Source organism: Gymnogyps californianus, chromosome 3 (assembly GCF_018139145.2).
Source record: "Gymnogyps californianus isolate 813 chromosome 3, ASM1813914v2, whole genome shotgun sequence".
Taxonomy (NCBI): Eukaryota; Metazoa; Chordata; class Aves; order Accipitriformes; family Cathartidae; genus Gymnogyps; species Gymnogyps californianus.
Genome location: NC_059473.1, coordinates 51,014,530 through 51,253,996, shown reverse-complemented (window position 1 = coordinate 51,253,996; position 239,467 = coordinate 51,014,530). Strand labels below are relative to the sequence as shown.

The window sequence follows — 239,467 nt, the reverse complement described above, 5'->3', positions numbered from 1 at the left end:
GAAAAAAAAACTTAAGAGGGAGATTTTTATTCTTCTTGCCTCTTTGAGGAACTGCAGCATCAAGTCATGCCACCAGCCGCGAGCGCTCACCAGTCCCCGGTTTAGGCATGGCTGCTGTAGGTGTGCCTTTTTCCTGGGCTCTGAAGACCTTTTTTGTCTATGTGGTTTTGGGTCCTTTCTGGGTTTTCTTTTATGCATTGCCAGGGCTTCCCTCAAGTCCCTAGAGTTCAGGCAGTGTCTGTCCTGTGACTAACACACATCTGTGATGGATGAGCACATCCAATACGCTGCCTCACATCTAGGGTATCTGTAAATCTTTCACCTCCCGGTCAGAAAGGAAGGTGAAGCCTGGCTATAGGCCCATGTCTTGGGAAACTCAAGACTTTGTCTTCAAACCTTGCAGCACAGAGTCTAGCAGGATACCACAGGGGGGGCTAAGGACACATCTCCTCTTCCAAAAATGCCTTTCTACACAGCCACCCTGGCGCTATCAGCTCAGCCTTCGCTTACAGTTTCTCCCTCTGTTTCCCCTCAGCAGACCCCTGTCCTGCATTGTCCCTGGCACCAATGACCCATACTTTTTCATTTACTGGCACCTATGGGTTTGGTTACTGTGGCATTGCAGGTTTCCCGTGAGTACAAAGTGTGCTGGAGGACTGCCGCTCGGAGGGAACTGAGTTATTCAGCTCAGAAACAAATCAGGCCCTTCATAAAAGGAATAATCCCAGGCCACCTTTCACTCCTTAGCTATTTGTATTCTGTCCTTAAGAGAAAGCCCAGTACCGCTCTTTGCCTGAGATCAAAAAACTTCTCAATAGCTGGCTTCGGTTCCCCTGCCGCTGGGCTCCAGCCACAGAGCTGCTCGCAGAAGGGACAGTGCAGGAAAGGGCTCTTGTCCCTGGGACTTCCCCATCCCATCACCCCTCTGCATCCCGGCAGCGCTGCTGAGGATGAGAGGAAGTTGCAGGCTCCTCACCAGCTTTGTAACTCTATTCCCTGACTCACTCTTTTTGCATCTCCTCCCCTTTAGCTCAACTAGGACAAGACTACTGACTGACAAAGAGACGCCATAGAAAATGGGTTCTTCGTGCAGCTGCAGACTTGCCCGGACCTGATCCCCTCAGCCCTGTGCTCTTTCTTGAAGATTTCTTTCACAAGACGTTGCTTCAACAAGGGGTGACCTTATTGCAAACCATAAGGGCAATAGAGGTCATGCCCATTCACGTCAGGAAAAATAGGTTTTACAGCACAGTGCTTCTACTTGCACGTTCAGGATGGGAACATTAGCCTCTATCATACTATTTCTATGACTGGGCCATTGCTTTGAAAGTGAACATTCTCCCATAATCTTATTAATCCTAGGAGCTGGACTGATAAAAAGAAGCATGATAAAAACCACAGGCTGGTAACTTAGGAACACTGAGAATAAAACTATTTTAAGATGTCATTTTACTAAGTGAAACTGTAGTCCTGCCAACCTTGACAGTGTCCCTTTAAGCATGATCAGCAGCATATTTATAGGCAATTACAGCACAGCTCAGAGCACTTTATAAAGCACAAGATCAAGGACCCAGGTGCTTAAGCATATGAGTAATACTATGTCATTCAATACACTGCTTAGCTATTTTACTATGCTCAAAAAATGGAATTGTGGTTAAAAAATAGTAACTGCCTTTCTTTTCACCAGATCACTTTGTGGTCACTGACACTAGGGGCAAGCCAATCAACAGTTTCTAATTGTAATCAATTCAAAGGCACTCTGGGCCAGGTGTTGCAAGGGGTATAAATTAATCACAGCACCATTAAAGGTAACTTGGCTCTACAGAACTGAGCTGGTTTGTGCCTTGCTCTGAGGTCTGCTCATGCTTTCTAGCACTCTAGCCATTGCAAGGTGAGTAGCATCAGTAAGGGACCCTGTGGATGGTTAAATAAGTCATAAGGGCGGTTTTCTGAGACTAAATGTTTGAGATGTCTCCAGTTTATCTTGATAAATGTTAGCTTGGCTGGTGGTTGTTTAGGTTGAAGAATAAAAAGCATATGCTAACATTAGGAGAAAAAAAAAATCTACCTGTGGCCTTCTTTGTCTTGCATAATCATCCAAACAGGAATAAAATGAGATTTTTTTTTTTTAATGATTCCTCCTCAAAGCTGTGTAAAGGAACTTTGTAACAGGTGTCAGAATTTTGGGAACTCTGGCATTTTGTGAATGCTGATGGGCACTATAAAGCAGTTGCTGTGCAAGCTGTTGAGCCACTGAATGGTACGACTTGTCTGTGTGAAGCTGGGCAGGGGCAGGGGTGGCTGTGGCTCCTGCCCAGCCCGGGCTGGGGCTGTCTGTGGGCTCCTGCGGAGGGGCAGAGCCTGGCAGAGGACCGGGCAAGCTGCTGCCAGCACTGGCGGTGGGGAGCCGGAGCCAGGCTTCTTGCTGGTAGCTTTCCAGTGTTTCAAAGAGATGGAGCTGACAAAAGGAGTTTGGAAAAAGGCCTCCCAGGAGTTAAATACAAAAGGGCTATGGGAAGCTGTAAGTGGGAGGGAAGGTATGGGACCCTGGCTGGGGGGGTGTTTGCGGGGGGCGTGCAGGGAGGTGTAGCTGCAGCCAAGCAGGGCAAAAATAAAAAGCTAAAGCAAACGCTATGTGCTTTCCTAATCCTGTCTGGAGACCCTCTGACTTCCAGAAAAGCATTCTCCAGTCTGAGGGGCTCTGCAGGCAGTGGGGCAGTTCACATTTTTCCACTCATCTGTAACATCCTGTGTTTTCTGCTTTAAATAAAAGCAGCGATGTTTGCAGGATCTCTGTACAAAGCCTGTCTGCTTGCAACCACTTGGAGCTGCTTTGTGCCTCCTGGAGACCGGGAGAGGAAGGTTCATGCCCTGGCAGGACAAGAAGTTCCCTGCACCGGCCCCATAATCCTTCCGGCACATGAGGGGAGGGAAGGGGAGTGTGCGTAGTGGGGCATATCTTAGCTGTGCTTGTTCTTGCCTAGCAAATGCAGCCTAGGTATGTCTGTGGGGCTCCTTGCTGAGAGCTCTCCCCTCCTTAGGACAGCGTGTCCAGAGGGAGGAATGGGTCTCCCAGTACCTCTAGGGTGGTGGGTGCCCTCCGGCATGACTTCTGGTGAGGTGGGTGGAAGTCTGCCTGAGCTGAGGGGGACAATCTGCAGCCTCAGGGAGGAAAGCATATGTTTCTTGCAAAGCTGGGAGTCAGCTGTGTGCTGAGTGTCCCTTTTGTGATGCCAGTTTGGGTGTTTATTCCACAAATCAACAAATAATTTTTTTTACCAACAGTCAGGGGTGAGTTGGGCAGCTAACAAACTGCACAGCCCTTGCAAACCACTGGTTTGTGAACCCCTGCACTCTGTACGTTGGGGGCCATGGGTGTAGCAGGACTGTGCGACATCACTCAGGGTCAGCGCACCCAGCGCTGGTGATCCCGCTGCTCCCCTCGCTGCACCTCCCTGTTAGCAGCAGAAGTGCCTGATCTCGGCCACCCCGCTGGGGCGCTGGCCAGGCGTGCACCCCGAGTCCCCTTCCTCCAGCGGGAAGGGGAGGGCTGCTCAGACTTTTTGCCAACGGAGTCCCTCACATAGAGCAAAAGCCTCAAGCTATGGAAGAACGGGCACCTTGATGGGGGAGGGAGTTCGGGGCGCAGCTGTGCTGGCGTGGCTGTGGCCGGAGGCGTTTTTGGGACTGCATCCTCTCTGCTGCCGCTGGCCCTGTGGGTGCCCACATGCACAGGAGCCCTCTGCAACTCTGCGTCTGCTGACCCTGGCTGCTGAGGTCGTGGGGTAAGAACGGATAAAATAGGAATGAATCCTGGTGCTTTACAAACGCTGAAAGAAGTTAAATCTCAGCCTCCTTACTCTGCCTTGGTGAGGGTGGGTTAAATGCATTGAGGTTAACAGGAAGAAAGGGGGCATCTAAACAGAGTATCATAGTGTTGGGTCTTGTATGCTTGTCTCAAGAAATGAGTACGACATACCCTTACTTTGTTAAATTATCTCAGCAATCCAAACTTCCTGTGTTCATCTGCATCAGCATAAAGTTTTTTAAAAAAATAAAAATCAGATGTTAAGGCTGTTGGAGGGCAGAAGGGGAGCGGCTGCACACCAACCTGCTGCTGCAGCCTGCTCCACTCTGTGGCACAGTGGGAACATGTTGGTCTTGGGTCTCATCTCTGCACCTCTTCTACCTCTGTGGCCATATGATACACAACTTGGTAGAGCTTAATTGGTACCACTGTACTTAATGTGACTGCAGATAAATGCATGGGTGCTTTTGGTAGCATACTTGTGCAGTTGTAGGTGTTGCGGCCACTAGCATCCATAACCATTGTAGCTCTGTGCCTTGCATGGAGTCATGCTGGCCTTGCATGAAATCACTTTACTCTGATATGGGTAAAGCGATCAAAGAAAACATGTGGATGAACTCCTTGGAAAACATCTGGAAGCTCACAGAGGTCTCCATCACAAGCATATCCTGTCCACAACATGTATGACAGTGTTGGATGCTGAGTCCCACTGGGTGTCGGCCAGATAAAATTAATGTCTGACATAAAGCAGCTACCTCATGTTGCATACTATTGCATTAACTGGGGGGGGGGGGCTGACTTTAAATGAGTGGTCCATCCAACTCTGTATCAGATTTCAATTTCTGTTGTCTGGGTGTAATTCCTAAGCCCTTCCCTAAGGAGTAATTACCAAACAGCAGCTCGGCTTACCTAACTCCAGCCCTAGAAGCAGGGAATGATATCCCTGCATCTCACCATCTCCATCTCATGCATTAGTCCCATTACTTCATTTTTGTGTGTTCTGACTTCCTGCTTCTCCTGGGTCCCTGTGGTGCTGCACTGAGCTGGAAGAGACGCTGAGAGAGCCGGGCGGGTAGAGGGGCAGCTGATGAGAAGAGACCAGGAGGGACCAGCTATTCCGGCAAAGGCTTTTCCTTTGCACTTTGTGTTTTGGAAAATGTCAGGTTTTTGGGGAACTTGTCTCTCTCACCCCAGAGCTGCTCCCTGGGCAGTAGCTGAGGCAAAACATTTCTGGAATAAGTCCTCCTCCTTTCTCCTCCTGCATAATGCTGCGGTGTATCGGGAGAAAAATATCAGCTCTGCTGCAGGTGATGTGGGAAGCTCTTGGCTTGTGAGCACTGAGAAGCTGCATTTGTCCAGCTTTTTGGGCCCCTCTGCAGCTATGCATCCCAAACCCCTGCCTCTCTGGGCCACCATTTGTCCCCCCCAGCTACCACCTGGGTGTTTTCTGTGGCTGGGAGTTTTCTGGGTTTTCTGTGGCAGAGCCTTTCTAGGCTCCGCTCATGTGAACGGCTGGATGTGTGCCCTAGTACTGTAATATGGGGCAGCCTGGGACTTCCTCCCCTCGCTTCCTATGTGACTTTCAAGGTATGCTTGGAGCTGCTGATGCTGCTGGAGGGGAGGGAGTGCATTTTCTGCAGTCATCTTCTCCAGGTGCTACCATCTCTGCCCCAACCTGCCCATAGCAACATCATGTCTTGGTGGGCTGGATGTTGTCACCATCATAGCTAGGATATCATCAGGCGTCGTGGAGCTGAGCCTGGCTCCTCCTGGCCAGCAGTGCAACCTGCTGAGCCTCTTTCCCCTTTTCCTCATAGGGGCCAATGCAGCCGCTGTTGGTGGTGTTGCCCCAGGGCTGGAGCAAGCCTGCTCCTGGGCACGAGCTGGGCAAGAGACCCTGAGGCCGGTGGTCTGCAATTCCCCACCTCTTTGGAAAGCAACTAAATTCTTAGTGAAAAAAAAAGAATAGTACCTAGCAGAAATAGTGCTTTAAATCCACTACTGTACATCCAAGGATAAAACCCAGATCTCTTTCAAAACGCTCTCGGTGCAGGGAGGGGGAATACTTGGAAGCCCTTGTTCAGCCCCACATTTCAGTGTGTGTTTTATTCCTCAGCTATTCACTGGAAGAACTCCATGCCTGAAACTTTTTTATTAACACTGAATCATTTATGTCTGTTACAAAGGAAGAAATTGCTACTGCACTGCCTCAAGAATCAAAGTAAAGGGAACATCTGCTCTAAACTTCTTGCATCCAATTATTGCTTGCTATGCATTATTACTTACTGGAGTAATGTGACTAAATTAAAACTTTTTTTTCTGGTGTCTGCTTTTATGCATTGCTTTGGTATAAAATGTGTGGCTTGCCTAAAATCAACCTACAGCTAAAACTATGTCTGCATAGAGCTGAGCCCACGTGTACTTTGATGCAATTAAGGGCACAATTGGAGCATTCTGAAAGATTGCCTTTAAAAGGCCTTTTGTTCACTCCCCCGTAGGGGCTGGGTGTACAAGCACGTAAAAATGCAACATTAAGGAAAAAAACCTCCGTGAAGAATTCTGTAGACGCAGACCGATGTTTTCTGTAGCTCAGCAGCTGTCTATATTCAAAATCAGGGGAATGACTCGCGTTGCGAGGGTGATGATAGTTTTGATAGGAATCCCCCGCATCACAAGAATGTTTCTAACAGAGGAGGAAAAACCCACCAGAAACATTCCAGGGCTGCGAACCTGCTGAAACCAGCATCCGAGCTGCTCTGCAAAGACAACAGCGGCGAATCCGGCTACCTTCTGCTGGAGGCAGAGAGTTAGCAGTTATTTTTCTTTTCCTTCCTTTCTGAAGTGCATGCAGTCTTACCAATGAGCTTAATTGATTGAAAAAATATCTGGAAAATAAAGCTCTTGAACTTGCATGCCTAGAAACCTACCACCATCACGTGCATAGCAAAGGCCGCATATCTCACAAAATACCACAGCATTTCACAAAGGAGGTTTAAGAGCTCCAACTGAATAAAGCTTTCTCTGTGAAATATCTTTATGGATCTACAATGCAGTTAAACCCTCCTTGGGAAAAAAATGTGTACATCTCTTACAGTACAGCGGCGGCAGTGTAACTACCACTGAGGCCTCATTAATAAGGTTTTTCCCTTATCAGTAGAAGGAAAAAATAAATCCTCATCACAGAAAAGAAATTTAAACTACTAAATTCTGACCATTTGCTTTTAAATCCTGCACATATATATATAGAAAAACCTGTGTAACAGTGCTCTGGCCTTCTTTAAGGGATGGTTCCTGCTACTTAAAGCCAGTAATGACACTAACAAGGCCTAAATAAACTCAATAAGACCCTTTTCTATCAATAATTTTGTTACTGACATAGTGCAGGATTGGTTTTTGTGGTCTGTGTTATAGCAGCTTTTAATTATAAGACAATTTGGGTACCACATGCAGTAGGAAAATTGGGCAGTTGCAAACCCTGCAGTGTTCCTTCATACATACTATAATGGTTGTTTTTTCTCCTTAAAGAAAGAAAAATAGTATTCCTCTGTTTTCAGTGGGTTTTTTTAAAGCTTTTATTCCTCGAGCATTTTTTAGCTCCCCAAGAAGATGGTTGCATTGCCTCTGCTCAACAGCTTCCCTTCATACCCACAAATATTTCCAGCTTTTTATTACCAGCGTGTAGTGTTGCACTGTCTTTTCATGTCTCCCATATTGTTATAATTATGTTTGGGAAATGGAGATGGATGGTGTGTTGAGTGTGTTTTTAGTTTCCCCACAGCCCTCTCTCATGGCTGTTTTCTATAATTTGATCAATAGAAGGCAGTTGTACAAACAGTAGTTTTTAATTTCCAGTTTTTGGTTTCAAGTTTCTCATGAAAATTTAAATGTTTTTCTTAAATTATACAGCGCAGTTTCATTTGCTTTGCCTGCGACATCTCACGACGTTTGTCTTCCTCTCCCTCCTGTGAAACCATGGGGCCAACCCTCCCGGGCTGCCTGGTCCATGTGGACACGTGCACCCGCCATCCCGAAGGCTTGGGGAAGTGACTGCTCCTTCATAAATGTTCCCAAATAAACCTCAGAGGCCAGATGTTGCCACTGAGGTGCAGAAAGGTCTGGAAACTTGGCTGGGGGTTGGGTGAAACGAGCTGTGCCCCGGCCCCAACTTGGGGCTGGGCTTCTGAACCAAGGGTGGGAGATGCCCTCAAAGCCATGGTCTCCAAGGAGGTCAGTGAAAGGACCCTTTCCCAGCACCAACAGGGGTGTTTAGCAGCCCCCTCACCCAGATGTGCATGGCCCTGGTGGTGGTCGGGCGCCCGCTGAGCCCAGTCCTGCAGTGCCCACCGACCGGCTGCTGGCAAAAGCAGACGCTCGACGTGCCCAGCATGCACCGAGCTGCCAAAGTCTCTGCACATCTGCTTCCTTCCTGACATGGCAGATGGTGGCTGCAGCTGGGAAATGCAGCCGGCAATTGGCATCGGCCAGGCTCGGTGGTTGGGAGGAGGAGGAGGCACCAGGGCAAGGGTTTGAACACAGTGATATTTTTTCAAGGGAGATGCCTATGCTGCTTGTCTCTGCTAGCTTTGCTCCAGGCAAGAACAGGAACAACGTATATGCTGCAAATATAAGGAGACTGGGAAGAGCTGTGACCGCTCACTTCTAAAGCTCGGCAAAAGCCTACTTTCTCTTTTGCTCCTCGGTGGACCGCCACAGAGCCCTCTTCCCGGGGGTCGGCGGCTCCCCGGCGACAGCCAGCTGAAACCCAAAGTGCTTCCGCATGGTCGGGAAGTGTTGCTATTTCTGATTTTTAGCTGAGCGAACTGAAGTTGCACAGAAAACGTGTGTTAGAGCAGAGGGTGAAACCCAGTCACTTGCCCTAACAACTGCTGATGCTGTTCTGGTGCCAGACCTCCTCTTTGCTTCTTGGTCTCAATGAGAGTAAAATGGGGAAGCAATGCTGTGTGACTGCTCTGGTTTCAGTTCAGCACGTACAGAACTGGCTGCAGCCGCACAGAGCAGCGATTGCAGCTAAATATTGCCCGTCTTAGCCTTCATGTTGGTCTTAATGAAGTCAAAGGGGACTCTTTGTATGAAAAAAGAAAGCAGGAACTGGCCCCTGACCTTACCTCAAACTTACATTGTTGCTGTGTAGTAGGTTGCACGGGTTTTTTCCTGGATAATTTTTCTTCTACCCCAAGCAGCACTTTACAAGGACTGTATTTGCATTTAACCATATCTTCATCTTATAGCTGTGGGGCCATTTCAGTTGGCTTCTCTGTGTCACTTTGGTTTGTGCACTTTTAATCTGTTTCATTAGCTCTTAACCTGCATTTTTCTATCTAAATGACTTACTACAGAAAATGTCAGGAGGCTGGAGAGCTCAGTCTCTTACGTCATGTTCTGATTTGATGTAAAAGTAGCATGCAGCTTGCTTTAAAGGCTGGCCAAGGTTAAAATCAGTGATATGATCTATTTGTTTAGGAATTCATACAAAACTGCCGCTATCAGACAATAATAAGAATCGTGAAATTTGCTATGAAAGGCATTTCTTTTTTTACTGTGAACTTTACGCCTCTTCACTTATTTCAGTAAATGCCCAATAAAAGTGCAATAAATCCAATGCCATAAAAGCATGTATAGAGGGTTTGCACTACAGGCTTTGCAGCTGCCTGACTTTCCTGCCACACGTGGTACCCAGCCTCCCCGTGGTGCCAAGGGCTGCCTCTTGGGACCTCCCCACCACGTGCCTGGAAAAACCCATCTTGCCTGCAGCACGGGATGCCCAGGCGCACCCTGCGGCAGGCTGCCCACCCCGATGCTGTGCTTGAGGGAGGGAGGAAAATAACCGCAAAAAAACGGGGTGGCTGATGCCCAAAGGCGTCTGGGAATGGAGTGGGGCAGAGACTGCACCCCTGGGGAGAGGGGGGATGACGGGGGTGAGGGCTGTGCTGCCCTGGCCGCAGCAAAGGGCTGCGAGGTGGGGTGTGTGGCACACTGGGGTCAGCCCGCTTCACATCACAGGTAAATGTGGAATTTGTGAGCGAAACTAAATTGGGGGGGAACCCAACTTTGTGTCAGCAGCTGCTTGTACTGAAATAGGTAATAGCCTTTAAACTTGAATTTAACAGGGAAACATTAAACTGTATGTTTATGCCTTACTCATTTTCTCCTATAAAACCCAATTCAAATAGCAGAAATGGGAAGAAAAAAACCCAGATAAATTAAGGCTGAACCAAGCTGAAAATAACTTGCCCGTTAGACTGACTGTAACCTTGCATCTGTGATACCAGGAACGTTGCGGGACACCTCAGCGAGGTGGGGGGATGTGATCGTCCGTGCACAGGGAGGGAGATGGCAGGCACCCCCTCAGCAGCCGCTGTTTCTGCTAGAGCCAGTCCGTGTCTGCACCTTCTCATCTGGCACAACTGCTTCTGCCAGAACTTCCCAGGGGCAAAGATACAATGTCCCCTCCAGCCCCAGCTGGAAGAGTAGTCTCTCTTGAACAAGATTAACAGGTCAAACCCCAAATCTTAAATCCCATACAGGAACCCAAATGTGACCGCTCACAGGCTTTGCCTGCTGAGCTGAGAGCTAGTGTGTTGCAGGGTGGGATGTGCTGGCGAGGTATGCCGTATGGATGTGGACATCCTGCTGCAGAGCAAATGAGAGTTCAGCCTACAGCGCAAGCCCTGCCGTAACATTTGCCCTTGTGGCCAGAGGCTGGGTCCCAGGCTGTTTTCTGTGTGTTTTGTCCCTGGCTTCTCTTCCTCTTCCAGCAAAACGAAACCTACCCCTTGAGGGCAACAGGCTGTTCTTCTCTTGCCCATCCTGTCTTGCTTTCTCCACTGCCTCATTTATAGCTGTGTACAGAAGAGCAGAACCAGCCTTCCTAGTTGGTCACAGTAATTTTTTAGCTCAGTCCTGTGTTTATATGGTTTTTGATCGTGTTCTCCTTGAGCTGAATGATGATCTACTGCTGCCGCCTGAGTCAATAATTACAGCAGCCTTTTGGACACCAGACTAGAGAAACAGCAGTAAGTGCTGCTGAGGAGGCGGCTGGTACGCAGACCCTGTACGTTAGGCTTTGTCTCCCCATCTGATGGCCTGTTTCGGCTCCAGGTGGAAAGTCCTCCCATGGACAACTCCATAGTGCCGAAAGAGAAATGTACAGCTGCTGTTTCAAAGGCTGGATCTGAGCTGACCTGCAGCTGGGCAAAAATGTCCTGCCAAATTATGCCTCAGTGAATGGTCTTCTTGCCAGGTCATGGAGAGGCAGCAGGAATAAACTGCTCTCCCAGCAAGTGCTGCTCGGATCTGGCCACCTGGTCCCAGCCTGTCTCCTCCTCTTCTCTCTGTGGTGTTTAGCTGAGCACACCAATGCATGCTCAGAAATGCTTCTGAGCAGGAACAGAGCCCACTGCAAGCAGGAAAAATGGAGCTGACCTCCTCTGAAATGAAGGTTTGTGGGGAAGAGCTGAAGAGGCAACATGAGCATAGGAGGAAGCGCTCGACATCAAAAGGCTGAAGGATTGAGGGGTTTTGCTCTGTTAAGAGGAAGGTGAAAAAAGCTAATGAGAAAAGGAGCAAATATTCTGGGAAGAGAGGGAAGAGACCAGTAGTATACGGGAGGAGAAAGGCAGCAGGGGGGGAAGGTCAAGGCAAGGAAGATTGATGGTGGGGAAGAAGGAGGAAGATGCAAATTAAATATAGAGCGAAGAAAAATACGTATCCCTGTGGTAGGTGGACACAGGTGACTGAGGAGGAGGCAAAACAGTTATTGTGCTTTCTCTGCTCTAACAGGAGGATGTGGCTGCTAGATCTCCTGCTCAGACAATATCCTCGGAGCCACCCACCCACTCCTCCAGGGGGTACGGATCCTGAGCTTGTACTGTGGGACACCACGGCCCTGAAAAGACATTAAGTGCATAAAATTGTGATACAAGACAAATAGATACTTATCCCTGTGTAGGAAAGAGAATACTGCTTAAATATTTAATCATGTTTTGGTTTACAATAGTTTAATGGTGTAAAAGCATCTAATACATGCTCACAGAAAATCAGCATTTTAAAGCTATAAATTATTCTGGTTGATTTTTTTCCCCCCTCTAGATAAAAGTAACCATTTGACAACAGGCTCCCTCAAACAATTCAGCCCATGATAGTCTCATTACAAGCTAACATATTCTCTCACATGTCTGAACCAAACCACTGAGAAAGTAATAAGGGATCATTCATAGATGCAGACTGGTAGCTAATAGCATCCTCACTTACCTTCTAAACATGGAGCACAGTTAAAATAAATTCAGGATGTATGCATGCGGAAAACTCAATTGCAGTCGCATCAGAGATGAACCAAGAATGGAAGCATTCAGAATTGCTAGCGTAAAATCCAAATAATGACCTATAATAGATGTCAGCCTGAGAGGACAACACACCCCCTGTAATCATCTTAAAGGGACTTTGTCAATGTGTTCAGGGCCCACACCCCAGTAAACAGATGTAATTCTGTCCAAGTAGATGTACTATACAACTGAGCGCTGAAGCTAGGTAGGAAAGCCTCTCCCAGTGAGGCCTCAGGAGCTGTGTGTTGTTTCCTTTTCTGGACACATCTGGGCTTCAGTTCCTGTTGTGTTACTGGAGAAGTAAGCCAATCCATCTACTGGGTAGGAAGAGTATGGTGGAAAGCCAGATGAAGGTGGACATGCCACTCTGTGTTCCTCTACTGAGGCTGTCAAGGCTTCCAAGGCCTGCTTCAACAGGGAAATATTTTAAAGGTCCATTTTCAAAAAGTATTTTAAAAAACCAAACTGGTGAAGAAAGGCCTGTTTACACCCTGCGGATTCCTTAGGCTGTGGTGGATGCTTCAAGTCACTGACGTTTTGGAAACTAGCCTTTCAAATCTGTCACGCTTGACCTGTGATGGCTTCTCCGCACGGGGCAGCAGCACGGACATGGTGCGGGTGCGTTACATGGGTACAGCCCCAGGTGACCAGGCAAAATAGGAGAGCTGTCACAAGTTCTGCAGTGCATGGGAATGGCGATTTTATGGGTAATACTATATGGTGATTTATTAAAAGCTATGATCCTCCAGCAGTTTTCACTATATCATCATAAACCAACACTCCTGTATAGTACATTAAGCTGGGTAATTCTGTTGGTTCTTCACTAGGGCTGGCAAAAGTGTATTTAAGGTTGCTTCATGTGGGCTGGTGAGCTGAAAATGTCATTACTCTAAACTGACCATCAAGAGGGGGGAAAGAGCCACCTGGTCAGCACAGCATGGACGTTTTGCAGGGGAAGGGAACCGGTACGGAAGGGAAAATCCAGCTGTCGGCTACATCAGTCAGTGCCGGCGGCTTACACACCTGGAGTGACTCCACTTCAGCACCAGTGAAAATAATGGCAGAATTTGTATCTCTGGGTTTAACGATTAGGGCAGGTAATTAGAGCTCATTGGTTCCTGCCCCTGCTCTGCTATTGACTTGCTGTGGGACATGTGGGTTGTAGCTTGACCTCTTTATGCCCTAATTTTCCCTTAAATAGCATGGAAATACTAGCTGTTTTGTTGAGGTGTTGTGATGCTCAGTTAATTGAGGGAACATGCCAAATGCATTAAATCCAGTGAAAATGGTATTCAGAGCGCAGCGTTATTAGGATGTATACAAGTCTGCATTTTGGGAAACGTTTAAATTCCACCTCTTAAATATCCTTTGCAAATGGAACTTGCAAAAAAGCAGGGCAAGCACTGCTAACACAGCTTTGCCACACACTGTCAAGTGCTTATAAACTCTATTTATAGCTACAGTTAAAGATTCAGATATGCAAGTACTCCATTAAAAGACCACATTAATGAGCCCTTAGAGAAAATATCTCACAAAGCCTTTTGAGCTCGTAACTGCTCAGTTGTGCAGGGCTTCTTGCTTGTTAACATTCATAAAATATAAATACTGTATACTAAACACCAGCACTTTGTGGGCTGCAATGACTTATCTCACCATCAACAACGTGACTTGTGCGAGTGGAGAGGCAGGAGCAGCGCCGGTGGGGCAGCAGAGCTCCGCTGCAGGCTGTCAGTCCGCACCAGTTGCTCGCACGCCGCCTTATCTGGGGGCCTTTCTTTCCAGTGTGAAGCCAAGTGTCAGACTGACTCGCAGGTCAGTATCTGTGAGTATAATTTCTGAGCGAACAATCAAACGTATTAGCTGAGAGTGGCAAAGCTGGGCCTTCTTGCAGCCGCAGCTCCAGAGCGTGGCAGGTATTCAGAGCAAAATCTAATAGATAAAAATCACAGGAGATTTTTTTTTTCCTTTGACATAAAATAGCTGATGAGAAGTGTCATCTGAGAGAGAGAAAAGTTGCTGTATTTGATTTGTCATTATTTCCCCGTTGTCTTTTCCTGTCTGCGATTATGCAGTTCCCATTTTCTCATTCTCTCCTCTCATGGAATTCCATATTTTAGGTTGTGACAGATGCTTTTGCTTAAACGTTTTTGATATATGTTTTATCTGCAATTGCTTTATCAAGCCTGCATTGTGTAAACAAACATCTCTTGAGCCCATTTAAGAATAATTCTCTGTGACCTTTAATACTGCATTTCCATCCATCCACGAGTCGCAAAGCACTTGAGCACTGGAGAAGACCATTTCTGGTTTTATATCTGGCTCTCTGCAAGCTGAAGAAAGTGAGGTAGGGAAAGATGAAGTGACTTGTTGGACACTATTTACTGGCGCTTGTTACCAACCAATCTATGTCCTTTTCTTTGTGCTTTTGGTCCTGTTGCCTTTCAAACAGAAGGTGCCCTCCTGGAAGGAACATTTCTGCTCCCGAAATGAAAAATAAGGACAGCAGGCTTTAAAAAGCTTCAGGGCAGTTCTTAGTGTTCAAATGTGTCATTGATTTCAATAGTGCATTAGCAGGCTTGTTAAGCAGGATCTAGAGTGCTTAGCTTTATTTTATGGTGATGAGTACCTGATTGTTCAAAATATTAACATCTTATTGTAACAGCAAACTGGCTAGTGCCATAAACTGCCCAGCACTGTGACTGCTGCATGATTACCAAGTGCCTGATAAAACAGGGTCATTCACCATCAATTGGCGATGTAGGCGAAGGCAGGGCTGTGACACCACGACAGACTGCCTTCCTGCTGCTCTCCTCATTAATTTCCCTTTATCTGCCTCGGTCTGTCTGTCTGTCAGCAGACCGTTGCTGTTTGTCCTGCGTCCTGTGCATGAACTCCTGCTGAATCCCTCACCCTGAGCACCGCTGCGTTTCTGCCCATCTGTAGGTGAAACTCGGATGTCACCTGTGCCAATAACCTGGGACACAGCAAGAAAAATCCCACAGCCTGAGGGGTGGCTTGCTATGCTGGGAGACCTGGGTGGGCTTCCCCTGGCCCGGCTTGGGGAGGTGGCCCCGTGTGCAGTGAGCTGGTGGTCCTGGCCTCAGGGTGGTCACCAGGGATGGAGTCAGTGCATCGGCCGGCCAGATGGACATCTCTTCATTAGGATGAGGTGAATCTCTTTCTTGACTCCACTGGCTGTGCAGTCTGATCTCCACTAACTAAAAGGGGAGCACTATCCCTGGTTTTCAGGTTCCTGTTCAAATGCCTGACAAAATCTTATGGCGTGGAACAGATTTAACAGCAAAGATTGAGAGAAATTCAGTCCAGAGTGCCTGTATCGCATGTACCCCCACGTATTGTCAGACAAACCCCTCGCGGAGCTGTGGATGGGAAAGCCACCAGGAACAGGCTGTACCCTGACTTCAGGGTTTTGGTCAGCCACGGGTGGCCTGCAGCCCTGAACCTGAGCACCCGCAGGCACGGCCCGGGTGAGCTTCCCCTTTGGGGTGTTTTGGCAGAGCATGCATCCTCAGGGAGCAGGCAGGAGAGCAAAGGCTGGGGAAATGGTGGAGAAGTGGGGGGGGGGGCGGGCACTGGTTTTGTAACCCACCGTCTCAGCACCAGCAGGGCTTTTGGGTCTGTCTGGGCAGAAATGGCTCTGTGGGCTTTCAGCAGGGCAAGTATTAGGGTCTGCAAGTCTTATGGTCTTCCAGGAGCAGCTGGCAATGGAGCAGGGGGCTGGGGGCTTGGGGGCTTACAACAACGGCCGCCTCTTACATCCGCTGGGGACTGAGTGTTCAGGAGGTTCATCTCGTTTTTTGCATCTGTGTAGGAAGCAAATTCCCACCATTGAGGAATAAAATACTTTAAATCACTACAAAGCAAACAGGTCATATCCATGTCCTCCATGCTTTAGGTGGTGTGGGAAAACAAAGCAAGCTGAAAAAACCCCTGCTACCGGAGTCCAGAGGTTGCCTTATGGGAAGTGATGCCGGCTGCAGGCTGGCCCAGCCTTCAGCTGTGTTAATTAAGTACATGCACATTAAGCTTCTGTGTGAGAGCAAAGGGGAAGATGAGAGGGAATTATGTGGGCATGAGGAACGAACAAAATGGTGCTGGTGGAGGCAGGACTTGCATGTGGGACAAGGGAGCTGGAAAGCATTAGAAAATGGGAAGCTCCTCAGAGGAAAGCAGCCAGGCTTCTGAAAAAAGGAATAACTTAAAGAGTCAGAAAACTGTTTTTATTTTCAGCTGAATTAGAGTTAGGCACTTTAAGTGCATTCAAAAATGTGGATCTTAACTTCTGTACCTTGGTTTCCCTCTCCATAAAATGTAAATAATAACACTTTCTTTACTCACAGGGTAGTGTGAAAACAAGCTCGTTCATATCTGGGAAGGACTTATATGCTATATGGGAACTATAGCAAAGACTATGAATATACAGTTAAAGCTTTGGGCTTGCATTGTGGCACTTGGCATCTGCCCAGATACGCTATACATCATGCAGAAGGGCTAACAGAAGAGGATACAAAAACACAGGCCAAATTTAAGGAGTTTTGAAATCAGGAACATGTGACTCCCCAAAATTAGAAGTGCAGAAGCTTTGAACTCACAGAAAACACTGAGAGAGGCATATGTATTCTTAAACAAACAGCAAAAGACAGTGAAGAGGTAGGATATGGTGGGGAAATACTCAAAGGTGTAGTCCATGGAGTTCAAGAAATCTGTATACCATTGAGAAATAAATCTACTTGGAGTAGAAATGACCACTATGGATGACCGGGGAAACAGAGAGCAATAAAGAGAGAAGAATATGAGACCTATAAATCAGTAGGGTCAGCACTGCAGGAATGGGTACAAGAGCCTATTGTGAAAGAAGAATGCAAGAAAACGATCCAAAAAGCTGAGAAGGGAAAAGAAGATGAGAAAAGATGTGAACACAATAACAGTTTTTATAAATTTGGTATATAGGAAGGCAAAGGTCACTCAGGGAGACAGCCATCACCTTCCTGAGCAACAGGGAGGCTACCTTGACAAAAAGGGGGGATATTGCCAGGAAAGTGAATTACTACTTGTACCTCAGTATTCAGCAGGGAGAGATGGAAAGTCTGTCACAGTTTCTGTACATTTTCCAAGGACAGAAAATAAACAGTCATTAACTCTAAAGGCTACCAGGGAATTAAGCAATGGACTAAAACCACCAAAATAAAGAACTATTAAAAAAGTGGGTTGTTTACACCCCAGATTTATTTAAAAAAATAGATGCCAAAGGAATGAAATCAGCCAGGAAACTTAAGCTGGCTATGTGAGAGGTACCTGGGAAATTAAGAGAAGACATTGCTGCATCCCAGACTTTTAAAGGAGAATAATGGGGGAAGAAGTGTCTATGAGCTCCAGGGAGCACTCAAGACAGCTGATTATCATTACCAGAAAAGCAGATATAACTGGAAACCAATTCTGTTACTTCATTAAAAAAAAGAAAAAAAAAAGGGGGTTAAGAGGAATAAAAAATGAATTTTAGCATCCTCAGATTTCAAGAGTACAGGGATTCAATGCTCCATGAGACATCACTGTGTAAGATGGGAGGTATGGGACTGAGTCTCTAGATGCCGGGCTTAATTACTGAATTCAGGTGGTGATAAAAAATATGTAGAGATTGTTTAAGGTAGAGTTGGATAATGGAGTGAGATGCTTATCTATTGAACTCTGTCAGCACTGTACAGCTGTCACTTGGAAGAAAGAGCACAAGGAAGCGAGGACATCAAAGAAAGAGGCATAACTGAGAGCAAAGAGGAGGAAGGCTTTTGGAAGCAGAGGATGTTTGTATTGGTACATGGAATTTAACCTGAAAAACTGTGAGGCTGGGAAAAAGAAAGTCAAGGTAAAGGTGCCTTAAGGAGATAGCTGGGACAAGTCAGCATAGGAAAAATATCTGAGGATGGCAGCCAAGTTTCTGTTTGTGTTCCTTTTTAAGGTTCAGGGAATGAAAGAACTAGGTGTGAACATTGCAACATCTAATTTTTATACACTTTGATGGAGTTCATAACCTTAACACGTGCATTTACAGTGTGTGAGGAGAAATAGCTACCTAGCAATGGGACCCAAAGCTTGTTTCACAGTAAGCGGGCAATTACCCCACAAGAAGTGCTGCAGATACCTAGTGACTTAAGGTGGTTCAGCGCCTGTTTCCACAGGGTGTTTGCTGCCGTGGAACCGGAGCCCGGCTAGAGCTGGGTCAGAGGCGCTTCTTTCAGCTGACTTCTCGCAACCTCCCGTTATGACGGTAATCAGAGCATGCGGCTGGAATGTGGGGAAATTGAGTTCAAAGCTTGCTCTCTCTTCCTGGAGGTGTTTCATCCCGTAGCTCTCCTGTGTAACACCTTCTTGGATTAGGTTTTTCAGATTCCTCCTGAGGAAAGCTATTCTAATTTTTATGTATTGCAATTGGTCCACAGAGAGAACAAGAGCCGAGGGAGCTGACAGCCCAGTAAGACCGGCCCACGTGGCCCAGGTGCCCTCCTGCTGCTGTTCATATTTCATCATGACATGAAAAGTGGGAAAGATCGAACATGTTAATATTGAAGTTTTGGGTTCCAGCATTCGTCTGCAGAAGGAGGGAGGCTGAAGGGAGGTAAGTAAGGGAAAATGGGCAACCTTAACTGTATGTAGAGCTCTAGCGTAATTTTTGAAAGGAAGAATATTTGGATACATGGAGGTAAAGAGAAATTGGAAGAAAATGCTACATTTGAGCTTACTGCAGTAGATTAGCTTACTGCAGCCAGACTGACATATCTTTGATTAAATTGAATTAGGTCCTAGATAAAGGAAATGCTTAGTTCTCCTGCTTAGAAAATGTAGATGATTGGTGAAGCTGGAGGACCTGAGGATTAAAAAGGGAACTGTGAGACAGAAAAAGATTTGGCTAACGGGGAAATGACAGTGGGTAAGTTTGAGAGGGTGGGTAATGGAGAGCAGTTAACAGAGGATTTTCTCAAGAAGCATCTTCAGGACCCCATGACCTTGGTACAAAAAGGAGGTAACGATGACATTTTCTGCAGCCACAGCATGAGCGGAGGGGGAAGGCCGACGCCCCGGGGCCCTGAGCTGATGGCTGAATGCTTTCGTGTCTATGGAGGCAGCCTGGTGATCTCAGGCACTGAAGTTAGATGCTTACAGTGGGCTGCTGTGAATAGCTTGCTTTCCCCTGGAAGAAACTCTTACCTTAATGAATGAATTTTACTGTATCAATGTCCCTATGTATTTCAAATTGGTATTGTTAAGCTGTTACTGTAAATGACTTGTAGACCAAGGTGCAAGGGAAACCATGCGATGCCAGCTGCATCCTCATGCATGTTTTCATGAATCTAGCCCCCCAAAAGATGACAAAATCTTTATTAACTCCCAACTGTCACAAAGCCAATACGGGATCCTAACTTCTAACCTAACTGCTGTTGGCATTTACCTATCTTCAAAGCAATTATTTTTGCATTTTTGTATGTAGATAGTGAGAAATGAAGGGATGCTAGAGCTGCATTGTTATGGCCACAAAGCCTCCTTGAGTGTTAAACTCTTCCGTGCAGTCTAGACATTTACAGTCAAGACCTTATACTTCCATCAGCAGATGTGGACTTCTCTTCTAGGAGACCTTTACCCCTAGTGAACTCAGGCAGTAGCATGTCAGGTGTAAACACAAGGCCTGTCCTACATTTAAATATTACACAAACCTGATTTTGAAATAGGGTTCACTCTTGATGGACTTACATGGACAAAAAGAGCCCGCGTTCCTCAGTACTGAGGCAATTTTTATCTCTGAGGGCCTAGGCTTTGTTAATATAGTCATGCATCCTCAACTTATTGATCAAAATGCATTACAAAACACCACTCCATACCATCTTCCTTTTTTTCCCTTTTTTTCCCTCTCCTCTCATTAATTTCAATCATGTAATAAGAAAAACCCAGTTATGTTAATTGGTATGACTCCCCCTCAAGGGCATTATGAAGCATGAAATAATTCCATTCATTACTGACAATGCAGGGACACGAGTTTTCCCTTGAGGATCTGTCTCGTCTTGTGATTTCGTGACCATACAGAAAGGCGATAGGATTAGGGACATATTGTTTTAAAATTAATAGTTTGATGAGGAGGGGCTGGAAGATGATGGGGAAAGAAGCAGCTTAAAATTCCAGAGATCACGTTCAACTTCGAGGCTCTTGGAGGCTGATGCATCTAACTGGTATTTATCAGGCAAACCCAGCTGCTGAGACATCATTAGCCCGGCTCCTGTTTTCTTTTTAAAAGGCAGCTGAGCTGGTGTTTGAAACATGCCACAGACCAGCAGAAAACTAAATCAATGTAAAGCTGGTCAGATTCATTTCTCCTTTTTTATTTTTGGGAGTCAGAATTTCGTTTCCCTAAAATGCAGTAAGTGTTCAGACACGAGCTCCCAGGCTGTCCTGAGCTCAGTTCGATAACGGAGCCGCTGCCACTGGCTTCCTGAGTTTTGTCCTCTGCTCTAACAGGTAGCCCATAGCCTGCAAGCAAACACCGCAGTCCTAGCACACAAACGTAGATGATTCTAGCTGAGGAGGGAGGAAAAACCAATCCTTTTTTTTTTTTCTTTTCTTTTGCTGAGCTAGCAAAAAAGCATCTATTGCTACTTTTGCTGCATTTGCAACATTTTCATTAGCAAAGGGGTTTTTTTTGGAAACCAGGCTGCCTTTGTGCGGAGGAAGTGAACCTCCTGACAGCTATGTCATTTCCCTTGTTTCCAAACAGCTTCTTGTCTGAGCATACAACCTCCACTTGTCTCGCTTAACATCTGGCTATAAAAGAGCAGGGAAGTTTCTGCCAGCTGTTCCTCTGCTCTTTTCCTTGCTGTTCTCAGACGATGTTATCAAATCTTTACTGCAGCTTTAATTTTGCTGGATTAACATGCATACTTTTGGGTATTGTTCCTTCTGTGCCCTGGATGGATTTACTGGTTTGACGACATCCTTCCTCACCACTGAAGAATAGGTCCAAGCCAGCAGTGACCCTTGTTGCATGGGTGTGTTCATTAGCTAAGTGCAAAATACCGGACAGCGTCAGACACGTAGATTGTTCCGTCTCTTGAGCAGCCTCTGTGCTGAGGATTACTCATGAAAAATAATCAGTAAAATACGTTGCAGATGAAGGCTATGACATGAGAGATAACCTTGCCATTAAAAGTCCCATAATGCAAGCACATCTCCCTCACAGAAATGGAAGCGAGGATAACATGTCTTTTAACTGAATCGATAGAGATCAATGCAAAGACAATAACTCAAGAAATGGATGCATTAACCAAAGAGTAAGAACCAATATACTCCCAGGTTGAACCATGGCTCTGGAATTAGATGTACTGATGGGATACAGACCCATGTTACTGAAAGCAATTGAAATCATAAGCAAAAAACTGAAACATAAAAATAATTACAGGTTTTCATTTTAATCATGTCGTATGGTAGAAACTGAGATTTGGAGGAGGGAGGCACAGGAATAAATTAGCTTTATGATCAGGAGTGAAGGACCTGTTTGCTCCTCGGGGTTGTCTACAAGTCAGCCATCTGTAACAGAGGATGTGACTAACTGACTTGGCGGAAGAGGAGCAACATCAGCCAGGGACCACGTAGTCACCTTCTCCAGGCTACCCTGTGTTGAGGAGAGAGCAAGCTTTCCTGTTGCATCTGAGTAAAGGCTGGGAATACGTATTTCATGCTTCTACCCACATGTTTTCAGAAAGAAAAAAAAATGACAAAAATGCGCAACAGTTCTAAGTTTGACAAGCATTTTGGAAAGGTTTGTGCAGTTGGAAGAATGACATCATACCAAGCTAATATGCACGTGAGAGAGCCAAAATCCCCACTGGAAGAACTATGGAAAAAAAAAAAAAGGGCAGGGGAAATACACAGTAAATGTAGCATCTGACAAGTGCAGCTGCTGCCTCTGTAGGTATCCCGTGCACGAGAGAACTGCTGAAAATACTGTTTGATAGGAGTCTACCCCAAGATTTGGAGAGAGCCGCTGACTGTATGCAGCTCCCACAGTTATCGCTGGGAGATGTAACTGCTTAGCGTTGCTGGAAAAAAAACCAGCAGGCTATAGGCGTGCGTCGAAATATACTGACTGCATGATCTTTTCCAGGTCTTGCCTTGGCAAAGAATAGACTCAAATCCAAAGTTACTGGGAGTGCATTCCTCAGCCCTGCTATCACGCCCTCGACTGCTCTTTCAATTTCAATGCCTTGCTCATTGCATTGCACTTTCCCGTTGTTCTTGGAAAGCTGGTGGTGAATAAGGCAGCCATGCTGCTGCATGGCCACCCTCCTGCCCTGCCGGCTAGCGGAGCCGCCGAGAGCAGGACGGCTGTTTCTCAGACGTGTCTGACCAGGGACTGTAAGGCGCAGCAGGCTGGGAGCAGCGTGCTGTGGAAAGGAGGATCCCAGGCATTTACTTGTCTCCAAAGTTGGCTTCTGCTGAGACTGAAAGCAAAGGCTGCGGAGCACAGTTGATCTGCCGGTCTTCTAGCGGTGATTGCTGTTTCCTGGGGACTGACAGGGATCCCAGCTAGGCCTCTGGTACAGATAATCCCTAAGGCGGTACAGCTACTTACAGGGATGGTTTCCAGCATACAGTCTTAGCAGCCCACTGTTGGGGATACCTGCAAGCTTATGTTTGATCATTGGGAGACCCCACAAGATAACAGAAGAGGTAAAAGCCAAAAAACAGAAATCAGTTTCTGGAGATGCAACTACACCTTTGAAGTACTCGCTCTACTGCCATACAGCAAGTAGGAAAATCTTAGTAAGAGACTCTTGAACCTTTTAAGCATCATCTCTTGGCAATAATGACCTCTCATGCATATTTATGTACAGCACTTAGCTTTATAATGGCCACTTGAAAGACATTTAATTCTTTTTTGCCTAGGAATCAAACTATGTGGAGTGTGACAAGAATGTTCCAAGGTCCAAATATTAAAATACAGAAACGGTCCTGGTATGTCCTGCATGCCAGCCAAAACTACCTCCTGGGAGTATACGGTTTAAGAATTTATGTACTTCTTGATTAAATGAGTATGTGTTTGCAAGCATATATACATACCCATAAGAGTTAGTAAAATCAGGTAGTTGCTACAGGGCTTCCATCAGGCTTTCCTGTAAGAATTTCAGACAGGTCCTAGGGCTTGGTTTGGTTTGTAAAACCTTTTTGTTGCACAGAACTTAATGTTATTCATTATGCACTGAAAGCAAAATCATATGACTACCATTTCCTAAGTAACATAATTATCTTATTGATTCTTATGGGGCAAAACACTACTTTTATTGTTAATTAATACTGCCAAATCTGGTTATGCAATTCTGGATATAGGAAGTTCAGTTTAATGCGTGTTTAGGGGGAAAAAGTCTAAAAATAAATGCCTTAAATAACTTTTTTTTAGTTTCAGAATGTGAGTATAGATATTCCTTTGTGTAATCCCTGTTCTTAACTACTACAGAAAATACAACCTATTATCACTTGTCATCAGGGACAAAGAAATATAGATAACGAAACATAAAAATGCCCTGTGAAAAACATATTTAATAAGCTTTAAGTAGCTGAACAGAAAGGCACAAGGCAAAGAAACACAATCCTGCTGTTTCGGAACCAAAGTAATTTTATGGAAAATGAAAAGAATACTTGCAATAATTTCAAGGGCTTACACTTAATCCTTATTTTAACTGGAAATTTATCAGGAAATTCTTACGCAGAGGGCACATAAATAGTATCTCGTCTGTCCCACAGAACACACAGTATGAAAGATTCATTAGACACTAGGACATATAACGACTTCTCGATTCTTTCAGTTCTTAGCCAGTGCTCTAATGAAATTCAAACCTGCTACATCTGCCATACTACACTGTTAATTAGTTTTCTATTTATTTAGCAGATCTAGAAGTGGAAAGCAATCTATTGCCAGTGAATTGTTTGACTTCTATGCTAAGTAGGCTGCATTCCAATCCTCTGATGTTGAAACTAGCATGAATCCAACTTTCATCTCATTGCCATGTCAAATTAGCACCCAGCAGATTCTAGATACAAAGACTTTTTTTTTCCCCTTTCGTTTGTAAAAGACCAACAGTTCTTGGAAGTCAAGGAACAGAAGCTAGGCAATTTTTCTGCAATATATCTTTTCCCTCCCCTTGCTTGCTACAATGGATTAAATATAGCAGGTATAGAGGCTGTGGTCTGTTTATATCGAAGGAGGAACATGATTTTAAGCAGACCATGTTCATTATGTAAAACAAAAAATATTGATGCATATTCTGCAAGAGTTTGAATAAAATACTACCCAGCCTAAGAAAAACTCAGAATGCCTTGCAAAGTTATGAGATGACTTTTGCACATGCTTTGCCATTTTCTATTTCTGTCTGTATTCTGCAATATATTGCAGCGTCTAAACACGACATTCTGTATGTGACTTATTCCTATCTTGCAGTGTCAACAGAGACACTGGATTGTGAAAGTATAAAACAAAGCCAGATGAAATTAGAAAAGAAATTGGCTAGAAATGAAGCCATTAATCCTAGCATACTGCACTGCAGGAGCTACAGTGTGTTAGAGGGGGGTGTGAGAATACAAACCTACACCCAGACTTTGGAGTTTGCTTTGAACTTTGGGGTTTTTCTAAAATCTAGATACAAACTTTGAATGTGGTTTTTGGATCAGGCTAGTCCTAAACAAGCCACTATTATACAACGAGTAAGCAAAATGCTGTACCGAACTTTAGCAAAGCAATGACAAAGCTGATCTCCTACAGTACTGTTATTTGCAGAGCATCCTTGATAAAATCCTTATCGTAGGTAAGATGTTGGTTTTGAGTAATTTACGATGTAAGTCAGAGAAATACAATATACAGCACAGGGCAGCAATGCACAATAGCTGGGTCCAAGAGCACACTGGTGGTAGTGTTCACAAAAGAATAGCTCCTTTCAAGAGAGAGGAAATAAATCTCTTTTACCAGACTGAACGATATTTTTGGAAAAATGTTTTTGGATTTCAGGTCTGAAACAGAAACAGTGAACTTTGGGTTAAGTACTGGTTGAAAACCAGTCTATGTGAGTTTAACTTTATTGTGTTAATTGATTAGATGGCTTGAGATTCATAGAAGAAAAGCTTTTTAAAAATAAAGATGTGATACTTGGAAAGAAAGTTCAAAGCCAAGACTACACACAGACAACAAGGGTAGAAAGGAGAAGAGATCTGAAGGAGGCAATATGTGAGAGAAAGTGGAATAGGAAGGGAAAATGTGCTGAGTTTTGAACTGGAGGAACTTGATCTCAACTCAGGATAGAAAATCCAGGAAGAGTCAAGACAAGTCAACCCAACTTCTTTTCTGATTTCAATTCATTGCTGTCTGTCTTTCTGCTGTTTGGGGTTGTGGGATTTTTTTTTTCTTTTTTTCAGTGATAGACATTTCCTTGACTTTGCTATTATTTCTTTAGTATGTTCCTCTCTTCCAGCTTTAGTAAGAGCAACCTAAAAAACTGGTAATTCTGAGTCTGGGGAAAAAAACCAGCACAGCATAGTGACATGTTTAACGGACTCAGCGGTGACATGAATTCCCTAGTGCTCCCTGGAAGCCTCCATTCTTACAGCTCAGTGTTTCATCATGGTAGAGAAAAGGAAACAAACTGAATGAGTCAGAGTAATTTTCCTAAATTTTTTTTTAAGTTGTCTTCCTGGGTTCCTGGCATATTCAAAAGGACTGAACAGTGCTACTTAACAAAGCATGCCATTAAGTAAATGTTGCATTTGTAATGGTTGGGTTTGAATTTTTGATAGTCAGGAATGGGAAAGAGTATAAAATAGGCTTTATTCATCTTTTCCAGTGTTCATAGAGCTGAATGGACTGAAACAAACAGCTGAGGTTGGAGGCAGAAATCTGAAGGATAGCATTCTGATAATGAAGCTCTGCGATGTATAAGCATGTCTTCTGATGATTAGGAATAAATCCATGAGTTTCAGGAGCCTTAAATATACCTGGTCTGCAGTTTTTCCAAATGGATAGATTATCTGCATACACATATGAAACAGTTGCCAGAAAGACTTCTGCTTATTATGAACTGTTCATAATCTTCCTGTAAGTTGCCAGAGCTGAATCCCAGCCACAGCTCCCCTTGTTTCTGCCCAGCTGGGAAAATTTGGCTTTATCATGTCTGTCCCTGAGTGCTCGGGGTGCATGATACAGTACATCCTCTCTTACTGATTGCTTCTGCCGCAGTTCAGAGGGGGCAGGGAGCTCATCCTGCACACAAAGCTGCTGTAGTCCTCCTCTTTTTGATCAAGTTACGCGCTTGTGTCTTATTTTCTGCAGTAGCATAAACAAAGGAGTTTGTCTAAACTCCCATATGCAACCAACAGATGCTTGTGACCATAGATGTTGCATAATCAATGAATGATAACTTATAAAATCTTTAAACCTGCAGAAAGAATTCAGAATTTCAGCAAATGTCTGTCTTGTCTGGCTGCTCATTTCGATTGGCTATAGAAAAAAAGCCAGTTGTGCATAAACTCCATCTGTTCTTACAGAGTAATATGTATGTGATTGGGAGGGATATTTGAGCAGTGTTATTGGAAAAACAGAGAACCTGAATATGGGATCAGGATGCCATTTGATGCACAGAGGAGGCTGCAATAATCAGCAATTCAACTTTTTGCAAAAATATTGGCAGAAGAAATTGATCCTTTAAGTGTAATGCACGTCTTGAAAAAAATTTTGTAAGCTATTTAAATTATGCCTCCATTTTACAATGCTATGTAATCTGATTATACAAACTACACCTCTAATTCTTGCCTATGCAGATGTTGCATTGAAACACTTCTGTTGGTATTCAGTAGAGCAAGATACAGACTTTACTAAATAGTGGAACGAAAGGCAGAGAGTTAAGATGCCATTTCATAACGTGACTGACATAACTCAGATTAATTGTTCTTCTGATCTGTGATACATAGACACAGTACTTCTGTAACAAAATTTAGTTGAGAAACACCCAAAGTATAAGCCAAGACAGTAAAGTGTAATTTTAATTGTAGGAAAGATAAAGGGTTTGCGGAAGAATAACACGAGGCATATGTCTCTCTTAAGCTGTACTCCTTACTTCCTCATTACTTAAGTCCTTTTTAGTAGGGGTAGCTGGAAAAAGACATGAACTTAAATTCTCGGTGTGCTAGGACACAGCAGCCAGCAGGCTGTATTATTGTAACAGGCAGTAACAGTCACCCCAGAAATCTTCACATTTCTTTGGGTCTGCTGCAATTTTACAGAACTGCGGAACAACTCCGCTGAAATCATGTTTGTGCCAGGAGATCCGAATGGATCGGAGGAACAGCAAAGAGAAGACAGGGGAGGAGAGGAAGCACTGAGCTCTACTTTCCACAAAATAAGGCCTCTGGAAATAAGATGGTGCCAAAATCTCTGCATTTGTTGTTATGTGCTTAAAAGGTTCTTTATAGTTCAGGCAAGAAAGATCCTTGCCCTGGCAAGCTTACACACTAATTGAAACCTTTGTGTGTCCGCACAACACAGCAAAATGGAGAGCTGTAGTGACAGTGGAAATACTATGACATTGATCAGGTCAAAATATACATTTCAAGAGTATCAGCCATGAGAAAAGGGTGGATATTGCTGCGGGACAAGGGGACATGTGGCATAGGGAAGCTGACCGGAGTAGCATACCTCAGGGAGAGTGGCACCACAGGAGAAGCCTGGATAATTAGGCAGGAAAGAAATTATGCAGGAAGCTTGGAAAGTCAGGAGTTGTGAGAGAAATGAAAAGAGACGTAGCAGAACAACAAACTGAGTAGATGTGATTGTTTGAATTAAATGTTTGAAATTGGAGTAGCAGGTGAAAGGAATAAGGAAGATGTAGCCACGTGAGAGGCTTTATAGGGATCGTCTGGAGTTCAGAGGCAGAAGGAAGGTTAGAAGTTGAACTGTGGAGAAGTAGTAAAATAAAGTCAGGGAAAGCTAAGGATGAGGTATATCTGTTGTGGAGGTAAGCACAGCAGTGGAAGATTAGGGTAAGGGGAAAAAGGGAACTTGATGTGAGATGTGTATTGTGGGGACAGAAGAAGGAACAGAAGTGTTAGAAAAAGAAGGAAAGATGTCTCTTGTAGGTGGGAGAGCAGGGAACACTAGATCTAGTAGATTATCTATGCAATATAATAAGCAAAGCAGTAGCAGAGGATAGAGGGCTACCATTGCTTTTAATGGTATATTCTAATCTGTATGCAGTACACAGTCTCATAGAGTTTATTTATGGACTTGCTAGTAATGGAAGCACAGGTAAAAACATTCAGCTGGAAAGTTTTATACTTTATACTCAGCGCAACAGAGGCAAAACAGGGAGAAAGTTTCAGTGATGGGTACCAGCGTGTGGTCCAACACCAAAAAAAGTGACTTTTACAGAAAGAGTGGGTTAACTTTTCAGGGAGGAATCATTCCCTGGCCCTCCGGACATAGTCAGCTTTGCACTGTTTTCAATGAATGAATGCATTCTTAAAATGTCTGCAACTACAAACTTTCTTTTCCACAGCACGTGCCGTCATGCCTCTGGCACTCTGTTTATTGCCTGCTTACTGTGGCTGCTCTATCCCATTCATGATGAGTGTCCTTTGCCACCACCCTCTGAATTCCTCTTGGGTTCATTTTGTTGTTTGCTCCAGTTCTTTACACTTCTCTACTTCCATGTTGCGTTTTTGGTGCTGCCGAGGCTGGGATGCACTTAAAGCTGTATGCTAAATCCTTTCCTTCTGTCTATAGCTCCTGACCCCTATACGCACTGGTGAATGTTTGCCTCCTTGTTTTGGAGAATACTTTCTTCTGCAGGTGATCTGGCACCCACGGTGTTAGTTTGCTGCTTGCTTTCTGTCTGCTGTTTCACTCTCCTTTTCCTTAGATGCATCACAGCTTCCTGATGAATAGCTGTGTTTTTCTGGCAGCAAGAAAAAAAAGGCCTACTTCCCATCTGCTGAGACGGAGGCTTTCTCTGAGAAGTGGTAAAGTCATCTCAGTGGTTTTTAAGTTTTGGAAGACCTGACCAGGTTGGGAGTGGTGGCGAGGGGGGAACGGGAAGAAACCTCTCTATGTTCTGATCCTGGGGAATGTCCTCTCTGCATGTTATTTTTTCATTTACCTTTGAGAAATCAAACTGTCCAGCAACAGTTCCTTTTTTCCCCAATATTTTTGAAGGATAGAGACAAGGAGTGAGAAGCACCTAAGTTACAGCCCTTTTCTTCCCGCACTCCCCTTCATCAAAGGCCTCATTATGCATTGGCCACTTCTGTGTTCTAGTGGATTGAAGGGAATTATGCACGTAGTCCAGCACCACATCCAAATTATTTAAAAGAGGTTACCTACTAAGACATCATGCAGTATCCATCCTGAGCGTACAGTGACAGCAACAGCCTGGGCAGTTCCACTGATTTTATTGTAGCAAAAACATTGCTAAAATGCAGGTTTTTCTTTGATGTGGTATCATCAGTAATATAGCAATATAAAAAAAATTCAATTAACTTCTTTCATAATGCATTTGAGTGTTGCAGTTCATATCTGCATGTATGTGCACTTTTAAAAAAGTGTTTTGTGCTTTTGATTTTATGTCTCTCTAAAAAGCTAGTCATGCCATGAAGAAATACAAAATGCTGAGTTTGAGACAGTTTATCTGCAGTCAATGGTACTGTGAAGTTGTTTTCTGGTGTTTTAAGTTCTAAGATTTCTATTGCTGTTTATTCTGGGGTCTTTTATTTCAGCATGTTTAAATATCTGATGTAACAGAAACAATAATACAGATGAAATATCCGTCATTTTTATTGTACAGGTCAGCCACCATTTATATGAGACACAGTTTTAAAAGCTTTCAAATACTGTCTTTGGAATTAAAAAGACTATTATTTTTTTCTTTTTTTTTTTTTTTTTTTTTTTTTAAGAAAAGCCCTGTTCAAAGGGATATTGTAATTTTAATCATGGTTCTGGAAAATTAGGGATGAAATCCTGGCATCAGTGGATCAAAATATCCATTGATGTCAGGTGGGCTTGAATCTTCCCTCTAGTTTAAAAAACAGTGTTACCTGGTTTTATGAACTGACCACAGTATAAATCCACTATTGACTTTATGCTCAAATATTCTTACTTCTGAACTACAAGAACCTGAACAAAAGTGATTGCTTCACATCCCATGACAGCAGAATAACTGAGGCCATTCACTTTCACACAGGAAAAACCAGAGCCCACCAATACTCAGGAAACCATTTTGAGAAAATCAAATAATATGGGTACAGATGCAGGTAAGTGTTTTCACAGGTTGCACTCACATAGGACTGCTCATTCTCCTCTTCCTTGCTGGCAAGAACATCATCTCAGAGTAAAGAGATCTCCTTGTTCTGCAGCCCTGGGCTTGTTCACAGAGCAGTTATGGCATGATGTGAGGTTTGAGGATCAGGTCACTACTTTATTTCACACCCATTACTGGCTCCAGACACAAACCCTCCCCTCAACCCTCTCCTGTGCTTGGAGACGCATTGGGTCCTCATTTCTTCTTGCAGGTCATTCTTTGTGACAGTTTTTCTTTCTGTCATCACCTCTGAAATGCAACCAGCAAGCCACTGTTCAACACAAATCAAACGCTGTGTGTCTGAATTGGAACAGAAACCTTTATGACAAGAGATACTGGAGCTTCATTCTTGGCAGTTTTAAGCAAACGGCAAAAGGTTTTCTGTGGTGTAAATGGCTAAAAAGGGAGTGCAAGTACTTCTGTGAATGAACACAGAAGACTTTGCTTGAAATTGCTAAGAGTGCATGCCATATATTGCTTGCTTCAAGGTTTCGTAAGGTGCTAACCCAGCTGAGAACTCGCATGGTTAAGCTGAACACCGTGCTGTTACCAGATAGCTGCACAACACAAGAGATCCCATTTCTGACCTCTCAGTTTCTGCTTTGTGCAAAGGTAGAACAAACAGATGGAAAACCTTCAGATGGGGAGGCCTGTCTTCAAATTTATTTTCTAATTCACTGCTAAGACCTAAAGCATCCAACACATTTTGCTGCTTATGTAGCCTTCTGTGAACTAAGATACCAACGCCCAGAAGCTGTTTCTCAAGTTTCAAAACCAATTATTCTAAAAACAAAGCCTTTATTGTGTTTGGCTGAAGCTAAATAAACTTGAAATTCATATTTTTTTTTAAAAAAGAACGGTCTGCTAATTGGTATTGAGGTTTAAATATTCAAGCTTGTTTATTTCTCCCACTTCCTTAAATGTTGTTTCAGAAACATCCCCCTGTTATTACAGTCTATTAAATCAGACTTATCAAAAAGGAAACATTTATTGATATCTTGAGACGTGTGTGTCTAATTAAGGTTGTGTTGCTGTGCATATTTTATATTCAAGTAAACGTTTCCTGCAATTTGACTTTAATCAGGTCTGAAGGACCTTAATAAGTGTTTGGCTCCATCACTTATTTTTTCTTCCTTTCCCTGGACTAAGGGAGGATGTACTGTATCAGTTTGCAAATTCACATCATTTACCATCACTTGAGGAAGTTCTGCCACAGACTGTAGTATTTATTCAATACATTTGTCCATGGAAATGTTGGCAGCTGGTACTAAATGCACATTCTTGATGGAGCTTCCAAGTACTGGTAAACCCAGAAGTCTGGGGCATTTGTAGATTGCCGTTGTGAAGTGTGATTAGACACCTGCTTTGCTTATTTCTTGGCTATGTCACCCAATTTTACTTGGAGCTATAATTACTAGAAGAAAAGAAAAAAAGATGTATAGGTTTCTGAATTCCTGGTTTAAAGTTTCCCACTTACAAGCTTGCTTTTCTTTGTTTTTATTGTTGTGCAAGGTCCCTCTGTGCAGTTACTGTTGTCCTTTGCTGTTTTCTTTACTACCTTTCTTGTTCCATGCACAGCTACCCCTGTTAGAAGGAAATTCAGTCTCAAGTATGTAGCCATTAAAACACCTGTCCTGTGCTTGAATTCTACTTTTCTTGTGCTGTCCCTCATCTCTGTGGTTAATTTCATCCCTCATAAATAGTTTTTTACATGCTATAATTTAAATGATATGGTATGTAACCTGATCTTAAAAGATAATTTAAAAAAATTAACAGCAAGAGACTAGCTACTACTGTTTTCTCTGTTGAAACACTGTCAGTTTTGAGTGAAATGTCCTATATGCCTGTGTGGAAATGTGTCCAGGTTTTTAGAAGAGTCATTCATGATGCAAGAATAAGTATATCTGATTAACTATAACATTTCTGTCAAATAGCTGTGTAATAGATTGTTATCTTAATTCTGCTGGCAGAGAGATGTAGTAATGCAGAACTCTTTTGCATGGTATATTTAAATATATATACATGCACACACTATTTAGTGTGTGTGTGTGTACATATATACACGCACACACTAGTATGTGTGTGTGTGTACATATATACATGCACACTACTATATATTAGTATATTTACAGATTCACACTTAAAGAAAAAAAAAAAATTGTGTGGGGAGCCAAAGATTTCCTTTTCTTTTATCAGGCTTTTCTAAATTTTGGCAACCTTTTTGTTGCTACTCTGATTAGCATACTAGGTAATAACTTTAAATTAAAGCTATGATCTTACTGTAATAGATGGTTTACACATAACAGAATTTTTTCTGTTTCTGATTTTTACCAGTGATACCATACTCCAAATAGATGTAGCAGATAAGAAGAGGAAGAAAGGAAAAGTAGTTACTCCCCACTAATGGGGCACTTAACGATAGAACAATCCCATGTTCTGCTCAAACTCACACGGGGATTACGCCTGCACTGAGAAATTAAGCAGTGCCAGGGAGCGCATCCCAGTGTCGGTGCTGTTCAAGTGTCAGAAGAGCCCCGGGACGGCTTTCCCCCAAGGCCAACTAGCACTTTCCCAAAGACTTCCCGGGCACCATCCGATAGGTGACCACGCTGTGTTGCATGAAATCTTAACAGTATGAACACAGCCAGCCCAGGGTGCCTGGCGTTACAGTCACAGTTGGGTCCTGGTCCTGTTTGTTTAACTTTTTGGAAGAGATGCAGACAGAAAACCTGCCTGAAATGTTGACATTCAATCCAGATTCCTTTTGCCTCATTCCAGCGCCTTTCTAGATCGTTACCCTCATTTATATGACATTATTCTTAAAAATCACCCTGGTAAAATGGCTAAGGCAGTGTTTAAAGAACAAAACAAATCCTTTTATTTTCCTCAGACAAACATCACAAAATGTTAATCGATTTGTTTCCAGCTTTGATGATTTTTTTTTTTTTGGTGAAAACCAAGATGACAAATGAAAGAAATCAAAAGATAACTGATTCAGAAGTAAATTTTTAGAATGCTCCAAAATTAGATCATGTAATTAGTATTCAACTTATGAGCATTGATATTTGGTGGAATTACACTTACGTGAACAAATTCAGTTCACACAGTTTAGGAACACTGAATGGTCTTCAGGAAGGAACAATGCTTGGGGTTTCTGTAAGCTTCCTTCATTGATTTAATTCCTGATGTTCAACAGTTCTTAAAACAAAAATTCTCACACTTTGCCAAAGAAAATCCTTGATAAACAAATTAGCAATGGTTATTGCTTAAAAAATGGCACAAATGGAATGTTGCCAAATTATTATGTTCTGATATAGGGAATATGTACACTTGAAGTAACAGTACAGGCTCCATATTAGTTTATTCTGTATTCTTTTTCAAGTAAGTCTGCAAGCTTTGCCTGTATCTTCTTTTGCCTTTCAAATAATCACTTTGTATTTATGAACTGTGCAGATTCTGCTGGCAAAAGCAACAGGTATGAAAACAGCTATCAAACAGAAGCCTGTTCTTCTGCCCTTCCCCCTTTGCATAGAGAAATTCAAACAGGAGAAAGCAGGGTAAGAAAAATACTGTGCTTGGAGAGGAAAACTCTCCCAAATCCACTTTCCTTCTTCCTAAGTCAGCACTGTTGATATTGGAAGCTGCTTGCCTGGAAGAACAACCGCTAACCTCTTGATGATTTGTGAAGAAATCTGGAGCTGATTTGCGTAAGAGGGAGGAATGATGTTCTGTTTTACTCCACCAGCATCTCGCAGCCTTCCTGTTACAACACTTAACCCTTAGAGGAGTTCTGTACCTAAGGTAATAAATCTTCATGTCTAGAGGTGGGCTCAGGTTCCTTCATCAATTAATTCATGAAGGTTAGGTTAGGTGTCTGAAGGATATTTCTGGAAACTAGATTTGCAGGGAGTCCTAACAGAACTATGCTCATGGATCTGAACTATGAATCTGAACATTGCTTACATATGAGAAGATAAGAAAAAAGCCTGCATCAGCCATAATAACTTGAGAAAATTTGTAGACCTGCTATGTCAATATTCTCAGAGATGATGAACAAACTCGCCCATTTTTTAATTTTTTTTTTTTTTTAATGTTAGGGGAGAATGTCTTTGAGAAATTTGTCTTAGGACATCTTATGCTAGACCCCCAAGCACTTTGGTAATTGTGGCTTCAGCACTTTGTAGGAGCAGTACTGTCTGCTAGGAGCTCTAGGTCTGTCTATCAGCAGAAACTGAGGCATCTGTGAGTACAGAAGGAGACAGACAATTTTCATGTTATACACCTAAACCAATTGTTTAGGCACCAAAGAGGAATACTGTAAGCATGTACATCAAACTCACAAAAAAAATGAGTTGCCTTTCAGATTCCCTTTCAGTTCAGTGCCATCCATGGAGATACACCTTCCATCTGTGAGATGACTCTCTTACACTGGTATGGAAATAGCTAGACTTCTCAGCTTAGGCAGAGTGGCAGACTCCCTTTAGAATGCTGTGATTCAGCTGTAGGACATTTCTTTTGGGAAGGAAAAAAAAAGGTAAATTTATGCAGCAGTCCATTTGGAAAAATCCCAGCCTAAAGATTAAGTGGACTCAAGAAAGTACTTTCTTGAAAACACATGGCTGCACCCCACTGCCTTCAGATAAAACACGACAACGCTTCAGAATCAGCCTCACAAAAAAGGAATATTGCTAATTTTTAGTGTTCACTACAAAAGGTGAGTGTTGAGAGAACTTACCTGCAATTGCCAGTGGTGTGTGGTTTTTGGTTTTTTTATTTTATTTTTTTTTAATCCTTACATATCTTGTGATTTCTGAATTTGAGCAAAATTCAGACAATGGAAAATAGTAAAAAATGTGAAGTGAGTTCTTCACCTAGCAAACAACTAAAGGGGAGTTTCTACTTTGGACATCTTAACCTGTTTGGTAATCCTGACAGCACTGTGATTTGGGTCCTTACAATCAGTTCCATGACCTATTATTTCCTCCCCCCCCCCCCCCCCCCCCCCCGGAATTAGGATTTTGCACTGGGACCTGAAGTCTGAATCCATTGTAGGACTCTCTGATTGAGGAGACTGAAGAGTGTGCTCCTACCCTTGGTTATTTTTGAAGCAAAACTTCACGAGGCAGAAGATCACTAGGTAGGTGTGGTCTTGCCTTTAAGAATCCACTGAAAGCACTCCTGTTTTATTTGTGCAATTGCATTTGTGCATTTTCATCTTCTGGAAGCAGAGCGTATTCTAATAGGTTAGAAATCTGTGGATGCAAATGGGTTTCACAGGAAGAAAATAAGCGCGCGGCTTAGGTAACTAGTTTATGTCCTACATTCTATTTAAAGAACATGAGTTAGCTAATACACAGGCCAGAAGTCCCGTTGGTCTAGGCAGGACTTTCTGGCTCCTCACATCGGTCCCTTTCTACATCAACTTCTAAGACTGGAGAAGGAGGCGCGTCCTTAATGTCACTGTGCTGGACTGAGATGCAGCTGATGGGCACATGGGTATGATGTCTAGCTCAGGCTTGTTATCTTTGTAAATGCTTGTATTTTCCTGTGCCATTTCCTTTTGGGCAAAGTACAGATGATTGCTTTCCTCATCATTAATATGGCATTCCTGTGGGCTACAACCTCTTTGGCTTTTGGGTTGGGTTTTTTGGGGGGGAGCGGGGGGGTGTGGTGTGGTACTTCTCTGGTATTACATAAGGAAGGCCTTACAGGACTCTGACACAGCTGCTCCCTGACTTAGGCCTACAGTTCATTCACCTTTCTTACCCCAAAAAACTACTTCCAGTGACCTTGCCTTCTGTGCCACTTTTCCCCTCCTCTCTTTGGGCGTGTTAATAGCTTAAAGGGAGACACCCCCCCACCCCCCAAGCCAAGGACTCTCTCAACTTTGGTTTTCCCTTACTGTCCTCCATATAAAAGCCTTCCGCTATGCCTGCCTCTACCACCACATCGCTCCTCAGTGTTTTTCCCCAGCTTTTCTGTTCCTTGCTTCCAATTCTTCCTTCTTCAAAGCTGATTCAAGTATCCCATCTCCCTGCTGCTCTTTTCTTCCAACATTTACCAGCTTGATGCATTTCCTTCATTCACCTATTAATCCACTGTGTCCTGTACACGTTATCTACAGAAGGAAGTCCTCCTTCCCCTCCCTGCAAATCCACCCACAGAAAAAAGAGGCAAGTCACTATACAGATGTGCAAATACGTTTCACTAAGATCCCACATAAGTGCTTCAATTTGCCCAGGCTGGACCACTCCAGGTAAGTTTGAAATCTCCCCAGTTATGAGACAGAACTAAGATTTTTTTGATCACTTTTAAGTTTAAGGGGTTTAAGTACTTCAACAATATCTAAAATTGTATCTCTGGTCACAACTGGAAATGTAGACTTACAGAAAGAAAAAAAAAGGCAAGAGGGAGAAGATGCAGGTTAAAGGATGAAAGACTAAGCAAAAGTGATGCAATTTCAGTTGTCAAACGCTCATTTTTTATTAGGTTGTATACAACTTCAGTGTCTTGGGACATGCTAAGCAAAATTTGTTTCACTTAACCCTTGGGCATCACAGGCAGTCACGGAAAATAGCAAAGTCAGTATTTGAAGATCATAAACAATAGAATAAATGAAATGTAGATGACTTTATTGGATTTAATTACATATGAAATTGAATACCTTGAAAACAAAGTACAGTAACAACATGAACATATTTATTAGGGCAATGTTTTATGAAATTCAGATAGGCATATTATAAATATGAAGAACGGAGCCTAGATAGTGAAATAGTACTGCACTTGAAGAGCTAAGAGTTAACATTCTGCAATTGCTTCAGTAAGTTTTTAAATGAGAGCACAAAAGCACATTTTAAGATCTCATGTTCTGGTTCATGAATGTGACAGAATTTACTGTCCCACTTGTATGAGTTAGGGCCCCGTCTGCCACAGCTACGTGTGCCTCAGAATAAAAAGGGGTTAGAAGGAAGGTAGAGATGATTAAAGGTTGAAGAGATGATTCTTATTGACAACGTAGTATTAAAAGAATTAATATATCCATATTTCAGTTCTAGTATTTTAATGTAACATAGTCTTCCATCTATAAAAAGCATGTTCCTTAAGTTAGTTTTGAACTACCCATTTTGAAAATAAATTCATATTCTAGTATATCTAGCTATAATCTCAGTATGTTCTATGTATGATTTAAAAAAATGTCAGTTTAGTTTCCAGAAAACCCCTCAGTCTCATAAGATCTAACCCTCCTAAATAAATGTACTGAAGTTAGCAAAATCATAGCAAACCCAGTTTCGTTTAAATATTTGACTTGTAACTCAAATTAAATTATACTTAACTGCACCTTGTATCATACAAAAAAATACCCATCATGTTTTTTACTACTGATGTTAAAGGCAACTTGTACAGGACTGAGGCTTTGCCTTTTCTTCATTACTGAAAACACAAATCCAGTTAAGACTTTTTAGACAAGCTTTCATTTTAACATGTTTTATTTCAAATTTATTCAGAGCTGAAACAAGAGTTACATTCGCAGCTGAGGAAAGCAAAGATGAAACTTTGTTCTTTCTTTTGTGCTCAGCCATACAATTTATTTTTCTCCTGGCAACAGATTTTAAATCTCCTTGCCTTTTTTTTCTTCATGGGAACTGTTTTAGTAAGTGCCGACATTAGCGCCGACAACGCTTTGTGTGGTTTTTTTTCCTTTTGCCTGGTTTCTGTGTCTGTGTGTGCAGGCATGCATTCATTAACGTAATTCCTCAACATTCAACAAGAGTGCATCATAAACCAGAGGAAAAAAGCCTCATAAATATTTAGATCCTCCATCTACCTTCCAAAACTACAGTGAAAAAGAGTATTTAGTGAGGACTTGGTTTGAGTTCATCTGCATATGAACTGAAAGGGGGTACAAAAGGATGAAAAGGTGGTGGAAACGAGCATACAAACCCCATAGTCTCCAGGGGGCCATTCATCTTGTTCTTGTCAATACCATCTCAGTCCCACTGCTTGGCTGTTTTCTGCGCATGACCCAACAGCCCAGCTTTGCAAAGAGAATGTTGCAAAGGATGTGCGTGCTTTCTTCCGAGTTTTGTTCTATCGACTAATTTTTCAAGAGGAGAAGCAAAATACTTCACGTTTTGGAAGCTGGAGACATTTCTCTAAATGCTTCTCTACTCGTTTGTGGTCCACACAGCGACACACAAACTTCAAGCATTTACATAAAAGGACAAGTAGGTTATATGAAAAGCAATTTTAGGTAATTTGACAATTAATGAGGTAATGAGATCACAATGTAGCTTAAAGCGTATTATCATCTGCTGTACAGCTACAAAACCATACAATTTAGACCAAGTGCTGTATATATTTATATATAAAACTCCACTATTTCTAACAAACAACACTGTCAAAAAGTCCAAAATTACAGATAAAAAATAGAACACCAATAAAATTTGATATTTAATGTATTTTCAGAACTGAACAGAGTCACAATCATTTAGGTTGGAAGGGACCTCTTGAGATCATCATCATGGAATTCTGCAATTTTTTTTTGTATTTTTATTTTTAAAAATGAGGGAATGTGTAATACGTTCAATAATTATTTAATTTTTATTTCATGATCTGAGATCAAATTAATTTTGAAGGACTGCATCACACTACCTACATACAATCACTTGTGATCTACGACTGCTGTGCTTAGGTATCTTTTTCAGCCAAAAGGGCATAAAGGCCACTAAACAGTAAAGTCTGTAATTAGACACAACAATTTCACATGTAACAGAATTCTTGATCATAAGCAGCCAAAAGGGCAGTTTTTTGGTTGTTGTGACGACAAAGTTAGCATGAAATAATGTAACTCAATTTATCAAGCTCCACATCAATCGTAATTCTCCTGTAATTCAATTAATATATCAATACTATATGCAAAATGGTCATTTTAGTCACATAATATAATATTCACTTATCTTACTACATTGCTAATCTATTTTCTACTTGTGATAACAGAAAAATCCAAGTATAATTTTTTCAAATTAATCTCTATTTCAGTCTCCTCCTTAAATGAACTCAGCTGGTTGGTGGGGTTTTTTTTGTTGGTTGATTTTTTTGTTACCAGAGTTCCCCAAAACCCTGTTACTGGAGCAAAATAGCGAACCTCTCAATGTAACATCAAGTACAAGCCTGAGCATGCAAGCTGCTCTGACTCCCCCACTAATCACCTGTTGTCAATCTAACACAAAGGACTTCACCTACACTGACAAACTTCTAATGAAGTACCAAGATACATCTGTAGCCAGAGGGATAATTGATTTCACTACTAACCTGTAAGACAGGTGCATACAAACTTCAAAATAGGACAAAAGATCAATTATGCCTCTAGTAATGAAAATCAGATGGATAGCTATAAATGGACTACCTGGAAGGAAAACAAAGGTAGGGATGTATACTTTAATTGACTTCCTAAGGGGAAGACCTTCTTCTGGCATGAAAATTGGCCATCTGATTGGCTATGTCATGACTTTTTGAAAGTAAGTAGAAAAATTCTAGAGATGGGGAAATGCTTTAAGTCAGGCAGTACCTCCTCTCCACCTCTAACAGAGAAGTGGTTTGCCAGCTTCCCAAATAACAGGGACTTTCCAGACCTTTCTAGGGTGGGAAGAAGGAAGGCTGCCTAATTTGGATTACTTAATACCTGTTTTCATGCTGACCTTCTTTAATCAAAACAGAATTACAAAAATTCAAGGTAACTTTTTTTCCTGCCTTGCTTCAAGTAGTGTTTTCTTTATAGTTCCTGCCACAACCTGTTGTTTTTTGAGCATATTGTCAGACGAGACTAAATACTTGTTAATACATAACAAAACAGTATTGTTACGCAAACTGGATAGCGGAGTATACTCTCTGGGAAACTTATTTTTGCATTTCTCTGTTCCTTAAGCTTATAGGGTAACAGTTCTTCAGTCCTATCTGGATTTGGGGTGTGTGGGGAGGTGTGTGCTAAAACCAGAGACAACTGTCACACCTGTTCTGTAAAAACAAAAACCTGTAATCAATATAAGCGTAATAACCTTTCTTTCTTAGTTTGACAAGTTATGTAAATGCCTGAAAGGTGAAGAAAATTGCCCATGAAACTTTCAAATATATATATTTAAACAAATACAATACCGTAAGATGTTAACATTTCAGTGATCATCTTTATTTATGAATGATACAATAAATTCCATAATATAAAGCTACCTATTAGAGAAAGTGGCCTTAAAAACTTCTGCAAGTTTTCTTACAAGTTGTAACATGTACATGGAAACTTCTTATGTTCTAAATGAACAGGAATATCTAGACTGATGTGAACTGGATCTGTACAAAAGTCATTTGAATCTACAGGAAATGCGTTATGTTTCCCTTCCCTATATTTCAGTCATAATCGGAGACCAAACACAAAACATTTCAAACTAAGAATAATAATAAAATTTATGAGAATTTGAGAGATGGCCAGCAGTGTAATTTCCAGACACTTCAAATTTAGCTGCAGTGATTTTTTTTATCAGACCACTATATCTAAATCTGGGTGATTACTCCATTTTGCATACATTTTGCCTCTACACCCTAGCGAACGTTTCAGCCTACTCCCTTGCCCCTCTACTCTGTGGTCTATCCAACACAATAACTTGATGAATGTAAAATACTAACACACTTCTGATAGCCAAAGCTAGGGAATGACCGCATTACCTTCAAGAGAGTAATTTAGTTCTTGTCAAAATCCTGAAGCCAAGCTGTTGTTCAGACTATTCTGAGAGCAAAAGTGGTTAACAGAAAAATGTTTCTGCATGCTTACAGTGAAATTCAGCTGACTGTTCAACAGTTCGCAGTGGCTGCTCCAGTCATCCAAAAGGTGTAAGAGACATCTGTACAGAGCTGGCAGATGTGATACAAGAACTTTGAGAGAAAAGTGACCTTTTGGAGATTCAAGTGGAATACCATAAGGCAAGTGAATCCCACCCTTCATTGTGCTTATAAACTTGTAACAATGAATTACTGCAATCAAGCGATGAACTCATTTTAAATAATAATCAGATACAGTGTTAGCTAAATAAGATCATATGATCTTGTATGAAGTGACTGTAGCTCAAAATGAGTCAGATCTCCTAGATTAGCTAACAACCCAGAAACGTTCACCTTTTGGCTTTGAGCCCATGAGTCATGTTTTTACCGATTGTTACGAGTTGTCCTTTGAGCTCCAGTGACAGTCAAATAGGGACTTATGATGCACCAGCCTACAAATACCAACAAAGATGACATGAAATTTGGGATGCTTCCTGTTTCTATGAGAAAATCCTGAATTTATCCAAGTGCTTAAGCAATAACTGTCTGCAGTTTTATAATGGCTTTCATCCAAGCAACTTGAAGTACTTTACTACCAAGTGTTTCATAGCTTCTGAAGAGTAGAAAACTGTGAAATGGGCTCTAGGGCTTATCATAACTACAACGTATGTGGCTACTATATTCCAGGAAAGACCTCCCACACTCAACAGAAAGACTTGTGGGTAGGAGGAGCAAGTGGGAGACAGTAAGTCATCCACAAACAAAACAAAGTTTAGGCTTCCTGAAGTGAAAAAGGAACAAAAAAAAATATTAAGAGATTGAACACTGCTGTTTCCTTTTAGAGAAAAGGCACAAATACCCATGAACAGATAAAGCAGAGAGCAAGCTTCTGAGCACACTATAGCACGGAAGCACAATGGTCTTTGTGTGGGTAATCAACAACCACTGTAGCACTGCTCTCTGTCCTTTGCTTTGGATGAACACTGTTGAGCAATTGTGTCTCATCTCTAGAAGCTTTTAAGATTCATATTGCTTGGTCCCTGTCTTTTCTCACAGCTTTGTAACTGCAGATACTTCTCTTCACCATTACATACATAAAAAAGGATTTGTATTTAATAAAGACTTGGAATACATAAAGTATTTTGAGTGGGGAAAGAAAGATTTCTAGTCAAAAAGAAGATTCTGGATTTTTCAGACTGATTAATTACATTTCATTAGAAGGCCCAGCCAATACAAATGTTTCTTGCTCATTACCAGAAGGTTTTAAAAAATGCAAAGTTTTCTTATAATTTGTTTAGATGTTTTCTATCCAGTTAAATATAAGCTCCTTGGGTAAGAACTGCTGCTCTTTGAGTACTGAACATTAAGAAGCATAAGCAACACACCACTAGCAATCCCTCAGTGTAAGTCAATATATGTATACATTCATATTTCAGATATGTTAAAAGTTAAATTAATGCATCAATTATGTTTTAAGCTCTACTTGGTTTTAGTAGTAATTGAGAAGAATGGTTAATTTAAATCTATTCACAAAGTTAAGGCTGAAAACATTTTGTTTATATTCAACAGTAACCAATATACTACGGTATTTTACCAAAAGATGGTGCACCTGAAATACAGAACTTACCAGTTTCTTTAGCTCTTTGCCACTGCGGTTGCCAAAATAAATCTGCAAATTTCTCTGACATGAACTTTGTCTCTTTTTTTTTTTAATCCTATAGTGAAGGTGAAAACACTTCTCACTATGGTGAAAAGTAAAAATACTTCTGATTACATATCTTAAAGAAATATGTCTTTCAATATCATATTTTTAGTTATACATAGCAAATAAAAAAGCTGCTGAGGGCACTACTGTAGTTGAGATGACTGCATCAACTAAAACGAAGAATGTTATCCTGGATAGCTTTAATGTTCGATATCTAGTGCAAATTGGATAGAAGGAAAAAAAACAGGTATGTCTGAAATAATGGCTAAGACCTCTTAATATTCTTAATTTCCAGATATCCTAATATTGTAGTCTTTTAAACTAGAATGTGTGTTAGCTGGACTCCAATGACAGATACTGTATTTAGCAGTGGTCAATTCAGCTGCCTCCACAGAGTGAGGCAGCACTTACAGTAATACACACTCACTGCTACTCCCACTTCTGCAACGCGTGGCACAGGCTGGCTCACATAGTGTTTCTGTACATGAGTTCTCCAAAAGGGACAGGCCAGAAGCCATCTGAAATTCTCCTCTATGCAAGCCCAGAGCTGTATAGCTAAAGTAGTAATTTTGTGACTGTACAGATGGAAAGTGTAGTATCTAGCACACTAACTGAAGCTATAGGACTGTGCATGGGATTAGAAACACTGGAAACGTGCATGGTGTATTTCAAGAGATTATTTGGCTTCTTTTAGTGAGCTAGGAAGAATATTGATTACTCATGATCCAACAGGAAAATGCACATAAACAATGCAAGTGTTTATAAATTACAAGATATAGGGAATTTTATGAGCTTAGAGGTGAAACATAGCTTCAAAATACAGGATTCAAATATGTTCTGTGAATAATTAGGTTTTTTCCCCTCAGCTTTTAAGTGCTGTTATGAACGAGACAATAAAGTGGGTAAATTTTATGTTTACAATGTAGTACCTCGATTTAGTTTTCTCTAATTGCTGGTAATTTTTTCTTTTCTATGCTTTCTCAGATTGCTTTTCTTTCTCTCCTTCTCACTGTTTTCTGCCTTTCTCAGCAACATTGTAATAAAACTGGCATACATGAGACTTCATTTTCATCTGCTACTGAAGAGTGTGAAATGAAACCAATCTAAACTTTGTTTTTAATGCACAGAGATTTTTCAGGAGCCTAGCAGAACTACCACCTTCTCTAGACAGACACACCTTTTCTTGTTGCTAGAATGCTATCTTTTCTGGAGAAAAGTCTACCTAGTAGACTACATAAAGAAACAGCATGTACAGACATTACATACCCATGGAAATTATCTACTTAAAAATACAATCTACTAGGCGATTAATGTATGGCAATCTTGAACACTGATGTAATACATTCTACTATATATTGATTTACACCTTTTCCGTGCATAACCATGACTATTTGGCAGTTAGATAAGGTGAAGCCCAACACAGAGATACCCATGCCTTCCCTAACTACTGAGAGTTAAACGAAATGCTTAATATTTTATGAAGCAGAATTTAGGCCCCTCCAGTCTATCTGTGTAACAGTATTCTATCACAGTAACTTAAGGGATATGGAATACATACCTTACCAAGAAAACTGCCAGGTACAAGATTTAGGTCAAAGGTGGAAAGTGTTTGACTTAGCATTTTCTTTTCTCCCCAGCTTAATGACTGTATAATAAATACACAACCACAGGAACAGTGAGAATGCAGCTCTTCCTACTCTTGTGTAAGTGGATGAATCACAAAGATATCTCTTCTTCTGGCTCCTTTGTTCCAACCTGGGGAATGGCCAGTTCTAACAGGAGTGATGGTGTGGCTTACTATACCCTTCTTCACAGTTGTTGTACAGCTTGAAGTACCTTAAGTATAAAAGATATAAATCTGAATCCTTCCAGACTAAGGTGTGCTTAAAACCTTATCTTTTACTTCTTCAGCAATCACTTAGCATCAATAGTGGACAAATTTAGGGATTATATCTTCCAAGATTACACATAGCACTCAAATGCCCCTTTTTAGACTATGAACACTATGCCATCTGCTTATTACTTTGAATGATGCACTACTATGGCTTCTGTTTGAAAAGTTACCTGTTGGTTTGGCTTAACATCAAAGGAAATATGTTTTTGTTGTCAGACACATCACAGAATTTCAATATAATTGGTTCTTGCGATTTTTAGTCTGGCTCTAGACCTTATTCTGTTCATATGTTAATCACCTTGCAGATATGAATGAATTTCAGATGTCCATCTGGTAGCATCCACGTCTGACTGCTGCATTACAGTTACAGCAGCTACAATCTTGTACGCCATGAACGATTCAATACTGAATCACAAACATAGTATTTTTTTCCTCCAGTGACTGTAACAGGTAAGTGAAGAACTGCTTCTTTCCCTAAAGAAGAGTAGTATTGCACATTGGTACCTTCCTGTTATAGACAGCATTGCAGAAGGCTGATGACATCCAACTGTATATGCCTATGATTTGGTCAATGGAAATGCTACAAGTAACAGCCAACCCTTTAACCAAAAGAGTATGTTTCCCAGTAGTCATCAGCCTTCAGCTCTCCTATTTCCCAAGGTGCTATCAGCTATCAACATTATAGCAGTAATTGAATTTGCTTTTTATGATCATTGCAGGCCTTTACTGTAATATACAGAGGCTGCTGCTGGCATTATCGTAATTTTTCTTACTTCAAGATTAGATTAATGCAATAAAACTTCACCTTAAAAGAGAAGCTGTTGGAGAACACTACAGGTTACACGATACAAGAAGGGCTACCTAGATGAAAACACAAGAGTTAAAGATAGGGACTTCTGCTTGTGTCCAGACAGAAGTTAAGGCATTGGGTAGTTACCTAAAGAACCTTACATGACCACAGGACCTGGTTACCTTGAAACAAACCAACTAATCTCCTTCTCCCCGCACTGTGCTATCCCGCCCCCCCGCCCCGACATCAATACCACACAACCTCTCCCCCTTACCTACAGGACCTGTTTACCCAACCCTGTGTCGTCGTTGTCATCCCCCCCCCCCATTTCTTCCCCCATGGGAAAGCTGCAAAGTTCAATACAGTGCAAGAGTATTTCTAGTGCCTCTGTAGATGAGGCTGTAGACACGCCAGTCTTGATGGGAGCTACACCTTCTCACAGCTCTTTAACCAGAACTAATTCAACTTTCATCTCCCAGGCACTCTTAAAACACCCTTTCCTGGGACACGGAAGTGTGGGAAGGTGAAGGCAGAGAGAAGAACATAGGGTATGTTGAGAGGGGTTTTTCGGTAGCTTTTTTGTTTTTACTGTATACTTGATGAAGAAAGATATCATACTGATTTGCTTATTTAAAACTAATGGTGAGTTACCTACATTTTGTAAAAGCATTCAGCTTTTCCAAGGGCATTCTTCCAATGATTTAAATTCAGTTTTGAAGTATTTATGGAAAAATCAAAGATGACAATTTTTCTTAAGTCATTTATGCCTAATTACATAGGCAGCTTCAGCACATAGCTTTGCCTCAATTTCTGTAATGTTCAGACTGAGAAAATAATTCAGATTAACACAGAGCAAACTACAGCTTGAATTTTGCATTGCACGAGTGACTCCTCAATAACTGCTGGTGTGCACTATCTTATTCTCCAGAAAGTAAGTGCAAAATAGCTTAAGATAAGCTATGTTGTTCCTATTAGTAGGTAAGACAACTGGTAGCTACTGCACAACTTGTGCTAGTATTTGTTACCTTATATTGTCTGCTCATATTCAAGCACTGAAAGCACTTTATGTGCAGGAAGCGATAATGAAGTGGTATGGGAACAGCTGCACCAAATCTGCTGAAAAGAAGTCTCCATATGCTATTTTTACTGTGAGAATCAGCAGTCCAGAACAATTATTCTAACGTTATCTAAGTTCATCTAATTTTAAGATGAAAGCTTGCCGTCTGACAGATGCCCTTAATCAAATTGAAGGATTCGATAGCAAGTTTTCTCAGGGTTAAAAAGAGCCTTCCCTCACTGGTTAAAAATTAGCAAATAAACGGCTACAAAAACACATCATCTTTCAGACTGATCTACGATAAATAAAAGGATGGCAATTTTGTTAAGCACACAAGATTGTGCTTTAGCTTGTCACAATTTTAAAACAAGGTTGGACAAGAGCAACCACAATCTTGTTACTAAATAGAAACTGTATTATCATCCACAGCCATACTGCAGTGTGTTTTGGGCATGCTATTGGTGGACTAAGAATCTATATTAAAAAAATGGTTTGTAACACTGCTACTCTTTCTTTGATAACGAAGACAATATCTTCTTGTTGAATATACATTTTTAAAATGATGGAAGCAATAAATCTCACTTATCTTACATAAGCCATTAATTTTTACTTAATGTAAACAAAACCCTGAAATGAAATAAAAATTCTCATGTCTAAATAATGAGTTCTACATGTTTAAAGAGGAAAACCACAATAAACACTGGAAGGAACGCAATAATCTAAGGCATTTTTACTATTATGAGAACTACACTTTCTCTACATTTTAGTCAATGCACACCTTTCAGGAAAAGTAGAATAACACTGCTTGACAATACCCAATACAATTGTACACCTGTCAAGACGACAACGTGTCTCTGCTTTGTTTTAGTTTTGGAAGCATTGTTCATTGCGATTAACCTAATACTAAAGTTTCTTCAAATACTGTGCAGTACGTATGAAAATACATTTGAATTGTTATAGAACATCAAGTAATAGCTAGACTTTATACCTAGTCCTATTAAAAATGACTGTTTTCAGCGAACTGAATGAAGCATGAAGCGATTTTTATCTAGCTTTCTAACATAAGCTCTACCAAGCTACTGAAAATTGCATCAAAGCTTTCTGGCGACCTCCTAAATAATAAAAATCAAATAAGAACACCAAGTAGCTGCGTGGGGAAGGAGGAATACGTACAAGCAACCGCGTCGCGCTGCTTTGCCTCTGCGGCTACAGTGGATGGAGCACGTTAATTTTGGTTCTGGCTGCCGGATACTGCTGCTCCCATCACGTCTCCCATCCAAACCCGTCAAACAAGCCATGGCTGATGCCAAAACACGGCGCTGCCCTGTAAGCAAAAAGGGCGTCTAACTGCCTGCCGGTGAGGCTTGGGCGGAAAGGCAGCACCGGGACCCGGAGGACGGCCCAGGCTGCCGCGGGGCGCCGAGGCGGGCGGGCCGGCCGCCCGGCTGGGGCACGGCGCTGCGCAGCACCAGCCGCAGGCGGGGGCCGCCGTCGTTGCTCCGGGGCCGGGCGTGCGGGGGAAGGGGCGTGCGTATGGCTGGACCGCCACCGCCTGCATTTCTTCTCCACCCCCGGCCCGCTTCGCGCCCCTCCGAGGCCGAAGGCGGCCGTTAAACGGCTCCCGCAGCGCGCGCGTTCGCGACGCCCGGCCGACAGACGGGGCGAGGGCGGAAGGGAGAGCAGCTCCCGCCGCCCCCGCTTACTCCTCGCCCGCCCGCGGGGCCGGTTACGGCTCGCTGCCAGGGCGCTCCCCCGGCCCCGGTACCTCAGCCTCGCGCTGCGCTCTCCTCCTACCCCCGCGGGCCCTTCACCCATTAGAAATTGCTCCTCGCGCCGCTCCGCCACGCGCACCGCCCACCGCCCGCGGGCGCATGCGCGGCGCAATCAACTGCCACTGCCGCCGCCGCGACCGCGCCCTCCCCCCCCCCCCAACTTGGCCGCCCCCCTCTGCCGCGTGAGACCATGACCGCGCGAAGCGGCGGCGCCGTTGTAAACAGCGGGCGCACGCGCGCCTCGGTGGGGCTCTCCCCGCCCCCGAGGGGGCACGTGACCCAGCCCCGCCCCGCCCCGCCCCGCGCGGAATAGGTGAAGTAACACGACTTTGTTTAGAAGAGTTCTGTGCGCGCGCGTGTTTCCGCGGGGCGGGGGGAGGCGCGCGGGCGCGCAGCGTCGCGTGCGGCTCCCGCGCGCCTGCGCCGCCTGCCCACGCGCAGACGCTCGGAGGGGGCGTGGTCGGGGGGGCGAAAACCCCCGTCGGCCTGGCGGCACCTCCCCGCCCCGCCCCGCCCCTCCTCTCCCCTCCCCCGCCGCCGCCCCGGGCCCCCGGAGCGGAAAGCGAGCGACAGCTGGCTCCGCCAAGCGGCGCTGCCGCCGCCGCCGGCGGCCGCCGCCGAGTAACGGCCGCCCCGCCCCTGGGCCCGCCCCCCGGCATGTCCCCACCCCGCGCGGGCCCTGCCCCCTCCCCTCCTGCCGCCGCTGCTGCTGCTGCTGCTGCCAGCGCAGCCTGAACTGAAGCGAACTCCGGAGCGAACTGAGGAGAAGTGAGGAGGCGGCGGCGGGGCTGAGACTCACCAGCCACAGGCGGCGGCGGCGGGAGGGCGGGAGGGCGGGCGGGCGGGAGGCGGAGAGGAGAACACGCCAGGCGCAGCGCGGCGGCAACAACAGCGGCGGCGGCAACAGCGGAGAGACACCGGCGGCGGCTCCTCGGAAGCGGCAGCCGCGCCAGCAGCGCCCGCCCGCCCCGCTCGTCCCCTCCCTCCCCCGCCGCGGAGACAGGGGGCAGCGCCGAGAGGAGAAGCCGGGCTCAGCGTGTGTGTGCGCGGGAGGAGGAGGAGGAGGAGGGGGGACACACCGAGGACTGCGCCGGCCGAGGGCGCACGGAGCAGGGAAGCGGCGGCGGCACCGAGAGGCGGCGGCGGCGGGTCCTTGTGCCCGGGGAGGAGGGCGCAGCCCGCACGGGGGTTTTTACCGAGTTTCCTCTTTTTTTCGGTCCCTCGGACTCGGCGGCGGGTCTGCGTTTGTCTCCGGATTTGAATCCTCCTCCTTCTCCTCCTTCCTCGGGGAAGCTCCCCTCCCCGCCCCCTCCCCTCCCCCACCGCCTCCCTGCCCGCCCGGATCCAGCCGGGCGCCCCGTGCCGCGGTCGCGTTGATCGGCGGAGCTGCTGCGGGCGCTCGCCGTCTCTGCGCGGGCTTGGAATATGGTTGGGGAAATGGAAACCAAGGAGAAGCCGAAGCCGAGCCCCGATTACCTGATGCAGCTGATGAACGACAAGAAGCTGATGAGCAGCCTCCCCAACTTCTGCGGGATCTTCAACCACCTCGAGAGGCTGCTGGATGAAGGTAAAAGCGCTCGCCCGGCCGCCCCCTCCCCCGCTCCGCCGCCCTGCCCTGCCTCCCCCCCCCCCCCTCCCCGGGCCTCCGCGCCGCTCCCGGGATCCCGCTCGGCCCCCCGCCCCAGCCCCGGCCGGGCGGCGGGGGGAGAGCCCGGGGCCTGTTTCGCTCTCCCCGCTGTTCTCCGCACGCTCTCGGCCCCCGGCTGGAGAGCCTAAAACAAAGGGGAAGTGTGGGCTCTCCCCGCCCTGGCTGCTGCCGTGCGGTGCCGGGGGACTCGGTGAGCGAGTGGGAGGGGGAAGAGGCAGCCCTGGCCGCACAGGTCCCCGCTCTCCCGCGGGGGTTTTTTCCCCTGATTTTTTTTTCTTTTTCCCTTCCCCGCACCGTCTCCTAAAACCGGGGGAAGGGCAACTACCGCACGGAGGGGAGGGAGCGAGGAGAGGAGCTCAGGAATGTGCTCTGGGGGAAGGCAGGGAGGAGGGGAAGGGCTGGCTGGCTGGCGGCGCGGCGCTCCCCTCCCGCGGCGGCGGGGAGAAGGGTCCTGTGCGGCGCCCTTCGGGCAGCGCTCCTCGGCCCGGCCGGAGGGCCCCGAGCGGGGGGGCCGGCAGGGCTGGGAGGGTGTTTGGTTTCGAGATTTGGCTGTTCTGGAAGCTGCTTGAACTTGAATGACTAAGGCGGAGGGGGCTGAGCTCTTTCTTCAGCTCCAGCTCTACCCCACCCCAAACTGGCCACAAACTAATTATAATTTTCCTATATTGCAAGGGAAGCGAACAAATTCTCCTTTCAGCTGTCCTTACCTTTTACAGAAACTAACTTGAAAGGCTCCTACGTGTGACTTTAGTGAAGGGAGAAAAAAAAAGAAATTACGAAATTGCTTCGTCCACTCCTGCCAAACGTCCACTGCTGCCCCCAGCCCCACACCCCGCTCCTGCCTCGGAGGGGCGAGGGGCCGCTCCTGTGGGTTGACACCCCCCTCCTTTTTTTCCTGAATAGCTCCCTTTAAGGTTGCGTTTTATACAAATAAAGATTCACATTTTAGAAAGGGGGGGGAAAAAAAAGTATATGCAGGGAACTTCATGCGTCCCATACGTCTTCCCACTACAGTAGCAGACCCACTGTGTTAAAAATAAGGCAATACACTTGTTCTTAGTGTTTTAAATTCGCTTTATGCTTGGGTTTACAGGTTGGCTTTTCTTGTTAAAGGCATTTCCTTTCTCGCCACCTTAAACCTAGGCTTTCTGGAGAGTTAGAGACCTGTTTGTTTAATCGTATTTGGTAGCTTTGTAGAGTATGATAAAACCATAAATTATTTATACAGTTTCAACTTGTTGGGATTCTTAGCATGAAATACTGAATTTTGAGATTTTGAGTTAGGATTCTTGTTCGCGGACATATTCCTCCTCGCTAAAAGTTTGGGAAGTTGTTGACCTCGGAAGATGAAAGAGCTGGTTATATTTGGTAGAACAACTCCCCGCCCTCTCCCAAGACTGTAAAAATGAGATAGTGACTGTAGTACAACAAAAAATAGCATATCGAGAAAATGCTACCTTCTGAAATAAATGATAGAGGAGTGAAAAAAAACGCAGTGAAGAATACTGAAAGATGGACTGTGGGAAGCGATATAATGGGAGATTCTATTTTTATTTTCAAGACTCTTGGTGAAGTTTGAATTTATATTGGAGCAAATATGGATGTGAAAAGTAAAACTATTTAAAACTTATGTGCTTGGTCACCACAGCAAACAACCTCTTCAGAATAGTTATATTTACAGTAAACATCAAGAAGAAACTTGACTGAGAAGACTCCTTTTTAGCACAAATGAGCCTTCCAGAGGCTTGATGTTGAATTTTTAAATTCCTGAATCTCTTCAACTTAATGTATTTGGCCAGAGGAGGCCCGAAACCTTTTTTTTTTTTTGTCAGAGAACAAAAGAAAGAAAAACATTTCTTCATATGAAAAGGACACTGAAAAAGGAATGTCTGAAATTCTTATATCTTTTGATGTTTTTTTAAATATTGAAAGCCCTGGAAATCTGTTTTGTGAAGTATTAGAGTTCCAAAATGAGGGCCGTGGAGACTCTTGCCGAAAAAGTTTACGGATTGTAATGGAGCTATTCTTCACACTCTTCTTTAAAAAAAAAAAAAAAATAAAATACAATCTGTGTTTCTAAATAGTCTCAGGAAGAAGTCTGCTATCCCTTTAAGCTTTTCTGCTTTTCCTGTTTACGTTGGCAATTGGGTGGAAGTATTGTGGAGGCAGAAAACTTTTTGGAATGTTGAAAAAAATGTTTCATGCAAATCTAGTAAATTGCTTCAAGACTTCAAAATTTGAACACTAAGGGGCGCCAGTTATTTTTTTGCTGAGGCGTGAGACTGGCCTCTGAACACCATTACTGACTTGAGTAGTGAAATTAACAAATCTATTAGAAGATACCAAACAATGACAAAATACTTGTGGATTTGTGCAGGTATCTGTATTTGCGTGGACTTACATGTATTGTATGCTTACACGCAGTGTTACATAGGTGGAATAGTCAATAGCGATGAACAGTTGAGAAGTTGGAACAACTGTTCTGTAAAACACCTATCCTGGTTACCGAAGGGGCACTGTGTTAAATATTTTGAACTATATGCTACACTGACATCCTCCAGAAGGGCTTAGCAATAGCAAACTATAGGTTTGCTAGAAAGGTCTGAAAGATTTAGAATGCTTACTTAAAAGTATAATATTTAATAGTTTCATCAGTTGTTTCATGGCACCTTTGAGAATACCAAATATTAGGGGCAGGTGTGTGTATATATAGATTTTATATATATGTAATCTAAAAATAAGGTTACAGTGTTCATGTTCACTCTTTGCCCCCGCCCCCCTCACAATTTGGTTTGCTGCTTCTAGTTTATTGTTTTGTGCTTTACGTAGGTGGTTTTTTTTTTTTAGTTACTATACAACCATTTTCCTGAAGGTTTTGTTTATGCTTGAGAAGAATAATATTATGATCAGCCTTTGTCTTTTATTTTGTGCTGATCAAATTGAAGAAATAAAGTCACAACCCTAAGAATTCAGACAAATAAAACATGGGATTGCTTTCTCTACTGGAATGCTAGGGTTTTACTTATTTATTTTTACATGCCAGTATTTAAAAACAAAACTCAAATGGGCTTGTGTTGTGATTACTTCTTGTAATTGTATGCAACAAGAGATAGAAATGGACCTGTTGGTTTAGATGAACAGTACATCTAATCTGGTTAGGTTTCAGAATGTACATCTACTTTTTTTGGCCCATTTCTGTGCTGTGTGTATTATCCAAAACACATTTTCCTTTCTGAACTCTATCGTAGTGTTTGATCTTTGAAAATTTTAGTGCTTAACTTAGTAGATGGTCTCTGCCTTACAGCATTTGGTTTTGAAGATCAGCTTAAATGTGAGAGGTATATGGAGGAAACTTTTTTTAAAAGAACTACTTTATAATAAAATATGAAAGTCACAGTTTTGTTTAGGTTACAGATATTTTTGCATATGTGTGCTTTCAACTTCTTATGTGTAAATAAGGCTTTTGTAGATTAACAAGGATGTTTAAAGTGCACATCATAATAACTAGGAAGCTGGATTGTTTTTATCAGACTAGTGCAAACCTGTGGGAAGAGAGGGCTCTTCCTGAATGTGGAATAGGCTGTATTTCCTGTAATTGTTTGCACCATCAAATGTGACCTGATTTTTTTTTTTTGCGCTTCAGCTTCTTAGATACTAACTTTTATGATTCTAACCTAGATTGTTTTTTTTCTGACAACTGGTGTATTTTAATGGTCCTCTTTGTGGAAAATGAGTAAAGTTGTACCTTTTTTCTTGCACTATTTTTTTTTAAATAAATTGGACATTTCAAACTCTGCAATTGCACTCTGACCTATTGAAATTAATGAGATACTTTGGTTTTATTCTTTCAGTAGATTGTGAACAAATATGCCTAAACTATTAACTGAGATCTGAGTAGTGTAATTTTTATATTTGCATTTTGTTTTCTTGAACCTGTAAGTGGTCAGAATGTTGTACCTGATCGGAATGTACACAGATCAAACCTATGGTCTGAACTTTTTTTAAAAAGGTATTGATGCAGATTTTATCAGGAATTCATTTTTCCTCTGTAAACTATACCTCAAAAACTTCTGCCTTCCTGTCAAACTTGTGTTGAAGGTGACTTAGAAGCGTGTCTAGCTTTACATGTAAATTAACCCATGCATCTAGCTTTTGGAGATAAATCTAATTTCATGTCAAATAGGTTGCCTCTTTCTGACTAGCAGTTATAACAAAGCTAGCTGTAAAAACATCTAGGTAGGGATTAAGGAGGATAAATTTTTCTTGGATGTTGCTCTCTCTGTTTGCTGTGCTCACTGAGAAATGTGCGTGTGAGCTTGCAGAGCCCAGTGCCCAAAACTGCAGTTTTCGTGTCAGTCTCATTGTCTTAACGAAAATGTCTGCATGAGTTAGGACTGAAGAACTGTGTTCTGGTGTTGTAAATAAGTTGTCCCTGAGAAGTTATCTAGTTACTTTTGTACATGACCTTATTGTTTGTGATTATGTAAATGTAGCCTGTGCTTAGCTAGGGTTTTGCTGACTTGTCAGATTTGATGAAGGGGCATTGGGCACATTAGCATGTCTGTTTTTCAGTTGTATCAGATCTTGCAATAAAAACCCGTTATTTCATTACAAACCATGCCTCTTAATGCAAAGTTAAGAGATCAGTATTCTTTAGGATAAAGGCCTTACGATAGGTGTTTGCCCAGAGAGTCTCAGAATTTTAAACTTTTGAGTTGTAATGTTAAAATTGTACAAAACAGCATGTGACGAGCACTGAGTATTGTTTGTGTGCTGTTTATCAGTAGTGCTCTTTTGAATCTGGTTCTTTAATCATCTCTAAATCTTAAGATAATGGTCTGAGGTGTTTTTCTGATTTATGATTGTCTCATAATAACGAAGTTGTAAAGCTTCTAGAACTTGTGTGTTCCAAAACTTCGTAAGACTTGTTCTCAGGTGTGGCGTTTTTCTTTTTGTAATTCCTTGGCAGCCTCTTATAACATCAAAACAAAAGCTCCATTGCATTTAAGAAAAAGTTTATTATTTTTTTTTTTTTTTTAGCTTGAGGAAAAATATTCAAAACTTCCCCCCCCCCCAACAGTTCAGTTCTTTTAAAAGAAGTTATTTTTGGAGCTATATTTGCAACATTTATAGGATTGCAGTCACCTGGTGTGTAACTTAAAAAGATGGGTGCTGTTTTGACTGATAAAAGTGTTGTTAGTAAAGCAGTTATTTTAAGCTCATGTTTTGAAAGCAGTTTGTTCACTGTTGCTTACCAGTAATTGATTATTAAAATGTCTGTCATCAGGGGGTTTTTTAAGTAAAAATAACAATAGTAGACTTAGTTCTGTACAAGAGCTGCTGGCTTATTTGTGTTTAAATTGAGAGAGACTTGTTTGAATTTTTTATCATTTTTGTTTAGTGTTACTTGTTCCTTAAGGCTGGAATTGAGTTGCATTTTCCTCATCTGAAATTGTATGTAATAGTTTCCAAAGTAACTAGTGTCATATAAAAATCTCATGCTATGGTTAGAAACAACTGCCCAAGTGCCGATTAGATTAGGGAGTGGCACACTAGGTTTTCATAACATACAAAGGAAAAACTGAAGGTATGTTGGTTAATATTATAGTAAAGTGGAAAAAAAAAAACAACCAACAACAACTGAGAAACACTTAATAGATTTTAAGAGAGCGCTTAGAATGTCTTAATTATGAAAATGAAGTTTACATGCATCAAAAGAGAAAAGGTCAAGTCAGAAAAAAGTTGCTGGTGTTCGATGAGCGCTGTGCGTGTGAAGAGAAGGCTGAACATGAAATGAATAGTTACTTTTGTAGTTCAGTAACTTTTTTGACCAGGTTATCTGTTTCAGTCCTTTCTAAATTAAAACTTTCTTCCTCTGAGTACACTAAACAATGCCAGATCAGGAATGGGATACTTACAATGATTTCAATTGTGTAGACTTTGGTAGAAAAGCAAGTACATTTGAATTGTCTTTAATTACTGTCTGTAACCTTAAAATGCTCTCCTTTTTGGAGAATGCATACTGATGCAGATATCCTATTAATTAGATGTATTATTAGATGCTGATCTGGTATATATTCTGTGGCTGATAGGATAGACCTGTGTTAACGTTAATTACCAGACCATCCTGACAGCTCAGGCTTATTGAAATACAGCAGGAGTCTGCCATGGAGACCAGTGGTTTATATTTGACTGCTTATATGGAATGTCGGGGGGTGGGAGAGGGGGGAGACGGGGGAAATGCCTTGCCGGGAAAGCTGTGAAGTAGTGAAATGCCCTCACTCACTGACCCTTGTCTTTATTGAAACATAACTCACAATTTCTCATTCGGGCTGTGTGAATTTTTCTGTATTGATTTTAATCAAAATGCATGCTATGAAAATCTTCTGTTGATTTTGACGTATTATTGAAATTTAAGAACCCAGTGCCAAGAAAACTAGTAGGAACGGTACAACTGCCAGTGTTTTTAATCTCATTATGTTTAATGTAATTGGTTAGGTCAGTAGAAGTACCATATAAGATACGCCTGTGGCTTTGCAGCAGGAGGATCTAGGTCTGTGAAGGACATTGGAGCTGGTGTTTGAATCCTGAAACAGATGATAGGTGTAAGTTTGTAATCTGAATTAGATCCCTTTGCTCTGGTGAGACAAGAAGTTGGGCTGCTGAAAGTTAAGCAACATTACATTTCTACTTTTGACTTGGAAAAAATATGCCGTGTTACCTTGTGCGGCGCAGTTGAAGTAATTTCTGGGTTTGGGTTTCTTTTGGTTGTTTTTATTGGAAATGTTTAATAGAAGTGGAGCTAGCTTTTTAATAGCAGAGCTTAGATTTTTGAGACAATTTATGCTTGAATGAGCAAAGCAACCACGACAACTTTAAAGAGAAATAATATCCAGCTTCATTAGTAGAGCTGCCCTTCCACAGTGGTGGTGGTGGTGTTTCCATTAGAAAGGGGTCTGTTGCAGGCTAGTTAGGTGTCTGAGAACAACAACAAGACGGTGCAAGTTAAAGTGCTTCTATTTGGGCAGTTGTGTTACTAAACCTCTGTTGTCTGGGTCCGGTACTAGAAATTGCAGCTTTTTTGATAATCTGCAGTTATTCTAGCAGGTGCTAGTGCTTGGAATGAGTGTGGTAATGCTAACAGGTTTTCTTATTTTATTCTCATGGTTTAAAATACTGAGTAAAAATTGAAAAGATATTTTCAATTACTTTTCATTTGAGAATTGATTTTTATACTTGGTGTCAAAATAGTAAATTTTGCTTCTCAGTTCATTGCGAAAAATCATTCTCTTGACGGGAAATGGCAATAGGTAGCAATTAATGGGTTTTCTTTCAGTGTTTTTGGTGATGTATAATTGATTTATTAGCACACTGGAACTCAATTTTTTGAATCTGTTTTTAAAATATTTTTGACCGTTTTGCAGATGCACCTGAATACTTGTACTTCACTCCATACTGTAGTGGATTATAGAAGATTTTCTGTATTTCCAGCACAGGGGGTTACCAGAGCAATGTTTCGATACTTTGTAACTTCATTGCAATGCTCTGGGAAGTGCCTGGGCAGGAAGGTCCTCAGAATACCTGTTTTTAAAGGGGATAAACCATGAAGCAATTTGTGTGATGACTGACATCTGAGCGTATTAATAGTGGGGCAGTTAACACTTATAATGGTGTAAACCTTATACATGTTTACACTTCTTTAAGACTTGATTTGAAAAGGAAAAAAATTCCAGCATTACAAACAATTAAAATCTTGTTACTTCGCTGGGAAGTTACGTTGATGTAGTTCTGAGGGGTGATGCATCAGAACGGCTGCTGATGTCAGAGCAGAGGCAGCGGAAGATAATACAGTATTTTATACCCTTATCTGGTGGATCAGTTTCTGGCTTAAAAGGTCAGCTGATATTCTGGACTGGTCAGGGCTTTTTTGAGTGTTTGTGTGGTTTCTTTTCACACAGAACAGAGCTGTGATCGAACTCGCCATATGTGATCTCAGAGTAGTTGTGTTGGCACAATGGCTGAGGTGGCCCGATACTGAAGATGTAGAGCAGAACCTTGGGGAGAGAAGTACATTTGCTTAAATATTTACTTTAAAGTCTGAAACTCCTAATTGATGTCAACTGATTGTGCATCTGGTCCATTCAAAATTTTAAGGACGTGACTATTTTCAGACTAGCTGACACTAGATGGAAGCCAGACTTTGCTGAATTCTTTAAATCCTTCAGCTGTTGAAATAATGAACCTTACTGTTTTGTCTACTTCAGGTTAAAGAACTGTTTTAGAAATCTCTGTAACCATTACTTGGTTGAAATGTTCTATCCTAACTGCAGTATATTTTCTTCATTAGTGTCTAGGAGATGGAATGCGCCTGAAATCTTAAAAAGTAAGCAACAGATCCATCTAGCACGAGTATTAATAAAAACTTAATGTTCTGGTTCATATATTTAAATGGCAACTCAACTAAAACATTCAGCTGATGTTGCATAATACTTCCATTTATTTATTAGACTTTGAAGCAGTAGCAAATCGGTTAACATTCTTCTGAATGCAGCTTAATCTAATAACCTGCAAATAATTATATCAAAAGTTAATGCATAATTTTCAAGTTTTAGATGCAGAGCAAGCCAAATCCACTTCTGTTTGCTGTGGCATATCTTGGGTTGCTTTGCAGGAATGAGGAGGAGGAGAACACAAGGAAAAATTCTCTGACCTGGTGCTGTTTACTTTTGAGCAGTGTTGCTCATCTATGCGTACTGCTTTTAGTTAGTTTCAGTTCGTCTCATTTTGAAGGAGCATGAGCTGCACCCCTACACCAGAAATTAACACAGACGTTTTTTCAAAAAGTTGTCAAACTGTCATGTGTCCGTGTGTCCCATACCCCATGTCCCGCCCCCCCCCAACTTCCAAATTAACTTTGCCGAAATACTGCATGTATAATCTATCGACAAGTGTGTTCTCTGACAGTTGATTCGTGTGTTAAAGTTGAAAGTTAAAATGCTGTAATAGGCCCAGCTGTCTTGTTTAAAGTATGATGTTTTTGCTGTGAAGATTGTCTGCACAGTGAGAAAATGGTGCGTGTTAGATGATGGTAGAAACAAGTTGTTGGTTGTTCTTTAATTGCTTAAGTATTGTATCATCTATAAAGATAAGTATAGTCGGAGAGGCTTATATGCAGTCAGTTTACGAGGGGATTACTACTTCTTTAAATCACTTGAGGTTTTTATGGAAATCTGATACTGCCTCTGTATCAACCTGAAGCAAGACTCCTTATATGGATTCTTTTGTTCCCACTTTTCACATAGTTCTGTCAACTTTGTGCTCAACTAGTAAATAGACTTGAACAAAACCTGGGCACAGATGATATGGTAGGGATCAGAAATGAATTCTAACCAAGATTCTATCAGGAAGACTGATTATATGTATATTAAAACATCTTGAGAGGAAGAATGATACTTTAGTATCTCTCTCTCAGATATAAAATTAGTGACTGCAATTGCTTTTAGAAGGGAAGTGTATTTAGCTGTTGTAATAACATGTTTACAGAGATTTGAGTCTCATATTTTGAAATTTCTTGCAGTGTTTTTGTGTTCATTCTCCGTGGATAAATTTTGTGACAAGACTAACATAATCCTTTGGGAAAATATCTGGAGAAAACATTATCTAAAGATCAAATCCACCTTGGAAGACACTGAAAAAAGTACAACTGGCTTTCTTGAGAAAAGCTTATTAAGCGTACGGACTTTAAAGAACTTTTTTTAGAGACCTGCAGCATTTAAGAAATATACTGATATTTTGAGGAGCAGGAGGGGAAAAACTTCCCTATATCAACCTAATATAGGGTTAACTGAGGTTAAATTGTATATGGATCAAAGTACTTCCAATTTCTAATAATCCAGGGAAGCAAGGAATTGTGCGGAAGCTCTGTCTATAGGTAATGGGGTACATAAACCTAGTGCCTATTGATTTAGTAACTGTATTTTATTCATAACTATTCATGAGGAATCTTGTTGGTTCCAAATGGGAGGTTTAATGCACACTGAGGGCACTTGGTAGTGCCGAGTTTTAATACTGTTAAGTGTCTTCAGAAAGGTATTCTTGCGTCAGCCTCGGATTAACATAGGATGAATAACAGAGCAATTCATCAACTAGGCAGCTCTGAAGAGTGTCAGCAAGAAAGCTGACGGTGATGAATTGGAGATAAATGGATGCTGCGGTAGATAGCCACTACAGCTAACGCTGGAGTGTTGAGGGATGGCGGTAGGTATTTAGGTGTATGCTGGGTAATTAAGTGAGGAGGGACTGCACTCCTTTGCTTGGCTGAGTAGAAAAGAAACATGTCCCTTCTACAATTCAAGAAGGTTACTAAATTCAACAGCTTAAAGTGACAGATGGACAACTGGTTTGTACTTTATTGAAAAAGGTTTGCATCAATCTTTAGGACGGATAAATGTGAGTTATGTTTTGAAGACAGACTCCTGAACTTCCCTTGATGTTTGCAATCTCAGCAACCTTATTTGGCAATAAAAATTTGGATAAGTTAACTTTGAGGCAGATTTAGTTTATTCTGAACTTGATTTTGCTTCAAGTTTTGCACTAACCTTTCTTAGATCTCACAGCTTTCAGTTACTTCCAGTTACTTCAGTTACTGGTTACTTTCAGTTTTGCATTTCTTTCTCCCCCCCCCCCCCCGATCAAGAAAATAGTTGTGAATTTGAGGGGGTTAAACCAGAAATAAAATTGCCTTTGTTTTTTTGCTTCTGTCAACGTAATAGCATAACTAAGTGGTTTTTGTCATGTGCACAGATCTTTCTAATCCTATTTAATATGGTTTGTGCTAGAATTGTTTTTGACCGCTTGTTGTTATATCAAATTGGTGAACACTTGATACATGGAGAACAGTTTAAAGTAATAACGTTCAAGTTCTTACTTTGTGGGGGCTGTTCGTATGGATTTTTTCTGACTGTTTAGTTACTGTAGGTAACTAAACCTACATGTGCAGGCTAAAGAGTATATGTACAGGCTTTCTCAGCCCTGAGCAGAATTCAATACTGAAATCAGTATTGAAGACAAGCATTTCAGTATGTCATATAGTAGTCATAACTAGTATAGTATAATAGTATGTTATAGTAGAAATTGCTACACAGATCAAACTACATTTTTAGTACATTTTTTTTCTTCTGGGTTAAGCAACTTGGCTGCTGAAAGTTTTGAGCGGTTGTTAATAACTAAAATGTGTTCCTGAATAATCAGAAGGATATTGTGTTCTCTCTTTCTTCAAATTTTTATTGTGTGCTCTTAGTGTTAAATTTCAGACACAAAGGCAAGATACTAATAAAGCACTAACATTTAAGGAGGTTTTTTCCTAGTCTAGTTATGGATTAGTAGTTTCTCATAGTATGTAATATAGATAGTTGAAACACAGCTTATGCTGTAAACGTTTTTTTCCTTTTTTTTTTTTTTTTTTTTTGCTTGGAAGGTGAAGCAATGAATATTGCTAGTAATGAAACCTGGATAATTTCCAGGCTGTTAAGCTAATTAATGAAAGTTAATGCCACAAATATGGATGCAAATACTATGCACTTATCAATATTGGTATCATGAAAAAATTAACACAAAGGACATAGTACATTTTAAGGACATATTACTGTGTAAGTAACTACAAAAATGTATTATATGTTGATCTTGAAACTGATAAATTAATCAAATCATTGTATGAAAGGAGCAGAAAAATCGGAACACGTTTTCTTGAAGTACTTGCATTTTGAACTGAAATGTCTTTCTGCTCAGAAAATGTTTCCAATTTACAAAACTAATATAACAATTTAAGTTAACCTTCAAGCATTATGAGATTATACACTACACTTGATTTAGGAAAGGAGAATAATGCTGAGATATAAAGGTGTCAGTAACTGTTGTAGCATGAGATCTGAAGTAGCTTGTCATCTGGTTCGAATCATGTGTTTGGCAGAACACTTTCTTAGGATAAGAGAGATGGAGATACTTTATATTGAAGTTAATGTTTGAACAATCTAATCAAGATTTCCTCTGCATGTACTGTCTTTTTCCAACTTAATCTATACTATTTTTCCTTGTGCTTGTCACACTGAGCTACTCTAGCCGCTCCTTGTCCTAACCTTTTCTGACATAGCAAGGAATTACAAAGCAGGCATATTTCATTTTGCAGCACCATCAGTGAAACTGTGCAGTCACTTGCACAAAAAAGTAACATCAAAGATATTTTTTCCCTAAACCTAACTCTTAAGGGTTTATATTTGCTATTGTGTGTAAACAAAATAGTGTTTGATGTGAGACCTCTGAGACCACATTCTATCTGAAGTAGACAGCATCTTTTTTGTTTGCAAAGTTAGTGGAGCTAAGTGAAAAGCAATATGAGTTACCAGAATGGTGTGTTTCAATCTATGATTTGCAGACCCACTGTATATGAAGAGTTGCTGAAGATAACAAAGAAAAAGGAAGTCTGTTGTTGGGAGATTTAAATAGCCTACACTGAGCCTTCATCTCTTTTGGGAACTTTTTGTTAGTCAGTAAGTGCAAAAGGTTGAAGACCACTGATTTAAAGGCATTTTCATTATAGCAACTGTGCTTGTCCATGGGCCAAAGTAAAATTTTGAAACAAGAAACTTTGAGGAGATCACAAAACCAAATTGTGTTCACCATTATGTAAATTGAAACTTGTTTCACCTATCTGTGTTTATTCTTTTCTTAGGACTTCCTGCTATTATGTATTTGTTGAACTAGTGAGTATGATGACGTTTTCTCCAGATGAGATGTAGAGAATCTAATTATATTTATCAATAGAGTCCAGTTTGCAGCACTGGAACTCCAAAATATTAAGATGTTAATTGCCAAGAGTAAGTGTAAGAGATGTAACCTACTAAATTCTGTTTGGTATGGTATTATTATAGAATAATTTCAGTAGTAAACTGTCTTTAAGGGCATCTGTAGCTTTCAATTTTAATTCTGTTAAAGTAGCCACACTGTTGTCATTCATGAACAAGGATATTAAAGCAAGTTCCAGATGCTCAAGTACCTTTAGCTGTAAATATTTCAGGAAATTTTTTTTTTCCAAACTTTTTCCCCCCAATGGACAGCTCTGTGAGCTGATAGGACCTGCTGTTTGGTGTTAGTGATAAATGAACTTGGAGAAAAAAAAAAATGTCACTTATAATATTGTTTAATACATAGTAGTCCAAGTGCAGATCCTGCCTATGTAGCAAATCCATTCTTTAAATCAATCCTGAATATAAAATCTTAATTTATAAGGTCCTTTCTGGTGGATTTAACAGATAGATGGAACTAATGTAATTCAAATCTATATTGTATTAGAAGGTTATAAAATTATGTTAAAAAAATGACATGGGATTTATAGTTAGCATTCAGTTTAAATATTGGATGTTTAATTTGTATGGTGGGTTGCACTTTTTCCACTTGTTTGTTCCTAAAAGAGGCTGTTCTTAAACTCACTGGAATTTGTCAGCTAAAGAGAAAATTGATGGTTCTGTAGCTACTCCATAAACACTTCTGTTATCTTTGACATTTTAGTTCTGTAGGTAGCAGAGATCTTGGCTACCAGACTAGTAAAATAAATATTTGTTTTGTTTTAATAGTCTCTGTCTGTTTCTACCGTGCGTGTGTATAGACACAGATGTGCTCTTTCTCCCCCCCTCTCTCCCTCCCGCTTTCTTTCTCTTGTAGTAGTGGTACTAGTTAATACCTCTCTCTCCTAGTAGAAGGAAGAGGTTACCCAGTTATGAATGTTGTCTCTGTGGACAAGATCTAATATGATCAGAAATCATGTTTTTTTTCTGGTGTAATTAAAAGTTATACATAAGATTGCTATAGTTGTAAAGCCAAAGGGGAGGGGGGGAGAGTCTACTGTTTTAGACTTCACATATCTGACAGTTTTTAATGTACTTTGATTAACTGAAATGTTCTCATTATGAATGAAGAATATTTTCAGGTAGCTTAGAAATATCAGAATTATAAATTTTTACTTTTAAGTATTTTCATTAAAAATAAAACTTTCTAGTTTTAATAATAAATGTAATGTAAATATTTTGAATTTTTACAGCAAAAACGAAATTCATATTTGTTTTAAAAAATTTATTCTTAAAATACAATATTGAAACTTATTTATGGAGCATGGTAGATAGCACACAAACTTGCATATGGAACTTTTTTTATGCTGATTGTTACTTGTCTTCTGATATCTATTGGTGTCATGCAGAGCATTTTTCTTTGTAATAAATCACATTTTGGTTAATTCTACAGGTTTTGACAAAACATTAAACCTTTTCTCATCGTGGTTTCAGTTAGAAAAGCTCCAATCTCAGCTTTTGCTGTAATGGCAAGAGGTAAACACTGATGCTGCATTATCTTATCTAGCCGATAATTTCATCTAATAGTCCCGGAACTTGATGTGCCAATTGTTAAACGCACTGGGCTGTGAAATAATCAGAACTTTAGCTTGCAAATACCAAGCTATTGTTTTCAATAAAGTTGAGTTGAAATCAGCTTTCTATGCTGCATTGCAGTGGAAACCAATTAATTACAGTGTGACAAGATGCCATTTTTTATTGCCAAAAGAAAGTTTCTAGTATTATTCTGCAATATGAACAAATGCTTGGCAGTTTTGGTTGAAATTTAAGTTAATTTTATAGACAAATAGGCTAAAGAGCCTTTGGTTGTTTAACTTTGATTTTTAGAGTTCATGTTTGTGAAATGGCTTAGATGATTTCTTGAATTTACACTGCTGCTAATGCCATGCAATATGTCCTTTTTATTAGTCATTGAAGTCTAGATGGCACTTCCATTTTATTTCATGTGACCCATCTGATATGGTGCAAAACATCTCAGTTGTGTAAGATTTAATAATTTCTGATATGTGCCTATGATTTACTTAATTTTTTAACTTCTACCAGTTAAATATCAGAGATTTATGGTTTAACAGGTTTTTCGTATGTTTTAAAAAGGTATGTAAGAATTGACCAGAACAACATTACTACTATTTCCAGTGTTACTGTCTTCACTTATGTGGCCACATAAAGTGAAATGAGTTAAGATATCACAGGAGGGTTTCACTGTTGAGATACATCAGCTTTGTATGAGATACTGTTTGCTTATCTGATAACAAAGTATTTTTGAAAAACAATGTGAGAGATATGCACCTTTTGAAATGCAGCGTTAGTTAATACAACTGAGTAATACTTAAATAAGCTAATGTGAAATTAAGTCATACTGTGCATATAGATTGATTACCTCTAATACAATTTGATTACCTTTCAATGTGACTAATACAGTTATTTCACATGCTAAAATGACATTCTTGTGCTTTTTTTAGTAGAACACTACGGACTTAATATTTTTAATTGCTGATTGCATATTATCTTTCATTGTTTTACTGTAATTTAAAGTCTTTTATTTAATGAAGCACAAACCAGTACGAATTTAACTCCCATGCTTTGTAAAGATTCGGCATGTGGCTTTTAGTTAGCTCTTATTCCTGTTGGTAGCTATCACTTTGCTGCTCTGTGTTTCCAGTAGTATATTTTTGCTTTTAAGTACAAATTTTATATTACATACTACTTAGCTCAGGTAGCATTTACAAAAAGAAGCAAAATGAAGATAGGGAATTTCTTTTGATTTTTAGTGGAGGAGGATGTTAAAACATATAGTGTAGTTTGCTTGAATTGTGTTCGCTCCTATGACTTCCATATCATGAGATAGTGAATATTTGGTATTTTTTTTTCTGAGTACTTTTCAGGCTTGTCCAAAAACTTTTAAGGAAAAGTAGGTCATTTTGAGGTGGGAAAAAACAGTGGAAATTTGAAAACAAAGTTTGTGGTAAAGAAAGAGACACTTAATATGAAGAGAAAAATGTACATACAAAAATTCCTGTAGAGTGCTTACTAAAAAATACAAATGTTTCAAGACAATTTCATGTATTTTAGTAAGGAGTGCAAAGTGTATGTGAAGATGTAGTCAATATGAGGACTGATTTTATTCTTAGAAATGTTTTGATTAATGCAAGTAGACAAGTTTAATGTCAATATATTTGTTTTTAAACCACTGACTTCTAGAAACACTTAGTATAGGAGGTAATGGTGGCTTTTACTGAAAAAGTTGAACTAAAGGTACCACCTGTGAAGAACTTCCTCTGAGGTATACCCGCTGTTAGGGCTTTTTCATGTGAGTGATAGGTCCTTGCATTACATTGGAGACGCTAATGTCTGAATGGATGTGATGGCTGCCTCGGAATGATGCTGCTGTTAGCAGTGAAAAATGTCTTCCTTACAATTCTTGTGCAGCAGGCCATGGAGTGCAGCACATTTTTATAATAAAGGTGATGAATTTAATCGCAAACTGGCAGCCAAATGGAAATTGCAGACCTTGATACTGGGAGAAAATTGCCTATAAAGCAACTCCTGAGAGAGCAGGCTTTAAATTTATCCACCCATTTCGACACTGAGGAGAACATAGGAATTGCAGGGTATTTTGCTTGGCCTGTTTAGTTCAGATGGATGACACTTCAGTCTTCCTTTATTTAAGAACTAGATACAGTGTTGTGTTGGTTTTTTTAAAAATGAAAGAAGTGACCTTGCTGCTTAAGCTTTACATAGTAAGGCTTTTGGAAAAAATCTGTTCCTTTATTAGCCTGAAATTTGCTCCTGTTATAAAATAGGACCTAATAAGCATAATTAATTGAAACTTATCAACTGCTTCACAGATCTCTCCTTATGTCAGATTTAACCCTAATGTGATTTAAAAATAGCATATCTATGTATTTAAAGGCTGTTTGCAGCATTACAGTGATGTGAGAAGCAATGCCATAAATGATTTAACTGGTCTTGAAGTCCCACTGGAAGTAGAATACTTTCTCTAATAGTATGTAACATAATTTCTGATAGAGGCACAGCATTTTTCAAAATCGTTGGTACTGATACCTTTCAGCAAATCATCCTCTTAATCTCTTATTTTTAGTAGTGCCAAATGCTGATGTTCTTCCTATATGATAACTAGGAACTGAATTTACAAATATAATTCCCATATATGTTAAGCAGTATATTAAAAAAAGAACACAAAACATTCTTTAGGGAGCTTACTAAAAGATGATATGCTTATCGTCTGTTCATAGAACTAATTGCAAATAAATTCATTTAGAAATATATACTTTCATTGGACACTTAACTGAACGTCCTCACTGCAGCACTTTTGGACTGCTCTTTTGGGTGCTTTGAGAGGTGATCATCGTTCAGGCAGAATTAAGACTGCATAGTGTTGGATTTTGTCACTGTCTTTAAGGTGAAGAGAATAGGAACACTTAATGGCAAAACATTGTGTGGTATTTGGAACAATCTGGTAAGGATATTCTTTCAAATATTTCATTGGTCCAGTTTCTCATCTTAAATGAAATCAGAAGTATGGTCTGTACTAGAATGATTCTCTTGGTTACATGATCCCTAAGGTAAAATTCCCAAAGGTAAAATATGGCCTGGTTTCTGGGCCAACATGAAGAATCTGTTTAGCAAGTATATGAAACAGGAGCTGCTCATTTCTTGCTCTTGATTTAACTTTGTTCTGTCCTTTAGAAAATCAAACCTGTTACCAATCTTGATAGATTTTTTTTTTAAATTTTATTTATGTATTTTTTATTTTAGTAAAGTAAAGCTTCCTAAGAGGTAGTACCCTTTATTACCAGAAGACGTAAGGATTATTAAGTAGTTGTGTGGTAAAAACAGTTGAGCCTCATTCTGGCAGTTGTTGGAAATCTACCACACACCATTTCTGTAGTTAATGAGTAGCTCATCCATATTCCTTTGCTTAAAGTATAGATTTGTACCAAAATAAAATGAATGGTTGACAAGTTCTTGAATGTGTTTCACCATTTCGGATTATTTCTGTTTTTCTATGGAAAATATACAATATTTTCTGTAGAAGATACAGAATAGAATTTCTGTAGAATATATTTTCTATATAGATTTCTATATTATTTTCTGGTCACAGGAAAACCATGGTCTAACTTGCTTGAGAAATGTGCAGTAGCATTTATAATCTTGTTTTATGTTACGTTAATTTTCTGAGACTGCTGTAGATTCAAATGAACACATTAACTGGACTTCCACACTTTGTTGTAAGAGGGACAAACTTTTCCTTAGAATTCTTATTTTACCGCAGGTAGACAAGTTCGGATGTATATAGATATCCAGAGTTAGCTGGTATAACTTTCACTCCTGTTCCTATGCTTTTTATTGCTTTCTGGCTGTAAGCATTCAGAGACACCCATTCAGGTAGTAAAGACCAAGTACAGGTCTTGGGTAGAGTTGAAACGGGAATGTGTATGGTGAGTTAACAGAAAAAGAGATTATGTCCAACTTGTTTACTGCAAAATAACTGTAGGACCTGGTTTTGTTTTTTTTTTAATTACTGGAAAACCTTGGAGAGAAGTTATGGGAGATGGTTTTGAACTAGCTTAGTAGCTTGATGATGCAAAAAGGAGATTCTTGTTTGGAAAGGTGTCCCTGTTACTTCCTTTCTGCTCATTCTGGCATTCAGTGGATTCTTCAGTGATCTGTTTCAGCTCAGTAACCTGAAAGAAAGCTAATCAAGCAAAAAAGAGAAAAATGTATGAATAGTCTTTTGGTCGACTAGTGAGTTGAATTGGCTTACTAAGGCAGAGCTGGTGTGAGAGATGTTAAGGAACTATGCAGCTGGGAGTGAGAAGACAGCGATGACTTCATTTTTCAGCAGCAGTGTGCTGTTAGGATTACTAACTCTTCTTATCCTGCAAAGGAAGGGGAAGTGGTATAGCAATCCTGACTTTTTGGAGTAATGCTCTTCTGATGGTCCAGATTTCTGATTTCTTCTGGACTTTTGTGTATAATTTGGGATGTGCAGTCTCCTTCCTTTAGAGTAGTGACCTTTCTTGTAGTGTCCTAGTTTTTTCTCTATTTTTTTACAGCTTTCTCAAGATCTGTAATTCTTTTCTGGGATGAGTGGTGTGCTGCCTTTTTAACTGTGCCATTTCTTGCTTCTGTAAAGGAGAGCAGGAATAATTTCATACAGCTCACTGTGGTAGTTCTTTGGATCTTCCATTTGGTTAGGATTAGCCTTATTTTCACTGTTCTTTGTTCCTGTTGATTAAATGTCTGTGTAGACTTAAGCTTCTGTGTTGCCATTCATCTTTCCTAAGTTTCAGATTAAAACCAAACATAAAACCTAAAAAATAAAAGAATGTAATAGCCTCTTAAAAATGAGTTGCAACTCATGTTACAACTAGTGGTAAGATGTAACAAAACTGCCAGTAGTAACATTTTACTCTCAATACAACATATGATTAATGCTCTATTTTCTTCAAACACTCTGGTGTAGATCGATTTTTCAAGTTAATTTTTTCCTACTGGCTTTTATTTGTATTGCATATATCAACACAGAGCAAATGCCCATCAAGGAAAGAGGGGAGGGTATTCTAACTTCTTGTGACTATTTCTGTGTGTGGGGGGTGCACTTATGACAGTGATTACACTGGCATTTATCCCCTGTAGTTGCATAAAGTCATGTTCGCAGTTTGACAGTATTGTCTGTATTATATCAAAATGGGTTTCCTTTTGCTGCCTTTGTTTCATCCACTGTGGTCTTCACCTTGCATTTCAACAAGGGAAATTGGCTTGGTTTACTTTCTTTATGCCATTCATCCTATCTCATCTTCTTTATCTTTTGTCTAAACTGTTTTTTCTTTTAGGTCTCTCCTTGTAACCAGATATATTGCACTGACTACTTTCACCTCATTTTTCTACTTCCCCATACTGATACCTACATTATAAGCTTTCAGAAAGAGCTTTTTCTTGAGATAAAGCGAGAGATTCTCTGTACAGTGCCCAGTACAAAAGATCTTGATGCTGTTATAATATAAACAACAATGAAGATACTCTGTGTTTTGAATTTCTTGTTTATTTAAACTTTGTTTGTGTTCTGTGCTCTTCACTTACTCTGTAATGGTAACCATTGTTTTATTTTCAGCATGCTCTGTTTGTTATTTTCCATTATGTTTCTTTAGGGGTCCTAAAATTAGTTATTTTTTAAATGTCTTTGTTATGCTACTCAGAATGGTGAGGACTTTTTTCTGAATTGTTACTGTTGAACCTTAGTATAATGTATAAGAGAGCACATAATTCTTTTCATGCAATTTACTTTGTATGTAGCATTGGATTTAATCTGCTACATTTTATATTCCAGTCCTCCTGAAGAGTCTCAATCTATTCTAACATTTCATAGCTTTCATAAGTATTGTTCACTGCAGCCTTACCGTTCATAGTTTAGCTTCTGTTTTGCTTTGTTGACTGAATTTGTAAAGCTCTATTTTTAATTTGTTTCTAGTAAATGCATATCTTGGCATTTGTCATTAAGGAAGACTTTTAAATAGGGCATCTAGTCATTCCCAAGATTAGGAGTTGATCTGTGCATCTGATAGTGGGCCAAAATCTGTTAAATTGAGAATTAATGTCTTTTGAGAAATCTTTACAAAAAACTTGGAAGTCCGATTTTATTTTTGTAGTTGTTCTTAGTATTTCATTGAGATGTTCTTAAAAACAAAAATACCCCCCACTCCACCACGTGCACCCCCCCCCCCCCCCCTTAAACTTTTTATCTTTCATGCTCTTAACCAGATGTGAAAGTTGTGTTAGGAGCAGATTATTTCAGAAAAAGGAGATTGTTTATTTAGTACTGTTTGCTTAAGTATGGGAAAGAACTAAAACATTGAGGTGGGGTGTGAATCTGTAAAATCAGACTTGCCTTTTGGTTACTTTTCTTGCAAGAATGGAAAATGAAGGGAAGGAGATGGGAAACTGAGTTTACTTCCCAGTTTTACTGATTGCTGCCACTTCTCTAAGTGGGCAGAACTCAGTTTACTGAAATCCAGAAACAAAGTAAATTTTAGTAAGTTTCTCCAGTGCAAGCTATGTGATTCACAATCTTGAACTAATTTGGCAAAGTCTTAGTTAATATGAGTAGGTTGCTTAAATACACTGGTCTCTTTTAATCTCGTTGCAGAATGTGCTTCTATAGTGATACCAACTGAAAACTTTAATTTAGGATCTCCTCCCAGTATTGGAAGTTCTGAAGAGGTGTCCAGACACCTAAGTAATTTGCTTTTCATCCTTCGTCATGCAATCAGCAATATCTCCATGCTTCACTTTAATTTCATTACTGACCTAAAAGGGAAATGTTGCAGGTGACAGATTATTCCCCAAAATACTATGTTGTGGTTTTTGTTTTTTATTTAATTTGCTCCTTGAGGAGTTGGGGAATCATGGCAACTACTTACCTAAATGGAGTGCAAAGCCCCCAGTATTTATGTCCCCATTTGAAGTGCACAGCTACGATTTACAGTTCACTGTTAATTTTTTGAATTTTTTTTTTTTTGTTTTGTAAATTTTGAGAGGAAGCATGACAGTTAATACCAATACTGCTGCTGCCTTTGAAAGCTGAAAAAATATACCAACCAAGATCTTTTCATTCAGTACTCATCACATTAATGAGGGAAACTAATAGAATTTACTCAGGTAAGCTTTTCCTGGCAAGCTGAAATGTATCCAGCATGCATCCAGGCTGTTTTGAATAGTAATTATAACTAGTGTTACTGGTTGTATTTCTAGTTCCTTGCTACACTGTATGGAGCTTTATAAAGTTTACCCAGAGTGCTTGTTGGTACTTTCAAGAACACTTTATGGTCTGATAGTCTGGTTCCATTTTCTATAAGAAAATCATGTTGAAATGAGTTTTGAAAATGTCAGTGATGGATAGAGGACCCAAAGAAGCTCTTCTGCACTCTTCTGTTCTGCGGGATTTTTCTGTTTGTTTGGTGGTTGAGGGTTTTTTTTTTCCCACAGCACAATGTAATTGAAAGCAGTCAAGCTCTTATCAGATGCTGTGCAGGTCTGGTGGCAGGAGGGGATTGACTATTTGCCTATGCTTTTTTCTTTATCTTCAAAGATTATTTCAAAAGAGAATTGTTTCCCCCTGCAGCCAGTATGTGGGAACAGGTGGGTGAAAGAGAAGAGTTAAAGGGAAAGAGACAGAGACTAACAGAAAATGTAAGCCTGAAAGGCTATTTCAGGTTTTGGCTGCTTGTGTACTCAAAGTTTATTAAAAAAAAAAAAAAAAAAAAAGTCTTGAATGTTAAATGGAGGAAGAAAATGAAACTTTCCTACTCCCATTTGACAGAGTAGGTGTTAAAATTTTATTTCCCTTCTGGTAATGTAGCCTCAGCTATATGCCATTAGTTGTTGTACATGGCTGTGATTTAATGAGCAATGCTTCATCTGCTCGGGCAGAATATAGTTCTGGGCACTTAATGTTGGAAGCCGTAGTGTAAGCTGGTGCATAGTTGAGGCCTCATCTTGGTTCCATTTTGATACTCTGTGTTTAAATTTGAAATACATCTTAGCGTAGTGGTGGCGGTGTTTTTTGGGGGGGAGAGTGGGGAGGGTTGTTTGTGTATGGTTTGGTTTTGGGGGGGGGGGCGGTTCTCCTTATGATGTGTAAGATAAACCATGAAACAAAATTGAGATAGTGAGTTTCTGGGCAGGCTAGCAAATGTGATGTTATCTTTCACTGTAGTACCTGGTACTGAACACTATCCCACTGAAAAGAAATACACTGTTAATATGATACCAGCAATCCCAGTATTTTTAGTGCATAAATTGAAATCCTATTTCAGTCATCCAGAATATGGATGTTTCTGAAGAAGTATGTGAATTATGTAATTTAGAGCTGCAGATACGACCTCTGGAATGTGCCATGCTGTCATATATCTTTTAAGTAGCTCTGATACAACTTATGATTAAGGTTGCATTATGTATTCCACTAAATGACCTCGTGTTGTATGCAACTTTAAAACTTTTCATGCCAAGTGTATGGTTTAGGCTGAACTACACTGAAAGCTTCAATTAAAAGAGTGAAAACGTTTTCAAGAATGAATGTGGGGGGAAAGTCTTAGCATTTTAAAACAAAAAGTACACTTCTTAAAAAATTCGTTCTGAGAGGTTGCTAAAGCAAGTGCTTTTATCATTTTGTCTAGCAGTCTGCCTAGATTCAAATGAGACAGATGGCATGTTTGCATTTGAGCACTTAAATGTCTAAAAAGACTATCCTGCTAAGTATGTGCTGCACCTCCATCCAATTTCTCTTATTGAGCTATCTTACTGTGGATAGGCATGCTTTACTCCAACCTGAGAAGGCCATGTAGTTGCAGCTGTCAGTTTCTGTGGATCTGGGGAATGGACTTGAGAGAACGGACTCACTTTCCTGTGCTGTGAGCAATTGCTTTGCTTTCTTCTGAAATTTCAGCACTTAAGAAGGAAATGTTTTTGATTTTTAAAAACAGTCAGGAAGATGCTGTGTTTGGACAAAAAAAGTCTGGTGATGTAGCCATCCTTCATGGTTTGTGGACTGTTTGGAGGTATAAGGGAATGTTGGGTGGGAACTAGAACTGATTGAAGAACTGAAGGAATGAAGAATCATATCTTCCATAGGTAAAAAATGGGACTTGAGTATGAAGAAAAGACAGTTTGGGAGTAGGAGAGGGTCTGGGATGAGGAAAATGGGCAAAAGCATATGTCTGCTAGAGGAAACTGCTTTCCAGAGCCTGGAGTAAACCCAGAGTTTTGGAGTCTTGCCATGCTTTTGCTGTAAGGAAATACCTGTGAAACCCAGAGGCAAATTGTCTCATTCCTCCTCTGCTGCTGGACAGTATGTTCTTCTGCTGTCAGTTAATACCTTATTTCATGTGGCAGAGGTCTTTGAATGTAAAAATGCTAGCTTAGCTGACTGGTTGAATTTAGCAAGTTGCCAGATATGAGCACAATTGTTTTGTGGCAGTAAAACTGATCCATAAGATGCACACAGATGAGGACTTTCAGGCATGCTTTTTTTCTCATAGGAAGAGTGATGTTTCTAATACTGGGGGATCTCAGGCAGCAGTTCTCTGAACTTTTTTTTGCAAAGGAGTAAGGACCAGACCTGTCTCTGTGAAAGGTGCAGTATCCTACCATCTTGCTACTGGATTTGAGTGACTGTCACAGATGACTTGTAGAATAATGATGAGCTTATTAAGGAAACAAGGGATGAGTAAGGAAGAAGAAAAAATGATCATACTTTTGCTTCATGGATAATAGTCACAATTATCTGAAAACTTGTCAGTTATCTTAAATACATTGCTTGACACATCTGTGGTTTTGTTATGCTGTGTGTGCATATTGTGCTGGATTTTGCTGTCTCAAACTTCTTGCAAAACCAAAGAAAAATCCACCGAACAAACAAAAAAAATCATCTATGTAGAGGAGATTTATTTCATAAAGGGTCTGAATGCTTATTAAACAGACTGTTGTGCCCTCAAGTCCATTGTAAAGTCATGTTTCCTTTTTTTGGTAAAATACACCAAAGCATGCTATAAGTATGTTCAGTTTTCAACTTCGAAGTTAAACATATGCACTGAGTGTTGTAACAAATAGTCAAGCTTGGGATATGGATTCTAGAGTCAATTGTTTCGAGTATTTTAGGGGAGAAAAAATCCCATTTGCAAGCACTCTCTTTGATTTCTTTATGGTGTTTCATGAGATTGTTCATAAATGTCTACTTCTCAGAAAAGTGCGATTCCTTCAGATTTTTTAGAAAATACCTCTTGGTGTTGAACAAGAGAATATTAACTTAAAGAAGTAATAAGGTATAGACCAAGGCAACATATATTTATTTATATAAAGAAGCACTGTGCTTATTCTTGAAGGTGATGTCTTATTGATGCATTATCTCAAGGCAAGGCCTAAATATCTGGTAATGGTAATAATTATTGTTACTGATTAGTAATAATAATTGTGGATTAGAAATCTGAAGAATTATTTCAATTAATAATGGCATTTTTGCTATGTATTTCGGAATCAAGGGTATATGAGAATATTGTCATAGTTCCCAGGATAGTTACATTGTGCAACTCCAAAAAAGTAAGTAGTAATTTATCAAGAAATACTAACCTCTTCACATTCCTGAAGAGAGCGCAATTGATGTCTTTAAAACAAAACCACAGCCTATCCTTTATTAGGTTTTAATTGATTGCTGTTGTGACAGCCTACATAACCATGCCACTTGGAGTCTTGTGGCAAAATGCCTAAGTTACCTTTGATGTACCTGTAAAGTGATGTACCTTTACAAAGATATCTTCAAGGTAGTTTTGACTTGTACTGACCAAAATTACTCTGAGTGCAGTTTTGAATATGGCTACCTCACCTGTCAAGGCAGATCTTGCCTAATGGGGGCCTGATGTTACATGCAAATCACGTATTGTGCATAAAACAGAAAAGAAGGATGATTGGAAGGCCCAGCCTACTCTATTTTATTCTGATTACTTATAGAAGTAAGAGTAGTATCGCTAACCAAATATTTACTACTGTTTACAGAGTAGGCAGGCCATCTACAGTCTTGTTATTCTTAGTGAAAGCTCCGTTATGGTTGAAGGGAGTGAGCGTGGTTCTGTGTTTATCGCAATAAGAATCCACCTAATAGAGCAGATTACACTGTAGTTTTTGGAAAGTGAGTATCTGTTTATCATGTAAAGGAGCAAAAAGATTGTAAATCTACCTGTACCTCTGATAGTCAACGGGATTTTGTTATAGTATAAAAATACTCTCAATGGAGTTTTTTTGTAGTTGAAGAGCTTTACTTTTTCTTGAAGAAATGAAACTTTGAAAGATGGGCTAAGTATGTTTTAGTATACGCAACTGCAAATTAGATTGAACATTCTGTTGACTATGTGGAATAACAATAAATAAAATAGGGCAAATAACAGCTAGTACCTTTCATTGCAGTAAAAGAAACCTAAGTAGCAATGTTCTTGTTTCTCACTTTATCAGAGGTTGATGCTTTAGTGGTAGCTGATTCTCTTCATTAAAATTTTGCTGGCTGTGCATGTTTAGAAAAAGTTAGTTGCCTTGCTGATTTCCTGCCTGCTGGTAATGTGTCGAGTCAGATGGCTGAACTAATGCGCGGTACAAAAGGATGGATAACAGTAAGATTAGTATACTAATATGTCTCTTCAGTTTAACTTATGTTCAAGTCTGGAAAAATACTCAGGTTTAGTAAAAATGACAATTACAAACAGCCTGTTTTTTTATTTTTTAACCTTGAAGTTGGGCCTCAGTCATGTAAGATTTAGTTTGATTGTTGCCAGATTACAGTTCCCTGGAGAACCATGTTTACATAGGTATATTTATCTTTTAGAAGATTATTCAGGTGTATGTGTTTGCAGTGAATTCAAGCACACTTTTTTTTCCTCTAGGTTGATGAAAAACAAGCAGCTTTTCAAAGCTGACTGGTTATCTTAATCACTTCAATGTGAAATTGAAGTTGTTTAACAGTTGTAATAGAGGAACTCAGTGACAGTTTTTAAGTAGTGGTATTTTCTGTATGTACTACCTAGCATAAATACAAGCATTTTTTTGTCCTTTCAACGCCTTGGTTACAGTATTTAATGGTGTTAATAAAATTTTTTACTTGCTGTATTTCTCTCATATAAATTTCTGTCACTGATTGTGCTTGTATAACAAATTACAATTTGCAGTAAGGTAGAACTGTACTTATTAGCATATGTAGTGTTCTTAATGGATTCTTTTTAAGACTGGTGCTTGAAATAAAGAACTTAATCGTACTGTACGTATGATAAGTCTGGGTCATACGGCAGTTTGATAAACCATCTGCATACAGAATTATTTTCTTCTTGGTGTGTGACCTGTCTAATTTGTTGTAATTTGAAGACTCTCTTGGTAAGGAATTCCTATCCCAAGCTATGTATCATACATGTTATCTGAAAACAGATCATGTTCTGATTTAACAATTTTTTCCCCCACCGAAATCATAATTTGCTATGGTGGGTTCTTCCAAAATCATGTGTCTCAAATTCAGAATTTTCTTTTTAACTGTTACACTTACTTGTGGCCACTTAAAATCTGTTTAATTTTACAGCACATGTTGCCCTTTTAACTCTTATTCTGGTGGCAGTTGTCAGTATACTGATAATGAGCAAACTTCTCTCGGTTTTGGGTTTTTTTTTTCCCCCAAGCCAGCCTCTTTATTTTTTCCTGTCAGTGGCTGTCCTTTTTTACGTAATCCAAATATCCTTTTATATCTTCAGTATTTTTTCTGAATGAGGATGACCAAAATTCTATACAGCATTTTAACAGAGTTGTTCATGCAATTCTTCCATTCTTTATTGAAAATACCATACAAAGCTACATCAATTAAGATATTTGCTCTTCCACTGCTGTCACTGCTTGGGTCCCTCCTGGTCAGTGTGTGATTGATAACGGGTTTTGTATCCTGCCAGTGTCAAACAGAACATTCTTCATTGGAGGGGGCGGGGAACCTCCTAGTTTTGCAGCATTAACAATTCAGAGTGAGATTCCACTTTAATTCATTTTTAGAGATTATTCAGTTCACCCTTTATGAGGTTTTCCATCACCTTTGGTCAACCTCCTTTTATTTAGTTCTACTTTTAGCACAGCTATTGTCACTTTGTTTTAGCTTATACCTTGAAGAGCTTTTCTAGGAATCACCATTCTTTTAGTTAAATTCCGTACAGAGTGTTGCATGGGAAACTCAATTTAGCACTGCTCTGTTTTCTTAAGCACTGTCATAGTTATTATGTTAGCCTAGCACTGTCTAACTTTGGTAAACTTGTAGTATGCTTTACAGATTTTCACGCTGGTATTTTAAGTTCTTCAACATTTCTGAAATTTGGTGTAGTAGCACAAATGGACTAATGTGTGTGGCTGGAATATTTATTCTTGAACTAAATTTTGGAGCTTTTTCCTGCATGAGTGCATGTTTGGTTATTGTACTTCCAACTCAGAGTTCCCAGTTTTTCTCTTTCCAACATTCATCTTTGACCTCTTCTTTTCAGATGATTTTGCTAACAAGTTCCAAGTTCCATCAGTCACCTGTTTTGAAATCTAAGCTTAAATAAAATTTGTTGTTCTTCTGTTTGTTCAAGGTTTATAATTTGATTTGATGGCCATCTCCTTTGAAGTCTTCTCTGCTACTAAAGCCACATCTAAACCAACTTTGTATGTTGGTTCATCAGCAATGTAATGGATAAATCTATCAGTTTATCACATGCAGGAATATTTGACTACTGCTAAATTAAGAATTGATATCTGTGATAATTAAGCTTTGTAACTTAATAAAGATAAGCTAAAAGATATGTTGGACATGTATAATCTTTTAACACAGATGGGTAATACTTAATTCAGGGCTGGAGTTTGGTCAGCTGTGTTAACAAATTTCTTAAGCTATGGTGTTGCTTATGTATTTGGTTAAGTAGAGACTGTGGTAAAGTAGAGATTGTGTTTATGTACTGCCTAACTCTGGGAAGTCTTCCAATACTTAAAAGTTAGTTTGAATTTGCATAGTGCATCTTGATAATGTATTTAATGTCAGAGCAGTGCAATAGTTAATGTATTTAAGGTGGTAGATGACTAACTTGTCAATGTCAGTGTTGATACTTGTCAACCAAAAATTGTTACTTTCTTGCAGTCTTGTGAATAAAATGCTGACAGAGCCAGGGTAGGGCACTGTGTAAAACAATACCGTGTGATAGGAAGCAGCGTGTTTAAAAGTGGGATTGTATTACTGTCGTACATGATCAGTTTAAAAAAAAAAGTAAATTGGGAATGAGAGGAACTAGTCAGTCCTATTCAAATGGATTAGATTCCAGTTGAAGTGATGAAAGCCATCAGGTCAGCCTCTTACAAAATTACTTTGTATATGTAGAGACATTGCTTTTACAAATACTGGAATAGCTTTGTTTTGATGTGCTAGCAGGTTAGAATTATAGATGTTCACTTTATAATGAAGTCATTTGCTTATGATTAGATATGTTTGCTTTCTCAGTTTTTGATGTGTCGTATCTTGCAGTATTAGGCAAATTCCTTGGTTGATTACCAATGATCACAGGTTTTTTAGATGTCTCAGGTACAAAAAACTTAGTGCCAAATTCCAGGTTTCTGTGACTATAAAGCATCTTCATCAGCATCTCAATAGCAGTACAGTATTTTTTTTAAACAAAGAATGTATTATGTTAATTCTTCATGACTAATCAGCTAATGCTGACTAATTTTTTTCCTTTAACTCACTGACTATGTATGTATGGTCCAGATATCTAGCTTTTTTAATGTATCAGGTAATCACTGTGTGCATATACTGTGGAGGATTCAGTTTTATGACAAGGAAAAGACTGATGCAAAGCTATGTGAAAAATTGACAGAGGACATAAGTGCATCTTCACTTTCCAACAATTCCTGAAATACTTTGTATTAGCTGCGAAGTTTTGTGTTCCCTCAAATTGCCTTTGTATGTGGAAGGTGTGGGAAATTTACTTTGGCCTTAAAACGATTAGTAAAATAGGGAGAGGACTCCCATGACATTACTGTGTTAGCGAATAGTTAATTATTTTTGGATGATCATGGAGGTAAAAAACAATGCCCTCACTCCTTTCATACAAAAGACAAAGAGTGCATTAACCAATGGAATGTTTTCTTATAATTGCTAACTCTGTGGAGGATGGTTGTGGGTGGTTTCCAAAAGATTAAGAAAATAACCTACATGTGCTTTACATTATTCTTTGTAAATGGTGAGTGTTAAGATGCACCCTTGGAAAGCAGGAAAGACTCTAATGGTGCTGCTATCTAGTTCTTTCTAGTAGGTTTTTTTTTAGTAGTTTTCACAGTTTGATTTCCTCTCAGTTCCAAGAATAAACAAAACTGAAATTTAGATAACTCCATCAGAATTTTAATTCTCCACTAAACTTCAAAACTGATTATTTTGGAGGGTCTCAACTAGGAGTTAGTTTCAATTAGTTTGTCTTGTTTTAAAGGTTGTAAAATTGCATCTTGCCTTTTAGGCACTCCTTGCACATACTGGCAGGATAGCGTAGGGTGTGGGATTTCTTTGCTGATACTGAGGGGATTCTAATGTGAGTTAGGCTGTTGTTTTCTGAAGTGCTCAGTATACTTTTTGAGAGAATGTCCTTCTGGCTTTAACTGGAGAGCTTCCCATTACATGACTCATAAATACAATTTATTGGATATGCTGAAGATACCTGTAGAAATTGGACAGCAATTGACTGTTGTGAATGGATGGATTTGAATGTAGGGAGCGTGGAATAGTGTCTGGGTAGAGAAGGTCCATTGCAGACCAGTCTGCATTGTTCACAAAGAGCAATTTCAAAACCAGACAGTAAACTGAGGTGAAAGATTTCTGTTTAAAAAATACACACCTGGGGAACTAAAACCATGGAAGTTCTGTCTGAGCTGATACTAAGCTGATGTTTTTAAATAGCAACAAGTAACGTTCTTGTTCTTTAAATCTCATAGAATGGATGGCTCCTTTCTTTCATCTTTCTGATCATGATTAGTAGTTTGTACAGAATTGTATTACTGCTGATTCTCCCACATGAAAGATATCCAGGTCATTTATTATTATGGTTAGCTGCCAAAAATTTGATTCACACTACTGGGTATGGAAAAACCAACCAACCAAAAACCTGAAGTAGATTTAGCAGCTTGACCTACGCATAACTGTGCTACTTGTGACTAAGTATTTGGGGGCATCTTGCTACTAAAGGGAGCTAGACTAGAAGATTTTTGAAAGTGTAATAATTAAGCCTGACATGAATGTGAGCCACCAAATCTGCTTCAGCAGTTGTGCTGTGCTGATGGACTTTACTAGTGGAAAATGAAGAGCTTGACACTGTTAATCTAACCCATTGTCCTGGTTTCGGCTGGGACAGAGTTAACTCTCTTCTTAGTAGCTGGTACAGTGCTGGGTTTTGGATTTAGTGTGAGAATACTGCTGATAACACTCTGATGTTTTAGTTGTTGCTAAGTAGCGCTTGTCTTAAGCCAAGGATTTTTCAGTTTTCCATGCTCTGCCAGCAAGCAGGTGTGCAAGAAGCTGGGAGGGAGCATAGCTGGGGCAGCTGACCCCAACTAGCCAAAGGGGTATTCCATACCATAGAACGTCATGCCCAGTATATAAACAGGGGGGAGTTGGCTGGGAGGGGCGGGTCGTGGCTCTGGCATCGGTCAGTGGGTGGTGAGCAATTGCATTGTGCATCACTGGTTTCTTTTCTTATTTCTTTTTTTGTTGTTGTTGTATTCTTTTTCATTACAATAATTCTTACTCTGTTAGTAGCGTATTTTTACTTTAGTTATTAAACTGTTCTTATCTCAACCCATGAGTTTTACTTTTTTTTTTCCTTTCCCTTTCCTCCTCCCCACCCCACTGGGAGGGGGAGGGGGAAGCGGCTGTGTGGTGCTTAGCTGCTGGCTGGGGTTAAACCACGACACCCATGTTGTAAGGAAATTTTGTAACAAGCAGAACAGTATACGTTCATTTACTTTAACTGAGTTACTGTGTAAGCTTGATCTAATGCTGAGATTTAAGAGATGAATATTCTGGATTAATTTTCCTGGTTTTTAATGTTGGCTTTTGAAACACTTAATTTTCCTTGACTCTTAAAAGTTTGGTTTAGTTGTACTGTTTTCTGTCTATCGGCTAATTACCTCAAGAAGCTTTTGGTTTCACAAAGATACTCATTTGGATGTGGATGGATAGTGTATGTTAGTTGCTAGATGATGTTAGTTGAAGATATCAAGTAGACTGCTGAAAGGCTTGTTCAACTATCCTCTTAGGAACTTCTAAACTGATTTTTATGTTAAAGGTTTTTAGGTTTTTTGGAGTGTAGTACTGGGATATGAGGAGACATAGGACTTCATCTCAAATGTACAGCTTTATGAGTTTACCAAGAAAATGAGGAGACTGTATTTAATCTTCTTCATATTATTTTCTTAAGTGAATGCAGATTACCACTGTCAGATGTAATGCAGGGTTGATGGACTTTTGATCAGACCTGTTCTGGCTGTTCTGACATACATTGTATTAAATAATGTAAATGCAAGTTTTAGTAAGTGGAAGCAAATGCATGACTGTTTTAAATTTGCCATTTAATTATGTCAGAGTTCAATGTCATACTCTAAACCAAAACTGCTGATGTATGAAAAAATGTCAAAGTGGACTGTCTGTTTTATTAGCTTTGATGCTTGATCATGTTTGTCTAAATTTTTATTTTTTTACTCTGTATTGGTTTCTGAAGGACAGATGATAGGAATCTTGTTTGCCTGATGCTCAGGCATTTCACTGATTAATAGCAGGGGGTGGGTAGAGTAAGTGCTTGCCAGCATTTTAGTCTATACACTGATGATGCATGCGGGGTACAGGTCCATGTGGCGCAATATTAAAAATGACTTGGTTTTTTGCTAGTGTTGCTATTTCTGCTCTATCAGCAATAGTAGCAAACAGCACTGGTGTTAACAGTGAAGACTGTTAAAATTGTGAAGAATAAAAACAACTATTTCTTTGCCAAGTGAGCATACTAAAGCTGCTAGATTAGAAAACACATGAGTTGCAGTGTTCCACCAATAATAAAGCACTTAAAAGCTTTTTGTTGACATTTATACAATGAGAACAGATGAGTGTGCTCTGTATGGTTTTGAAGTCAGTTTGATGCAAACCTTACAACTGCCCACAACAGAAGGAGTTTTGCAGGCTCTTCTTGCAAAAAGAAATGACTGTATTTTGATACTGAGAGTGCTGACAAATTGCTGAAAGTGCTCTCCACTTATCATTGGACTGACAGTTTAATCATCGAAAGTGTACTGCTAGATTGGGCTCAGAGGAACAAAGGAGAAGAAACTAGAGTTTTTTCCAAGGCATTAAAAGATGAATTGAAATTTGAAATGCAAACACTTTTTTTTTTTGGAGGTGACACTGCTGCATGACTTGTATGCCATATTCTCAGTGGTGGTGTCCAGAACTTACAGATTCTTTTTCATTTCTTCTGAGAGAGAGTGCTGATCAATTTACTGCATAAATGGGGTGATGTCACATTGTTTTGGTTCTTGTTTTACCTCTTAAATTCCTAAATTGATGATCCAGCAGCAGTTGTGTGCAGTAAAAATATTTTACAAAATTATTAACTTTTTGCATGCATTTCATTGCATTTCACATTAAAAAGCAAACAAACTTCTTAGTAGTAAAGAATGAGAGGGACTTGAATCAGTTGTTTTCCCTGCCTGCCTTCTCAGCTCAATGCATGCTGATCTCATGAATTTGAGTGGACTTACTGAAGTCGTCTCTGTTAGATAGTTATCAGAATTTTTCACTTTTCACAAAAAAATATTGTGGAAATATTGAAGGCATTATTTATGCTTGCTTTGAGGGCCATAGTCTGTAAGAAACAAATTTATTGTAAGAATGAACTTTTCCTGTCAAAATACCTAAAAATATGCTGTATGTAAAAAAATTTGGTGTCATTGATATTTTGGGCATAACTTGATTTCTGTGAGAAAGTAGAAAACTGAAACTGAATGTTCTATGCATCACTGAGATCCAAGTACCGTGTAGATTTTTAGCTACATGAACATAACTGTTTTTCTTAGCATACATCTTGAATTTTTAACTTTAAAAAATTTGCTCATAACTTTTTTTTTTATATGGAAATAGCTTGTGATTGAGAATCTTTAAGAGTGTGGTGCTTTGCTTCCTTAAGGAAGCATGCTGACTGGTGTTATAAGATGGTTAGTGTTTTGATTCATTCTGAATCTCTTGCTGGTTGTGGCTGTTGGTTTGTTCCACCCCCATTTGCTATGTATTGTAAAAATCAAGAATGATAGACAAGTGGCTCTTCTGCGACAGATAAACACTTCTTATTTTCTTCAGTTTAAAGAATTAAATTCTGTGTACATTGGTGGCTTAATGTTGCGTTAGACTTACAAAAGCAACATAGGCTGAAAGTGGCATCAGTTTAGCTCTGTTTAGATGGCTGTAGCTAAATTGGAGCAAATTGTTAACGTCAGAAGATTTGTTTCAGTTCTTCAAATTCTTAGTTCTAGTTTAAACTGCAATGAGGAATGCATTGGTTTAAAAACAGTGTCCAAGTCTGCTGCTCTTTCAGAAGATAAAGCTTTGTAATTTAGAAGCAGCCTTCATGATGAGAAATTCTAAAGCTGTGGGCACTGGGGATGAGGATGGTTTGCAATTCTGAAAGTGATGGGAGAGGAAGAATTTGAACTTTTTCAGTGATTTCCTACTTTGAATATGCTTGCTGAGTGGTTTATGTAAACCCATTTTACGTTGCAGTCCAACAGTCTTAAACACACGTGCAGAGCCTTACTTTCTCTAAGGGAATGATAATTGACAGCTGAAAAGCAGTAACTTCTTGGTGGTTTTTAATGTGATGACAAGCATTCATCTGAACACAGTCCTTCATGTGCTCAAGACAAGAATATTGTTAAGTGTCATGAAGAAATCAAAAAAGTACATCTCTCTAGGCAAATGTGGTCAGTATAAACAGTGTGTCCTGCTTCAGATCATATCTTAGGTGTTAGAGAGATTGAAAAAATACTATCTGTAGATGAAGGAAACAAAAGATTACATTACTTGCATAGTTTTCAGGGACAGAAGAAGAAAAATGTTCTCCTGGACCAGAATGCATGTCATTGCCACCATAGGTGACTATGTCATGCCATGTTAAGGTGGAACAAGATAATTATACTGAAACCAGTTTGTCTTTTTTTGAGTCTATTCCTCCACTGCCCTGCTGTGAGCAAGACAAATTTGTCACTTACTGCTAAACTTACTACTTACAACGTACAGACCAGAGTATTGTTAAAAGTGAATAATGTGGATTTTGAACTACTTCATGTGAGCTTCTGCTTCTACCTGCAATAGAGATGGATACTTAGATCTTTTCAAAGGGAGGCCTATTACTGCATTTGCAGAGCTCACCAGTTTTGGAGGTATGGTGAAGCTGCTGTATGCTTTTTTTAGCCATAGCTACTATTATAATTAAGTATCTCTCCTTACTAACTCTATTTTAAATCCCTAGAGTGTTATACAACATAATTACCACTGCGGTGTTAAGATAGAGGTAAAGTAGAACTGTACTTAGATGTTTGCTTTGAAAGTAAAGCTTTCCTTGTTTTTAAATCAGCTGGCTTCCTGTGAGATATCATGGTGGAAGAACTTGTAAAGAATTGTAAATGTGGAGGAGCTAAAGCCTTGCAAATGAACTTGGGAAGCGTGATTTCGTGAGAGACATGCCAAAGAAGCTCTTGGCAAGGGAGGACGAGATATCTGCTTGGTAGTATGTAAGAAATGATGTGAAATCTAAATAAAAGGCTGTTTACTTGAGTTCCTCTTATTTTTAATGATATGTGGATTCAATGGTAAAAAATAAAAAGGTGTGCTTTGAGGGTGTGACCTTCCTACTTTTGTACTGCTCCTGCCCTCAGATTTTTAAGTATTTTTAAGTATTTCGGAACAGAATAAACCAGATACTTGCTAGAGGTGAAAGGAGAGTAGAGCTTTTAGCTTTTCTAACGTGCTGCTGGTGAGGCTTTCTGGAGTCTTACTGCACTTCTGAAACTCTTGAGGGATGTGCTGGAAATGCAGCAGCAGATAGTTCTATAGATATGTGTAACGGCTTAAAGTGAGTGGCAAAGTTGCAAGATACTCAAGACTAGCTTGAGAGTTCAAAGAAGCTGGAATTCAAGAAGCTTGAATTTGGTTTAATGGAGATGATAAAAGGAAAGATTATGTGATCAAAATTAAATGCTTTTGTATGGACTCTTGTTTAATCACACTTTTTGTGTCTCAACAAGAGGCAGGTATCTGAGAACTGCTGTTAGGTGTAAAAGAAAAAAATAATCTTGAAGATGTATAAAAAGATTCAGCAGTGTCTGGAAAAAAAACAGGATGCATATTAAGCAGGTAAATAACTTCAAGAGTTGTGTATTTGGGAGAATACTTGTGGTCGGCTGGGCTAACAAGTTGGGAAGGAAGATAGGTTGTGTTCTATCCATAGTTAGAAGTGAGAGAGAATGGGTGAACTGGAGATTTGATCTAATTATTTTATAATTTAAGCAGTAGTTCTTCAGTTCTGCCAAATACAAGATAAGTTAAAAGAGAGGCTCCTAGATAGTGTATTATACAGAAAGGGAGTTTGGAGACCTGATCAGCAGTTAAAGAAAAACTGGGAATACATGCTTTTTATTTCACCTGTTGCTTCTGAATGCTTCTTCTGAGGCCTTAGGGAAAGTATCTAAGGCAAGAGAGAAGATAAAATGCCAAGAAGCAGAAGAAATGGTAGCACTTGAGGAGCTGATGATAATGCTGAGTTGATGTAGCTGACTGTCCCTGTCCTGATGTTTGTTAGTGTTACCAGTGGCTTGAATGTAAAGAGAGAAGATAAAAACCTACATATGCAAATAAAACTAAAATTCAGGTGTCTGGTCCTATAGTGGAGTAGAAAATCTTGAGTTGGTAGGTGTTGTCATTCTATATAACATTTGAGGCGTGATAGATGGCTTAGGTTTCACTTAAACCAGAATTCAGTGGTAGTCCTCAAGTCAGCTTATCATACTGTCTGTGCGTGTTCTGAATGTTTAGCTCTACAGTGTCATGAATGTGACGTACGAGTATTTGCAAGGGGAAGATTAAAATAAGTGTTCTTTCTCTCCTGTGAAAACTAGGATATCTAATGCTAGTGATTATATTCTACACGAAAGATACAATTTAAAATGAAATTTTCAGTGCAACTACTCTGTAGCTGCCAAATATAAATAAAAATGACTGTGTTGCTACTTATGCTTCAGTACTTCGGCAGACTGCCTTGCTTGTTTCAGTGTAGTGTAAGTTAATGGAAAATCTGAAGAGAATGAAAAGGAAACAAAGACTGCCAAAAGATAATAGTATTTGTTCAAAGAGTTGTGCTAAAGAATTTCTTTATATACTGAAGCCAGTATAAATACTGCTTGTAGTTCTGAGGATTTTGTACCTGTTGCCCAAATTGTCAGTGTAGAAGCAGCTGTGGATTTTTTCCTTGAGCTATGATTATATGATGACAAAATTTGTGTTCTCCATTCGAAACAGGTGTTAACCACCAAATCATTATATAGTATACATGATTGAGCATGTCAGTTTCCAGTGGAGAAACAACTTGAATATGCAGAGTAAGTTTGTTAGAATTAATTCAGACTAACTCGGTTGAAAATTAGGTCTGCTGCGTTTCAGAGATTCATCATTTCTGATGCTCTCCCTCTCCCCCCTAGCTTTTCAAGTGGTGAAATCTCAGCTATAAATCATTTGCCAGAGAAGAAATTGATTATGAAACAGAGATTATATTAGTCTCTTGTCTGCTGCTAGAGTTTCAAGTGACTTCTTGTTTCTGTGGCTTCCTGTGGTCAGATGAAAACATAAAATTTCTGTTTTCAGTTTCATTTTAATTCTGAAGATTTTGAAAGCAGTTGTAACAATTCTAAGTAAAAGACTGGAATTATTGATATCTGTTTTTGCGTTACAGCCCATGCTATCATAAGTCTTAATGCTTTGGGAACAATGCCTGTTTAAATGTTAGTTTTCAGTTTGGAACTTGGTTAATACAGTCATTTTAAGTAATTCTTTAGTGGTACTGGAATAAACTCATTGAGAAAATTTTATACTAGTTGGGATTCCGTAAGTTATGAAATGTGGGGGTTTTTTATTCTTATAGCAGGAATTTAAATACCAGTTTAACAGTTCTAGAAATGAAATATAACCTCTTGTTAAATATTTTTTTTTTGGTTAAATAAGAGAAAGCTTTGTGTCCATTCTCAGACAGATAGTTTAGTGAAACTAACCTGCATTTGAATCAAATTGTCCATTTTTAACTACCTTGTTTATAACTACTCAACTACATCTTGCAAGTAAATACCTCAAGGTGTGGGTAATACAGGTGTAATTGGTAGAAACAGTACTTCTAAGTCCACTTGTGACATTCCCTGGTGCTGTCAAGGAGTTTTTTATTACTTTGCAATGAAGAAGTAGGACTTTTGGGTGCATATAGCTGTTGCCCAGGTCTCTGATACCATACTTGTCTTCATTTTTTCATTACCTCACTGGGGGTAGTCAGTAGAACAATATTTACTGCTATGTTGTCACACCGTGTGCTCAGTAACTGCACTCTTGAGTTGTCAGATTTCTCATTGCTGAAAGATGCACCTTTTCATTTCCAAATGCTATAGTTAATCTCATAACTAGCAAATAGTACTGTATAGATGCATTTTTGTATTTTTTTGTTAGATATAGATTTCTAATTTTTTTGCTTTCTAGATGCTTTGTTATAAAAAATACATGAAGGAACTGTGTTTATACACCTTCTAAATGATATGAACAATCTTGTAAGTGTTCTAAGGAGCTGCGCATAATTTTTATTTCAATAGCTTAATTCCATAAACAGGATGAGTAGGCAGCAAATTTACAGACATAAAGAAAACATTTAAGATGGGTGCTGCAATTTAAAAAAAAAAAAAAAAACCAAAACCCACAAAAACCTAAATAAAACCAAAGTAGATTTTTCTTTCAAGTTACCATGATGCTCATGAAGAGAGGAAGAAAATGGCATTAAGATTTGGGAAAGGTTAGAAAGAGAAGACTGTCATGCTAGATTATAATCTGTTACTGTATTTAATACCTAATATACGTTTTTCCCCCACAGAAATTAGCAGAGTACGGAAAGACATGTATAACGACACATTAAATGGTAGTACGGAGAAGAGAAGTGCAGAATTACCAGATGCTGTGGGACCTATTGTACAGTTACAAGAGAAACTATATGTGCCTGTAAAAGAATATCCAGATGTAAGTATATCTTTTTAGTCCCTAAATTATTTTTTGATCCTTGTGGTCGTCTTTAAATGTAAATTTCATGTGATGCTACCCTTGGATCACACTGAATTGCTTTTGACAAGATACTTCTTAGGGAAGCAGTGTATGTTCCACTTGGTGGCTTGATTTGTAGTGAGTATGAGTGGAAGAAGGTTGTGTTAAATACCAAACTAGTATGGATTATAAAGCCGTAGATCTAAGATCTGAATTGTCTTGTTCATTCAGTACTGTCAGTCCTGAGACACTGTGTAGTGAGTTTTATGAGGGACATAGTTCTTTGGACAGTGTTTTTTCCTCTTAGGATGTCTTTAGAAGTCAGTTGGAGAATCCTTAGAGACCCTTTAGAGACCTTTTGGAGACTGTACTTAATCTCAATTACTGTTTGTCTCATACCTGTGTAACCAGTTCTGTTGCATATAGAAGTGTCTTTAACTTGGAGTTGCGTTTTTTTTTTCTTCCCCTTAAGCAAAGCTCCTTGCTTGCATGCCAATGTTGCGTTCTCCATTGGGTATTCTGTTCTATTGTACACCTACCTTTTTGAGGGAGAATGGTTTCATTTAACTAGAAGAACTATTTAGAACTCCTGTGGTCTGAACGGTTTCTTAAAACAACTCAGGAAAAATAGTCCTGTCAAAATCTACCCCAACCGTTTTCATTGATCACTGACAAAATAAGAAATTGTGTTACTCCTCCCTAATAGAATTTAGAGGTCCCGTTGCAGTGGAGGAGTGCAGGATCCAAGTGAGGCATTTGCACACTGAAGTGATATAAAGTGGAAGAAAGTACAGAACAGCAAAAAATGGAAGTAACACTTGTGTATTTCTGTGGCTTTTCTTTGTATCATTAATTAGATTAAGCTCTCCAAATTGAGCTTTATTATTTTAATGCTGCTTAGAACATACAGGCCTCTAAATAAAACCTCATTGGGCCATAGTCCATGAAGAAAATTAAGTGCAAGTCGTTATTCAGAACAGAATATTTAGACAAATGTCTCTTCTCCCTTTTCAGTTTTCACAAAGTTGTTTTGTTGCTTCTGGGTTAAAATAGCTGTACTGGGAAAAGCGTTCAAAGAATTTGCATTAGCAGTAAGGACATCTCTCTCCCCTTCCCATCCGTTTTTCTTCCAAATTAAATATATCCATATGTGTATCTATGTACATATATGTACATGCATACATATCCCCACATCAAAAAACAGTGATTCTTTTCAAACTCCTTGGAAAAACAGATTTTTGAGAGGAACTGTGCTATGCAATTGTTCTGTAAAGTGATGTAAGTAGCTCTGTACTTAGATAGCTGTATATATCTTAGAGTTATATTGCTTATTGGCTTTTTAAAGCATAGTTTAGTTGTTGAAATCTTGGTTTTATAACTTGACAATGCATCCTTTGAGAACAGTTGCCTTAGTTATTGGTTGTAGTTTTTACAGAACTTGATGCTTGCTGTACCAGGATCATGAGATAGGAGGAAGAAAAAAGAGTTGGATTTCCTGTAATTATTACTAAGCTTTTCTTCTAGAAATCAAGGATGTAGTAGCTTAGCTCTTCGCTGCTAGTTAATATAGTGTAAATAAGCAGGAAAGAGTTTGTCTCTAGTTACTGTCAAAGCACTTGTGTAACTTCAGGTGTACAATTTCTCTAGCTACTGCTAGCTCTTTGTGTGCCTTCAGAAGAATGCCCTTGAAGTGGTCACTGATTTATTTTAATAAACTCTTACAAATTCAGAAGTTGGAGAGACTTGTGATTTGTATACATGTGACCTGGAACAAAAAGGTAGTTGGTTGTTGTGAGATGATGTGAAGTGTTTGCTAGAAAATGTACAGCTTCTACCACTATGGTGGTACTTGGCAGTTCAAGCTTCATTGGGGAGCCAAGCCCAGCGTTCTCTGTGTGCTCCTGCCTGTCTACGTGTTGTCTGTATTTGTTCCTGGCTACTCAGAATGGGATCTGCATAGCCTCAGTAATTGGTTAAGCAACTAGAATATACCACTACATACAAAAAAAGCTGTGGTTTTGTACGTAGGCCCTTTCTAAGATCTTTTTGCAAGTTAGAAATTAAGTAACTTGCTTTGCATTCAGCCTAGTACAGCATTCAGAAGGTCTGCGGTATAGTGATTCCAACTTGTCTTAAAAAAAACCTGTAAAATTCACTTGTTAAGATTAATTTCACCTGTAAAGATAATTTCATTGTAATTACACAGTGTTACATGAAACTTCTTACTCATATCTAGCAATTGATTTAATTGTTATCAGATACAGGGAAGACATGCTGTGCAGGCTATCAGAGTGAGTTTGTCAGATAAATCCAGTTAATTCTTTATTGCCATCATTCTCTTCCAACCAACAATCTTGTATACCTTACAAAGACATAAGGATGGATAAACTTAAAGATTATTCAGAGAAGAATGACCAGAAACTGTTTTCTGATGTAGATTTAGTAATATTTTTAATAACAGAAATAAAAAAAATCAAACTTTTATGATGTTCTAATAAACTTCTATTCTGATGAGTATTTTTGACTTACAATTTTAAGCATATAGATTAGTTGACTGTAGTGAATACTGAATAGTACTATAGTGCCATTTTGTGCACAGAATCCTAAAGTAATTGTGAGGCATAAAAATAATGGTCTGCCATAAGTTTAAACAAACTTATGTTTTATATATACATATATAAACATACATATATACATAAAAGATGAACAGTAAATTTTCATAGCCTACATCACTTCGATATTACTATTTGATTGTCCTTTGAGTACCTACACAGAGGAAAGAATACATAAAACTGAATTACAAAGCTAAAATAAATATATAAAATCCCCTATAGTCTCTCAATAATTTAGTTTTTTATGAGTGCATACTGAGTATTTTTATTATAATTTTTGTTCTAAGGCCATAGTTGATGCAAGGTTCCAACTTTCCAAAAAATCGATTGTCTGAAACAGCCTGTAGTTTTTAAATGCTGACTGTGTAGAATCTGCATTTCTACTTCTGTACTAGTAAGTGGAAGATATGCAAAAATACTGCTAAAGAATAACTAATTTTATTTTGTATGTTGTATTAATAAGGAACATTTTTCCATGATGTAATCACAGTCTCATAAATTGCGTAACTGTTGAGGTGATCTGCTTTCTGGCTCATAGTTTTTCCATTGCAAGCTACAATAATGCCATTGTGTATATTTGTATATATTATTTTCTTCTAGCACCCTTGGACGGTGTTAGATCTTTATAGAAATTTTAGTCTTAAAACTGAGATTTGAGCTACTTAGCTTTTCTGAACCATGTGTGTGCTTCTGAAACTTGAGAGAGAAATTGTGCAGAAGGCACCCAGAAGATTAAATTCCATTAGTTGTCCATAATTTGCCCTTCAGTTACAAATGTGTTCTCTCTGCGGTTAAATCTTTGTACGTTCATTTAAGTCTTTGGTGTTACAGTTTCAAGGCATTTCCAATTCATGAAGAAATATCTTCCATCAGAGTTTTAAAAAGTAAGAAGAAAAGATGTCAGGAAAATTATTGAGCTCTTAGGAAGCAGAAGAATGGAGGATATGCTATTGTTTGTGGGTGAATAGTTAATAGTCTTTAGCATTTCTTATGCCTCAGATAAATGATTAATTTTCTTGAATTTCCCTAAAGAGCTGAGACTAAACTTTCTGATATCAATTTAAACAGTTTTTGGAATTAGTACCTACAAATGTTGGACTGAATAAATGTTTTTCTATTATAATCATGGCTTTATTAATAATAAGTACCCTGTTAGCTCTGATTAATGTGAAATTCTCTGTTGGAACTCTTCTGTGCCTCTTCAGTAAAAATGTAAGAACTCAGTAATTATCGCATCTAAAGTAGCATGTCCTTTGAGTATACTGAAGCTCAAAGGCCAGCAGTGATAAACAGCTTGTGCGTACTTTCTGACCATTTTAGTTAAAACTGTTTAATTAGTACAACAGAATGATGAACACGGGGATTCATTTTACTATGGGGAACTTACTGACAAAACGTTTAAATCCTTTTTCAATTTGGTAATATCAGAGTTTAATAGCATCCCTAATATGGATTAGGAAAACGATAACATCTTCTTTATTTATTATTCTGATTCTTTTACTTAAGCTCTTCATTCCCTAGTGGTAAACAGGGAAGGAGGCTAAAAGAGCTGGCCTTGTTTACCCTTGCAATAGGAAGGAAAGAGAGAATATAACTGGTCTCTGTAAATAAACTTGGGCTACAGAGTACCAGCGGGGCTGAAGGAAGATTTGGCAAAAGGTCAACTACTGATACAAGTACAAATGTATACGAAAGAACTAAAATAGTTTGATTACTAATTTCCAGTCTGAATGAGATATTTGGAAAAACATTCCAGTAGAAGTAGTGGGAGCAAAAAAGTTAATTTTGAGTTTGAAATTTATATATTTATGAGAGGCCTTACGCACTCTGGTTACAAATGATAAGGGAATGGATTCATTGAGAAAGGTCCTCTTTTTTTAGATGCTAATAAAATGGAGACATGCCTTAATATTTGTATGAAGCTTTTTTACCCTTTCTAATGTTTTGTTGGATATCCTTCCGTTACTATCTGATTCACCTTTTGAAATATAAGTTTCTTTTGAGCCCTGGTTCACACTCAGTAGTTTACTTTTTTTTAGTAGCACCTTGCTGAAAGATGACATACATTGTCATAATTTTATTCAGAAGTAAGCCTGTCAAATCTCCAGAGCGTGTTTGTCCTCGGAGGCAAAAGGATGGAAGACAGTCTAGAATACATTGGGGATAAAAACCCTGTCCTTTAGTCTCTGATGGTAATCTTGCAGGCTCAGCATCAATTCAGCAGTACCAATGAACTTTGTCCATATCTCATCCTTGTGAGATTTTTTTTTCCCCATTTAACTCTTAAAGCATTGAGTGCAATTAAATTAGACAGGTGATTACCTAGTCATTTATCTGTTAATATTCTTATTCCCATTTCATTCTTACTTTCAAATTTTGCTTTTTAACTATTTGCGGATATTCTGTTTTGTGTGTGTGTGTAAATAAATAAATAAAAAAAGGCAGTGTGGAAGACAAGTAAAGACTAAGTAAATATCACTTGCTTTGGCTAGGGACAATGTTTCCCTTAATATTTTTCAAAGTAAATTTGGAAATCTGGGAGAAGAAATGAGTTGCATCTGGTACTAATACACAAGTTGAACATATTTGTTAGGATATCAGTTTGTTATGGTGACGCTTGTATTAGTAACTTCTTCAAATTAGCATCATAGGATTAAACTTTTAGTGATGTCTTGCATGTATATGACACTTCTAGTAGAAAGTAGTGGACACTATACAGGTCCAACTCATAAGGGTAGGAATCCTCTAATCTGACGTTAACAGCTAGTGCTGGACACTTGGGCGCCTTCTGTACACCATGGATGAAGAGGAGTGCGTGGGGGGGGAAGCCAAGTGCTGAAGGAGTATGGTAGGCTAGAAAATTAGTCTAAACAGTTAGTTTGTAGATGCCTGTTGTTTTTCTGTGAATGAAATATCTAAAATTTTAGTTAGAATAAATTAATCTTACTAAAAACGGTTAACTTTGGGAATTACAAAATTTGAGGTTGCAAAGGATGTGTCCAACTGAACTTTCTGAAGAGCAAGTTAGGACCTAGTAGTCAACATCTATCATGCTTGTTTTTGCTCGCACAGTGCCTTTCATTATGGCTTGTCTCTCAATTGTAATTGTCTGTGCAGAGTTAGGCTTTCAGTGGGCAATCTATTTGATCAGAGCTGTCTTCTTAATACCCTCTTTTGTTTTAGAATTCCGCACTTTATGTGTGAAAACTTTAGTTCATGAACTAAAAAAATATTTGGGTGCATGGTTGCAGTTGGTCATGTACTACAACTCTGTGTCAGTTCATCTGTACTTCCTTTTGCTGAACTGTTCCCTCAGAACTTCTACTTTGTGTAGTAGCTCTTGCAAGACTAAGTACTGAAGAGTTGTGCGCAAATACAAATAACTAAAGGTCAATTGTGAGACAGAGAGATTTGTGGAATATTGATTTTGTTTTTCATTGGTTTTTTGTTCAATCTGTTCTTTCAAATGTTTATTGTAGTAAAGAAGGGTTTTATACAGAGAGGAGGAAGTGCTTCAGCATGACATTTTTGCTTGCTGTTGTGAATAGGTCAGGTACACTTGGGTACACCTGCTGAACTTGCTGGTAGTTTTTTGTGAATTAACATCCTGTCTACTTTAACTAGGACTGGGGACTGCAGTAAACATGGAAATACATCAGTAAAGGCTAAAACCGTACTTAATAGAGCAAGGTAGAGCTGTGTTTAAAACACATATGTGGATTTACAAATTACTGTTTAGGCATCAGAATCCCTAGTAGATGCACTCAGTTATTCAAAGTCAAGAACAGATCTTCCATCTTCTTTAGAGAGCTGAAGTTGTCTCCTGAAGGATGGGGTTTGTAGCTGAGAAGTACAGTGTTTTAAGGAGGTAGGAAATAACAGAGAGAAAACACCTTTCTTGAGAATGAAGAGGTTTTAAAACTTTTTTTCCTCTGGTTATTTGACAAAGGAGACCTATAACACCAAGCTGTTGTACTTTCCCCAGAAACTTAGCACGGTATTATAATTGCCAGGTTATCTTCCTTTTCTCCTCCCTCCCCCCCCCATATCTGATGGTCAGTAAGCTTTTGACAGGCATATTAGGTATTTCTTCCTTTTTAGTAGCTCTATAGTTTGGGTATTACTGTTTGTATGCTCAGATTTTTATGGAGTTGCCCTTGCAAAAGTAATTCAATACTTTCTTGTCAGAGGACAGCATGAGTTCTGTAACTTCATATAGGTAGATCAGAGAAATGCAAGTCTTCGCTAATTATGCTTGCTCTGTGTTTTGCTGGGATAAGACGGCACCGAGCCCCATCCTGAATTGCTATTAAAAGTAGTTTTGAGTACCAGTCAAAATAATCAGCCTGATATTTTCCTTGTATCTTTGCTAAATCATACACTCAGGTAAAAATCAGCTTACATGTCCTCAATACTAAAAGGTCAGTTGTTTATTACTAGAATAAGTCTGCCCACAAGCCTTGGGGCTGCATATTAATTAAAAAAAAAAGTTGCCTTTTAAGCAAGAACATGGACTAGTTTTTTTAAAGAGGTGTGCTGTTGTTAGGTTCTGCTGTTTCTGAAGTTCTTAACCCGTTAATACATTTTAAAATGTATTTCATGATATACATTTAAAATGTATATCACTTGTCAAGGAAAACTCTTCAGTGTAATGTTGCATTTATAGCATTCATTTCTGATTTGAATTTGATCCATAATTCAAAAGAACAGGATTGTTGTTCTCTGCATTTGCACCTCATTGATGTTGGTCACTTGGTCTTTTTCCATGGTTCTTGTTGAGAGGAAGATGGTATGCAAATACCAGCTTGTGGAGTAAACTTTCTGTTTAGATCCTTCCATTCTTCTTCCGTGTTTTGTTTCATAGCTTAGGAACTGTTGTTTACCTGCCTTAGTTTTGAACATTGGATTTACAATAAAACACAAATGCTACCTCAATAGATATTTCTGCGTAGGAGATTCTGAGATTGTGTAGTTAATAGGTATTCATCCATTGTTGTATGGATCTACTCAATTTATTCAATTAGTCTCTGCTATTTTTTAAAGCTAGTAAGAACGGTAGTTGGAAGCAGTTGTTTCATTTTAGTTACTTTGGCATAATATTAATTCACAATTCTAAGCTTTTATATGTTCCTTCTCTCTCTTAAGAGCAGTGCAAAATAGTTGAATTCTGTGAAGGCACTGATTCCTTTTGAAATTTGCTACACTTCTTTGAAACTGTGTGCATTGTTTTTCTTTCATACACACTCAGTATTTCAAGAAAAATAATGCTGGTTGATGAGCAGCCAGTTCCTTTTTACACCTTACTTGCACTCATTTTAGTTGTCTCTTATTATATAGCACAGTACCCCCTGTCTTCCAGGAAGGCTCGTGCACCTGTCGTAATGGTGTACATTCATCCACCCAACACTTAAAATTATGTTGCTTAGGTTGATTAATGCTTTTTCAGAAGCTTCTGTTTCTTTAGAGTACTGACATAAGCTTGATCAATATCTTTCAGCTATGTGGTTTATAAACAATCAGAACATACTGACCTAAAAATTCGAGTTCATTCTAGTTACAAACATTATGATCTGTAGTGTCAAAGGACACTGAGGGCTTTGCCCTGTTGTCAGTGATACAGGGACTGCTTGCTCTGGGAAGATCGTCAACTGAATTATGATTTAAAGTTGTCTTAAATATGCAGCAGTTTCTCAGATAATTTTTTCCCCTGCCAGGTACAGGTGGTCTAAAAATGTGAATGCTGTGTTAAATAGATATCTCTGTATTGCTGTTCCAAATTGATTATCGTGATTAGTGGAAATGACCAATTGTTATCTTGTTAATGTATCTTAAGTACTGATGATAATGAATATATTATTCAAATCAACATATTAAACTTCTGGTCATACTGTTTAACCTAATTGTTTGAATTCTATAGTTTGAACTCATTTAACTGTATTTGATTACTGTTGTTTAAAGTGAATGTCACTTGCATTAAAAGTAAAGCAAAGTTGCTGTCACTCAACACAAATACTAAAATAGTATTTCTTGGGCTTTGATCTCTTTAGATTTGTTTCAATTTAGTCTGGCCAAAATAATATTTTGCATATTTTTTCTTCCACAAGTACAAATGTTGTCCTTGAGACCTGGAAAGTTGTAAACAAGGGCTTGTGAGTCTTTGTGAAGGATTTCGGCTTCTTCAGGAAGTCAGCGGATGGGCAAGCTGAATGAGAGAGAGACCTGGAACTCTGGCTTTGTAGCATAAATAGTGTTGGAAGATAACTTAGGATAGAGAGAGATATGTTACTACAGAGAGGTAGATTGGCATGTGAACCTGAAGTGCATCTCAAAGCTTTATGATAGCTCTTTCTTATGTCTTTTTTTTCCTGTTGTAAGTATGAGGTAGTTCCTCTTTTGTTGCAATGACTGTGGTGGTCATCACAGAACTGTTGAATGTGGTAATGTCTGTCTGTCTCCTTACTTTAAAAGTTTAAAGTAAATCTGTTTAAATCATGAGTTTTTGTAGTTCTGATTGTTGTAATACTTGGAGCCTTTTCAATATGTTTAAAGATGTAAATAGGTATTTCAGAAGTTGATTTGTCTCAAACTAGGTAAGAATTCTGATTCCCCTCCCCTCTCCCCCCCTTGAATTCATATAAATCAGAGTTTGTTTCTACTATAGGGTTTTAATTCTATGAATCAGATTGCAGTTGTGTTACCAATACTCGAATGTGTGTAAAAGTAAAGGAGCAAAGCAAAAATTATCTAATATTGGTTGTGATTATAAATTACAATTTAGTCAGCTAAATTAGGTAATTAAAATCGGCCACATGAATGGAAAGCATGTTTATGTTTAGGAAGGTTAAATACCTTAATTTGTCACTTCAGAAATTTCATAAAACTCATTTTTCCCCCAAATATCTTGATTGAATATGGAAATTTTCATCAAAGCTGTCATTGGTAATGCCTACTTTTATCCACAAAACAATACTATGCATCTTTATTGTGGGTTTAGGTACTCTGTTGCTTGGTGTGGTGCTTTACCCTTTTTTTTTTTTTTTTTTTTTTTTTTTTAAACTTTGCTTGTCAAAGAGAGTGCTATTGTGGAGGAAAAAATAGTAATTACTATTTATATAATATAGCTTTAAGGTCTTCTGATTTGGGAGTGTGCAATTTCTATGTTTCCTCCCACCTTTCAAGGTGACTAATAAATTTATTTTTGGAACTTAGAATTATCTATTGCCTGAAGGGATGCAGAACTTTGTCTACAGTTCCAATAACTAATAAGATGAAATGAAGTGGTTACTGAGCACCTCTCCTTTGTATAAACATGAGTATAACCTCAAAGCCTGTTTCTGCTCAGTCAGCTTTTACTTTTTGGGGGAGGAAAAGTGACTGCATTTTTCTGATAATTTTAAAAAAGGGAATGGTGTCCCATAAGTATAAGAATTTCCATTTCTGCAAAGTATTTGTAACAACAGTATCACCATCTGCAATGGTGCTCCAATTTAAATGTATCTTTCTCACTTCTAATTACTGAGAATTGGAAGTAGTCTACAGCAAAATTGCCAACTTTAAGTGCCTTGGGTAATGTCACATGTAGTCACATCTAATTAAAAGGTATTATTATGGAAATTAGTTGTTGGACTGTATATCCTGAGGATCCTTTGTTATTGGAATATGAGTTTAATGATGTAAACTGTGAGGCTTAGAGGGCACTGCTGGAACCTACAATTAGGTTTTGGAGACCGATTTACACACAGCACAACTTGTTAATTCTCTAGATAAATGTGTCACGATTCCCAAGTAGAGCATGGAATTGAACAATTTTTACTCATCTCCTGGTGTTACTGAAACTGATGTCTTGTCACTGTTCTGACAACCTCATCTTAGTGGATAGGATGAAGCAGATTATTCACGATCTCACTTAAGCATGCCTACTATTAGATTGTTCACAGGATCTGATTTCTTGAAAGAGTTTCTGTTAACAATCTTTCAATTACTGTTTAAAGGTTTTTATGACCACTTAAAGGAGGGAACTACCAAACTGTACTGCAGGCCTTTAAATCATTGCAAATGGGCCTCTAATGATAACAGAGATTCCTATTTTAAAACCATGAAATTGTTAATTTGTCTATCTTTACAGCTTTCTCACTTATGTTGATAATTCTAAGCAATTTAAAATCCAATTATTTCCAAAATATGACAGTAATTAGATTAGTGTTTTTACATGAACAGAACATGTAGCATAAAATTCATTTTGAGGGATATTATTTTATAGTTACTTGAAATGGAATTGAAACTACCCTATTAAGATTTTCTTTAAACTTGTGGCATGTGGAAAAGGGTTAATGTTTAAAACAATCTTAAATGGAAAGCAAATGTGACTTTAATGCACAGTTTATATTAGTATGTATGAAAAGCATTGAGAAAGCGGAAGTGAAGCAAATAGTGCAAATTAATATAGTACAAACGGGAGGATTTCTGTCCTATTAGGTGAAGATAGACTCATGCTAATTAAACATGCTAAAAGAACAAATTGCTGTTTCACTAAAGATCTAAAGTTAATACTTATACACAACTACACAATTTATAAACAGTGAAAATGAGATCAGAAATTGGGGGGGGGGGGGGGGGGCGCCACCAAAACCCAAAATGTTTTTCGTCTTGAGTAGGTTTGACAAGGCATGGCTTTTGTCTCTGATAACTGATAAGGTCTCTGCTTCGTTGCTGTGTGTTCTTGTACGTCCTGGCTGCTGATCCAGTCTGCAGTGTTGTCAGCTCAGTAAGAAATGTCAGCAGACTGGCGCAAAAGGGACATTAAATGGTTGACACTGAGGGATGGCAATAAATGAGATGGGAGCTAAATATATAGGTTTGTGACATTCTAGCAGCTGGCTTAAGTCCTGCTGTTTGTTGCTTGGGTATACTAGCCTTAAAAAGGAAAAGAATGCATTGTAGCACAAGGAAGAAAAAAACAGCTGGTGGCTTATCAGTCAGCCCTAATGACAGAGAAGGTTAAAGAGTTTGGAAGGACAAACTTTGAAAGAGTGCTTTTATTAGTAACATAAAATTCTTAATTTTCTAAAAATAGTTTTACAAAACTAGTCTAAAACTTTGCAGTTTTCCATGGCTCATTCAGTGCAAAAAGAAGTGAATACTTCATTTGCTGTCCTAAGAAAGTTATTTTGAAAATTAACGTACTTTTGATTTAAGCAGTTTGTTAGGTGATTTTACAGTAATGTTCTTTTGATGTTTTCTCGCTCCTTAATGGGACTCTTTGGAAATACTTTGATACCTGATTCAGTATCTTGCAGTTTAATACTTAATTTAGAAAAAAAATTTTTAGTTTTGTAATAGATGAAAGCGTGAATGCTCTCGAATGGTATAAACTTTATATATCTTAATCCTACCCTTTATTGGAGATGTAGAGAATTATCATGTGATTTAAATGTGATTTTATATTTGGTGCATTTTCAAAATGAAAGTTAATGTTTGGAAAAAACCTTTTTAATTGCTTAAAAGCCTCATTTGATATGTAACTTGTAAGTACATCTAGTTCTTTTACATGCAGTAAATGCTGTTAGAATGTAGGCTTGAAATTAGTCCAGCACCTTAGTTGGAAGATTAATCCTGCTTGATACTGTTTGCTGCTTCTTGTTAATTGAGATTTCTACTGTTTCTTCTCAAGAACTTGTTCAGTTCTTGAACCCAAACTTGATTGTTTCTCCTGGCTTAATAGCTGTCAGTTGACCCAAAGAGAAGTGAAGAGCAAAACCTCATTTATGGCGCCTCAACAGGTAAACTAGTAATGAACAAGCCTTTCTGTCCTCTCTTTTATATCGGTAGTAAGTGTCTGTGTTGGTGGGGCACCCTAGAGGCAGTCCTCTGAGTTTTACAGGTGAGAAGGAATGGGCCTAGCCTTTCCCTGAAAGAAGCTGTGGGCTACAGAGTGTGAAACTGTACTCCAGCCTAAAAGCCTTTAGTGGAGAGGACTTTGCCATTTTTTTGTTCTTAAATGTGGACAGACTTCTTGTGCAGCAGCATAATCTGACACGGTGGGAAGAGATCAGGAAATTCCAGATCTCCTCCTCTTAGGAGGAGCTGGTATGTCCCCTTAAAGTTTGTTGGAGTGGTTGTAGAAGGGAGGTGTAGCCCAGGAGCTTAGTGGCAGCTTTTAGAAGACTGCAACAATGATAGATGAGTCTCATTTGTCTTAATGTTAAGAGCTGTGTTTTTCCCATGATAGGAGCAGCTCCTCCTTGTTATGATAGTACTCTCAGTGGCTTTCTATCAATTTGAGATGGTCTTGCATTAAATTATTGTCTTTGTATGTGTTTATCTTTTCTACGGGGAGTACTAATAGGTATGTGAAAGTTCAGGTGGACTGTACGTAGCATGATGATGCACCAGATAGGGTTTTCAGGCCTAGAGTAAAAGAGATTAGAGGGATTTGATCTTCTTTGCTTAGGGAATTTGATGTATTGTGTTTAGTCAGATTTACTTTTTTTTATATGCCTCTGTATAGAGAGATTTATGGCTGTAGAGCTATATAGTAATTTGAAAATCTTCTCTTGCGTTTAGTACATGATACCATTTATGAAGTGCTGGTTACCTTTTGAATTAGCACAACAGCCCTTTGTGGATCTCCATTTTGAATTCTGTAAGTTTTTTAGGTCAATGCAAATATTACCTATGTGATACATTATACAAAAATATCAGAATAAATATCAGCAAAATTGTAGCTAATTTAATAAACTTGCCTTTATTTCTTCTACCTATCTAATGCAAGTGCTGATTGTTTATAATATTAGCTTTTTTCCAAGTGATTATTTAATTCTGTACAGTAAAAACCAGAAGCACACAGCTCTTACAGTTTTGTGTTAGAGGTCAGTAATTTAAAAGTTATTCTTAAATTAATGCTCTCAAACTTTGTAGTCCATTTGTCTGACTTCTGCTGCTTCTATTTAAAGCAACTTAAGCAATGTAACTTCTGCAGTGTTTTAAAGTTTCTTGACTTTGACAATATAACGTAAGGTCTTTATGGCAGCAGTATATGATTTATTTTCACAAAAAGTGTAGATCTCCCTTTTGGTTTGTTTGGATTGCTTTCTAGATTCCATCTGAAGGTTGTATTATCTAATGCCAAAATTATATGATGGAGGTGTAATTTTGCTACAGAAAAAAGAAAAAGAAAGAAAAATCCTTATACAATCCTAGGACAGTAAAACTCCTTAGTAATCACTTAATTTTAAACTAAATGGTAAATGTCTTGGCATAAATCTTTGTCTTGGGTTAATTTTTAGAAAACTGAATAGAATATTGGTTAGATGTGGTAATTTTTCAAATCTAGTAGGTTAGGATATTTAATTTTTTGGGATGCTGTCAGATAGAATGACCTTCAAATTAGCCAAAGAATTTGTGAACCAATTATGTTAGCTCTTTAGTAGCTAATCTGGCAAAACGGTGCCCTTGAGATTAAAGATACTATTTCTGTGTTAATGTATAAAAATATTTTTTTCATCTTTTCCACCTTTGATAACACAGGTACACATTGTGTTTAAAAGATCAGGTGGAATCTTCTACCCAGAGGAGCTGAAAATAGATTTTCTGGCAAGACTGTGTTATATTTTGTGGTTGAATGTGTGGATGAAAATTATGTTGGTACACTAGATAATAAGAGAAATATATTTTGAAGATTTTGATTTTTGGATGTACAGGAGTTGTTACATCCTGAATTCTTATGGCTGCATTTTGATAACGAGTTCTGACAGATACCTAGTTCAAACAGATAACAAAGGAAACTGTATGTTGGCTTCTCTGACTAGTTGTAATGCATTCAGTTAACTAGGTTCAGCTACTGCTGAGGTTCTTCTGTCATGTGCGTTAGAATTTCTGCGCTAAAAATTAAGTGTTATTTAGATAAATTTCTAGCTATCATGATGACATTTTATTAAAAAATTTGAACATCTGAATGAAACACCAGGTATTTAATCTGAATACTTGATAATTTACTCAGGTTCTCTTATAAAATGCAAGTTAATAATTTGGAGGAAAAAAGTTGTATACTTCAGTGTGTTACTTTTTTTTTAATCTATGCTGTGGGATTTCTTTTTTCTTTAATAAAGAAAGCTCTATTACCATTATTAAAATGACCTGGAAAGCTAGCCTGATTCGTCCGGCCGCGGCTCCCCCCCCCCTTTTTATAGATCTGATCCATTGTATTTACATGGGGTTTCTAAAGCTGTTTGTCAGTTAAACAAGCTCTCAAAGCCTTCAGCACAGAGGTTATTAGAGGTGAATAATGTGGCTTTAAAGGATTTAGTAATTCATTCTAAATCCCAGCTATACTTTTAAATGCATTTTTATTTTTTGCTTTTTTTTTAAAGGAGCATTTTGAGCATTAGGATGCAGTCTGCTGAGTAAAAGCTATATTTTATAGACATCACATGGATAATCTGGTTTGTCTAGTTTACAGCTGCAGTGATCAGAAAAAGATTCTGAGCTTTTTGAATGATCACCAGTGGCTGATATTCTGCTCAGTCAGAAACAAATGTAAATAATCTGGTAATTGGCAAGTCGACTCTAGCAATAAAAGTAACCTTGAAGAATTGTGATGTCTTTAAATGGAATACGTTGATATTTTTATTTTAAGATGGTTATGTTCTTTAATGTTGCTGTGCTGTCTTGGGGCTTAAACCATACAGTGCTGCTTCATAAAAACAATTTAGTTTTTATTGTAGCAAGCAATATATTTATTAAAATTTATCACCCAATTAAAACAACCTCAGTTTTCTATCTGAAATTACATGGTGTGCTGTTTATTTTGACATATTCCAGAGCACAATTTGAAGCAGTTTTTAATTTGTTAAATAATATTACGTTGCCGGAATATAGGTACTAGCAAAGAGAACTTTATAGTTGAGTAGGGCTCAGGGTTACCTTTTGGAAAATGTAATACTTGTGATTCTTATAACTAACAGAATTACTTTTTTTAAGTGAAAAAGAAAAAATTAAATAAAAAAAATCCTGATTTTTAGTATTAAAAATTCCTAAAAGTTCTTGTTTATTCTACAACCTGCTTTAATGTTACTCAGACAACTTCACTAGTAAGAAACAGTAATAAATGAGCAGTTCTTAAGGTAGACCAAACTGTTTATTATGGTAATCCATCCTTGAAATGATGAAAGCATGTATTGCTGATGTCCAAGAGGGAAGGCTGCAATTCTTAATCTCACAGGGAGAAAGAGATGTTACTGTTCATCACAGATTCTTTACTGTCTTATTATTAAAGCTTTACTGGAAAACATAGATAAATCTGTATCAACATTTCTTATTAAAAGACTGTGTGCAGTCTCTATATAGGCAAGGTCTGTTTACTAACTGGCCAACAAATGCTAAATATTATGCTCAGTTTTGGTCAGCCAGCTGGCTTGCAGCATGTGCATCTTCATTCAAGAGATTTCAATTCTGACCATAATGTTAACTATTCAGCGTCTGAATTGTACTGATGCCATTTTACTAGCTTTCTAGATGAGGTGAGTTAGAGGTTAAACGGCGTGGAGGAGGACTGACTCATGCATACCGTAAATACGCCAGTACTTTGAACTGAGATTTAAGGTGTTCTCCCCTGCCCCAAATAGTGCTCACTAGCGAGCCTGAAAAACTTTCTGGAGATCTTTCTCCTTTTTGGAGATCCCATGGAATCTATAGTGTTGCAATTGACTTAAGTTGTGCTTAAAAAAATTAAAAACTAATCTAATATAAAGGAACTTAAAATGTTACCAAAATTACTGCTACAATAACTGCATTATGTAATACCTAGGTTAAATGTAGACCTGGGAAAGAGTAATAGATGTAGGTATTTGTATGGAGAGAACTCATGTACTCTTTGTTACTAGCTGCGCTTTTCATTGTAACTTCTGAGAGGTGTAATACGCAAAACCTCTGCAGTAATGTGTTGTTTTCATATTCCTCTGGATGCTGATATTTTTGTATAATATATCACAGACTTCAAACCACTGAATGTTAACTTTGTTCTCCTGCTGAAAAAATACTGTATGTTTTAGTAATGTAGTACAATTATGTTCATATCCTTTATTTTTGCATTAATAAATATTTTACTTACAGAAGTTTTTGAACTAGACTAAGCTTGTCTTACTCCCACAATAATTATCAGTTCTTGCCCGTAACAAGATGAGTTACTCTTTAGCTTTGATGTTGAAAAGTGATTATGGTAACTGAATTAGGAACCAAAAAAAAAAAAAATCCCCGTAATCTGTGTTAAAAAACTATACAATGAAGTAAATAAAGATGGACCCAGTCTTAGTGAATTATATATGCACTGAAAATGATGCTTTGCCATTTACGAAATTAAGAAAAAGAAAAATCTTTTCATTATTTCCTTTTCTCACCAGTGATAAAGATTTTGCTGTTTTCTTTGTGACAAGTCAAATTTTAGAGAATTTGAACTACTTTAAATATTTTTAGCTGTAACGACCCTTTTATTAAATGTTGGGGATTAAATTTCTCACACTTAAAGTAATCTCGAAGGTATTTCAAATGGTGTGCTAGAGGTTTTGGTTTTGTTTATCCAGCACAAAAGTACCTAATTGCAAATACGACAGGTCCTAACTTTCTGAGGGTTGATATTCTGTATTTTGCTCTCCAATACCTTAATGGTTTTATTTTTGTGTTTAAGTGATGAAGAGATTGTTTCATGATAACTTATATGCATAAGTTTCTTACAGCATAGCATTTCTATTTTACTACTTCATCACTTAAATGCTTCAATAGTTCTCATTTAGCTTTGATTACAGTATTAGAATGGCGTATGTCAGATACACCCAGCAAATATAAGTGGATATATTTGACATAAGCAGATTATACGTGTCATGCTGGTATTCACTACATATGTACTTTGGCATTTACTTGGTTATTTCGCTTAGAAAACATGCTCTGTTAAGGGATGGAGGGAATGTTTCTCATGCATTGTTGTATGCAGCCTCTCTTCTATTGCCAGTAGGTGTTTTTGGAAGAGACTTCAGGAAACAACTTCACTGTTGTCACAAGTAGTCTTAACAACTACCTAAAGTTAGTTTGTATGTAAAAATTAACTTCTATATGTGGTTACTATTGTCTGTGTTCACTGTATTGACAATACCATCTGCTTTGTCAGTCTCCTCTCCCTGTAAAATCTCATCAGATAGTCTGTTTTTCTTAGCTATGCAAAACACTTGCCAAATTCCACTGGAGCATATTTAACCCTCAAAATAGATGCTAATGCAGTTAATGAAAGATTTTGCTATTTCAAAATTATTTTATTACTGAAACATTATACTTTTCCCACTTGATTTCTGAAATGTGTACAAGTGGCTATATATGTAAACTTTTCATGGTTTGTTTTCAGTTAATCTATGGTGTGGTCACTAAGCTGTGTATATGATGCACTTCTTTTTATTTGGTAGTAGTTCTTATTACTGCTTTTCTTCAACAAAAGCTGTGTAGCTGTTTTCTGTTGTGATGAGTGTGGTGTTGAATCGCTGGAAATACTTAATAAGGCATGAAATATATCAGGTTTTCTATTAATGGAAAAAGAGACTTTCTATTTCCTTCATCACCACCTATCAAAAACCTAGTGGTGTCATCTTCTGTACTGGATGAGATAGTGGCAATAGTTTGAAGTATTTCAAGAAAATTATTTTAATGGAAAAAATGAGAGGGGCTGTAAATGTGAACTGAAAGGCTATGTCTTTAATCAATTCCTGCTGTTATCTTACTGTTGGTGGCAAATTTATTCATGGTCATTTTGAGTAAAGAAAAAAAACAATTTAGGTGTACATGTTAGTCCTCTTAAAAGTATGTCTGTGTGTGTTTGTGTGTATATATATGTATATAAATGTACATCACTACAGCTGCTCTTGTAAAAACAAACAAACAACCACCAAACACCAAAGCCAATTTTGTGACAAAGTTGTCATCGTGAAAATGGGTATTTGGTCATGATACATTAATTGAGTAAATATTGGAAAATGTTACTGCTGGAAAGCCTGTTCAGTGTAAGGTAAATTGCCCATTTAAGTTATTTCTTTTCTCCTATAAAATGTTTCAGATTAAATTTCTGAGAAAGTAATCTCAAAGCTACCTATCTATAATGTTATGCTATAAGTTTTGTTTTCTTTATTAAACACTAACCTACCTAACTGAAAGTATATGATTTTACCTTCTTAAGGTTTAATACACTATATTTTGTCTTCCAGTACCTCTAGTGGTTTTATTCTTGTTTCAAGTTACAGGCTTTCAAAAAAATCTAATCAGCCGTGTATCTGATATTTTTTATAATTATCTAAAACTCAGCTTAAAGCAATTCAAGCTCTTTCTAATAAATGCAGAAATATCTTATGGAAAAATAACTGTATTACCGGTATCATAAAACAATATTCCTTTAAAAAGAAAATGATAAAAAAAACAACCCCAAATTTACTAATTTTGGTGGGTCAGTGAAAGCTTTTGTTGGGTTCAGAGCCTCATCTTCTGAGTATTTATGACATGTTTTGTCAGCATAATGCTATTTTTTTGTCTTCTATGGTACTATTTCCAATTTAAGTTTGCATATAAATGTTTCAATTAAATGCATTAACTACTTTTCTTCATCAAAACCATGCATGAAAATAAGTACTCAAATTTAATTGTGACTTTAAAAAATTTATTAATACTTAGGAGTAATGTTAATCTTGCTCACAAAGAGGACTCACATTTAACAAACAACATCATGTCATACACATTCATCACACTTTCTTTTGAATGCCTTTCTCTTCTTGCTGCAGTTCCTTTGTGTCTCTTCATTACTTCATTTCCACAGTTAGCACTTAACTTAATCTGACAGAGTTACAGGCTATCTCCCAAATGGTCTTGGAATAGGACTATTAGGATCTGAAGACATAGGAGGTTCCCTCCAAAGTGGCTAAACTGACTGTCAGCATTGCTGCTTAAGATAAAATTACCAGATGTTCTCCATTATAGCATCCAGTTTTCAGTTGCTTCTTAACCTTGACATATTTTAACCACTGAACCATGCAGAGTCTTGGTCTTCAGCTGCTTTTTATTTGGTGGGGGAAAGCATATGAAAATGAAGTGAGCAGGAAATGCTGCTCTCCATGTCTTTAAAAAGCAAACTAAAACATCAGGACATTTTGAACCACATTTTTGGGATGCTTTAGTTTGTTTAATGTATTAGTATACAGTCTGAAAGCTGATTTGGATATGGGAAGGGTGAATATAAGGTACAGTTTTCTGTCTTCATGAGAATCCACTTACAGCTGGCAGAGTTATGTCTAACACTTAACTGAGCTGTAAAATAAAATACTGTAATCGGGGAAAAAGTATGAATAAGGGAAGGGCTAAGCTGCTTTCTAACTGATGTAGAAGTCTGAAGTTTTTGTGTCCTGTTATGGTTTTAAAAAAAAAAGGGGGGGAATTCATGATATGTAAAGGTAGTCTCAAAATGGAGAACATATTTTCATGTATGGCATAACTATACTGAAGCTGATTTCTACAAGCAGTTAAGAATTAAATAACATCATCAAGAGTGGACATTTATGGTTACAAGTTCTCAGTTGTAATTACAGTGGGTTTTTTTAAGGAATTCATGGGATTTATGTCATTTTTCTAAGTTGGAGATCAGAAGGTGAGACCAAATGCCAGATTACTAGAAACGTGGACATATTGCAAAGCATTTGTTGTAGATCAGTGTTAAAGAAAGGGCTCTTCTTTGGGTGTTTAGAATTTTTGCTGAATTTAAATGGTTATTATTATGTCTTAAAGTATTCTTAGTTAAAGTCAACATGAAGCATGTTTTTGGTATAATGAGGAACTACTGAGGTTTTCCTGAGATTTTCCTTAATGTTTAGACTGTGTATAAAACGTTTGTACTCAAATATGCATTGTATCTGAGGAACATAAAAGCTTTCTAAGACTTTTCTTAATTTCCTTAAGTTGAAATAGACTTTAAGAATAGCTTGTTTGGGCTTTTTTCTAGTGATAAGTAACTAGCTCTGCAAATTCAATGTATAGTAAATCATTGGAACATTTGCTAATAAGATGGTAGAATAAATTAGTTTTTAATTGAGCAAAATAATTGTTTAACCAAATGCATGTGTTTATGTTCTTTCTTGCTAGATTTGGATATTTTAATCGAATCAGATTTTTTCAAATTCTTCTCCAGTAATGAAGGAAAGAATTTTTTTTCATCAGATAAACTAGATCTTGCCGTATCTTACTTTCAGGTTTCAAAGGAAAACACAAAATACAAAAGGCACAATAATAGTATGGAATTTAGTACTACTGAACTCCCTCAAGTTCCTCAGTTAACTTGCATGGAAAGTTTCTTAAATACTGCATTTCACATACACTGTAAAAATTAGACACACTTCTTTGCAACCTCTTACTAATCAGCAGCTTTGAGTCTTTAGCATAGATCGTTCTTATTTTCCTTTACTACTGTTGTTCTGGGTGTAGGGGCTGGTGGGGCACAGAAGGACTGTAAAAGCACCTGGTCTCCTTGGGAAAGAGTTGTTCTATGCATAGGGAATACAAGCTGGTTTTATCTGGGAATTTCTGATGCAGTGGACTTGTTAGGTAGGACACCAGGTAGAAATTTTGTTCAGCTCTTGGAAGCATCAGTTGCTGCAGAGTAGTCATTAATATCCCAGAGTAGGTGCAAACATTAGGATTTAGAGCAACTTTTTTCCTAATAAGTTTGTTTCTGCTTAAACACCTTCAGTAACAAAGATCCTCAAGTACAGAATCTCCCAACATATGCTGTCTGTCTGTTTTCTTAAGAGTATGTATTTTGGGCATCTTCTCAAAGACGGGCAACAAATGTCTTACTACAGGATCTTGCTGATGTATATTTTGTACGTGCTGGAAACTTCTAGCAAACGAAGGGAATGAGAATGACGATGCAGAGAAACAGGCAGAGAGGGAGAGCAACATGGTGTAACTGGTTGGAACTTCAGCAAAAAAAACCTTCAGCACCTGAGCTCCACTAGGTACTCTAATTTTTGGCTTTTCATGAATATTGTTAGTGTTGTATACTTCCTGGTTCCCTCCATTGTTCCTAAAATGTAAAGGATTCTAGGTGATGCATAGGATGCTTTTGTGTTTATGCATGTCACAAACACGTTCTTCTGGAGGTTGTTTTTTGAGTTCTAATTTTGAGTTTGTATAGGAAGATTTGAGAACACAAAAATAAAACTTAGCTCAGCTCTTCTAAAAAAACCAGGAAAATAATTGTGAAATACCGCAAGTGGAAATGTTAGACACAAAAAATATATTGAGTGTAGAGATAAGTTAATTGTTGGGGAAAGAGAGACTAACTTGATGAAGGAAAATGAAGTATTTGATTGCTTTTTCTGTATTGTTGATGTAGAAGCAGTTAATCTTAGCATGGGTCACTTCCACTTAATTTTTAACATTCTCTAATTCCAACATGTGTGAGGTTGGATACATTCAAAGTAATGCAGTCTTAAATCAAACTGATCTGTGAACCACTGCTGTTTTTCTAGCAATTCACTGGGGGTAAGGTGAATCGTAGAGGATTAGACAAGCGTAGAGCGAGAAAAGCTGTAAGAAATTGTAGGGAAATATTCCTAGCTTTGGTTCTGTACAAATGTTAGAACAAGCTGTAGTCCTAAACAGGTGTGTTATTTGTAGGGAAACACAAGGCCACGAAGAAGAGTGCGATTGGGTGAGAGTATGGGACAAAGAACATGAGAAATCTTGAGTTAAGTGTGATAAAAATGGTCTTTTGAATGTCAGATGTATCTGGTTCTGATAATTCTGTTTGATAATCTAGCTGGCCTGGCAGGTAAGAGAAGCAGTAGCTGCTCATACAGCTGGATTCTGATAAAACTTCCGAGATTGTCCAACTAGAAGGCTGAGTCTACACTGTCCCTGAGTTGTGGTCTGCTGGTCACTACTCTCTCTACCTAGTCCCTTCACAAGAGAGTCACAATTGTTTTTTCCTATGGAGTTCTCAGCTAGGACTTTGAGATGGTACTCTGAGGAACTGAGTACTGACAGTGATCCATCTGTACAAAAGCTTGGGAATAATTTGTTAAGGCAATAATAGGCTTAAACTATGATAGTTGATTACTGATGACTCAGTTAAGACTGCACCTCAGGTGGAGTTCTGCAGAGTTCTCCTTCAGCTTGGATCTCTAACACATTCAAGAATAACTTGGTTGGTGGGATAGAAAGTATGCTTAGAAAACAATTACGTTGTACTAAATGCTTTTAAAGATGGAATTAAAATTCAAAACTGTTTTGAAATTAGTGTGCCTGAAGTTGACAATGTGGAATTCATTACACAAACGTAGAGCAATATGTTGTTGTAGGGGGGCATAAAAGTTGCATATGAATACAAAACTGGGGAAAACTGGCAACGCAGAGGTAATGGAGAAGAGTATCCAGGGTCAACGAATGTTGACCCAAGCATAAGAACTGAATTTTCTGGGGAGGGAAAGAAGAAGCTGGGATGTGTTAATAGGAATGCGGTTTGTAAGATATAATTGTTCTGGGTAACTTAACCGTGTTGAGGTCTCAGTTGAAGTATTGCCTTGTCCAGGCATCTTGCTTTAAGAAATGAACAAATTGGAGGGCCCAAGAGAGGTAACAAGAACGGTCAGAGTTTTAGAAATAGCACCTATCCAAAAAGGTTCAAAGTGCTAACGCATACAGTTTGGAAAGAAAAGACAGAGGATTGAGCTACCTTGGAACAATTTATTAAGGCTCTTTATAAGGAGAATATTCTGGGAGTAGCTGGAAAAGAAACTGGCTTAATGTTTAACAGAATGCATTACAGTTTAAGTCAGCAATTTCTCAAATAGAAGCCACAATTCTAAATAGTGTTGAGACAACATGAATAAAGTTGCAAGCTTGAGAGTAATACAGATTCCTGCTTTTTTTCTTGGTATCATAAACTGTTCTATTTAAAATTTTTATCCAAATTATCTTATCTTGGAATTTGATTATTCTTTTAATCATGATCCAGGTTAATGTGAGAGGCTGCTGTTTTTCATGGGAGATACAGAATGTAATGATAGTCAACTTGTGTGTTGGTTAGAGGAGTGGTTTAAAGTCTGGTTTGCAATATTATTTTAGCTTTACCAGTGGGATGGGATAGATATCTAAAGATTTAGTCTGCAGGAAGTGTGGTTGTGGAGAAAGGCAAGTAAGATGCTGTTTATGTAAGATAATGGTATGATTTTGGTATTAAGCATGAAAAGTGTAACAAACGCAGGATTTTGATAGTATTTCAAGGCTGAACTTTATCACCTGTAGCTGGTTCATTGCTTTATCCAGTCTTAGTGAATATTCCTTAATTTCCTATGATTCACAGTGTGTGTATGCATTCACAAGTGCCTTTAATCTTTTTTTATCTGCCCCCCCGCCCCGTTGATTCAGACTTCATAATATGTCTTTGTTTTTTGAGCTTGGAATACTAAATAATTTTGGGAGTGTATCTTCCCTATGAACAGTTTAGCTGTTGTGAAACATGTTTCTTTTTGTTGAAGAATTTTAATTTGCTTGTGTTCATAATTTCTGCTCACTCCTAAATAATTTCTTGTCTTTGCAGTTTTATAAGGATTTCAAATATGTTGAGTTGTAGTACCCAAAACCAATTTGAATTAGCTGAAGAAATGAAAGCCAACAACTTCTTCAAGTCCATTGAATAGTTTTGTTTACCAGGATCTAAAATATCCAGGCTTCTGTCCTTACTGCAGAGTTTCTGTTCTCTTAATATCTTCTTTGAATTTAATCTTCAGTCTGAAATGTCTAGGGTTATGTATCCTTTGAGCCTGGTGCTTCATCTTTGCACTGTAGTTGTCACAGAGTACTGCTATATGTTCTTAATGCTACCTTCACTTAGTGCTTTTTTTATTTATGTCATAATTTCTAGAATGTGTGATTGAAAATAATGAAAGGGAAAAAACCCTGGAAAATAATTAGGAAGTAATGTTATGTATGGCTAAATGGTGGTATTGCTGTGTTAAGCGTAGGCAGGGGGTTGTCTGCTGATATTGAAGTTAGCCAACTGAACATGAAATATTTGCTCTATTTGTATGCACAACTGAGTAAAGGATACAACTTACAAAAAATGACATGTGCTTTTGTCGTGTGTCTGTATATACACATATATACATATATATGTACACACACATTATATATATATATGGCAAATGCAATATTTTCCAGAAATGTTGCCCATGAAACCTAAAGTGAATATGTAACAAGATTCAGGGTTTTTTTTTTTCTGAAGGAAATGCTATGGCACGCGTAGATAAAGAAGAGTTTCCGTAGATGTGGGTGGCCAGCCAGCAGTTTGCTGTCCAGATCGAGCCCACCAGAACAGCACAGAAGGGTGAAAAAGAATGTTTTCTGCAGGCTCCTTAGCTGTAGGCAGGGAGCAAATGAATAGTGGGCCTAGCGGCCTTTCCTGAAGGCCCTGTGCCATTATGGGACTGGACCTACACCTGGCACCCGATCAGTCCCGCCACATGGAAGTTGTGTGCATGTCTGGTTGTGCAGCCAGAACCTGTGTGTTTCCATGATGTGATACACATGTTGGCCTACTAATGAGCATGTCTGGTCATGTTGGGGGGGGGGAGGGTGGTTTGTAGTTTCTGTAAGAGCTCATATGACTTAATGAGGAGGAAATTAGGACTACCACTGCCCTAGACTACCGGATGTTAAACTTAAAAACCTATTTTCACCTGAAACCTCTATCCCACAAAGTAGGGGTCACATAGTTATTGAATGTATGAAAATAGTACTTGCCTCATTCTTTAACCTCAGGTATTTAGTGTAGTGTTCTAAACCGATAAACACTTGATGATATTTTAGAGACAAATACATCTTGTTAAATTTTAAATTAATTTTGGTTACTTGCTTTTATAGAAATAATCTTTTTTTTTTTTTTTTCCTCCCCTCCCAGTTTAACTTTGTTGGAAGAATCCTTGGGCCCAGAGGACTAACAGCTAAACAGCTTGAGGCAGAAACAGGATGCAAGATAATGGTCCGAGGGAAGGGCTCAATGAGGGACAAAAAGAAGGTAAGCTCTTGAAAGGTAGTGTAGTTTCAGATGTATAGTTTTATTTCCTAACAGAGGGTAAGCTCATGTCTCTCTTATTCTTATTTGTTGTGTTCTTACCATATGCTTTTTCACTTTCTAGTGTTTTTTACACACTTAGTAAAAAACACAACCTACCCTGAAGAGGTTAAATGTGCATGCTCCATAATGGTGCAATGGGGTGTCCACCTAGCAATTATAAAGTATTGTTCAGTAATAACTAACTTCTAATTGTGTCATGTTTCACAAGGTAAAGGTAAAAATTGAAGTTAAATGTGTTTTTCTAAGGAAGAGCTGTTAACCTTAAAGGTGTTCTTAATAACTTTCTTGTATTGAAATACCAAAGTAGTGATTTGTGCAAGTAATGTGGATTGGAAAAAATGTTTAATGTATTTTTGGCAGTGAATTCTGTCCAAGTGAACCAAGAAGCACTGTGTTTCTGGATTTGTTTTGTGTTCAGGTGGAGTTGCAGTGTAATTAGGGCTGTTCCTTGCCCTGTTGTGTAATATACTTGCTCTGCCCATATAAATAGGGAAACTACACTTTTCAGGATAGAGCCATCCTGAATGACAAGTTGCTCTGGTGGTAACTGCTGGAAGTAATTTATTTTTGCAGGTTTATTTTTTAGCTATTTCCCTCCATCTCTGGTTACTACTGCTGAAGTTGCATCAGCATCTCCACTGCAGTTTTGAAATATGCACTTAACAGTACTCTTTTCTTCTTTGTTCCCATAAGTATTATTTCTTTTGGTTCTGTCTTTAGAAAACCACCTCTTTTCCTTATTTGATCAGCCACATAATACATTCTATTCATACATATGTAGCACATAACAATTAAAATAGAAAGGTAATGTCTACCCAGTTAAAAATCTCAGACCTCCCAGAGTTTCTGACTGTCGCTTTCAAACTTCATTTGATGCCTCTTGTTTTCATAACCTGCTGTAATACTGTCACCACCCTTTCTCTTATTCTACCTATAGCTATTTTGGATGTTTCGATTGCCAGCTTTTGAGCAAAGATCTATTCTAACGTAGAAAGTTTTTGGTTTTCTAGGTTCTGTAGAAGTAAGAGGGTGATATTGTCTTAAGTGCTTGATTTATGAAGGTTTCTCTTTTTAAAACAGTATCGTTTGTCCTGAATTCCTTCTACCTCTTGGCTGGGGGGACATTTAACATATAAACGAGTCCTGCTGTTATGGGGTTTTGAACTGTAAATGGGTAAATAGAACTTGTAGAGTTGATATTTTTGCACAGGATTTTGAAATACAGATTTCCTGTAACTGGGGGGTGGTAGGAGACATTACAATTTCTGAGTATTAAAATTTCAGCGTGCTTCACCCGACAGACCAAATTGTGTGGGTGTAGATGCTGTATTTTGAAGCAAAGTGTATGGTTGCCAATATGCAAACAATCTTAATTACATATCTTGCTTTGTGACTATTAATAGTAGTGAAATTTTTACATATTCTATCATATTGTTTAAAAAAAAAAGATATCCTGGGGCAGGAGATTTAGTGAAAATATTGCCTTCCTTTAAGAGGTTGCAAACTTCACCTAATGTTTATAAGAGAAGACTATTCGATCTGCTCTTGAAAGCTGCCACTTTTTAGGTGGTATATTAATTAGACGTTAAGACTTCTGATAACATGTGTAACAAAGTAAATCTTTGTTATGTGGAATATACTAAAATTTAGTTTGCAACGAGTGAATTCTCAAACTTATCAATTCCGAAGAGAAGTACTGATACCTTAAAAGAAGCAAGTACTTAAAAGTTCATTCAGCTTTTTTCCTATTTAAACAGAGTTTTTAAAAGACATTGTATTTTTATCAATAATACAATTCTTACCTTCATTTATGGGCAGAATTTAAGTTTATTGCTGCTCCCTCTTTGTTTTAGGAATGGTAATTCTAGATTGGGGTAGCTCATCAGGAGTTAGGTTATGTAACTTTTTTCTGAATAAAAATGTTAGTTCTGGTTCATTTATGTTCATAGATATCATAAGGTAAAACATTTAGGCATCTGTTCTTCAGAAAGCTTGTAAGTATAGATTGAGACCCCAAGCTTAATGGTCCAGAAATAATGTCTCACTGTTAGTAGTGAACGTATGTATATTTAAGATAGTCATTAACAGTGATGCTGTGATACATCCTTAAGAGTTTTGCAGATTGGCTTTGTGGTGTGGAAAAGCACACTTAGTTGTTTAGCATAGCTATACTTTCAAACAGCTACAGTGGTGTAAAAAGAAAGAAAAAAATGCATCTGAGGCCTCAATTTTTCTTCTGAGGAGACCCGTTCCCCTGTAAATGTTTCATTTGCAGACTCTTTCATAGAAAGCACTTAGAACAGTAAAGATTACTTCAGATTTCTGGAAATTGCTGTGTGTTCCTTGGCCCACATGTCATAATCCTCCCTGCCCTCCCCCCCCGCCATCTCTTCCCTGTCCTCCTTGGTTGTACTAGCCTGAAGAGAAACCAAAGTGGCCCAATGAATTCCACATCAGGTATGGTAGCTGTTTTCCAGGGTGTGACTAACAGAGCTTTTTTGCTAGAGCTGTACAGCCTTCATTCTTTGAACGCTTTTTATATTAGGTCCCACTGAAGATATGTCCAGCTACCAAAGACGTTCTGTTTCTATGCTATCAGCAGGGCAGGGACTTATGCACCACCAGGTAGTGTAGTACATGTGCATGCGCCATGTCCTTCGTTACTCTCAGCTGCCAGCTAGGATAAGCACATTCTCTGCAGTCTTGTTGGTTGCCACCATGTGTTCTGACCTATCCGTTCAACATTGATGTACGTCTCGGAGTTTGTGAAACGTTTGTTACAGAATCACAGAATGGTGGAGGTTGGAAGGGACCTCTGGAGGTTCTTTTGTCTAACACTCCTCCTCATGCAGGGTCACCTAGAACAGGTTGCCTAGGACCATGTCCAGACAGCTGTTGTGTTTAATGCCCACGACCTCCCACCACTGTGCTTCAGAACCTGTCCTCTCCTGTGGGGAGTCATACCTCTAGATAGCTTGGGCAGGTTTACTGTCTGGGGAAGTGGTATTTTTGGACTGATTTCCCCCACTCTCCACACTTTTTTTTTTTTTTTTTTTGGTAGTTGTTCAAAGGAAAACAGGCAGTGTGAGTTACTGGAGTTTTGTCTTTGAGAAAAAGCTTAGAGGAGCTGAGACCTTGTGAGTATGAGTCACCTGTTTTTTTGAAGTTTAGTAAGAAAAGGAAAGCTGTCTTCAAGAAGGACGAGTTCTGTATGGCAGATGGGCTAGAACTTCGTGCACATTAAAAGCCACAAACTGATCCAGTCAGCACTTTAATGCCCATTACCTCTTCTAAGTTGTCTATTGTCTGATATTTTTGGAGCACAGAGTACTTGACTATTGATGATTTCATGAGATACTGCAGTTAGTGTTGAATATTAAATAGTTTAATATATTTGAATGATATAATAGTATAATCTATTTGAATACCAAATAGTGTAATATTGGTTTTAAACCAGTATTGAGTACCAAATAATTTTCTTGATAAAACCTATTTTCATGCCATCCATTCCTAATCTTTCTATAGCTCTTTTGCTCTCCTGAGGTGATTAGTATTAGTCAGTAGTTTATCTCTTTCAGACTGGACTTTTTGTTGCTATACTGTTGTTGCTGCAGTAGGAAGAATTTCATAATCATTGATTATGATGCAGTTTCTTATGCATCCCAATAAGATGTTTCTTCTAAAAATAAAGATTTGGAAGCTGTATTCAAGGCATGGTGATCATAAACAGACTAAAGTAAGAACGAGTGACATCTATCAGTTTTGGGAGTAAGTACACTTCTTGCTATTGGCTCTATGCCTCTTTTCCTGAGGAATTATACTTACAGGTGAACTCCTTAGTCTTGCAGTGCAAGATGACCAACTTCTTTGGCAGTCAGTGCCTTTTAATGATAACCACCTTTTCTTTTATTTTCTCAAGGGGCTTCTCTCTTTGCAGGTTCTACTTCAAAATGCTAATGCACTTCAAAGTATAAAATACAGAAGTAATAGTATTCTCTCATGGAAGATTAGGTTACGCTAATTGTTTTTTAAAACCCTTTCCTTTCATCTAGGGTCAATGTTATTTAGAAAAGTGAGTATTCAGTTTTTTTTTCCAGTTTTTGACTGAATTGCTTTGAAATTTGGAGGAGATAAGAAATGCAGGTTAATTTGTATGTATATTTTGCAAGTATATTTCATACTGCAAACCTAATTGCACAGTACTAGTTATAAAAGAAACCTTATTGGATGTGGGAAAGAATTAATTGCTGAACCAGTGTCAATCTATAATGTGACAGCTACATGGTGCTAAATAGCATCTCCTAGAGTAAACTGTCCATCTCTTCCTATCTTGCTATTGGTTGCAGAATCCAAGAGAAAATACAAAGACTGACATGCTGGAAAATAAGCCATCCGGATTTGCTCTGTAGAAAATTTTTCTCTCCTGTGTGAGCCTATGAACAGAAGTAATGAATTAGAAATCTTTGTCACATGGCCAGATCACTTGAACTAGCATCAAATCTTGAAACTTGCTGACAGATTTCCCCCAGAAAGCAAGGGAAATCCTCAAATTGTTTGTATCTGAGGCTCAGCTGGTAATCAGAACATCTCTCTAGGCAGCTTTAGACAAATTTAAAATCAAAACCTTAAGTGCTGAAAATATTGTGATTAGAGCGTGGACGTACTTGAAGGAGATTATTGGGGAGGGGAGAGGGGTTGCACGCATTCATCAAAATCTAATGAATGTATAACTTTATTAAGACCAAGGCATTTTTGCCTTAGTCTGAATGCGCCTCTCATTAGGTAGTGAGGAAAACCAGCAATTTTAACACCAATCAAAGAATACTGCTTAATAAAAGGGAAGACTGTCCAATGATGGATAAGCAAAACATTGGTTTTTGTCATCTTGCTCGTCGTACGTGAATTCCATAAAACAGACGCTGACACACCCATAGGGAGTCAGCTCTGTGCTCTTGAACATATTGACTACCATTATCTCACTTAGAGGGGTATGCAGTCTTATGGCATCAGGCTGCTGGCTTGTGGCAGGCTTGGTCAACTCCATTTCCCCCCCCCCCCCCCCATTTCTTCCTGCTTCTAGTAAAGAATCTCCTCTAGAACAGTGTGTGAGGAGAGGGCATCATTCATTTTTAATTCATGAGAAAGCATCTCATTACGATACACAGAATTTCTTACAATTGGTTATTTCAAAGAGAAAGGCAGGTAGCTATGCAATTCTAAATTTGAAGAGCTCAATGCCTTCATCCACTGCAACATCTTCAAATCTGTTGCACTTTGCTCTGTATTAGATCATTTGAACTGGTTTGTGGTTCCTGACCTACAGCTTGTTCCTACATCACTGTTCACCTTGCAAGCAGAAATTACGTAAGGGTTCACGAAAGACAAGCTCTCGGTTAGTACCAATCTTGACCTTTGGCTGGTGCAGAGTTGTCACAGTAAATAGATAATTCTGTTTCTTTGGACTTTCCAGTTTTGGGTTTGGTGGGGTTTTTTTGGGTTTTTTTAATAGTAAGGCTAAAAAGGAATTAAATATTATCCTTGGTACATATGCAAAGCTTGAGGAAAAGATCAGAGTGGAAAAATTTAACTGTCTTGTGATCAGGTTATTTTACTACGTTTACATGCAGTATAGAATTGAAGTATTATACGTTTGTAGTATTTTAATACCTTTTAGTCTCTGAAATACCATCAGATACGCTTTGATTTCCAATGGAAGGTGTTAATAAACATTCAGTTTAGCTTATAAAGTGAAGTTACTGATATTAAATAATATGTACTTTGTAGTCTGTCTTGTTAAACAAGCCCTATTATTGCTACCCTAATTATAGGATGCTCAACTTTTACCTTCTGTGAAAAGTACTATGTGTGAACAAATAATAAAGCTGTGGTGCTGACACATATGTTGAAATGTAATATATTTAGCATATGGTAGCAAATGGTAAAGTTGTTCTGTGTTTCAGAATGAAAGGTTGACCAGCCATCATTATTCTTGTCTTCTGGGAATAAATTGCATGGCTCAGGCCTGTTGCCTCTAAAATCTGCCTCTACACACAAGCATGCTGCTGCTGTTTGACAATTTCATATATCTGTGTTGAGAAATCATGGCCACGGTTTGGAATGGCAATTTAAAAAAATTCTGTAACTAGTTGCAAAGGTGGGTTTTTGAGTATTTGTCAGTACTATTAGGAATAACAGGGGAAAAAAAAATTCTTTACGTGATTGGGGACATCGGCATGTGAAAGTGAAAAGCAAGTCCATATATGTAATACATGACTAGAATGACTGTCCTTTTATTTAAAAAAAAAAAAAAAAAAAATAAAAATCCCTTTCTGACAATGCCAGTGGGGTTTCTGGAGGTCAGATGCTTACTTTTACATTTAGAAATATAGCTATCAGAATCCCTTGTCAATATCCATCATTAAGGGTACTATTTGTTAAAATTAATTGACTTCTACTTAGCAGAAACTTGCTGGCTGAGGCAGTGTGCAGTGGCAGTTTAGCATGTTGGATATCATGGATCGTGCTTTGTTAACTTTTGTTTCACATGAAGGCTGCAGCTTGTCTATATAAGAGACTGCCAAACTGGTAGTTATGTTCCTTGTAATTGCTATCAAATTCTGTGACTATACATTAAAAGTCATTGTATGAACAGGCTGCTCAGCTAAGATTGAGATATTACCTATACAGCATGTTCCTGAATCTACTGCATTCAGGTTATAAGCTTTTAATAGAAAAATTACTTAAGGCATTCAGAATGCAGTATTTAAGATATTACCCTGGGAACAATTAACTTCAGCGTCTGGCATCTTCTACAGTGACATTTCCTCTAAACACACTTTCTCATAAGTATGCGTGTCTGCATTAAGTTTGATTTCTGAAACTGATTCATCAAACTTGGGAGGCTTTCTTCAAACTTAATTTTTGACCACCGTGGTAATTGACCTTTTATTCTTAAACTAACTTTAAACAAAAAAGTCATTCATATAAAGGTAGTACTGAACTTACATATTCAACATCAAAACTGCCATTTTAATACACAGTGAAGAATGTACCATTTTCAGCTGTATGAGAATTTGTATGTAGCTGTGTGGTGAAGAAAAATCCTCTAGCTTAGAATCCAAGCTTGTTTAAGAATATATTTGGTGGTTGATACCACTTTGCTTTCCTAGAAGTTCATTGTAAAACATAAGATGTAATGAAAATAATTTTGGTTGCTTGTAAGCTAGTATTTTTTTTTCAGTAGTACTTCAGAAAAATAGGCTTTTCTATTCCAATTTTAAAACCTTTATTGCATTTGTAACCACTTATTTTGAATGCAGGAGGAGTTGTAAAGCTGGATTTTATTATTATTATTTTTTATTAAAGAATTGGTGAAGCATGGCCTTTTTGCCTTTTCACCCACAAAACAAAAGTCTCTTGAGTTATATCCCTGGTAGTCTGGGAACAGTGACCCTCTGAAGAGATGAGTTTACGCTATTAGCTAATAGTACAAAAATGGAAAAAAAAAAGTCATCACAGAAAAAAATAGAATTCCTCTTAGCAAGTTACTGATTTAATTACATAATTAAATGCTAAAGGCTGACTAGTAGAAACTATACTTCAGGAAATTCAAAAGGCAGCAATGTTGAAGGTAACAGACATTATTTCTTGAATTACCCCTGACTGAAGGCTTACTCCTTTTAAGCCTGTTTATGGGGGTTTTGTAGTCCAGACTCTATAGAGTATCGTCTTTGAAATCTTACTGCATACATCTTTTCATTAAGTAAAAACTGTTCAGTTCCCATTGACGGTAGTGAAGAATACAGTGTAGGTACAGTTAGCTTAGTTATGTATGGGAATGTGAATTTTACAAGAAGAAAATGTTTTCCTTAAGTTTTATATAAGATTTGACAAACCCTTCTTATTTGAAGTAATTTATTGCAAAAATCTTTTCACTTAACAGTCTGAAGAACGCTCTTACTTTCAAGAGCAGAATGATTTTATTTTGAAGGACAGAAAAATTTAGGTGCCTGAGGGCCTTAAGAATTATTGCAAAGCAGTATCAGTCTTTCAGAAAATATTACTGATATGTATCCAATGCAATGCATCTTTTAGATAGGTTTATTTCATATGTACCTTTGCTTTTTATTGGCTACATACTGAATATATCCAGTATATATTGGATATATTTCTGCATGCGCTCAATACAAAGTTGCAGCTTTGGGCAGATTTTAACACTATTAAGACATATGTTTTCCTATGTAGTGTGAAAAGTAGCTGAAGCCTTTGACTATGATTAACTTTATATCAAAACTTGATTATATGTCATTTTGTTCTGAGAACAGTTAAATTGGTAAATAGTTAACTGGTTATTGAGCTAATCAGATATGGAGATAAGTGACTTAATGGCATTAAAGAAGTATTTTGTTAAAGACACTGGAAGCTGTAGACTGGAGGAGTGTAATCAAAGCCAGGGTGGTAGAAACCAACTTGTATTATACTTTACTTCCCTTTTATTTGTTTTTCTGTCAGTTTCCTGTGAGCAAAAAACCCTTATGATCAAGAGGCAAGAGAATCTAGATTATCTCGAAATTGGAGAAAAGTAGCACAAAGTGTAGTGGAAAAAGTATATATCAAGGGAATCTTGAATCATTGCCTGAACATCTGTGTATAAACAAGTCTCTATTTTATAAATTAAAATTCTATGTCTGTTGAACGGTAATTGACTCATCTTAATCTGTACTATGGTAGAAACTATCTTTCTGCAAAATTACTCCTAAGCTTTTGTTAGGTGGGAAGCACAGAAAATGTTAATTGTGTTATAAAAAGTTGACTAGGCTACAGCTCACAGCTGTTTGTATCTGGCATTTGAATAGAAGTTTTGAAAAGCTTGGGGGACAATTCATACTGAATTGTTTTGAGGTATTGACAAAAGTGTCTGCAAACATCTATGTACATTTTACTTTGTCTAGCAATGTGTATTGGGTTTGCCTGGCAAGGTTTTGGTAGCGGGGGGGCTACAGGGATGGCTTCTGTGAGAAGCTGCTAGAAGCTTCCCCTGTGTCTGACAGAGCCAATGCCAGCCAGCTCCAAGTTGGACCCGCCGCTGGCCAAGGCCGAGCCCATCAGCGACGGTGGTAGCGCCTCTGTGATAACATATTTAAGAAAGGGAAAAGAAGTTACAGGGGAGTAGCAGTTGCAGCCAGAGAGAGGAGTGAGAATATGTGAGAGGAACAACTCTGCAGACACCAAGGTCAGTGAAGTGCTCCAGGCGCCGGAGCAGAGATTCCCCTGCAGCCCATGGTGAAGACCATGGTGAGGCAGGCTGTCGCCCTGCAGCCCGTGGAGGTCCACGGTGGAGCAGATATCCACCTGCAGCCCGTGGAGGACCCCATGCCAGAGCAGGTGGATGCCCGAAGGAGGCTGTGACCCTGTGGGAAGCCCACACTGGAGCAGGCTCCTGGCAGGACCTGTGGACCCATGGAGAGAGGAGCCCATGCTGGAGCAGGTTTTCTGGCAGGACTTGTGACCCCACGGGGGACCCACGCTGGAGCAGTCTGTTCCTGAAGGACTGCACCCTGTGGAAAGGACCCACGCTGGAGCAGTTCGTGAAGAACTGCAGCCCATGAGAAGGACTCACATTGGAGAAGTTCGTGAAGGACTGTCTCCCGTGGAAGGGACCCCATGCTGGAGCAGGGGAAGAGTGTGAGGAGTCCTCCCCCTGAGGAGGAAGGAGCGGCAGAAACAACGTGTGATGAACTGACCCAAACCCCCCTTCCCCGTCCCCCTGTGCCGCGCAGGGGGAGGAGGTGGAGAATTCAGGAGTAAAGTTAAGCCCAGGAAGAAGGGAGGTTTCGGGGGAAGGTGTTTTTAAGATTTGGTTTTATTTCTCATTATCCTGCTCTGATCTGACTAGTAATAAATCAAACTAATTTTTCCCCAAGTCGAGTCTGTTTTGCCCGTGACAGTAATTGGTGAGTGGTCTCTCCCTGTCCTTATCTTGACCCACGAGCCTTTCATTATATTTTCTCTCCCCTGTCCAGTTGAGGAGGGAGAGTGATAGAGCAGCTTTGGTGGGCACCTGGCATCCAGCCAGGGTCAACCCACCACACAAAGTAGTGAGAAGTGAATGGTTTAAATAATGAAAATCTACTGTAACCTGAAAGTTTTTCCACACTTATTCAGCAGAAAAAGATGAGACAGGTTACTGAACTAGGTGAGACTTTGTGTTAGCAGAGTATAGGCATTCTTATGTACAGTCATATGATTTCTTAAAACTTTAATCTTTTGTTGCAGGGGTAATAGTGTTGAGCATTATCTAATAATACTAAAATGAGGGAGTTTATTCTTGTGAGATTCCACAAATGATAGATTCAGTGATATTTCCCTATCTTCATGATGCGCTGTGAAGGACAACTCTACTGGTTTTGCAGACTTTACCACCGTTCTCATTTATCAGCACCACTAAACTCTTTCTGGATTCTAGATTTTTCTAGGGTATAACCTTAACCTATTGGCCTGCCCTTCAGTGGATGATTTCATGTTTGATATATGGCTGGCTTTTTTTGAACTTTCTTAAGAATTAATTTTGTGGTATTATAAGCTTGCTTACCAGAAATAGTTTGTGTTCAGGCTTGCATTTTGAGTGTGTTTGCTGAGTGTCGTGAAACTGTGCTTGGACTTCTGTGTGGGAAAGACTGTACTTAGTTTGAGGCTCATGGGAATTTCCCTGTCCTGCGTGAAGATGGAGTCTACTTAAATGCGGGAATGGAGTCAGAACCTGTTGATTCAAGGAGGAAAGCAGCATGCCTGTGTGTTTCCCGAGTAGATATCAGTTCTTGGCAGCTCTTGGTTCTCTGTATTTTTTTGGGGGGCTGCTGGCAGGCAGAATACAGGTTGTTGTTTACCATCCTGGGGTCAGATTTAGCAATTTTGTTGAGACTGATAGGAAGGCTCTTTTGCATGGAGCAGAAGAGTAAGCACAAAATAAGATACCACTTTTGCTGAAAATAAATACGTAAATTACTAATTGAACATTTAGAAGATAGAGATATTTGACTTTCTGCTACTTTATTGTTTTCCAGATAGAGATAAGTAATCTGTAGTGTTTCATTGCAGCAAGATACTGGATTCCTTTTCAACTTGGAAAAGTCAACTGTATGTTAACAATCACAAGTTATAATTCCTAAAATGTCTGAGTGGTTTGTCATTTAAACTTGCTTTTAGATGGTGACAGTTTTCCACTTTTCTCAGATCTGCTGGCTCTGTGTTAGCCTTTGTCTTGCCTAGACTTAGATTAAAACGGATGTTATTAATCACAGGTTACTCTTTTGCTAGGTATGGCCTACAGTACAGTATATTAAGGATATCGATGAAATTCAAGTACCTATGTAGATTTTAAGGGTATGCAGTGGGACAGCATTCTTACTTTACAGTTTATCCAGCTATAGTTGCAAGATTTTATTGTTGGTCTTTACACTTTTCAGCTATAGAGAGGGATTTATTGACAGACAGTTGCACATTTTTATTAGCCTTTTCTGAGAATAATTAGCAGCTTCTGTCTGATAATTATTCACACTTTTCACATCTTTTTGGGCAGTAAATGGGGAATGTTTTGATGAATGTAGGACTCACTGAAGTGCATGCACACTGTGAGTATATCTTAAAAAAAACATGTGTTTAAAACTCGTAACAACTCAGTTTCAAGTATGTGTTGAGTACCTGCATGAAAGGATGAAAACTTACTCAAATGCTTGTTAAGGCCAGGTACACAAATCTGTTTTTCTGTTAAAGAAAACTTATTACTCTTACAGTAGTAGAACACTTAACTTAGCAATGGCCAGCACTGAGGTTGCTTGGAGACTGTTTAACTTAATAGAATCTGACATTCATGTACATTATCTGATTCGATTGTTAAGTGCCACAAACTCACTATGGAACACACACAACACAGTATTCATGCTTGCTTGACAAATTTGTTAATGTGAGTAATTCTTGAGTGTAATTTGGATCATAAATCAATTCAGTACTATATTCCCACAAGATAATCAAAATCTTATCCTCTAACCTTAATAGCCTGAAATGAAGACAACATTAGGATGGTTTTGGGTGTTTGAAAGTAAAATCTACAGAACAGTGACTTCATTCGGACAATAGGTTGCATGTGCCTGACAGAATGGAGTAAGTGGCAGCTGAAGTAACAGGAAGACTCTGGCTGTAAGAAAACAATGGGAATATCAAATTCTTGGTTGGTTTCATTAGATGTTATAGAATTATGTATAAAACTTGATGAGAATGGGTGGAATCAGTACAGGGAGGATGTGTTTAGTTGGTACAAAAATGTCACGAATTTGCCACAGAGTTGCTGGGAAGCACCAGGATGTTTTCATGTGTGAAGAACTAATATTTCTGGGGAATGAACATCTGCACAGTAGTGTAGAAAGCAATCCAAAATAATTTACGGAGCAGTTATATCTTCATAGCAAGAGCTACGGGAGACTTTTTTCTTCTTGAGTCTTTGTAGGATCGTGAATCTCTCTTTCTTAATGTTTCTGTTCCTTTTGTTTTGAGCTAGGTCAACATTTTTCTTTTTTATTTCTTTTTTTTTTTTTTGGCCCTCTTTCACAAACTTCTCCCTTGTTTCATAAGTTATATTCATTTTCTTTGCTTTGACATATGGTTCCTTTTAGTTCTTTAGGGAGATCTTCGCTGGGTGTCTTTTTCCATCTTGGTCCTTGCTGACCTCCTTCTGAATGGTCATATGCTGTATAAATCATTATAATAAAAGGAGGGTTAATTTCCATGGTGCTTCATTTATCCTCTGAAAATACGATGAGATGCTGTGAAAGTGCACTAAACTGAGTTTTGGTTTCTGGTAACACTTTATATATTTGCATGAAGGTAGCGAATGATATAAATGCTGGAGTTAAAATAGTGTTGCAACTGGGGGACTTGAGTAATTCAAGCAAGAAAGATAACATGAGGCATAAGAAAATCAATGACAGACTTCTCATGCTACTGACTAATTGACAGTTAAAATAATTTAACATGCAGAAAACCATCTGAAAGGCAAGAAAAAAATCCAACAGCGAAAATATAATTAAAAAATAGTTCCTAAGAGTCAGAGTGATTGGTGAACTTGCACTATTTACTTGCCTTGAAGTTACTGGAACATGAACTCTGAATGTAGTAGCTGAAGAGATGCGGAGAGTGTGAAGAGGCGCGGAGAGTAGATACTGATGTTGCCCTCAGACTTGGCTAGAGGTTTCTGTAGGTAATTTGTAGATGTGACATGAGGAATGAGTAAAAATTAAAGGTTAAGATTAATTGGTATCTCAACTAGAATTCTTGAAATCCCTTTTGATTCCTGACAGAAGTAAAATAGGCAATGTAATTATGAACCAAACTGTCCTCACTTTTATGCATCATTTTGCAAGGATGCTAGTGATGTTTTTCCATGCACAAATGGAAGGAGTTTTTCTTCAAAAGCAAAGAACAGCCTGTTAATTGAATGCCTTGGTCTGGCATGTGGCCAGTGAGTGCATATAACCTAAATGTTTGGATATAAGACTTATTATGTAAATTACGATAAATTTCTCTGCGGTTAGTAAGTCTGGTGCAGGTGTTACTTTTTCCCCAATCTTTCCCTACTATTCTGACCATGTGTTGTGGCACAAGGTTCGTATGACTGTTCCCAATGAGGATAACATTTCATGGAGGCAAAAAGGAATTGGATGTTCTGGTGTGGGGTTATTTAATTATTTGGAGGTTTTTTTGAAATTGCTTTCTTTGAGTGTTGGTATTGTGGTGGTTTTTCTTTGTTGGATTTTTTTATTAACGCTGTTGATAGCAATTTATCTTAAGAAAACTTCTTCCAGCTCAATATCCAGCCAAATCAGACCCCAGTGTTATGAATGAAAAGCTGAAAACTGGTCTTTCTGTTCACCTGTCCTCTCTTGATATAGTCTGAGTGTTGTACATGTATCATCTCTGCAGTCTGGAGCTCTGGGAACAGTTCCCAAAATCCCGTCCAAAGTATGGACATGGTCTCCTAGTTCTCAGTATTTTTTCTCTTCCGGCTCCCATGTTTCTCCATGTCAAAAGGCCAGTTCCTTTTCTATCCGTAGGATCTTTATTTAAACTCTGGATGACAGATCCTGATGTTTGGGTCTACATAAATTTTTTTTTTCTTTATTTTTTTTCTTAGTAAGTGTGATCATGTACCTTGATTGGTCCTTAGTGTTTCTCCTGTGGTGGTACTTGGAAAGTGTAAGGAAAGAAGTGCTGACAGCACGTGGTTCATTCTGTGGAAAAGCTACTGTTCACTTTAGCAATTGCATGTTTGTCTTGAATAAGGAAGAAGCAGTTTTTTGAAAGATGGGACCCCTAGCACATTAATACCACCTCTGTCACTGCTTGTGTACAATTTGGAGTATTTTTATAAATGGTTATCTGGACCATTTAGTCCTGCAGCCATACAGAAACGATTAATGCTTCCCTGGCAATTGGACGTTGCTAAAGGATTGGCATGCCAAACCACATTTAGCCGACTGTCTGATTTCACCTGAAGTAACTGACTGATTTAATTGATCCACTTGATGGAATTATTTGGGAACCACTTAAGATGCAGTACTATTGATTTCAACTGTCCCACATATTTACAACCATATGTATTCAGGAGAATTTAATTTTTAGGTTGCTGGGGGTCTTGGGGAGTATTTGGTTTAACTAGCCTGCTGACCTGACAAAATGTACTGGAGTATATAATTTGAAGAAAACTAAAAGCTAGTAGTTGACAAAGAAATTTAAGATTTAGAATGAATTTTTATAGAGAAAAGTATAGGTGATTTTGTGTTGATAATATATGTTGTGTTCACTCTCCACCTAGTGAGTAAGTGAGCTTCAAATGACCAAGCAGTCTTTGAGGTAGCTTTGAAATAATCATTTATGTTTCAAGCTGACAACACTGGAATTGAATGTTCACTTAAATTTTGACTGACAAAAGACGTAAAACTTAAATCTCTTAACTCACACTGACTCACAACACCATTAATCAGAAAAGGTCTTAAGATAAACTGTGTTACAAGACAAAATAAGTGATAAATTTTATAGCTATTAATACAGTTTGAAATACTGAAGCTAATCTGGAAATTAGTCAATATGTGGTGAGGAGACAAGGGTATTGCAAATGCCAGAATTGTTTTTTGCAGCCTGACTAGTGGAATTATTCAGTATCCAGCCTTTTAAATGATAAGTTCAATTTAGCTTGAAATGCACCTTTTTGGAATAGTAAATTTGGTAGTAAAATTAACGTTCCCTTAAAACCTCACTTCTCCATTTCTAAGAAAGATCAGATACTTTGAATTTGCCGTGTCTTCTATATGCACCTGAAGAAACAAATGTTTTGAAGAAAAAAAAAATTTCCTATTGATTATGTGTTTCAGTTCGGTTAAGGAGGTCTGATTTTATTTGGTTACTGCAAGCTTCAGACCTATTATTTGCAGTCTAATTGAATACGTGTTTCATGACTTTTAGTAGAAAAATCTACCAGGTAGAATAAAGTGTAACGGTTTAAAATGAATCATATTTGGCCTATTACTTGTGTTCCTGTTAAACCCACTTCCAATTGGCTGTTTTTGCAAGTTGGAGTATTAAGTGTAGTAAATTTGGCTAGATAATGCTGTACCACCAATCTTGCCAGATGCAGAAACTGGCGAGAATCTGGCATTTTGAGTATGCTTTTCGAATCGTGGCCTTTCACAGTAGTAGATACAGGATTTTTCCAGTGTCTTCCTTGGAGAGCCATGTAATAGATGGGGGAGTGTTTGCAGGGGCACCACTGGGAGTGAATATTTGGGTTCCCCTGTGAGCAGTATCATTCTTTACGTCAGGCTGTAGTGGGTAGGAGTTTAAATACGCAGGTTACATTTGCTGCTCAAACAGTTGTTTATAGTGATCCTTAGGGAAGAAGCAACAGAAGGAATATAAACGTTGCATGGGCAACAACAGCAAGCTGACAGGCAATGAGTTTTCCCTTACTGGCTGGTTAAATAAGGCTCCTTTATTGCAAGAGGAGGGAAAGATAAAATCAAGTTGAACATCTAAAGGCAAAAAAATTAAGCAAATTTGAAGACCCTCAAAATGTCAAATAATTTGTCACACACATTAATCTGTTAGCTCACAAATGTCAGTTTTTCTAAAAAGCCTTTCCAGCTTTTCCTTGGATCAGAGTTTCCAGAATATTTCAGGGCCTACAGCTAGGCTTCAGAGTTAAACTGATTTTTTTCAGGTTTTTAAACAGACCTCTGAATCGGGCATCTCTTGTAATTTTTGCTGCTCTCCTGACCTTGAAAAAGGATCTGTGCTCCTGCGAGAGATATCTTGAAGGATGGTTGGCAATCATGGAATCAACTGGGAAAGCATTTTATTTACTTCAGTTACCTGGCTTAAAAGCTAAGCCTTAGGAAAGAACTGTTTCAGCTTCCTTTGTTAGAGTACATTTCCTCACAGCTGAGTCACTGAAAACACAGGCTTGCTGTTAGGGATCTTTTTTCCCCTCCTGTTATCTTGGAGGTGATTTTGTGATCATTTAGAGAAACAACCGACCAACGCCTGCCCCATCCCATTTTGTTCTTGCTTCTTTAGAGTTTTGCAAGAGTAAGCTTTCAAACTGTCAATGGCAGAACACAGTTGTGGGTAACAATATTTTATAGACTAGTCCATCTAATATTGCAGTACTGCTTTTCCAGGCTCTTCAGAGCTGCTGCCAAACATCCTTTCCCACCATTTTAACCTGTGATCAGTAGATCTCTGAAACTGTGGGCTGCTTCTAAGAGGCCCCATGAAATGTGTCACAAAGAACCAAGCTCATATATGTGATCTAGGTGCATGAAATTATAAGTCTACACTTCTAATAGAATATATCTGTGGTCCGTAAAAAAAAAAAAAGGTGGGGGTCAAAATGGATATTCTTGCCAAAATTATACTAACCACGTGGTTTCATAGTAACTTTCTTTATATGACCATATTTTCAATATACAGTGAAAAAAATATTGATATTCAATAATTCTGCATTTTTAACTGTGAAATTTATTACCAACACAGTATCATTAAATATACAAACTAATGAGTTTTTGTTAATTTGAAGATACAGTGAGCCTTAGGTATTGATAATAACAGTAGTGGGAAAAGTGCCCAAAGAATACGGTATTTAGTTCCAACTTAGTTAACCACTATCATGTATACATTAAATTAATTGTAAGATCATTTTCATTCCCTGATGAGACTTGTTCTGGGCAACGTGCACTCCCATATTTGCTTCTAAACCTCTGATAAATGCAATCTGTTGGAATGTTTTTAAGACAATAGCTATTTAATGAATAGCTTGTGTGTACAGGAGAAAAGAATATGCTTGATTGCTTACAATCTGACATTTGAAAAAGCATTTTTTTAGATCTCTTGTATTTGCATATCTAATTGCTATGTAATCAAAACTAAGTGAACTGTAGCTACTTGAAACCAAAAAATGAAAGGCAATCATCTTTACAGGGGGAAATATCCCACTCGTATGCAAGCCTGTCTGAATATTAGAATTATATTCTTCTTGTGTTTAATTATAGGTGTCTGACTGAGCAGTAAATTTATGCCTGTGTATTGAAGGAGTGAATGTGACCCTGAAACATCAGCTTTCCTTTGTGGAAGCAAAGCATTGGCATTGAGAGAACTTAACAGTGTTGTGTATTTTGATGATAAGGGATTGTGCCAGAATAGCTGTTAATTACCTGCTTTGTTTGATATGGAAAGTAGTGGTTCCGCACTTTTCTTCCCACCAGTGACAGTACTCAATTAAAACTTGTATTAAACAGTGATAATGCCCTCGTTTATCTGGTGGGGAAGACGTGAGGTGAAGAAAATTAGCAGGATTTTTTCAGCTGTTTGGAAGCAGATTTGTTTTTTTTTCATGAACCTAGTGACAGTAAAGAAAAATGAGTTTTGCGTTTTTGGTGGTGTGGTGTGTGGTGGGTTTTGGTGTTTGGGGGCTTTTTTTTATTCTTTATTACTCTTAAATCTTGTGCTTTACTAACAGTGGCTACAGTAGAAGTTAAAAAAATCCTTAATTGGAATGTGGAAGTTATAAATTTGGAAGATGCTTGCCCTGTCCCGTTCCATGTCATTCCTCTGTGTGAAGCGTCTGTTGCCATGGGTCCTTATTTCACTGTTTTTTGAAATTTTATTGCATTGCTTACATGTCAGAAAAAGAGGGGGTTTTAAAATTAAATTTATTGCCTGAGCTTTTCTATTCCAAGTATTTGAAGCATGTTTTCTAACATAGTTGGTTTTCTCAGCTTCTGTTAATACTTGCTATTTTATAAAGAAATGTCCTCAGATCTAATTTTGCAAGATTTTGTAATCGGCTTAATATTTTCCTCCTAGGTTTAAGTATGTCACAAAACTGAATGCAGTATTTTGGGTGGGAATCGTTCAGTCTGAGATAGGATTCTCTAAGTAGCAGCTATTTTTTGCATATCTAAACAGAAATAACAAGTAGGAGTAAGGCAAGGAAATGAACATGGAAGAAAGACTTGGTAATCTGTGTGGATCTTTGTTTCTTTCAGGTAGTAATGCTGAAGAATATTCTAGAATTGAAAATGTACAAAATACCTCAGTAGACAATAAGAAAGGGTATAGAATTGTTACAGTAACACGTAAATGCTTTTTATTTCATTCATCCAAAGAAATTAAGGGATGGCTTGGTTGCTTTACTTACGAAGTTTGGAAAGTCTGTGTTCAACAAGCTTGAACAGCTTTATTCTGGAGTGAAAGCTGAATGTTTGATGCTAGACTAATTCAGCCAAAAATGTGAAACAGTATGTGAAAAGGAGTAATTGCTGTAACAGCTTTGAATCGTGTACACGAAATTCTTTTGAAGGTCTCAGTGGATATGGCAGTGCATGGTAATTCAACTAGAACTTCAGAGCTTCAACTGTCTACTGTAAGTAGAGGTCACATGCAGAAAGTAAGATTGGTTGCCTGCAATAATTAGGCACAATTAATAAAGTTTGTTCAGAAGGCATATTGCACATACTGAATGGTTAGCAGTAATGACAAGTCTTAGATTTAACCTTAGAATTAAACAAACAAAAAAAATCATTGCAGATAAAACAATACCTTAAAAGGTTTTGTAAGGTATGGAAAACTTGAAAGATTTTCTTATTTTGTTGAAAACCTAAACAGAATGTCATTGTTAAAGAGCAGAAAGCTAGCTTTTATTTGGTACTGGAACTTTGTAATCTCACAGGATGCAAGCAAACTGCAGTGAAAAGTCAGGTTTTTTAAACAAAAGTTTTAATTGTGTGAATTTATCATGGTTTACAGAAAGAAAACTGTAGAAGGCTTAGATGAGATCTCATAAATGGCATGTTTTTGAAGTAGTCTGCTTTTCTTTTGAAGTAAATGTTTTTCTGGGCATATTAAGTGATAAATTTCATGAAATTAATTGCATATAATTAGCAATAAATTTTCACATGACTATTGGTTACATTTTATTTAGATAATTCATAAAGTCAATAAATGTAAATTTGTTCCTACTCACCACACCCTTTCATACAAAGTAAAGAGTGATAAGCATTAAATAAGAATTTGATAAGGTGTTCTATATTCTGGCATTTTGAAGTGGAATGATCTCTGTCCATTTCTTTAACTGTTTTTCCAATTTTCTTTCTTCTGCACTGTAAAAAAAGTGGAATGTGAATTTGAGATGCATTTAGATTAGTAGAATTATTTCATGGCATAGCAGTGCTGCAGTACAGTATTAGTATAACTGTGTTAGCTCATCCATGTAGGATTAGGTTCTGTAGTGATTATTAGATAGCTTCCTATGATCAGACATACTCATTGAATAGTCATTTCACTTTATAGGCGAGTGTGGCAACCCACACTGTCCAGTCACAGATAGTTTTTCTAATATCGAAGATAGTTTGTTGGGGCTTCCTTAAACTTTCATGTATTTAGTATAAAATCCCAACTTCAGATAAAGTTGAGGACTGCTTTCTTCCAGAATGAAGAGTCTTAAATGGACATATTGTACTTTTTGTTCTCTGTAAAGCAAAGATAATGAGCCTATCGGATTTTTCTGTTTAAATTAAATTGTTCTGATTACATTTCATTGACTTAGGTCACTTGGAAAGAATTTACTAACAGTTTTTCAGCATTTTCTTTATTATGCATTTCAGTTAGATTTTTGAGGAGCTACTTAAAGTGTTTGCTTTTAGACAAATTTGCTATTTCCATATACAAAATTTAAAAATAATGTTGTGATATTCCGTTTTGAATAGGTATTAATCTGCTGTATTGTCACATAATCTCTACATGCAGATCTTTTTGCAGAGAGGAAAATTTCTGTGTTGAAATTATTTGCAGTGTTAAAATGTGGAAAAGTAAAGGAACTTTTTCTCCTTTAGCAATTGCCTTTCCTAGACCCTCTTTGCATGAGTAGGCTTTCCCTTTATGTTCTTTCCTATTCTTCTAGGACTTGCATTCATTTTGGGGGGGAATTTCAGTATATCTGATTGTGCCCTGGAGTGAGGTTCCTAAGTCTAAAACTGAATGGAAATTCTCTTTTCTTGTCTAACTTTTTTTTCCTATTTGAAAAATGCCAGCTGGAATGAATAAATCAGGTAACTTTCTTCACTCACCCCTTTGGCAATTTTTCCTGAATTTCATTTTCAAGTTGGACAAAAACGTTGTGTTAAGTCATACACTTGTTCAAATAGCAAAAGCTTACTATCTTGGTAACTTTTGAAAAAACCCCTCAAATTTCTTCTACCAAGAAGCTTTAGGACATGAAAAATCTAGAAGCTGAGAGTTGACTTTCAGCTCTCCAAATAGTCTTCCAGAAGAATACTATTTGTTAAGTGTCCTGGTGACAGGGTTTACATACCACGTGAGGAAAATTCAGACCCCTTATCTCCCCCCGTAATCTGAGTTGATGGTACTTGTCATTTGAAATATATATATATATATATACACACACACCTGCTAGACATGCTTTTTTCTCTCTGATGAAAACAGTACCGCTGAAAGCATGTTATAAAACTTGTTTTTATTGCAGATGTACACAATGAATCATAATTTTCAGCAGGCTCAGATCCTGCCTATGTAGGATCAGCAACTAAAACACCGAAAATGTGAACGATACTTTATTTATAGTTGGGACCTATTGAGCATGTCTCACATTTGTACTACCTTTTAGCTGCATAACAACGTACTTGCATGCATGTGTTATTTGAAGTATACTCTCTACTGAGGTCATTCTGAGCACAACTACTTAAGAATTTAAAGTGGATAGTGGTGATATTGCTGTTCTTCATCCCCTCTCTCCCTTTTCTTAGCCATTTGGACAGTTGAGAGGAGAATGTGATTCTCCAAGGGGTAAAAATTCAAAATTTACTGTGAAAGAAAGTAAGGAGAGTTTACCATTTAGCCCTTGGAATGTCTGTGCCTCAAAGCTAAGAATTTTTTTAAATCAGATTTTGAGTGATTCAGAATTCTCTTCAAGAAGATGTGAAGAATCCGTCTAGAAAAAAAACTTTAATTCCATGTATTAGCAGAGTCAAGTTATGATGACCTTGGATACGCTCTAAACCAATTTGTAATGATTACTGTCAGAGCAGTTCTTTTTTCTGTTGAAAAGTAATGGCCTATGATATATTGGAGGCCAGATTAGATCATCCTGATGATTCCTTCTGGTCAGAGTCTCTGAAATTGGAAAAAAATGACTTGGAGTTAAGCTTAGGTATAAAAAGAGGGATAACAGTAAGATGTACTGAATAAAATTTCAATACAGTATAATGGAACATTTAATTTATCAAAGTTTTATATAAATGAAAAAAACTTTCATTCTCCCTGTGTGTGTGTGTGTGTGTGTATATGTATATATATATATAGTGTGTGTGTATACTACTGAAGTATGTAACAATTCTACAGTCAGGTTGAATTTAAGTTTGTTTTTTTTTTCCCCATATCCGGTTTTGTGCATCATGGACTTCATACTTACATATGCTAAAATGAAAATAGTTTATTGGTGAGGATCAAGCTAAAATTTTGGGGCTCTGGTATGGTTTGGCTACATGTAATCTCAGAGAACTCAAATTTTAATTGTGTAGATATTTTTTTTTTATATTAAGTTCTATTGCTTTGATCATACTGTGAATAGGGCATTTCTATAGTAGCCAATGCCTCATTAATCCTGAATTCAAGAAGAGTATTCAGCAACAAGTTTTAATGATTAGAGTACTGGGCTTTTGTTGTGTGTCTTGTTACTGGCCTTAGCTTAGAAAAACTTCTTAGTTTAAACAGGCTTAGCAGAGTTTTTGGAGATTTTTTTGGTTTGTTTTAAGAAAAGAAGTGAAGTATGTTCACTTGTGTGACAAATTTAAGACTGTCTCCAAGGATTTTTAAAGAGAAAAAAAGGAAGTGAGGCATGATCTCACTAATAGGCAACAGGAAATGAAATTCTGCAGCAAGTTTGAGATGAACAAGATCAGGCCTGAGAGATCAGGAGGACACTGGGAACAAGGTGTTAAGTCTCCACAAAATAATGACAACAGTAGCAGAAGGCTTTTTTTTTCCTAAATGTATTCATAAATGCTGATTTATCTGTGATTTTTACAAATGCATTTTCTACGATGATAAACAGTTTCTTGCTTTCTGCAACTGAGAAGAGTAATTTTCATATGTAACAAACTAGATATTTTACCACTTCTTTGAATTCCAGTCTGTTCACTCTGTCTTTATACTAGCAGTTATAGTGGTTGTAGTGTTAAGAGCTATGTAATTACTTGGAGGTGGGGGTGAATATTAGGACATACAGAACTTGCAGGATGCATGGATTTCAGTATCCTGGGATGACTTACCTAACAGGACTGTGTATCGTTGTCTACATATCACAGGAAAAAAAAAATGCTTATCCCCTTATGGAAGGGAAACATTTGAAATGCACAAATGACAAGCTCAGTATGGAGCTGTGTACTAGTTATTTCTGTGGCTGGTATTTCATATGCTATGTGCTTATTCAGAGTTAATTCAGCTGCTCTTCAGACTCCCGGTGAATATATACAGTGCAAACTTTATTTCTTAGTTTAACTATTTATTTTCTTAGTGCCTATACTTATGTACGTATATTGGGAAAAACTGTTTGCATGCCTGTGTTTTTGAATCTCTGTGTGTGTCATTTTTATGTACTATTTGATTATCAGATTTAAGAGTTTATTTGTTGATATCCTCAGAGTAAAGAATTGGAATAACACCTCCTGCCTAAGATGGGGCAGTGTTTTAAAATTCTAATAGGTAAGTTATCCTGCATGTTGTATTATGTTAGAGAAAGCTGTTAAAACAGTTTATATATATTTAAGTGCCCAAATAAAAAACATTTCACATCTCGCTTTGAGACACCTCATGTCTCAAAGATGACAGCTTTTATTTTTAGGTGCTTTGTTCATCCGTTGATTTATCTGTGTATTTTATCCTGTTGGTCTGGTTTAACTTCTTCATAGAAGCGATCTATGCATACTTTTTGCTTTGCATACACTGCAACTGCAACGTATCCCTTTCTTGCCTTGTGGAGCTTGAGTGCTGGTGTGTTAAATGTATATTGTCTACTAAGTCAGTTTAGTCGCTAAAATTTTATTGCAGTTGGTTTCAGACTTTATTATCCCCATTACGAGAATGTGATGTTCTGCTTACAAACGTGGGATACATCTTATTAACCCTGCCTGCAGGGTAAGGGTTGGGGGTAGAACAGGGAGGATATGGAGGTTACACTGTGTACGCTTAGCTGAGCACGACTTGCACTGAAAACTTCGTTTTTACTCTTGTTGAGTATTACTGTACTTCGTTAAATAGCTAAAACATGCTTTACCAACAGAGGAAAAAAAATCCTATCAGCACCTTTTTCTGATAATTTTTTCTGACTTTTCTGAGCACTCTTTAGTGAAGGTTCCTTTTTCTGCAAGACTGTATGGTTTTGCAGCAAGAACTCTGAGGATATGGTCTAGGCATTGTTTGTAGATTACAGCAGAAGATAAATTTCTTTCAGATTACTGTGTGTTACTGTGGAGAATAGCATTGAAACTGGTAGTTGGGATACTTTTATTTAATTCTCAGTTCGTTTCAAAAGTCTTTTAGTCACTTCTTCTGTTCCATAACATTTAAATGGGATTTAATGCTTTGTATGAAAAAGTTGCATAGGTAGGAGGGGTATCAAGATAAATAGTTGCATGGGTAGGGTGTGTTGCATAGTAAAAAGTAAAAACATTACTAAAAAAAGCAAGATACTTTTGTGTCATTGGTATGTTTGGTAATCTTAAGGTGAATTTGACACAATGTAAATACACTTTTCTTTAAGTGGGTGGTATAATAGGTATTGAAATAACAACAGATGTCCTTAAATCAGAATTTAATTCAAAGGGTCTTTACTTACATTTTTGTCAAATTATGCAGGATTGAAGAGGCTCGCACACTCTTAAGCGGAGTAATGCCTGAGCTCTGTAAGTTAATCATTTTAGTAGTCCTCAAAGGACAAAATCTTCTTGCCTATCACAAATTATTGAAGGTTTTCTGTGAGTGGTATGGCACTATGTTTGTATTGATCTAATGGTCAGTTCCCATTAAAAGCCTTAGGACATCTGTTCCCACTGTTTCATGTGCATCCTCAGGAGTCAATTGAGTTTGTGAGTTTCTTAAATTGGCCCATGCACAATTGTCCAAGCAGCAGGGGCAGGTCAGGGGAAGTAGCAGAGTCAGGACACCTATTTTCAATGACAGCTGGTTGTTAAATAAATTTAACTTGCAGAGTTAAACTTCACCTTCACGTTCCATGATATGAGATGCACGAGTGTCTGCATTAAATTTTTTTCACTTTAACTCCTAGTTTGCTATTTTGCTGTTAATATCACCTGGTAAAGTAAGAAGTTTTTGATGAAGAGGGTTCTTGTTCAACAGAAAGGAGAAAACAGTATAATTTTGTGAATTTTTTCTTCATAGCTTTAAAACAAGAATCTTGTGTGTGATCCTGTAATCTTATGCTTTGTAGACTTCTAAGTTACTTTTCTGAACTAAACATGATTTTCTTAATTTTGATTTATTTTCGAATACTTTATTTTCAATATTTTAAAGAAAGATGAAATTTTTCCTTTTTTAAAAAAAAAATTGCATTCTCTGATTATAGTTCATCTGTGGAAGGAATTCCCCCCCCCCCCCCAACAACAACAATTACAAAACCCCAAAACAACAAAAAACCAAACCAAAACAACCCACCTTTGAACTTCACCACTGGAGCATTTAATTCAGTGCCAGTGCTGTTTGAATTGGTGCCTGCTGCTCATTGCAACTGGAGAAGTAACATTATAATTGTTGGTAATACACAGAGAGCTAAGTTGAGGAGTAGACCTAGGGTAAAGATGCCCAGGTCTTTGGCCTACTCTTGTGCAGAATTCACATTATGAGTAGGTTGCTTAAGCCAGTGCTGTCCCTGAAAGAAATACTTATTAAACTGTACCTTGTGTCACCAGGTGTTCCTATCTAAGTAAATCAAAATAAAATACTCTTTTATCAGAGAAGGGTGTTGAGGCTGTCTAATGCTGGTTTAGCATTTCAGCAAGATCACATTCCATGTATGTAATGATGAGGAATTTCAGCCAGTTCACTGATTTGACTTAACTTAAAACATTGACTACAACCCTGGACTGGTTGAGCATAGTTTATCTGTGATATATGATTTACAGACAATGTAACTTCTCATAATACTGTTTTAAGTATGTACTTAATGTACTTTGGATACATTTTTCTTATTTTTAGGCATCCTGCTTTTGTTCTTCTTAATGATGGTATGTTTTTTGTAATCAACATTTTTAACTTCCCTGTTTACCAAAAAAATTGGACTTGCCTCTTTCATATATAGTAATTACATAGTTGAAGTGTGGGTGGAAGGAATAGAGAAGGGGCTTTAAACCATTTTTTGAATGGATTACATGGTACTGCGCCATCTTGCTTAAAATTAATGAACTATTATGGTTGCCACAACAGTAATGGGTATTAGTTAAAATAAACTATCCTCTTTGCTCATAAGCTATCCTCTTTGCCCATTTGCATCTGGTGTGAATTTGACTTTTAATTTTTTCTTTTTTTTTTTTTTAAATTAGCCTCATGCTATCAGATGAAATGCACTACTTTTTAGAACAATGATTGCAGCAGCTTTTATGTTCTGATAACTGCATCACTGTAGCATACATACAAGCTGTCTCACAGGCATGTTAGTAGTGGAAGAGAAGGTCATGTTTGTCTTCCTTTTATAGCTAGCCAGCTCATGTTTTTTTTCACTTTTTCTCATTTGCAAAGAACTTTTAAAAATTGTTTTTCTACTTATTTTGCTATTTTGAAACATAAAGAGGCGCTGAAAAGGACTTGAGCTTTTTTTCCCTGTTGCTTTTTATCTTAAAATTTTAAAATACAACCTCAATCAAATTTCTAACTGATTTTTTTCTTTTTCTTTTTTTTTTTTTTTTAGCTTGCATAATGTTAATTCATAAGACTGTGTGCAAGTCACCAGTAGTGATAGTGCAGGAATACTTAACTCTGGAAGGGGATTTAGTGTTGTTAGTCACTCAAATAGTGAACTTGAAGGAGCTGGGGGTGAGGGGAAGAAAACTGAAGTTTGTTCTTTCTTCTGTGACTTAGCTTCTGTTGATTCTTGGGTTGTTTTCCCTTAACAAGGTTGTCTTATGGCTTCTTGGGATTTCAATCTTAAGTGTAAACAAGAAGGAATAAATTGTGTCCATCACAGGATAAAATAAAAACCCTAATTCCAACTCTTCATGCCTCTCTTAAACATCTTAAAGAAGCAAAATAGGGCACAAGCCCAATTTTTTTTTGCTTTTCAGGTTTCCTTTAAGAGCAGAGACAACCATGATCCAGCAGTTTTGGAGGTAGAGGCAAGTAAATGTTTTACTACTTGTAAACATTCCAGTAAGTTTTTGCAAATCACCTATAATTTGAGGAGAGCCTGGTTGAAAAAGAATCTCTCCCCCCCCCCGCCCCAAATGGTGAATTAGCTTTGTATGCTTGATGTGAGGAAAAATATATTTAAGGTTTTATTGATTATTGATAGGCTGCACATCAGTTACATGCTGTTGCAATACCTAATTGGTTAAAAATACACAAGTTTAATATTAGTAAGGTTTTTGTGATAGTAGTTGTTGAAGGTTTTTCCTTTGAACCTATCTTCAAAATATAAGTTGGGTTGGGTGGTTCATCATAGTAATTTTCTTTTTAAAAAACAAAAAAGTGCCTAATATTTGCTATCTCCAACTGCTGGTGTTCAAATCAGTTCTTCAGCATTCGCACTAAGGGCAATTCAACAACCTCTTATGTACTGGGTCTAAAACTGTAATTATTTCTATGCTAGGGACATTTCTGAGAGCTCACGTTGAGTTTCTCTTGAAGGTATCACTTGTGTTCTTAAATTAGTTTTTTTGCTCTTTTCTGAAGGCTATGTTGGAGGTATAGGAAGGAACTATCCATCTGTGTTGCTGAAGTTTTAAAAATCAATCAGTTTCTTGAGCGCTACTGCTCATCAGGCAATTTGACTCCTTCAGGTATCTCGGGCTGCAGTTCCAGGGCTGCTCTTAGGACAATTTAAGTCAACGCTTGCTGTTCAGTACCACTTGCACAGCCCTGGCTAGGCATACTTTCTCCCTTCCTTGTGACGTTACTGGTGATGTAAATGACTATGATGACCTGCTTCAGTGCTAAGCCAGCTGAAAACTAAAGTTGGAAACTTCCTCTTGCTTTTGAGAACCATGAACTGGATCGCAAGCACTTTAGTACATCAAGGTAGGACTAACAACGCCTATTTAGAATAGCTTAAACTGTTGTGGGACTATAGGCTTTAGGCAAAGCGCAGTAATTGTTCTTGAATTAGTTGAGCTGGATGACCTTGGCTTCTTGGTATGCTGTGGAGATGATGCTTTTTACATCTTCAGATGATAAATGCAGGGTCCCCAACTTGTTTTTTAGACACAAAATATGGAACATACAGGCTTGAAATGCCTGTTCTTTCCACCACTAATGAACTTTTTGCTGTGTTTAATTTTCTTATTTAAAGATGCAGACATTTGAAACAGGCCAGAATTTTTTCACCGTGAATGATAATAGATGGGTGCTAACTGAGAAATGGGAAGCAAAGTTATGAAACTGTACACTTGGGTTTTAGTTCTTTGAAATCTCAGGGCTGTTTTTTGGGAAGGGCTGGAATTTTTCACTGTTTTTGGTGTCTTTTTCCTGTTTGAAAGTAGTGAAGTTTATTTGTGACACATCTGGATGAATTCTTAAGTCATAATGCAGTGCAAAGATTAAAATGTAATAGCGAATACTTGGAGATGTTTTAATTGTGTTGGCAGCCTACAGTTGTAACATGGAGAATACTAATGACAAGTAGCATGCTGACGCTGTTAGTTCTTACCATGTTGCTTTGAATGCTTTGTAAAGAACCTTCTTCAAACCTATTAGGTTAGGAAACTAGTTATTTTTTTGGACCTTCCTCTTCCTTATCATCAATAAAAAGAGACAATTTGCATCGTTTCATAGCAATACAGCATGACATGTATTTGGAACAGTTTTGCTCTACTTCTCTTTTGGGAGCTGGGGGGAAATGTGTTATTCCATGTTAGAGGGTTACAGTGGGGACAGGAAAGAAGCTAGATTTTGGATGGCTGTTGTGAGAGTATAGTTCAGTGGGATGATAAATTTTGCTAGTTAATAAGCTGTATTGACCCAAATTAATACCTGTGCCAATTTGAGAAGGGAGAGGAGGGGAAAAAGAAAGTGGCCAGGTCAGGAAGTGGGACATCAGCACCTGTCAGTTGGCAGTAAATCTTTGTCATCTGTTGGAAATGCATTTTGAACAAAGGGAATATGCTTGTGCTTTCCTGAAGAGCAGGAAACATTTAGAATGAAGGAAGCCACCTTTCTTCTAGCTACCTCTCTAGGATGTGAGCAGAGCATGTAATTATTTTTGTCCTCAATTCATGCACAATGCTGTCTTATTTTCTAAAATGGATGAAACCATTGTAGAACGTAAGAAAGGCATGCACATAATGACCTTTTCTCTCGAGCCTTACCATCTTACTCGACTTTTGTTATTCAGAAGTGTATTAATTTAAACTGTAAAACTTTGGTTTGATTTTTGTATAGGCCAGTAAGCATGCAATCTAAAACTGTATATAATGGACATTTTAATAAAACAAGTTTGGAACTTGTCTTCTGAGGAGTAGAAGCAGTTAATTTTTTTAATAACTTTTTGCATGTTTCTGATAATGTACTGGAATCTATTGAAAATTACTCACTTTAAATATCTTCAGACTTGGTTAACCCATCAAGGATTTACTTTGTTTCTGTGGCTTCATACTGTAATGACATTCTGTTTGGTTCTTTTAATCTGTCCAGTATTTATTCATGATATTTCTCTCTTCATTAATATCTTTGTTTAGCTGAGGAAAATGGCTAGATCTACCTGTGCTTCTCTTTGGGCACTGTGTTGAAAAAGCAGAACTCGAAATTTTGCATAATTAAATAAGTCTTAATTTTTCATATTATGGTGACTTGCAATGGAGCTGTGATAATTTGGTTAATTGTAGTTTTTATTCAGTTTGCACACTCAGTTTTACTCAAAATCTTGCAAATGAAAATGTGAGCAGATTCACTATTTAATGAGATTTTTTAAAAATTACATTGCTTTAGTGAATGTTTTTGTACATTTTTTACCAAAATCTGTGGCATTCAAAAAGTTCGTGTGAAACTAGATGGCTTTTTGGAAGGATGATGATGTCTCCTTATCAGCAGTTGTAGGACTGCTAATTGAATGTCATGTTGAAGGATGCATATCTAGACATTCTCTCCTAAGAACGGTATACATGTATGTAATGTAAATATTGTGATATTTGACTTTGAATTAAAATTATGAATAGCTTTCACTTTCTTTTGTGTTTATGTAATGAGTAAAGGTTTTATTACACTTTATTTTCAAGTTTAAAAAGTGGTCAGAAATATTTTTTCATAATTACTCCTTTACAGAAATGTTATTTTAATAATTTCACTTAAAATTACTTTTTCCTATTAAATATTTTCACAATGTTTTTATTTTAAATGTGTTGCTCACATACTATGTAAAGAACTGATGGTAGCGTATAGTATTTTAAATGAACTGAAAAATTTGTGGTTTTCAGCTCATTAAGTCTAAGAAAGCGAATAAAGAATTCCAGACCCTGACCTTAAGGACAGATTCAGTGAAGGACCAGAGAGCTCTCTGTGAAAGCCATCAGAGAGTACTGATGGGTTGCAATGTTCTAATTCTTATGAATCATTAAAGTAGTACTGCTGAAGGGTACTACCCACTGGCTTACTGATGGATATTTTTTTTTTTAATCACTGGGTTGATGTCACCTGAGAGGTAAAGGGGGATACCGATCCTGAAGATCAATCATCTCTGTACCTGTAGGAAAGGCTTCCCTAATATATTATCAGCAGTATTCTTAAGAGCTGTTTCATATCAGTGCCAAGCTGGCACTCAGCTATACAGTCTTTAACTGGCATGACTATTACTACATTTTAATCTAGCCTTGAGAACACATGCCACATGCTAGATACTCCTCATTCTGCAGTTGTTATAATCAGTAGAGTTGTTGCATGAAATTGGTCATAAAGAAGGTTTGGAACAGTGGTCACACTTTGAGTTATCTACATGGTAACTTGGGTGTGTCAAATCCCATATAATTGTAGCAAGGATTTGAGGCAACTGCTGCAATAAAACAATATAATTACAGACTGTGTGCAAGATTTCAGTCATAAATACATGGAAAGTTTATGTGCTGAGATCATTTGAGGCAGTAGTTCTGAATTCTTTCAAGGACTCAACTTTAGTTCATTAGCTAATATTTATTGTCAGTTCTGTACTCGGTGACAAATTTGGGGAGTTTTCTGTATTCTCTATAACAAAATTTTGTTTTATTTTTAAAGTAGAAGTTAGTTTTATTTAATTTGCATTGGTATCTTGCCTGTTACTTTCTGTTTGTCTTGAACTGTTGTCCAGGTTATTTGTTTACAAATAAATTAGGTTTTGGAATTGTTGCAACTGAGTAAATATGGACAGAATGGAACTATTTCAGGAGGAGGGAGTAAAATGTATTTATATATCTTTGGTTTTTAATCATGCTTGTGTAATCACCATAAGATTAAATTATTACCGTTTTAGAGTAAACTTGCTGTTTTAATAGCTTAGCAAAAAAATAAGAGAATGGAGATAAAATATAAGGCTAGATTGTTATTATTAAATGTGTTAAAATCTAACAGTCTTAGCAGTAATGCTATATAAAATGCTACAGAAATGCTACATTCTTTGTTCCACTGAGCACAGTACTGCTGATTGTGGGTCACCGTTGAAGAAAAGTTGAATAAATCATGGACAACAACACACTACACTATTATTTATGCACTGCTTAGAAGTATTACCATAGTATGAATCCAACGCAGATAACACAAAGCTCGCATAGCCCACTCCTCAAAACAAAAAAAAAAGAAGGGGAAAAACAAAAAACAAAACCTCAGAAAACCTGTATGAATGGAGTCACATTCAAACCTGAATAAAAACATTGCAATTAACTGGTGAGCTTTCTAGCTATGGAGCAAATCAGTTAGTATATGGATTAGAGTGACCCTGAAATTTAGCTTTTCAGTTGTTTCCAATTGGTAAAGAACCTCTTACCCTGTCTGGATAATGCAATATAGTTGGTAACATGCTGTGAACTTATGCCACCTGTAGCATAATGTCTGTTTAACAACAATATTCTGTGGAAAATGAGTTTGTTACATTAGTCAGTGAATTTGACTGTTTATCTTCTCCAAAAGACCCATGGACTGTAGAAGGGGCCACTATTTAGAGCAGAGCAAGCCACCATCTGAGCAGTGGGATAAGAAACGTGGGCAGTCATCTGCTTAACAGTACCTTATCACTAAGATAAAGCCCTTCTGTAATAGTTTCATGAGGCCTGCTGACTGCAGAATTAACTTTGAGCATCATTTCTGGTCTCACTCCTCTCTAATCCAAAATGCAAGGCATCCTTCCAACACTTCTGTAAATCTGAAAATTCCAGAATTTAGTACTGTAGGAGAAATCACTGTGTAGAGAAATGAAAGAGAGCAAATAACTGAGTGACATATTAATTATATAATTCGTTAGTGGAAAGCACTCCTCAGCGATTACAAAATTTAAAAAAAAAAAAAAGCCTTATGTAATAGGGCAGTATTAGTGCTGTTCTATGATGAACAGGGAAACAGGGCTACTGAAACCCAGCTGATGTCTCCTGTAAAATTACACATTTTTAAGAAGAGTGTTGAGATTGCCAATTCCAATTAGAAGATGCTAGAATTAAGGTTCCTAGTTATGACTTTTTTGTATAAATGAACTTTTCCTTGGAGTTAATCACTATGCTGTGAGTGACTAGGTTTTTTTCCTTGCCACACCCTTATTTAAATAAATGGGGCCATAGTATGTTCATTTCTCAGGTAAGCAACTGAGGTGTAACATTTGAAATGGAAAATGTTGACTGCTTTGCATGCCTGACTTGAGGCGAGTGGAAACTGAGTTTTCAGAATACTTAACTTTTAAATAGCAATATGTGTATTACAGTAAAATTACATTTGGCTTAAGCGGCACTGATAAGTGCCCAACATGTCTACGGAGTTGCAAGTCAGGCAGTCAGAGCATGGGGCTCTCTCATCCTCACCCCCTGTTGTGAGTGGTTTGGTGTGGCAGGGGAGTGACTGGGCTGGCTATGCAGTCTGCTGAAGGTGTGACTGACAGCTGGCAGCTTCCTACAAAGGGATATGCCTGTGCCCTCCTTTGTGCTCAGTCTGCTACTTGTGGGATGTGTCACTGAGCCAGTTCAGCTTGCTAAACAGGCAAAGCCTAATCTGACAGCAGTAGTTTGCTGCTGTGTTAAACTGGCTCTAGAAGGACCCAGTGAGAGCTGTTGCTGGTGCAAAGAGGAGGGAAGGACTCTGCAGGCAGCTGAGAGGAAGGAGAAAGGAATGGAGCCACTTGTTTTGGTGGGGGTGAGCAGTTACCGTTTCAGCTCTGTTGTTGACCTGAAGTCTGCAGAAGAAACCCTTCTTTACAAGAAAACTCAGAATAGTTCTGACTTGTGATAAGGGAGAGTTTCTTTCTCTGAGGTGACTATATAAGATCAGCATTCTGATTATAAGCACAGACATTGTGTCTAAAGCTGGCAATATTCATTTAAGCAACCACTTCTGAAAAAAATTGGTGTATGTTTAGCGCTACGTTTTCTTGTTGGCATAAGAGGTGATTTGAATCTAATTATTCACGATAGCATTTAGCTGCCTAGGCACTTGAATCTTCTTGCCATCCCTGCAGACCTACAGGAAGCAGGAGTGATTCAGACACCTGCTCTTCATTATGCATCTTTGAGGAAATCTTCAAGGCAGATTCATCCCAAGGATTGAAATAAGAAGGGGGAAATAAGAAAAATATTAGGTGTAATCATATCAATGCTAGTACCCTGTTTTTCATTAAGGTCAGGATTCTGCAAAGCACTTCAGCTTATGCATGAGATATGTTGTAACATTGATTGTTCCCCCCAGCTCTGTTTTTTGCAGTCTGACTGTGCATGTTCTCATCAAAACTCACAGTTATTGTTAACGTGCACATTTATCCAGAACAGAAAGAGCCATTCCCAAGCAGTGTAAGATACAGGTTTTGAGCTAAAGCTCTGGCATTGCAACCATGTCATCCTGGCCCTGCCAGTAAAAACAGCTTTGCTTTTCTGTGCACAGCCTCTTTCCTGCATTTTGCTGCGTTCTTGTAGCCCAGCAGCAGTAAAGTACTGTTGGCAAAGTGTCACTGGTTAAAGTATTAAAGTTTAAAGTTACTCCTCTTCCTCTGCCCTTTCCCCTCTCCAACCTGCCCCTGAACCAATCTAAAAAACCAGGGGTGATGAATGTTTGTTTTACCTCTTTTAATTTTTTTAAATTTCACTGAGCAAGAACAGTTTCTTAACTGTTTCTTCAGTAGTTTCTTAACTACTACCTAGGTATGTTTGGTTTGAGTCATGAGTCTCTTATTTTTGTTGCTTTGACAAATAGTAAAAACCTAAAGATCACAATGTCCTAAAATAAAGCTAACAATATATTACTATAAAAATAATTTTGTTTTACAAGTCATCTGATTTTATAGAAACAGTGATAACTGGTCACTTAACTTTTTTGTGCATACCAAGAGTAAAAACTATGAACCTGTTCTTTTTTACTTCAGATGGGTTGTGGGATTTGGGGGAGGTGGGCAGAGTAGGGAAGAGTTTTCCTTTTGATTTTCTTAAATTTAGCTGGCAGTTCTGTGCAGAGTTTCATAACTGTATCTGAAACTTGTCTATTACATTGTGGGTTAAGAGGTGGTACTTTTCAATTTTCTTGGCACATTGAGGTTATGTTAACATGTTCAATCTGAGTTTCTGTTAAAAATGTTCTGTAGTGACATCTTCGTATACTTTTGTGCAAAGATTTGGAGTGAGTGGAATTTCACTTTTCTTACTGTGTTAAGCAGTTCTGAAAAGATGTTAAAGAGGTTAGTAATCACGTGTTATTGTAAATGTTAACAGCGTGAGAAAATAGGGAGGAGTAGTTCTCTCTTTTAAAAGCTTACAATTACTTTGTAACTAAAAAAGGTGAAGGGTTGGCGTGACTACATTGTCATTTTATAAAGTTGTCTTTACAATATGCTCCCTTAAGACCTTCACCAAGATTTATGCAGAGGAATCCCTATTGATAAATCTTTTATTTTTCATATATATATATGTGAGGTATATATGCGCCTCATCCTTGAGGAAACACTAAAAGCAAAATGGTTGGATTTTCAAGCAGAAGCTGAGTCACTGGACTCTGGAAGTGATAGGCAAATTGAGATTAGGAAAGTAGAAGTGTGGATATGTTGGCATTAAAATGCAGACTGTAAGCAGCTCTGTTTATTCTGATAGCTCCAAAAGGTCACTTAGCTATTACAGTTTTTCTCTTTATATTTCTTTCTCCTCCTTTTCTTTAACAGTGCTGTAAATTCAGTCTGAAATAAAAAATTAAAAAATCGGTCATTTATTCCTAATTATATAAAAAATGAAATTTAACAAATTATGTATGAATTAATGTAGCTTTGTCTGTTTCTTTAGACTTCCAGCAATTTTCACTCATTTATGTTAGAATTCATGCTTAGATTAAGCAGGAATAGCACCTGAAGAAAAGTGTGGCTTTATTTTGTTATTTCTTGACCCTCATGATTTGTTCAACATCACTTATATGTGGAGCTGTCACAGAAGAGCTGGAGCACAGGTGTTTGAAGATAAGCTTAACTGAGAAATGGATCAATTTAATACTGAGCTCAAATTATTGAGGAGGGAAGTGTTCATGCGTTGACCAGCTTTGCTATGCAAAGCAGCAATCAAATCTAAGCAAGGCAGAGAGGAAATAAAACATGGATTAGAGAAATATAAATGGTTGAAATTCAGTAAAGACAGATGCCACAATTATCTGGAGCAGTTACTGTTGATGAAAGTTACATGATAGTACTTCAAATGACGAAAGACGATGTTTCAAAAAGTGTAAAATTATACTACCAGCCTAAGAGCTGATCATGTTCTCCATTGAATAAAAAAATATAATTTGTTTTATGTTTTTTACTTTTACAAGTGCTAGCGACTAATACTACATTGATTGTAGTGTTAAAAATTCAGTATGCTGTAAATGGTAGTCCAAATTGCAGTCAAGAACAGTGTTTTGGGATTGTTTTTTTTTTTGTTTTGCTTTTTCTTTCTGTTTGGTTTTTTTTGTTTGTTTGGTTTTTTTAACTATTTAAAAAATCTCTAAAGAAATATTTGGGAGTACTATACTGTGTAGACTAGAAGACTGAGAAACCAGTGAACGGACACTTTTTTCCGTTAAATACAGCTGAGGAGTAGTGGTAGCACTTTTCTTTAAACAATAGAGTAAGTATCCAGAAATGTGCAACCACTGCTCAGATATTTCCCGTAAGTTCCCAAATCATTAAACCACAGGCTCTGATGATGCATTCCATCTTTTGTGTTCATTGCACAGATGAAAGTAAAAGTTTCATATGAATGGAAAAAGGAAAAACTAAGGGTCTCACCTTGAAGTTGGAAATAAAGGTTCTCCTCAAAGTGCTATTTATACGTTTTATCCAATCATTCACAACTGCAAAAAGCCTCCAGTCCTAAGTAAAAGAACAGGAACCCACCTCCTGGTGAAGCCCTTTATCATTGGGCTAGAGATGCCTCCAGCACTTCGTGCATTTTTTTATTTTTCCCCCCCCCCCCCCCCCTTCCCTCCTGGGCAGTGATCTGCCACCTTAAAGGACAAAGTGGAAAGTGCCTTGTTCTGCCTTTCTTTGGCCTGATGTTAGGGCACTCCTGGAATATCAGCGTGGTGATGTTGATGCATTTTTGGCTGAGGCAATACTAGGATCTTGATTGTAATTTCCTGAACCAATGTACCAAAGGCTGGACTGTTAACATTGCATTTTCTTGGAGTTGCAACTTCTTTCTTAAAGCAACTTTCTTGAAGTTGCCATGCCTTGAGTTAGTTTTGGAAAGTATATTAGATTAGGTCCTTTTGGATGTCAACACTCCTAGTTTGAGAATCCCAGATGAAAAACAGGCATCAGACTTTCAGTTTAATTAAGACTATTTTGCCTTTCAGCATGTACTTCAGCAGAGTTTTAGACACCTTGGTAAGATTTTGGGTGGAATACAGAGGCATGTATTAGCAAGGCTAGTACCTTGGTGTACTAGTCTTCCTCCTGGGTAGAAATATAATGGTAAATTAAAATATAATACAACTAGAATACTGCTTAAGTAAAAACTGAGATTTACAAAAGAATCTTTATGTACTTAAAAGAGTAAATTTAATAGTATTATATAGTAAAATATGATGTTACTGACATGTTGATACTACTTTAAGAAATACCTTTTTAGGTCACGGGGGAATAACTAGTTCATAAAAACTGGTCTATTCTGGATATATTTTCTGTTTTGTTTTTAACATCCTGTTAATGATCGGTAAAATAAAAATTCTAAAGTATGTTAAGACTCTGTAAACTGAGTAATTTAATATCTATGTATAAAAGTGCATGGTATATAGGTGCTGCGTGATACTAAGGTAGATGTAAGAATACTTATTTTTGTCAGCCTTTCTCCATCTAAAGCTGAATAGCAGAATCAGCTTTATACTGCTTAATAATGCTCATTAAACTTAGAGGCAGATGGGTTTATGCAGAAGTGGTGTTAGAACAGTTGCAGGTTATTTTGAAGTTAATTTCATTAGTGACTGCTAATGAATGGACTTGAGTCATGAGTTGAAATAAACTTACTGTCTGTATTTCCTGATTAGAGAATGCTCTGAGGAATGTGTCTGCTGTCACAGATTAGGTTTTGTTGATCTAAGCCTTCATTTAAAAGTTTCTTTTGTACCTTGAGATTCAGAATATGGAGGTACTTCCCTTCAAAAAGCCATCTGAAGATAACCCTGAATCAAGACAACTATTGCATTCAGGTTTTATTGGTATTTTGTTTTCTTTTGAAGGAATTTATGTTTGTTTATGGATATTGTTACGTTAACAGTGGTCAATGTGTGAAAATAATCACAGTATTGTGAAATGCCTTGTACTGCTTATTGCCTTTTCTGTAGGGGAATAAAATTATACTTGGATATCAGTGTAACTCTGTCTCCATATGAAGTTTATTACTTCAGGAATGCTGGTAAAGTTAAAATGTTAAAACTCTTATCTGTAGTCCAAAGTCAGAAAAATGAACAGGCTCACTCCTTTGACTAGGTAAAGTTTGACACTTCATGGTAATTTTAAGTATCAGTATTAACAATTGCATTCATCTCTAACCAGTATATCCAGATGCTGTGTTTATGCTGTGCAGTTCATGTGCTAAGTTCTCATTTATTCGCTGAGGATACCGATGCATACAAAACTTTTTTACTTTCATCCCAAAACAGTGAAATACTCAGTCTTAACAGGCTCCTGGGTTTTGACAGCACTCGACAATACAGCTCGTTCCACAAATCATTGCTCTTATTTTTCACACTGGCACAACTTGAGACAAATATGCAAGAAGAAAATCCTGGAGAGATGCAGTCCTGTTGCCTGTTTCACAGCAACTTAACCCTTTGTGATGGAGAGTTCCTGCTGGCTCCGCTCTCTGGAGCAGTTCGCTGTCCAGCTATAATGGTGCAGAGCAGGGGGGATGTGAGTGCGGTGGCTTGGGCGGTGACAGGGGCTGCCTCTTTTGTCAGCAGACCGTGGTTGTTGGATCAGCTCAGTTGTGCTGTGAAGCCACAGCTTTAGAAAGATCCAGTGTGGTGTTTCGTGCATGTGGGAACCATTTTGACTGCAGGGCAGATCTGAACTTGGGGCGGCGCTTGGTTTGAAGTTTCCCGAGCACAAAGTCTGTGTTGAGGCTCCGAGACAGAGAACAGAATCCTCATCTGTGCATTTAGACATTAGGTTGTTTCATGCCATCAGATTTCTTCAGAATAGTTCTTAAAAGATTTTTCAGATAATGCCCTTTGACAATGTTTGACAGGTACCGGCTAGTTTAACATGAGCTGGAAGACACCCACTGCTTAATCCAGAATTGTCTTGAAGGGGGCTTAGTATACAATAATAATGGATAATTGAAGACATACTAAATAATACTAACTTGTCTGACCTTCAGAACAGTAAGTATGTGACTGCTAATTTAAGCAATTGATCTGTTGCTTCTATAGGAGAAAACTTCGATCAGAAATTCTAAATGTGAAGTAAGCTACAGTGTTCTCCCTGACCAGGTGCTACTCCTTCAGCATTTCTTTTGTTACATTATTTTGTCACCAGCTTTCTGCTTGTGAACTGCTACCATTAGAAGCTCAGTAGGAGCAAAAGTCTATGTTAATTTGCCTGACTGTAACTGCACAATTAAAGCAGTTTATCAGCAGGGGTTAGGACAATCAGTGTGTTCTGATGCTTCATGTTATAAAATTACTTCTGTTGTTCAAACAGATACTGTAATTAGTGCATCATTTTAAACTGGTTTTCTGCAGGGCTGGCTTGGAGTTTCATCTGATAAAAATCTCTATTTTTGTTACTTCCCTAAGCACTTATTTTGTTTGCAGGCCTCTTCTAAAGTGACAACTTTTATTGAAATGTAGTGTCAGGAGTATATCATGTGAATGCGCTTGTGAATACAGGTTTGGGGGTGGGGTGGGTTGTTTTTCAGGTTTTGTTTGTTTGTTTTTCACGGGTCAGTCCTGTCAAGACTTAGATTCACTGGCAAAAATGGAAGGAGAAAACTCTTATGTTTGTATTTACGGTTGTTACTACATACTAGCATCTAATACCTAGTTCTTACATAGATGACCAGGTTGCTTCATGTCAGATAATAAAGATAACTGTGTGTTCTGTCCCTGGCACATGCATAATTAGATTTCACTTAGGATAGTTTCATGAGACATGGTGAGCCAGTCTTTAAGTGGCAGTTATGTATTAAAATATGGTCGCTCATCTTCTCCCTTTCCCAATTACAGCACTGACCTTGTGTTGGCACTTAGTAGCCCCTTATGATCTTATTCAAGTCACTTGTCCAGCAGAAAATGTGTGTGTGGGGGGGAAGGGGGTGTGTTTTTGCTGCATCAGCACATTGGCCTGGTTCTCCAAAAGGCTGGTGTGGTGCTGGGACCAGTCCCAGTGGAGTGGCCTGGTAAGGGGAGTGAACCTTTTGAAGTTGTTAGATTGGTCACAAAAGGATACAATAAGACAACAGTAAGAGACAATTCAAGTCATTTTTGTTTCATTAGGGCTAGAGCTCTCATGAATATGTATCAGCTGATGTGGAGTTTTTTGCATATCTGAGACTTCTAAGTGGTTTATTCCTTGCACAATATGTTACAGAAATCCTCTGTCTTCCAAATGTTTGTTTTCAACTATCTCTGCAGCAGAGATGCCAAAAGCTTAAAAATAAAATTCTTTAGCTCAGGTTGGCAGAAAGAACAGTTACAAGAACAAAAGTTATGTTGAACAACAGGAGATGGGCAACTCTTGTGGCCCATGAAAGGTTGGGAGTAATGACTTACTTTAGGGAAAAGAGCATTCTTCTTAGATTACTCTGGCTTGGTTTTACCAGTTCAACTGTGTCGACAAAAGGTTAAGTAAGGTGTAATCTGTATTGAATGGTTGAGTAATGTTTCTCTCGGACTCATTAATTCAGACCTGACATTGTTGCATGGCTACAATACATATCAACTCTTATTTAAAAATACTTAAACTAGAGCAGGACTAGAATTTGCTTACAATGACCTCTCTAATTTATCACTTTTTAGTTAAATTTAACTTTTGTTTCAAAATTGCTTTAAATCAACATGTTAACTTTTTTTAAATTCACATAGCTTCTTTTAAACTGCTCTTCCAGTTATTTTTAAAACTTTGATATATGTGTGTTAATGTTTTCATTATGGAAAAGAAACATTCACCTGGAACTACTGTCAATTGGAATGTACCTTTAGAACAATTTATTAGACAAAATATATTGTGGTAATTTTACTAAATAGCTGAATTTCTTCTCTCCACATCTTACCTCCTCCATTTGACTGTGAGAAGTGGCTATGAGTGTTTATACTGTTTCTTATATCTTAGGATAATTTTAATTAAAGTTCTTAGAATGTACTTGAATTAAACCTTTGTACAGTTTAAAGGACTGAAGCTATTCTGATGCCTTTTAATTTTAGCATTCAGTTTGACATTATATGAAAACATTCTTTTACTGTAGCTTTTCTGTGTTTCTTGTCCTTCGGTAGGGAGAGCAGCTTGTTGTAATAGGTTGGTGAAAACAGAATTTAATAACCTATCACTTCAAGATGAGTGAGGATGCTAAGGTTCATTCTCAACATTTCCTTGAGCCAGTGGCTTTATTTCTTTAAAAGGCCCCTGCTGTTGGTACTGAGCTGTGTTTGTATTTTCTAGTGGCCAACATTACTGGAAATTGTATGAGTTAGAGCGGAAAACGTGCATAGGGAGGGGGGTTGCACTTTTTTTAATACTATGGGCCATACCTTTGTGAAAAAAAAAGCCATGTGGAAAACTTCCTTCCATTCTTACCACATTGCATTCATTCTTTCTTTCTTGTCTAACTAATATATACCTGCCTGCATATAAACAGGTACTAGGAAAGTATTTCTTCTCAGTGTTTATTTAATTTTCCTTTAATGGCATTCTGACAGCTGGAAATGACTAGATTCTACTTCACCAGTTTTTAATTCATCAACTTATTTTTAGTCAGTTCGCCATACTGTAAAGGTCTTTAGGCCTTTGCGGTGAGAAATAGTTTGAGATTTTTTAAAAAGTTCTTGATAAAATATTTTGTGATGGCGTTCTGAAAATATTTTCCCCTTTCACCATTTGAATCTTTTGAACAATTTCAGTCAAGCTTGACAGGCACTTCTTTCCTGTGGGTTTAGAGTTTTTTGAAAATTATTGGCTAGATAGAGGAGAGGCCTAACTTAATACCTCTAGTCGAGGCAAGGCATGTACTGAGTTTTCAGTCATCTGCTTTTTGTAGCTTACAGAAAGCTAGTAAGCTGCTGTCTCTTGTTAAGTCAATAGTCAAGGTATTAAGAAGGAAGCTTTGGGATGGGATGTGAAGATGTAAATAGAAATGGCCTTAAAGGACTGGGATGCAGGAGGTATAAGACCACAACTTGGAATTACTGTGGTAGGGTGAGGTGTATGGAAAACACAGGACACAACAGGGAGCTGGATTTCAGTATTTCTCCTCATGGAACAACTTTTCTAATATTAAAGCTTGGCTGTATAGATGCAAGGCAGTTGCATCCTCTGCCTGCTTTTTGGCTCCCCCCTAAATCCCTCCCCAAGAAAATAAAAAATAATTAGGGGGGGGGGGGAAACAACAACAAAAATTTTGTAATTATGTTACTTTTTCTTTTATTTTTGTGCAACTAAATTTCAAGGAATTGTAGCAAGATTTTTTTTAAACTGCCTGATCCATTGACCTTAATAGCAAGATAAATACTGAGCAGTTTCTTCAGGTCCATTATTGTGTATAGGTACCCTGAGGATAATGAGTGTATAGGCACAGGCAACAGAATGAAAGCAAAATCTGTTTACAGAATTAGGCTGTATTTAAGGATACTGAAATTTCTGCCAAACAAGGAGCACAGTAAAATTTCATCTGCCAGTTATGTTGCTCTTAATGTTCTTTAATTTAGCAGACAAGATAGTTTGGTTGTAATTAAGCTTTTCTAATATTGTTGTTCCCCAAGGTTGTGGCATAAATCATTTTACTCCGTAGTTTCCCGCATCTTCACTGCCTCCATTTTTCCTGTATAATTCTTCCATAAACAATCTCTGGGATGCAGGAAAACTTCATGCTGTAAATTACTTCTTGTGTATGTAATATAATTTTGAATATATGCAATTGAATTTCTTTTTCCCAAGTCTTTTATTCAGGTTTTCTGGTTTTCTTGGTGCTGTTTCTTTCTTCTATATGCATACCCTTCCTGCTGTGGTAACAAATGTTTTTTGCCCAAAGTAACTCTCATGGCAATTTCTGTTACTCCTCACTGCTTTTTCTATAGGTACTACTGAGTTGCTACTGAAGGATAAGAGGCAATGGGCACACTGAAATAAAAGAAATTACATTTAAAAATAACAAAAAGGTTTTTTGTATTGTGACTGAACACTGGTTGAACACTGAATTAGGTCGCCTGGAGAGGTGGTGGAGTCTCCATCCTTGGAGATATTTAAAACCTGGCCCTCAGGAACATGCTTGTGTTGACCCTGCGCTGAGCAGGAGGGGTTGAACTGGATGATGTCCAGGGTCCCTTCCCACCTCAGCCGTTCTCTGATTCTGTGAAGTAATCTGGTTTGTTTTAGCTTCAGTTCACTTCAAGATAGCCACAGTTTGTAGTTTCTTTCTACAAAGTTATGCAGCAGGGCAAGTTGTAATCATTCTCTCCTGCCCATCTTTTCACCATTTTCTCCCCAAACAATTTCAAAAGAAGACCCTAACCAACCCTTAAAGTCTTGGAACATATTTCATGAGTCTTAAGAAGGACACCTTCCAACTTAAATTCCAGATATATTCAATTTACCCATTCAGCCTTTTCTATACTAAAACAGGGTTGGGAAAAAATGTTTTCACGACTTGTTGCACAGAGGACTAATTTAATTTAAGTAAAGGTTTTACTTGGGGGGAAATATGTTTTTCCAAACCATCCTTTCAGGATTTAAGAGGAGAATGAGGTAGCATAAAAAATTGCAACTCTTAACTGCAAGAGGTTGCAGGTTCTCTCTCCCTGTCATACATTTTGCTTCTGACTTCCTGTTCGAATGAATGACCTAGTGTAGATATGAATTTCCTGCTTTTGGTAAAAACAAACAAATAAATAATCAAACATACATATTGGTGTAACATTCAGTTAGCATTTTCAATAAACCAAAAGACATTTATTGGAAAACTGTTAACCCACTAAGAAAGCAACCTTGTGGGACAGAATGGAAGCGGTGGAGGAATTTGAAGCCCCAGTGCGTTGAGGTAGAACAGAAGAAATTGGAAGCCCATTCCAAACTCTATTCTTTTTTTTTGACTGTTTTTTCAAAACATGTGTGGACTTTTATTCTTCTTAACCTTTCTTTCAGTCTTACCATTTGACTTAAGAAATAGTACTCTCCACAGCAACAGGACTTTTATTAATGTACTTCATGACCATACGAGAGCATATATAGAACTAGTCATATACTAGTTCAGTTATCTTACCAATAAGTATTTGTATGATTGTTTGTGCTGTGAGGTCTGACCTTAATACGTGTGATTATTGACCTTACACACAACATGTTCCACCTAAAAGTAAATTAGGGGGTATGGAAAAAAAATCTACAGTATCACCTGTTTATTGTCTTATGTGCAGCTTCTTTTTAAACTGAACAAAAAAATCCTCAGGCTGCAACAGAACAATTGGAAGTACAGCACTAATAGCTTTTACCTGGGGACATCTTTTCTTGTCATTTGACCCCCTCGCCCCCCCCCCCCCCCATGGCACTATAGTTGTGCCAGGTTATTGTGCATCTCGTGTTAGTAACCGGTACCTTTCCCATTCCAGCATTTTGTCAGCTCACCACCAGTCAATGCAGGAAGCGGTAGCGGCATGTTTCTTGCTCTGCCCTCTGCTGGTTTAGGAACCTTCTCTCATTCATCATACCTGTAACATAATACTTTGTACTACCTCATATTAATATAGCTTGTCACCATCTTAAAAGAAAACAACTCACTCCTGCTTTGGATTAAAAAAAAATAATAAACTGAATTGTTTAAATAGTAGTAGTGGAGTTTTGATCATGATTGAGTGAAATAAGCTGCAAATACCTTGTGGTAGATAGTTCTTTCAAAGATTAAATTACAGCAGGGAGCGTTATAACTCAGCTGCACTTTGCATCAGGTTCTGTTTTATAAATGAGGGTTATTTTTCTCTCTTTCTTTTTTCAGCTTCTGAAATTCACAGAGATATTTTCACAGCCACCATTGCTTAGAAAGTTGGCTAAGATAACATTTAAAAAAAAAAAATCACTGTAGCTGATAGTATGGACTAGTGCATATGTGCGTATGTTACATGAAAATAGTGAAAAGAAATTTCCTTCAAAGTACTGATTCTTTTACAGAAATTTTCCATGCATCTCTTATGATTCTATTTTTTTCCCCATTTTTGTCCTTGTCTATTCCACAAAACGTTTCAGACGTAAAGCAGCTGAATTAAAGATAGAACATTCTAAGGAACAGTGCTCCCTCAGGTATATATGAATATAAAGTACTGCAAGTATTTGTTGGTATTACATCTTCAAACATTTCCTCTGCATGTCTGATTTCCTGGAAGAATTTTAATGAAATTTTGGGAAAAAGACACATTTGCAATTAACTTTGCTTGCCTTAATTTTTTTTTAAATGTGAATTGTGGTTAAGCCACAAAAGTTTGTCTTACAAATAGGAGGCTATTTTATTATGCCCAGGATTTTAAGTTTTAAGTGGTTTTTGTTTATGTGGGCCTTTATTTAGATTCAAAAGTCATAATAAACGTTTGTCATTTACTAAAGTTTTGATCTCCCTCCCCCATTTTTTTATTCGTTTTATTACATTTTAAATATTGTTAAATTATGTTTCTGGGAAATTTAGCTAGCTTTATTCGCTGTTTAATAAAAACAGAGTTGGAAAGTTTCTTCTGTGTTGTGTTCATTGTCTTATTCTTTGAAAGACTGGATACTTGAATGTGTTACTTAAATTTACTTATATCTGTTGTTTAAAAATGTTTACATTAAAAAAATGTTTTGTTTAGCATGCCGTCCCTTTCTGAAAGCATTACTAAGATTTATCTTTGGGATTATTAATGCTATTGATGTAACAGAGTACCTATGTAATGGTGACTGTCTTGTTACATGCTTTTCTGTGACTTCAGTATTAAAGCCTTGTCATCTCCTCTCTACCGTTCATCCAGTACATGTAGCTCTGCTTTGAAAATTAGAACTTCTATTCTAATGTTTGATTCTTGAAGCTTTTCTTCATGAGTATTTAAAAGTGATTTTTAGCACTGAAGAATTGTTCTCTTTTCTTGTCCTTTGAAGTGATTCAGATGGAGTTTCTATGTATGGTGTCTGTTTCACTTTTCTTGAAAATATTAGGTTGCTTAACCACCAGTATGTTTTATCTGTAACCCTTGAAAGGCTCCAAAGAATATTGAAAGCAATACTGTGTTTGTAGTACTTCTTGTTCTTGTTCCTTTGTTCAGTTCGGAAGGGTACTCTAAGAAATCACATTTGTTTTGTAGTCTTAAAAAAAAAAAAAAAAAAGTATGAGGTTCCAAAACACAGACAAAATCCTCAAAAAGATATTCTGAAGCCTGAGTTCTTGTTAAGTGACTACATAAAACAGTCTCCACAGTATGAAGAAGTCTTTTCCCATCTTGCTGAAAATACAGTTTGTACTATTCACAGAATTGAGTTTGTCTACTGTTGATGTGATTGTTTTATACAGAATGTAACAGTGCTTCATAGCTTCCATGTTTTAATTTTTTTTAGGAAGAACAGAACCGAGGCAAGCCCAACTGGGAACACCTGAATGAAGATTTACATGTACTTATCACTGTGGAGGATGCTCAGAACAGAGCAGAAATAAAACTGAAGAGGGCTGTTGAAGAAGTAAAAAAGTTACTGATACCTGCAGTAAGTATTCATATGCAAGTCTTCGCTTTCCATTTCCAGAAGTTACTTCTGAAATACAATTAATACTGCAGCGGTAAGAGTAAGTCTGCGGAGCGCCATCCTAAAATGAAGTTTAGATATTATTTTGTAATACTCTAGTGATCTTTAAAATGTCTCATCCCAATTCAAATTATTTCTCAGAACAGAATAATACTTTTAAGAGATGGGGTTTTTTTTTGCCTGTTTTAGATATAGATGAAGCAAATTCTTACCACCTTTAAAAGGCAATGCTGAACTGTTACAAACACTAGCTTTCTCACCTTCTTTCAGTATAAGGATGCTTCACTTTAAGGCTGGGGAAATATGACATGCTTTTATGTTTCGCTTTGAGATGATTCTGATTCTTGAAGAAAAGAAGGCATGTTTTCTTAGATCATCACATTAGACACCTTCCAAAAAGAACAAAACTCTTCAGGAACACAGTATCAAAAAACTTTACTGTCAATATACTGGGGAAAAATAAACATAGTGAAACTGGAAAATGGGTTGTCTTTCTCATTTCCTGGTAATATAAACTGCCTTCTGCCCAGCCACATGACTTAAAGCCTTTTGCAGGGACCAGAATTACCCTGAGAGCGCCCTTCTCTTAGATCTGCTCTGTATTCTCACTCAAAGCAAGGTGACTCAGCGTGGCTGTATAGTGTATCCCATGCCACTAACTTGCATCTTGTGCTGATTTTTACCACCACTTTTGTGCCATTATAAAATGATAAAAACAAATTACATCTTTTTCAGTGGAGGAAAATTTTTCCATATTATGAGGAAAAATTGAGATTATGTTGTGAAAGTAAGTAGTAGGTGGTATTAAAATGACCTAGTGATTTTGGGTGCTTAGTGAATGCTAATAGATGCTGGCTGTGAGGAAACTTGTGGTGACACATGCTGTATAAGCACATTTATTCAGAACACATTTTTAAAAGTTACCAAAGATCAGGAGAGAGACTTAATTTTTGAATTAACAAAATATGGTAGAATATTAAGCAGGAGGTATGAAAAAAATGTAGTTTAGACCTCTTCACATTGCACATTGTCAATCTCTGAAAGCAGAAGACTAGAGAAAGAAGATCTTCAGAATTTATTAATTTACTAAAAATTAATTTATTAATTTACTAAAGAGCACATTAGGCTTGAGTTTATGGTCAGGATTAGAAATGGTAATAAGAAAAAGACTTTTTATATGGGCAAAACTTGAAACCCTTATATTCATTCTTTAACTACTATGCAGCAAATAGATTAAAAACCACACAACTCAAATTTCTGTGTGATACAGAATTAATTTTGTCAAATGTCTGTTGATTCTTCTACCTCCCTCTTATTGCTGAATAATATGACTGAAGGGTTATGTTCAAAATGACCTGATAGGTCACAAAACCCCAGTATGTCTGAAGTACTAATGTGTATACTCTGTGTTTGTTCGTGTTATGCTTGGTTTCTGGAGCTGGTGGACGGGTGTGTTTTGCGCATCCAAAAAAAATGAATATGTTAGTAGTTTTTCATTGTGATAGTGTCAGCCAGCTCTTTGTCTTGAAAATATTCTGCCTCATTTAGTAACTCAATCAGTTGGGGGAGCTCTATAATCTTGATTACAGATTCCCCCCCCCCCCTTTAGAAAAAAACAACAACACAGGGCTAACTATTGTCCAAATACAGCATCAGTTGAAAAACACTTTGTATGTGTAGGCATAACAGATTTGGGCAGTGCTTATTACATGTGCGAGGGTTAAAGGTCTGTTGGCTCTCATTTCTGAAAATTATGCCTTGTTGAAACAGGCATGTATAGTACATACTAATGAATTAGTATATAGGTGAACTTGGTTTTTGCACTACCTATTGCATCTGTTCAATTAGTGTAAAAAATGGCTGTTTAATCAAATTATGGTTTCAGGCAGTTTGAGAGTTGAAACATTCTGTGTTAGGATTAAAAGATATGAATTGAAAACTTCTATGCAGGAAGCCATAAACCTTTAAATAATCAGGGTAAGCATGAGGAAAAAAGATATCCTAGCTAATTATAATAAGATGGGGGAAATTGTGGATGTTGGAAGATTCAAAAGATGCTCTAAAATGTATGAATGGAAAATCAGAAATTCCCTTTCATGTGGTAGAATACCTGCGACTATTACTGTTTTCCAAGTAAATGTCAGAGGATTAAAACTGATAAAAAGATACTAATGTATTTCTGTTTTATCTCCATCCAACTTAAGTAAAATTTGAGATTATGTAGGAGAGAAGATTCAGTCTCATTCTTGCCATATAGTGGCAATGCTTTGGTTTTCTGAGATACATTTCAGAAAAGCAAGCTAGTGTTAGAGATAGGAGTGAGTTACTAATCTCTTGGAATAATCAGTTATTTTTATACTCAAGATATTAAAAAGCCTAATTACATTTTATAGCAACAGTGCACAAATAGGCACATTTCTAAAGTGGATTTCCATTTGAAGGTACTTGGGTGGACAGAGACTATTTCAGTAGTAAGTGTGTTTCTTCTCGTCTTTATGGATCTGGATCACTAGTGATTTTTTTTCCTTGTGGATGTGAATTATTAATTTCCCTTTCCACTTGCTCTGGGATTTTTACCAAGATGGTGGTATAGTCAAACAGTTTATCTTTAGAAATAAAAAGGACAACTTGAGGCGGGCTGGCTGAACAAGCCATTTTTTCTCCCTAAGGAGAAAAGCCAAAATTTTTTTTTTTTTTTTAATTATTGTTATTTTGTATTTAATTTACATTTCTTTGGTATGAAACTTTTTTTTTATTTTGGCTGTACTTCAATTTCTATACAACTATTTCTTTTCCTCTTCCCATAGTTCAGTGAGATACTGGTCATTATCTGGACCTGCAAGATCATATCTGGTACTGCTTCTTTCATGTTTTTCTCCGAAGAAAAACAGGAAGAATAAAGCAGTCTGCAGGCTTTTGGGATCACGTTGAGCTGTACTGTCCTTATGCCTCCTCCTAAAGTGAATCCTACAGGTTATTGATCTCTCTTCATTGTGAGAGCTTTCAGAGTATTTGTTACTCGCAAGAGTTCGGTAAGGATAGGCGGTTCTCTTGCAAAGGAAAGACAAAAGATGCTGTGCATTGTGCACTGCAGAACGTAAGAAAAAATGCAGAGCCTGTGTAAGGAGGGGACGTATGTAATAATCAAGTATAGTATACTGAGTTACAGTGTCATTAAGAGTTTGGAATTATTCTTTGAGGTCCTGGGCAGTAGGGCTGAATTCCTCTGCTAGAAATATGTAAGGCTTCTACATGTTCGAAGAAGTGTTGAATAAACTCTTCTAGCTGCATGTGTCTTCTAGATACTCCTTTGTTATACAGATGTCCAGATCTCTTTAATTACTAATTCGCCTTTATACTGTCTGTCTTTATGTAGGATAGGGCACATATAACAGAATTCAAATTTCAGGCAAATCCTTTTTACTCCTTTTTCCTTTGACTCCACATTGTTCCTTTCTGAGGAAAAGGTCATATTTCTGGCTTCTACTTAACTATTGTAATTTGGTCTGGAATCAGTGTTTTTCAAATTCATTGTATTGCTCTTCCTGCATCGGGGCAGCTGTAGTTTTACTTGGTTGCTGCCTCCATCTTGTCTGAAGACAACTGCAACATAGTATTAGTCAGTGATGCTCCCTGTCAAACTATGTATATCATTGGCCACTACAGTAATGGAATTTTAAGATTGTGATAAGTAGGAAATAATGTTTCAGTAGAAGATTGTTTAATTTTGTTAGTATGTTTGGTTCTTGCTTGTGATAGTGATTTTAGATTTTTTGGTCTTGAATATCTTTAAATTTAGCTGTATGGTATGGGGGAAAGTTATCATTATTTAAACAAAAAAATCATTGAGCTTAATTATAATAAATACTGTAGCAATATTGATTTCATAATGTCAAAATCCTTAGAGTAGATGAATGTCAATGGCAATGATTTTTTTTAAGGTAATTCAAACACAAATAAAACCATGCTACATAAGAGATAAGATAATTATTCCTTAGTAGGAATAACATTAATTATGACTCAAAGTAGATGGGAGTCAACAAACAACCAATTTTATAATAGTAATTTTTGGGTATTTTGTAGCAGCTTTATGCATTGGACAACAATTACCATCAGTCTTCGATAGTGTTCCCAAGCATTTCATCCTGTTTAGTAATAGATGTTTCAGTGTTGTAGTTGAGGAATTTAAAAATGGAGTAAGGAAAGGATGCAAAATAAAGATGTTACTAGAACAGAGTTTCCACACCAAGATGATCTATAACATAAACTAATAGAGTCCAAATTACCAAAACCTAATAAGCCATTTAATAATAGAGGAAAGTTAGGATAATTCTTGCGGTATGGAGGAGCTGAAGTTGGAAATTAATTTTGCCAGTCTTCGGGTCATATTAAAAAAAAAACAAAACAAAATCAACTTTGCAGAGCTGCAAAGCTTCAATTGTTAAAGGAGAAATACCAAACGGGCCTGAAGAGTGCTGGATTAACTGATGTTACTGTCCTTTAACCATGTCATAGTTGCTGCTATGACTGTAGTCTGTTTCCAGCAAGCTGTTCAGAAGGTTGAATAAGTCTGAATTAGTGAAACTGTGAGATAAAGGAAGTACAGCATGCACTCTTGCCTCTAAACATTTTCATAAACAACAGAGATAAAATTGCTATGGTTAACAAATAATAGAGTAGTAAAAATCAGAATGAGGACAACTGTGGAAATAACTGAAAATTGCCCAAGAGGCTGAAGCAGTTGCTGAAAGTGATTGATTGAATCTTCTTGAGTTAAGGTTTTACTATTGGGTGAACTTACTTTGGCCTGAGGGGCTGGTAAGGTTAAGTGCAAGGCACTACTAGAAAAGTAAAAGTAGGAGCAGCGAACAGAATGCTTAGATGATGTGTTAACCAGGGCAGTATGATAAGAAACACTGGCTGTTTTCAGAGGAAAATAAGCAACTTAACACTGTAAGATCTTGTATTTCGCTTTACTTGTAGTGCTATAAAAACAGCCTCACCAAGTTGCAGCTGAACTCTGGATCATGGAGAAAATGGGGAAAACCTGTGCTGATGATGGCTGCCTTCACTATCAGCTGTGACAAAAGATGGGACTGGGAAAAATGTTAAGAATTATTTTTTTATGTCAAAAGATTAAACCAGATAACATACACTGTTTATAAACCAAAGGATTATTATATTCTGTATAGTAGAAGGCAGAGGAATTAAGAATAAAGTAAATAGTGGAAGGAAATCTGGGAAAGTAGGATTTGATTTTCACCTTAAGGTAATGTTAGCCATCTTTTTGCTATGAAGAAAAAAAATCATTGAATTAAAGAATCAAATAACAAACTATTCACTGTAAGCGTCATGGAGCATGATACTCTTCTTTATGTTCAGTGTCTTGAAACATAGTGTGCCAACAAAAATATCAGCAAAGCTCTGTATGAAGGTGTAATGCAGACAGCTACAAATATATGTGACCCAATGGTTAAACAAAAATACCTGTGTTAAATGGGATACAATCTCTTCTTCGATATCTGTTGCTTTAAATTGTGAAGAGATGTTAGAAAAACACAGTACAAGCATTTTGTGGTTACACTGGATGGCTTGCTTTGCTAAAGAAGTGAGTCTCTTCCATGGTAGTCCAGCTAACGTGCAAGGATTTTACACACAGACTTTCTTCTTCCAAATGCTTGTTGTACCTCTTATCAAAACAGCAGCAGAAAATGGCATTCTAGTGTTTCATCCAGTTTAATGTGCTGTATACTGCATGATTTTTACAAATTGGAACTCCTTTATAGTGATGCTTGGTATGTAAGTACTCACTAACTGTCCTCCTTCTGTTTACTCTCTGTTACTAGAGATGTTATTTTGATGGTATTTCTGTTTTTAGTCACTCCTATATACAACACGTTTTCTTTATATAACAGGAGAGAATATAATGAAGGGGCAATAGTACTGGCAGAATGTTTTCTTTTTCAGTTGGATAAGTTAAAAGCATTTTTTTCCCCAAAGACTGCCTTCAGCAAATGTGATGAGGTGGGACTTCTTTATTAATTAAAGTAAATTTCTAATCCTTTCCTTCTAAGTGTAGTTGTAAATTTCCATTGTGGTTTATTGTCAACTTCTTACAATGAACTGAAGCATGTCTTCATTTTTACTCTGAGAGCTTTGTGCGCTGTGAATTCCATAGCAAAAGCCTGATACAGTAGAAAGAAATTTAATTTAAAAATTTTTAATCGCGCTTTAGTTAAAAAAAAAAAAAAAAAAGCGGAGCTTGTAGTAATGCTGTACATAATTTCTTGCCCTGTAGCTAAGACTAGCAAAAGCTTGAGACCTGAAAGATACTAGGAGAAGTTTTCATTTGTTTTGGCCATCTAAAAAGCCACAATAAATTCTGCATGCAAGTTTGACTTCCCTGAATAGCTCTTTCTAATTCACTCCTGCATGGTGTGCTGGTTTTATATTTTTGCTTTCACAAGGTAGAATATGGTGCCACCTTCTATAGTCTCCCTGTTGAAAGGTTGGTCATGCTGTGCAATCCATTGTTTGATGCTTATTCAATTAAAGTTATGAAATGAATAAGTGATACAGTAGCAGAAAAAGGACACTGCTGACCTTAAAAGCTTTTTAGGAAATTCCTGCATTACATCTGTTTCATCAGTTCAAATGCAAGTCTCTTGCAGTGCACATCATGTGAATGATCAAAAGGGAAGCTCTGTAGGTAGGGTAATGAAGCAGCCAAACTTCTTGGGAGTGACTGCTAGATAACATGTGGTAAACTTTTTGATGTGGAGGAGAGGTGAATAGTGTGTTATTTTTAGTAGTGTGAGGCAGACCTAATGTTTCCATGACAGTATGAACCAAGGGCTGCTGCAGTCCTGCCATTCCTTCATGATTTGCTGTTCCTGCTTCCTGTTTTAAATCAGAAAGTACTGGCCTTCATCTGACCGTGTAGCGAGTCCATTTGGTGGAGAGTTTAACCTTGGATTAGCTGACTTGCTAAGGAGTCAGTTTTGTTTTGGCACTGACAGAAGTGACAGAATGAGAACATGCAGCCAGGGAAGAATGGGATTGCAGCAGACCACCCTTAAATAAACTTCTGTAGAACTGCGAGTGAGTATGTTCACCTGCAGATAGGATGAGAACAAAATAATCAGAAACTCAGTGTAGCAGAATATGACAGTGGAAAACAGAAGAGGAAAGCCTACTAGTATGTAGGTTTTGCTCTTCTGTTTTCCACTGTTCAGTATGTCTAGTACTGGTAATTTCAGTAGCTTGAATAAAGTTGAATAAAGAATTAGTTATGTCGAGCAGTCCTTAAGTAAATTCTGATATGCATTTTAACAGTCTTATTCCACTGAAAGTTTTTACTGTAATGGAAGTCTGAGTTTTAAAAATGAGGACAAGAATCTCTTACACCAGTTCACATAGGAAATGTTGTGATGTACTTGATTGTACTTGATATGTTACTGCAGCGTTAAATTTTTGAGCTTACACTAGTATTGACTATTAACAAAATTATTTCAGGCCAGCTGCAAGTGTGAAGCAGCTCTCTCCATCATTGTGTACTGTGGTGGAAACTGTAGACCAGTGGTTCATTACCACCAAAATAACGTCTGTTGATGGAAATTATTTTTTTTGAGACAAAATATCTAGGTGATTTGCGACTTAATTGAATTAAACCTTGTTTAAACTCTGTTAAATTCCTCAACTCTCCTGAAATGATCTTTGTAGTACTAAGGAGAAAATTAATATTATTCATCAGAATATTGTTCATGAAAATAATTTTGAAAGGGGATATAAAATGTGCTCTTTTATATTATGATTATAAAGTTGTTTTCAACTTTCCACTTTCGAAAAGTTAGCAAATAATTAAAGGATAAATACAAATTTATGATGATCTGTGCCCTCACATATTTCAGTTGATTGTTTTACAAATTTGGACATGTAGTCATAATCAGATACAACTATGTAAATGTCTAGTTTTATTAGCTTATAACTTAGGTAGCAGTTCATACTGATTCTTGTTGTCCCTAGGCTTTCTTTATACTAATGGGAGAAAGAAGGTCCTCCAACAGTTATTTCTAAGCACCTTAATCCAGCCGTTACTCTGAATCTTCTTCCAGACATCTTTGGCTTCTAGAACCCCAGGAAATCAGTTAATTGTGCCTACATACAGTTACTGTTGAATACCCTATCTCTCTTCCCCTTTTCCTTCTTCTCCAAAATATTTATGGGAGATATATACCACCCTCCTCTGTATTAATTTATTTAAGGTGTTACAAATGTATAACTTGAGAAACAGTAGATTGTAATTTCTGAAAAAGACCGTGGGAAACTTACAAAATAGTCTCTTCTCGAAGAGAAACAAAGCAGCTCTGTTGCCTGAAATGCAGTAGGCACATGCCCTTCCAAAGCAGGATTATGCATTGATTAGGAGCTCTAATTAGGTTCTACATGGGTTTTGTCTGTCTTCCAGAAATGTGCTTAATCTATTTGTTTTTTGGTAGACATAGTTGTGGAAGAAAAAAAATGACATTGACCTGTTCTGGTAATTCATTTTGTGGTATCTGTAACTTTTTTTTTTTCATTCTTCATCCCATTTTTTAAACTTGCTTCCCCTATTCTTGGCTGTTTTCCCAGTGCTTCCTATAGTCTTTTTTTCTTTTTCTTCCATATCTTTGTTCTTTTTCTATTGATGGCCCCAGAGCAGAACATGTAAGCTGAGATCTTTATATAAAATCTTGTTAAAGTATTTCTCCCCTTATGCAAGAAGTAGAGGATGAAGCTATGATTCTCCTTGTCTGTCCATCCTGATAAAGATGACGAAAAAACTGCAACAAATTACCCATGCATTATTTTCCTTATCCTTCATTTCTAGTTACAGTTGTTCGTTGGTTGGTTGGTTTTCTTTTTTAAAATCACAGCCATATACCTAAGTGGAAGAAATGCTAATTGTAGAATTGTGATTCCTGGGGAGACATGGTATAAAGAGTAGAATTTGTTGTCCTGCACTTTTAACACATTTTTATACTAAATATTAACCAGACTATATTAAGGAGGTCAGATCACTTCATGTACAAGTTGTCTTGGCAGTGGTTTCTGGAGGGATCTTAGCAATTGCGAAGATTTTTGTGTGAAGTAATAGTAAAATAACCAGTAAACATTTCCCTTTTCCAGCTATTTAAAGCATTCTTTATTGCCAGTGTTAGTTTTGAAATCTAGATTTCTAATTATACATAAATAAAGCTTGTCATACAGACATCTGTGGTTTAATGCTGACTGATTTATAGTCATCAAGTTGCTCTACATTATGCTGTTTTGACGTCAGAACACAGAAAATTCTAACCTTTGGAAAAGTGCCCAGGGTTTTTTACCTACTATTCAATAGAAAACTTAAGTGTTTCTTTTTCAAAACGGTACAGAAATGTTTGAGCTTCCAGTGGAGGACTAATAAGATTTCTCTTTCTTTTACAAGATGTTTATGGGCTAAGGCTTTAATATGGGAATGTTCTGGACCCTGTTGTCAGGAGAAACATAGGTGAGCATGATATAAGAGATTGGAGCTAACTATTTTAAATCCATCATTTTGGACTGGGCCATTTGTAACATACTTTAAATTAAACTGGAGACTGGTAAACTGTCCTGGAAGGTGAAAGATTAGATGAGATATTACTGGAAAGTTGCATTGCCTGGAACACAGTTATTCATGAGAAGCATTTAAGACTTCATCAAGTAGTACATTTTTTTTTGTGTGTTGTTGGAAATGGTATGGGTTTTTGTTTTTTTTCTTATGTATTTTAATAATTATTTTAAAAGCTCTGCCTTATTTTCAAACATACTTTATTAATAGGGATAACTTAATGAAAACAGAACTGCCTTCTGCATCTTCAGTATTACCATTATTAGCTAATTTTTAATATTCCACAACATCTGTGTACATAGTAAGTTATGTTCATCAAATTCAACTTGTGTTGGAAAGTGAAGTGGTTTAAATTCCAAATCCCTTGGAATTACTGGATAGAAGGAAATCTGAACACCAGCAAATCTTAGGAAAAAGTCAGGAGTCTCTAACAGTCCTTTGATGTTGCAGCCTCTTGTAAATGGATTGGAAGATATGAAGTGTTCTTTTTGACCAAACAGAGCTGTAGTTACTAAGAATTTCACATGCTTTGTTTATAAATAAATAAATTCAGCCTTTGATAGATACTTTTCTACAGTCTCCAAAATTGTACATTGTAAATCCTTTTTCATGAGACTGAAAAAATCAAACCCCCAAAACCACCATTTGGAGTTGGCTGTCTTAAGATCATTTGTAGTTACTTTGATGAAAACTAATTTTTAGTCATGTAATTGCATGCACCACTATGCTCTCATCTTAGAACTAGCTTCTTTGGGATTTCTTCGCTCTCTAGGTTATGTGTCCTAGTTTGAAAACAAAATTTAAAATTTGACTACCCTGGCTTTCTTGGGAACCATAGTAACTATACTGATATAGTTGTACTAATGCAAGCAAATGATACGTCTGGAAAGGTGAAATGACACTAGAAGAAGGAGTAGAGATTTGTTGTATGTACTCACAGGCACTTTAATGCTGTAGTGATGGAAGTTATGCAAGTAGGCAATTTAGTTCTTTGTTAAGCCTTTTGGCTATGTTAGGCAGCGAGTGGCCTTATTTTTCTGCATCTGCTGGTCTGAGCTTTTAGTTTTTAATGAGTAGACCTATAGCTGCTAGGGTCTTAATGACAAGTTTCAAAGTTTTTAAATGAGAGCTTACTTGCTTAGTTTGTTAGAATTTATATTCAAAATCAGTGCTATTAACAGGGGTGTGTTGAATAATAAAATCTTCATGTCATCTTGTGCAGGAAAGCTATTTGAGAGAGTATAACCACTTGTTTTGCCTTGGAAGGTAAATTAGGAAAGACAAAGGGAGCTAAGAGGAATGTCTGAATTTCTCCCACATTTTTAACCCACTGTAGTACACACGATGGTAACGTGCTAATCTGATTTTTCAGTTAATGGTATTTCTTGTCATTTGGAACAGATAGACTGTTGCTCTGGTGTTGAGAAGAATACTGTTTTTTCTTAAGCCTGCAAAAGCAAGGCCTGTATTTACCTTTCAGTAGTCATTCCTGAAATTACTGATTGATTTCCAAAGAAGGTGGTTGGACTGTAGAGAGGGACTCCTTTAGTGATCCTTGCAGTATGAGCGCCTGTCTTAGTGGATGGTGGTGAACTCTGCAAAGAGATGCTTTATTACTCAGCAGTGAGAAAAGCTTCAGGGAAGTCTGTTACTTTGAAGATCCAAAGGTCAATCAGATTCAAGAAAGATACACATAAAAAAATCAAGCTTTTAGAATTCCTCTGGTCATAGAAACACTTGTTTTCCCCTATGCTAGCAAAGATACTCTTTAAATAAATGTTAACTTCCTCATCTGTAAAGTGTGGTGATAGGTCCTTACTGATTTGTAAAATACTGAGGGGTAAATGTTTACTTAAAAACAAAACAAAACCATGAAAGGTCATTACTGGAACACTAATTCTTTTGTAGCAATCGGTAGTTTTGCAGGTGGTCCTGAAAACAGAAGAATAAGCAAAGTTTATCTTAGCCTATAAGATTGGAGATTGGGGGGGAAACTGAAGGGTTCTTGGTGTTCATACAGAAACTTGTGCTAATAAGAAATAGTTTCATTGATTTCAGCTTAGAATTAATTTAAAATTATCTTGGAAATTGTTTTGTTGCATAAGCTTTCGTGTAAATTCTATGTATTACTGAAATATTTTTGTGGAGGAACTTTTAAAATTATATATATATCCAGCTATGTAGCCTTTGTGCTTTAAGGCTTTAGTAAACCAGGTATTAAATGGTATGTCTTGTCTTCCTTAGAAAGTAAATGGGAAGATTAGCAGTTTTGCAGAGTCACCTAGGAGTCGTGCTCAACTGAGCAGCCTTAAAGGGACTCTAACAGTACCACTTGAGAAAATGTCATTTCTTGTTCCTGTGTAAATCATATTGCAGTGCTTGGAAAATAAAGTGAAGCACGTAAGACACTAAGGCCAATAAATAGTCCAATTTATTCTTATTATGCCATACTTTACATTCTATATATTTTGCAGCTGTAATAGAATTAGAAGTAATCTGTGTGTAGCAGTCCCAACATATAAATGTTAGTCATCATTAAATAAAACTTTCTTTCACTACTTACTGTAGCTGGGATTTTTTTAAAAGATCCGAAGTGAGTCCAGTAACTAGATCCCATTAAATTTAATAGTACTTTGTACATCTGAGGTATACAGGCTCTTCTAAAAATCCTAGTCTAGGTTACTTTTAGGAACTTGAAAGTAAGATGCATGATTGTGTGGATATGATACTAATGATCAATGGTTTAGGTTTGAATCTAGGAAATGATTTTTACTAAAAGTCTGTATTTGGAAACTTTAGAAATCTTTGCTAAGACAACTTTTATGACAATGTAGTTGAGAAATAATCCCCAACATACTCTAGGTACTGGTTTTATTTATTTTTGCTGCATTTTAATCTGTTTAATCAATTTCCTTCAAATGTGAAGCACACATATCCTTTCAGCCCAGTTTTAAGGTTGAGGGGAGCCAAGGAAACTAGATATATGTTTAAATGTCATTTAATGAAAAGCACCTGTGGTTTAAGGCATGGCTTCTCTTATTAGATTCAGTAAACTCTTTCTGATGGAGGTGGCTCTAGTAGCTCATAGGGGAAAAAACCCCACTCACTCCTTTTGGTGTTCTGATACCAGTTTGGTTTTTTATAAGCTTTGCTTTTTACTTTAATAATTTCTTTCACAGAGGTGTCAAAGTAGAATCCTGTTTGTTTAAAACAGTTCATTAGCAGGGAACCTTAACTGGTGTAAGAGCAGTAAATATCACTCCTTTGTGACTTCTCTAAGCAGCTTGTATTTCAAGGGAAGCTTATGTAAAAAGTAGAAACATGAAGTTTTGTCTTTAAAGGTCTTTAGAACATCAGCCTGTTACTTACTAAAAAAAAGTAATTTCAGAAAAAAGTCTTAGTTTGAGAGTTGCAATTATAGATATTAAACAGTAAACATGTCTATATTCCTCTAAAGCATTAATATTATTAGCACGTATTTCCAATCCAAACAAGTTAAATAATACACTTAAAAGCATAGAAATGGTTTACTGTGGATTTTGGGGGAGGAGAATCTTTTTTTCAAATTATCCTTTCAGTGGTCCTCTATACATACCTTCACACTTTACTATTGGGGCATCCTTTAGATGTCTAACTAATTAAACCAGTTCTTTTCCTGGCTTTGACCTCAGGCATATGGCTACACTTCCTTAACTTTGTCAGGAGCATTTTTGTGTTTCTGGTGATAAAAGTTTATTTTCCTCAAAAGAACATGGACGTATTGCATTTTTGGCAGAGAACAACATCTGTCACGTGTGGCACATAATCCACAGTTGAGAGGGACAAAAAATGGCACCATCTAGAAAGCATGGTTGAACTTAAAGGGTTTTTCCATTGAGTTTCTTGAAAAAGAGAGATTGATACAGGTGACTATTCCTACACTTGTATCGGTGATTGTTGATCCAGAAGAATAAAAAGATCTGATCACGATTTAAGTCTCAGTTCCTTTTCCTACGAGAAGTACTTGGTGTTATAGTGCAGGGTCTTCCTTTTCTCTTGATACCCAAAGTGTGGCATCTTAGGGATGCTAACCAGAGCATGGCTTTCCTGTCATTTTTTGTAGATTTTAGTTCTGCACAGTTGCATAAGGGAGGAGGAGAATGTCTTAAAACCAGAGTATCATCCTGCTTGGAGAGCGCTCATAATCCTGAAGGATCTGATGCGAGTGAAATTGGACTCTAGCATCCATGGATCCATTGCTTTGGGAAGGAGTTAAGAACCATATTTAAGTCAGATTTGGGATTTGGATACGTTTTCGCTTCTTCCCAGTAGGCCAGAGACACTGTCAGTTCAGCGCAGACTTTTGTCTGTCCACACGTTCAAAGATCCTCAGAGAAGCACTGTCTCCAAACAAAGATAAAGCATCACATTTTTTTCCTTATTTGAATGATGAGCTTGTAGAAGATGACTTTTAGCTTCTTGCAAAGGACGTGGTTGATCCTGCTTTAAACATTATATCTCCATTAAATTTCAGGATGAAATTTACAAAAATAACATCCGTTTCCTACTTACTATGCAGAATTCACAGAGCAATGTTGGACTTCTCAGAGGTTGTGCTGCTTCTTTCTCAGAGCAGATTTCATCCATTGAACATAAATGGAATCTTTCAGTAATACCAGCAGCTGTTTTGACTCTAAGACCCAGGTCTCTTGGCACCTGTGTGCTTAGATGACCTCAGATGCCAGATTTTAAGTGATTTATAAAGGAACAGTCAACCTTCCAAGTTTTCACATCTGTTGCAAATCCCGGACAGTGTTTGTAAAGGGATGCTATTTTGTCTTCCCTTGTTGTGCAGAGGATAATTAGTGCTGCTGATAGGTGAACCTCACTCAAGATCAAATGATACAGGTCTGTAGATTGCGAATTGGTATAGGCTGTACATCCAGATCCTGGAACTGGGGACTGTCACGGGTGTCTTTCAGCTGCTTTCCGTGGGCAATATATGCTGGCAGTAATGGAAAGTGCGCCAATGATGGTTTCATGTCAGGAATAATTAAATAGTGAAAGATCCTTCAAAATATGTAAATGATCAGTCAGCACCAGTTGTCCTGACTATCCTGTTAATTTCTCAACAGTCCTTTGGAAGCTAAAAAGAAAAACCACTCAATGGCCACTCATACCAGTCAGGTTCATGTCTGATTCAGGTTTTTTAATACTGAATCTCTTGCTCTCAAGAATTACTTCGGCATTTAAGATAAAGATGGCGTTTCTTGCTGTAGCATAGGTCAGCTGATTTTGGCTTCTGAAGTGTCATACTAGCCACAGAAAGGAGGTGACCTTTTTCACAGAAAGAAAAATGTACCATAACTGAAATATGTTATTCATTTGATTTATTGTTTTGACTTTTTAATCCTAAGAGAATTATGTCATTGTAAGACTTGTGAAGATTTTCCAGACTGTTTTAAAAAATAGAGATGGCTCTAAATGTGTTCTGGAGTTTAGGTCCCGAGACCATATGTCTCTTCTGTATCATGTAGTTAAGAAAAGGTTACAAGAAAGTAGTGTTCTTTGGAGGAGATAATTCATTAGGAACATTAGTATACTTCATCCTTATGCTATTTAACTTTTGTTTCTGGAGGTTACATGAGAGAGTTTTCCTTTACAGATAATTTTCTAAAGACAACTTCCTGGAGAAAGTTTCTCTATTGCAAAATAGAATTTCCAAAATTGTTTAAGTTAATGTCAGTAGATTCAGATTTTTGAGCAAATATCTTTATCAAATGTTGGTTTTACTGTGATGATTCCATGAAGAACTTTTCCCAGAAATGACTGCTTAACCATTACCTTACCATGAGATGTTTTCAGATTTTGTATTCTGAGTCTTTAAACTGTGGAGGGATAGTTAATTTATCTTACAATATCAGTACTGCTAATTATATCTCTGTAACAAAACTCTTGATTAAAAATTGTTATTAATCCATATGAATTTCTTTGTATGGCAAGAGTTTGAGATCAAATGTACTACACTGTAAAACATACAAAAATAAGTTTGTGGTAGGGAACAGAGTAAGTGGCATTTCTCTGTTTGCTGCTGTCATATGGTATGGTACACGTTTGCACTTAATATGTATTTTGTAATGCAATGGAGATTTAGGCCAATGCATTCTCCTGTGAATCAGGAAATTGTTTCAAGGTTTTCTTTATAGCAGATGTTCCTACCCTCCAAAAATTAGTCTTTGTAAGTAGCTATTGGAAGAAGCAGGAAGAAACCTTCCAGGTCTGCGAGTATAAATAGGTTCAAACTAAAAAGGGCAAAGAAAACTGTTGAATACCACCTTTGAAGGTCTGTCTTATTTAGAATGCTTAATTATATTTTTAGACACTAATTTCTTTTTGCAGTTACACTTTTGTTAAGGTTATCCATATAAGTCTTAGACTGTTGAAATAAGAGCTTCCAGAAGGGTTAAACCTGGGGACGCAGATGATAATAAAGGTGACTTGAACCTTTTTAGTAAATGGATAATCTACTTTCATCGTCAAAACTAAAGGGAAACCAGTTTTTTTTGTTGTTGTTTGGTGGCTCATGGGGTAACCAAAGAAAAAAGAACTAACTAACTGCAATACAAAATATGAAGCCATACAGTGATTTCAGACACTGTCCAGGTGGGCTGATTAACTGTTTGCAAATACTTAAAAATCACAAAGCAACATGAGGAAGTGTGGGTGGTAGTCTGTGTTTTAATGTCACAATAAGGCAAATGAAGCTTTCTGTCCATAAGCTGTCAAATATAAGCATATAGTCTTCAACCTAGAAAATGATCAGAAACCCCAAAATGAAAATGAGATCGTGTACTTATTAAAATATTAAGTACTAACACCAGGCACTAATTCTTATTTGGTTTAAATGAAGACAAACGATATTCCTATAGTTGAAGTTTGATGTTGAGCTGTTCTTAGGGAGGGTGGAAGTGAAACTCATTCATCTGTAGAAGAATTTGTATGCAGTACTTGGGAACATACTACATTTAATATGCATAGTTGGTGTCTCATGTAATATGCTTGTAAACTTCAGTATATGTCTAACGTGCTGAAGAGAAATTTCATATAAAATACTTAACAGAGCTGCTTTCTTGTATGGGCTTCTGCACTACTGCTCCTGTTTAGAGGAGCTGATCTTCTATTCTGGTTTGTAGTACTTAGACTGTATGTAGAGGAATACATGCAGCATTTGATGCTACAATATAGGTATGCATTGAATGTTTTACAGGCATATGAAGGTATGTAACAGACTTCTAGAACGCCAACAGGCACTTAAGAAAAAAATGAATATAATTTAGGCAAGCATAATTAATGTGTCAGTATGGTTGTATCTCAAATGCTCCTTACATCTCAGATTAAAATACATTACTTTAGATTGTTTGTACCTATTCTTTGGTACTAGTCCTGACTTCACTAGCATCCTTATAAACCACTGAATGAATTGCATGTGGAGGTCAGATGGAGCAATATATCGGAGTTACTTTTTTTTTTCCCCTTTCTGTCGATAGAAGTTGTAGACTCTGCTTCACTAATTGGGCCAGATGGGTCTGACTGCTTTCTTAGATGAGTCAGCCTACACTTAAAAGATGTTTTTAACAATAAGGCTTTATTTCATTAGAAATGTTTCATGATAAAATTGTCTTTGGGTTTCTTGTTTGCCATTGCATATAGGATTTTAGAAGTAAATCTGTTCTTAAAACAAAAACAGTAAGTTTAGAATAACTCAGTAATTTTTTTAATGAAAGTTAGTGAAAGTTTAACTTTCTCAAATGTTATGAATTGAGCTAATATGGAATTTAAAATCATACTTTGAGAAAACAAATATGAGATTTAGCTATTATGATATTTTAGATGAAAAGAGAAAGCAGACAATATGTTTTGAAATCAAACGCATCGCTTGATGCGTCTAACACTTTAAAAGTTGGCTTTGCTTCCATTTTGTGTAACTTTCTAAGAATGTGTCTTATTTTTGCACATCTAGTTCTTTACTAGTTCTGGTAAGTTGTCATCTGGAGAAAGGAAGAAAAGTTGTTGTGATGTTTACTATAGGTGTTCTTGCTGTAAAAAAAAAAAAAAAGATGATATGACCAAAACTAAGTAGTTTGTAGAAAAGGCCAAAAGTTCATCCTTGTACTTTAGTTTTATGAATAAAAGGATAGTTGTTCTTAGTCCTGTAAAAACATAAAATGTCTGTCTTTTTTCCAGCTGTATTTCAGATTTTTCCCTTTCAAAACACTTGTCTTCACCAATGGTCATAACTTTTCCTGCAACAGTTCATTGCTTTTTTCCTACAACAGCTTATTATGTAAGTGTAACTCTGTTACGCTCACACCTGTTGTTTCCTTCCTTGCTGTCATCTTGTCCTGGGCATGTATCTGAAACAGCTTTTAGACTTATGTTCTGTGTTCCCTGAAATGACTCAGAAAGCATCGAGTCTAATTGATTTCATCTCATCAGTGAAATATTTAGTGACGCTACACCATTCTTTTCACATAGCTTTGATTTGGTGCTTCTACATTTTCTTAAGCTTTTTGGAGACATATTTCTGTTGTTTGTCTTGATTGCCATACAGCCCTAGATATGCGGGGCATATTACAGTTATCTTTCTTGTGATGAACACCTATTGAACTTACACATTTACAGCTAAATTGAATATTTCTTCTATGACACCTCAGCTCATTGTTCCAAAATTGCGGTGCTTTTGTTTAAAAAAAGACAATAAATGTATACATGCATGCTGAGGATTTAAAAGCTAATACAGTAGTTGTAGTATGAAAGTATTTCATTTCAGTGCAACAATGTTTTCTGATGTAAAAATGTCAAAATACTTTGAGTTGTAAAAGTATGTTCTTTGCTTATGGCACTAAATGGAGGCCTCTGAGTGGAAGCTGACAACACATTTTTTTCAGCTGAAATGTCTGAATGAAATGTGATGATAAATACAAGAATAGCCAGCATTGTGTAAACAAAGCTTAACTAGGGTTTTTATATATATGTCTGAAACCCTATTTCTAATGAAGAGCATTGCAAGAGACAGTCAAAGTTCAGAGCAAATGCTGAGAGCTTGTGTGACAGATTGGCCACCTCAGCGAGAAGCCAGTGGCAGCCATACAAAGTTAAAATAGTACTTTAATTCTGACCATTTAAAATATTGTTCATGTAAACAGATTATTTTTAAATGATTTAAGTGTATTAACTATGACTAGAAACAAAAGCTATTCAGGTCAGGGTCAACAGTGGAAAACATAAACTGACCGAAGGTGGTATTCAACAATTTGTTCTTTTTCCTCACTGACTGACTTGCTTTTTAGAAATGTCAGTTAAACGCTCAGCTTAATAAACATGTAAGTGAAGCAAATGAGAAAGTCAAGTGTAAATGGGAAAAAAATGGCAAGAATACAGCATTGAAATAAATTACTTGAATCTAGTGGATCTTTAGCATTCAGGAAAAAGGATGAACTCCAACTGAGAGGTCACCTAACTGTGCATCAGTTCGGTTTCTGAATGGACCAACCGATGTAATTTCCTGATAGCAGATTGTGCTGGGCATACTGTATCATATGAAAGGCACAGCAGGATGCCTTATTATGAATATTTCTTCATAAAAGTTTTACATAAAGTGAGGGGGTGATTTATAAGCATGCTTGATATCTGTGGCATCCTTGTTTTGTTTCTCCAAGCTGATAAAGAGATTGAGTTTAAAACAAAAACAAATTGAAAAAAAAGTCTTAATCTGTAGACATGAACATTTTTGGATAATGTGGGAGGAGCATTGGTATTCATGTATCTCTGAACCTTGTAGAAAAGTTTTAGCAATACATTTATGACAATAGCCTCGACATTTTTTTGAAGTGAAGAAGTCAGTTTCATAGGTGGGTTTACAAAGGTTTAACTAAGACGTATCAATAAATGGATTTCTCCTGTGGGTTATAAACAGGAGAGGAAGTAGAACCTTTGTAAACTTACAGAAATAGTAGAATTTATCTAATCTTAAGGTTATACAGGTGAAAGAAAGTGAGGAAAAGTCATTCAAGATAGTTCGGTTACTAAATCTAGTATTGAGAAAGAGGGAGGTCAGGTATGTATCCAAAGCATTCCCAGCTTTAGCAGTTACTTGGAAGTAAGGACCTATTGGAGCCAGCACTGTCAACATACCTTATAATGTGTCTCAGCCTGATTCTTATGCAAAAGGGGGAGAGGCTTTCCTGAAAAAATTAACAAGTTGTCATTTAGAGAAAACCTTTTTTGAGGTTGATATTTACCTTCCTGAAAAGGGTTATGAGATAATTTTGCAGCCATGGCCATCCCACTTAGTTTATGATTCTTTAAAATGCATGTTTGGTTAACTACACACCTCTGACTTTTTTCACTGATGAACAGCCTTGTGCAAACCAGCCACACGCATTCTGAAGTGCAGCTCACTGGCATGGATGTTGTTCTCCAAGTTAAATGCCATAGAAGTCCTCAAATTCAGTGCCAAAATGGTCTAGCAGGACTTAGACAAATATCTTTCCTTATGCTGTCTGACTCTTTCACTGGATGGAGCTACAATATTTAGTGGAACCTGAAATGCAAGCTGATCAAAACTAATCCAGATTCATTAATACAGTCCATCAGTAGCTAACTAGGATAGATTTTTAAAACAGGTTTTCAAGAGATAATCCCATAACACTGAGGAGTTATAGGTTATTTATAAAGGAGCTATGGAAGATTTAAAAATAAATAAAAGCATGCAAACCTATTTTCATGTGCCCAGAACTCTTGGTAAAGACGTCATTGCCTCCACTGGAAAAAATATTTAAGGGTTCATAAGTTGGTAATCACTATGATCTAGTGCATTTGCTCTCTCCTCCTAGCTTTCTTTTGGGTAACTCCTGTTTTCGGTCCATGCTAAACCATTGGGGTAGTGTGGTTAGTTCTGCCAGATTAAGGAGGGAAGAAGGTAATACGTATAGGAGAGCGTACTCAAATTTTATCTGAAGATTTAGTGTTTGTTTTTATGATCACTTGTAAAAGATGTACTTTAAGATTTTTCCAAGAGCATTTCTTCAAATGAGTTGGAAGTTGCTAGTCTAGGGAGGATGTTGGTCTTGTTTAATTCATCTCAGGGAGGATGTTCTCTTGTCTGACTTTCCAGCTGCTGTACACATTTGTAATACCCATGCCTTCCCTTTTCCCACTTTTTCAAAAACAAAAGTTACCTTCCACTTCTTAAGAATACTAAGAAAATAAATTTTATGGCAGGACAGTGAGAACACCATCTTCATTCTTTCTAGAAGACAAAATTAAGCCAGCACTTAGGCTTTTCCAATACAATAAATGTTGGTCCAGAGACAGCGAATGTTTATTCTGTTCAGCATTGAGCTGCTGGTTACATTTCAATGGAAGAGGGAACAGCTGGGGCAGAAGAGCAAGGGAGCAGTCATTAGTTTCCTTCACATTTTCTTGATTAAAAATGATGGGGAAAAAAAGCACTGTCACAAAAAACCTACACACCCTTCTCAAAATAAATAACAGTGTAAAAGGACCTGGGTGGCTTTTTAAAAATCGAGACGTTCTGGTGACAGACAGTGGGCGCTTACACATTCAGTATAATGACACAACACACAATATTCAGTAGTGTTTTATGTAGTTCCTTGATCTGTAGTTTAGACTATTACATGCAGTATATAATAGCAATAACAGAAGATGAATTAATTTAATTTGAGAGGTGACTAAATATCTTCAGTAGTCAAAACGCTTAAGTTAGCGGTTCAGTTGTTTACTTTGCTGTCATGCTTCTTGGGTTTTTCCTTCCTTAATGTTTGTTCTGCACAACTTAGCCGATAGAAGATTCTTTGTCTTTGCAGTCGTGGAGCCTCTCTTGTAAAAAGCCATAATGTGAGAATACGTCCCTTCCTGTATACAAAGGTGTTGCTACTGTTCTCTACCATGCACAGCCATTTTAATCTGAATGGGAAATCTGTCTAGGGACCTGAGTACAGTAATTAGCAGTCTCTTCAGAGTGTCAGAGCAGAATTACCATTGTAATGGTTTAGCTGGAGGATAAAAGGATTGAATTTGGGTCTGCCTTCCTGCCAAACTAAATGAGTTGCCATGGGAATTTTCAAATATAAGAGGCGTTTACTTAAAGCAATTTGGCGGGTTTGAATAAACTCATAAATTATGGGGTTTAGAGGAGAGATCCCTGCTTTCTCTGGCATAGGCTGAACAGCAAAGAAGGCTGTTAGAAAGCTGCTTACATTCTTAATGAGAATAAGTTGATCCATGCTCCCGTGCAGACTATCAGCTTATTAAGGCTAAACTGTTTCTGCTAAATACAGTACAGTAAGCACATTTTGAGAGACAGAGTTTGCAACAAATCCCTGGAGTAAAAAACAAAATCTGATTGCTCTAAACATAAATTGAATTTCCTTTGCTAGATTAGATCTATTTTCAAATAATGCTATTAAAAATGGTTCTCTGTATTGTTTCAATAAACATTAACCTGCTATTGATTTCAACTTTCCTCTGTGCATGTAATATTTATTACAACACTTGTCAAATCTGCTTCTGAAAGGGGAGGAGGGCATTGAAGGTTTCTTTTGAAAACAAATAAGGTGCTATGGCCCTTCGAACTGTTTTTTTCGGGTCACATGTAAATGTTTTCCCAGCTCAGGCCTGCCTTCTCTCTGAAGGGAGTTGGGCTTTGACCCGCTGACCTCTTTGTCAGCACCAATGCTATTGAAATGTGAGAAGATGGACTTGGTGCTTTCACAAATGCCTCAAGTGATGAACATCACTTATGCTTGTTTAACCTTCAGTTGTGCTCAAGAAGTCAGCTGTAGTAGTAAAAACTGATGGCCAGTGTTTTGCACTGCTTGTTTGGAAGCATGTATTAATGTTCTCCTAGCCACTTAGATTTGATAACTTACAGAAAGAAACAGGGAAGCTTATCCATGCTTGAATACTTTGATACTAGATTTAAAAATATATATTCAAGGACATGTCATACTTGGAATAGTATGCAATATTTTTCCCCAAAATAATTTATATTGGGTGTATAGCTTAAGGCTTCAGTGTTTCCTTGTGATCCTTCTTAGTATGTATCTCAAATCTTTACTCATCATAACTAATAGGATATGGTGGAGGAACTAATTAAAAAGAGAGCAGTACTGCTGTGATGGCAGTAATTTAGACTTTTGTTTAAAGCAGTAAAAATATGCTTAGACCTTCTTGATATAATCTTACATCACTAGCAGGAATCCTGTAAATTAGCAAAGGAAAATAGTAAATTTGTGCTGGTGATTCAGTAGTTGAACAGCTGCTAAGTTCTAACAAATTCCTGAACTGTTACTAATGATGCAGCTGAAACTCTGTTTGGTAGCCTCAGGGTACTGTTTCTGTGAAACTTTAGAACTATCTCCAAAGAAATTAGACGAAGACAAGAGCAGCATTTACTATTACTAATACTTAGAATTTTAGCTGTTCATTTAAAGTTACTTTGAGAAGTATTGGTTCCTCATTAATTATTTGTGCTCCAGAGTATGTGTGCTTAAAATTGTCCGCGAATTGATTTCATCAGACTTGATCCCCACCCCCATACTTACTTAGATGAGTTAGTAGAAGGTGACAGCAAAATTTAAAGATATCATCTAAGTGTTTGTGAAGTGGCTTGTGAAACTGAAACTATGAATACTTCTACACTCTGTATTATAAAAGGGATGCTAAATGATTAGGGGACATTAACAGCATTTTTTTTAAAAAGTATAGAAAAGGCAATGCTACAGTGAACTGTTTGGGGTACTGAGTTGAACTGAGTGCATCACTGAGATCCATAGTACCAATAGCTTACAGCAGCTCTGCAAATCGATGCTATTTACAGAAACCAGGCAGTAAAAAAAAAAAATGGGCTTATTGGTATTACAGTTTTCAAATTTCATACTCTGGGATTTTTTCTGCATTTCAGAGTTTTGGTTCCATAGGTTGGGGGCTTGATTGGGACCTATCTTAGTTCAAGTCTTGTGCCCTCTTTCTCTCCTCCCCTCTGCTCGACTTCACAGATGAGGTGGAAATAAGTGACAGTGGGAGCACAGGAACAGCTTAAACTATTTTTTTCTGCCAGGTCGGGTATTGGGATAGCGATATTTGATAATTACTGGTAACTGAATCTGGGCTACATACTATGATCTTAGGTTTGCAATACTTTGGAGGAAAGTGGTGGGGGGAAAGTGGAATTGCTACCTAATATTTCACTTAATTATTTTATGAAGGGTTTTTATAACCTGAAAAATATTGATCAGTCACATCAGAAATATCCTTCTCCTGAGTGAATGAAGACATGCATCAGACAGGTTACCTGATAGAAGATGGATATTTTCTTTGAAGGATATTCTCTTTTACCTCATGAGCAGTGCAGAGAGAAAACTTACGGTTTTATCATCTAAAAATATGACATATAAAAAAAATCTGGATAGGAGTCAAGTTATCTATTATGTTGTCTTAGGTAAAACTGAGTTGGACCTGCTAAGATCTGAATCTGATGCCAAATACGGTATGTTTTCATGAGATGTGATGAGCCTGTTCAACATTTAGAAGCAAAAGCCCCCTTTCTGCTTCACTGCTGAATCCAACTGCAGACTACTTATTTTGTGGATGGATATAATAAAATTGCACTTGTCAGGCCTTTCCATGAGCTGATTTTATTTGCTAAATGGTAGAAAAGTAACCCGCAAAGTTTTCTGGTGATTTTTGAGAGGTAAATCACCTTGCTGATGAATGTCTCACAAGCACCAGAGCACACAGAGGAAGTGTCAGGGGCATGGACACAGAAAAGGTGGGAATACCATAGTGGGGAAGAAGTGGGAAGCTGTGCAAAGTACTTGTTCTCTGTGTTTAATTTGTTACATTTCTAGGGTTCTTGGCTCCTGCTGGTCCGGGAATCCAGAGAATCAAAGAAATGTGCATTCTGCTAGACCAGTAGGGATAGCAGCTGTTTCTTCTCAAGGCACTCCCCCTTTTCTGATAAACTCTCTTAAAGTATTTTTATCCATTCTCCATTTAATTTTGCTTCTGCTGGGGCATTGTTACATCGGCCTCTGATCTTTAGATTCCAACAGTTTGTTTCTTTCTGCAGTTCTTTTCACTTAGTCACTAACTTGTAAGCTTTTGGGAGCAGAAGCTATGCATGCATATTGCCGGTATCTGAACTCCAGATCAGATTAGTGTTTATATACTGCGATGCTAAAATTAACATTGCACACAGAGGCATGAAAATAAGATGCATCATCTTAAGTCATACAATTCTTGGCTAAAGAAAATCAACAGTTCTCACTTAGGATAGTTCTATAAAAGAGTTTAATACAGAAAAAGGAAAAAAATTAATAAGGAAATTGATTTTTGTAGAGACCTCACATTATCAAATCATGCATTATTTTCAGTTTGTCAGCATGGAGCTTTGTAAGTTGGATATACTATTTAACGGGTATGGTTTTAAAGTTGGTGGTCTAAGGTATAAAAATTACCAGTTTTGGATGATGATGTTTTAGAAGAGATGTAAAATTAGTTTTTTTCAGTGTTTTTAGAACACAGTGCAAATACCAAAGAAGCTCAAAGGTCTCTGCAAAACATGAATGTATATAGATACTTATAGTAGTAAGTAAATGGTTGAGATTGTAGCCTTTGCTTCTGATGAGCAAATCTACACATGGAGAAAGAGTATTTCACATAGTTTAAGGTAACCACTAGAGCAGCGTGATTAGTACAGTTGATCAAGGAAGCTATAATGGTGGTCCTCCACTGAAGGTCAGCATCAAGAAAGAAGAAAATCAGAAAGGAGAAGTAAAGAGAAATGGGCAGAACCTGAATAAAATAAAAAATAATATTGTAGGAGAAAAAGGAATAAGAAAAAAGAAATTAAATATTTTAATATGAAAACAATTCAGTTGGTTGTCAGGTGGTGGATTCCAGTTAGACAAGAAAAATCCGTCTTTCTAGTCTGGAAATTAGACTGCTGGGCTTCAGAATTAGCAAGACTAAGACTCTAATTCCACATGCAGCTGAGTCAATTTGACAGCTCTGCACAGGGGAGGTCTCAACTCCCCTCAATCTCTCCTCCCTTATGCTGGTGCACATTTGAGCCTGCAGTGAGCTCTTTCAGTTTTGCAATCTGGCAGAAAACGATTCAGATTAAAAAAAAAAAAAAAATTGTCTTGCCAGATTAGCAGCTTGACATGGCTCAGTCATGGATACAGTGATAGATACAGGAGAGCAACATTGAGGAAGGAGTAGGATTGTGACCACCACCAGTTAAATTGGCTTAAAGTACCACAGGAGTGCCAGCTGTGAGAGGCTTTTTACATCTTCAGAAATAATTTTTGACTCCTTTGACAGCAGTGTAAAACCTCAGCCTAATTGTCCAGAACTAATTTCTGGCCTGGGAAAAAGTCTTAAGATAGCGTTTTAATATTTTACGTTCTAGCATAGACTGTTGTATTTTCTAGGTGAACTTGTCTGAACATGTTTCCTCTCAAATTGTTCTCTGTAAGTTTTCCATCTGATTGATTCCCATTCCATTCTCTGTTTTTTAAGGTCTCAGCTTTCTGAACTCAGTCATGTGCAGATACACAGCAGCTTATTTTTACACATTCCGGAAAGAAAATTCCATTCATTTTTCCATTTATTTGAATCGCTTCAGAATTTGCCCTAGCTTTTCAGGCCTTTTGGACCTTTGTTGTCTGTATTTCCCTTGACTTAAGGAAAAGGACTTCATTTGTCTCTTCACATTAATGATGAATAAATGAATATTTTTCAGTTACTGTCAGATAGTGTCCAAAAATTTGCATTCTTTTTTAGGTTTGCTTCTTAATTTTTCAGCTACATCTTGTAACTGAAAGCTTTAATTGTACTTTTTCTGGGTTTTTTTTGTTTGTTTGTTTTTTGGATTTTTTTTTTATTTCTATGTATAATTTTTACACACATTAAACGAATTTTTTAAATGCAAAATACTATGTATAAGTATATAATCCGTAAAGTTAGAGAATATGTGAATTTAGGTATTATTTTGAAATATTCATGAGATTCCGGAGTTCAGGAGATTAAGAGGGACTAAGGTGATTTATCCTGTTGTAGAAAATGTATTTTAAGCTGCTTTTGCTTATGGGTGTGCACCTTGTCTACTGGACTATGAAATTATAATTCTGCAGTCTCTGAAGGACAGTTTAATTGTACGTATTTCAAATATCTAAATAGAAAGAGTTGGTTTCTCGTAATGATTGGATTAGAACAATAAGTGTTTAGAGAACCAGAGTGTCTGAACAATATTTAAACAGTTTTACACAGAAAGATGTGAAAAACAATCGAGGATGAAATCTAGAGTGGGAAGATGGGAGAGTTTTACTTGTATAGCAAGGACTCAAGGATCCTTCTGAAAACAGGTGGAAATTGCATATCAGTATGCAGTTGACAGTACAATATGGAGTGAGAGTGAGGGGCAAGGCATTGGTAGTGAATGTGTAGGAAGAAAGTAAGTTACTACTTGAACAGTTTGGTGTTATTAGGGTGGATTTCTTTTTTTTAATATTAACATTGCTTGTTCTCTGCAAAGTTGATACAATATGCGTTTGGCATTTAAGGTTAGTTGGAAGGCTACAAGAGAGATCCTACGTAGAAATATTGTAGGATTATCCTATCAAGAACGGTTTCCTGAGCATGACATGACAGCATTGATCCAGGGTGGCTCGGTGACTGCGGTTTGTTTCAGCCACAGTTCAGGTACTCAGCTGCTTAGAAAATGAAAAAGGGAAACCATTAAATGAAGTTTTGATGTAACATCTGATCCAGAGTCTGTAGCAAGCTCTTCAGATACAACAGTATAAAATACGTGAAGATCAGAACAAATAGAAGCACAGAAGTCTTGATTATTTCTGTCCCAGTATAGCCTTTAACTTGCAGTGAAGTTTGATCAAATTTATACTGTAAGTCCTGATAAATGATTACTTAAGTGTAGAGTCTGTGTCTGCTGAGGAGGCAGATTTTTAAATTAGTATGTAGAGCAGCAGGGAAGGATGGTGAAATTAGTTATTTAAGATAGGCCTGATTACATACTTCTCTCATTCTAGGATAGAAAATTAGACTTAAAGAACTTGTTTTGTCATATAGGTTCATTTAATTATTATATAGAAAAGAAATGCTAATTAGTTGATTCTAGTAACGTAGCATTTTAGGAAAGAAGAGGTGAAAAAATTCTGGTCAGTAACTTCTCTGGGGACTTTCCAATAGGCTAACCAGTCCTTTATTTTGGCGAGTCTCTTGTTGATGCTCAGATACCTCATGATCCCAGTTCCTTCTGGATAGAAGACGACTTTGTGTTTGTTATACTACAGTCTTTTCTGTATGTGAACTGTTGTTACCTATAATTGCTTGTGGGAGATACAGTTCTGAAACATGACCCGCATACAAAATTCGTAGATTCTGTTATTTATGCAAGGCATCTGAATAGTCTTGGGCAGGAAAGAAAAAATTAAAAATGCGTAGGTTTTACCCCAGACTCCAGAAAACACTTTTTATGGAAACTGTGTTTTTGTTGTGTTGGTTGTTTTTGTTTTTAATTAAACAGCAGCAGTTTTAGGAAAGTTTCTCTGACTATGCTATATATATATCAATTGCTGAAATACATATTTCTTGTGCGAATTGGTAAATAATGGAAAGTTATTTTTATTGCAATTGAGTAACCTTTTTTCAGAATGTAAGGGTTTTTTTTTAAAGTGCTAGTAATACTTTCAAAACTAAATTATTGTTACTGTTAATGTTCCCTAATTTTAATATTAAGGATTTATAATCTGCCCTTAAAACATGCAGCAGGATAAAATTTCATATACAAAGTTGAATATCATAAGAAACTTCTTTTGTGTTACTATATTATTAAAAATAGGTGGTTCTTATTTGTCAAAATCTGGATGTTAAATACTGACCTTTTAGTATGTGATAAATTCCCAAAGCCAAAGAGGTGAATATCCTGAAACAAGAAGCTGGTTTAATTTTCTTTACCACAACCAATGGGTCTTACTCCAGCTTCAAATTCCGTGTTTTTTTTTTTTCCTGAGAACTATAATGAATAATTAAAATAAGACTTGCGTATGTTTGAATTAACCTGGATGATTACACTGGAAAAATATGTGACTGCATTAAAAAAAAAAAGTAAAATGATCACTTTGCTATTCTGTAGTAGTTAGAAGAAACTGAAGTATGTTGTATGATTTTTTTAATGATTTACTAAGAATCCACTAATCTTTTGTAACTAAAGTTACTAAGATTAAAGGAATTGATTACAAAATGAAAATCTGTTGCATGTATGTTTTTCTGTAATACTTATACATGTCAAAAGTCTTTTGGCTAAATGTATGAGACTTTTGCCTTACAAGGCTTTTAAAATTATTTTTAATGCTAAATTTATGTTATGTAGAAATAAAATAATGATACAAACTGTTAGAAGAAACTTTCATGCCTTCCCTCGGCTCTTATGTGACAGCATGAATAAATGTTCAGGGCTAGCTGGAGTCCAAGCTGCCTTTTGTCAGTTTATCATCAAATGAGTGCTTTAAGAGCTGATGCTCTTACCTGATAGACAACTCACAGTACACACATATGGCTGCTCCTCGGCAGCTCACGCTCCTAATAGCAGCCTTCAGCAGCAGGAATCACTCGCCTTTCATTCTGGGGCCGGAAGGGTTACTTGCCCACGAGATAGCCACAGGTTACAGCTCTATTTGCGAATAAGGGAATGTGGTTAGTTGGTCAGGTGGGCCCAGCAGTGCAGCTCCCTGGGGAAGAGGCGCTCCTCAAAGGCCCTTTGTGCCAGCCTCCGCCAGGCAGGCTGAGTTCTCGCTCATCTCTCTGGAAAATAAGCACTGGCTGGTCTCTAAAAGCTGAAAAGAAAGCCTTCTCCCTGGCAACACAGTGCCTTGAGCAGCTTGAGCCTGCAAACGGAAGGTCATATGATTGACATATTTGTCCCCTAAAGAGAGTGCTCACAATTCGTTTTTTCACTTCTCTGTATTTTTAAGCTGTGTGAAAGCGGGTTTTAGCCAGCCGTACAAGAGAGGAGACTAGCCAGTTGGAATACTACCACCCCCTCCTTCTGGACTTCATCAGCTCTGAGTTCAAGAAGAACAGGAGAGGCACCTGTTCAGAGTACCAGTAAAATGCACATAAGACATATATGTGATATTATATTCAACAGAGCTATGGGTTGCTTCTATACTTGTAAGCAGCCGGAAATAATTGTGAGCTTTTAGTACTCGTTCACTTTTTAGCAGCTGTTGAGAATTACTGAAAGTATATACTGAGTGCATAAGTCCTTTTAAACTTCCAATGTTGTGTTTCCTCAGTTGGACTAGAAATTTAAAACTTAGGTCAGTTGAATTTTTGGGCATCTTACATTAAAAAAAGTATTATTATTTCTCTAGATAGTAGCTTTATGCAGAGTTCTAAATTAAACAGTCATTAGATGACTCCACCTTAGGGGTTGTGTGTGTGTAGAAAAAGACAGTCTCAACAAAACTGTGCCCTTGCACTTTCTGTTATTTTGAAAATAAAACAGTTTATGCAAACGTTTTACAACAGGGAATGTAGGTGAAATGCAGAAACAATTCTTTTAATCACATTTAGCTGTCATGATTTTTGTTGAAAATGTGACTACAGCAGTAAGTGTGACAGTCCAAGAAGCTTTTGGAAGACCACTGATTCCTGAATACTAACATTTTATATTTTATATTTGGATAAGCCTAAACATTCATGTTTTTACTCTGTATTGTAATACATGATTTTATTTTAATTAGTCAATATTACCTTTTCAGGACATCTCAAGCTGAAGATAAAAATGTCTTAAAAGTTACTACTGCAGCTTGAATTCCCATGTGGTAGTCTGCAGCCCTGAATCCTGTGTTTAATGAAACATGTAAGAGAAGGTACACTTGAAAGATGTGTACTAATTCACAGCAAGTGTCTTTGTACTCCTCCTCACAAGCAGTTAGTTTTCTTCTGTTACTCTAGAGACTGTTCACGTTCTTTCTAGGTTACTAAATTTGATATGAAATGTCATTTTTCTTACAATTTTTATTTCTGTATGGGAACAGATTAAAAACCTAATGGACGTGTTGTCCATATGAAAACATGGGGTCATATTTCAGTACCATTTTGAGAATGAAAGGCTTTGTTTATGTACTAAAATGTTAGCATAGCTGGAAACAAAATTAGCTGGCACTGGAGTCTCTAGAGTTTGCAAAAAATACTAGTTTTGAAACCCCTTAATGGAGTTTGTGTCGTGTCCCGTCCCGTCCGTCCATGTGTCATCCCCCCCCTCGTCCCTCCCATATCTGTGTTCACTATCTTTGCACTTCAGGGAAATTTACAGCCATTCAGAGTGTATAAACTCAAACTTTGAATAGAAACCTCCTGGGATGACAGAGGAAAAATGAATGTTAGAGGTCAGGCCAAACTTATCTACAAGTATTTTAATTAATCATTCCATTGTTACATTTCCGACAACTGTCTCTAATCTGTACCTATTAGAACAACCACCTTGATTGTAGGTAGTTGTGTAGCATAGGTTGGTTAAATTATTTTTATAATTTACTTAAAACTCAGGATGGAATAAAGCGTTTGTCCTGATATGTGGAGTGTGTCAACGCAGTCTCAAAGTGCTTTGGCACCGTTCAGTCTGTTTGAAAGGCTACAGCTGGAATAAAGACCTGCATAATATAGGTCGTGTTTTATTTCTGCTCTGTTCAGATTCCTAGGATGTTCGTGGTACTCAGGATGTGGCTGGTAGAGCCGTATGTGGGCAATTTGTAGCAGAGGTTTGCCTCGTAGTATCTCATTCAATTTGCTTATGGTTTAGCTCCTGCTTTCCAAATTAAACTAACCAGTGAGGAGGAATTTTGGATGTCTAGCATTCCAAGACTAGAAATACCAAAAATAAAATGTTTAGCTCTGAAAGTTTTTTAACTGGGCTTGCACGTTGCTAAAAATAGATCTAATGCTTTAGATTGCATTATTGATAGCTATTTCATTTGAATCTTAATACAAATTTTAGCAAATGTCTATGCTAACAAATAAATGTATTTGAGTATAATTCTGTCTTTTTGAAAACATTTTAGAAGGTACTGTATAGGTGTTTTTTCCAAGGCACTGTATAGGTGTTTTTTTCTTTTAGGATTTTGGGGGGTTCGGTGTATATATATGTCATTGAAAGATGCATTCCTGTTCTGGAGCTTTATGAATTGTTGAAGTTGTTCTGTGTGGTGTACAGAGAGTCTTGTCACTGATTTCATTAATACCATTAAAAGGTTGAGGTGTGAGGGGGAGAGGAATGATAATTTAAAAAAAAAAAAAGGCTAAACAGAAAACAAATTCTGAAATTAAGTATTGTTGAGTGTGTAGTATAACTGACCTAAGGGACCTTATTTCCTTGAAAGCCCAAAACCCTGTGATTTAAATACAAGCCCATCACATCTGTCCTAAAGAAATGTTGGGACAGACATAAAAATTCATTAAGGTCAAGCAGAATGCTACTGGTGATTCGTGCCGCGCGCCACCCCCCACCCCCCCCCACCCCCCCATATTAACAACTAGTACCCAGAGGGTATATGGTGAAGCAAACCTGTAAGTTTCACTGATGCAGTATTTCAGTCTGGCTTATAAAATGTGCTTCATGCTGCTTTTCTGTACCTTATCTGTATTTTCTTCTTGCAGAAATGGGAAGTGGGGGAGGGAGGGCATAAGGACTCTCGAAAATATTACTGGTAAGCCGAGTATCATGATTAAACAGGGATATGTTAGATAAGGTGATGGGAAGTGTAAAAAGATATGCTGCCTTTTCCCCCTAGTGTATCTTTAACATTATGACCAATGAATTTGTCAAGTGAAACAGCACAGTCTTCTTTGCATATCATTTGAACTGAGAGCTTGCTTTGAAGAAGATAAGCAGACTATGTTGCCCAGAAGAAATAATGATGCTAATTTATCTTTGCCTGTCCTCATAGACATAGCAGTGTGTGTCAGTGTTGAAAAGGAAATAGAGAAATAACTGAGCTATAGCTTGCCACCTAGTCACAATGCCACGGTATTGTTGATGGCATACAGGGCTCTAAGAAATATGGCGGGTCTTAAAGTAGTGATTTATTTTACTTTGTCTCAAAAGTATTTGGAAAAATTTCCTCTGATACAAGAATAGCTGCCAAATTATGTGAGAAAAGACCTCTTCGGCAAATTCTCCTCAGCACGAACAAAGCTGTGTTGTAGGCTTTCTGCTCCATCACCATCAGAAGTGTATAATCAAGGATGAGAAAGTCTAAGTAACATATGTTTACCAACAACTTCTAACTAAAATATTTACTTTCTGGCCATGGGAAACTTGGAAGTCTTAATGAAATTTTTTGAGGGGAAGGGATGATGGGATGTTTTCCCTGACACTGAGTAACAGAGTAGCTTACCAGAAGTAAAAGCCTTTACAAAAGTGGAATCTGACGTCTTGCAGTAGGTAATTGATTAATAGTATAGATACTCACATTCATATTCTTTTAAAAAGCTCTTTTCTTTGTGTTTTGCATCTGATTACCTGTCATCTTGCCTAGGTTTTCATTGACATACTTCAGTCTTTTAACAACTTTATACAAAAAAAAGACCTTCCAAACATAGAATAGATTTTAAGCGTGTATACCTTAGCTGCAAGAATTTCAATGTGTTTTAGCCTATGATCTTTTTTAATATATTTTACAATATATTGATGTCTGAGATCTATTTTTTGCTTTAATACGTGTATGTCTAGGAATTTGTAGTGTATTGTTTGTGAGGTTTTTTGTTTATAAATTATGAATGGAAGGTTTTTGTCCCTGAATGGAGACATTTATGTGTGAAGGCTGTTTGACTGGCGCATGGTATGTTAGGAATACTTACTGATCTACAAGTGAATTGCAGTGGAACATTTTTCTTTGACAGGCAGATAAAAGCATTCTAGAGCCCAGAGAGTCCAGCCAGCGCAAGCCTCCAAGCTGCAGCTGTGCGGCTATGTGGCAGCTGGGGACTGTTGGAAGGCAGGGTGACAGACCCCTGAGAGGCAGCAGTGCCTCCTGGATAAGAAGGATAAGATCAGTAACAGTAAAACATTTCAGTGGTGCTATTGTGTTTTGCCAAAATTCATATTAAATTAATAAATTACAGGTGGCTTATACTATACAGATATGCAGTTTAAAGAATAATGAAAGTCTTTTTATTTAATGTGTGTATTTCCAGAGATATGGTGGTAGAAAAGTTATGTTTATCATATGTGGCAACTGTAAATGACTTTTCTATTTGAGGAAGAGTTTTAAGTATCTGTTCTTGTTCATTAGTATCGTGTTCTTCCATAACTGCCAAGTTCTCTGCCCTTCTGTTTGGAGTGTGTGTAAAATTATTTAATGCCTTACCTGTGTACTAAAAAATACAATGTGTTATTGGAAAAATTCTCTACCTGAAGTAAATTTGGAGAAAAGCATATGGACTTGGACAAAATGTGGTAGCTGGAAGAGATCTCTCCAAGGGTGGCAGGAAAGGTGCGAAGCTGCTGTTGAGTATTGCTGTTTAACCAGAGATAGTGTGGGGCAGGCAGGAAGGTCGTCTGCATGAGAAGTTGCTGAGGTGGTTGGAAGGTAAGTGCTGCTCTTTGGTGCTCTTGCATTGCTGAGGCCGCCTGGTCGTTCTTTCGATGAGCCTGGTGGGACAGACTTGCTGCTGTTGGCTGGGAAAGATCAAGACTGATTTTTGGCCTCTGTATTCGCAGTTGATTTATCGATCGTTTTGCTTCATCATTTCCTCTTCCCACGTGCTGCGCTCTGATCCTGAAAGGATGGCCCTGGAACAGCTTATAAAGGACTGCTCCCTTAACCAAAGCCAGACTTGGCTGCATTTGGTGCAAGATAAAACTGTCTGCAGCCTTTCCTAGGGTTGGGCTGAGTTCAGTTCATGAGAATTCAGCTGAAGTGCAGGGATGTGTGACAGGATTGCAAAAATGTCATCAAAAATGCATGACATTTGGAAGCTAGACTGTCAATGAAGGTCACTAACATCACCTAAATAAGTGTATCTATATTATTATGAATGTAGGAAAAAGGTATATTTGTTACATTTTCCAAAGTAGTTACTTTAAAAAGAAAATGAGCATTATATGAGGAAAGTATATGTTTGTACAGAAATGCTGAAAATTTTCCCTGCCAGTGTTAGTAATAATGAGAATCAGAGTACGTTCTGAAACTTAGCCGGGTAAGACTGTGAGGCTCAAGGAGCTCTGTCAGGATAAAGTATCCCTGCTATCATACAAGTGAGTGGATTGTTTGGTTTGTGAATTAACTCAGCTGCAGCCACCTTCCACGTGGTCAGTTTGGGTCCAGCAGCAGTATGGCAGGGCAGTATGGGCACTGACTGGCTCCACTGGATGCTAGCTTGTGGATCTCTGCTCAGCAGTAAACATTGCTACTTGATCCTTCTTTTCTTTTAAGATAGTATCTTTCTTTCCTTCGCTACTGTAGTTTGTTATAGGCTCCTCAGAGTTGACTGTACACAGAATCTTAACAGTGTACCTGTCACCTCTGAAGACTGTTGCCATCTTCTGAAGTCCTTCATTGACATAGCACCGTGAATGCACTTCCGTTTGGAGTCTGTATGCCTGTCTGTCTTCCACCTTGATACCGTATCTATCTAGTGTGTGTATGTTTTGTGTATAAATAAGAAGTTAAACAGTATGATACTCTTAAGGGCGCACTGTATGTGTATGAGAATCTGAGGCATTTAAGTGCCTAATAATTTCAGAAGCATCAGTTAAAAGAATTCTCTGAGGATCTTGGGGTATCTGAGGTTGAAGTATAGCTTGGACATTGATAATGAAAAGAAGTCATTAAAAAAATTAAATGGAGTGCTTTATCTGAGCTCCCTATTTCATGACATGAAACAAGCTCTTACTAATAGCAGTTTACTACATAAGTGCATTCCTCATTTTTTTTTTTGAAACAGACAATATTGCCCCATGTAGGAGACAGAACTGTGGTTTTAACTGGGTATCAGTATGGTCAGCTTTGTGTATTTCATTTGAAATTGTTTTATCTTGGGAAGTGTTTCCCCAGAGACTTCATGTACATGGCACTTGTAGTTGTTACTAGCATGTTGAACCTTGTGACTATTAATCCTACTCTGATAAAGATGAGAAAACAAGTTACTTAAAATGGTAGTGGTCACTGGCATTTGGTCTCCTTCAGGTCTTTTTATTGCTAGCCTAAGTAGAGCTGAGCTACTGTGAGGAGTACTGGCCGTGTGTTCACAAAGCGGTGAGTGCTGTTGTCTGTGCACAGTTGTCTTTGTTAGGATTTATTGCTTGCATCTCTTCAGTATTTGTATTCAGTGAGCAGTTGCAAGTGCTTACATTTAAAGAATTATGTTTCAAGATACCATTTAAGGTTTTTTCTTAATCTGCATGTTATATTGTACATAAGAAATACAAGGAAAGCACTGGAGATTTAAGAGGATGAGAGGTTTGAGTCAATCACTTGAGCTTCAACTTAGTAATGCAAATCTCGCTTTAAGTGACCTTATTGATGTTTGCTCAAAGTAGCTTCCTTTTGGTACAAATGACTGAGCTTTGTTGTAGCCATTGTACAGGTAATGTACTGTCCCTTTAGAGATTGCCTTTGTATCCCTGATGCAACCTCTCTTTGCTTTAACAGAGAGTGCCTGCAGAAATGCCTGGAGCTAAGATAGATTGCATCGGTGTGCCTCATTTGATCATCTGTCAGCAATGAAGAGAGAGGATAGGGCAGGCAAAAACAGGCGCCCATTGCTCTATCCCAGCTCTTGGAAATTTGAGGGTTTGGCTATTGGTGAATGATGTTCAAGTGGAGAGCTTGCTACCAGAGAATGAAGGACATGACAGCATATCTGAAAGGGTCCTGACCGCTTCTGTGACTTATGCCTTGAAGAGAGGTGGCAAGTGACTGTTGCAAGTTTAGAGTGTGAGGGGGTAGCAGGATTTTGAGCAGTACTAGTAGGGTGGTGCAAATAGAGCTAAGCGCCCATATCTTGAGGAGATAGTATTGTATAATAAACAGTGCCATCTTCTGGGAGGAGTCGAATGATGCCCTTTTGGTCAGCATTAAAGATGTTTTTAAAGTGTGGGGGGGTTTGTTTCAGTTGGGTTTTTTTCTATCTAATAAATCCTTTGAAAAACAAAATACCAGAAGTTGAAAGACAGTGTTAATGTCTAGTAGTGCAAGTCCACATCTTACATCTGTGAATTATCACTGATACAGTCTTTAAGGAGAAGTTTTAAACTATGTTTTGGAGTCTGTTTAAAAGAACAAAAGTTTATCAACTGCTGAGCTGTACTCCAGAGAAGTAAATCTCAAAAATAACAGTTAAGGACTTAAGTCTGCTTTGTATGCTGAAGTCCATTATTATTTTTATAAACATACTTTGTAAAACCTAGATAATTGCAACATCTTTTCTCATAGGAAGCATAGTGACCTATAAGAAAATGTTAAAGATCCAAAGTAAGAATGATTACTTTGTCTTTTATTGCTTTTAAGTTGTTATAACTCCTTCTTTTAGGGATGTCAGAAGGGAAAAATGTTTTCTCTCTTAAAATTATTATCCTATAAATAGTTACATATGGGAAATATTCACTGTGGTGCAAAATCTGGGATTAGAGTTACTAAAATTATCCTAGCAAGTGGAATGTAAGATTCAGCATTTACTGAGACTCATTGATGGTGTCAGATCAATCACCTGAACTCTTATTTGGAGGAAGTGAGCAATTTTAGTAGCATTAGTGGAACTATATGGGAGATGCAGCTGACATTGTGAGGAGGTTTTTTTTGATACACACTTGCAAATAAATAAATAAAGGAACCCAAGCAAAAAGCCAATAACATAGCATAACCATTATGAGGGGAGGGGAAAAGAGGAATCAGTGTCTTTATTGCTAAAATAAATTAGGTAAGGTATATCCAGAATGACAAGAATTTGTGAGCTCTGGATAGGCAGATAAGATTTGAAATTGGTTTTATTGCATCATGATTGTCTAGGTATTTTACAGCAAAGATGCAATGGAATAATAGTTTCAAAAAAAAAAAAATTCTTTTGCATGTAGATTGTAAGTCTATTCTGAGTATGTCATATTAAGCATGCTATACTCAGTACATTTTGTATTCCGGAGGGTCTCATTTTAATGACAATGGAGTCTGAGGTTTATGGCTAGTGTGGTACTTAACTGTAGAATTAATTTGTAGTTAAAATGGTAATCGAATGTGTATTTACTTTTTCAATATTAGTGTTAGCTTGGTCTGTCATACAGTATTTAATATATAAAGAAAATGTCTAACTTTCAGTATATTCTGAATGTTTAACAACAACATAAATTGTTACTGTGTGTAATCTTTGTGTTTATGCAAGTCCTCAGTATTACAGTTAGGACTTCAATTTCTGACATCTGAAAGTAATTTAGTGTCGACCCATCTTACCATGTTGATTTTAAGTTGTTGATAAAAATCAGATGTTAAAAGTTTCCATTGCAAGGGGTGGTGGTCCTTGAGCATACCTCACACTAAGTACTAAAAACTTCTTTTGTCATGTAATTTAGTAAATTACTTCTCCATAGTTTGGAAGTAAAGTACGTATAACAATATTTTGCTGCAAACTAGCCTGAAAAAATATTGCCCTGTACATTTGGAACACTGTGTGTAGATAATCCTATTAACTCTTAACTGGTTTGAGACGATGTTTCACTGGTGCAGTGCTGTAATGGACACAAAGTTATTTAATAGAATTTTTTTTGTTATTGGTGGTGATTGCTATTCTTTGTGGCTTTTAATTCTGTTTTTTTTGTAATCACTCGTGCTCTTGGAAGTCCTAGTTCAAACCATCTGTAACAGTTGTAGTTTAAGACAGGTGAACAACTCCCTCTGAAATCAGACTTTAAGATTTTCAGAGTGGATGGCACAGTATGTTATTATCCAGGTTCCCATTAACTTGGAAAATGCTGTTCCAAATATCTGGAAAACATTGTGTGAGTAGACAAGATAAGTAAAAATATAAGAAATCCTGTTCAGCGAAGGAAGAATGTAATGCAGCTGACACTGAAGCTGCCCTCTTTTCCATCTGACTGAGAATTTCAGCAGTGGGGTTCAATACAAGAAAGGTGGTAACTTTAACATTAAAGTAGAAGCTGACCATCTCTCTTGGGTTTTCTATATCATAATCTTGTTTTCTGCTTGGTAGGATGTAGACTAAACAAATGGTAGTATTTCTGGAAAGACAGATCAGAAAACGTCTGGTCTTAAAACTGAAATTGTACTAATTAGAAATATTTTTGGTAGTAACTGAAAAAGTGAGCTTTTTTACTGAACACTGCGTAATATTTATGCAAGCTGCAGGATACCAATGGAGTAGATAACTTCAGGGAAGTAATTTATATTGAAGCAAAACCAAGAATAATGTATACTGTGTAAATAGTAGTTATATCCTAATTGCACTACCTCAACACGTGCCAGAATTATTAATTCTGCCTTACAGCAGTTGTTGATGTCCTGTTTGGAAAGCTACTCAAAGTTTGTTGTTTATTATTTGTTTGCCCCCCACCCCCGAAGTAGTCAGTATCAACTACAGTGGAGCAAGTTACAATAAATTGAAGTTGCTTAAAATTTGTGGTGTCTATTCTTCCTCTAGCCGAATAATACAATTTTTTAAAAGATCCCTTCAGGAGTACATGAAAATGTTTACTAACCTGGAGAAAAAATTTCCTTAAACAATTTCTATGAAACACAGCTTACACTTAACCCTATTTTTATAATTTATGGTATGAGCCTTTTTCAAAACTCTTAAGATATTTATCAACACCACTTAATGATAAACAACAGGCAACTTGCACTTAATTTTAAGGAAAAGCTGACAAAGCTTGCTGGTTTTGTGACTAATGGTAAGCAGGTATTTTGCTTGGTTAAAACTTGAAGGCATTTTATTCTAGGTCCCTTAGGTCTTGTCCACTACTGAATTAATAAGCCTTTCTTCCTATCTTTTCACACGCAGGCAGAAGGAGAAGACAGCCTTAAAAAGATGCAGCTGATGGAGCTTGCAATTCTAAATGGCACCTACAGAGATGCCAACATCAAATCACGTAAGCATGTCATAAGCTCGAGGGTCAATGCCATAGTAGTGTTTGCAGGTTTTGATTCCTAAAGCTACTTTTTGGTAAATGTACAGTAGCAACTGTGTTGGAGAATGGAAGGCAGTAAAAAAAACAACAAAACAGTAGGTAGCTGTTGCAAAAGATCTTCTAGAGATAACTTACGTCAGTTTTGCGGTTTTTTTTGTTTTGGGATCTCCCCCTTTTTTTTTAAACAGTATACCTGGGTTGAAATATTTACAAATATATAGTTAAAAAAATTCAACCCTTAAGCCAAATTTTTCTATTTTACAATCATTTTTTCTTTAATACATATAAAGGATGATAGACTCCTTTTCAATTTTATTTTTAGAGATTTAATTTGAAAATGTTACAGATGTTCAGGATACTGTGAATACATTTTTCTGTATTATATTCCTTCCTTTCATCTTGCTTGCATGTGTCCCCCCAATGTTATGTTTTTCCAACAATTCATCAACTGATTTCACAGCTGAGTTCACAGGGATCAGTGATGTAATGAGCCATTTTTATAATTTCTTCCATTACATTTGTGTGAAAATGCTTTTGCAAATGCATGTGTGCACAGGTTTACACTTGAAAATTAATTACATACACCTACTAATGAGAGTATATACCTATTATGTGTGATACAAATTATTTTCTGTAGTCGAAAATCTAATTTCTCCTCCTGAAAATGTAGTTGCTGATACTGTTCCAAAGTAAATTTTTGCTGTAGCTGTGATACAGATGTCAAATGTAAGCACAGTTAAATCAGTCTTTTCACTAAGGGCCTACTGATATTTGCAAATTCGTTTCTCCACGCAGTCACAATTTCAACGTTGAATATGTTTAAAGGTTGGAATGCAGTTAGGTCAATTTGAGAGTGCTTACACCAGTGTAATTATTTTGATTTGAAGAGAGACATAAGCAAGGGTTTTTACTACTGCAAATGGTAGTGGTAAATCTTTCAGCCCTAATAAACACTGTAATATTTAAAGCTAGATCAGTTTTAAATATATTTTAGTCTCTAAATTATTGCAAAGTTATAGGTAAAATAGCTTTCAGATTAGGTTAAATTGATGCAAACTGTTGCACAGAAACCTTTATATTAATTTGAGCAATTTCTTTGTCTGATCTATTCCCATTGGTCTATTGTATCAGTATAAGTGGGAAGATGGATTTTTTCACTTTTTGACTAGAGATTTCCACACTAATATTCACGTTTTGATAATAAGACAATTTCACTGTTTGTGTTTTGATTTTACTGAAAACTTGAAGATGTAGAAGCCATACTGGTTTATTTCCATTTCAGAAAGAAAATGAAAATGTTTGAGGGTTTTTTTAATTATACACTCAATCTGAGCACCTTTGTTTAAAAAAACACAACGGTCTCAAATCTGAAAAACTTCCACCACATTTCTCTTTTCATACCACCTGTAAGTTCATTAAATCGATGTAGATCAACAGTAGTGCATAGAAATCTATAAATTATAACCCTTTAAGATTGACTGTTACCAGCTGATCTGTTAGTGTTTAAGAAGTTGTTCATCTTGTATGCCAACAGGCTTCAAATAACACTTAATGAAATGTGCTAGCACCGTTTAAAAAAAGCACCTATTTTCTTTATCCTAAGCAAGGCCATAGTGAACTTGTAATACCAAGGAAGTATTTTATTTGGGGGAATTTGATATGGAAATGACTTTTGAGTCTATTTTTATTCATGCTAGAGTAGGAGAGGAGATGCATTATGTTTCTAGGTCATCTGTAACTTCACTGATCCTGGAAATTGGAATTGTGTATATGTTTAAATACAATTTTAAGACATATAAAAACTGTAGACTCATATGGCAGCTCTGCATAACTGAGTATCTGTGGACTCTGTAGTTGCACTAAATTTTGTACTCTGTATTTGATTATGACAGTATTTTCCTTGTATCTCCTGCATGCATCTCAGTCTCATGCAGTCTTGATAGCATAAATGAAGAAATGTGGTCTAAATGGAGCTTTTGTGCTGTGTAACCTGTTTGAGAAATCTACCTCACTGTTTTACAATGGCTTTTTTATTTTGCATGTTCATACTTAATCACACTGGAAAATGGAAAGCTGTTTGCATTTGAATGGTGTGCTTTGGCACTGTGTGATCAGCGCATGTACTAATGATTTCCTTTTATTTTTCTTCTTTCCTACTTTTCCCCTTTTTTCCCATTCTTTCCACGTTTTGTACTGCTATCTCCATACTTTCCTCTGAATTTCTTTGCTTACTGTAGCAGCCCTTGCCTTTTCTCTTGCAGCAACAGCCCAGGCTCCAAGGATTATTACTGGGCCTGCGCCTGTTCTCCCACCAGCTGCCCTGCGTACTCCTACGCCAGCTGGCCCTACCATAATGCCTTTGATCAGACAAATACAAACCGCTGTCATGCCAAACGGAACTCCTCATCCCACCGCTGCAATAGTTCCACCTGGACCCGAAGCTGGTTTAATTTACACACCATATGAATACCCCTACACGCTGGCACCAGCTACATCAATCCTTGAGTATCCTATTGAACCTAGTGGTGTATTAGGTAAGATCTTTGTATGCGGATGACTGGAGAACATATTGCTTATACTTTTGTGATACTTGCAAGGTAGAGGTCATGGGGCTCAGAAGAAAATCTGAAGCAACAATCTTATCTCGGGTATATCAAAACTGCCTAGGAAAACTGCTCAAATGGTGTAACTCTTAAACATTTTAAACATGTTTTGCGTTATTAAATGTGTGTGTTTAGTATATTAATAAGATTACTGAAAATAAAATCTTAATGTTTGTATGATACTAGATGGTGGATACATAGGCAAGAAAAAAAATTAAATAGAAGTTGACATCTATTATGTCACTTGGGCTCCCATAAATGCCAGATTTGTTTGTGCTCCCTTTAACATAAATTAAATTAATTTCCAGTAATCTTTGGAAGAGAGAACTTTCTATTTTGCTATACCTTTTTAGTAGCAAAACTGGAGAGAATGGAAAGGTCTTTTTTCAGTTTGTTGGAGTTTTGCTTCTTTATTTAGTACACAACTGATAAATCTCTCCTCAGTGTCAGAAAGCTGTAACTCATTTTGTCAGCAGAAAATAATTTCAGTGAATGAATAAAAAGCAAACTAAGTTCTAACCAAAGGATGATACAATTAGCAACTTTACTGATGGCTTCTTTTATATACATTGGATTGAAATGTCCGTCATTCCTAATATTTCAGACCATTGACTTGCTCTGTGAAGGCAAGAAAGATAAAGCAGCCATGACAATTCAGTTAACTGGTCAATGTGGAACAAGCAGTTTCAATAGTTTCTTCCTTCCCTACTCTCTACAGAATCTAAATAATCTTTTCTCTTCAGTTTGTTCTGAATTGCATATGACCTTGATGCTGCATAATGTTGATTTTATAGGACTTTGATCTTAGTTTGTTCAGTGGCAGTTATTGATTTACACAAATTCTAAACATCTGTAATGAACACTGGACAATAAGGTTCAAAGTCAATATTTTGTTGAAAGTATTGCAGAAAAATCAGTGTTTCACATGAAAAATACTTGTTGAGTTATCAGTATGTGTGCATGTTCTCACATTATATTTTGTACAGTAAAAAAGAAACTGTATTTCAGACTTCTGCCTTTCAGGATTAGTGAATCAATAATAAAAATTCTAGTAGGACAAAAGTATGCAGTAGGTCTGTCTTTGAGCAGCTTATGGTTGTCGTCCGTTACCCCATAGCCAAAATTCAGTGAGCATATGATAATGTCATCATTTATTAATTTCCCACAAACATGTAAATATTCTCCCCAGCTCCTCCACCCCCAGTCTGCGAGTCAGCTTGTGATATGTCCTGGGGTAAAGTCACAGTTACAGGCATCCTCACAGTAGCTATCAGTTGCTGGTTAGTGGCAAACGCCTCTCCTGAATTCAGTTAATAGCAAGTAAAGAAATACATCATTCCATAGTAATAATTTAATACGATGCAGGGAACTTTGATTTCTCGCAGAATTTTCTATAAAGAGAGAGGAGGGGAAAATTGCTTCTAAAATGGCATCTGAAACCATTGCATACTTTTGGGCTTAGCTGTGAGAGCACAGGTGTATTGCCCAAACCAGATCTCACCAAATAATCTTATTTAAAAAAAGGAAAAGGGAGGGGGGGAAAAAAAAAGACTACACTCCCACTTAGGTAGCATAGAATCAATAACTCTTAATGCATCTGCTCTATTATCTGAGCAATTGTATAGAGTTAATTTTATTAAATTAGTTTTTAATTGAGTTTTATTTCATAATACACTCCTCATCAATAGTATGCTATATTTTGTCCATTTTTGTGGTGGACCCTTAAGATGTCTTAAAATAACTGTTAAAAATGGCAAAGAAATGCATCCCTATTAGTATTTTTGGGGATACTGGTGTTGGGATCAAATTTTAGTTGGTGACTAACTTTTAATTCCCTTCCTTTTATCTTCAGGTATGGCTTTCCCAACGAAAGGCTAAGAATTCAAGAACGGTCTTAACTGATCCTTCATCAGATCTGAATTTTAACAAATGCTTAGTTTCAGCAGCCTTGAAAAAAGCTTGGCCTAGCAGTCAGTGACTTACTTGCACTTTTTTGCACATAGATTTAAAATAAAATAGTGCTATTAATTTGGATTAGCTCCTATTATTACAGAGTAGCTGTAATTTATGAGTGTATAGTAGTATACTGACTGCTAAGTGTTCTATATAGTGTTTGCTTTACTAATCACCTAATTCATTGCAGTTCATACTTATTGACTTAAAGTTTAAAATCACAATCTGTAGGCTTGAAGAATTGCTTTAAAACTTTTTTTTGTGGTAGAACTGGAAGTGATCTTAAGGTTAGCAAATAATTGTCAGTATTAAAAGATGGCATTATTTAAAATAGTCCTGCTGCAATAAAGGCACTTCAGTGAATATGTGACTAGTAAAGCTTAAATGTGCTTGGGTCTAATAGATTTCATGAAATACTGTAATTTTGGGATTGTAAATGAATGGATTAAACAGGTTAAGGCCAGGATGTTTAAAATAAATGCAATATTAATCTGCACAGATAAACTTCTTTTTAAGATTAAGATTTGAAACTACTGTGCCTTAACTTGTTGCTTTTCTTAAAATGAACTTTTGTAGTTAATGATCATTTAAATCCATTTTGATAAACCTGCTGTTAATGTTTTCTTTGAATGTTTTCTAACTTTGTCTTGGTAATTGCAATTTAACTAGGTGCGGTGGCTACTAAAGTTCGAAGGCACGATATGCGTGTCCATCCTTACCAAAGGATTGTGACCGCAGACCGAGGTTAGTTTAGTTCTGCAGTTCTTGTTTGTAAGAAGTGCTTTGAGTGTACATGAGATTTGCAACACCACAGCTGGTTAACCAAATAGCCTATTTTGACCCATTCATTATTCTTCTCAAAAATCTGAATAGTTAATATTTTAAACCTTTGGGAATGCTTGCTGTTTTAAAAACATTTTGTAAACTTGGCTTTCCCAGCTCAATTAAATGTATAAACTTTGTGATATATTTAATATAAATGCTATAACTGATTCCCTTTTAAAAACTATTTAAAGATCCATCTGCATCAGGAAACACTATGAATTCAGTGCTGCAGTAATTAATTTGGTAATGTTCTCCCCCTGTCCCCCAAATTTGTTCTTTTAATTGGTGTGGAAGTATCAGATTGGTGTTGCAAAATAAAATGAATGGATGGTTGCTTAATGAGAAAGAAGTAAAGGAATAAATGCCTCCTGTCTGTGTCTGGAGAAATCTGAAGATTTAGATTCCTTTTTTTCCAATAAACTTTTGAGCCACTGTACTGTATATTATGAGGAGGATGCATGTTCTCAGATACCTGACTGAATTCAGAAAGGTAAGGGCTGTGAAGATAATACTTCAAAAGTTGTTTGAGTTTGAATTACTAAGGGTGAGGGAAGGGAGGGTGTTTTGGTTTTTTTGCCAAAATCTATTTCTTGGTATTTGCCTTTTGCTGCTAAAATGTGTAACCTGAAGGAGAAGCAACTTTTGAAGTCGTGTTGGTGAGATGACATCCAATATTTGGGCATCTCTCTCTAACCCTTGAATGGAAAGTAAATCTTCATTTTTCTCCTGTTCCTCAAGTGTAATGCCTTTGGACCCCTGAATGAAGTATTTAAGCTTATTGAGAAAAGTGATATTTTCGGTTTATTGACATTGGCTAGGAAGCAGTGTGTGGGCTAAATTCTTATCCCATCCCTGCTGCTGACTCACTGTGGGTTTCGTAAGTCATTTAATCTCTCTGTGTATGTTTTCCCATCTGTAAAATAAGGATAATAATACTTCCCTACCTCACAGGGGTGTTGTGGGGTTTCTTGTTTTGTACAGGGCTTTGAGGATGCAAAGCATTATGTGCCAAGTATTATTATTCTGCTCTCATCAAAATCAGTGTTGTGCAGGCTTCCATGATATTGTAATACTCAAAAGCCAAATTCAGGTGACAGATCTGACATCTCCTAACATTGACTACACTTCACTTCTCACAACCTTCCATAAATTAACTACAAGAAACAATACAGATTTCAGTCAACACAGTAAAAAGGGCCCTCCTGGATATTTGCTATTTTTATGTAACACTTTTATCTTTCATATGATCTTATGCTTTACAGAAAGTGTAAAGCTGATAACAAGACACTACTTAAGTTTTCTGGAAGATTACTTCTTCTTTTATATCACTGCACACTATTTACAGCCCATTGGCTTGTTCTCATTTCTTGAGAACTCTTCAGTGGGCAACAGGGTATAATCAGAATAAGGTCATAGCCCATGTTTACTGAAAGAAAAAAAAAAGAGGGGAAAAAAGGAAATAGAAAAAAGAAAACAGAAAAAAAGATTAAAATCTATCTCTGTCAAGAGTAATGGGTGGTAAGGATTTGGTTGTCTTTGAAAGTTTGACCTGATGTTGCAAAAATCAGTTTTTGCTAATGGTCTTTCATGATCTGCAATGGTAGTTTCAGGTGACAGGTGAGACTACATTTTATTTAATTGGATATTTGCCTGAGACAACTAGAAAATACACTGATAGAGCATGGGGGAGGGGAGAAATACCAGTTTGTAGTTGAAGTTCATCATTGTAGTGTTTACTCAACATAGATTTTAAATATTTTGGGAAGGGCCTAGATGTTTCATCTGGGTCACTTATAAGTAATTGAAATTAATTATTGGTATCGTTTTACCTTCCTTTAAAATACAGCCATTTTCTGATAATACAGTGTTCATCTCTAGCAATATTGGAAGCCCACTGTCTTAAGTAGATAAATAAATACACATGGCTTATCTCCTGTGGAATAAGTCGTGCATACCTCTCTCTTTTAGCATGAAAACCATGCTGATATTTCAGGAGAACATTATTTTAAAGTCTTATCTAAATAATCCCAGTGTGTATTAAGAAACCTACACAAGTTAATTTTACAACTGTACTTCATTGTATTTTGACTTTGAAATCCTAGATTATCACTGCACAGTTTTAACGGTTTCACAAAAGGTTTTGAAGAGAACTTTGTTCAGCAATAAAACAGTTTCTTCTAATGTGCTAAAATTATGTTGTAGAATTAAAATACTATCAGTATTTACCATATTCACCTATTTGGTTGTTCTGTCACCAGTATACTTCTATAGCTATAGCCATGAAAAACAATGTCAGCAAACCGAAATACCTTTTTTTTTTTTCAATGCGAAAACTTTTTTTAAATATAGTTAAATGTCACTAAATCTATATTCGCATTCATTGGGTCTAAAGTTTTTTTTAAATTCTAAATCAACTTTCAGATTACTTTGTAGTACTACTGCATTCACTTTTTAAGTAGGTTTTTATTCTTTGCGTAGTTTTTTTTTTTTTTGAGATAAGCACTGCATTTAAAGCAAGAATCCCCAAATGTGTAAATGTTTTACTCTTACAACTAAGCATTTAGAATTGGTGAAGGGTTGAAAAATATAGCTCACTTTAACTCAGAATAAAACCCCAGTTTATAAATAATACAAAATTGAATTTGATGCATATAACAGAGAGACTGACTGATTTAATTGTAATAAACTGTAAATGGTGTTGCACAGTTGACAAACCTGTGTGTACTGTAGAAGGCCAGAGACTTGGCAGAGGATGTATCACAGGTGTACTGGTATTTTTAAAAGGTAGCTTGCTTTGATATAAACTCCACAAGAAATATTAATGCTGAGAATTTTCTTGAATGTTTTATCCAAACCAACTGTCACATAATTTATATATAAATTTTAATACCATTTAATCGAAATCGTAATCAGTATCAAAATGCTTTAAGAGTCTGTTTCTAGTATACCTGTAAAGTGGTGAGATTGTGCCACATAAAATATTTATTTTTATTTTTGCTTATTTTTGAAACAGCCATTTTAATTTAAACAAATCCCACTTAGCATGATTCTGAAAAAAATCAGGGAGTATGTGGTCTCATTTACGTTACAGTAGTAATTTTTTGTAGTGTTATGAACTGTATCTTAAATGATAGGCCATTTTTATTATGTGAAAGTAAATCAGCCCATGAGAAAGATTGCTAAATCGATGCTATCTGTGAATATTACACCTACTGGACTTCATTTTATGTAATGGCACAAATCTGACTTTGCACTGAATACCTTTCTCACTTTCATCTCCTCTGCCTTAGTCAAAATGGCAACAGTACAAAAACTTTATCAACCTCAGAATTTATTAGCTATAATTAAGCTGTTGAATGAGTCTTAAAAAAAATACAAAAAAAAAAAATCATACTACTGTTAAGTGGACCAAGTTTGGTGAAGGAGAATGTGAGAGAATGATTAAAGAAGGAACAGCTCAAGAACATTGGGAATGATAACTTTCCACTTGAGAACTTTTTTATGTTTTACTGTAATTTGTTTGTGTTTTTGGGTTTTATTTTTTGTTTTGTTTTTGTTTTTTGGGTTTTTTTTTTTTTGCAAAAGAAAATAGTATTTACAGGTGGCTTCTTTTAAAATATAAAAATATAAAGCAGGAATGTATATGAAATGTCAGATTTTATTGTATTTGCAGAGTATTAGCTTTGAAAATGAATAAAGAGAGCTGTTTGTAGTTTTAAAATGCCTTATTAGTATCAATTAGATATTTTCTCTATTTTTTGATGTACTTAGAGCTTTTTAAGTATAGACTTTAAAATGGCAGGACTTTTACAGTGTTTACATGCAAGTGCATTTTATAAGTGTCCTATATGTGTAAAATAGTATTTCGAACAGGAAAATGCTGGCTAAAGTAGCAGGCTGAGCGTTTTCCTGGTTCCCACGATGATGCCTACGTTGCTAGACTACAGTTTAGTATTGCTTTGTATCATGAGGCCAAGAAATTCCATGTTGTTTGTAAATAGAATAAATGAAAGGCAATAAAAAAATTATTGAACAAAAACCCTTTGTTTGGCCCATAGTTTGTTGAACCAAATTGTTTCTCTAAGTCCAGAATTCCTTAGATGACTCCATTCTTTTAACAACCAGTTATTAATAATCACATCCATCATTAATAGTTGCTTTAATGCTTGCACCTGGGGAGGTACTAATGCTTAATAGCAGTCAGATACTGATGCTGTGCACTGACTGTTGTTCCAGAAATCTTCTACCCAATTCCAAAACTGTTCATCGTTTTTTGTTTTCCGATTTCCTTCATCGACTGCTACTAACCATTAGTCGTTAGTCGTATTTTATCTCTATTTCTCCTGTTAACCGGTTTTGTGGGAGCGGGCTTCTCCTTCACGTGTCCAAATCATGATGGAGGGCTGTCATGATTTTATTGCATTCTGTAGATGGTGTCGATCAGTATGTCAGAATTAAACATGCTTGTTTTTTTTATTAGTTGTGATTAGTTTTCATGTTGTCATTAAGCCGTCACTAGCTGGAACTAATCTCTTCTCTATCTTTTCTTTCTTTTTTTTGTTTTGTTTTTTTTTTGTTTCTAACCACCCAGCCGCCACCGGCAACTAACCTATGACCTTCTGACCTCTGAACTCTTCACCCAATGATGACCTGACCATGCCTGCCTGCTGATCAGTTAACTGGTAAACGCCTTTGCTTGCCTGTCTTCAGTGCAGCGAGCTGGGGCACTTGTCCGTTCGTCTTACCATCTAACAAAACAGACAAAGAAATTGTTGTCCTCCAACTCCGCTTTTTGTTGTTCTCCTGTTTGGGTGAAAGTGGTTCTAGAACCTGCACTGAATAGTAGTAAAGCAATAAGGTCCAACTCATCCCTCCGCACTGATCATCCTCTAGTGTCCCACCCCAAGCGAACGGTAAGGAGGCCTCGCACGAGATGGAGACAGATGTCCCTTAACTACCCGATGACAGAGGCAGTTACTGTGAGAGACTTCTAGGAATATTTTTCTTCTCAAAAAAAAAAAAGAAAAAAAAAAAAAGAAGTCAAAGCTCTCTCTGAATGTACTGTGTGATGATGCATCATGCATGAACCTTTGGTCAGGGATGTCATTGGGGAAGGGATTCCAAAAAGGATTCAAAATTTGATACGCTGTTTAGTCACTACCAGTGCCCTCAAAGGGCAGACGTTGCAGCCTTTTTTCTATTGCCTGCCAAATTGGACGTTTTAAAGGAAAGTGTGCCATGAAATGCAGATTACAATGACTTTTCAGAACTATGTTAATGCAGAGAACAAAACAGCAACACTATTAAAGCAAAATCTGAGTTTAAATTATTTTAACCATATTTTAATCTCCTTGGAAGATTACATGAGAACAAGGTACATGCATTATGTGTCACATTACTGGGCAAACTGTTCAAATATTTTTTTTAAACCTCCCTGTATAGAAAAAATTTCATTAAGGATGTAAAAGCCATGCTTGCCTATTTGCTGTATACATGTAATGAAAATGTAGATAAAGTGTAGTGCATTGAAACAAAATGAACAAAAAAGTAGATACTTTTACTATACAAGGGTGCTGGTGCAGAAAAAAAAATATATTTTTGGAAATGTAGCATTTTATACTTTCAAGTGTTATAAAAAAAGAAAAAAAGAACAAAGAAACCCTTTATTTCATTAAATGATTTTTTCTGGTGGTTGTCAAGAAACAAAAGACCAAAAGAGCCTTTTAGTCTTTCTTTTTTATTTTTTAAGTATTGGAATAAGTCTAAAGAAAAGGAAGTGCCTTATTTTCTTCATGGTCATTTAGTCAAATGTCTTGTATAATCAGCTTCTCCCTCAGACAAGTTACTGCATGCCACTCAGTCGCCCAGTATGTGAAAGAAGCTGTGAGGAAAGACAAATGATGAGTTGACCATGTTAATTACCTGATTTTTGCCATACTAGTGTGATGTGACTTTGCCAAAATCTCATTACGTAAAATATTTGCTAAGTTTTTGTTAAACCAGCCCATTGTTATTTCAACCACTCTACTTTTTAAATCATAGCAAATGCCGTACTTGTGCAATGTAAACCAAAGGGTTCTGTGATGCAGACTGTCTCATGCTAAGTGAGACTGTTAGCTGACAAATGTTTGTAGAGCTGGAAGTATGTCATTTTTGTTCAGGGATGGAGAGGAGTTTCCTTGATTTTGGTTGGAATAAATATACATCAAATACAGTAGGCTTCGGCGTCACCCAGAAAACTGATGTTCTGTGGATAATGAAATTGAAAGTGCTTAGCTAGTTTTCAGTTATAGTCTGAGCGTGTCCCCAGTTTTCCACAAGCAGCTCCTGCCGTGGCAAACAGCATGGAAGTTATTTATTTTTCAGCTCTTCTTTGACTGTTGTTAGATCTGCCTGCCAGCTTTTCCTCATAAGATAAGCAGGAGAGGGACATCAGCTAATTGTTTGAAGTCCAGCTATGCTTTATTTTTAACCCGTGTTTCCACATGAGATTCATATAGCTAGGCAATTGCAAGAGCTGAAGCTGTTGAACGCACAGTATTTAATTCTGAAAACATTAAGTATTACTTTGTGTGGGGCTCAGTACTAAACTTGGCAAATATCAGGTGATAACTTTATTCCCCTCTTGTCAACTTATTCTCCTCCTGCAAATCTTCACAGCTTCCAAATGAAAGGTCAATAGTAAGCTAAGAGGGCTTACATTTTTAAGCACCTGCATGGTGACCTCATCTAACATCTTGTCTCACCTGGAAATAATTATCAGTTTATTTACTATGCAATAGACATTCATCCTTTCGTATTCAGCTAGCTTTTTGTTTATTGTGCCACCGGCTTTGTCTTCCTGTTACACATACAGTTGTGTTGATTTTACTTACAGTATATGCTGTGCCATTTTGATTTTATTTTGGTTGGTTGGTTGGTTGAATAAACTTGCGACACTCGAACATTTGAAGAGAGATTTGCTAAAACAATACCAGTATTTGATCCAGTTTCATCTCAACTATGATAAAACCTGGACATTTTAGATGTTTATCAAAGGTCTTTTACTGGGGGGGAGGGGAAGTGTATGAAATAGATGTGTGACATGTGAAAGTAATGTTTGCTCTGAACAAACTTCTGAAAACTTAGTTGACAAAATTTTGGATCAACTTAAAAAAAAAAAAGCATGACTTTTGAAATCTCTGAATGCCTTGGTTCTCAGTATTATCATTCTTTAATGACTTTTTCTTTATTAAAATAAGTAGTTTTAAGACTTCTTTCTGACAGTATTATGTAATTTTTTTAGAGTGGGTAGATGGGAGTGTCGCTTGTATGTAACCGTACAGATGACATGTATTTGTCTGTTCTTTATTATCTTAGTAGTTTCATGCTATGTATGTACCATAACCAACCTATTGCCTATGAGAAACATGTAAGATAATGTATTTACAGCCATTGTTACAAGTTTATAATGTATTTTTCTATCTTGTTTTATATGTATGTTATATAACATTCAAAAGAATTTTTTTCCTGATTGAGAAAAAAGGATACAAAATGCAAAACCCACAATTTTGATAACTGAAAAATTGCCAATTGTTTTGCAGTACTTTATTATATTGGGAGTGTTGTCTTTCTTGGGCTTTTAGTTAGCTACTGGATGAATACATTAGACATATTTGGGTTTTAGTTGGGTTTTTACATAGCTTGCATTTTAATTCTTTGGTTCTTTGCTGTTTCTATTAACCCATAGCATTATTTTAATAAATGTTATAATACCAACCTACTAACTCTGGACTATGTCTGTTTATTAACCATTACATGTTTAATTAAAATAAACAAATAAAGACAGAAGAATGTAAAGTCTTGAGTTACTGAACTAACCCTGAAGAACGTGACCACAGATAACACAATGTGACTTGTTTTTATGTTGTTTGTCGGCTGACATTCTGCACACTACTATTAAGTTGGCTTTGGTCATTCTGGCCTTTTACCTTGGAGAATAGGTGCCAGTAGAAATGGGAACAAAGTAGCATTTTTTGAGGCATTCTTCTTGTAGAGTCTTGCCACTTGCCTTTCAGCATCTGCATTACTAATTCCACACTTTCTTTTTCTTTCTCTAAAATAATTACTGTCGGCTCACAGCAAAAGAGCAAAGATGCCAGTGTATTGGTAAATCGTGACGGTGTACAGAAACCAGTTTGATTCTTTGTTGAACCATTCAGAGGTTGCAGTTAATCTCATAGTAATTTGTGATCTGTTGGTTTTGGCACCTGATTCACTGTTGCATCATGTGACGTTTCTAAGCCCAAAATACTTCTAGATAGAATTACTGTACATGGAAATACAAAATCTGGGGGGTTTCCTTGCCAAAAGTGCCTTATATTCTTCACGCCATGCCATTTTTAAGTAACTTTTTTTTTTTTGTACTTCTGCTATAATCTATCAGTATTGCCTAGCTCAGGGGAGTACAATTTCTATAAGCCAAAGGTCAAAAACTGGATCATTTCCTAATGACTGCAGAAAGTACAAAAATACACCTTTCACTAAATTACCAAGCAACAGCCATTTCAAATTCCAGGGTTGCCTTTATGTGATCTTTATCCCTGTGGATGACTGTAGCAACATGAATGCAGGGAATTGAAATGGTGAAAATGCTATTTTGAATGCGCATCTATGCAAATATTTTTACAGAAACATTTCTCTTTCTTAAAGCTTCTGCTGTCTGAGGCTCCTTTACATATCCTGGGTCGTCCTCCTAGATTTGTAATCTTAAGTGGACAGTAATTGCAGCTAATGTCAAGGGAGAGCCTCGATGTAGATAACTCTTCAGATATCAACAGTTTTTGTGAAAGCCCAGTTTTTTCCTGTAGATAGTAAAAATTCAGATGAGGAGTCTTTGCATCTGTTCAAATGCCTTCATTAATTTATGATGTTTCAAACTACGTATCTTGAAATCCATGCGATATAAAACTTTCATTTTAAAAAGTTCTCACAGTATTGCTAGTAATTAAAATCAAATGCATCTTTATTTTATGGAGAAAAATAGCTCTGATGAAGATGTTTGTTAGTTTTGTAATGACATGTAGCTCTGTTTTACAGCAATGTATAGGTACAGCTGAAATATCAATGCATTTAGAATAGTTTCACTTGTACAGAAATCTTTTTTTAATTTAACATCATGAATATGTTGCTATCCTAAAAGTCAGCCACAGGCAGATGATAAAAAAATTAGACATTTACAACAGATAACATCAGGACCTTTTGATTGGATAATGGCACAAGTGTCATTTCAGAGCCAGTAATTTATATTCCTAAAGAATTTTATCAGAGGCACACATTTAAACTTGGTGAAGTACTCTTTCCAGTTTAGGTGAAACTATTCAGATGGGACGAAAGATGAGTATTTTATATTGAAGAATACTTCTATTCCCAGAACTACTGCTTTTCTGTAATACTTTTATTATTTTGTATTTTTATGAGATAGAAACTACTGTCATACTTTGTCCACAGTGCATTTTCATCTCATTCTTCATTATATGCAGTAGTGAAAGTTGCTGTAAGGTTTGAAGTACTTTAAAGTTGAAGGAGAGCAAAAAAGAGAAAACCCTTAAAATCAAAATTTTATACTAATTATTGTTGTCCGCCAAATGCATTTCTCAGTTTACCTAAGTGCCTGTCTGAAAATTTAACTATTTTATACTTTGCCTGCTTATAGGAAAGAAACAAGCTATTTTTAGAACTGAATTTGAGGATGACTTCAATATTGCTACATCACTGAAGCTAGGTTGTTCTTTTTCTTTATTATTATTCTGGGGTTAAATTGTCCTAACATTTGAAAGATCATACATTCAAGTCAATTAGAGAGTTGCTGTTCCATCGAATAAAGTGGGATTTATCTTAGAGTAAATCTTTTTTTTTTTTTTTTAGTAGGTCAGAGTATAAACAAAAACATCATAGAGCCTTTCAAAGTAAAATCTGAGCAATGCTATTCACTTCTTAAAAGTGAACTATGGTACCAAAGTACAACAAATTTGGTTTCTCAGAGTATTTTTTTGTGTGTTGTCAATCCAGAATATATTTCATAAAGAGTCTTCAGGGACATCTTTCAAACGTTTTTAATGAACGTATGTTCAGTGTATACTGACAATATTGATATTTTATTTGAAAATGTCTTTAAAAAGTACGTCCAAAATCTGCATGTAACGAATGGTTCATTCCCAGATTGTACTCTTTGAGGGGGTCCACTAAAAAGTTTTCTGCCCTGAAAATGCAGGGAAACATTGAAGTGTGTTGCCATCCATGAAGAAATTACTTTAACTTGGGGGAAACATGAGTATACAAAACTTAATTCTTTGTGTCTGGGTAAAAATAGCAGTCATCATAAATAGCACATTGTACAGAATGGAATCTGAGTAACACATTCCTAGGGTTGAAAGTACATAATTGTTATTGGAATTTCTATTTTGTTTTTAATATATTTGATATATTTTTCTAAAACACTATTAACGGAATACTGTCCAAATAACACATGAACCATAACATTAACACATGGTAATCAATGTTGAATCAAACTGGTTAACGAAAGTACAGTGCTCTTCCTTCTATGTGCCTGCGCACTAATTGCAGGTGGTATGGTTCTGCATTAGGAGGTGGGTGTTGGGCACAGCAGGTCGCAGTGCTAATTTCTAGGTGCCAGCAGTTCGGATGTCCATCTTGGACAACAGACTAACTGGGAGGAATCTGATTCCCAAGGCAAAGATTAACTGAGATCTGAAACTCTTAGAAGAATTAATTGAAAAAACAGCAACAACAAAACAACATATATACATATATGCTTTGACTTGTATTATGGCAGTTTGTGTGAAACATTTAAGGTTTTGTTTGTGCAAAATAATGTATTCTGAGGGGAAAAACAAACATGGACATTGCCAAAACACATGTAAATAAAACACCATTTATGACTGTACATTATGTGCAATAAAGTAACTGGAAAAAGTGCATGTACTTTATCCTCAAAAGCAAACTGACAGCTCTCAAAGCTGTAGCTATAGTTTTATTTTCTGAAAAGTTAAATTTTATTCTGTACCTAAATAGCAGAATAAAGAATGTACATTTTTCACACTTCAATCTTCATTAATGCTTTTAGCAGTGTTATGAAAGATGTTAATTGTTGAAGAAGCTTAAATTTTCGTGGTCATCTGATTACCAGGGTATTTTTTGCTTAACAGTTTCTTATCGCATATGCTGCTGTTGTCTGTAACTGTAAATGAAGCAAGTATGCATTACATACCGTAAACATGCAATACACATTTTGAATATAGATTTGTGGATGCACCGATTCTATAAATTTCTTAAAGATGACCAAGTGATTTTGATGTTATTGTACTTCTGTAAGCCTCACTGTTAGAATTGTTTAGAGCAAATAAGGAAGAGGAGTACTACTTTGTAGTAAAGCTAACATACTGTTTCGGGGGGGAGAGTCTGGTTACCATAGAAAATGAAGATGATAAATCTGCCACCTTACCTAGTATGAATCTAGTGAGAAACACACTTTGGAGAAGAAATAGATTATGGTGTTTTAACATTTTCATTAATATTTGTGTGATGATACCTAGTTATAGTTTAAGACAATTTCTTTACTGAGGTATTCTTTGCTAAAAAGTCCTTCTACTTTACACTGTTTAAATAAAAAATGGTTTGCTTCAGAAGTAAGTGTACAATAGATAAGGTTAAATGTGATGTCTTTAGGAGTCTGGTGGAATAGGGGAGGGGAGGCGAAGTACCAACGTGTAGGTACACTTCCTCTCCTGCACTCTTCCAGGAAGGAAGAAAAATCTGGCATAATTAGGATTCAAAGATACCTTCCATGAGGAGTCTCAACAAAGTGGTGGCCTATGGTCGTATCTGAGCTAGCTTTAATCTCGGTAGTTCATAGAATGTAGAGATGCTGTTCAGTGTGTGCCACTCGAGGAGGTAAAGCAGCCCTCGACATCTTTGCTGTTAATCTGGGTGCCAACGCAAGCATGCCTGTGCGCTGCAGTCCTGGCTTGAAGTGTGGGCACAGCCTCACTTGCTGTGCTGTCTTTGGCTGCACTGTGCAAACCCACTCCTTCATCCATCTAGATCCCTAGAAAAGAGAATTGTGGTGATCTTCCTTATCTCTAGCACCAAGTCACTGATAACTATTTATGATCGCGTTTGTGCTAGGAATTGCATTTATTGGTCTACAAATTAAAGTTAGATGTGGAATTTAATGACTGGAAAATTTCTGTCAACGGACTTTACTACTGTTCTACCAACGCTTTCTGCATAAGTGTTTTGGTATGTTCACGGAGGATGGCCTAAAGTTGCTAGATGTCTCCTGAGTGTGTTTACTACAGTTACTGTAGTAAAGTTTCCTCCCTTGAGGAAATACCAACTTAACCATTATCTGTGTCAAAATAATGAGAGGCATTCATACCAAAGAGTGCAAAATGCAGTGTCTGTCTGAAATGGCTGTCTTTCACTTTGACATTCAGGTCTACCAACAAAAGTAGAAAGAGAGATTATCCAATTGTTTTCTCAGTATCCATATCAAGTTCTCAGTTAAATATAGACAACTGACAGCCAGTTCCTGTTGAGTTGAACTCTTCGAAAAATTATCAACCACAAATAACCAGTAACTCCCCAAACTGTACATTTTAAAGTTTTTGTTACAAAATAGCATAGCATATATTTGCCTTTTTTTAATTTTGTCACTGCATTTTCAAAGTGTTTTCATCTTAAGCAACAAACAAGGTTGACTACTTTGAATAGTAAACTGGATAAACTCAGAGGTGAGGTTCAAGGAAAAAACAAATACTGTCACACCTCTCAACACTGCATCATTTCAGCAGCTCATCAGTAAATGAAGGTGCTTTCTCTAAATTTTGTATATAAACTCCTTATGCAGACAAGAGGCTAAGCAGAGAAATTACTTTTGTTAGTGGGACCTTTTCAGAATGAATTCTGTGGATTTTCAGTTCACTGAGGGTGGCCTTTCTGAAACAGGTGGTACTTCCACTGCCTGAAGCTAGGAATATCCCAGGTCCTCTTGCCATAGGTCAGTCATTCAGCAAGCAATCGTCTCAGTGTTACTTCTGGTTTGCTTTCATAGTCTCTTAAATTATGAAAATGAAGTCCCATCTTTTGTATCCAGATCTTTTTAATATCATGAAAGATGTATCAGTCTCGACCTTGTAGGGCAGTGTTTTAAGGGGATTTTTTTTTAATTGAAGTTATTACAGTAAGAAGGGCAGATTCAGTGAGCAAGAGTATTATGGGAAGCATGTTAATATACGATGAAGATACTAGGATCACTATTTTGGAGTCTCACTGTATTATGTGCATTAGAAATGCATAACATAATAATAGTGTAATATTTATCTTGTTGGTTGTGTACACCTTTCCAACTATGATTTCCAGACAAGGTAGTTTTCATGGGACTAAGAATGTACCTTGTACAGTTCAGAGGTAGTGAAATGACAAGATATTGCAAATCACTCCTACATATATGCCTTTTCACAGAGCACAGTCTTTTTCAAAGGAAAGTTTTAAGGTCTTGGCCTCAGATGTTGGGTAAGACATGGTAAAATTGTGATGCAGGGAGCATAGTTTATTTGCTAGCCTACCTGCTACTCTCCAAAAGTTTAAACGTGTTACCAATTCTGAGATGTTACTGCATGTTAATTGCCATGGCAAAATCCATGGCTTATTTTTAACGTGGGTGCAATCTGGAGACCTTCACATGCATGCTACTCCAGTAAATCTCTGGATCGTTTCATAGAGAGTGGATCCGGTACTGCAGAGGGGGCCACAAGGCTGTTACTTGCATGCTGTTGTGTGACTTTTCCCATATAACCTTAGTGATGAGACAATTTTGATTCTTTCCCTGAAAGGCAATGAATGAAGCAGATCTTCAGCTTTGTTTCTGAGAGAAAATAGGAAATGTATACCGATCTGGACTGAAAGAAGATAAAGAATAACAATAATGTCAGAGCTTTGAATCCTGTCCTGAACAGATGAATAAGATTACTTTGGACTTTATATGAGCTAGGAGGAGGAGACAAACCTAAACAAAAGCAGCATTGTCAAGAAGCCCATGCTATGCTGACAAGAAGTTCATCAGAGACTGTAGGCTGGAATTTTAAGTGAGGAAAATTGAAATTATCTCAGTCCTTGAAGAGCTGGTTTCCCATATCTCCCTGTTATCTTAAGCAAACTTGTTAATTTCTCTGTTGGAAATCTTTCTCTTCTTCAGCCTAATTTGAATTTCATATTCTTTTCTTCTAAGGTTCTGCCCTGCCCCCTTCTGTGCTGTCTTACATTTCATAGACAAAATTCTCCCTTCATTAGGATGGCCAGGTGGCACAGTTCGTTCTTGGTATAGAAAGACTACAAGCAAGGCTTCAGGTCTAAATCAGGATGTGCAAGTGTGACATTATTTAGAAAGCCTGTTTTAAAGATACGTGACTCGGTCCAAGCAGATGGAAGAGAAATGTCTTGATGGTGAGGGCACAAATCTAACACCTGGAACATCTGGGTTTGAGATGCTTCTTTCATTGCTGCTGATTTGTGCAATTTTGGGCAAGACCCTTGCAGCCAAATCCACAAAAAACCACAGTCACCTGAAATGGGAATTAGGCCATATTCAGGTGTCGAAATACAGAGTGTGATTACGTAGGTTTTAATCAGAAAAGTCTTTTTATGTTACTCTTTAAAAGAAAAGGCCATCACCTTGTCTTCTTTTGTCTGTTTTTAGCAACAACATCAACAAAAAAGAAAATCCCTGGTACCCAGAGACAACATACCTGCTCGAGTGCAGAGGGGAAAGTACTGGTCAATAAATCCCCATCTTTCAACCACACGCATAGTAACTAGCTTAGCAGCTCAGCTGCTTGGGTATGTCTCTCTCCCCATTTTGATGTGCACAGCGTGTACTGTCATAACTTAGCCTTTTGCATTCCCCAGCTACCCGTAAAGAAGCTCAACGCTGTTTCACTCAAGCACCTTTGTTCCTCTTGTTCTGAATCTTTGCACCTCAGTTCCCCGTCGGTGAAATGAGATTAATAGGAGTACCCCAGTAGAGTGTCAGCTGTGGATGACTGCATTCAAGACTGTGGAGTACTCAAACAGTACAATGCTGAGTGCTCTCTAGTATCATCGCAGTGTCCAAGTGTCTTACGACCTTGAATGTACTTAAAAATAAAGCACATAAGCAAAACAAAATACCTTTGACTTCTTTCTTAGTCAAACCCACAGTATAAAAAGATTGCACAATCTCGTAGGCCAGCTGAGTCCTAGTCTCAGACCAGATTACCTCAGTGGGTACCAGCAGTGCCAGAGATGGCTGTCTCTTGCTTTGGCTTGATTTGTGTTCTTAACTTTCTCCGTCCTGCAGGCTCACTGTGGACGACTGAGCTGCATTCCAATTTTGCAGTTGGCAAGTCCAAGGAGAGGCGAAGGGACAGAGATGCAGCTGCAGAGAACAGCACTGCTTTGTCTCTTCAGCGGTGGAATGTAGAAGCGGGGATGGCTGATTGTGCTTGAGACCCAGGAGGACAGGCAAAATGGGATTGTATTGCAAAACTGCTTGGTGGAATTCAGAATTTCTCGGTACAACACGGGAGACGGGCATGATGATAGTACTACAGTATCTAACACATTGCTTTTTACTTGTTGGATTTTTAGTATTGTCAGACAGCAAAATACCAAGACTGTTTAAATTTTCTGCTGCCTTTTGGGAAAATGCTTATCTGCTCCGAGAACTCTTTGGCGTTCACAGAGCCCACTGAAGAGTCCAGCACACAGATATTCTCACTGGTCTTTGTGTGCTGAGGTTGAACAGCTTTGAGCTTTTGTCTGTAGCATTCCCAATACCGTTACAATACAGTGATGGTTTAACACATGATGCCCTTTACAAGTGTAGATCTATTATAATACACAGTAAATTCAAGGGGCTGGAAAAAGATGCAGTGAGGCAGCATTCTGCATTACTGTTAAACAAAGGTGCGCGAGTGTTGTTGGATGTAAGAAAGGATACTTGTGACATACACCATCTCCATTTGAGAGCTGAACTTAAAAATCGGGTGGCTTTTTTTATATCCACATCTGGGTGCTGGATGTTGCCTTTTGTTTTGTCAGTATGGCTCTTCCTTGACACAAAAGTTAGCATACGAACACCAGATCTCCTCTGCAATCACGTGAGGTTCTGATTGTTCAACTCTCAGGCTACCATATGATTTTTGAAACTGAAATGCCTTAAAATAATTAACTTTGATGCAAGAACAACAATGTTTGCAGCCTCAGGCTTGTAGCTGTGAATGGTTACATTTGGGATGCCAATTTTGCAGTGAGCTTTCTACTTACTTCTGAAGAAAAGAGATAAATGCTGTTTGTGAGAGACAGCGGTTTGGGTTTCTCAAGCAAGAGCCAGCGTTAGCAGGTAAGTATAAAATGGGATCACCTCATCATCCATACCACTAGTCCCAGCAACGCCCAATATTAGCTGATTTATCCTTGGTCACGCTCAACCATACATCAGCTGGCAACCAAACACTTTTGGCCAGCCTCAGTATAGTGGAAGGTGGAGAAGTGGGGCTTTAGCTCCTCAGTCAAGACTCTTCTAAGATTTTATCTTGGTGAAGTAAACAACTGCATTTTATTAGTTGTCATGTATACCACAGTGATTATAAATTACATTAATGAAGTAGGACTTTCACCTGCTCTGAATTTGTCTTCAGACTTCCCTGCGTGAGGGAACTTTGAAATAAATTATTTCCACTCTGGCAAGCGCCTGGTTTAAAACAAAAGTGAAACCAATGAATGAAATAGTCAAACTTCTGGCTCTTTTTAGGGGGGAGGGAAGCAGTAGATAATGTTGCCTTAGAGCAATTTCTCCCTTGTCATCCCTTTTCCCCTTGCAGTTTGCTCTCACTAATCACTGTGAGCCAGGCTGTGCACATCGAAGGATCCTTCAGATGGAGTCAGTGGGGCTGCTCATGTGAGTAATTTGCAATGCACACAGACGGGGCCATCAGGCCCTGTGCTATTAGACTCCTTTCAACTATAAATTCTCTGGGCAAGGACTTATATTTCTTGTCAGTAAAACACTGGGTGCAATTCTGGTGCTGTGCTCCCCCCGCCCAACACCTTCTTATTTTCCTTCGCCTTTTTCTTCACACACACGCACAGAGCACTACGAGAATGAGAGTAGCAGCAGCTCTGACGAGCAATGCTAACATGCCTTGTTCCTCTGAGGGACAAGGACATCATCCTTTGGACAATTTAGCAATGTCACTCTGGCTCTCAATGTTCCTTTCGAGTCAAGAGCCTCATCGGTGATAGCTGGTTGGGAAAGGGAGAGCCCAGTTGCAAAGGCAGGAAAAAAGTTACATCAGTGGCTGGCGGCAACAGGAGAGTCTGGTTGTGCTGGTGAGTCAGCTGAACCACTCACTCCGCTTGCTTGTTCCAGCCACATGCAGGCATGTGCAGGCAGGGAAAATTCCTAGCTTTGATTGCGTGTGAGGAAAGGACCTGCTTGTGCTGCCAGAGTAAACTGTTCACTCAGAATAAAATCTCATGAAGCAAAATTGCCAAAATCCTGGGACAAAATACTTCTGCTTAATCCCTGACACATCTTGCTCTTTTCACTGGGAGGAAAGTAGTCATTTATGGAGGGTTTTTTCCCCAAATTTAATTACCAGCTTTGATGTGTCTATAATGGGAATAATGGCAGAGAATACAAGGTCTTCTGTCTGCACTGCTACCTATACACTTGCATATAAATAGCACTTTTGTTTCACGGGTTGGAATAATGGCTGAAGAGACGTACCAACAGTGCAGCAGCTCTTTTCCTTTGTACTGGACCTAATAGGCCTGCAGTAAGAAAAATACCACTTATGCTTTGCTTTTAGGCTGAAACTCACTCTGTGCAGAGGTCTAGCCCAGGGCAGAGGCCCCACTTAAGTCCTGCTAAGGCCTCAGACAGGCCTTGCAGGTTCCCCTATGATAGTTACAGCGACCCAGAGGGTTTTGCATTCTGTTCATGGGTAAAGGCACATAAATAATACCTTTATGACTCAGGTATGTCTTGAAATATGCAACCTGATGGCAGACAATTCTACCTTATTGTGCAGATACTTGTTCTGAACCACATGGCTGGTAAGTCATGAAATATTAATGGCCATGCAAATCTTTTCTTCTGTATCACAAGCTTTTCTGTGTTTCTGACCCCTGACTTCCTTTAATCATCTCCTGGGTGTGTGGTCTGTTGCTATTCTGAGATATCTTGTGAACAGGGGCAAAGTAATTACTTGATCCCTGCCTGCTGCAAGAATCTTTTTGAAAAGAAAATGGATAACTTCAGAGACGCTTCCTCCTTGCATTAAAATCAGCCCCACCTGCTTGCTTCACAAGATTTCTCTTTTGGTGGCCTGAATGCAGACCTACAGTGTTTGGTGTTATTTTCATGACTGTAAAAACAGCATTCTTGGATCTCCTAAGTCATCACCTGCTCCTCCATAGATTAAATACCATTTCTGGTCAGATATTTTCTCCCCTCCTCTCCCTCTCATACTGATTTTGCTTAAGTCATCCTTATAAATAAGCTACAACTCCAACCACCAGACGTTTTACTGTGATTTGTTACAGGAAGGCCCAACGATCTTTCAACCAGCAGCTGTAGTGCTTGTTAGTTATAGGGTTATCTTAGCCGTCTCCCTAATAATTAGAGGCTGAATTAATGCCTGAAACAAAGTTTTTTTTAAGAACTGGGGCATGTATTTCTAGCAGAAATCTCCTTTCCTTTCTCTGCCTATTCTCTAACATCCCAAATACTAAAAATAATGATGTTACCATTGTAAGGAAATATGGAAATGCTTCCTATCTCCCTGCCAAACACAGGAGAGGTCAGTGGTTTGGTGCCATGTGGGTCTCACAACCGAAGGAGAAGCAGCTGTACAAGCAATACAGCTGTAGAAAGAGAACTAATCATGGAAGAGCGTTTGCCATACGGGAGCTATTTTAGTCAGCCAGCATGATGAAAGTATAGACATGAGTAGGTATTTTTACAAGTGAGCTTGTAGTGACTGCCAAGAGCATAGTGTAACACAAGGGCAATAATGACCACACAGTTTAATACAAGGTTATTAAATGTTGACCTACAAGTGGTTTCTGATTTCTGAAGCAATTTTGCCCTAGTGCAGGAGTCAGCAATGCGGCACCAAAACCAGTGCTTTTAAAATAGTGGTTTCATATAGATAAGGAGGTGGGGGAGACTAGCTAAGGTCAAACCATTCATTATCAGAACAGAGAAAAAGGAACTGGGATGCCTCAGGTGTTTGTAATATCCCATTTTGTAATACCTGGGATGAAACAGAAGAACTTTTCTGGGGCTCTGCTGTTCAGTCCTCAGTTAGTCCGTGCCATTTCTGAGGATCAGGTGGCAGCCTAGGAGGAATCTACACCTTGAGTTCTAAAGGTGCCAAGATATCTACCTCACCCTTGATTTCAGTCAGCAGTTGGGTGCCTACATGTCTCTAAGGGCGTAGGTGTCTGCCAGCCACCACTTTTCAGACTTCTGGTGTCATTTGTATTTTTCCGGCCCTTGCCTCTTGCCTCTGCTTTCTAGCTGCCCAAAATAGTTCTTCATTATTTTTCTTTCTTTCACACTTTTCTTGGAGTTTTTTTTCTCCTGAAATGACCTCAGTGACTTCTGGGTCCTGTGAGAAAGGCAGACCCACAGCTTGGCTCACACAAAGGACAGTCGTGAAGCAACGTTATTCAGTGGCTTAAAACCTGGCAGCCTCCGACCCGGGGACCACCTGCGACTTGACTGTGCCCTGTGCAAGGAGCGGGAGCCCCTCATCCTGTGCAGTGGAAAGCTGACGTGCCACCAGCCAGTCAGTGCTGTGGGAGGCATGAGAAAGCAGACGGAGCAGAGAAGCCAGAGCATCCCTCCCGGCCCTTCTGCAGCACTGCGGTGTCTCGCTACAGGATGACTTAGACGTGTCTAAATGATGGTAATGAGTCCAGCTGCAGGTGCAGGCCCTCCCTTAGCCTGCAAAGGTGACAATTGCTAACTCTGGTTTTGGAAAGAGATGAGCTCTGATCAGCTGAAAGGAGCAGTGAGTAATCCTCATCTTCGTGGCTTTGTAACTAAGCTGTGAGTCACTCTAATGAGCAATACCAAAAGCGCTGACCTGCCCATCTCATGCTTCTTCACTTGAGACTCCAAGTTAACCTGCAGCCTTGGTGTGCCTCAGGGCCACCTTTTGGGCAGAGGAGACCCTGGGACAGTGGTTTTAATGCAAACCTTGCTAATGGAAGAAATGCTTTTGTAGTATGTATGTATGCCCAGACACTCAGTATAAGTAATCAGGAAGCTTTCTGTGTTTTTTCTGTATTTGGCATTTCCCTCTAAAGCTGCAGAATTGGTTTCTATTTGAATAACCCTTTCTTACCCCTCACCATCAGGATTTCAGCTGCAGATCACTCTCTCTTGTCTTGTGCACACAAACCTGGCCAGCTAGAGCTGGTTGGGCTGGTGTGCAGCAACCGGGCAGAGAAGCGCGTGGGATTGTCTCTGGGGAAGTCCGTGGCCCTGTGTTCCTGGGGACAGCACGAAGTACGCCAGCCCCCTCTGTCCTCCCTGCTCTCCGCCGTGCCCACGCTGCAGGGCGGGACAGTGCCCATCCTATCACTTTAAAGGCTGCTCTGCCACCTTCTAGTCCCCTGAGTGCAATGTCCTCAATGTCCTCGCTTGGCTTTAAGCTCCACCTGTGATACCGGCATGTCGGGGATTATGAAAGCTGTTTGCCTCTGGTTTGAATGCAAGGCATGGGCTGGCTTGGCTGCATGCAGAAAACTGCACCACTGGATGTTTTCAGCAGCTTCGCCTGTGTGCACAGCGCTATTTAAAGTGAAAGCACTTTGATTTGGAAAAGGTGAGGATGAAGGTGAAGGCTAATAATGGAAGTTTATAAATGCAGCTGACATTCTAGCACTCTGTGTCTTTCATGCCATCCTTCATTTACTCTCCTGGCACTTTCTGCTTCTCTTTTAATGCTCTGTTGTTTTTCCCCCCGTGAGCATAGTGCTGCTGAGAGTAACTGGGGTAGCTGAGTTTGATCCATTTATATGCCTATGGGTATAGTGTGGGCTGTTATTTTAACCCTGCAAGCGAAATGATCCATGAAACCTCCATGGTGAACTGTGCTAAGGGACAGACTTTCATAATCTGTGGATTATACCGAAAATAGTTTCAGATGTTAAGAACTTCAAGCTCTTATAGCTCACGGCTATTAAAAAACCCCCTCTTAAAGTTAAGAGCTGCAGGACATGTGCAGCTCTAAGGGCAGTTCATCCTAGATTAGGAGAAAAGTCTAATACAAACAGGGGGAACCATTCTCCTCCTCTGTTACCTGCCCGGGCTCCTCATGTAGTTGGCTTGGCTGGACGCGAGCCCTTCAGACAGCAAAACCTGTGTGAGGTGAATATGACTCGTGCTGAACCTCTCTCAAAGCCCATGGCAGGCAAGGTAGACAACGAGATCCTAGTCCTGTACCACAGCCTTGAAATGGGACTATCCCTCCTCTCCTGTCTCTGAAACTTCTCTGTCCCTCCTGCCTCTGCTTTGCAGAGTGGAAGTCCATCTGGGAGGTATACAACGGTGTGCATACAAAGCTAGCTGGTTTCCACTGAAGCCTCATGTATTTGTAAAGCTGACCACCTCCAATGCAGCTCACTCATTGCCCTTCAGGTGCCTAGGGGCTTCCTACCTCACAAGAACAGGGGGAAGTCCTCTGCCCCAAATCCTCATTAAAAAGCACTAGTTCAGAGGTAGTGGGAGGCAAAACAGTGCAAGTTCTGCAGCTGAACTCATATTGTATTAGAGGAATTATTTCAAGCAGTCTGTACATTCCTTCTACTTATAATTTATTATTAACAGTCTGAGAGGGAGAAAAATAATTCATTAAACAATCAGCAAGGCATTCATCAGACATTATTGAGATCAAGTCTCAGGGAAACACATGAGGCTTCACAAATATATTAAGTTTTATCTACCCAGTTAAGTCATTTTACATAGGAAAGTGAAACTTAATCCAGCTGCTCTGTCTCTGTAGCTGCTGCTCAAGGGGAAACAAATTCAGATCCACCATAACCTGAGTAATAGGTTCAACACCAGCTCCCTCTTATCAGAGGGAAAGGAGCAGTTTCATCTCATAGTTTCTGCAGTCTGCCCCATGCTTTTCTATTCCCTGCTGGCCAGATATCAGAGCAGACCAGTTAGAGGAATCCCCTTCCAGGGGCTGGAAAGCAAAATGCCTTGCCGTGAGACCCTTCTGCCTTCCTCCTTGCTGCAGACAGTTTGCGGGCACTTTCTTTCCCAGATGGGAGTTGCGTGTACCCAGACTTGAGAAAAAAGTTTGAAAAAGGAGAATTTCTCCCTTAGCCCAAATCTGTATTCTTGCTCTAGTCAGCGATGAGGCAGTAAGGCACTGCTCGGTCAAACTTGCCCCTTGGAAAGCCCCTGCTCTCTCTCCAATATTGGACATCTGGTATACTTGCCTCCTAACCACACTACTACGTGGTGGGATGATTCAGTTTTGTTGAGAAGCCAAAGCTCACTGAAAGCCTCACTTCTCACCCCCAGAGAGGGGTTCACAGGCTTTCTGAACCTCTACCATTTGCTTGTGCTGTGCAGTGATGATCCTGTATGGGAAACAACTTTAAAAACATCATAAAGACATTTCTGGGAGCAGTGGAGTCTTCAAAGGAAAATTCTTGGGAAGCTGGAAATATGGTGGGAGGGAAAATAAAATTTTCCTCTCATTTCAGATGAACTTCTGCCTTCCTTGAAATTCCTGTGAATTTCAAAGTCTTTGACAGTCATGAAACATCAGAGGAGCCTTCATGCTAAGCAAAACCTGTGTGAAAGCAGTGCTGCTTCTGATCCCACCAGGAGCCGCTGCACACCCCATTTCTCCTCCTTGTGTTTGTCGTCCCCTCAGCCGATGCAGTCGATCTGCATTTGTCTGGGTGGTCATGGCTGTGCCCTTACTGTGCTGTGTAGGACGATGCTGGAGCAAAACCCATTACAGGACTTGCCCGCATGGCCAGTAGGCCACGCCAGCTGCTCTGCTGTGGGCCAGCCTAGCTGCTCCCCGGGGATGGCTGCACTCTGTGCCCTGGGATGCCTTGCCTGCAGCAGAGTGCACGGCACAGCTTGCTTTTGTCCCAACCTCCCTTACAGGGTCGACATCAGATGGAGAGGGCACGGCAAGGGGCTTTCCTAGGAGAGCTCTGATGGCACCAGGCACGGGTGGCAGATTTATAGGCAGCCACAAGTCACTGTGAATGCAGGTTACTGAAAAGGACAGCAAGACCACCACAAGCTGGGGCAGCCACTCCTTGGGACAGGTACAGCCTGGGTACAACCGATGTGATGGGGTGGGGAATTTCTTCCCCATAGCACAACCAACAACAGGAGATTACGCAGGGGATGCCATAGAAATTGCAAGGGCTGCAGAGCTGGAAAGTGATCTCCACAGGGCCCTCCTGAAGGGGGGCACTGATCTGTGTGAGAGCAGATACAGTCCTCCCACTTCCCACGCCTTGCTTCCCAACCACTTCCAGCAGCGCTTGTGGGTGTTCTACCACGAACTCCTTCCAGAAATGTTGCTGGCAGAGAACAGCATCTGGTGGAACAAAGGGGGAGAGAGAAGAACTGAGAGCAGAAGTCCTGAGGGGATGTTTTCCACCTGGGAAATGGTTATCCTGTGAAGACTGATGCATTCATGCTGTCTTCATTCAATGGGAGGGCAGAGGCTGCTGGGGTGGCTGGGCAGTGGCACAGCCAGGCCGGTCCTGGGCAGAGGGCAGCCCCTGCTCCAGCACACTGTGATGTGCCTCTGCCTCGTGCTCCCTTTCCCCCGGTGCCAGGCGAGTGGAGAAGCTGCAGGCTAACAGGGCAGGCCACGGCATGGGCACCCCCCAGAAAAAAAGTCTTCGAAAGCCGAGCAAACAGCTTCAGGGCCCTTGCTGGGAGAAGGCAGTAAGAGCACTGAGGAGCCTTCCTGCCACCGCAAGCAGACTGCAGGTGAACCACAGTCTGCAGCACGAAAAGCTGCAGGTCTGAAATAGTCGTCGTCTAATTGTTGCGGTGTCATTGCCAGTTTGGACTTACTTCATCTCTCACAAATGCAGGCTTATTTGTATTTGACCCACCCATCTAATTGATTCACATCCAGACATATCTGATCCATGGTTTTGAGAGCATACGCAAGGGCTGTCCATGCTTCTCTCTTGTCCTTCACTGCATCTGTTCCCTTGCACTCCCCAGGCTTCCCATCCCGATTTATTTCCCCTGCCCCCTCCTGCTGCTGCTTTGCACCACGCTGCTACTCAGGAGCTAGTTTGTCTTTTGCCTTGCTCCAGCATGTTTCCTGCCTGTAGCTATAGCTTTTCTCTCCAACAGGTAGCTCAGTTGTTCTTAAACAAGCTGAAGAAGTATCAGACTATTTCTGGAGTGATGCAATGTGTTCCACAGAAAGTGAAGCTTATGCTTTCTGAGAAGTAAATTCCTCTTGATGTGAATCGAGTGTGGTTTTTGAACATGTGATTGGCACAAAGTATACAGACAGTGACTTTCTGCAAGGATAAGCTGAACTAAGGAGTGGGGCAAGTTGAACCTTTTTTTTTTTTTTTTTAAGCTACCTTGGCTGAGTTGCTGCCTTTGAAAAAGGGTGGTGAGGTCCTGGGCAGGTGTGGTACACAGATATACAGGGATGTAGGCAGAGCTGTGAAGCACGTCAAGAGTGATCAAAGACCTTAATAACTTTTTGTTAGATATACCACAGAAGGACAATGTTATGACTGGAGTTATATGGACCAAGGTCAGGGTATGAATTTGTAACTGAGGCAGAAGGCTGTCAAATAAAGCAACAGCATTGTCCAGTTCTTCACATGGCTAATGAAGCATCGCTTGATAATGCTGATTGTCACTGCCAAACACAAATTTAAGCACAGCTCCCGTTCCCACCCTGCAGTGTTTATCAAGCTGGTCCCCTCCAAAATGGACTCGCTTCTGCAGAGTCAGCAGACATGACTTAGCAATTAACCAAAGGCCATGGAGAGGAGGAAAGAAGAGTATCAGCTCAAATTACTCCCCACCCCTTCTATGGGCAACACGCAATTTTTTGACTGAACTGTGTTTGAAAGGCGGTGCACTGGTATCAACCTAGAGGACAGAAACAGTACAGGTACCTAACATAGGTGCAGCTACAGCAGTAGAGCTACCTTCACATCATGCTACTCATTACTGAAAGTTTTACTAAATAAGATTTTTTGAAGTGTGTGATAAAAGCATTCAGTATCTGAGGCAAGTGTGGCAGGGGGAGAGGAAGGGAAATCATGCTGAAATCTGGCAGTATGACAGGGCGGTTTGGAAGAGAAATCCTCTAGAAAAAAGAAAGTAATTCAGGAAAGCTTTATTGTAAGTGAAGAAATTAACATCTGTGGGCTCACCAGAAAGGCTCCAAGTGATCTGATCTGAATGTAAGGCAGAGGAGGCTTTTGCAGCAATAAGTAGCAAGGCAAGGAGGAAAACCCAACATAATAAAGTGGCAAAGTCCAATACCTGATTTAAGCCCGCCTTCTGTCTTTCTCAGAAAAGAGAAATGCAATCTGAGCAAAGCTAAGAGGAAGGAAAATTAGATACAGAAGGTAAAATGTTAGTCGCCTTCCCCCTTTGAATTTTGCAAGAGCTAGCAGTTGAAGAGGTAAGAGTAGCTAACCAGAAAGTATGTATCAGAGAGGCTTTCCTGCAAACCAGTGGGTCCATGGAGTGGCCAGGGTGGAAAAGCAGAACCCTTCAAGGAACGGTCTTCTAAAGAAGCTGAACGATTTTGGGACATTGGTCTTCACTGCAGGCTAAGACAGAGAGAGAGAGATGCAACCCCAAGCTGCTATTCTTAAGCAGTAAAAATCAAGGAACTGTTGGGCTTGCAGTAACCAGAGAACCCCACCACTATCTGACAGCCGTCAGCCTCCCTACAGAAAAGTTCATTGCCTTTTCACAAAATCCTCCTGTGGGGCTTCTCATTTTTTCCTGAATCTCAAGCAGAGATTCGTTGTCTGATCTGTGTGATAGTTTTTAGATGTTTTGGAACGGAGGTGTAAGTAAAACGCCTTGCACTTAGCGGATCTTTATATGGAGACTGCTGAACTTTACACCCACTGCAGAGCTCTGGAAGACGGCAGGAACAGCCCCTTTCCCTGTACAGAGCTGCACTGCTTTGTCATTACCAGGCAGCGCCTCCAGGACTGGAGAGGTGGAAAATCACAGAGTGACATTTCAGTTGCAAGGAGAAACAAAGCCCTTTTTTTTAGTCTAGTGTGATCGTTTTCCTTCCTCTGCCATACAAGAAAGGGATTTCAGAAGCACGTGGAGCTAACCTGCCTTGGCATCCATTGAAGCCGATGGTAAACGTCTCTTGACTTCTGTGGGGCAGAGTTAAAGCACAGCTGCTGCTGAAAGAAGGGCTGGCTGAAGATCGCACCCATCTTGCAACAAGTTTTAACGAGTTTGTTCCTTGCTGGAGCAAACATACGTGTTTTCAAGTATTTTTATGGGAGAGAGATGTGCATTATCAAAGTCGAATTTTTTTGATTTGCGCCTTTTTCTCTCCAGATGCAACAGTCTGTCTCCACTGGAAACGTTGTCGCATCCATAAAGCCACAGGGATAAGTTTCAGCCCTGACAAGGCAATGGATGCAGGCAATCTCTCCCCTCCCACCTCCCCAAACAAAATTTGATCAGAAATAATCTGGCTGATTTCTAGTGCAGCCAGAAAGTGGCAGATGAGGGAAAAGCCTTCCCTTCGCTGAAAACTTCACTGACTTCATGTCAGCCAGTACAAAACCTGATTCCAGCTCTAGATTTCAAGGCAATGATCAAATCTGGTAGGTGGTACTTGGAGGAAATGTGGAGGAAGATACGCTGGTTGGGTTTTGCCTATTTTTAAAATCCCTGTATAATATTCGTCACGTACGTGCTTCATAATCCCATAATTCTCCCATTTCACAAAGTTAAATGCCTACATGCCCACTTGCACACAGAAAAATTGATCCAGGTGCAGCCTGTGGAGTTTAGAAAGATCATTTTCAAGACTGGGGAGAGATTGAGGGTGTTGCTGTTAGCAAAGAAGGGATGTTTAACATCTTTCTGACAATAAACAATGCAAATAACATTAGTTCCACTGCCATCCCTCTGGCCTAGAAGTGCTGTTAAGACAGTTCTTGTACTTAATATTAACCACTGCAGTGTCCTCTGTTGTCCTGGCTGCGTTGTGCAATGTTTAGTGGTGCAAAATTTCCACCAGTGCTAAGTATCACGCCACCGCTGCAAGACTTGCCTTTTTTGCACTCACGCTCTTGCCTCCGAAGCCAGCTGCAGTGACTGAAGGCAGTCAGTCCCACCTTCTCATTCCGCCTCCCTGACTCTGCCTGTGTTTTTGAGCAAGCTCAGATTACCTGCGGTCTCCGGATAGATCTCCCTCCCCGCTGTCTTGTAAAATCAACAAAATATCCCCACCTTCCCCATGCCCGTTTCCCTTCTCTGAATGCTTAAAGACCTGGGAACTCAGCACTGCTGTTGGGATTTCAAAACCCAGCCCAGGCTCAAGTGCCAAATTTGGGCTAAACAGCTGCTGTGTACTGTCAGATCTACACACTACAATGATTTGTACAGCCCGTTGCCGAACCAGCTAGAGCCATTTGTTTAAAAAATAAAGAGACAGATAAATTCAACTCTTTCTCTTCTCCTAGCAAGCTGATATCATGTGCCTCTCTTAAAAATGGCTTGCTCCAGAATGCATTAGAGCTAAATTATCATTTATGTTTGTCACAGGGATTGCTAATGTGTAATGAGATTTTAGAGTTAATGTTTTGTACAAAGCACTTAGTGGAGCTGGGATGAAATTGGTTCAGGATTCTGATGTGGTGTTTTAATTAAAGATATTTTCCAATCAGGGCCGAGCAAACGACTTGTCAGAAGATTTTGTACCCATCAGCCAATATACCAATGCAATGCTGGTCTCGCTTTCTGCTTTTGGGTTTTCTTCAGGGAAATAGAGGAGAGAGCCTCTCCAAATCTCATGCAGAAGAGCCTTTCTTAGCTGCAGCCCTTATAGGAGGAGAAACACGTGTTCGATGCTCTGAAACTTTCACCTGGATGTCAATGATCTGGTTCAGTGCAGCGTGACGCTAGCCTTACGCTGCTTTGATTTTGTTGAACTTGCAACTGCAGATTGGTGCAATATGTGCACACAAACTGAAAGCAATGGCAAGCCAGGTCCTGTGAGGGAAGTCCTGAGCTCTTGTCTGCCATAGAGGGTCCTGAGCTCTGACTGCAGCTCCTCTTCCCTCTCCTGCTCTGCTGTTGAGCACAGGAGCCGGGGAGGAGGCAGGAAAATGGGTGATGTAGGTCCAAAAAAAGGAGAGGAAGGATTTCCAAAACCTGTACCTGGTAGAACCGGCATGATGAAGATTGAGTTGTCTCTGGCTTAAAAAAACAGGCTTCGGATGCATGATTCAATGCAAACATCAAATGCATGTTAATAGGCACAGCTTTTATTAATTGCTGGAAAATAAGTGTCATTATTACCAAGCTAACACATTGTTTTCTTAGCTACCTCTGGTCCATGCAGGGAACTTCAACCAACATCAGGTCTTAAGGTGGGTTATCTGCTTAAAACAGAATCACAAAGCTATAACCAAGCACAAAGTGCAGCACAACAGGGCTGGTTTCAGGCACGGGCAATGCAAGCCTCTGGCAGAAAAACAGCCACCATCCTCATCATTTGCTTTGCCCGTACTACAGCCCTGAGAATCTAAGGTGGGTAGAGCTGTCGAGGGAAGGCAGGGAGGATGCAGGGAAGTGGCTCCTGCTGGGAAGGGACAAGAGGGAGGAGTGCTTCCCAGTGCTCCTCACACTTCACCTTCTTCATTCTTCCCCTCCCGCCTCTCCAGCCATCAGAGCTGTGACCAAGGCTCCCCTTTGCCCCCCACCCCCTGGTTTTTGCCCCACTCCCGCCTCCCCAGGCAAGGGAGGGCACTCGCCTCGCAGCCTTGGGCAGCCCCTCTGGAGGCTGAGTCAGCTCCATGGGTGCAAAACAGCACTGCTGGAGACCCGCTTGGCATGGGTGTGCAGCTGTGACACAGCAGCATCATTAACTTGGATAATAAGACTGAGCCATAGCAAACCCCCCTGGTTTTGTATAGCTCCATGTTTGTTTTTGCAGTGTTTCTGACATAAACCCCTTTAGAGCTGCATAGTTGTGAACCTTTCAGTAGTATGCGTTGCATCCTGCTTGCTACGATAATAGAAACAAATCCTTCTTTATGTGCTCATGATTTCAAATACGTTTGGTTGGTTGGTTTGTTTGTTTTTCTAAGAAAAGCAAGGAGAAAGCTTTCATTTTATAGACAGTTTTGATGTTTTAATATAAGTGTATGAGTTTTGTCTTGTATTTTTCTTTTGCAAGTTTGCCCATCTACAGGTTCCATGACTGTTTGGAAACAGATGAGCAGTGAGTAGGGATTTTAATCCCAAAAGTAAGTTGTAACGCAGTCTGTTAATTTGGTGAACTCTCTAGCTCAGTATGGCAATTCATCTGACCTGTGTAAAAGGATGCTACTGACTAGAAGAGAGGTGAAGATGAATTTTGCAGAAATAAATCTCACATTTACACCTCTACTGTGTGGTGGATACATGAATATGCTGGATATTGTAACATTTTCTTTGCATTGATCTTGTCTGACATCACAGGAAATTACAAAGACAGACGGAGACCAAGCTGCCTATTCAGGTCAGCCCCTCCGTGAAATGGCATCCTACTCCATAAAACATAATACACACCACAACTTCATTGTACATCTCTTGTCCAGCTGTGTGGGTGCTTTATCCGCAAGAGCATTGACACACTACTTAATGAGCGGTGTTGACCTTTTCAGAGACAGCGAGGTACGAACATGCATGGGGCATCTTTTGCTGCCAACCCAAATGTTCCAAAATCATGAGTCAGATCTCCCTGACTCGTAAATTATAAGACTAGCTGAAAAAAATGTTCATGAAAAAGCCAAACAAATGTGTTGGTGTTCTTCTCTGCCATGCATTTTATTGAGTCTATGGTTTTGAGCCCTCAGAGGTCACTCAGGTTAAATTTTAAGTCTTTTGTTCTCTATAAACAATAGAAAATTCTGCTGATGTTCCCATCCATTCAGTTACAGGACTCAGCTACAGAAACTGGGGAATTACAGTGAATTCTGAGAGGCACCTTCGTGGTGCTTCTGACACACATCTCTGCCAACATGTGCTGAACCGTATGAATTAAATTCTGCATGAGGGATTGCTGGGCAAAAAGCATTAGGAGATACAGGAGAGCTGGATTTGTGTCCACAGGGACGGTGTTAAAGCTTCTGAGTTTTCTGCTTGCTGCTGCCAGGACACTGAACCAGTTGATAGGTTTAGGTCCCTGTGGTCAGAGATCCCCCATCCGTGGGGATTGTGGAATAGAGAGGAAGAAGAGGTCTTGGTTGGTGAAGAGCCAGGATACTGAGCCATGGAGGGACTCCCCATGGTGTGATTAACACCTGGGAGGAAAGCGTATACTCTACAGGAACTGAACACTCCAATGGAGAGGCTGAGGGAGTATTTACAGGATCCTTTTTGTAATGCAGGTAATGCATGCCAAGCACCCACACCTCCCTCACTCTGGAGGGTGAAAAGGCCAGATTTTAGCACATGGCAATGGCACCAGCAGGTACACTGTGGTGCTGAGTGATGGAGCAGGGGCTTAGGCACATCTCTCTGTGTTGCAAGCACCACCTTCACCATGGCTTTAGCAACAAGCATTACCAAAACAGATTAAAGTCTTCTGCAGCAGTCCCAGCACTCGGGTGATCAGGTTTGGTGTTTGTGAGAGGAATAATTTCACAACAACATGGGGTTTTTTTTAGCTTTTACACTCACACTTTCATCCAGCCTCTGTTACTAAAAGGTCAGTTCTCCTCCTCCTCCTCCTCTGCCATCTGCTTCTGAGAGACCTGTCCCTGCCAAATGCCCTTGACATTACTGGTAGCCCCAGTGCAAGTGAGGCAGCGGCGGCAGCAGGAAGGTGAGTTAAAGCAGCTGGTCCCAGTGGTCATACCTGTGCTTGGGAGCCGGGCTCTAAGCGCAGCCCCCCGCCCGCTCGCAGTGGTGTCCCCGTGCTTCCTGCGGTGTTGGACAAGGAAAGGTTGAGAGGGATGTAGCAGGGAGAGCTGTCTGCAGGGATCATGCTTCCCTGGCACAGGAGAGGCTGAACATGAGGATGCACTCCAGGCATGTGTGTGCGCATGGACCTTGAGCTGTGATTCCCGAGGAGGTAGTTTCAGAGAGCTGCTTAAGGTGAGGATTTTAGGCACTTACTAGGCCTGAAATATGGACTGAATTTTCAGTGGGAACCCGCTAGGTACTCAGCACTGCTTGAAATTAGGCCATTCCTTAAGCTGTGGGGTAGCCAGTAGCATCTACGTTGCTGGATTGTGGCTCTGCTGGACCCATTCGGGCAAGGAGATCCAACCATGTGCCCTCTTCTGAGCTCCCATATCTCATGACGCCTCGGCTCCTAAGGGCTCCTGTCTACATTTTGACTGCTGGTTCAAAGTCTTCATTTGCTGCTTGCTCCCATAAGGTGATTATTTCCCTCCTCTGCACTGGCTCTTTTGTTCCAGAAAGCTTTGGTAGCTTAGGTTTGAGATGTGTCTCTTTCGGCCCCAGAGGCAGGGCTTTTGGACCCTCCAGGTGTCTGGCCTTGAATCCTGCTACGTGTTGGGGTGCCAGAGCTGTTCTGGAGGCTGCAGCCATCAACTCCTCAGGGCCGCACTGCTTTAGCACATTTGGTTGTGCCCTTTGGCAGCCTTCACTTAGTGCCTTGACACCGGAGTTTTGATACTAAAAGCGGTGTTTCCTGGGAGCATCACTTTGATTCTTCTCTCACTGGTACAAAACTTCTTATTCCATAAAGCGGTGCATTTTCCAAGCCTCTGTAGCAGGAGTCATCTTGCTCTAGCCACGGATTCATGGGCAGAAGATGCCAGTGGGATGCCCTGGTTGCAGCAGCTGCTCATACCAGTGTGTCTGTTTAGCAAGCACAGATGGAAAATGCTGTTGTTTTCCCCTCATTGATCACTGTCCAAAGCATCTGAGGCTCCAACAGAAGAGCCAGAAGGGAGCAAAGTTGCTGTTCCCACAGCTTTGGTACCTCCTATCACATCTCAATTTCTTTAGAAGTTACCCCGCTGTACTTCAGGCTCAGTGTTGTAGCTGTGTTGACCCCTCAGGACAGGCCTGTTCTGGCACAGGGGCAGCTGCAGGGACCTGCAGCAAGCAGTTCGGCTCATGTGTAGGGACACGCAGGTTTCTCCAAGCCTAGGGGCCTGTTCGTCCTTTAACTATGCCTTTTTTTTTTCTTTTCTTTCTTTCCCTGTTGCTGGTGCAGGTGGCTGGAGTACTCCATGCAGTTCTTCTGTTTCAGGCAGATAAAGACATCTGTAACTGTCAATATCTACCGTCCCTGTCCCTCTGCCATTTTTCTTTTGTTGTTTTACACAGACTTTTACAAGTGGCTCCCTCTCAAATTTCCGGTGAAATGAATAATGCCAGCTGAGCCCGTAAATCTGTTTCTCTCTGAAGGGGGAGAAAGACACCATAGGCACAGAAACGCCGCTGGAGAGGCTGAGGAGGACATGATTGCAATTAGGCTGAACAATTACGGCAACTTCCCCCGGTTCCTCCTCTCCTCCCCCAGCAAGGCACTCCTCCGTTGCCCACGCAGCCTTCCTGAAGAAGGTTCCCTTCGATGCTCCACTCTTTCCAAAAGCAGCGAGTCTGTAATGCAGGGTGGCCCTCAGCTTGAGGGGCCCCGTTCGTCCCCTGGCACCTCATTAGCTCAGGGTCTCGTTGCTTTATTTAGCTG

The 239,467-nt window shown here is 38.3% G+C and overlaps 1 protein-coding gene and 1 long non-coding RNA gene across 12 annotated transcripts; one reads left to right on the top strand and one right to left on the bottom strand.

Moving 5' to 3' along the window:
• Window positions 1-40,412: 40,412 nt before the first annotated feature.
• On the bottom strand, window positions 40,413-48,144 carry LOC127014920 (uncharacterized). Of its 2 annotated transcripts, XR_007766245.1 has the most exons (6): window positions 47,965-48,144; window positions 45,750-45,805; window positions 45,243-45,418; window positions 44,609-44,886; window positions 42,973-43,087; window positions 40,413-41,797 (listed from the first exon to the last, which is right to left on the bottom strand). It is a non-coding gene; the product is annotated as an uncharacterized LOC127014920 (long non-coding RNA). The 2 variants fall into 2 exon arrangements; XR_007766246.1 differs by lacking the exon at window positions 45,243-45,418.
• A 1,310-nt stretch (window positions 48,145-49,454) lies between these two features.
• QKI (QKI, KH domain containing RNA binding) lies at window positions 49,455-217,427 on the top strand. 10 transcript variants are annotated; one of them, XM_050894271.1, is made up of 9 exons: window positions 49,455-50,130; window positions 88,871-89,013; window positions 114,622-114,738; window positions 141,714-141,764; window positions 161,027-161,170; window positions 200,943-201,030; window positions 203,331-203,603; window positions 206,295-206,369; window positions 211,042-217,427. In XM_050894271.1, the coding sequence occupies exons 1-9, from the start codon at window positions 49,989-49,991 to the stop codon at window positions 211,056-211,058; spliced, it is 1,050 nt and encodes a 349-aa protein (XP_050750228.1). In that variant the 5' UTR covers window positions 49,455-49,988; the 3' UTR covers window positions 211,059-217,427. The 10 variants fall into 10 exon arrangements, with proteins under 10 accessions (XP_050750228.1, XP_050750227.1, XP_050750226.1 ...); XM_050894270.1 differs by having other exon boundaries at window positions 203,310-203,603; XM_050894269.1 differs by having other exon boundaries at window positions 203,307-203,603.
• Window positions 217,428-239,467: the final 22,040 nt, after the last annotated feature.

Excerpts from the sequence above, each read along its gene's own strand:
- QKI (XM_050894269.1), top strand. The coding sequence starts at position 49,989 with ATGGTTGGGGAAATGGAAACCAAGGAGAAGCCGAAGCCGAGCCCCGAT. Across the intron at positions 114,739-141,713 it reads CAATGAGGGACAAAAAGAAG|GTTTCCTTTAAGAGCAGAGA; the intron begins GTAAGCTCTTGA and ends TTTGCTTTTCAG. Across the intron at positions 201,031-203,306 it reads AGATGCCAACATCAAATCAC|CAGCCCTTGCCTTTTCTCTT; the intron begins GTAAGCATGTCA and ends TGCTTACTGTAG.